Genomic DNA, 244,882 nt, shown 5'->3' with positions numbered 1-244,882 from the left:
TGCTGTAAATGCAAGATTCCAGCAACTGAGTAGGGGGTTGTTACTAGATGACCACCAAGATCCCTTCCCACTTTAAAATTGTATGATTTTATAATTCTAAGAAAATACTATCAACTTGGCCCCTTACTTGACATTGGCCTGTCCCTCAAATACTATCCATTTCCTAACAGAAAATTCTGGAGCAATAGTTCTGATGTAGTGAATGCTGGTGGATCTATGCGTACGTGCATCTAGGAAGCCTCTCAGTCAGTGGAAATGTATTAATATTACTGTCGGTGACAGAGAAGGACTGGCCTATGGCTTTGGAGGGTTCAGAATCTTGGGAGGGCGCTGACCCACTTTGCCCGACAAAGCAGCCTTCCTTGCTCTAGTGCCTGTATTAGTACTAAAGTTCAGTCCTACTGTTGGTGAAAAGGAATGGCTTGTCTCCATGCACCATTGCTGCCAGACAAAATGAGTCATTGCTTCCTCCATGGCTTCTGGGTACCAGAAGAAATATGTAATGGTGATGCAACTACCAGTTATTAGAGGGACAATGTTTTACAGCAATATGGAGATGAATATCGAAGGGCCCTGCTGTAAGAAAGGGGCTCTTCTCTAATTAATTGTCCTAAACGTTGGTGATGAGTTCTGCAAGCAGAAACCTCTGATATATTAGCCAATTTAGCATGAATGCTAATTCCTCCTCTTCCCTCTCCATTCAAATGCCATCATAACAGCAGTTCTGCAACCTTGCCAAACAGGCATTAGACAACAACAGTGCAATGCAAGGAATATGCTCCAGCAGGGCTTGAGTCAAACAGGAAATACTCCAGCCGGGACTAGTGAAGTGCAGGGAAATACTCTTCTCCCAAATAAGGAGATGATGATGTAATAAAGGCAGCAGGTGGACACTGAAAACCTGAGCAGCCCCAAATACAAATAAAAAGGGAATCTACAACTGCTCCTTCGCAAAAGGCTGCTGCTAGGCTGCAGTGATCCTGAGTGTCAAGATCTAGGAAACAAGGGATGTTAGTTAAAATCCTTATCTGACTACACTGGCTGGAGACCAACTGTAATGTTTTAAACCCAAGTCTCTGAGGCTGCAGACTTATTATTCAGTATGGATTCATAAAGACATGCATGCCGTGGCAGAGGGCACACGACTCAGACAGTGTACATCTTCCAGTTGAATAGTTTGTCATCCAGTGACTCATAACTAGCTCTGCCACCAATGAAAAATAAAAAAAGTTTTGAGATGATTTTAAGTTATTGTGCGTGTGTATATATAGATATCATAAAAAGATATAAATGCAGGGTTTTTCTAATGCCACAGCCAGGCTTCCCCATGTCTTTACATGTTTTTGACAAATACACTTGTTAATAATAATAATAATAAAATTTTATTTGTGAGTCACCTATCTGTGCAAATTAACGGACACTCTAGGCGACGTACAATAGTATAGTAAAATACAATACACAATACACAAATCAAAAAGCCACAATCATCAGTTGATCTAAAACCAGCCTTCAATTAATACATCAGAAAAACTAATCCACCCCAGAAATCCTGTAGGCCTGCCTGAATAGCCAGGTCTTTAAGGCTCGGCGAAAACCCATCAGGGAGGAGGCATGTCGAAGGTCAAAAGGAAGGGAATTCCAGAGGGTGGGGGCCACAATCGAAAATGCCCTCTCTCTGGTCCGCACCAGCCTAGCTGTTTTGACTGGTGGGACCGAGAGAAGGTCTTGTGTGGCTGATCTTGTCTGGCGGCATAATTGGTGATACTGGAGGCGTTCCTTCAGATAAACTGGGCCGAAACTGTATAGGGTTTTAAAGGTCAACACCAACACCTTGAATTGGGCCCGGTAAACAACTGGTAACCAGTGTAGGTCTACTAACACCGGAGTGATATGATCCCGGCAACGGCTATGCTTGATCAAGTGTGCCGCTGCATTCTGTACCAGCTGCAATTTCTGGACCGTTTTCAAGGGTAACCCCACGTAGAGCGCATTACAGTAGTCTAAGTGAGAGGAGACCAGGGCATGTATCACTCGTGGGAGCAGATGCACAGGAAGGTAGGGTCGCAGCCTCTGTATCAGATGTAATTGATACCAAGCTGCCTGGCTCACTGCCGAGACCTGAGCCTCCATGGACAGCTGGGAGTCGAGAATGACCCCTAGGCTGCGGACCTGGTCCTTCAGGGGTAATCTCACCCCATTGAGCACCAAGTCTGTATCTCCCAACCTTCTCTTGTCACCCACGAGCAACACCTCGGTTTTGTCGGGGTTTAGTTTCAGCCTGTTCTCTCCCATCCATTCACTTACGGACTCTAGGCACTTGGACATGGTGTTCACAGCCAACTCTGGTGAGGACTTAAATGAGAGATAGAGCTGAGTGTCATCCGCATATTGGTGACACTGCAGCCCAAAACTCCTGATGATGGCTCCCAGCGGTTTCACATAGATGTTGAATAGCATGGGGGAGAGGATAGAACTCTGTGGTACTCCACAATTGAGAGGCCAAGGGTCTGAAACCTCATCCCCCAATGCCACCCGTTGATGCCTGTCTGAGAGATAGGAACGGAACCACCGTAAAACAGTGCCCCCTATTCCTAATCCCTCCAGGCGATTTAAAAGGATACTGTGGTCAACGGTATCGAAAGCTGCTGAGAGATCCAGGAGGACGAGGAAAGTATATTCTCCCCTATCCAACGCCCTCCTCATATCATCCACCAGAGCGACCAAGGCTGTTTCAGTTCCATGACCAGTCCTGAAGCCCGATTGGAATGGATCTAAATAATCTGCTTCATCCAAGTGTGTCTGTAACTGTTTGGCCACCACTCGCTCAATCACCTTGCCCAAGAATTGGTAAATTAACCAATTAAACACTGCCTTGCACCTCCTCCCATACCTCAGGCAGGCTGTCTACTCTGCAAGGTGTAGAGAAAGTGGATAGAGATACGTTTTTTCCTCCCTTTCTCATAATAGTAGAACCCAGGGTCATCCTATGAAGCTGAATGGTGGAAGATTCAGGACAGACAAAAGGAGTTACTTCTTTCCAGAATGCACAATTAAACTATGGAATTTGCTGTCACGAGATGTAGTAGTGGTTGCCAATTTGGACAGATTTAGACAAATTCATGAAGGATAAGGCTATCCATGGCTAGTAGCCATTTTGGCTATTTATTTTATTTTAAAACATTTGTGTGCTGCTTTTCTGTGCAAAGTGGCTTGCAACAATTAAAAAATCGATATTACAGAAAACAAATATTAAAACAGATCCAAACTTCCACAATATAATATTCCAGTCTCAAGCCAGTGAGTGGAACAAAAAGTTACTTGTGGAAGGCAACTAAAAACAAATGACTCTTTAACGTCTTCAAAAACTCTAGTGCATCTGCTCGCCACAGCTCTACTGGGAAAGAGTTCCAAAAGGATGGCACCACCACAGAAAAGGACCTCTCTCTTGTGGCCACCTACACCACAGATCTAGGGAGTGAACATACCAAGAGGGCTTCTGTAAACACTTGCTGGGAACTGTTATTAAATGTGTTACGGGTTCTAGCTATAGGGAACATTGGGAGAATCTTAAGGAAAATGTGACCCTCTCTTTTTCAGATAGGAGAGTTGATAGTTAATCCTACTGGAATTATGACGACCCACATTTTGGAATAGCTTGACCTTTAATGTATAGGTCAATTGCCAATAAATCATGCAAAATTGCTTGTACGCTGCCTTGCTGTTGGGAGATCCACTCCACCTCCATTTGTGGCATCCTCTTGTGGCATCAGAACAACTTTAACAGTACTAACCAGGCCTGACCATGCTTAGCTTCCGAGATCAGACAAGATCGGGTGTGTTCAGGGTAGCATATATGATATTAATTCATTACCATCCAAAAAATGTGAACTCCCACAAGAAATATGGGCTCCAAAAAGATTTGAGTACACAAATATGACCGGACGAGACCAATTCAGTCTACGTAGTTCTGCTAAACACCAGCTATATTTGCAAGCCCCCAACCCCCCATAAGTCGCAGAGGGTCCCCCAAGCATGCCCAGGCAACCAGCAGAGAGAGGAGCAGCTAAATGCCCCCTCCTTTTGTTTGCGTTTGGGTTTTTTTTAATCCCCTTTTTCTACTTGAGCTTTTTCCCTGACAGCGTTTCTTCTTCCATGGCGCTGAAACCCCCAACCCCCCAAAACTCACAGAGGGACCCCCAAGCATGCCCGGGCAACCAGCAGGGAGGGGTACAGCTAAAGGCCCCCTCTTTTTGTTTGCGGTTGGGTTTTTTTATCCCCTTTTTCTACTTGATGAGCTTTTCCCCTGACAGCATGTTTCTTCTTCCATGGCGCTGCAAACCCCAACCCCCCAAAAGTCACAGAGGGATCCCCAAGCATGCCCAGGTGACCAGCAGGGAGGGGTGCAGCTAAAGGCCCCCTCTTTTTGTTTGAGTTTGGGGTTTTTTTATTCCCCTTTTTCTACTTGATGAGCATTTTCCCTGACAGCATGTTTCTTCTTCCATGGCGCTGCAAACCCCAATCCCCCAAAAGTCACAGAGGGACCCCCAAGCATGCCCTGGCAACCAGCAGGGAGGGGTGCAGCTAAAGGCCCCCTCTTTTTGTTTGCGGTTGGGTTTTTTTAATCCCCTTTTCCTACTTGATGAGTTTTTTCCCTGACAGCATGTTTCTTCTTCCATGGCACTGCAAACCCCAACCCCCCAAAAGTCACAGAGAGTCCCCCAAGCATGCCCAGGCGACCAGCAGGAAGGGGTGCAGCTAAAGGCCCCCTCTTTTTGTTTGCGTTTGGGGTTTTTTTAATCCCTTTTTTCTACTTGATGAGTTTTTTCCCTGACAGCATGTTTCTTCTTCCATGGCGCTGCAGACCCCAACCCCCAAAAGTCACAGAGGGACCCCCAAGTATGCCCAGGTGACCAGCAGGGAGGGGTGCAGCTAAAGGCCCCCTCTTTTTGTTTGCGGTTGGGTTTTTTTATCCCCTTTTTCTACTTGATGAGTTTTTTCCCTGACAGCATGTTTCTTCTTCCATGGCGCTGAAACCCCCAACCCCCCATAAGTCGCAGAGGGTCCCCCAAGCATGCCCAGGTGACCAGCAGAGAGAGGTGCAGCTAAATGCCCCCTCTTTTTGTTTGCGTTTGGGTTTTTTTTAATCCCCTTTTTCTACTTGATGAGCTTTTCCCTGACAGCATGTTTCTTCTTCCATGGTGCTACAAACCCCAACCCCCAAAAGTCACAGAGGGCCCTGTGCAAAGGGTGGGAATGAGTCAGATTTTCTGCTCCTGCCATAGAGCAAGTACACAGACGTGGTTGGCATGGATCCCGTCTCCCTTTTGCTTGATGCTTTTTGGCTTCATGCACGAAGTGGGAGGAGAGACGTTTGTACTCCGCCCAGGGCAGAAGACGCTGCCTTTCTTTGCCCCCGGCTCTCCCCTGAGGCAACGCATCGCAGTTCCGCAGTGAGGGGGGCGCCGGTCTCTTGAGCGCTGAGACCAGGCGCCCCTCCCTCCCAAGCGACAGCCCAGGCCAGGCCAAGCCCCTCCCTTCTGGCGGCTGCGGTCAACAGGCTTCTCTGGACGGTCAGCCAATCAGCGGACAGACAGGGCTAAGGGGCGGGGCGCGCGGTGAACCTGCTGGAATCGAGCATCCCCAGAGAGCGCAGCTTCAGCACCACAGCCCGGAGAAGGCGGCAAGACGCGCCTCATCTCATCTGGCAAGCAGGCAGGCAAGAGCCGCATCCCGGAGCCTCGCCAATGCCGGCACCAGCATCTCCCAACCGGGGGCGGACAGCATAGCTTCTTGCAGTCCGCAAGAGGTAAGCCGCAGCCTTTCATTGCCCTGCAGCATTCCTTATACCTCCTCCTCATCTCTCGCCCTTGCAGCTGCCTCGCCTTTTGCAGTGTTGGTCCCCTAGTGGCCCATATCCGCGGGAGAGGCCTCGAGAGCCCTCGCCCCTCCTATTCATTCTGTGTTGAATGCAGGTGGTAGTGATGCTTCCCTCCCCCTCCCTTGCGGCTGGCTGGGTTTCAAGAAAGGACAATAGACCTGTTTCCAGGCAATGCTGCTTTAAATTCTTTGGGGAAACAATCGTGTGTGTGTGTGTGTGTGTGTGTGTGTGTGTGTGTGTGTGTGTGTGTGTGGATCCAATCATGCGCCCCAGCATCTCACCACCATTTCTGCCCCTTGGATGTGTCACCATCTGAGGCGAGCAAGGAAAGAGCAGGAAGACAGAAGTAGCAACACAGATTCTGTTCTGTATATTTCTTTAATTGGAACACACAGCACAAAGAACAGGGTGTGTGTGGGTGTGTGTCTGGGAGTGTGAGGGGGTGTCACAGCCAGTAATGGTAGTAGGAAAAAGACGAGTCAGACTTGAGGATTGGTGATCCTTCTTTGGAAAAGGAAACTTGTTTCCAGTTAAATGCAATTCAGATTCCAAGGCTAACCTCCCTTGCCTCAGGGCTTTATTCAGTCTCAGAGACAAAACACCCACCAGACACAGCCTTTCTTGCGAGGCATGGCTAGTTCCCTGTGCTTCCACCATTTGCTTATTTTTCCTGTTCCATCATAGAGAGGGGAGACACCCTTTCTCCTTGAGCAATCTCTGCTGCTCTGTGCAGAGGAAGAAGGACCCTCTTATTGTCCATAGCAGATTAACCTGTGAGTTTCAGAAAGATGTTCAGCCAGGAAACAGCAATGCCTTTCTAACAAACACCACCGCACCCCACCTGTCCCTGCGTCAATGGCCGTGACACAGGGCCATGGCAAGAATGCAGAGTCATGGGGACCGGGCTACGGCTTGTCAGCCAGGCAGCAGAATTCATGTTTTGAGCATCCCATAATTCACACTTCTTTGATTTGAACCCAACCCTGGATCTTTTTAGTGAAATTGCATTTGAAAGAGAGAGGAGGAAGGAAGAGAAGGAATGATGACTGCTGAAGTGATAGCAGGTCTATTTCACTCTCAGTTGCCTGTGGCAGGCCCTCTGCGCACGTTACAGCTCCAATTTCTGTGTGGGTGTGCTGAGAGCCCTGTCAAATAAATTCCAAGCTATCTTAGAGGAAACCTGTGGCATAGTATATATCCTTATAAAATGCTCTCTTGTTTGATGAAGGTGTAACAGTACTGGTTGCAGCTAAACAAAGGTGGGTACTCTGTCATTTGACGCATTTGAGGGGGAAGAAACTGTTTGGCAGGGGAAAGACTTCAGGTCCCTGCTCTCTCTCTCTCTCTCTCTCTCTCTGTGTGTGTGTGTGTGTGTGTGTGTGTCTGCGTGCATACTGTTCTACTATGGGTGGAGGACCTGGATGGGTGGGTGTCAGCCATTTTACAGGGTTTACAGCCTGCACTGCTGTAGTAACAGCACCACTGGATTATATGCTAGCAGCACTGTAGCATCCCTGGGTTTTAGTATGTCCTGGCAGGGAGTATGTGAGTTTATATGATGTATGATTAAATCTGACACCTGCCTTGATCATCACAAGGTCCTTTACTAGCTCTCTGACAATCTCAGACAGGGAAGAACCATAAAGCTTTTTGGTGTCAGCTAAAAAATATCTTCCTGAATGATCTTGAAAAAAGAAAAGAGCCTGCAGGCATTGGATATGTGGCAGAAGTGATGCTTTGAAACTACAAAAAGCAAACCCCTCCTATTTGTGTGGCCTGCTTGGAAGTCACTTGAGGCCATCTTAGGAACAGCATGACTGCTGGCAACATGGCTGAATATAATGACTTGTGCTATTGTACAAGGGCTTGAGCAAGAGACTTCTTTCCCCTGTCCCCACCCTGAAACATGTCCTCTATGAGTATGCTGGGGAAAAGGGACACTTTGCACTCCATGAGTATAAATTCTTAGTGGGAAATAGAAGTGGAAGGAAATACCATGATTTTCCTGCATTGGAAATACTGTGATTTTCCTGCTCTAAGTTGGGCATGTTATAATGTGAGTCCTCTAGGCAGGCAGTTATAAACAACATCTCAGGGAATATGAATTTGCTGCAATGCTAGTTCCTTTAGGATGGATAACAACAGTCAGGTTTCACCACTGTCAGCTAGAGATGGGGTGGCTGTCTCAGGGTTGTAAGCCTCATGCAATAGTATATATAATGAGGGAAGAGGAACTGTGCTGCAGTTAGGTAATTTTAGTGGTCTTATGGGTGGGCTGCCCTCTTTAGATGGTCATCTGTATTGCTTCACTTACTTAAAAATGTAACAAGCCAGGTCTGCTGCATTTGGGGGGGGGCTTACCCATTTTGCTGAGTGCCCCCAAGTTCTGCCCTGCGGCACCATTGAAGGGAGAGTGGTGACAGACTATCTGGATTTTACCCCAAATCTTACAAGAGCTGGATAATCACAATTTAATTGCTCCTTTTTTGCTTCTGCCTTTTTAACTTCCAGTGACTATTTTGTTTGATTGGGTCTGTGACCGTAATAAACAAATACATACATACTTCCAGTGACAGAGTAAGGAACAAGTCACATGCTTTTGTGTTTTCTGGATGATGCAAGTACATGCTCATCCACAGTGGCCTTTTGACAAGGTTGACTGGCTGTACACCCTTCTGAAGGTAGCTGCTTTTCTTATACCTCTGCTATTGCAAACAGGGCCAGGAAGGTTTTCAGGATCAGAAGTTCAGAGCACTTCAGATTTCCCTTTTGACTTGAAATGCAGAGCGTTTCTATCAGCTCAGCTTCAGTTTGCAGCAGCAACTCCTGTGACTTGCCAATATTGCCTCATATAGGTTTCTTCTGATGTGTTTCCTCCCAACCCAAGCTAGGCCAGGTCCTCTGTTCTGAACCCCGACAAGACTGAGGTATTACTTGTGGGAGATAAAAGGAAGTTAGGAATTACTGACCTGATGCTTGATGGGGTAAGTTTACCCCTGAAGGACCAGGTCTGCAGTCTTGGGGTCATACTTGACTCCCAGCTGTCCATGGAGGCTCAGATTACAGCAGTGAGCCGGGCAGCTTGGTATCAATTACATCTGATACGGAGACTGCGTCCCTATCTTCCTGTTCACTTGCTCCCTCAGGTGATACATGCCCTGGTCTCCTCTCGCTTAGACTACTGCAATGCGCTCTACGTGGGGTTACCCTTGAAAACGGTCCGGAAATTACAGCTGGTACAGAACGCGGCGGCACGCTTGATTACGCATAGCCATCGCTGGGATCATATCACCCCAGTGTTATTAGTTCTTCACTGGCTACCAGTTGTTTACCGGGCCCAATTCAAGGTGTTGGTGTTGACCTTTAAAACCCTATACGGTTTCGGCCCAGTATATCTGAAGGAACGCCTCCAGAATCACCGATTGTGCCACCTGATGAGATCAGCCTCGCAAGACCTTCTCTCGGTCCCACCGGTGAGAACAGCTAGGCTGGTGCGGACCAGAGAGAGGGCATTCTCTGTTGTGGCCCCCACCCTCTGGAACTCCCTCCCTTTTGATCTCAGACATGCTCCCTCCCTGTCCAGCTATTGCCGAGCCTTGAAGACCTGGCTGTTCAGGCAGGCCTACAAGATTGGGACAGATTAATTTGTGTTCTGAATTAATGAATGGTTTTTTAGCTTAAAATTTGATTATGTTGATCTATATGTATTGTTTTTATTCTTGTTGTTCGTCGCCTAGAGTGTCCCTATCCCGGACAGATAGGCGGCTGAAAAATAAAATTTATTATTATTATTATTATTACATCCTCTGAATATGTTACCATTTTACAACTCTTACGAAGAGGACTAAGGTCACTACCAACATGTTGGGAGGGCGGAGTAAGTGCTAGATACTACTGGCTATGCAATCCTCAGCCAGTTGCATTCTAATGGGGGTGGTGGTGGAGTATGGATTGCTGCATTTCCAGATCTCATTTCCACAACCGTTGTTATTATTTATTTTATTTTTATCCTCTTATGAGCTCTTGGCTCCATTGTCCACAAAGTAGCTTCCTTTGTCTTTTCCATGCAAACCTTTAAACTCTTTAGCTAAAATGCTCGCAGAGGTTGCCTTTCTGTGGGCTTTCAGTACACAGACTTCATAGACAAATGGTATAATCAAAAGGCCGCATTAGAGATAAAAACTGATCAAGGAGCAAAAAGCAGCGAGGATGTAAAGTGCTGCCTTACACTGTGATCCATACAAGCTTGTATTATCTGACTAGCAGCAAATCTCTGGGCAGAATTTTCCCTCCCAGCCCTGAAAAACTAGTTATGTTTTTTTTTTACTCCATTTTTATCCTATGCTTCCCCCAAGGTGCCCAGGGCAATATACATTGTTGTTCCCTGACTTTATTCAACAACCCTGTGAGGTAATTAGGCTGGCCTAACATCATCCATTGAGTTTTGTGGCTGAGCTGGGATTTGAACCTGGTCTCCTCAGCTCTGATCTGATGCTCTAATCATGATATGCCAGGCATGTGCTCTGCCACTAAACTGCAGACCCTTCTTCAATCTTTAGAAGTGCAGGATACATGCTGTATACTATGGGTGAAAATGATTCATTTGTGAAAAATGATTCGGTGTGAGATGGTTGCAGGAAAAGGCAAATACTATTTTGATTTACATTAACAAAAGAATTATCTGCACAACACGAAGCTACGTGGCACTGATTGGGTCCAGTTCTAGATATACCATTTTATAAAGAATCATGCCTACAAATTGTGCAATGAGGGCAACGAAGAAGGTGAGTTATGCAGTGAATTGTTCATTGAGAGCAGTGAGGATGGTCCACTTCTCCTCTGCCTCCATCGCATCCCCAAGTAGCTGTCTAGCAGAGCTGTTTATGTATTACCTGAGGCTTCTTAATAACTACTCCAGGAATGGAGTTTTAAACCCTTCAGAAGGCCACTGTGATTTGTTTGCAAGGCACTTTGAGGGCAAAGTGGGTCGTCTCTATAGCTGTCTTGCTGCTACATTTACTTCAATCTCCAATATGCAGCATTACATCTGCTTTGAAATCATTGAATCATTTTCAGTTGATGCGGTCTTATGACATGGCCAAGATGCTTGCAGTGATGTGCCCAATCACATGCTACCCCGACCTTTGCCCCTCTTGGCTTATTAAAGCATGCAGAGGTGGTATGGCGGTAGGTTCAGGGTGTGGTCAATGCATCCTTGCAACAGGGAATAGTCCTGGGCGTCTTGAAAGAGGTGGAGATTCAATCACTCCTGTAAAAACCCACTTTGGAGCCACTGGTTTGGGACAGCTACCTCCCTTGGGGGAAGGTGATCAAGAGGGCTGTGGTGGCACAGTTGCAAGCACTCTTGGATGAAATCAATTATCTTGACCCATTTCAGTCTGAGTTCTGGCCTGGATATGGGACTAAATCGGCCTTGGTCACCCTTATGGGTGACCTGTATTGGGAGAATGACAGGGAGAGTGTAATTCTCTCAGCAGCTTTTGATACCATTGATCTCTCAGCAGCGTTTGATACCATTGATCTCTCAGCAGTTTTTGATACCATTGGCCATGGTGTCCTCCTGAAGAGACTTGGTAAGATGGGTATCTCCAGGGTTGGTTTCATAGAATAGTATTGGGTGATTATTTTTTCGCTCTCTGGAAGTTGTGCTGTGGGGTGCTGCAGAGTACCATCTTGTCCTCCGTGCTATTTAACATATACATGAATCTTCTGAGAACAGTTAGAAGGAAATTTGTGGCAAGGTGTCATCAGTATGCTGATAGTGCCCAGATTTATTTTTCTGAAACATCTGAATCAAGATAGGCCATGCAGGCCCTGGACCAGTGCCTGGACTTGAAGTGCGGTGGTTGAGTTGTTCTGAGTTCAAATAATTGTTCAGTTGCTTGCCTTGAATGGGATTGTACTCTCCCTGAAAGGTTGTCATCTGGGGCTGCATCTGGATCCATCTCTGTTGCTAGAGGTGCAGGTGAACTCAGTGGCTAGGAGTGCCTTTTACTGTCTTCAGCTGTTTCTGGAATGGAACAGTCTGATCACTGTTATGAATGGGTAACCTTTAGGGTGGATTACTGCAGTATGTTTTTTGTGGGGCAGCTCCTGAAGTTGGACTGGAGGCTGCAATTAGTGCAAAGTGCAGCAGCTCAACTGCTCACTAGGCCAGAATATCACCTTCATGTTACGTCACTGCAGAAATATTTGCACTGGTTACCAAATAACTGGGCTAAGTTCAAAGTGCTGGTACTGGTGCACAAAGCCCTATACAGCTTGGGACCAGGGTACCTAAAAGATCATCTCACCCTTTATATACTCAACTGGCCACTGAATTCTACAGGAGAGGGCCATCAAGAGATGTGTTCTGTACAATGTAGAAACTGGGTCTTCAGCATAGCAGAGTTAAGAACAAAGTTTATGAGGTGCAAGTCTTTGTCAAATATTTAAAAGAATACCATGAATAAAAAAGGAGAATAACTGTTGCTCAAAATGACTGGAGGAAGGAAAAATGGGTTGAAATTGCAGCATATAAGACTTAGGAATGATATGTGGGAGAAAAATAAATTATTGGGAGTAGGATGATGTGGCAATGGAGGAACATGTTAAAAGAAATTATAGAATTTACTTCTCTGGAGGTGGAAGTACCATCTGTTGAGGCTATTTTGCAAAATTTCATTTACCTAACTATTGAGAGATTCAACTAGACAGCTGTCTGAGTCACTCATATTTACACTTCTATGAACATTATTCCAGTACACCCTATTGTCTGTGGTTTGTTAGAGTTTGCTTTGGTCCTTTTGTCATGTCTTTAACAGAGCTTGGAAAAGTTACTTTTTTAAACTATAACTCCCATCAGCCCCAGGCAGCATGGCCACTGGATTGGGCTGTTGGGAGTTGTAGTTCAAAAAAGTAACTTTTCCAAGCTCTCATCTTTAAGTACCTTGGAGGTCAAGAAATGCCTTCCCGGTGGTTCACACCCCAAAAATAGGAACCCGCTGTGCTCCAGAAGGTGCATTCAGCAATAATTTATGTATGTATGTATGTATGTATGTATGTATGTATGTATGTATGTTATGCATACAATCTCGAGGAATGAGCTCGGGGCACCACGTTTTGCCCGTATGAAATAGAAGGGGATATGAAGAGTGCAGATTAGCTGGGCACCTATGATATCATGAAGCACCCTCCCCCTTCCTGCTAGCTGGCTTTCAGCTTAAAAAGAAACCATTGTTTCCCTCCCTTTCAAAAGAGCCTCACGCAGGTAGCATACAATTATTTGAACATATAATTGTAGAAACGGGATGCGTATAACAAGCAAAAAAGGTTGGCAGGCCACAATAAGCATGGGGGAGGGGCTAAACCAGTGAAAAAACCCAGCATTTGATGTGTGGAGACAGGCTTATAAATATTTTAAGTAAATAAATAAAATGTATGTCACTTGGAGAATAAAGACAAAGGGAAGATGGGAGTCAACCCTATGCTGCCTGTCATAAATGATATGTATCCTAGCCATTTCTAAATTAGAGACACAAAATATCAACAATGCATTGGTGTAATGTGGCATTACTGTTACGGCCTTTGTTTTCTGGAACTCTGGATTCCTCACTCAGTGGCAGAAGATTTGAATGTCAACTTCATGTACTCTGATTGGTCCTACACAGGCTTATAGTAGCAATTCTGTGGTGAGCATGTCAAATACATAGGGCAGAGATGGGGAACCTGTGGGCCACCCAAAAGCCACCAGCCGCCACTACCTTTTATCTCAGTAAATTACTTTTAAAACAACAGAATTACTTTAAAAACCCCAAAACAAAACAAGACTGCCAGCCTCCTCTGCCCTGTGGCTGTGGTCCTGGTTCCTAGTCACATGGATAACCAGAGAGCAGCAAATTCAGGATCTTGATTCCAGTTCAGGAGCCTGCTCTCCACCGGAAATGAAAATGCTGCACTCACTCAAAAACCTTTCTGGCAGCTTTGCTGTGTTGGGAGCTTCACAATGAGACAGCAAAGGGCAGCCCTGTTAGAAATGCATGTGATTATTTTAATTACTAGTTACCATTGCTCCTTCATGGGTATTCTTTTAACATCTCTGCTTATTTATTGGTTTTGTTTTCTGTCTTTTGAATTTCAAGCGGTGGAGACTTTTATGGTATTTATTTACTGTTTTCAATGAATGAAATAACAAGCTGCTTGCACCATTCCATGTCTGTCTGGTTTTCATGTTCAGTGGACAGAACTGAGAGGGTGCTGAGGTAAGAACACAGTGGATACAATAAATGAAATTTCCTGCAGAGCCAAGAAATTGTCATGTTAGCCTAGAATAATTACACCAGTGAAAAGGCACCCCCCGCTCTGTCCCATTAAGCCTAACAGAACAAACACAGCCCCAAAAATCTGTTTTACAAAAGAAGTGGAACCTTCAACAAAATGTTGCAGTGAAGAGCTTATCTTGCCAGTTTTTTTCAGGACACTCCATTCCATTCCCTTATGGTTTTGTTTCTTTTCTTTCAGTAGTTAGCATTCTGTGGCCACTGAGTATGCTCAGTCCTCAATGGGTATTTTGTTTCCCCTCCCATCCATAACTGTGCCCCCCCCAAGTTTTTTCTTCTTCTGAAAACCTTGGGGTTGCCCCAACCTGCCAATTGTGCCATTATGGCTACATTAGGATCCACACTCTGAGAATGAATTCACCATTAGTATGTAGGATTTCAACAGTTAAAACACTGAGCCAGATCCTTATCTGCTATATTTTAGTAACACTCCTATGCAGTAAATGTAGTGTTGCTGATGTGTCTTTAACTCGGATGTCATGAAGTCAGTGAGGTCTGCCCTCCTCCAGGTCACCTACTCTATTCACTGTTTTGAAGTGTTCTGTTCTTTTAAGAAAAGCTGCTGTTGCATTGCCTCTGCTGGAACATACAACTGCTTTCAACTGCTTTGCGCTGGAAGCTACATTCTTGTGAATTCCTAAGGATAACATTCATTCTCATGCAGAAGCTGCAACAGGCTTAAAACATTTTATTTAAACATGCATTCCCAATAATTTTAGGTTATTAATGGTTTTAGTCTGTTAGGGCTTTCATGTTTTTGGAGTTTATTATTTTTGTAAGTTACATTGATTGACTTTCTTAAAGAAAGGCAGAGAATAAAGCTGCCTTTAAATAAATTTAAACATCTATCAATCAATTAGTAAATTATATATATATATATTTAAAGGGGGGATTAGATGAGTGCTCCTAAGAAACACAATATAATAAATGTTAGATTGAACAAATATATTAGTCTTGGATATAAACACAACATTAAGGGCATTTCCAGGATTTTCTTGCCGTTGATAGCCTGAAGCCACTTTGGGGACTATGCTACCCTCTGCTTGTCCAATCAGCACACTAGGATATTAGTGAGACCAATAGAGAACGCAGTCCAAATTAATGTACTCCCCAGGAACATTGTGTCGATACTTGTGCAGTTTTGCATCTCTTGCTTCTGTTACTCCTACAGCTCATACATTTGTGGTGTAGCACAAATCACATAGGCAGCAGTGCCTTTCGGGGTGGAACCACATCTTATTTCAGCAAATGTGCATTTGTGAAAATCATGCAAATATAGAGATTGAGACACTTGGAGGGGAGAATTGCAAGGTAGGGAAGAGGGGTGCTTTCCCTGCCTTAAAGCTATCCACCCCCACCCCTCAACTGGACTTCAGAGCCCAGCTGTAATTTAAAAAAAAATTGGCCTATGGGGCATTTGCAGAGAGAATCAGCATACAGGAGTAGGGAGGGAGAGACCAATTTCTAGTCCATGTCATTTTTGTATGTGTTCTTTCATCAGTCCATTCTGTCCCATTTCTGCATCAGTCTGTGGTTTTTAAAAAAGGAAAGCTCATTAAAATTTGCATTGTTTTTAATGTATTTGCCTTTGACCCTGAAATATGATTTTTGTACACATTTTATCCTAGAATATGAATTTTTCTACACATTCTAATCTAAAATATGCATTTTATATGAATTTTGATACATTTCTTGAGCCAAGTATTATCTTACAAAATTTGGAGATGTGCGAAAGCCAAAGGATAAATGTGTTCTGATCCACATATTAGTCTGGAAAGTGCACATCAGGTTGGTTTCCTTAAAAATGTGGACTGAACAAAATCCTTCATCATCCAGTAGAGATGCTGAGGACCCTGTCCTACCTGCCAGTTTCCCCCTGCAAATGCTCTTTGCCTCTTAAGCATCAAAAAGGAAATATGGGGTTGGGAAACTCATTTTCCCATCATAAGGTCTAATTCTTCTCATTAGTCATGCCTGTTTCCACAGGCATCTGTTGGCTATGCTTATCTGTATCTATATCTGCCTGGAGGTTTGCGCCTGCAAAAACTAATTTCCGTCCAGTTGTGATGGATCAGACATGAGCAATTTTGATAATCTTTTTAATATTGTACTATGTTTGGATGTGGCAGTTTTGAGGGTATAGTTGAATAACTGCTTACTGTGTGAGACTGTAGCACTCATTTTTCAAATACAGCCTAGGCTGTAGAAGCAGGAAGCTGCATTTTCCCTATTTCTGTGACCAACAGCAACCGCTGGCACTCACCTGCTTACTCAACACCAAGCGTAGCTGCCAATTCCTGAGAGGGGGGAGTGGTAAGGCGTGGGGAGTGAGGTGTGGTGTGGGTGCAGTGGTGGAGCCAATCTGATGCTTCTGTCATCACATCTGCATAGCACCTCGCTCCTCCCCTTTCGCCTCCCCCTCTCAGGAACCGGCAGTGACACTGTGTGTCACTCAGATAACAACAACAACAACAACAACATGTGAAGACAGAGAAAATGTTGTTGCCGTTAGTTAAAATATTCAATATTTTAGCAGTAGAGCCAATTTAGCAGCAGGGTTAATAGCCATAACCAGGAAAGTGTTTTTTTAAAAATATAAACTTAAAAAAAAATAATCAGCACTATTATGGTGTGATAGTGCTATACATGTTTCATTAAAATATATGTAGCCAAACAAGCATTTTAGCACCAATTAAAAGATTAAAAAAGAAAATAAATGGTGGCATAGAATGGCACCACCACAAATGTTATAATTAACGTGTGTTGAGCTGTGATAGGTTCACTTTCCTGATCAGTCAGTGCCCATGTGAAAACCCACCCTAAAGGCATCTACACTTGTGGAGATTGCAGTATTCTTCAATTCTTCTGAAAAAAGTCTGGCTTTGGTTGCTTCCAGACTGTCACTATTTTGCAGGAGCGATTCAACTGCATATTGGAAAGTTTAGGTTTGTGGAATTAAATTGCTCTGGTGCAATAAACCCACTTTTTGCCTTAAGGAAAGTGACAGGAAAGTGCACTATAAAGTGAGATATCAGTCAATTGACAGAAAGTTGTATAATCTCCACACAAACAAGTCAGGATACATGCTGTATCAACAGACTGCCTAGAAGTGACGTTTCTGTGGTATGAGAAAAGAAGTAAGAACCACGGGAAAAATACGGGATGCGAATAACTGGATGATGGTATTCTGTGAATGCTTCATAAAAAGTGAGTGAATAAAGCATGTCAATACTACAATAAATGCCTAATGTGGAAGCACCCTGAGTGCAAGACAGTTCATACATCTCAGGGCTGTGGCTACGTAGAACAGAACAGCAGCTATTGAGACTGTAGCAGAGCAAATAATGCCAGTTGCTGGATCGCACTAAAATGTGCTTTCATCTGAAACATTTTGGTTTCTCTGGTACTTCCTATCTTTCCTCAATTAGCAGAGAATCCTAGATGTGGCTGAGGACTGTGGCTGAGCTGATCACTGCACTTAGCTTACTGAATTATTTATACTGAAAACAAAAGGGAGTGGGTTCTGGGGGCTTAACTCTGTTACTCAGATGTACAGGGAAGCCAGGCTGATGTGATTTCATAAGAGTTTTGGAAAGAGGAACTCGCAGAGAGAAGACATGAGGAGAGATCCTCCCCAACTGGCTTTGGATCTCCCACCTTTCTTTTGAGCAGCCTTAGTTCACTGGGGAATACAGTGGCATCATCGTAAGCCAGGGGTAGCTAATGTGGTGCCCTTCAAATGCTGCTGGACTACAACTCTCATCAGCCTCAGTCAGCATGGCCAAAGGTCATGGATGCTGGGAGCTGTAATCCAGTACACTCAGGGCCGGCCCCAGGCATGCTGGGGCCCTTGGGCATCAGCTTTCCCAGGGCCCTGCTGTGTGTGCGCGTGTGCATGTGCTCAGCCCCTCACCTACCTGTTGCCTGTCTTTTAGCATTGCCATTAACCAAGATGGCAGCCACAGTTTCCCTAAGGGGATGAAGCCTCTGCTGCCATCCTGGTTGATGGCACGCGTGCGTCCTATGCGTGCGCATCTCTGCCATCAACTAAGATGGCGGCAGGGGCTTCAGCACCTTAGGGAAACCTCGGTCACCATCTTCATTAAGGGCAATGCTAAAAGGCAGGAGACAGGTAGGTGAGGCGAGGGAATGGCAGGCAGGCGGAAGCTCCTGCCCTGCGATCTGCGGCTACTGCCGCAGATCGCAAATGTTGAGCAGAGGGGGCCCTCAGGGCCCCCTGTAGCTCCAGGGGCCCTCAAGCCAGTGCCCCACCTGGCCACCCTTTAGAACCGGCCCTGTCTGGAGGGCATTAGGGTGGCTATCCCTGCCGTAGGCAGTGTCTGGGGAGAATTCAAGCTAAGCATCCTTGCCTGTACATGCATGTTTACTAGGGAATTGCCTAGTGGGAACTTGTTCTGATTTCCTGTGGCATGACAGTTATTCTCATACAGCCTATCTCCCTCAAAGTGTCCCATAAAAACAAATACATGGCAGGAAACACTCTCTGCCTCTTTACTTGTGCAGCCTGGGAAGACGTAGAGCAAAGGCTGCTTAACCCTTGTGATCTATGTGCAAGCAGCTGCCAGAGTTTTTGGAGGTAGGCTTCTAGGATTATTCTACATGCCACTTGTTCTCTCCTCACTCCCATGACCCATGGCTGGCTGAGGCTGCCATCAAGTGCCCAGGTTCCTCATAGAAAAACCAGGTCATGTGACATTTGCAAAGTAGATAGCGCCATAGATTAAGGAAAATCTGGTTAAGTGATTCTTGCTAAATTAACATGATGCAGCAGGTTTAATCAGTACTTTCTCGATGGGCCTTTTCCTTCTCCCCTTGACAAAAGTTAGTCACTACATTGCAAAGATACATCAGTCGCTTTGGGGCAGAGATCTTACAAACTCTCATGTTTCTAACAGAGATAATCCTTAGATTTAGAAGATAAGAAATCTCACTAAAAAGAAGAGAACCTGCATTGTTTTGCATGTAAGAAAAATGGCACTATTCCGTTGTGATGTCAAAAAAGGTTGTTTCCAGTTGATCAGGATCTACGTCTGTGTCCGGGCTGGGCCACAAACAAGCAGCCTGGAGTGAGTCAGGAACTGGGAGTGAGGACCCAAGTGCAATTGGGAGGCAAGACCAGACAACAAGCCAAGACCATGGCACAGTTAAGATCAGAAAGCAAGACCAGAAACACAGCTCAAGGTTCAGCTGGAAAAGGAAGTCCTTACATATTTCTTCCTGCCAATGGCCAGCCGGAGTGGAGCCAGGCCAGATCTTGAAGTTTCTTCCCTAAGAGGCAGCAGTTACACAGCTCACCACATGGAGCACTTAGCAGCAGTTGTTGACAACCTGCTTCTGATGTTTTGTTGTTGTTATGTGCCTTTAAATCGATTCCGACTTATGGCGACCCACACTTCTGCTGTAGCTTTGTAATTTGTTTATGCCTCATCTCTTTGTGGTGAAGAGCGATGTTATTCTGTATATTGGTTCTAATTAGGGATTACAAATATTATACATATAATACGTATGAAAGAGTCAAGCCCAATGCGGCAATATATTTCTCCACCGTAATTTTACAAGTGTTAATATATGAGTATTTTTGTATAGTTATACGCGTAATTGTATGTATCTGTTTATATGCTGCTTACTTTAGGAAACCTGGGACATATCCAGCCAGGGGTAGCTGGTGACCTTTAGGTCTGCTAGGGCAGAAGGTAGGGAGACCAACAGGAAGTGGAGTCAGGCTATGGTTTTAAAGCACATGAGGCCAGCACCCTGCTGAAGCTAAGCAGGGTCAGGTCTGATCAGTGCCTGGATGGGAGACTGCCTGGGAACCATATGTAAGCCACCTTGGGTTTCTATGATGAAAAAAAAGGCAGGGTATAAATGTAGTAAATAAATAAATAAAGCCAACTAATTCTAGTTTTGGCCTCCTAAGTAAGAGGTCAAGCAGGTGGGGGCTGACTCAGGGCAGGTAGGGCAATGTCCCATTAGCCCTAATGTGCTAGCCTCCACTGCAGGCAACTAAAGAGTCATGCTAGCTCAATGCCTTTTAGATGCATAATGTAACTTCCTAGCCCTTTCCTCTCCCCACATGCCCCCATGGGTCCCCTAAATCTGTGCTGGGTTTCCCCCCAACCCTCTGGAGCAGATTTGGGGGGGCATGGAGTTTATATGCATATAATGTAATACATATATTAATGCATATAACAGATAAGAATTGTTCATATTTTTAGGAGAACCAGAAAAAAAGGTTCTTCTCATTGAGATCAAGGAGCAAATTAGAAAAAAAACGAGAAATTAGAAAAAAATAGAAATTAGAAAAAAAATAGAAATTAGGGGAAAAAATCTGTGCAGATAAGCTTGATGCTGAGATTTTCAGAAAATTCCGTCGCTAGTTCTAATATTCCATTTGTTATCCTCCTAGTGTCAAGATTAAGCTTTCAACCTGCCAGACACAGCTATCAATATTTGTACAGTATACATTCCAAATCTATTCACCTCTTCTGAAAGTCAGACAGTCATTTTCATTTATTTTAAGTAGCTTTACATTGTTTTTATCTGTTTTTTAAATCTTAAGTCATATTGAGACTTTTTGTATAAAGCAATTAACAAATGTAATAATAATATTAATAATTTTGAATATTCACTGCTAAGTGAAATATCAGAGAAACAGCTAAGCTGCTGATTGTAAAAGCACAATCAAAATACCAAGCAGCTACATTTGTTTATTTAATTTAGAAATTTATAGTCCACCCTTCAACTGATGCCCAGAGTGGCTGACAAGAATTAAAATTGTAGTTAAAACACATTTTTAGAAAATGAAAACAATACAAATAGTCAGATTTAGAAGCCTAGGTCTAAACCCTAACCATGGGCCCTAAGAAAATAATTGATTCCTGAAATAGTATCAGAGTGCTCACCAGGCAAGACTCCCTGGGGCAGGGGTGGCGAACCTTTGGCACTGCAGATGTTGCTGAACCACAACTCCCATCGTCCCTGCCCATGGGTCATGCTTGCTGGGGATGATGGGAATTGTAGTTCAGCAACATCTGGAGTGCCAAAGGTTCACCATCCCTGCGAGGGAGCATTCACAATCAGGGAGCCACCACTGTGGAGGATTGTCCCTATGCTTTGTAGCTACCTGCTGCACCTCCAGTGGTGGAGGCACCCCAAAAGATTCTAGTGTATGGGTAAACACATGTGGAGACATATGATCCTTCAGGTCTTGTATTTCAAATTGTTAATCAAATAGCAAAATCAAATCAACCTGTGACAGACTTCCTGCCCTAACTGACCTTCAAATAGCAAATGGTCTAGAAATGGGAACTGTACTTCAGGCTGACTGTGCATGTACAGATATTTCCCATCACATTCTAACTGAAATTTATTTATTTATAAGAGAAATTCTAGCCTGCCATTCATCATATGATCCCAGAGTGGATTACAATTCAGTAAAACAACAGTAAAATACAACCAACTCAGCATACCGTATAAAAGTAGCTAAAAATACAGTATATCCGTAAAAACAGCCAGGAAGCCATAATCCGGGCTCCTCGCTTGTAGTGAAGGAATTCCTAATAACCCACCAACGCCTGGGTGAACAGATGAGCTTTCAATTGATGCTGAAATGACAAGAGTTGGCACCAGTCGTGCTTCTAGGGTAGGGGTGGGGAAACTCAGGGCCCTCCAGGTCTCTCGGTGTGGACCTCAGGATTGTCCTTAGCCACATTGTGACCCTAGCAAGGGCACATTGCTCACTGGCTCTGTTTCACACCCTGGGCTCATCCAGACGACTGCAAAATGTGTGACACGCCTGCTATGTGTGTTCGTTATTTTTTGGTCGTCCAAATGACGTCTCGCGCTGTTATGCATTTTCGCGGGTTAAATCCGCTCCTTGCAATACCAGCAAAAATGCGATTTGCTGTTTAAAATCGGGAATCATCCGCTGTGCCTTCAGGAGGTAGGATGCAATACCGCAGACTTTACAGCTGATGGGTGGTTCTTGGGCGTTTCCCCTTGCCCCTTCTCCTCATTCCAGCCAATCACGTATCTGCACTTTTGCGCATGTGCGAGAATAAGCCCAGGAAAATTGAACCAATCATCGCAATGGTGGGGTGTTGGGGGTGTGTGTCTGCAACTACTATGCAGATGCATTTTATTTTTTGCCAGCCTGCAAACTGGGTGGCCGCTCTGGGTGAGATCTGCAATGCACAGCAAGCGAGAAAGGGGCTGCTGGTCGGTTTCATGCCTGCTTCTGGAAAGCTTTGTCAATGTCATTCTACTGGCTGGGGTTTTTGTTTCAAATCATTTCACCAGGAAGGAAAGAAAAGGAGAAGGAGGGGTTTATGAATGAAATTGACAAAGCTTTCCAGAGCCAGGCGTGAAACCGATCAGCAGCCCCTTTCTTGTTTGTATTTGCGATATTACGCTTAAACGAATGTATGCTTTTCTGCCTTTATGGATATTTAAGGATATACACACGCTGGCGATTGCACTTATTTGCAGCCATGTTTACAAAGGATGTAGATCTACATTTGTTTGTAAGCATTACAGCTTGTGTGTGCCCAGTGTGCAAAGCTACCAAGAGATGCTCCTACAATTACATTCTCCAGCATAACCTGCTGAGGCATGCAGGTCTTTAGAACAGCCTTTCCTTACATTTCTTTCCTGTTTATTCCAGGGCATTGTCTGGTGTGCAATCCTAACAACAGGAGGAAAACCTTCAGACCACCAGGATGGCAGGAGCTTCTGTAAAGGTGGCAGTGCGGGTGCGTCCTTTCAACTCCCGAGAAATGAGCAAGGATTCCAAATGTATCATACAGATGACAGGAAACACTACGAGTGAGTGGCCATTGCATCTTTTTATGCAAAATAACGTCAAAGCGCATCTGAGTGTCTGTCACATTACTTCTGCTCATTTATCCAGGAAATAATGTGGAAGAGATAATGCAATTGTACTTGCTAGTCACCGAGGTTTTACAATTACATTACGGAAAACAAAAGCACTTAGGCTGCCATCCTAACCACAGTTACCTGGGAGTAAGCCCTATTAAATTTAATAGGACTTGCTTCTGAGTAGACATGGTTAGGATTGCAGCTTTAGCTGTGTCTTGTAAGAAATTGTCCTAAGTCCTAAGTTCCAGCCCCTGCGAGGTGCTGCTTTGGGGCAGAGTTGGGTGAGAGTGTATAACCATACTGTGGTCTGTTTGTTTTCATTATACCATTTCCTGATAATGATAGCAAGTTTGGAGGCCTTCGACTATGTCATGTGGAGGGAGTTGGGGGCAGTTACCTCTTCTGATGGGAAAGCTATTTTGACTGTGATTTGGGTATTCAGCAATCTCTACATCAGAAATTGACTCCATGTTCTCCACGAGAACAGGGTGTTGAATCACATTCCAGGAAACAAGGCAAAAGTGTCCCAGAAATTCTAGCCCTGCTGTTAGTTTCTTGTCCACACATTGACCAAATGGTTGGAAGGGGAACAGGATTACACTGATTGGTCTTGCCCCTGACTTTCAGACATTCACCCTGGAGGTGAGAATGGGCTCTGTGCGCATGCAACTGTATGGCTTACTGTGATGTGCACATTGGACCACTTTGCTCCTCCCTGCTAGTGCATGAGGGAAACAAACCAGGATCCTTGACTGAGGGTGTTTCCAGATGACCTGTTTACTGAGCATTCATCCTGATTTGTTTGCAAGGACAGTAGATGACATTGGCTATTGATAATTCATTCTGATGTGTTTGTGGTGTGTGTGTTAGATGATGTTGTGTTAACGCAAGTATTATCCCACACTTTTCAGAGCATTTTTCTGTCACTTATTGCAAAAAGTTGGATATTTTGGGGAAGTGGGTTTGTTGTGCAAGTGCTCCAAATCAATTTTAATTGATCAACCTATATTTGTCGGTATGTGATCAAATGCCACCTGAAAATTACACCACTGTAGAAATGCCCTCAGAATTATGTGTGAGCCTTGGCTCCTGTTTGTTTTGCTCAAACAAACCACAATTAGTAAGCTAAGAATAGGTTATGGTTTATCTGGAGCAAAACAAACTACAACCCCTGGTTCAGAAATAACGCTAAGCCCTGGAAGATAACAAGACATTGCGTGGGCAGAGACAAAAATGGGGGGTGGGGAGAAGGGTTGGGGCATCAGTCGCTATAAAAGAGGTTTCTGGGGGGGAAAGTTTTCATAGGTAATGTCAAAAATAAACCCCAATTTATGCATTTTAATTAGGCACTATGACTTGTGAAGTTTACAAAAAAGCAAATAAATGTAAAATACAATATTTTCCACATGCAAAATTCTGTAGTTGTATAAACTAAATAACAGTGACTGGAACGCAAATGTATATTGTGCAAGTCATCCTACTATAATGATCTGAACTGTTAATAAAGTCTTATGCACCGTGATTTCTCTGGAAACTTCCAGAGGAACTGTTCACTTGAAATTCCTTCAAATATGTTACTTTCAAAAGCCAAGATTACTAAGTTTGCTTTTCTCTGATGAAATGCTGAATGCCTGTATGGTGTCAACACATGTGTGGAAGTTGAGAATGAATTTTGACACACAGCTATAGATGCACTAAAGGCGAGTCCTGCAGCATACAAAGAGTGCATGCATGGAAAGGCTTCCTTGTACAGGTTCAATGTTTTAGTAAGCTTATGAACTGTGAGTTCAGTTCTCCTGAGGCAGCGGCTTCCCAGAACTAACTACCCTGGTCTTCTTTGCTATGCCAGAAAAGCAATTAAGAGAAGTTTCACTTTAAAAATTAAATATCAGGGGATGTGGCCAGTTGGTGCGAACCTGCTTCACCTTCACACATCTGGTCAGTACATAGGGTAGAGAGACACTTGCTGTTCTACCAGTTCCAGTGTGTCTCCATCTCTCTTTTCTGAAACCGGGGCACACGATGCTAGTCAAACCCCACCCCTTTTTACTCTAAAAGGTGAGATCAGCTCGAGTGCATTTTTTAAAAATTCAGCTTCAAACAAATATTGCAACTGATCAACCCATTACCCCTCCAGGTGTGGCCAATGGAAATGCTTTGCTATAGGCGACTAGTGTGCTGACAGCCATAGACAACAAAGACCTTCTGTGCTGGATCTCTTACTGCCTACAAATATACTTCTTCCCTAAGCCCTGTTGATTAAATGTCTAGCAACTGGAGTTACTTAAGGAGAAAAATCATCCTGGTAGCTATAATACAATTTCCTGATTTCATCTTCCATAGCCATTAGAACACCCAGAATGGATAAGCGAGCTTGAAGGTCTACTTCAAGTCCACTTGTCCATTGGCTGGTCCAAATCTTCAAATGCTACTAAGCTCTGATCTTCATTACTGGTTGGGTAAGAGCTACAGAGGAAAACATTGCCTCCCAGAAGTGTTGTTTAGGGTATCACACAATACCATCATGAGGATTTGCTTTTCTTCATAATATCTGATATTGCTGTGTGAACATCTGAATTGTAACCAAACATATTAAGGAGGAGAACAAGCTCAGTAATGAACAAGTAGACAGAATTAATTGTATCTTTTCTTTTTTAAAATGGTGTGTGTTGATACCAATTCTTTCTAGAAACACAAATACTTTTTAAAATTTAATTACTGTCTTGACTGCTGGTAAACTGAAGCTCAAAGATGTGTCGAGGTGCTCCCAAAGTCGCCTTTCTTTCTGAAAAAGCAGTGGGGGAGGGATTTGAATCAAGACTGTAGCACACGGGAAGGGTGTAACGTTTTGAGTCTCTGCTATGGCCCTAGTCCATATGGCCCTGCCATAGGATTCTAGAAGCCACCAAGGGGAAAACTTTTCCTTTATGCTGCTAGAATGCCATGTAGAACTTAAAGAGAAGGGGGAGATGACTAGGGATCAACAAGCATGGTTGGGTGGGATGGAGATGGTCTCCACCAGCCATTTCCCCCTAAAATTCCCCACATGTACCTAATCAACAGTATAATCCTAACCATGTCTGTCTACTGAGAAGTAAGTCCTGTTGAATTGAATGGGGCTTATTCCCTGGTAATTGCGGTTAGGATTGTAAATGAAGGCTGCAATCCAATACACACTTACATAGGAAAGTCCCATTGAACCCAATGGAGTTTCCTTCTGAGGAGACATACTGGATTGCAAGCTAAATCACTTTATCTCTGCCATGGTTCTGGACCTGTGTTTATCTTACAAACAGATATCCTAGAGCCCCACAGGGGTACAAGTGGCGAGGTGGTGGAGAGTTACAAGTGACAATCAGTAGGTAGGTAAATCATTAAACACAAGGGCATTGTTAGTGGGGTTACCCATAAGGCATGAGACCTGGGTCTTTTATGCTAAGGCCAGGGAGACTTGCCCCTTATCCCTTTTAAAAAACATTTTAAAAATACTTTGTTAAAAGGGCATGTGGACATGCTGCAAATCACAGTACCGGTGAGACTTCACCCACCTACTATAATTTCCCTATACTCCCTGAAAGCTGGCCTAAAACTGCATCTTCACATATAACGTAGCATATGCCTATTTTTTGCACATTTGTGTCACAGGCCTGTGCTCTTTTCAGTACCTAGCAATGTCCTTCCTTAAGCACTTTGATCCACTTATCAGTTGTGCCCTGAAGGTGCCCATTTTCCCCAGCATTACCTTTTGAGGAAAACACGGGAGGGGGCACCCTGTATTCTTCTTAATGCAGTCGTCTGTTCTTAGACACATTCAAATACATAACAGCAGGTAGGTAGGGACTAGAGAGATGTGAGGCTCTTGCTGCCCCCCCATGTGCCTCTTAAGGGCACATATTTTTTTCGGAGCAATGCTGCTGCTGTTGGCATTGACATGCCAGTAGAAGCCTACAACCCCAGAGCTGTTGACCCCAGAGACCTGCTGACAGTGAGGTTTTTATTGCCCAAAGGACAAAAGCAGCAATTGAAGCACAAAGCAGCAAAAGGAGTAGTCAATCCCTCTCAGCTGGACATGAATGCTAGTTCTGTTTAGAGCCTCACTGGACTGCATGGCACGCGACAGCTCAGCACTTCTGTTTGCTTAGGGCCTAACTACCCTTGATGTTAAATGCATCAGGATTAAAATTAAAACCAAGTGGGAGAAGCCTATCAAGATATGGACCACAGCATGCTGATAAGGATAGGGGGAAAAGCACTAGGATGATATTTTTTTCAGGACCATGGCAGGGGAGGGAAGGGTTAAATCTCCTTTCCCTGCATGGGGGTGGAAAGGTTAAGGCTCCCCATGCACTGTGGTCCTGATCCAGACCCCACTGCAATTTTGCTTTAACCCCGATATTTCTGCAAGCAACAGATTCGATGTCACATAGTTACGCCCTCTGGTTTTTGATTTGGGAGGGCAAAGACAGAAGCATGGCCTGGGATATCTGTGAGCAGAAAATGTGCTTGAATAGGTGGGGCTTGGTACACTGATGACCTAACTTGGTCATAAAGTGGATGTGTACAGAATTGGTGAAGAGTTCATGTCTACAGCCAAATGGGCACTTTGGCTGTGCCCCCCCCCCCGTTATTTGAAGAGTTTTTGAATTGGGTTGTAACCCAGCACGGGCAGTAACAGAGGAAGGTCTATGCCTAGAGTTACACTCAAAATATATTGTTGGAAATGGATGAAACTGTTTTCCTTTGTTGGTGAGTTTCAAGCAGATTCCCCTTGAGGGTCTTGTATTTTCTGGCACCAACTTAAATCTTGCAATGTTTCATTTTGTTCCCACCAATGAACCATTTTCCAAAATGACACTGCAAGGTCAAGCTGAACCTCCATTTTCTTTACGCAAACCCATCATAAATTCCTTTTGTACTCTTGTGTTTATTTGGAGTCCATTTCATTTTGCTGAGCATGCATGCATGTTATGGGTGTTAGGTTACAATCCAGAGATTTTTCTCTGTCCTTTTAAAAGCTTCTGATTAAGCAGCACATGTGACAGCTGTGGCTTCTCTTCTCTCCCTCCTTCTCTGGTCCTTCTGTCTGCCATCTTCCCCAAATGCTGTAGTGAGCAGAATTCTAAGTCTTCGGCACATTCAGTTGGAAAGGGGACAGATAGATGGACCATGGAAATAACAGTTGGAAAAAACTGTAGCTGCTGCGTATCCCACTTATTTGGGGTACTTAAAGAGACAGGGCAAATCTCTGGATTGTTGGGACCTGACAACCCTAAGCACAGTATCGTAAGGGAATATTATTGGTCTATTTTGGTGTGAGCCAATGACAATACTGGCTAAGTTGGGCACTTAGAGCATCTGTGCAGAGTATGCCCTGCCACAAGGTCCACCATTGTCCATAGTTTGCTTGCTATGATAGCTACCACCATTTCTTTTTACTGTCATCATTTCAATGTAACTTAAATATCTGCATATTTTTTAAAACAGTAACACTCTGCAAACAACAACCAGCAATGATGAAGGCAGTGGAAAGGACCCATTTTTCCTGACCACCTCTATATTCCTTGAACCACCTCCCTAATCCAAAAGTGATAATTGGGGAGGGTCTTCATTTTTCTCACCTTTGTTTTCTTTACAAGTTAATTTCTATAGAATTTTTCTCCCTCTTCCTCGTCTAACTGGCCCTTTCCCCCCAATGTCAGGCACAGACTGTGTAAGGCCACAGCACAACGTCCCTCTGTAGGTATGGTGGAATGTTGTCACATGATTTCTTAGAACCCAGTTGCAATATTGATTTCCGCTGCCGTTAAATCCCTCTAGAGATCAGAAACTTTGCTGAGAGATGAGGAAAAAGTATTCATTTTCTGGATTAGTCAGTCTAACTGTACAAATCACCACTGTAGGAGATGTTTTTGCTCTGCCCTACTCATCCCTAGAAGTAACTGATCAAAGACTGTTGGGTTTTAATAAAGAGGAAAAGTGTGAGATGGTAAAAGGAACGTGTAAATATTTCTGCATTCCTGTTTCGCTGTCTCTTGGTTTCAGCTACACAGCATTGGTTCCCAGCATCACACTTTTGTTTCTGTTGAATGATCACTCTCTTCGGGGACAGACACTATAATTCAGCCTTTCCAAACAGCTTCTGGAATCAGCCTCAATTCCCCCAATCCTTTTGTTTTTGTTTTTTTCATTTAAGAAGCATACTTAGGGCAGTCTCTCTGTACTCCATGCTAGCCTTCTCTGGGAGAAAAAAAGGAGCACTGTGTTACTTCCATAGGAACATTAACATTCCTGCAGTTGGTTGCTCTAGCTACTTTTCTCAGTTCTGGTTCTAACTGAGCCAAGAATAGAGAAAAATGGCTGGTAAAAATAGACTGAAGCAGTGATGGAAGTTGAGGATACCGCAGCCAACACCACACAACTGAACCAGCCCAAGCTGCTGGGAAGGTTAGATGTGGGATGGGAGACAGTTCAGCACCCCTCTGCCCACGCTTCCTTTGTTGTGAAAGATCCTGCAGCATCACCTCACTTTATATGTGAATGCAGTGGACATGTAAATAATGTCATGCCTGGGTTGGCTCTGCATTTTCAAAATCAACCTCTTTTTCTCATACAGTCTGCCAGATCCAGCTCTGCACATGAATTACCTGTTCAGGGGACCATCCACAACCTTTAAGACATGTTAGAATTTTCCTGTCAAATTCTGTACTCTACTTAGTTGTTACTTGAAGGCAAAACCACACTGGTAGACCCATTCACCGTCATCTGACAGTAAATTCGTAACAATATATGTAGAGCCAAGCCAGTTATAGCAATTCCTATCAAATACCCTTTGCGTTTCTATTCTCAGATAGAAAAGAACATTTAATTTACAATTTTGTCTCCACCAAATCATCCATCTGCTTAAATTAGAACAAATTCAGAAATTATCGCACCATTTTAGGCCATGAAAAGAAAACAACAGCACACCAGCTGGTAACACCTTAAGCACTGCTATTATACAGTGTGAACAGGAAATAATTTAACACAAACCCCAAGTTTTGGGGTAGTAGAGCAATTGCCGTAGTGAAGAAGTATGTATTTTATGGTGAGTGAAACATACATCTGATCAAGATATTCTCGGTATAAGGCTATTCACTGCCATGCCTTCTAAAAACCCGTTTTGATGCCCACAAGGGCTATAGATTTGCTGTTAAGAAAAAGCTTCCCCCAGGGCTCTGTTGGATATTCTTATTCTCTTAGAAGTCGGTATCCCATGGTTTGTAGCAAAGGCACATTAGTATTACTCACACCTGTAATACTAATACTGCTAATGATAATAGTATTAATGCTTACCTTTTAAATTGTTTTTGAATTTTCAAAGTTTTTTACACATGTTGTTTGTATGATACGTGAATGGTAGAATCTTACCAATTTTAAAAGATGAAGACCAGCAGTAGGTGGTGAGGGGTTCACTAGGTGAAACCATTAATGGCAGCTGCGTGGCAATTTGGGGGATAGGGGTGGAGGAGGGAGTTGCTACCCTTACCTTTTGGCCAGTGGTGGCTGGTGCCCATTGGGACTGGTAGGGCGGAAGACAGGGAGGCCAAGGGGGTGAAGCCAGAGCCAGTGACAGGTGGAGTCAGAGCCAATGACAGGCGGAGCCAGCTAATTCTTATTGTGTCTTATTGTCCTCCCTGTAGACTTATGCAAGGCCAACACTGAGACTAAAAAGGAGAAAAGAGAAGACTAAGGCAGTGCACACCCTAGACTAGTTGTAAATAAGAAGGCAGGCAGGTGGGGACTGGCTGAGGATAGACTGAGGCAGTGGTGGAAGTTGAGGATACCGCAGCCAACACCACACAACTGAACCACCACAGGCTGCTGACACCAACAGGGCTGATGATAATCTCAGCAATTGTGCACTTGCATGATGCACAGGGCAGCCCCCCCCCAAAAAAAAATGTCAGGAAGAAAAATCCCCTCCCTTCATCATTGTCACATTGCTACCTAGTGGACCACCACACCAGCCACTATTTGAAAACTGAGACTCCTGCTCATATATTTGCCAGAAGACTTAGATCTGTATTTCCAAGTAATATATGGCAATTCTACCTGGATGATTTTGCCCCCATGCATGGCTATGTTTGAAACATTTCAGAAATTAGTATTATATGTTGTGAGGAATCATAGAGTTGGAAGATACCTCAGATGTCATCCAGCCTAGTCCCCCATTGATGTAGGAAATGCATTAATACAGCATCCTTGATAGGTGAGCATCCAGGCTCTGCTTAAAAACTCTGAGACCACCACCTTTTGAGGCAGTCTGTTCCACAGTCAAAACAGCTTATATTCTCAGGAAGTTCTTCTTAATGTTTAGTCTAATTCCCTTTTCTTGTAATTTGAGTCTCTTGGTTTGGGTCATCTCTTCTGTAGCAACAGAAAACAAATTTGCGTTATCATGTATGTGAGACCACTTCAAATACTTGAAGATGGCTAACATGCTGCCTTTTAATAGTTTCTTATCCAAGCCAAACATATGCAGCCACACCTTGTCTGAACTCCTTGGAGCCAAGCGGTGGCTCTTAAGATGCTTCCAGACTATCACTATTTTCAGGGTGGGATTTAATCACATACTAGCAAATTCAGATTGCATAGCTGATTGGGAGGCCTTGCACACAAAGCCACTTCCCCAAAAGATTGGACTTCTTGCAATAAGGAAAGCGGTGGGAAAATGGAGTGGAAAATATGGGATGGCACTTGCTTTCAGCAACCTTATCTAATCTTCCTGCAAACAAATCAGGATGAATGCTCAACAAACAGGTCATCTAGAAACTCTTAGCCCTTTGTTGCTGTAAACTTTGGCTTTAACTGTCCCTATACCAGGCCCATTTCTTTCAGTTCAATTAATCCTAGTCTATAAATGCACACAGCTCCAATTCAATCATGAACTATCCTGTGGCATAACTGTTGATGAATTAGGAGCTCTAAACGTATTGTTAGATGCATTAAGAAATGTATTGTTAGATGCATGCAAGTTTGTGACAAGGATATCACCATCCCTTTGCGCAGAGTATGTGGCAATTTTGGTAATTATAGTTGGATTTCAAAATGTATGTGCTGTTCTTAAAAGTGCAAGTTCTTGCCAGAAGCCTTTAGGAATGTTGTTTTTTTTTGGTCAAAAATAGCTATGTAATGATCCAGTGTCACAAATATCAATTTGGAATATTAAAAAGATTGAGGTAGAATACACATGTAGAGAATCAAGACAGTCTGAGCACATAACACCAATTCTAGCACAACTGCACTGGCTACCAACTGGTTTTCGGGCTCAATTCAAAGTGCTGGTTTTGACCTATAAAGCCCTATACATTTCAGGACCCCAATACCTCAAGGACCACATCTCCCCAAATGAACCAACCCAAAACCTGTGTTCAGCATCTGAGGTCCTTCTTCGTGTGTCCCCTCGAGGGTGGCAACACAAGAATGGGCCTTCTCAATGGCCTCTCTTTTTTGGAAAAAATCTCAAAGCAATCCACATTAATTTAGCCTCATCTTCAATAAAGCCCTTCCACATGCTTAATGGTAAACATGCTGGTCCCCCAACTGTTTAACAATTTAGCTTTTAAGGAAGTGCTAAAAACCACTGTTTCCATTTACAACATTTACAACAAAAATCAGAGAGAGAGAAAGACAGAGAGAGAGACGCAGCTCCTAATTTCTACTGAGCTCTGCTGGGTTTGCTTCAAGACTTGAGAGTGGCTTGCAATAGGACAGAGAGCCTAAGAAGCATCATATTGCCAAAGACATCTAGGAGCTACCCCAAAGTAGAGTGAGCAAATGCAAAGGAAGACAGGGTCTGGTACCTTGTAGGTGTAGGGTGTGTGCGTGTCTATGTGTGAAAGATTTTGGCAAGTGCCACTTGCCAAACTCAGCTAAGAAAAGTGGCACCTGTTGCATTCCTCCTTTTTTATACAAATATTAGAAGTATCATTTATACAAACAAGAAAAAGCCCTTCTGTGCATCCTCTCTTGAGTAAAAATAATCCTGATATCCTTTTCATATATTTATTTATTTATTAAATTTATATCCCACCCCTCCTCCCAGAAGGAGCTCAGGGCAGCAAACAAAAACATTTTTAAAACATCTTAAAAACAAAACATCTTTAAAAAATCTTTAAAACATATTTTTTAAAAAACGTAAAGACTATTCCAACTTGGGGCTCATCCATACCTAACTGCAAAATCCTTGTTTTCTATATTCAGTTGGTGGCCTCGAGATCCATACATGTCCTATTTGTGGTCGGATTATTTTGAAAACCTGATTATCAAGCATCCATACTTGTGGGCTTCTCTCTCTTTTTTTTTTGGTCTAAATTGCTTTAGCATTGGCCACTCTCCTAAGTTCACCCCTTTTCAGTGATTGGTCCATAATGGTCATTTGCTTTCGATGTGCTTTTTCGGAAAAGTGCAGAAACGTATATCTTTTTTTAAATTCCCACGCATGTGCAGGTTTGTGGATGTGCTATTGGGTGGGAAGGAGACAAGGGGCTTGGCACATGATGGAGGAATGCCCATGGACTGCCTATTGCAGAAAAATCAGCAGCATTGACTCCAAGTGCACAGACGTTAATGTAATTTATTATCCGTTTAGGAAAGCATATCGGTTTTTCAGTGGTATTTCTAATGCAGATTTGTGAACGCAAAAATCCGTACCAGCTTGCAGTGTCATATGGATGGCGGTGAATTAATGAGGACACAAAGCTATAACATTGCAGATTATACAACTGTATGGATGGGCTCACAGATGCAGACTGGGATAAAGCCTTAAATAAAGGCTTGTTGAAAGAGGAAGGTCTTGAATAGGCACCGAAAAGACAACAGAGATGGTGCCTATCTAATATTTAAGGAGATTAGATTTCAAAGGGAAGATGCCACAACACTAAAAGTCTATCTATCCAGAGAGAATGAGTCTGTCAATAATTCCGAGGGCTATTCCCAGTTTATATAAACAAAAGGCCAGCCAACCATTCCTACCCTTCCATCTCCGATTTGCCATTTTTCTTTTCCAAATGACACTCTACAATGTAGAGTGTATATCCTGTGGGTACTGAGCATACTGAGTTCTCACTGGCCTGTTTTAAAAAATGAAGGGGGCAAAAACACACACAACTAAAGTGATTTTTGTACTTCTGCAAACCCTGGTGTTCCCCCAAGCAAGCAGATACCTGTTCTTCTTGTTTCCCAATCGTTCTTTTTTAGCTATAGTCCTGTTGGCACTCACTATCTGAGTTCACTATTACAGGGAATGATATTATAATTGCATACCTGTGCTGTTTGTTACTGGCATACAGATGTGTGCATCTTTTCCATTCTATTAGTCCTCAGTTACGGGCTATCTTGAAATAGCTCTCTGAGAAGCTCTGCTGGAAACTATCTGCATAAAGCACACAATTGCTGACATTTTGGTAATTAGCTAATTTGTTGCATGAATGTACTCTTTCCCACTGCTTCAATCAAGTAGAGCTACTGGCTGCTTTGTAGAGAACAGCTGAGCCCCTTAATGATATTTCTGGGAGTGTAATAAATCACAGGATATTTCTAACTCTGTCTTCTCCTGCTTCTTTCTTGGTTTCTCCATACTAATGTCCTGTGAATATGTTCCTTTTTTGTGTATGATGTTTCAGCTTGACTTGTGCAGTAATTCTGATGTTCAGATAAATCTTTGGAAGGTACCAGCTCCTATCATCTGAGCTTTATTTGGGCACACCTTCATGGTAGATTTGAAGGTTGATAGTTATGCATTCACTCTAATTTCCACATTGCACTCTTACTCTGTGATTGCATCCCATACTGGCTACTTTCCTGTCCACACTACAGACAACAATATTTGTTTTAACCAGTGCTGTCTGCACAGTAAGATTTGTTCTTGGAATCCTGTATTCTCAAATACGGCATTTACTTCTCATTCAAGATTTTAGCGCACAAGTGCTGTAACGAGAGTGTATTGACAGGGTCTACTGAGCTCTAACCAACCAGGAAAGAGATCTTGGGATCATATAGTAGAAAGCTCACTAAAAATGTCAGTTCAATAAATAAATACAATATTTATTTCATTTTTAAAATAAAACAAAACATTGAATATCATTGTATCATTATATAATTCACATTACAAATAGAGACTGAGATTCAAAGTGCTAGGTGTACCTAGGGATAGGGTTGGCTGCATAGTTCCAATCCACTTGTATTCTTCATTTGATCCCGATCTGCCCTTTTTTTGTTCCCACTTGCTGTGGCACTTGCCGATTCGATCTGCCGTTTGTGTTTCTTGGATTATTCGATCCGCGTGTTTTTTCCCCAGTGGCCAATTTTTTTTGTTATTATTAACGTAAATACTTATGTAAATGATGACAGTATTCAATGTGGATTTTTGGCGGTGGGAAAAAATTGTGTAATTTTTAGGCAGCTTACGTGAATGATCACAGTGTTCCATGTGTTTTTTTCCCTATTTACATATCAGTGAGGCAGATAATTACCTTTGAGTCTGTCTCTTGCCTCGGGCTAACTGATGTGCTACTTAATGATTCCTCTCCCTTTCGCTATTCACTATTCTCGAATTAGTTTGTCAGCAGTACTGCAGCAGCATCACCACCACCACCACTAGTACCACCTTGTATTTTTGTTTACACACACAGGCACGCACATACTCACGCATGCACACAATATTTATTATTTATTGCATTTGTATACCGCCCCATAGCCGAAGCTCTCTGGGCAGTTTTCAACAATTAAAAACATTAAAAATAAATATACAAATTTAAAAACACATTTTTAAAAAGCAATTTAAAAACACATGCTAAAATGCCTGGGAGAAGAGGAAAGTCTTGACCTGCCGCTGAAAGGATAACAGTGTTGCCGGCAGGCGCACCTCATCAGGAAGATCATTCCATAATTTGGGGGCCACCACTTCCTTGTTGCCATCCTCTGACCTTCCCGCGGAGTAGGCACCCGGAGGAGGGCCTTTGATGTTGAGCATAGTGTATGGGTGGGTTCATGTCGGGAGAGGTGTTCCATCAGGTATTGTGGTCCCAAGCCATGTAAGGCTTTATGGGTTAAAACCTGCACCTTGAATCGAGCTCGGAAACCTACAGGCAGCCAATGCAAGTGGGCCAGAATCGGTTTTATATGTTTGAACCATCTGGTCGCTGTTACCAATCTGGATGTTGCATTTTGCACAAGCTGCAGTTTCCAAACCGTCTTCAAAGGCAGTCCCATGTTGAGCGCATTGCAGTAATCTAACTTGGAGGTTACCAGAGCATGGACAACTGAAGCCAGGTTATCTCTGTCCAGATAGGGGTGTAGCTGGGCCACCAACCAAAGTTCGTAGAAGGCACTGCCTGAGCCTCAAGTGACAGAGATGGTTCTAGGAAAACCCCCAAGCTACGAACCTGCTCCTTCAGGGGGAGTGCAACCCCATCCAGGACAGGTTGGACATCCACCATCTGGTCAGAAGAACCACCCACTAGCAGCATCTCAGTCTTGTCTGGATTGAACTTCAGTTTATTAGCCCTCATCCAGTCCATTGTCGCAGCCAGGCACCAGTTCAGCACATTGACAGTCTTACCCGAAGAAGATGAAAAGGAGAAATAGAGCTGCATGTCATCAGCATACTGATGGCAACGCCCTCCAAAGCTCCAGATGACCACACCCAACGGTTTCATGTAGATGTTGAACAGCATGGGAGACAGAACTGACCCCTGCAGAACCCCATACTGGACAGTCCAGGGTGCCGAGCAATGTTTCCCAAGTACCACCTTCTGGAGCCAACCTGCCAAGTAGGAGCGGAACCACCGCCATGCAGTCCCTCCCACTCCCAACTCAGCCAGTCTCACAGTAACAGTACAGATTCAAAAGCTGGGGGGGGGGCACAAGGCGATCCTATCCAAGTGTGGCTGGTATATGGTCTACAGTTACAGTGTAATGGCAGGAGAATGAAAAAAGGTTTCAATGTCTGTGACTGTTACTGACTGTGGGTGTGTGGACAAATGGTGATCATTATCATATCTACATCATAATATTTCCTGCGCAAGAGGATGGAGATTCAGAATGCTCTGAGATGTCTTGTTTGAAAGGCATGAAATTGCAGGATGATTTGACAATTAACACTAATGACATATGTAGCCTGGGGCAAACCAGAAAGCCAATATTTTTTGCATTATATTGTGATAACAATGCAATTTTTTTCATAATATATAATGGACAAATGGCGATCGTTTTTATGAGAGTACAAATGCAGCAGCTTTGCTTATGAAGATAATTACGTAAAATAGGGGGGAAATTTTAAAAAACTTCTTGCCAATTTCAGTCAGAGGCACAAAATCCGTGCTGATTACAGCTGCGTCCCACTGTGAGAAACTGGTGCTGGTCTGAAAGGATAGCGAACTGTCAAATCTAGTCAGAATCCAGCGCCAACTCCAATTTAGCGGATATTCTTCCCCTTCCCGAGTTGTACCCATGGGCTTGGACTTTCCCTATGTGATTCTTGCTTTCCCCCCCTTTCTTTCTTTGAATTGCAAACCCACAACCCATAAGCCACATCAAAATCTGCTTTTGAAACTCTCATCTGTTTTTAAAAACACAGCTTACCCTGCAGGAGAGAGAGCTGGTGTTTGAGAAACTGAAGCTCAAAGCCCCCTTTGGCACATGGAACTAGTTGTAGTGTTTTTTGGTTCACGGCCAGAATTCAGTTTTTGTCACCCTATTTTTAAAAGGATATAGTAGAGCTGGAGAAGGAGTGACAGAGGGCAACTAATGCAACCAGAAGAAGGCGAGTTTAAACAGTTGGTGCTCTTTTTTTTCTTTTTTCTTTGGCTTAGGAAGAAAATATTACTAAAAGAGAAAATCATAGAGGCTTATAAAATTATGGATACTATCTCTTTTTTAACACTTGGCTTTTTGAGGGGTGTCATCAAGGGAAAGAGAACAATAGATTCAGGACATGCAAAATGCATTTCACAATTAAGCAATTGACATATGTGGAATTCAGTGCCACAAAATGTGATGGCTTTCAAAAAAGAACCAGCAAATTCACAGAAGCTGCCTATATTATTTAATAACTCGGTTTCAGCTTGTGCTTTTGTCATAGAACTGCTTTAAGAAAAGCAGGGCCAGGTGGAATCTCAAGAGGTTGCCACAACAGACAAAGAGATATGAGACTTGAGATGTTGGCTGTAAAGCCTCAGATGAAGAGACAGTGACATCATTCACTTTTGTGGCTTTAAAATTTTTCTCTTAAAAATGAAAGTCTGTTGTTAGCTGTGTATGGGCATGGTTTTCAGCCCTCCAAATTACAGACAAAGGGACTAATTGATTTTTTCTGCATTCATTTACGCAGCAGGTTTAGGGGGCAAAGGTTCAGTGCAATCTATCACTAAGGGACCAATATGTGCAAAACTGGGAATTGCATCAGCTGTGCCGCCAAAGGAACAAGCTGTGATGCAGAGTAGCGTAAGAGGAGATCTGAAGATGCAGATCAGCCTTTTAGTGCCCTTCCTGTATTTCAGCATCTCCTCCCCCTCTACTTACCAACCTTTTGAGAATCCAAACATGATACACACAGTCTTCTCCCCCAGTCTTGAAGTCCTTGCTCCTTCTTGTTCTCATGGACACAATTAATAAACAGAGGAGAAAATCAGAGTAGGTGTTTTTTCTTTAAAACCAACCCTATAGTTGTAGATATTTTAATATTATCATTCATTCAAATAATAATCATGAATGCATGCTGAAAGCCTAAACATTTAAAGTGCTCCAGATTGACATGCTTTGAAGTGATCAAAACATTATTGTGTTCGAAATCTTTAGAATTAGACATTCTAATCTTATTGGTTAGTGTGGTATAGTGGCTCTGTTGTTAGGTTTGGATGTGGAAAATGCAAGTTCAAATCCCTACTCAGCATGACGCTAATGGATGGCCTCAGGCACATCTCTACTTCTTAGCTTCCTCTACAGGATTGTTGTAAAGACACAGAGACATGTGTTTAAAAAATACATTTAGGTGGCAATTCTATATCCACCTCCCTTGGAGTTAACGGAAGTGGGGCAAGAGCAACTCCTGTTTTGTTCTTTTGTTTATGCTCCAGAAGGCAGATAGAACTAGGGTCCTCCAGATGGATAGGCTTGTTTACCTTTACCTGTGATGCTCTGACTGACTTCCTTCTGTAGCTAGACTGTTACATCTTTAGGGAAGCTTACATGCCCCTCTTCCTTCTGCCTTTCCACTCCTTTCTTCTCTGACTGTCCGGGAGAGAGGAGACATCCCTTCGTCTCTGCTCTCTCTCCTAGCATGGGGCTAACTCCCACACCTGGGCGTTACGCCTCCAACTTAGTTAGTTAGTGAGAACTAGGTTTGCCTTTCTATCTAATATGTATTTCTATAAATAAAGTAGCTTTTTTATCTTACTAAGTCTCAAGTCTCAGTGATCCTGATGCAGGGTAAAAGCCTGCTTTCTTAGGTAAACGCACACACACACTGGCACACTCTCATTTCAACATCTGCTGTTACTTTGCTGCTGTTGTGCTGCTTTAAATGAAATTAAGCACACAAACACACACAGCCAACAGGATTTAACTTCTAAGGAGACATATATAGAATTGTGCTGTTAAAAGTCTGGGAAGATAACTGAATATAATGCTGAACCTTAGCAAAAAGACTGGTCAGAGCAACAGTAAAGTCATGCATTTGTTTTTCAAGGCAGGAAGGCATTTTAACTGACCAGCTCACTTCTAGCATTTTGAGTGTCATTTGATTAGATAGGCACCACCTTGCTTTCTCTATGTTTCTGCATTAACTTGCATGCTATTCAGTAATTACATGGCTTGTGCTGCCTTTGCTTTTGATGGGTACACTCACCAGCTTGATACCTCTAGGTAGTTTCCCTAGCAACTGCCAGTCTTTACGGGAAGACTTATCATTAATTTGGGATCCAGGATGAACATAGATATCAGAAAAGAGTTGTTTGTGGTTCATTTCCTTAGGCCTACACACAACATACTATTATAGGTACAGTTAATTACCACCCCTGCTGCATGGGTGAGGGAGGCCACTTTATCCAGGAAAGATGTGCAAGCAATTGTATATGGTGCACATGGAAGCCTTTAGAAATTTTCATTCATTGTTCTTCCTTGGAAATACATATTAGCTTAATCTGCCCAGGTTTAAAAAAACACCAATACAGACAGATCAATGTGTAAGCAAATAGCACACAACACTACTAAGGTACAGATCAAAGTTGCTGCTATAAATCCACCTTACTTATTTAGTTTCTTATCACAATGTTTCCTCATGTACCAGCTCCATGGAATTTTCTACCACAAACACCACAGATCCCTGATGTGTCCATGTGTTTTCCCTATGTATTTTGGATGCCATATGTTATCGTTGTGTGATGTAAACAACTTCCAAAGCATGCAGGTCTTTTTATACATTCCTAGCAGTAACAGACATTGGAATTGTGTTTCCAAAGGCTCTTAATGTACTGAAGACACCCTCCCTCCCCCTTGCATAAGAGCAAAATTCGGAGTGACCATCTAATTTGTCTTCCCTGAGCACCCTAGGTTAAAGACTTAATGTGTCAACAGAAGACACATACTGCACTATCTGATTTTTTTTAAAAAATGTGAATATCAGTTGTGAGAATCTTGTTGCTGTTTGAAGTGTTTATACACTGGAACCTCTGAAATCAGAGACAATGAGGTCCAATGCAGACAAATTCTGGGATAAATAGCAGCTATTTTAAATTCACTTGTGCAGTTGTTTCCTGTCTTATAGAGAGCTGTTAGTAGATATATGCTACCACAAATCCATCAAAATGTGAGTTTGTGATGGTGTCGTGTGCATAACACTGATTTAGTGCATGGCATCCTTTTGCATGACCAGTTCTCCATGGGTAAAAGCCTCTACAAGAGTGAATTTGAAATGGCAACCACATGTCCCAAGGTTTGTCTAAACCACAGTTCAGATGTAGCTACTCCAGTCCTTAATTCATCTTCCCAGAGTTTCCACATCTTTTGCCCTAAACTGCGATAAAACCTTGAAAGACTTGTCTGTACTGTCAAGTTATAAATTACAAAGTTGTAAATTTGAAATTCTCTAATGCTGGCTGAGGGATGGAAATTAATTCTGCATTCTTTTATAATAAATGAACCTCCTCTTGGCAAAGCTGAGCCTCTTCTATTTGCATGGCACATCAGCTGCCTGTTAAGAATATAATTATTCATTCAGCACCTTCTTCTTATTCCAAAAGGTCATTTGAATGACGCCTAAAATTATGGATATTGTTATTTTTAGGCTTGCCATTATTCCATGTTTGTACCTCTGTTTGCTGTCTCTCTCTTATTTTAAAATGCAATAAACAATTAAGGAAGAATGACAGAGCAAGCCAGTTTCAGTTCCTGGATTGCCATGGTAACATTCTCAGCATCAGAGGGGAAATATGGTACAGAATTCAAAAGTGCATGTATGTTGCATTTAGATTTTCAAGTGCTTAATGACTCTGAACTGAAATCCTTATTGGCATTATTGATCTTTACAATTCCTTTTAGAATCAAATTGCTGGAAGGGTTATCAAAACTGAAGGTTAGTTGATCCATATACCTACACTGAGATGGTTTCTTTTTACCGAACCCATTCCTATATTGCTTTTCCAGTTTTGTTAACTGAGACTCTTTAACCGTAGATGCCAAGGACTGAACATGGAACCCTTTGGTCTACAACCTGAGCTCTTTGCCTGTTGCTCTATTCTTTAGTGGCAAAAATGCATGCTGTGTCTCTCTGGGTGCCAGACGCATAGAAGTGTGGCTATGGAAGCTACAGTGCAGCCTATCTGGATTTAATGTTTCGTTCCTTTCCATACTACTTTACTGAATGGCTATCCTAAACCAGTGATTGGGTGTGGGCACAGACTGGAAAAGAATAAATAAACTGAGTATTCCAGTCCAGATGAGATGGAGGTACTTTTGGCTGGTGATTCATCCACCCAAGTGAATGATGTTCAGCCTGTTCTAGATGGGGCCACACTCTCCCTAAAGGATCAAATTTGCCGTCTGGAGGTGCTTATTGATCCATCATTGTCATTAGAGGTGCCAGTAACCTCTGTGGCTTCAAATGCCTTTTGTTAGCTTTGACTTTTATGCCAGCTGCAGCCTTAACTGAATGGAGATAGCTTGGCCACAATTATCCAAGCTCTGGTAACCTCCTGTTTAGGTTATGGCATTGTGTTGTGTGTGGAGCTGTCCCTAAAAATGATCCAGAAACTGCCTTTATTCCAGAACAGGGCTGCAACATTACTAACCGGGAAGGGGCAGTTTGACCATATTACATCTGTGCTTTGTCAGCTGCACTGGCTCACAATCTGTTTTTGGACCCAATTTCAAGTGCTGGTTTGAGCCTTTTAAACCCTAGACAGCTTGAGACCAGGCTACCTGAAAGACCAACTGCTCCTATATGTACCCACCCAAACCCTAAGATCCTCTTCAAAGGTGCTGCTCCAGGTGCCCCTACTGCATGAAATAAACTGGGTGACCACTAGGGAGAGAGCCTTTTCGGTAGTGGCAACTCAGTTATGGAAGAGCCTTCCCAGGGAGGCTCACCTGATGCCATCTTTGTGTTCTTCTCAATGCTAGGTGAAGACCTTTCTGTTCAGCCAGGCCTTTTAAATAACACATAGTCTGGGGCACTCAGTTTTTTATATCAGTATTTCAATTTTGGGGGTGCAGTGAGTTTTATATTGATATAGTTTTTGGTTTGATGTTTAATTTATGTTTAATAAATCCTTATTTACTCATTTATTGTAAACCACCCAAAAAAGTTGTTATTGAGTGACATGCAAATGGTGGTGGTGGTGAGCGTATCTCTTAGCAAGAAAGAAAGAAAGAAAGAAACAAAGAGGGGTCATATGACCTTGGGGCACTGGTAGGAACAGCCCAAGATTTTTGCTGCACTTACTGGCTTCACCTAATGGTCTAAGAGCTGCATCCCAGCATCCTTTGTAACATGATAAAGCATTGTAGAGTGACTCTTCTAGATTATACAGAGTTTAATTGTCATGTTTAAAAATAGTGCTGCATCAAGTGACTCTTTAGGTTTCTTGTAAGGCTGGCCCAAGATAATTTGTTGCCTGAAGAGCAGCTAAAATGGCATTCACTCCTCCTGCCAGGGCCAACACAAAGAGTCTTGCTGCACCACCAGACACAATTGCTATCTTCATCTATTGCCCTTATGGGGCTGTGTGAATCATTGCTTCATCCCAGAGCAGAGCTTGGAGAAGTTACTTTTTTGAACTACAGCTCCCATCAGCCTAATCCAGTGGCCATGTTGCCTAGGGCTGATGGGAGTTGTAGTTCAAAAAAGTAACTTTTCCAGGCTCTGTCCCAGAGGTTGGAAAAGTTACTTTTTTGAACTACAACTTCCATCAGCTCAATCCAGTGGCCATGCTGGCTGGGGCGGATGGTAGTTCAAAGAAGTAACTTTTCCAAGCTCTTCTTCATCCTGCTACACTGACAGAGGTTGGCTTTGGCTGCTTGTGCAGCTGGGCTGGCTTCCTCTTCCACTTTATCACATTGCCATATAGTGAATTTATGTACTTCAGGTTATTCTGTCTCACCAATGTTTTAGGTGTTTCAAAACTGAAAGTGTCTTCACTTTGAAATTGCCAAAAAATTTCCTTCATGGCCCAGTTCACAGGGTTAAAGTGGTATTACAAGAATTTGGGATGAATTCTCAATCCATTCCACACAGAGCTTGGCATTTAGTGGTGAAACACCATGTGGGAGAGTGAAAGGCAATTATGGTTGTCTTTAGACATTGATATTCTTTGCTAAAAGTCAATCACAAGAAGCTTTAAAAAGCACTGCAATTTTTCTTAAATGAAAAAGAGCATATTTCTCTGTTTATGGAACATAGCAAGCCTTTCAGAATTTTGAAATGTATAATTTCAGAACCACAATATTTCCACTCATATGTATTTAAAAGGTTCAGAATAAAATTGAAGGGAAGGAATCCAGGAGATATATCATTTATATATGCTTTAAGAATGCAGTGTTATACTTACCAAGGTATATGGCAAGCAATTGCAATTGGTGGGGTGGAGCAGGATGGTGGTGGTGTTGCTCACCTGGCATCACAATGCAGAGTTTGCTGCCAGTAACAGAAAGGGGGAGGGGCAAGGGGGCAGGGAGGTTGGCATGGTGTGGGTGCAGTGGCAGGAGTGTTGGATTGGCTCTGCCACTGCGCCCTCACCATTCTGTTGCCTCATAAACGTCTTGAAAGATTCCACCAATGCTGCCTCCGGAAAATTCTGCAAATTACTTGGGAAGACAGACGGACTAATGTTAGTGTTTTGGAAGAAGCAAAGACTACCAGTGTTGAAACAATAATCCTTCAACATCAATTTCGCTGGACTGGCCATGTTGTTTGAATGCCTGATCACCATCTTCCAAAGCAGCTACTTTACTCCAGAGCTTGGAAAAGTTACTTTTTTGAACTACAACTCCCATCAGCCCAATCCAGTGGCCATGCTGGCTGGGGCTGATGGGAGTTGTAGTTCAAAAAAGTCACTTTTCCAAGCTCTGCTTTACTCCCAACTTAAGGATGGAAAATGGAATATCAGTGGACAACAAAAGAGGTTTAAAGATGTTCTTAAAGCGAATCTAAAAAAATGTAACATGAACATTGAGAACTGGGAAGTCTTGGCCCATGAACGTCCCAAATAGAGGTTGGCTATTATCAAAGGTGCTATGGACTTCGAAGAAGCACAAATACGGGGCGAGCAGGAGAAATGAGCTAAGCGGAAGGCATGTCAAACAAATCCTCATTGCGACCATCTTCCATCTGGAAACCTATGTCCTCACTGTGGGAGGCTGTGTGGATCCAGAATTGGCCTCCACAGTCACTTACGGACCCACTGTTAAAGACCTTATCTTGGAAGACAATCTTACTCGGCCACGAGTGATCGCCAATGATGATGAATGATGACTGTGCTGCCTCATCCCTTCTCCTCTTCCTCTCACTTAGTAGCAGTAATCTACACCAGATTGGTGTGCCAAGTGAGCAATCCTGCCCTGTTATGCCCTACCAACTGCTACTGATGGCAAGCCTGTACTGAACTCGCTCCCTACCTGAACATATGAACGGAGTTGTATTCAGCTAAGTCCTACTCAGAGTAGACCCATTGAAATTAATGAGTCATGTCTTTTAGCTTCAGTGGGTCTACTCTCAGTAGGACTAGCACTGAATACCGCCCAAAGCATTTTATGACACCCCTGTAAACTAAAAATGAACAAAACCTATGAACACTGACATATTCCTCTTCCATTTTGATTTTATTTTAATTTGTGGTTTTATTGTATTTGAAAGTGAGGTTCTTAAATTGCCCAAACTGGCAAGAGGGTGGTGACCAGACAAGGCTCAAGAGGCTAAATCCTTTAGAAAAGATTTATTTTAAAGATATCAGCAGAAGACCAGTGACCGCATTTCAGTTTATGAAAGACATGGTCATAAAATATTAAGCAGAAATCAACAGTACATTATATGAAAATGAATATAAGTGAGATATAAGGAACAGTATATGCAATTAATGATTATATGGAAAAAGAAAATATAATATGAATATGGAACTTGTTATAAACTTAATTCTACTCAGAAGACCAATATGCAAGATGAAAATTAACTACATCTCAACTTTTGCTGAATCCTATGTTGTTGTTGCTGCTGTTGTTATTATTATTATTATTAATTAAATTTATATCCCGTCCTTCCTCCCAGAAGGAGCCCAGGGCTGCAAACAAAAACAATAAAAGCACTTTACAACATTTTAAAAATGAAAGACTTTAAAACATATTAAAACAAAACATTTTTTAAACATTTTTTAAAAAAACAACTTTAAAAATATCTTAAAAAGCAATTCCAGTACAGACATAAACTGGGATAAGGTCTCTGCTTAAAAGGCTTGTTGAAAGAGGAAGGTCTTCAGTAGGTGCCAAAAAGATAACAGAGATGGCACCTGTCTAATATTTAAGGGAAGAGAATTCCAAAGTGTCAGTGCTACAACACTAAAGGTCCGCTTCCTGTGTTGTGCAGAATGGACCTCCTGATAAGATGGTATCTGCAAAAGGCCCTCCCCTGCAGAGCATAGTGATCAACTAGGTATATAAGGGGTTAAGCCTTCTAGTTAAAGCTTACTGCACTATCCCAATTGTTCCAACTACATAATCCTTTAGTTTAAGAGAAGAACATAGCTACCAATCCAAAGTGACTTTCCAGGAATCAGCCTCCTGTGATCTTAGATGCATTGGTAGTAGAGATCAATCTGGTGTTCAGGAAAAAAAATATATTTAAAAATAAGACAGTGAAGTCTGATCCTCACCCATGAATATTTTTTTTGTACACCCAGAAGTGTACAAAAAGTATCTGGAAAACTCAGCACAGAAAAACGTAACCCATTGTAAAACTATTATAAGCAGCAAGAATGGAATCTAAAAGTGAAGTTGTATTCTGTGTTATGTGTGTTTCAGATGAGATAAACTGCAGCACAAAAAGACATTAGAAAAACCTGCTTATGTAGAAAATATATAAAGCTAAGTTGGAGTCCAGAGAAGAAAGTGCCACTTCTCTTTGTTCCCCAACATCCCAGAAAAGTTTTTTTTCTGATTGCTGATTGGCTCCTTTTTAATTTGCCCCATGCTCACAACTGAAATTGGGCCTATATTGGTAAATGAAAGGTCACGGGAAATACACTTCCAGAAACAGTTTTCCATTGCTTTAGGAGTTGACACGATTCCAAGCCTTATTGGGGTAGAAGACTCATGAAGGACACCCAACGCTGCTAGCCTCATGAAGTAACAAATTTTGTACTTTCTTCACACAAGTGCATTGTCTTAGCTCAACTAAAGCCTCCCCAGCATTTCTGCTTCTCACACATTTCAGACAGAAAAACATTTCTGTTCTCCAGTAAGGTATTCGGGTCAATTTCCATCATGAACCAGAATCTCTTGACCAAAGGTTTCTTCCATTCTATTCCATAGCTTCTGGGGTGATCACCTTCACCATGCACACAGATCTGCCCCCAAAACTAAGGTAATTCACAGTATTGATTAAAAACAAATTCAAATTCAAATAATTTTTTTTTAGGGTTGTACCCAACACTGTGCATGTGGAGTTTCACTTGTACAATGTGACCTCCTCTACCCGTGCCCTACCCTAAATCTAGTCTGGAGGGTTCTCCAATCCTCTGGAGCAGATGTTAAGGGTGCAGGGGGGGTTGCAGGGGAGAGGAGAGAAAGGGGAAGTTCCATCATGGAAGTGGAAGTCTATTGAGCAAGTGGAACGACAGCACTGGATACAATCCATTAATAATAATAATAATAATAATAATAATAATAATAATAATAATAATAATATAAGAGTGTAATCCTATGCGTATCTACTCAGAAGCTAGTCCTATTGAATTCAGTGCATCCTAAAACACAGGCACATCTGGGAGAGAATGGGAGGAATTATTGGTGGGGATGAACACACTTCCTTCATGCCTTCTCTTACTCAAGGGTCCTCCTTCTGTAAGGAAGGGTTCAGTTAGCTAGTTGCTGTGGACTTTATACATGAGTCATGATAGCTTTCCTGCTGAAGATTAAGGGTGAATGGCTTACGTTAAGGACACTCTGCTGTTTGCTGTTTCTGACGTGTGGGAGACTCGTCATAGCTGTGTCTGCAGCTAACTCTAGTAATTGATGCACAAATCCAGTGATCTTCCCATGTTTGCTGTCAGTTGTACTTATCAATTACCACTGAGTCTTTTACATGAAGGTTGATTCTGTGGTCTAAGTGGATCGCCTGCTAGAAAGGCAAAGCTCTGCTATACACTCACTCCATGTGTCTCTACTCAAGGCAGCATTGCATGAATGCTGGACCTATTTTGTCTCCGCATGGCATGCCAGCAAAAACAAGCACTTTGTTGTTGTGAATGGAGGCATACTGTTACTAAAGATGGGTATACCAACTCTCCTTCCTGTGCACGATAGGGAGAACCACACAGAAACTAAATAAGTCTAATGCACACTCATAAAACCTAATCATGATGGTGATGTAGTGCCTACGTTGAACAGCTGTAGAAAATAATAAAAATAGAGAAGTTCCTACCTGCAGGGTTATAATGGAAAAGATCATAGTTTACACTACGCTCCCATATTGTGGAATAACCTTTATTTTCCCAGGCTTTTATGTGTATTTTAATGTGTTAATAATTTTTGTATTTTATCTTGTTTTTGTAAATTGCTGTGGAAGCTCTGCTGAAACCATTTAAATAAAAATAGCTCCCCTTGCAAGGCCAGGAGTTGCTTCCTTCCCTTGCTGCATTCCGCAAGGGATGTAAAACCCATGTATGCATTTAGCTGCTGACTCATTTTGTAGGCTGTTTATGATTGTGTTCAGTGAAGGATATCATTGTTTTACTCAGATTTGCTTGCATTGTTGTTTTAACCATGTTTTACTGTATTTTTAAATATAATCTGCTTTGAGCTGTGGTAAAGCTACTTATAAATTGTTTAAAAAATAAATACGCTATCCATCTATTCCATTATCATGCATCATACCAGGGATGTTTTTTTTAAAGGGGGGGTCACATGAATGGAGCCAATCACAAAGGTCTTTCCCACCGAATTTGCACTCTAAAATTATTCACATGCATGTCCCTGCAGTGTGGGTTCACACAGTGCTAAACCCCCATTCGATATGAAGAGCTCCTCCATTGGCTGCCTTAGGATTTACATCACTAAGGTGTTTTCAACAAGCCAGACAGCCATTGGATATCGTCCATGGTCAGTGAGAGGACATTTAGGTTTCAACAGACTGGCAATCAGCATAGCTGTCCTTTGTGGGTCAAAGTCACTGAACTTAAAAACACAATAGTTGAATGCATGTAGGTGTATTGTTGTTCTCCCTCCCCACTGCTCCGCAGACATAATATGTAAGAACATAGGAAACTGCCTTATACCAAGTCAGGTCATTATTGCCTACACTGACTGGCAGCAGCTCTCCAGGGTTTCAGGAAGGGGGCATTCCCAACCCTACCTGGAGGTCCTAGGGATTGTACCTGGGACCTTCTGTATGCAAAACAGATGCTCTGCCACTGAGCTACAGCCCTTACTGGATCTCACTGTGTGACATTTGTGAGGCCCCTCTACAGCAGACCTCTTCAAGTGATTGGACTAAGAGATGAGATGTAGGAACACAGCAAGCTGCTTTATATCATGTCAGATCATTGGTCCATCTACCTCAGCGTTCTTTACACTGACTGGCAGCAGCTTTCCAGGGATTCAGACAGGAATATTTTCCCAGCCCTACCGAGAGATGCCAGGGATTCAACCCAGAATCTTTTTTATGCAAAACATGTGCTCTCCCACTGAACTATGGCCCTGCATTAAAAACGTTAGGTGCACAAGCATAGAAGAGACTCCAGCTTTGTACTTAAGTATTTCCTCAGCTATCCCCAGGTTTAGTTTGAAAAGCATCTTTTTAATGCTTGTCAGGACTTGATTCTGCCCTGCCATATTGTAGTTGGCCAGTTCAAATGTTTTAAAAGGGGCAGGGCTCCGTATGACACAGCCTGACCTTCTCTGGGAGACATCTCTGGGGACACATGGAGCATGAGCTTCCGAATAGGGAGCGCAGGTGGAATGTGTGTACCAAATCTGTAGACTGAATGGCTTTAGGAATTGGGATGCTTCAAAGAAACAATCCTTTTCTGAACGTTCTGGTTGTTGAGTGCTCATATCATATGATGGCTTTTCCCCTCTCTTGTTTCTTCTTAGCTATCATTAATCCAAAGCAGCCCAAGGAAACACCCAAAAGTTTCAGCTTCGACTATTCTTATTGGTCACACACAACTGTAAGTACACATCAGACTGCAACCATGGGTGTATTTGTGCATTGTTGAGTTGACTTCACATTGGGCTTGAATTTTGAATCTATAGTGAGATGCTCCTGAATGAATATTTGTCTAAAAATAATTCAAGGCAGTTATTCAGTAAATGGTTAAACAAGAAATATTTTTGAGAAATAATCACAAGCAATTCATGGGCAAATAGCAGGGAAACTGACTCAGCTGCTCTCTATATTTGTACAGCTGGGTTTATGGACCCTTATATTATTATCTCTCTAATGTATACTCTAAAAGACTTGGAAGGATTGTTGAGAGCATCATTGGAGGTATTCATCAAGATAATGCTGCTCAAAGCTACACCAGTTGGAGTCAAATGCCTTCATTATTATTTCAGTTACAATGCAAATATAACATCAGTGGAGACTTTTCTGAGGACCACCATGTCACAACAGTAGGTCAACTAAATACAGTATAGACCAAACAGCCTTTCGCTGCATGTAAGAATCAAAGCGCTGAAGCCGAAGCTTTTCCTCTCTAGCATGGAACACATTTTTATTGCCCAGCCAGCTGTAACAATCTCCTGCAACTCAGTTTGGAACTGCTGCTGAATACAGCTGGACCTTCTCAGAACTGGGGTCAGAAGCTAAGAAGTAAGCCCTAGGGCAGGGATTGACAATCTTTTGGGGCCTGTGGGCACATTTGCATACTGGAGAATTTGTCATGGGCACCATACACACCATTGCAACTGACATAAAAGCACCGCTGGATGAAGCCAAATGCCCATTTGGTCCAGCACTCTGTTCTCTCAGTGACCAACCAAATGCCCATGGGAAGCCCACAAGCAGAATCTGAGTGCAACAGCACTCTCCCCAGTTGTGATTCTTAGGAGCTATTATAAGAGGCATATTGCCTACAAAAGTGGAGGTAGAACATAGGCACCGTGGCTAGTAGCCATCGATAGCCCTATCTTTCATGAATGTGTCTAATCCTCTTTTAAAGCCATCCAAGTTGGAGGCCATTGAAACTTCTTGTAGGAGCCAATTCCATAGCTTAACTGTGTGCTGCATGAAGTACTTCCTTTGGTCTGTTCTGAATCTTTCAACATTCAGCTTCATTGGATGTACCGAAGCTAGTGTTATAAGAGAGGGAATAAAGCTTTTCTTTATCCACTTTCTCCATGCCATGCATAATTTTGTACACCTCATGTTCCTTCTTACTTGCATGTTCTCTAAACTAAGAAGCCCCAAATGTTGTATATTTCCTTACAGAGGAGTTGCTCCATCCCCTTGATCATTTTGGTTACCTGTTTCTGAACATTTTCTAGCTCCACAATTATTTATTTATTTATTTATTTATTAAACTTATATACCGCCCGACTAGCAATAGCTCTCTGGGCGGTGTACATCAAAAAATACAATAAAATTACACATTCTCATAAAACAGAGTATATAAAAACTGTACAAACTAAAATCAGATTACAACAATTTAAAATTAAATTAACTTAAATTAAAATGCCTCAGAGAAGAGGAAGGTTTTAACTTGGCGCCGAAAAGATGGTAGTGTCGGCGCCAAGCGCACCTCCTCAGGGAGACTATTCCATAGTTCGGGGGCCACCACTGAGAAGGCCCTAGATCTTGTCACCACCCTCCGGGCCTCCCTATGGGTTGGGACCCGGAGGAGGACCTTTGTAGTAGATCGTAGTGAACGGGCAGGTTCATATTGGGAGAGGCGTTCCGACAGATATCGTGGTCCCGCGCCATATAAGGCTTTATAGGTTAATACCAACAATATCCTTTTAGAGATGAGGTGACCAGAATTGTGCATAGCATCCCAAGTGTGGTCACACCATAAATTTGACATTATATTGGCAGTATTATTTTCAGTTCCTTTCCTAATGAGTCCTATCATGGAATTAGCCTTGTTCACACTCTCTCGGCTTCTCCAGGTCAGCCACCTTGACCTCAAGGGAACCAACTCATTCTCTGAGGGCCAGGAGCTCATTGCCCCGAGCACACACCCACAAATTCTGTCAAGCCAAAGAAAAGTCATACACATAACAAACTGCAATATGCTGGAAAGCCCCCACACCCCTGCTGGCTATCTTAACTGCATATCTATTTTGTAATTTATTGAGTTTCTTTATTTGGGAGTTTATGCAGCCTATTCTATTGGCTACCATAGAAAGTTTATTTCATGCCTAATATCAGCTGGGGAGGGAACTCTGTGGGTACCAGGGAATGCCTCTACAAGTGCATGTGTGCCCCTGGGTGCCACATTGGCAATCTCTGCCTTCGGCAATGGCTGTCCTGGATGACACCCTACAGACAGCACTCCTTTTCTGTGCTTTAATCACAATTACTGCCTTTAGTCTGACACCTTTCAGCCATTCCCATATTGTTATACCTTGATCTATAAGGTTGAGAGGAACTATAAAATATTTATTCCCTGCTGGAAAGTTGCCATAGTCAGAGGGCAGTATTCAGTGCTAGTCCTACTCAGAGTAAACCCATTGACATTGAAGTGAATAGACATGACTTACTTAAGTTCATTAATTTCAAGAGGTCTACTCTGAGTAGGACTTGGCTGAATACAACCCAGAGTGTTTGTTCCTTCATTGCATGGTATATTTCTGAATCATAAATGCAAATTGTGATGTAGTGGTCACTTAAAAAGCAACCAGCTGAAGACTGAAGTTGAATGGTAGGAGACTCAGGACAGACAAAAGGAATATGTATTCACCTGGCACATAGTTAAAGTATGGGAATTGCTACCACAAGATGTGGTGATGGCCATCAACTTGGGCAGTTTAAAAAAAGGGATTAGACAAATTCATGGAGGATAAGGCTGTCAATGGCTACTAGTCATGATGGCTATCTAGTACCTCTGAACATGCCTCTGAATACCAGTCGCTGAGATACAACAGCAGGAAAGGAATATTGCAGTTTATGTCCCACTTGTGAGCTTCCCACAGGCATCTCATTGGCAGCTGTGGGAAACAGGATGCTGGACTAGAAAACCCTTTGGTCTGATCCAGCCCTCTTATGTTAATAAGCCACTTCTGTGAACTACACATATCTGGTTCTAGCACTATTTGTAGACTGCAGCCCCCCCCCCCACATTTTTGTATGTGAGATTAACTGGAAACTTGTGGTGATCTACTTCACACAAATTGACACTACGTGATAGGAGAACATTTAGGGATTTCTAGTGGAGGACGACCTTCTCAAATTATGTCTTCCAACATACTGTATATATAGCACCACAGAGCCACTTGGATGATGGCAACCCAAACTGCCCTGTAGCAAAAGGGTCTCAGACATGAATTCTGCTAAGTGTACATCATAACAATCCTCCTATAAACATGTCTGTGATGAAACACGGGATGCACAGTGTTCATTGTCAGTAATGAAAGGTCACAGAATTAGCAGATAATCTTCCTTTGTCTCAGGAAAAGTCACTCCTAAGTCATAGAACTTAGGGCATTGCCCTGGGTTGTTATTTTTGTTCCAAGAGTTGCTCAGAAATAATAGTAGACTATGCTCGACTTGAAGGCAGTACATTTACATTTTTATGCTCCAATGTAAAGTTCCAGTAACTCCCATCATGCATTTAGAATAGTTTCTGGTAATACAACCGCAACAGTGTAACATGGAAAGGGGAGAAGGGTTCTCCTCTCCTCTCCACTCCCCTTCCCAGTCTTCCCATCTCATCCCCCATTTTCTTTTTCTTAATAGCCTGAAGACATCAATTATGCCTCTCAAAAGCAAGTGTACCAGGACATTGGAGAAGAGATGCTGCAGCATGCTTTTGAAGGTTATAATGTCTGCATCTTTGCCTATGGCCAGACTGGGGCTGGCAAGTCCTACACTATGATGGGCAGACAGGAGAAGGACCAACAAGGCATAATCCCCCAGGTAATTATGACAAGAGTATGCATCTGGAAGCTAACAAGCAGGTTGAAGAAATATGTGTTTGGGATGGAAGAGAGGATGGAATTTGGGAACGAATGGCTGTTAGAAAGACAGGGAGTGTATGAAACAATTAAATAGGTAAGTAGCAATGAGGAGAGTATGAAAGTCCATGGCTTATTGGCAGAAGGGAAGGAAGTAGTACCACCTAGCAGGAGGTGAGTTAATTAGCAGGAACCCCAATAGGTGGAAAAGCAAGTAGAATTGTCCAAAGTGATTACAATACACAGAAGGAGAAGGAGTGGAGTGGAAAGAATGGCCGGTTCCCAACAGAAAGTGTCTTAATGATGCCTTAATGAGTCAATATAATTTACTGTATCAAACCAGCTCCTCCTCGTCAGCTGATGAGATTGACAATCTGTATGTGCACAAGGAGAATTCAGCTCAGAAAGCCGAGGGAGTTTCTGAACTGAGGTCCTGGGAAGAGTTCCTTCTGATTTATCAGACACATCTATCAGTATTAATACTAAGTGCCCTTTGTTTGTTTGTCTGTTATATTTGTCAGACACATTCTCTGTAATTACATGGGAGACATACAATTACACCATTTAGAACAATGTTAGAAGATGTTAAAAAGCCTGAGATGATACAAAAGTCTCTGCCTGGTACCAGAAAGACATTTATGCAGGATATTTTACTGGAATTTACATAAATATTTTTATTTTTCCAAATTACTATTTCTTCCAATCAAATATTTTGCCCAAATATATATTTTTGTTCCAATATTTTTGATAACAACTGCCTCCTCCCCCACTGCCCACTTGGAGGCAATAACTGGCCTATCCTGGAAATGGTGCTGGCGTGCAGGGGTGTGGGATAGGGCAGAGGAGAGGAAGGCCAGAGGCTACTGGTTCATCCAATACAGGAGGTCAGAAAACCATGGGGGAGGGCAGAGAAAGAGAGGGTATGAGTCTTGGGGGCCCACATTACTCTTGTCTTTAGGGGGATACATTTCTCCACCCTGTGAGCTAATACTGATTAAGGGCCCCTAGTGACACCTTTGTCCTTTGGCTGAAGTAAACTGAACTAACTGTACAAGGGAGAAAGGAGAGTCCAGAGGGAGATAGCTGAGACCTACTGGCTGAGCAAGCAGAACCTACCTGAGGTTTACCTGAACATTTACTCAAAGCTGCCAGAGTTGTCTTTCTTTCAGTGGAGGGGGATGAAAGCTTATATGAGGATTTATCCTAGTTACATCCCAGCTAATAACACAGTGACATATATCCTCTTGTTCAGCAACATTTAGAGAAAAATCTATGTGGCTGCCAGATTGTTGGGATGGATTCTAAGTAAATGGTGCTATTGTCATAGATCAATGCAACTCTTTCTCTCTACTTCTCATGTTATGCAGCTGTGCGAGGATCTCTTCTCCCGAATCAATGACACAACAAATGACAATATGTCATACTCAGTGGAGGTAAGAAGTGATACTTGGCCATAGTCTATACTTTTCTGGAGGCAAGAGGGAATGTATGATAGGTTCACTGACCATGAATGGAAATCATATCTACTTGTGGAAACATAGTCATTGCAAAATGAGTTCATCACCACGACAAAAAAGCTACAAAATAGTGTTTTACTGAATTCTTGGGTGACCAGGTAAAAAAGAAGACAGGACTCCTGACCTTTAACAGAAGAAGGGTTTTCAGCAGTTATTGCTTTGTTATGAGAAATCACCTCTTCTACACAATAGTTAAAGGTGAAGCAGTCCTGGCCTCTTCTTTTATCTGGTCACCCTAAGCTTAGAGGATTGCTATGATTATTTAATATTTTGACACAAATGTAATGCCCTTGTCACTTGGTGATCCTGTAGAGCCGCTGCATGTTAACCCCAGATGAATAAGATACATTTCTGTTCACAAAACAGCTCACTTTTGAAAATCCCTTTCAGTGTTTCTATTAGCGCCATCTACTATGCATATTTCTTTTCACATATTATGCAAAGCTTTTGAGGGGAGTGCTGGGTAAAAAGTGTAATCTAGATGGACAATCAGTGGAACACAGATAGAGGCTTCAGGTGCATATTTAGTTGGAAGAAAGCCCATTGTGCTCAGTGGGTCTTTCAGTTAAGTATGCACGAGACTGTAGCCTGGAGTGCTTAGCTGTGCATTTAAACCCCTTTGATTTGTTTGCAGACTTTCTTTTTGTGGTCTTCTCAAAGATCCTTTCCCCTAACTCACTGTTTGGAAATGTTGTAGGCATCTCTGGTGAGGTCAGTGGGGCTTTGTTTTATTTTGTTCTGAAGAGATATGCAGTATGTCTGTATCAGTCAGTGCCCACAAGATGTGCAGCCCCACTTTTGTGCTGCTGCTGACGTCCAAACGGAGCCCATTTTTCAATGTGTAATTTTAATTGTCTACACACTGTGTCCCAAAGGTGAGCTACATGGAAATATACTGTGAACGTGTGCGTGACCTCCTGAACCCCAAAAACAAAGGGAACTTGAGGGTGAGAGAGCACCCACTCCTTGGGCCATATGTTGAAGATCTCTCGAAACTAGCTGTCACATCCTATAATGACATCCAGGATCTAATGGACTCTGGGAACAAAGCCAGGTAAAAAGAATTGCAAGAGAGCTTCCCTCATACACCTATGCAGTCATGAATCTAATTGTTATTCAGAGCTCTTCCCACCAAACAGTCTTCGTTTCTCTTTGTGATGCTACCAGGGAGCTGAGGTTGCCAAAGAGGGCAGAAGTGATAGTGCTGAGATATTCTTGGGAACAGGGAAGCACCCAGGGCAATGTTTCCCAACCTGGGGGTCACGACCCTTATGTGAGTTGCAAAGCCTGTCCAAGTGGGTTACAGGTTTTATAAATATACCCCAACTAATTATTGCTTTTTGTCCTTAACTGGTATGATGAATACCTCTTACAACTTTTTGTTTTGGTGCCATATTATAATACTGTGTTGACACTTGTAACGGGATATCAGAAAGGCTCAAGTCTTACATTTTAACTCTTCGGAACTGCTCTCTGGCAGCTGGTGGCAGATCCAGTGAGAATGCGCCACCAGTTGCTCATACAGGAAGTTGTTTTGAGTGACTGTTACAGCTCACCTCTGAATGCACAGACGCTGCCTTTGGTTTAAATGCATGAAATTGGTAGCTGTTGAAAACCTGAGGTCCAAAAGTGATGTGACAATAAATTGATGGGTTATCATACCAAGTAAATTTGGACTTGTGGGTCCCCATACCAAAGAGGTTGGGAACCACTTTCATCTGGAGGAACCTGTGGTCCTCCAGATGTTGGACTGCAACTCACATAATCTTTGACCATATGCCATGCTGACTGGCAGTGTTGGAATGCAACAACAACAACATCTGGAGGGCCACAGGTTCCCCATCTCCGCCCTAAAAGATGGTGGATTGAACATACCCACGAGAGGAATGGCCATACTGCATACAACACGATGACTGGAGGGGGTTATGCCTCTATGCTGAGGCTGGAGAAATGGAGCCCTAACACTCTTATCTTTCACCCTGCAACTTCTATATTTTCTCATACCAGCTTGACTTCACTTCTCATCTAGATCTCCATTCTAGGTTCTCGCTTGAGAAGTCTGCAGCAAGCGTCTTTTCATCTCCTTTCCTTAGCTGCAGGCAGAGTGACACTGAAGGAATATTTGAGAAAATATTCTTTGATCAACATATAGCTGTGCATGGCTACTAGCTAATCCTTCCTGTTAGTAGTTGAGCAAGACACACAGCTTGGATAGCTCTCAGGCATCTTACTTTAATCTTCTATATGGAAAAAGCATTTTAAGGTTAAGGTTTCTGAGCTGATGTTTTATATGTTCTGTCAGAGGCAGTATGCTGGGAATCACAGGTGGGAAGAATACCATTGCACTTGTTTTGGGCTTCCCATGGGCATCTGCTTGGCCACTGTGAGAACTGTACTAGATGGGCCTTTGGCCTGATCCAGCAGGGCTTTTCTTATGTTCTCAGTGGTTCTTGCTGCTGGCCTGTTGGGTTGATGACTTCAAAGTAGGGATAGGGAACCTGAGGTCCTCCAGATGTTGTTGGACTACAAACTCCCATAATACTTCACCATTGGCCATGTTGGCTGGGGCTGATGGGAGTTGGAGTGCTGCTGTTTAACTTTGGAATATGAATTGACAGCCTAGATCAAGGCTGATCTTGTCAGTCTTGCTTCCCAGTTGAGTGAAGCTTTTGAGATCCTGGCAATATACCTTCTGATAGCATTGGATGTTTTCAAGTAGAAAGTAGAACTTGGTTTTTTCCAAGTAGAAATAAAAATTTGACTCTGCTGTTCTTGCTCAACAGGACAGTTGCTGCTACCAATATGAATGAAACCAGCAGCCGCTCACATGCTGTCTTCAATATTATCTTCACTCAGAAACGGCATGATGCGGAGACTGACATCACCACTGAGAAGGTGGGTATAGGCAGACTAGTAAAAGTATGTGTTGCTTCTAGCAGCACAAAGGGATAAAGAGGGAATGGGTGCAGCCTGGTACCATCTCACTGATAACAACCCAACCATGACTAAGCCTCTGATCTCAGCTGTCTGTTTACTAAATGAGGTGACTCAGTGGAACAAGGGGCAAAAAGCATCATTGCACATAAAATGAGGTGAAAATAGCTGAAGAGATTACTTAGAAGATCAACCTACTAATCTTCAATCTTCCTGACATATCCATAGATTATTTTTTCCATATACCTCTTCCCCAATGAATTAGAGTTGGGTACAGAAGGAGTAAAAATGGGCAAAATATGATCGAATTTTGTTCAGACTAGTGCTGTCAGGACTTGTGCCAAAATGTATGAATGATTACAGACAACACTAGCTTGCATTGGCTGCCTATATGTTTCCGAGCTCCATTCAGAGTGCTGGTTTTAACCTATAAAGCCTTACGCAGTTTGGGACCACAATACCTGATGGAACGCGTCTCCTGACACAAACCCACCTGTACACTACGCTCAATATCCAAGGCCTCCTCTGGGTGCCTACTCCGAGGGAAGCTCGGAGGATGGCAACAAGGGAGAGGGCTTTCTCAGTGGTGGCCACCAAATTATGGAATGATTTGCCTGACGAGGTGCGCCTGGCACCAACACTGTTATCTTTTCGGCGCCAGGTCAAGACTTTCCTCTTCTCCCAGGCATTTTAGGATCTGTTTTTAAATTGGTTTTTTTTAAAGTGTTTTTAAATTTGTATATTTGTATATTTATTTTTATTGATTTTAATTGTTGTAAACCACCCAGAGAGCTTTGCCTATGGGGCAGTATACAAATGTAATAAATAATAAATAATAATAATAACACTAGAAATGTCTACTGAAGACGTGCTAATGAAGAAAGAGTGGGATCATTCTGAAGGTCAATTTCATCCAGAAATCTGTCTCCAGTCAGCCCACAAGCAGAGCTTGAAAGCAATACCCATCTGTAGCTGTTACTCCCCAGAAACTGATACTCAGTGGCACACTGCCTTTGAATATGGACATTCCATATAGCTGTCATGATTTTGGCCTGTGCTCCACTAATTAGTTTGGATCCTCTGGATACTGTATCCTCTAGAGTGTGGGTACAAATGCCTCCTCTTCTGTTGTCATCATGGTAAGCCCAGGTGTACAAGCAACCTAAGTGCTATTATGGTTTCTTGGCTGTTTTATTGTACAGTGACTTGAGTTTCTCAAAAGTGGCATATGTTGGTACCCAGATGGTGTCCCATCCAAGTACTGATCAGATCCAGATTTGCCTCGCTTCAGCAAGGTAGCTGTATCATGTCTTTTCAGACCATATCATGGGACCATCCCAGAGATGGCTACCTTACTGATTGAAGTCAAAACTGAAGTAGTCAGTTCACTCCTCATTTTTCCTAGTGGAGAAATCTGTGTTGGAAAGATTGAATACCTTCCAGTGTCTAATTGGCAGGTAGATGAGGGTGACAGATAGTATAGGCAATACATTCCTCTACATTCCTACATTCCTCTACATTCCTCATTTGTTTTCTGATTTCAGGTCAGCAAAATTAGCTTGGTGGATCTTGCAGGGAGTGAACGAGCTGATTCCACAGGAGCGAAAGGCACAAGACTTAAGGTGACCAAATTAAACAAGACATTAATGCATGTTCTTTGTTGTATGTAGGACTGGGCACACTGAGCCCTGACGCTTTAGCTATATATATGCCAATGAAATGAAGTATAAGAAAGTGTTCTGGTAATTATCATTATTCCTATACCAGTTATCTTCTGCTGTCCATACTTGCTCAAATTCCATCCTTTTCCATTTTAGTTACTCTGCTGCTGATTTCTTATTGTCTAGCTATTTAATGCTATGCCATATTGGCACTCCTCATTCATTCTGGGTAAGAAATAGGCAAAGCTGTGCATCACTCTGTGTGGGTGGATTTTCACAGAAGTTGCTGTAGAAGTTAACAATTCAAGAGAATAATTTTAAGTCTTGATTACTGTGCTAAATGGAAAGTCTACAGTGGTTGAAATAATTTATTTGTAAAGTTTGTGTTAGAATTGGTTGCTCCAAACTGGAATTGTCTCATTCTCACAGGAAGGAGCAAACATCAATAAATCGCTCACCACACTGGGGAAGGTGATTTCTGCTCTGGCTGAGATGGTAAGGCTCGATTGATATTAATAGATAGGAGTGTTTATCTACAGTTGGTCTATACAGAGTTGTACACACTCTGAAGTGCATAATTAGGACAATTGCTCAGCCATTTGGTTTCCAGAAAAGATGCCAGATAAGCATTTGCTTTCACCCCAACATCCCAAAGTCAGACTAGCTATGAAACATGTGCAGTTTGCCCTTTTTATTCATCCCCAGCTACTTATGTTTGAAGTGGGGAGTGTGTGTGGGAATCTGAGAATTGAAACAGGAGATTTCTAATACACTTAGATTTCTAAAATTAAGTCTCATGTCCAAAAATGTTTTATGAAAAACAAAACAAAGATGGAACATTGTGTTATTTTTTAACAAAAAATTAAAAATGCCAGAAAACTATATATTTAACCTATATATAGGTTATATATTTAACCAAACTATATATTGAAAACATTCTGACAGCTCTTAAACATAGATGGCTTGAGCTGAAAGGTCTGAACCCTTCAGAAATGGATTAGCAGGAGAAAGCCTTTGTGTGGCTCCTTAATCTGTCAAGTCCAGCACTCTGCCTATCACACTACAATAATACCATGAACCTTGCCTCTGAACTGTGATGGGCAGAGCAGTCCTGAGCCTCAGCTGGGGAACAGCAAGGTGGAGCAGAGTGGTGGATCCACCACCACCACATCCCAAGCTCTGCTGCTTGTGCTGACCAGGTCAGAATATATGTCTCTGTGAGGGATGGGGGAAATCCTCTTTTGCTACATCAGCTACAGGCTGGCACAGCAGAGAAGGCTGAGGGTTGGGCCCCTGGGAGGTCTGCAGGACTTTGGATAGCCTAGCCCCAAAACACTCTGCCTCAGGGCTTTCCCACAGTTTACTGCCAGTGAGAGAACTGCTGGCGATAGCTTATCACCCCGCTGGGTGCAGAGAGCACCTCTGTAGCAGCAGAGCTGTCCCCACTGGTAGAACTTGGCAGAGGATTCCCTCCACCTTATCCTAACCTCTTCCAGTGGCATGGATCTGGGTTGGGACTGCATTGTAAATGCTCTTCATCTGGGAATGTGATTATTGGTGGTGGTGGCGGCGGCGGTTATCATTATTATTATTACATTTATATCCCACCTTTCCTCCAATGAGCTCAGGGTGGCTTATAAGCATGGTTCTTCCCCTCCCAGTTTTATCCTCACATCAACCCTAAGAGGTAGGTTAGGTTGAGAAACAGTGACTGGCCCAAAGTCACCCAGTAAACTTCATGACTGAGCAGGGATTTGAACCCTGGTCTCCCGGATCCCAGTCCGATACTCTAATCCCTACACCACACTGGTTCTCATGCTCATGGAATGCTAATCAACATCTCTGGTTTCTTTCAGGATTCAGGACCAAATAAGGTAAATATCTCTGATTTGGAGATCTTCATGTTCAAGCATTCTCCTCTACAATCTTCTGCTAATTTGCTGCAAATTTCTTTTCAATTCTCCAGGAGAACTAAATATGTATTTGAATTAAGTATGCTCATCCATTTTTGGGAAGTGTTGATCATTCCTTTGTTAGGCAGATTTCTGGTTAATAGCAAATAATGGTCCACCAATGGGAGCTAATGATTTGGTGCTTTCTGCCTTTTGAAATACTCCTTTTGAGGATGTCCAGTGCTACAGAGTGCTCCCCCGCCAAGTTAGTGGGTTTTATGGGGGAGGGCATTGGTCAGTGTGTGTATGGAGACAGTCTGTGCTAGTTCCTTGCTATCCTTTTTTTACAGCATCATCTGTGGTGCAACAGAGCTTCCCTCTGTTGTAACAGTTTACCACTATTCATCACCATCCAAAACATGCTTCAGCAGCCTTGCCAGCAATTTTCCTAAAAAAGAATGGTTGATGGTCTAGAGAAAATATCATTGGAAAAAGGGCAATAAGCTGCCACATTTGGTTCTGTTCTGTATTTGAAATGAGGCAGTTCAGAAGAGATTTCAGAGAAGAATTCAGTAAAGAAATTTGGGAGCATCTCTAAGTAGTGATAGTCTTTCCCCCCCCCCTTTTTTTTCAGAGTTAGCAGCAGCAGGTGGCAAGGGCAGAGCTATGCTGCACTGTGACATTTTAAAGAGTGTTCCTATATTTTGTACTTGAAACTACATGGCATGATGTAATCTCCTACATGGCATGATGTAATTACCTAAGGGTTCTGGGAATGAAAAACAACAGCAGAGATTCTAATAAAGAAAATTAAAAGGAGATATTAACAAGGCTCTGATAATGTAGGAGGAAAGAATGAAATAGAGTGGCCCAAAAGTGGACAGCTTGATATTTGTACCTGGACCAATCACATAAAAGCTTGTATCTCCTGTATAATATCTGAAAAAAAGTGACAGATCACAGAATTAATTTCTTTGGCTCAGTGTGGTTTTCATACTAGATCAAATTAAAATTGCCAATCTTGGCAACACTAAAACTCAGATCCACTCATTTCTGTGCTATGACTACTTCATGGTATTCTGGTCACTGCTGAAAGGTTTTCACATTTCAAAACATTTTATGAAAAGAATGCAGTTATAGACACAGTATACATATGTGAGCTAGCTGCATGTGTAACAGGGCAAGTTGGTTCTATTACCAGTGGTAATGTATGGAATTAAAACACTGACTTGTTTCCTGGTTGTTCTATATTTATTTTAGGCCACTCTCATCATTTTCCAGAAAAAGGATGCAGAGAGTGATAGAACACTGACCGTTCTTCTTAAATCAGTAGTCCAGTTTAGAGTAGGAAATGAATTTGTGCATCACCATAAGCAGCTTGTTGTTTTCTTCCAAGATCTGGAATATGAGTTTTCTTCCAAGACCCTATATGGATTAATAACCACTACTTTGAGGTTATAAGATTAGGAAATATATCTTAGTGCTTGTCATTGAAGACAACATTTGAAGGCTGCCTGCCATTTGGTATGATATGGCTTAACTTTGAATATCTTATCCTCTTGAATTGCCAAATACTTTCAGAGTCAGAAATGTATGCTCCATTGTTGTGTTCTGTCCTCCCTGTAGAATAAGAAGAAGAAAAAAACAGACTTTATTCCATACCGGGACTCTGTACTTACTTGGCTCCTTCGAGAAAATCTAGGTACTTTGTTCTCATATCTTATACTACACCTATTCTTAATCTCATCACATTTCTTGGCAGTGGTACTCCAGATTCTTCTGCTTCCCTGACATTTATGATGTTTATCATGTAACTCTTTCTGTTGGAGGGGTGGGCAACACTCCTATAAACAGCACCATTGTCTGAAATCTCATTTCCACAGTATGTTCACACATATATATCCATGCTAGTATCTTTCTCTAGATCACAAAGTATCTGGGTGACTGATGGAGCTATCATGATGCTTCAGGGGCAGGGGGTTCACTGTGTGCCCATATCCTTCGGGCAAAATGATATAGTAAACAATATAGTGAAAGAACAGGAAGACAGGAAGAGTGTTAGAAAAAAAATGAAGGCGGTCTATGAAGATGTGTGATAGATAGGTAAGTTTATCTTCTACCAGCCAGTGTTTTTCTGTGTTCCCTGGGCAGGTGGTAACTCTCGGACTGCTATGGTTGCTGCTCTCAGTCCTGCTGACATCAACTACGATGAGACCCTTAGCACCTTAAGGTAGGTCCCGTGCAAGATTCCTCACACTCTGAATGGAGGCCAGGGGAAAAAAGGGAAGGATGGAGCCAGGTGGGCAGTTAGGTGGATGGGAAGGAGGGGGGTTGGAGACCCACCAGGGTGATAGAGGAAGGAGTTGATGCCATCATGCCCTTGATGAGCAAAATTGGATGTGGAATGAGGTCCCATTTGGCTCGTATCCGGATTGGAATTAACTGAGCTATTTTCTGGGTTTGGGAGGGAAATAGCTGGATTTTCTAACTGAAGGAGCTCTATACAAACCACACTGTATGACATTTTTAATTTACTCAGAATAAGTCTTGCTCCCACAGGTATGCCGACCGAGCTAAGCAGATCAGGTGCAACGCCGTCATTAATGAGGATCCTAACAACAAACTGATCAGAGAACTGAAGGATGAAGTGGCTCGTCTGAGAGATCTACTTTATGCCCAGGGCCTGGGAGACATCATTGACAGTATGTTGCCTTTCTATGCATTGGACTGGGGCTGGCATTGACCTCCACCTTGAATAGAACAAGACCCACCCCCAATGTGGCTTCCCTTTCTGCTTGATAGCCCTCATGCCCTCCTAGTCCATTATGAAATGACAATAAGAAGGGCCTAAGGGCCACTTCACATGTTATAGCCATCATGTGGAAGCTAATTTAGTTGCGTAATGGCTGTGTCAGGTGTGTACTGGCTCATTGCATTGTTTTTTGTCACACCACTACAACTTTTGAACAACATATTTGCTGTCACATGCTGATAACAGCTCAGTCTAAGTGCAGAGCTACTGCACATGCATAGCTTACGATGGCATCACAGCCACCAGATAGAAGTGCCTTGTGATATGGGAAATGGCCCCAAGGCGGCTCTGTTCCTGGGACTCTCATTGCTCTACCTTTTCTTTCCTGGTTGTCTCCTGCTAATTCTCCAAACGTATTATTCGTCTTTGTATGTCCAGTTCCAGGCATAACTCTATATTGCTATGAAACTGTTTACTGGCCCGGTAAAAGGATCACAGGAGTATTTTAATTCTTCTAATATCAGACTTGGAGAATTATCCCACTACGTTATATTTCAGTGGGAGCTTCCTTAGCTGTGAATGAGGGAAAATTTGTTTAACTTGAAGAATATGCATCTCAGGGCCTTTCCAGTCAATAATATAAAGTGGGCAATACAAAGCAATTATTGCTGAATTGATGCAAGGGATCCAAACATTTTCTCCCAGATAGTGCATTTGTTGTGGTATATGGGGTTGGTGAGTTTTTTCCGTCCCACAGCACTCAAAAAGTAGTATTTTGATGCTAGGAAGATGTGATTCGCCTCAGGTAGAGAATGTGGATACTGTGGGAAAAGTTGTTATATGAGTGGCATGTGTCACTGCTGGAAACATGGTTGCTTCTTCCCCCTGCCCCACCTTCGTTAGCCTTTTTGCTTTTATTTGCCTCTCCCCCTCCTTATTTGCTTGGAGGTTGTGTGATCACCCTTGGAGGAGCAAACATCGTCCTATTTAAACTAAGTGACAGAAAGACTATCCCCTTACAATGAGTCTGATTCCTATCCTGTGCTGTGTGAAGACATGGTATATTGCACTAAGAAAAAAATCCAGGTTTCTGGACATGTGGAAAGGCCCTCAGGTGCTGTTTCTTTATACCTATAAGATGAACCTACTCTTGTTTTCTTTGTCTTTTCCCTCCACCCTTCTCCTATCTCTCTTAGCCAACCCTGTTCCAGGAGGACCTAAATGTGTGTATTCCCCATTGCTGGTATTTTGTGTGCTTCACTGCTTCTGACAGACTCAGTCATAGCAAAGGAACATAAGTACAGCATGAGAAATGGACTCAGTTCTTCATGTACAGTTCAACAAGGCTATTGTGAACACTGTCGCCCTCATAGCTGCCCAGGAACGATACTGATACAATCTCTTGTATCTCCACAAAAATACAGAGGGGACAAAAGCAGGAGCATTAGAGATAGTCCAACCACAATGTAAAACATGGTCTGGATGTGCACCCGCTACTTTGCATAGCACTGATGAAAGATTAGTTTGCTGGGTCTTGCGCTCCCTTTATATCCTTGTTCCACAGAAATTGTCTTTTTCCCCATGGAAAGGCCCAGGTGGGGGTGATTAGGGGAGATTCATCTTAACCCATATGTCCTTCCTGAGGACACTGTAATGGGATCTTTTCTGGGCCTTGATTGATACATGTGCCTATAGACCAAATCAACTTCATAATTTATACCTGCTCCAGGCCATTTTACCCTGTGTCCTTTGTTGGAGGTCCTGCAGCTCTTCACCTCAACCTCAACCAGTAAGTCTTGCCACAGACCCTGCTAAAATCTTCTGGGTGGTCTTTGCTCTTGAGATTTCCTTTCTCTATGCTGTAACTGTGTTTCTCATTGGTTGTGCTGCTGCTGCTGCTGCTGCAACTGGGCCTTATGTTCTGTTGTGGGTGGGAGGAGGATGGAGGAAGGAAATAGTCTGTCCAGAAGCACTAACGTATCTGCTTCAGGCCACAGATAGCACAATTGTTACTGGTGATTCTATTTGGCCCTCCTGCTGACTGTATGGCTGTACCTGTTAGGAATGCTGCTGGGATAGTCCATCTGCTGACAGGCTTGACAAAATGATCTGGCTTTTGCTGGCATGTTAGAAGGCCCTTCAGCCTGTGCCTTGTTTGTGAGCAGTTCAGCCTACGCTCTGATTTAAAGCACCCATTTAAAGCACAGGCAGGCAAAGCAAATTTTCTGGCTTCTCAGAAGTTGCCCAGTGTCCAAGTACTAAAAACCCAACAGAGCTTGCCCTATCCCCCTGGATTGCACAGGTTCTGCCTCCCCCCCCCCAGGTCTATCTGCTGAACATAGCCCAAAACATCTAATTATATTATTAAATATATTTTACATATATGATGTATTGAACCAAAATCCTACCCAAATCAGAATGGTTAACAGTGTTGTTTGCCTTATGTTCGCCTGGGTTCTTAAATGTTATTATTCAAAAGTTTAGGCTTAGTCACCAAGCTGGCTTTCCATTGTTTTAGGGCAATGTTCTTTTCTAAAACTCAGCCTCAGGAAATAGGGAATCAATATTTACTCCGCTATTTACTCAAGGGCCAAAGTCCTGCCCCTCCATCCTCCCAGAGATTTTGGTGAGGGTCAGTGATAGAGACAAAGCTCTTCTCGGTCCTCAAGGGACTCTTAGAAAGCTGTCCTGAAATGGAAGGTTTTGTCATGCTTGCCAGGCTGTGTTGGACTCCAGCCAAGCCTTTGAATGGAGGCTGAATACTTTAGCTACAGAGGAAAAGGACAGCTGTATTGCAAGGCCAATGTTTATCTGTTGGTGCAAAAAGTTTGCCAGAACAGTCTGAGGGATATATTCATGGTTGCATTTTGTTTTTAAAAAATGTGTAGGGAAGCAACCAGAAAATGAGATGTCATGTAAAACTCTCAGGATATTCTCCTGGATTTCTTGCCTCTCAGATATGTTTGGTCTTTTTGATATTACAAAGATGCATGCCCTGAACTATCTTCTGATAGTTTCCCCACCCTTTGTTAAAATACATTGAGCAGGAAGGTCACCTATTAAGAGCTTGAGTTTCAAAATATCCACAGCTTTCACCACAATCTTAGATCAGGGGTGGGGAATCTCTGTCCCATAGTTCCATCTTGGCTTGCCAGCCTTCCCCATTTGGCCTGCATACCTGATGTCAGGTGTGGGATGGGTAAGGGTGGGGCGCCAAAGGAACAATCAGAAGCTTAAAGTGGGCTCCCAATTGTTCCTTTGCTGGGGCAAGGCACACTCCCACCCTCCCATCAACTGATTGGTGGTAGCAGTGCACCTAGCTCAAGGAGGGGGAAGCAGTTCCCATTGAATGGAAACCACTTTTGCCTTCCATGACTGCCCTTTGAAGCCACCCTGTGCATTTCATTTCCACCTCTGAGACAGGACATAGGAGGTGGAAAGGAGCCATGTAGGGAGGCTTTGAAAGCTCTTTCCAATTTTCCCCACTCTTCTGCTTTGCACCTCTGACATCAGGGGGTGCAAAGGAGACTGGTGGGAGATTCACAAAGGGCCTTGCAATCCTCCCTATGCTTTTCCTTTGTAAACGTTTTCCACGCTCCCCCTTTCAGCCTCTGATGTTGGGATTTTGAGGCAACCCCCATGTCAGTCATGTGACATAATAATGATGTCATGTGATTGACAAGTGGGTTACCTCACCCACCTGTCAAAGTTGGGTTCTTCACCCCTGTCTTAAATGACTCCAAGGTGCATGTTTTTGTATTATGAAACAGACTGCAACAGCAGCTGTCTTAACTTCATCTACATGAGTCAGAAAGAAATATTTTGGGAAGCTTCCAACAGCCAACCTCCTACCTTCCCTTTTTCTTTATGAGTTTTGACTAAAATGGCTGGTATTTAATGGCTATCTTGATCCATATTGGAAAGACACTGTGTCTATAATTCTGCTTTTTCAAGCAATGCTTCTGATCAAACAGACTGGAAGTTGAACACTATTTCTAAATTCAAACTCTTGTCATCATTAATCATAACGCTAAAACACTAAAATTTTGCTAGAAATAATTTTTGAGTTTGGACATGTACCTCATAAAACTAATGTCTTGTTAACATCCTTGAAATGCTGATGCTAATATTACCTGGTCCAGCTGTATGTGAATTTGTTAGACCCACAAAGTTTATTTATTCCATGCTATACATATTTGGGCCGTTTCTGGGTTTTATTAATAGTAATGATGTGACAGATGCATAATATGAAAAAACAGGGAGCTTTGGAACATTTGCTTGTTTGCTGTCCTGGGGTCTTTTGGGAGGAAGGGCAGGATATAAATTTAATAAATAAATAAATAAACATTTGACACCAGCCAATCCTTTAATTCCTAATGATAGGAACATAATAAGATGTATTACAGAGTGTAACTCCTGTTCCCTGACTGAATGATCTAGACTTTATCTGAGAGCAATTTCTATTCTACATATTTAAAACAGGTATAGTAGGGGGTGGGGAATGTGTGGCCCTCCAGTTGATGTTAAACTCCAAGTCCCATCAGCCCTAGCCAGCATGGCCAATAGTCAGAGATGATGTGAGTCATAGTCTAACAACATCTGGAGGGCCATAGGTTCCCTACCCCTGGGCATACAAGGAACCAGCCAAAAATGATACAGTAAGTGTGTCTTGTAATATAAGTTAATTGTGAGAGACAGCTGAAAGATTCTCAATGACTGATAGTTCTTTTTTTTTGGTGGGGGGAATCTAAGGAAATGTGATCTGAGCCATTTTAGTATTTCACTGGAAAACATGTTCTTTCAAATAACCTTTTATGTATGTATCAAAGTGATTTACAAACACACCATAAAACAGCTAAAATATTTTTAAAATAATACCAAATCAACTGAAGATAGGTTTAAAAACGATATAAAACAAGCATCTAAGGCTGAAACCTTTTCATCTAGCTGGAAAAGCTTTCCAAAACAAAGAAGGTCTTCAATTGTTTCTGGAAAGTACAGATAGTGGGCACCTGTTATATCTTGACAGGGATGCTGTTCCATAGAACAAAGACAGCCACGCTGAAAACCCTAGCCTGAGTTACTGTGGACCGGGCTTCCAATATCTTTGGGGACTTTAAGGAGAATCTCTCCTGAAGAACACAGTACTGAATATATAAGGGATAAGGTCTCTCAAGTAACCTGGTCCTGAGCTGCATACGGCCTTAGATGTTAGTACCAAAACCTTGAATTTGGCCCAGTAGCAGAATGGCACCCAGTGTCTGAGTAAACATAGTAAGGCCCGCACTCTAATTTATCCTATATAGTAGTGTATAAAAACTATGGACTCAATGGAGACTATTCCAGTGGAGGCATTTGAGGTTGAAAGTTTTAAGCAAGATATGTAGGCGGTGGACATGCTCCTAATAAGCACAACTTGACTTGGCCCAGTTATACCTAGTAGTGCCAAGTCCTGCCTCTATTCACATCTCTCTGGAATCATAATAAGCTGCAAAACTGTACAATTGTGTATGAATAGTGTACGCATAAGATGTTTGTTACCAAGCGTTTATATTTTCGTTCTTGTTGTTCATTCCAGCTACCCTTGTGGTAGATTCAGTTGAATTTTATTTATTTATTTATCTGATTAATTGATTGGTTGGTTGATTGATTGATATCCCACTCTTCCTCCCAGTAGGAGCCCAAGTTGTTGATTCATAACCTGACCCTAGATTATGTACTCTCCAGGCAGCATAGCAGTTCTCTCATTTGGACATTCCGCTTCTTTCTCACTAGATGTTTTCACCATTACTTGGTTGCAACTGCAACTGCCCACCCATCCCCTGTTCTTGATACCCAAGTACAAAAAACTAGATGGCCAGTGCTAGCTGCTTCAGTACCTTCATTTGTAATTATTTTCTGCATTTGACATATTCAAGACATCTTCCTAGATATGCAAATTGGAGCATAAAAGCAGATGTGTACACAAAATATCATAACCATATTCACAACTGGAGCTATATCTTAGATTCAGTATCTTATTTTATTTTATTTATTTGTTTGAGAGATTTATACCCCTCTTCAAAAAAATTCCCAGGGTGGCTTTTGAAATTTAAAAACATTTCCAGCTTCTGATACCTCAGCCCTGAAAGTGAATGGTACTAAGCTCCTGAAATCTTCTCCTTGCCTTCTGTGTGGCCTTAATGGACATGTTCTCAAGGAATTTCTCTGTCCCCTGCCTTGAATGCTAGTGGAGAAGGGGTACACAGTGATTGTAGCCAAGATCTTCAGTAAGCTGTCAGTTTTCCCCAAGGCACAGGCATGCACAAAGTGAGAGTTTCAAACATTTAGAGAAGCTGTACAGGGCGTAGAGTGAATGCTCCAGCTGATTTTAGGATCCTGCCCTGGCACCCATACCTACATTATTGTCTGCGTATCTCTTTGTTGAATTTCTATCTTTCTCCTCATTGCATCATGTTGCTATTTCCCAACTGCATTTCTTTTCTCTATCTTTTCTTTCCTTCTTGTCTTTGTGTCTTTCCCTCTACTTTCTCCCCTCCTGAACCCCTTAGACATGTCCGACTTTGAGAACAATAATGATAATCGTAGAGTGGCAGATATGAGTCAACGCCATGACAATCTCTCCACAGTGACCAATGCCTTGGTAGGAATGAGCCCATCCTCCTCACTCTCAGCCTTGTCCAGCCGAGCTGCTTCTGTCACCAGTCTCCATGAGCGCATCATGTTTGCTCCAGGTAGTGAAGAAGCCATTGAGAGACTGAAGGTAAGAGGCACATGCACGCCACATTTGTACTAGAGGGTGCAGAATTGGTAGAATGAGACCATAGCACAAGCAAGAATTTTTAGTCTCCAGTGTTGCCTTTGGGTATTATAATCTTGATAAGATAATGCTGGAAAGAATCTGAAGCTACCTGTTAACTGAGAGTAGTTATCCCTTCCTTTAGTTGAGTGACTTGCATCCTTCCAAGCCAAAGCTTTGCTTCATGAATGTGTTTTATGTAAGTGGAGTGACATAAGGCTCTTTTGATTGTTGCCTCCTGGAGTACAGATGGGGAACCTGGAACCTTCCAGATATTGTTGGACAACTCCCATCAGCCCCAGCCAGCATGACCAATGATCAGGGATTATGGGAGTTTTAGTCCAGCAAAATCTTGAGTGGCACAAACTCATTACCCGTCCTAGAGAAAGGGTGCTGAGTCCCGCATAACTCATTGAAGGCAAAATATTTCTAATCCAATCAGGTGGCAGTTATGAAATACTTATGTTCAACTTGTTCTCTTCAGGAAACTGAGAAGATCATTGCTGAGCTGAATGAAACATGGGAAGAAAAACTGCGTAGGACAGAAGCAATTCGTATGGAGAGGTAAGAATCAAGCAATCATCCTGGGCAGGTATATTCATAATAAAAGGTTCACACTTGAGGCCCAAGTGGTTTGCCATGTTATTCATCACAACATCTTCATTCTTTTGGCAGGGAATGATTACTCTTAGGGATGCTCTATGCATTACATGCCTTATGTGGCATCTACATGAAATGGCCTGCATGAGGTAGAGTGCTTCACCATGTGGTTCAACACCATCCCATGAAGTGTGTCCATGCCACTGCCAGGCTTTGCTGGTGGCACTAGTATAACAGAGAAACACACCATGCAGTGGGAGAGAGCCACATGTGTTGCATGTTAAAGTCATCATGTGGAACAATCGCCACAGGGACATAGGAAGCTGCCTCATACCGAGTCAGACCATTGGTTCATTCAGCTCAGTGTTGCCTAGACTGAGTGGAGGCAGCTCTGCCTGGAGATGCCGGGGATTGAATCAGGGGCCTTCTGTATGCATAGCAGATGCACTATCACTGAGCTGCAGCCCTTCCTGACGTGGAAGCTATTTCAGCTCATAGACTACCCATTTATGACAACTAGAGATCCTGAGAGGTTGGGAATTATTGGACCACTTCACAATTATGTTTTGGGGAAAAAATGAATATAAAATGTTGAAGTACAAGATGTCTCTTCCCCCCCCCCCCAATGTTTAGGAAGAAGCAAGCCAAGAGGGCTCACTTCGTCACGTTTCCTCTGTCACCATAGCTCTTTCTCTGCCTCTGAGCCTGCTGTCAACACTAAACTTTGGCTACTATTCCACTCAGCCCTGCCCATTCTTCCCCAGCACCTACACTCCTCCAAGATTGGCATTTTAATGATGTACTTGTATTTCCATCAATTGCATTTAGAGAGCATGGTGCATTGTCTTTCTGAGTACCTCCGCATTTTCTTATTTTCCAGGGAAGCTTTGTTGGCAGAAATGGGTGTGGCTATGAGAGAAGATGGTGGCACTCTGGGGGTGTTCTCACCTAAAAAGGTAGGATTCTTTTTTTGCCTCCACCACCATGCTCAGATGCATCTTGGTATATACCAACTGTTTGGCACACATCAGTTAATATCTACTTTAGCCTCTGTTAATGCATAGAATTTCTGATTAGCATTTGAATGACTGTGTACCCCCCTTTGCAGACTTAGAAGCTGGTATTTTATTGTTAGCTTATTGCTGAAACTAATTCTTGGTGTTCTGCTGCTGTGTAAATTTGCACTCATCCAGCAGTAGTGTATTAAATTTCTATTTAGAAGATCTAGCAGTAGTTTATTTCTGTTTTTGCTGGGCTCCTTCAAGGAAACAGAACTACATGAGTTCCCCTGGGCAGTTACACTTGGGTTAGAGTCTTTTTTTTAAAAAAGCACCAATATTCCCTTACTCATAAGAACATAAGATGAGCCCTGCTGGATCAGCCCAAAGGTCCATCTAGTCTAGCATCCCATTTCACACAGTGGACAACCAGATACCACTGGGAAGTCCACAAGGAGAACATGAAAGCAGTCACCCTCTCGTATGTATTTAGTGGTAGCTTGCCTCTGAACATTAAGGATTCATTTAGCCTTCGTGGTTTATAGTCATTGATAGATCTATCCTCCATACATATGTCTAATCCTCAAATAGTCCACTCTAGTTGCTGGAGGACCAAGAACTCTATGAATGCCTGTTACCTCTTCATTCACTGACATTTTAAATCAAAGTTTCTTGATATATAGATATGTCATATTTGTTTTCCTTCCACACAGTGTATGAATACAAGAAGTTTGGTTGTACCTTACACACTCAACAGCAGTTTGGGACCAGTGGTGTTGGTACAAACCAATAACCTAAATGCCTCCAACTAGTCCTACTGTATCTTGTTAAGTGATGCTCAGTCAGGAACCAGAAGTAGCCTTGCCTTAGCTCTAATAGAGTTATCAACCCCTGTTCTGCTGGGTGTTTGTGGAATTGTTTCAAGTCCAATAGCACAACATGCTTCATACATGGCAAGGAGGAGGAAATCCAACACACTAACCTTATATCCTAGCAGGGGGTATGAATTTTATTATTATTATTATAATGTTCCTTCCTCATGCTGTTTGTTTATTTATTAATCAATCAAGTTTTGTATGCCTGTTGCTAGAACCTCTTAAGTGGTTGCCCCTTTCCTCCCCTTTTTTCTTTCCCCCTTTGTCATGTAGCCACCACCAGTTAACCCTCAGGATGTTTTCTTGGAGAGTGTGTGTTCTCCCCCAAGAAGGTTGGTCTGTCTGGAGGGTTGTGTTGGAGTGATCTGTGCAATTCCTTTTCAGACAATTTGTCTGATGCTGTCTGATGCAAGGACATGTTCTGAATTCTGTATGGGGTAGATAGAAGAATGGTATTTTAGACTCCCCCTCCCCCCATAAGTGGTTCAGGGAGAGGAAGGACACAGCAACATTCAACATGCACTCTTTGAATTACATCATCAAAATCATTCCAAAGAGTGACGTAATAAGCTTGGTTATTCATCCATAGCTCTCTACATTCTGCCCAATGCCGCAAGCAAAGTGAGTTACGTGGTCCCTCATTCAGTAGTGGAGAGAGTTCTGCGTCACACTGTCTCCTCTCACTAGAGAGGCCTCGGGTGTTGATTGCTCAGAGGCAGGAGAACAGAGATCAGCCATGGCAGCTGCGACAGACGGAGTTCCTGCTGCTCTAAGTGCTCATGGTTAGAAGCAGAGCTGTCAATCAATTGATTTTAATCATTTCATTGCCTTGCTTCTTACTGATTGATTAGGGTTTAAAGTACATAGATACAGCTTCTCAGCAAAGGCGATAATTTCACCACTGAGAACAGTTGTTGATACTTGGTATAATGTTCTGTAAATATAACAATAAAATGAATATTTTGAGATTAAACATAAAATAAAGAAGTGGGATCCACGGCAGAATGTTTTAGTGTGGAGTGGCTGAAACTCTGTCCTCTTCCAGATGCTCCCCCTCTTCCCTGGTTTTCCATTCCCCCCAACAGTCAGCACACTTAGTCCCCACTGTGCTATTTGCAGCCAGGGTGGCTCTGGAATTCCCCCCCTAGAGATTTCTTTTGGTTGTGTAACCCTTGGGTTCCCTAAGGACTGCTGGTACCTTCCTTAAGTTTGTGGAAGGTACTGTTCCGGCTACATTAAGGACTGGAAATTACTGTTTGTATATATGATCATTTTGATCATGAAATAAAAAGGTCTATATTTTAAAGCACAAGACCTACAGCTGTTCATATTTCAACAACTTTCTAATTTCCCATAAAATTCTGGCTTCCAGCTACAGGGGTTTTGGGGGTGATGGGGGTGGTGGCAGCAATGGCTTAGGAAGAAAGTGTACTGCCTTACACCAGGTCAGGCCACTGGTCCATCTAACTCACTACTGTCTTCACTGACAGGCTGCAGCTCTGCAGGGTTTCCACAGGAGCCTTTCCCAGCCTGGCCTGAAGATGTCAGGACTGAACCTGGGACTTTTTACATGCAAAGTGTGCACTCTGCCACTGAGCCAGGGCCCTTCCCCAAAGGCAATATGCCCTACGGTGGGCCTGCTCAGAAGGTGGCTTCCTCTCCTCTGCGCCCACCATATAAATGAGGAAGGCAGATGCCACTGGTGATGGCTGCTCCTCCCAGCTGCCGTGGCCACTTGTAATCTTTCCCTCAGACCAGTTTCAAAAGGAGCAACAGCTTCTGCTCTTTCCTGAGCTGTAGCAGATTGCCACTGGGGGCCAGGCCCACCCTTAGCATGTGCGGGGCCCAGGGCAAAAGCATAGTTGGGGCTCCTCCACATTCTTTCTCTCTCTCTCTATATATTTATTATAAAATATATAATATTTATTATAAAATATATAAAATATGCCGCAGCGGGACAGCCACCTGTCGGAGATGCTTTAATTTGGATTCCTGCATTGAGCAGGGGGTTGGACTCGATGGCCTTCTAGGCCCCTTCCAACAATGCTGTTTCACGATGCACAACTATGAAAGGCGACAGAGCCCTGCCCTCTTTTGCACCTGGCCACCCTCCTATAATCCAGAGGAGGAGGAGGGGAGGGGTTCCCCCCCTTTTCTAACTCCTGCATTTTGGGATCCTTTTTCCAAACTGGGCATGGCAGGGATTGAGTCACCTGCAATGGACAACACGCGCTCCGCCTCTGATCTGGAGCTCTTCGCAGGCCTCCTCCCTTTTCCATCCAGTGCTCCTCTGAGTCTCCCAACACACCCCTAATGGAGGGAGGGGCAAGGGGGGAGAGCAGAAATGCAAAGCCCGCTTTCCCACAATAGGCAGGTCAGGAAGTTCCCGCTCCACCCTCCGACCTTCTCCCTTGGCATGCTTGGAGGAGGAGGAGGAGGGGGTGTCCTCTCTAGCAATCTGAACTCGCTCTGCTTAACCCTGAGAGAGCCACTGGAGCCAAGAGGAGCCAGGCCTTATCTTTTCCTTGGCTTTGGGAAGAGATGAGGTGGGGGTTGCGGGTATTATATGCAGGAGGGGGGAAAGAGAGCCTGTCAGCCGGTGGTGCACAACTGCTTGACAAGCTCAGCCGGCTGGCAACGATGATCTCTTTGACTCAGTCATGAAATCTGTTTATGCTGTGGTTATGATATACGCAGATCGCCAAGCGCGGCGCGTGCAGGGCCCCCCAAAGCGTGGGGCCAGAGGCAACTGCCCCGCTTCCTGGTGCCTAGGGGTGGCTCTGCTGGGGGCAACCATCTTTTTTCTTCAATAATGGCCTGGGAGCAAATCTACATCATGCTCATGCTGTTGTGTCATTCCCATTGGGCCATTTTTGGCAAATGTCAACACTGCCAATATGTCTTGATGGCAGCTCTGCTATTGCCTGAAGTGGCAGCAAAGCTTTAAAAATTCTGGACCATCCAGTGAAGCTGAACATCTGAAGATTTAGGACAGAGAAAAGAAACTACTTATTCATACAGCACTTAATTAAACTATGGAATTTGCTCCTTTAAGATGTAGTGAAAACCTGCAACTTGGATAGCTTTAAAAGAGGGTTAGATAAATTCATGGAGGGTAAGGCGATAATGGCTACTAGCCATTATGGCTCTGTTCTCCCTCCTCTGTCAGAGGCAGTATGCTTCTGAATCACAGGGGAATGACTAGTGGTGAGAGTGCTTTTTTACTCAGGTTCTGCTTGTGGGCACTGTGAGAACTGAATGATGGACTAGATGGGTCTATGGTCTAATTTTAAGTCTCTTACTCTAATTAATTGACTTAATACCCCGCCCTTCCTCCCAGTAGCAGCCCAGGGCAGCAACCAGAAACACCAAAAACATTTTAAAACTTATTGTGTTCTAAGAAATTGGAGAAAGGATAAAGCCCTCTGCTGCCGCATCTTAAATAAGTGGAAGCCCCCAGACATAAATTAACAGATTTCAGACTACCTTTGAAAATTATTACAATCTTGGGGTGTGGTTTTCACTCCACCCCCCAAATCAACAAAAAAGTCTGGGCCAAGTACTTCAGCCCACTTTTAGCTCCTTGCCACTATTGCCACTTGCTTGTCAACCTGACTGAGCAGGTGAGTAACCCATAGGAGTGGGTGGAGTTGCAATAGCTACCGCTGCCTGCCCGCTTTCTTTGTATAGTGAACAGGCAGGAGGAAAAACCACTACCACAAGTAGCTGTGTAATGTGAAGGAAAGGAACACTGGAGGGGGCCCACTTCTCCCCAGCAGGTGGGGGGGGGAGCAGATGGCAGCAGTGGACCCTGCCAGGATGTAGGGACCTTGGCAGCTACCTGACAGTGCCAACTTTTGAACCTGTGTGCTGGTGATCTTTCAGCACAGATATATAGTATGTCAGCCAAGTTTGCCTTTATATATGATTATGCAAGAGCAGATTTTAAAGTCCTTGGTGTTATAATTCTGGAAACACCCCAAGGCTCATTGTTTGCCATGTGTGGAATTTCAGCCCTTGCATGAGTCAAAGGTCTCCAGTCCTCTTTGCATGGTGTTCAGATTGATGTGATAGTTGTAATGCTACTATCTTTCCTAAACGAGATTCCATAGTGGCAATAATGCTGATGAGTTGAACTCCAAAAATGAGGATTACGCAGTGTGAAACCTTTGAAATTAGAATATACTTCTTCTGTGAAGACTTCCTTTCACTTGTGGGAAGGTCCCTATGTGAGCATAATATTTCATCAAGATAATTTAATTCAGTAGGATGCATCACCTTACTTATTAATAATAATTTGCATATCAGCTTGTATTATGTGGGCAAAATGCTTGATAACATGGTTCATTATTATTCCCATTTTAGAGATAGGAAACAGAAATTGAGGGAAAGAGACTTTCTAAAACCGTGCAGCCATTCTATGTCCTAAGCCAGGGTGAGAGGAGGGATTTGATGTTGTGCAAAGTGTGAAATTGCAGCCCCTTACTCTGCAAGAAGATCTGACACAAGAATCTCAAGCGGAGGTGAAAATGTTTTAGCAGAGAGGTTTACTTGTGTTCTTTGCACATATGCAATTTGAGTGTTTTTTGCAAAGGTATGCATAACATTTTTGGGATACAATTGCACTTTGAAATTTGAGGCTTTGAATAGCTATAAGGTGGGGCTTGTACTTCATTTGTGCATTGACACTAATTGCATTCTTCTGCTGCCTTGGATTATTGTGCTTTTTCCTTTTGCAGAAAAAAGGTATCAGAGCTTTTTTCCCCTCCTTACAAACTTTGTAAAAAAAGACTGTCGAGAAAATGGAAGGTGCAACTTGACTGGAGTTATTAAGAATAAAATATATGCCTTTGTCGTCATGGGAGATGGTTGTGTGTGGGGTGTGTGTGTGTGTGTGTGTGTGTCTGGCCTCAGCCACTACTGGAATGTGGCCCTGAAAGCTTTCCATGCAGTCCTCAGTCTGAAAAAGGTTCTCTACCACTGTTCTAAGCTATCCCATTATATCAACCACTGAACTACACTGGTGAAATAAATCTGATGAAATGGACTCTAGTCTGTGGATGCTTGTGCCATACTAAGTTTGTTAAGCTTTACTATGCCATAAGGCTCTTCTTACATTTGAACCACACTGGTTCATTATACAATTGTCCCTTATCTGTAGGTCAGGGGACCCCTTTTTGCTTTTGGTGCTCCCAGTCTAGAAGATCTGAGTGTGCAGGCTGTTGTAAAATATGGCATGACTCCAGGAAATCCTTGCATAATGGCCAGTCCTTCCAAAGGAATGCTGCAGACCTGGCAACAGCCATTCCCCCCTCCCCCACCACCATCCTGGGTGTTTATTCTTATCTAAGACAGTGTTCATGTGTCTTGGCATTATCCATCAGAAATTTCACAGTTTTGCAGCTGGTCTCCACTAGTTCCTTGTGGTCTGTTACATAGCCAAAGGGGCTATGTAACCTCACCGTCACTGATTTGCTTATTTATTTATAAGATATATTTGTGGATTTTCTAAAGGACCTACTTGGGATGACTTGTGTAAAAATATAAAAATAATTTGAAAAGAACAGTAAGATACAATTTCCAGAACAAATAACACAGGTTATAATCCTATCAACTCATACCTAGGAGCAGGCCATGTTGAATAAATAAATTTTTGGATAAACGGGTATAAGATTGGACTAATGCAGCACAATCCTAGGCATGCTTACTTGGAAATAAGCTCCGCTTTTTCAGTAAGTCTTACTCCCAGTAACATGTGTATGGCACGGCAGCTTAAATCTACCTATGTACAGAGGTTAATATTCCATTTATTTTTAATCAGTTATTGCAGCTCCAAAGTTGTTTCTTAACATTGCTTGTTATTTCTAAAGCAACAAAGGATGAGGGAGTCTGATTCTGCGTAGAGGGAATGCTCTAGTTTGGTCCAACCAGGTCTTGAAGCATATCCAGTCATTCAAGGATACAGATAGACTCAGCAACTTCAATAGGACTGAGTTCATTTTCAGAATTAAGCATATCCTTTAATGAGGCTCAGGCCTGAATAGCAAGTGCCAGAGTATATGGCTTTCCAAATGTATTTGAAGGAACTTGTTGAAATGTACTGATATAACAAAGGGAGAAGCAGGGCTGGCCCTACCATTAGGCAGAGTGAAGTAGCGGCTTCAGGCAGCAAATGCTAGGAGGTGAGGAGTGGTAGCGAAGTGATGGAAGGTATTTTATTGTGGGTGTATTCTGCAACGTGTTTTTGACACAATAATAGTGCCTTAGTGGTGGATTTATTCTGCGTAGTTACTTGTTGTGAGATGCTATCACATTATTGCTGTCTGAAGGGGCTATAGTGCAACAATGCCCCCCCCCAACATTCATGTTATGAAAAGTTACAGGATTTCAACTGGAAGTTACAGGACATTAAGCAGTATGACTGCCCCAAAATGTTTGCAGGTGCAACTAGTATTGAAAGTGGAATTGTGAATGACTGCCCGGTAGCATCATACGCACAAATAATCATGAATGTACAATAAAAAGGATGTCTGGAAGAACCTAGAGATGTGTGTGCCTCACACAGCCTACCCTGCACCCCCTAAGCTAGCTTGTTTCCCTAGATGTGGTGGAGGACACTATCCCATCAGTCTGGTTGGCTTCTGTATGTGGAATTGTGGGTGAACCATCTTGCCCTCAAAATATCTTGGGCTGCCCTGTAGGGTCAATGCTGTGGTACGGTCAGGTCACTCTCAGTCACGGCAGATTTATCAGAAGGGCATGGTCAACCTGTGCCTGGGAAAGAAGAGGCAGGTTAATCTCTCTCTCTCTCTCTCTCTCTCTCTCTCTCTCTCTCTCTCTCTCTCTCTCTCTCTCTCTGCTTCTCTCAGACGCCACATCTGGTCAACCTAAATGAGGACCCACTCATGTCTGAGTGCCTTCTCTACTACATTAAAGATGGAATAACCAGGTAATGAAGATGCTAGCAATAGCAACTTTACCAGGATTAACTGAGAAGATTAATATTGATCTGATTTTCACTGAATTCAGATGTCTCCCACTGTGCTCTATAGAGTGGGCATGACTTCCTGGAAATGATTTGAAATGCTTCAGAATGCACCTAGCCCAGTACTGTCTGCACTGACTTGCAGCAGCTCTCCAGAGTTAGACGCCTTTATGGGGACTTGTTTCTCTAAGGTTACATATGCATCATACCGTTAAAGTACATTCAAAGCACATCCCGCTCTCCAAAGAAATCTGGGGACTATAGTCTATTAAGGGTGCTGGGAACTGTAGCTCTTTGAGGAGTAAACTACAGCTCCCAGGATTCTTGGGGAGTCGGGAAATGCTTTTTGAATACACTTTAAAGGTATGCTGTGTATGCAGCCTAACTGGAGATATCACTGACTGAATCGGGCACATCCTACTTTATCTTTGTTTATTTTTAAAAACTCTAATCTGCCTTTCCTTTAAAAAAACAAAATACAAGGCAGCTTTCAGCACAAAACATTAAAACATACTAAAAGCAGTAAAACATACTCTCCAAGTCCATGTGTGCACAACTAGCAGTGACAAGAAGCAAAGGAGCAATATGACTGGGTTGGACAGGTGGTCTAAAATCCTCCAACTACTGAGGAGCCAGAAAGCAGCAAAGCTAAAAAGATTTCATAGATCATTTTTTTTCTTTCTTTCATACATTTATTCAGCTAAAGCAGCCTTCACCAGCCTGCTGTTCTCCAGACATTTTGCACTATGTGCTGGCTGGGGCTGAAAGGAATTGGAATCTAAAACATCTGGAGGGCACAAGGTTGGGGAAGGCTGGACTAAGGAAATCCTTTTGTGGAAGCAGGGTTCTGCAGTCTGTATACATATCGCTTGCTGGAACAGTAACTATGAGCGTAAATCACTCCTTTTTGGAGGAAGGGTGGGATATAAATTTAATTAAAAAATAGAATAAATTAAAATAAATAAATCAGATGGGCATCTGAATGCCGATACTGTCTGTCATTGCTCCCAATAGGATGCACACTTGAGCCTCATCCATATTTTGATATAAGTACTCATGCTTAAGTAACCTTTTTTGTTCAACTATATCTGAATTGGAACCTGAGCCACTCGCTGCTGGAATTCCTTAATAGACTTTCCAGAACTGTGGCACTACCACAAAAAAGCCCCAGCTCCTTGTACTCATGGATGTGGAACAGAAGTGAGATCCGAAACAGGGTCTCAGCTTTTGGTCTTAGTGGACGGGGAAGCTCATGTAGGAGAAGGTGCTCACTAAGACAAACTGAACCTAAGCCTGTTCAGAGCTTTCTATATAACCAGCACCTTGTATTATGACTAGAAGGAAACTAGATGGGGTAGCTAGACTTGGTGTGCGTTATGCTCCCTACAAAAGCATTCTCCTAGATTTCCTGCCTCTTCGGACCAGATGACTATTATTAATCAATGTTCAGAAGAACATCTAGAATGTTTTGCGGTTTTGGAAACCTGAACAATCCTTTTTGTTCCCAACAGGGTTGGTCGAGAAGATGCTGAGAGGAGGCAGGACATTGTCCTCAGTGGACACTTCATCAAAGAAGAGCACTGCATATTCCGAAGTGACACTAAGGCAGGCAGTGAAGGTATCCCCATATAGAAAGCTTCACAGTTCTCAGGCTTCCTTCTCTACATAGTTCTCCTAGTCAGGAGTAGAGAACCTGTAGCCCTCCAGGTGTTGCTGAACCACAACTCCCATCATCCCTGGCCATTGGTCCTGCTTGCAGAGCCTGATGGGAGCTGTAGTTCAGTGACTTCTGGAGAGCCAAAGGTTCCCTACACCTGCTGTAAGTCATTGGACTCCATTCCTGCCAATGGGTATGCAGAGTACCACTTTTTTCTGCACATGCATTTCAAAATGGAGCATTTTGCAAAGCAGCCAGGTTGGGAAGTGCTGTTTCGTTTCATCTCAGTTATTGACACCTCCAGACTTTTAAGAATAATCACAACTATCCTACTTCAGGATTGGATTTATTTGTTAAAAGGCATTCTAGCTTGGCATATAAGCTCAAGTGCAGTAGAGCAGGGATGGGGAACCTGCAGCCCTCCATATGTTGCTGGACTACAACTCCCATTGTCATTGATCATTGGCCACGATTACTGGGGCTCATGAAAGCTGGAGTCCCAAAAACATCTGGAGAGCCATAGGTTCCTTATCCCAGCAGTAGAGGACACTGTCCCATCACCAGTGTTCAAGTAAGATCAACTGCTAGTCCAGTCAATGTCTGTACATGGAATGGAGGAGTGGGCATCATCTTATCCTTTGCCTCAGGCAGCAAATATTTTGGCCTGGCTCTGTCTAATCCCTATAGCTCCCCTGCCTTGTCTTGATTTGTGATTATAAACTTATTCCTTCAAGTCTATGATGCATTGACTTTCTAAGCTGTCATAGCAAATGAAAACTGTTATTTAGAATGAAGGCATTGCCTTGCTTTATGTTTGTTAATCTAATTAATATACAGACACCATGCCTATAGCATAGAGGGTTTGGTTCCCATTCAGCAAGTTGACTGATAGTTCTGTTTGTAATAAGCTTGGAGGACAGTTGTTCTTTGTAACTCTCAAATATTGTTTTACCCCCCTCTCCCAATTCCACTTGTGCCCTTTCCACAGCAGTGGTGACTCTAGAACCTTGTGAGGGAGCAGACACGTACGTCAATGGAAAGAAAGTAACAGAACCCAGCATCTTAAGATCAGGTAGGTTCACTCTCCAGGAGGAAGGTTTGAACAATGGGGCCTTAGGAAGAGAAGAAATGTGTTACAAGAAGTTCCTTGCAAATGAGTCAGCTGGCTGCCACAGAGGGATAAACTCATGGTCATGGAAATCATTTTCTGAAAAGAGAGTTTTGTTGTCCTGAATGAACTAGTGGTTGAGCATGGTGTTAGAGTCAGGTGAGTTGTATCTTTCTATGCACCTGGGATAGAAGCTCTGCAGTGGGTCATCATTGCATCAACTTAGCAATGTATCAAACAGTTACTGGAATCCCATCCCAGTTCTACCCCTTAATAAACATGCTCCCCTCCCCACAGGAAATCGCATAATCATGGGAAAGAGCCACGTATTTCGATTTAACCATCCTGAGCAGGCACGTCAAGAGCGGGAGCGAACCCCTTGTGCAGAGACCCCTGCTGAACCAGTGGACTGGGCCTTTGCCCAAAGAGAGCTGTTGGAGAAACAAGGCATTGACATGAAGCAGGAGATGGAACAGAGGTGAATGGAAGGAGTGCAGAAGAGCTCATGAACAGGGATGGAGATTCAGAGGGTGGTAGCTCAGTGGTAGTGTACATGCCTTTGCATGCAGACGGTCCCAGGTTCAATCCCCACCATCACCAGTTAGCAGCTGATGGGAAGGACTGCTACCAGAGAATCCTGGACTCAGAGGAGACAATACTAGTTGGGCAATGGTCTGAGTCAGTATAAGGCATCTTCATGTAGCTATATGTATGTTCAGAAGAAGTTTGGATATGGAGAAGGTAACCTGGCAAGGAAAAAGGAAATGTAATGGTGTTCTGAAATTGTCAATACTGCTTTGTCATTTTGTCATTCCTATTTCTATGTAGACTTCAGGAACTGGAAGATCAATACCGAAAGGAAAGGGAAGAAGCTAATTACCTTCTGGAGCAGCAAAGACTTGTAAGTAAGAGATTGCTTTTTGCACACTATACTGGACAGAGCAGCAAAAAGCAGACATTGTAACGGGTGGTGGGAGACAACAATTTCCATGATTTGAGCAGCTTTCCAGAGACCCTATACTAACGCTGGACAGACTTTAGGCTTGCAGGATCTACTTTTTTTTTCCCCAGTAGAAACCTGAGATCCAGTAACTGGAACAAGGTGCAAAAAAATTCACTTAGAATTAAAGAATGAGTCCAGGAGCTTCTTGAGCAGCAGAGCTGAATGGAGCTCACAGCCCTTCCACACATGCATCCACTCATGGTCTGCCCACCCCCCAACTTTCTTCATTTCACCACTATAATTTAGAGTGGAGGGGGAGTCATTTTTGTTATTGCCATTGTCAGAAACCTTTGCTGATCTACTTCAAATCACCCAGAGATGTACCAGTAGATTCCAATCTATACTTACCAAATTTGCAAGAGGAATATAGAGTAGGATTTATCGATATTACATCCCTTGGCAAGCTAAATTCTACTGCAGTCACATTTGTCAAAGGCCAATGACTCCAATAATAATAAGGATAATAATAATAATAATTGCTTCCCATTAGACATTGCAAAGCAATTTACAATATAGTAACACATATGAAACAGTTGCTTATATAAAGACAATTTTAAAAAACACTTATAAAATAAAAACAGTTTAAAACAACAGATACATAAAATCAGTTCAAATCCAAGACAGATACCAACTGGGATAAAGATTTCAGAAGGCATGTTGGATCATCTGTAGCAGGTAGTAAAAAGATGATAGAGAAGGTGCCTGTTTGATATACAGTGGGAAGAAGTTCCAAAGGGTAAGTGCTGCCACACGAAAGACGCAATTCTGACATTGTGCAGAATGGACCTCCTCACAGAATGATATCTTCAGGATGCCCTCTCCTGTAGAATGCAGTGTTTGGTCGGCTATGTAGGGGATGAGGCAATATTTTAGGTATCTTATTTCCAAGTTGTATAGGGCTTTGTACACCACCACCAGCACTTTGAACCTAGCATCATAACTAACTGGCAGCCAATGCAATTCTTTTAGCAGTGCCGAAATATAATGGCAATATTCTGTCCCAGTGAGCAGCTAAGCTGTTGCAGATTCTGAGGCAGCCTCAAGGGCAACCCCACATAGAGTGCATTGCAGTAATCCATTCTGGAGGTTACCAGCTCATGGACAACAGTGGTTAGGATATCCTGATCTAGAAATGGCCATAGCTGTTTTATCAACCAAAGCGGGTAAAAGGCACTCCTAGCCACCAAGGTCACCCAGGCCTCTAGTGTCCAGGAGCACCCTCCTGGGGTCCAGGAGATGGGTCCAGGAGCACCCTCAGACTATGAACCTGCTCCTTCAGGGAGAGGACAACCCCATCCAAAGCAGGAAATTGACTAGTTATCTGGACTCAGGAACTGCCCACCCACCCTCCATCTTGCCAAGATTCAGAGTCATTTTTTTGGCCCTCATCCAGCCCACCACTGAGTCCAGGCACTGGTCTAGGGCTTGCATAGCCCCTCCTCATAGTAGTCCCCATCTAATGTCCCATGCAATATACGACTATGTATAATCCCAGAGATTATATATGGCTTCTCATGATTTTGTTTTGCAAGAAACTCTGTAGTCTACTAAACTGAAATGCTGTTTACTATAGAAATGGAAGGATTGGTTTACTACAGGGAATGGAATAATAATTTCTCAGTTTTAGCTGGATTCAGTGCACACAATCAAAACACAGCAGGCACAAATAAGATAATAAGATTCTTGAGTGTTCATCTGTTTGTCCTTTTAGGATTATGAGAGTAAACTGGAGGCTTTACAGAAGCAGATGGACTCAAGATACTACCCTGAGGCTAATGAGGAAGAGGAGGAACCTGAGGATGAAGGTAAGAATTCATTGAAAGGAAAATGCTGTTCAGCTTTTCATTCACTGAGTTGTGTTCAGCCACAGATACCCTAACACAGAGTACAAACAAGCTGTGTGAACTGCTCAGTCAAGACACATGGAAGCAATGAATGGGAAAGGATCAGGCCTTCGCTTCCATACATGGCAACACAGCAAGCTGCTTATGCTGAGTCAGGCCATCAAGCTCAGTAATGATTATGGTACACTGACCGGCAGTGGCTCTCCAGGATTTCAGAGAGGGGTCTCTCCCAGCCCTTCCTGGAGATGCCAGGGACTGAGCCTGGGGCCTTCTGCATGGAAAGTAAGGGTTCTACCACTGACTCTTTCCCCAGTTATGATGCATATGTGTGGCACACCTGTGTTGTGTGCTGTGATACCTTGAGTGAGAAGCTGTCTGATGTTCCTGTATACTTGCCCAAGAAGAGTAAGCTCCCCTCAATTATCACTTGCAGACCATGTTCTGTGAACAAGTGTATGCTTTATATCACAAGTTATGAGAGGTGGGATGGTTCAGTTGGCAGGTTCTATTGGCTTTAGATCTTAGCCAATGCAGTTGCTATAGTCTGGCTGTACCCAAGACACAGATAATCATAAATACTGCTTTGTGGGCTGTTTTGTTAAACTACTTATTTCCTCATGTTGTTAAATGATTGTGATTGTATAATGTAAAAGGCTGTGCTTATAAAAATGGCTGTTTATAGATGTTCAGAAGCAAGGTTAGTCAGAGCAGAGCCATGAGCTCAAATATGAACTACAGCAGCCTTCCTCAACCTGGTGCTTTCGCCATGATTTGTACTATAAGTCCATTCAGCCTTAGCCAGCACAGTCTTTGGTAGGAATGATGGGAGTTGTAGTCCAAAACATCTGGAGGGTACAATGTTAGCTACTCCTGAGTTAGAGGTTCAGGCAGGTGTAGGAACAAAAGGCAATCAGGCTTTTGCAAGCAAGCAGATCAATCATGTTGTAACAATTCCTTCTTGTTTTCTTTGGGGCCTTCATAGGGTGACAGCTGGGAAGTTAACTAGTTGAGAAATGTGATTTACAAGGACACTAGTCCTTGGAGTGTATTTTTTCAGGATCGGCACACTAGAATGTAGTTCAAGGTATTAAGTGAGTTTGGGATATATGCCTGAAAACCATTGCACCCAGGATTTTGTTCTGCCCACCTGCCATTAGACAGTAGTTTGAGGAGAAGATGGTGTGAGACTGTCAAAATGTCAAAGGGAATGTCAAAGAGGACCTGGTCTTTGAAGAGAGTGACCTTGTGGAGTCTTTATCTCACCAGTACAGTGGACAGAGCGGGAGTTTGAGCAGGCACTCTGGGCCTTCAGGAAGTGGAAATGGTACCAATTTACATCTCTCCGGGACCAGTTGTGGGGCAATGCCATTTTCTTGAAGGAGGCCAATGCCATCAGTGTAGAGCTGAAAAAAAAGGTGAGAGGTTTCTGTCACAGTGACTGATAATGATGGATTTTGTCAATTATGTAACTGTTTCTTGGAATGAACCAGTATGCCAGATGAAACAAACCATTATGTTGCAGCGTAGGTGTTAGAAGATGTATACAGTAGAAAGAAACTAGATACAGCAGCATGCATGAAGAGGAGCAAGTAGATATAGGGATTTTTTACCCTCTCTGTCTTATAATATGTCATTCCATAGACATGATTGGCACTAGATTCATGACAGACAAAAGGGAAGTACTTCTTCATTCCATACGTTTGCAACCTATGGAATATGTTTCCACATAATGTGGCAATGCTTGCTAGTTTGCATGTCTTTTTAAAAGGAGTAGACAGATTCATTGAGGATAGGTCTGTTAATGGCAGAGCTGCTCCCAAATATTTTGCTGACTGAGGTGAATGACAAGATTGCACATTTCTCCCCATCCCCATTCCACATACAGAAGCCAATTAGATACAAAAGGAGTCTCTAGAAAGCTTACAAACTGAATAAAAACAGAGGGTTTTTTAAACATTTTTATTTATATTTTTATAATACAAAAAAACCCAGTAACAATTAAAAAGAACACAAACAGGGGTATACAAAATCCCAAGATAGCGTTTTCCCTTTTGTAAGATTCATTTTGTTAGTTGATTGATTCCTTCCACAAGGAACCATGGGCAGTTGGTGGTTTTGGATTTGATCGTGAGGTATTTACAAATGAAATGAAGATAAATCACATCATTTCAAAGTCACTTTATTGTCCTCTGGCAGTTTTTAGTCTATCAGTGAGTTTTTCTGGCATTGCCAGACATTGTGATTCCACCTGTTAAGAGTTAGACAGTACCAGTTTTCCAGTGCTTATTTATTAACTGTTTTGCTGCTACCATAAAGTATGTTATAAAAATACAGAGTTGAAAACATAGCAACCATCAATACCGTAATAAAACAGCAGTCTCAAGAACCACATCAAGAACAGCAACTGTTGAAACATCAGCAGAATATGGGGCATGATAACCCATCACAATCCACCAAAAGTTTGGGAAAGATATATAAATATAGATATCAGGGCTCAGCACAACCTCCTAATCCAATTCGGGGACTGATCCGATCTGGATCTGGACTCCAAACTGTTTTGGGGGCTGTGCACAGTGTTTAATTAGGACTTTAAACCCTAATTAAGCATGTGGTTGGGGGGGTGAAAAAGGAGACGCACGCAGACTGCCTGTGCACATGTGCTTCTCCCCTCCCTCTCCTTGCCACCAGGCCTCCTTACCATCACTCTTTGACAGTCCCGGATCGTTCTGGGTGGGCTTGATCTGACCTGGGGCAATCTAGAATGCCTCAACCTGCTCCAGCCAAACCCCTGGTCAACACTGATTGGCCCAATTTGGTTCGAGATCTGCGATTTGGCTGGAGCAGGAACAACCCTAATACATGTAGATATAGAAAAATATATAGATATAAGATCTTCCACTTCTACTTTGAGAAGCTAAACACACAACTGCTGCTGAAAATGGCATCTGTGCCTCTAGTTTCACTTCTGCAACATCTGGTGGAACTTACACATTATTTACAAATGAAATGAAGATAAATCTCCATTATTCCTGAATGTCCAGAGGCATCTGGCTGTTACTGGAGACCAAACACTAATCAGATGGACTTTTGTTTGATTCCACAAGAGAATTTTTATGTACTATGAAATAACAGAATCCTACATGGGTCAAACCAGCATTGTGAGAGGAAGGACACAGGGTCTTGAAGTCAGGAGAAATATTACCGTGTCTGACTATCATTTATCTGACTATCTTTTAAAAAAAACTTTTGGGGCGGGGAGTCTTAGGGAAAGGGCAGCATTTTACTGGAGCACACCAGCAGTGTATTTTCACCCAAGTGCATTAGCAAAAATATTGAGATGTTATTATTTTTATTTTTTAAAAAGGCTTAAAATATGAAATGGTATAAACACAAACCATCTGGCTGCAACTGCAAGTGGCCTGGCTAAAGAACAGTGAGTTTTCAGGGTTCTTCTTGTGATTATGAAGATCCTGGCATCAAAATTTATATGCAGTAGGAGAGAATAAGGTGCTCCAAGTCATGATTTCTGTGCATGAAGAAAGGAAGGAGTAATAACCGGCAATACTGATCCTTCCCTTCCAGGTTCAGTTTCAGTTCGTGCTCCTTACAGACACCCTGTATTCACCTCTGCCTCCGGACCTGCTTCCTCCGGATGCTGCCAAAGACCGTGAGAAACGTCCTTTCCCAAGAACCATTGTGGCGGTGGAGGTGCAGGATCAGAAGAATGGAGCAACCCATTACTGGACTTTAGAGAAACTCAGGTAGGTAGAGACATTTTAATAGCTCCATGGGCAGCTAGCTGGCTGAGGAGCTTTTATTACCTGGAAGAAAGGTGACAGGATTATTGTCTGACATTGCAGCATACCTTCTTATTTGACAATAAGCCAACAGTGCCTCAGACAAAGAGGAATATATCTTTAAACATATGTTAACATCACCTTTACAGATTATTTTAGGACCAATTCACATGATTGCTTGAGTATGCCAGGATTTGGCAAAGTGGGTTGAGTTTGGAAATGGGAATTTTGTTTTGTGGACATGTCTGCAAGATCACACAACCTATGCATGGGGTGCAGAGTATCCGTAATAACCAGTCAAAGTCAACAGCAATGTTTTAGCTTGTTTCTCTAATCCAAGGTGACCCCCTTATCCCACATTGCTGTTTGAACTTATGCAGAGATCTCATATGACCTTTTTGAAACGTACCAAAGCAAGGTTGAGCTTGGCATGCCTCTGATTAAACTGCCTTTTGATCAGTTCATCACATGGGCCAAATTCGGATTTCTGCACATGTCAGAATAGTCATGCATTTACTTCCTCTGAGCATGATGAATGACAGCCACTAGTGCTTGTGTGAAAAGGTCCACATTCTGTATAAATGGGCTCCCTCCACTATTTGAGGAGAGGTTTTTTATTTAATAGTCCTCTACAGTAATGGAGAGTTTCCCCCATGTATTAGGGTGTCTCTAGTGAGCAGAGCAGGATTCAGCACCAGCTTCTGAGGGCATGCAGGTAAGATAATGGTAAGGGTGCAGGTAGACCAGTGGGAAGTTCCTCATTTAGCCACCATTGTGTGAGTTCATTTGTTTTCTCTGCCATTGCAGGCAGAGGTTGGACCTGATGCGGGAGATGTATGACCGGGCGGCTGAAGTGCCCTCTAGTGTTATAGAAGACTGCGACAATGTGGTGACAGGAGGAGACCCATTTTATGACCGCTTCCCTTGGTTCAGGCTGGTTGGCAGGTGAGAGCTTTGATCTGCCTTCGTCAAAATGTCTTGCCAAACCGAAGAGTCCAAGAACTGGTGCTGTGCAGAACAAGCCTTCTTTCCACAATTGGGCAGACATTATATCATATATCAAGATAACTGCACAGCATCCCACTCTTTTTGGAGGGATCTTTCTCTGCCCTCCAGATTTATGTAATGGAGTGGAGTTGTCTTCCATTTATATTAGTGCAGGGGGTCTTTTAATGTGAGCTACACATGCACAAACATATATACTGACACAGCCGTTTCACAAAGCTATGCCTGATATCCAATGCATGGTGTCCAGAGTTACGTTCCTTTTCTCAACACCACCACTGATGACTGAAACTTCCTACAGCAAGGTCAAAAGATATTTTTAGAGCCTGGACTTTCCAGGATGACCACCTTAGCCCACATAGTATAAGCTTCTACAACCTTACGTTGTAGCCCTTCCAGCAGGACTCCCTGCTTGTAGTTTGTGACCTCTGGATTGGTGGGAACCATCACAGATGTCATGGGACTGTGAGCACCCATCTCTACCATATCATCATGTAGAAGATCCTCCTGACTGACTGATGGGTGGTATTGCACTCTTGTAGTGGGCAAAAAAAAACCTTTTAGGGTGGGATGCAGTTAAGAAACCCTGCTGTAGGATTTGTACATTTGTGTGTGTCATTTGGAGTGTATCTGCCTATATACTGCCTAGTATATAATGTGTGTTCTCATGTGCTTCCCATGCAACTGTTAGAAAAAATGTGCTGACATCAGCTGAGAATTGTTGGAGGCCAGGTAGAAAAGGTTTGACATTGAATGTTAACAAATCTGGGTGCGTCTGATGTATTATGCACTCCATTGTCAGGATTTGCAGTGGAATTTATTCCTTTACCAATGAGTCAGAAGAATCTTCTAAAGTTCCATAGTTGTTTTGGTGAAAATGTGGGGGAGTTCCCATCAAATGTATTGGACCTTCACCATTTTCAGCTGATGGCATTAGTGGCTCCTCTGTTTAGATGTGTTTGGTCTGGGAGGTTTTTCATCCCTTCCCCTCCTTATTAACACTGCTGCTTGGTTTAAAAGAAAAGGCAAAGCGAGCCTAGTCTCTCTGTGTGTGTTTGGAATAGCTGGTGTTAACCTGTCTCCTATCTTGTTGTACTAACCTTAGTTCAGATATCTCTGGCTGCAACAGCTCTCCTATTTTCAACACATGCATGAGCGAGCGCATGGCTGATCTCACCCCCTCCCCCACCTTCTCGAACCCTGACTCCGACATCACCGAGCCTGCTGACGAGCAGCACGTGGGGAAGGAGGAGGAGGAGGATGACCTGGAGGAAGACATCTTTCCGGAGTACCCGCTGTATGATGGCCAGGATCCATTTTACGACCGCTCCCCCCTGTTCAGTTTAGTAGGAAGGTTGGTGAGGTCTTAGGAGAGCATGCTGGGAAGGAACTAGCTCTTTCGCATAAGAGACCTGCTTTCTGACACTGTTCCCATGTTAAGGCACTCAGGGCAGGTGAGCTGTAACAAGTTCCAAGGAGAAGGGGACAAAACAACACAAAACAAAACAGCAAGGGTCTGAGTATGTGTAAGGAGGAATCAGCCACACATTGAGACAACTGGCTGTTAAAAAATGAGGAGGTGTTTTCTGGAGAGGCAATGACTTAGGATGTCCCAGAACCTGCCAGCAGAACCAAAGCTGCTGTAGTTATGGGGTTTCTGTAGACTAGGACTATTTTTAAAAAAATGCATTTTATATCCATAGTCTCAAAAACAAGAGGATAATCTGCTAGAAACCATTATGTATAGAAGCTGGCCAACAATATTTTCTTAGTTTTGGAGTGTTCTCATGTATGGTAGGATCACCACCAAAGCTTGGGAGCCTGCATGGTTTGTGAGGATCATGGATTTAATACAGCCCCCTGATCATTCTGATCTAGGAGGTAGAGAGGGAACTAAGATATATCTCTGCAATAAAGGAACACTAGGACGTCATTCCAGAGGGAAGGTTGATTGGACTGGGATTCAGAAACAGGAAGTAAACCCTGAAAACATTCACAAAGGAATTGGAGAAGCATCTCTTGTATGCATCGCTCAGGTGCTCAAGGTTGGCATTTGGGATATTTAACACTGACAAAGCATAGAAACTAGGATTTCATCACACAGCAGTAGTGGGGAGTGAGTTAATTTCTGAGGATGAACTCCAGGATATGTTTGAAAGTACACTTGTTCTTTATATGGCCATCCAACAGGGCCAGCTCTGCTATTAGGCAGAGCGAGGCAACTGCCTCAGGCAGTAGGTGCTGGGGGCAGGGAGCAGAGGTGTTGTGCTGTGGGACAGAGCTATGTATGCCACATAGCCTGCCCTGCAACCCTTAAGCTGGCCTTCTGTCACTGGATGCAGTGGAGGACTCTGTCCCATTGCCAGTGTTGAAGGAAGATTCAGCTGCCAGCCTGGTCACCTTCTGTATACAGAACTGGAGTAGAGTACCATCTTTTCCTTCACCAAAATGGCTTGGGCCAGCCCTGTCAACCAGTGCCACTTGCTCTAACTGTCCAGCCTAGTAAATGAATGGATATATTTCTGTTACATTGTAATTTAGCAGAGATAAGCACCAAAGGTAAATGATTCTTTGGAAGCAAACATGTTTGGTTCGAATGTCCATATATGGCAGAGAAAGGCTTCATCCTTCCGCCTTTAGGACTGCAAACTGAGTTTGTTAATAATACAGATACTTCACCACACCATCCCATTTGCTCATAAAAGCAGAAAATTGGCCTATTCTGGCAATGGTTGCCTACTTTGTGCAAATGAGGAGGCAGGATCCCATTAGCTCCTGTTAGTCTGTGCCAAAGACTTGGCCGGGGTCCTTGCAATATCCTTGTCTATTTTGTTCAGACAGAACCAGATATTTCTTTTTTTACCTCCAAAACACTGTCCTTCATGGAACCACATTCATACGTCTGCACCTCAGAAGTTGTTCACTTGATAGTAGGCCTAATTTTAACCTTGGATTAACGTGAGGATTTTTCTTTGGAGTAAAGGCAAGACATCCTCACCTTTAGTTTCCTCACTTTTAAGTAGGGTTCAGGAAAATGGGAGCAAGCAAGGGAGGAAAAGGGCCTAGAAAAGGCAGAGAGGGATATTGGGGAAGAGTCTTGCAGTCTCAGACCGAAAGAGCTGGCTTCTTCCTTTTTTTTTTCTGGGGGATCTGAGATTTTAAAACAACAAACAGGCCAAACGACCAAATAGCTCAATGAGGGAACACCCTCTCCCCCAATCCTGTGAACTGGTCTTGGGGGATCTTTTGAGTCAGACCAAACTGACTCCCCCCATGCAGCAGCTGTGCCGTTCACATTTCTCGTGAAGTGTGCTTTGATTGGATCTTTGTCTTTGATTTTTTTCTTTTTCCTTATTTTTTTTCTTTTCTTTTTTTAGCTGCTGGCTCTATCTCCAAAGCTTTAGCAAAATTGGGGGTTATTTCACTTTTGTCTTCCTTTTGAAAGGCTTTTCTTTGGTCTGAGCATGCCATCTTTGCACCTCACCAATCTTGTGGTTAGTGACTCTATCCTACTCTATTCTTTTAATAACACATAGCCTCTTTCTGCCTTCCTTTATCCATCCCTCTATCCCTTTGTCTGCTCCCACCATCCCTAACTTGTCCCCTTTCTTGTCTTTCTGCTTCTGTCTCTCAACCTCTCCAGCCCCCCAACTCCTACAGTCTTCTGGGTTTCAGGCCTGTTTCATAATGGGCCATTGTTGGTTGTGATCGTAATGGTACTCTCATCAAATGTATGTCCTGCACTTCCTCTAAACAGTCCAATATCAAAATAAGACACTTCAGACTTCATTTGAGGAAAATGAAGGTAATGCTGGAGAAAAGAGAGAAGGGATTTGAGAAGTTGATATTATCTGCATTCTTTCAGAATATCTGCTTATGGCTTCTGAGCATCAAGGTGACTTGCAGTTCTGAGAAATGAAAGGAAACATATTGTATCTTCTATGTCTGTGGATACGTCCTTTTTCTGTAGGCCAGGGGTGGAAATCTTCTGGCTCACAGGCCTAATTAGGCCCACCAGGCCTCCCCATTTGGCCCACCAGGCGATTTTGGCTAAGCCATGCCCACCTGCCCTACATATATGACATCAGGTGTGGGGCAGGTAAAAACCTGGCTCAGATGAAAGGGGCTTTGCAGGCACAGCTGATCAGCTATCAGTGATGCCTGTAACCCCCTGTGCAAAGCACTGTGCAAGGCTTCTCAAGACCTGCCAATCTGCTGACTATTGGGTCTTTTGGAGTGCTTTATTTATTTATTTATTTTTATTTATTATTAAATTTGTTAGTCGCCCATCTGGCTGGTTGTCCAGCCACTCTGGGCGACATACAAGATAAAACAGTACATAAAACAGATTAAAATTTAAAAAAACAGTAAAAACTAACCCATCCCAAAAGCCTGCCTAAAAAGCCAGGTCTTCAGGGTCTGGCGGAAGCTCATTATAGACGGGGCATGGCGTAGATCATTTGGGAGAGAATTCCATAGGGTGGGGGCCATTATTGAGAAGGCCCTCTCTCGAGTCCTCACCAGTCTAGCTGTTTTGACTGGTGGGATCCAGAGAAGGTCTTCTGAGGCTGATCTTGTTGAGCGGCATCCCTGACGATGCTGGAGGCGCTCCTTCAGATAAGCTGGGCCACAACCGTATAGGGTTTTAAAGGTTAAGACCAACACCTTGAATTGGGCTCGGTACGCAACCGGTAACCAATGCAACTCCTTCAGCACAGGAGTGATGTGATCTCTATGGCGGCTGCCTGCAATCAGACAGCTGATTCTGTACCAGCTGTAACTTCTGAACCGTTTTCAAGGGTAACCCCACGTAGAGCACATTACAGTAGTCTAGGCGAGTGGTGATCAGGGCATGTACCACCGGTGGGAGCAGGTGATTGGGAAGGTAGGGGCGTAGTCTCCGTATCAGATGAAGTTGATACAGAGCTGCCCGGCTCACAGCCGAAACTTGAGCCTCCATGGACAGCTGGGAGTCAAGAATGACCCCCAGGCTACGGACCTGGTCTTTCAGGGGCAGTCGTACCCCGTTAAGCACCAGGTCTATATCTCCGATCCTTCCCTTGTCTCCCACAAACAGCACTTTGGTTTTGTCAGGATTCAGCTTCAGCTTATTCCTTCCCATCCAGCCACTCACCGACTCCAGACACTTGGACAGGGTTTCCACAGCCAACCTTGGTGAGGATTTAAATGAGATATAGAGCTGCATGTCATCCGCATACTGATGACACTGCAGCCCAAATCTCCTGATGATTGCTCCCAGCGGCTTTATATAGATGTTAAAAAGCATTGGAGAAAGGATAGAACCCTGTGGCACCCCACACATGAGGGGCCAGGGATCTGAAACCTCCTCCTCCAGTGCTACTCTTTGGTATCTCCCAGAGAGGAAGGAATGGAACCACTGCAATACAGTGCCCCCAATACCTAACCTCTGCAGGCAGTCCAAGAGGATAGCGTGGTCAACGGTATCAAAAGCCGCTGAGAGATCGGGGAGGACAAGGAAGGTGCATTCGCCTCTATCCCACGCCCTTCTCATATCATCTACCAAGGCGACCAAGGCTGTTTCAGTCCCATGTCCCGGATTGAAGCCCGACTGAAATGGATCCAGATAATCCGCTTCTTCCAAGTGTGCTTGCAGCTGTTTAGCCACCACCCGCTCAACTGCCTTGCCTAAGAATGGCACATTTGAGACTGGGCGAAAGTTGTTCAGATCTTGAGGGTTCAAGGAGGGCTTTTTTAAGATTGGTTTTATTATTGCCTCCTTGAGCACTGACGGCATTACTCCCTCTTCAAGCGATGCATTTACCATCAGCTTGATCCTCTCTCCCAGTCTCTCTTTGCAGCTCATAATGAGCCACGAAGGGCAAGGGTCAAGTAGGCAGGTGGTCTGCTTTAGAGTTGAAAGCACCTTGTCCACTTCATCAGAAGGAAGAAGCTGGAACTGATCCCACGTCACCGAAGCAACACTGATCACCTCTGGCTCACTCCCTGTATCCACAGTGTACAGAATATCGCTTTTTATACGATCGATTTTATCCGCAAAGTGTTTAGCAAACTCGTCACAGGAGACCTTATCATGTTCCATAGGTTTCGGAGCAACTGGACCGACCAGGCTCCGGACCACTTGGAATAGTCTCCTGGGACAGCACTCTGCAGATGCAATAGAGGCAGCATAAAAATCCTTTTTTGTTGCCTTTATTGCCACATGATAGGCTGCAGCAGCAGCTCTAACCAGTGTTCGATCGTCCTCAGAGCGAGACTTTTGCCACCGGTGCTCTAGCCGTCTCACCTCCCGCCTCAGAGTTCACAACCGTGGGGTAAACCACGGTGCCGTCTGAGTTCTATTCAGGGGGAGAGGGCGTTTTGGAGCCACTCGGTTTAGTGCCCCAGTGATCGTGGCATTCCAGCTCTCCATCAGGGCTTCAGCCGAGTGGCTGTGTTCTTGCTCCAGAGTATCCCAAGCGCATTCAGGAATCCATCAGGATCCATCAGACGCCTGGGGCGGACCATCTTAATGGGCCCTTCAACCCCACAGAGGGTTTGGAGCAGCGAAAGGTCCATCCTCACCAGGTAGTGATCTGATGACACGGGGGTGATGGATATATCCCCAATTTCCAGACCACTCCCCTCTTCTCCCGAGACAAACACAGGGTTGAGTGCATGACCGGCTACATGGATGGGGCCCATTGAAATAAGATGCAGCTCCCAGGAAGCCATGGTTTCCAAGAAGTCCCGAGGTGCTCCAGTGAGACTGGCCTCCGAATGCATGTTGAAGTCCCCCAACACCAGAAGGTTTGGGGACTGCGCCCGTACATCCGAGACCACCTCCAGCACCTCGGCTAGGGAGTCCGTCGTGCCCGGGTGGACGGTACACGAGCAGAATCCCTAGACTGCCCTTTGGTCCCAACCTCCAGTACATGCAATCTGCCACCTTGGTCTCATAGAGTGGGGGTCTGGTGAGAACCAAGGACCTTCGATAAATAACCGCCACTCCCCCTCCCCGACTACCGGCCCTCGGTTGCTGTGCATACGAAAACCCAGCCGGGCACATAACAGCTAGAATAGGAGCAGAAGCTTCATCCAGCCAGGTTTCCATAATACATGCCAGGTCTACGCCCTGTCATTGTGACATTAGGTGACTGACAGGTGGGTGAGGTTGGCCATCTGTCAAGCTTGGCCTGTGAGGGGTGGCGAGATTACAGTCTCCCCACCCTACCCCTGGCCAGATCCAATTCCTCACCCCTGCTCTAGGCCTTGGTTAACCATTGTTACAAGGAAGCCAGTTTACTGAAATGTTGCTTCGCTGATGCTGTCTGGAAGGATATGTAGAAACTTGCCTCTTGACTAAAATATATATATATATATATATATATATATATATATATATATATATATATACAACTCAAGTAATAGTAGTAGGTGCTTTTTCCTCAAACAGAAAACAAGGATAAATTGATACTTTCGTACGATCCATAATGGGGGGAAATGCTGTTCCTAGGTCTTCTACGTTTGGGGTGAAGGTGAGGTGGGGAGAAAGGAGAAGCTGAAAAAAATAATGGTTTGAAAGAAAATAAAAATAAGGGTATTTACTGCAATGCGAGGTAAAATTGACTAAAAGGGATAGTATCCCTTATGGCATTGGCTCCATTGTTAAGAACATCTTCACTTGTTGCTGAACTGGAGTCTGCTAGGGCACAGGAATTCATGGAGTTTGCAAGGGCACAGGAAGTGGCTTGAAGCAAGTAGGTTAGCAAACCACAGAGGAATTTCCAGGAGCATCCTGGTCACTGTTGCGAGTCTCCCTCCTGGTCTGCATAGAAGAGGGTGATGAATGGATCTTGTACCTATGGGAGAGCTATCTGTGGTGACTGAGGAAAGACACACAGAGAAAGCAGCAAACAATAGCCAGCAGTTGGAGCATATATGAATCTGAATGCACAATAGGTGTTTGTGAGGGACTGGCACCACCCAGTCACTCAGCAAGTGTTCATGCCTCAGCCCCGCTTGTGGGGTGGCAGTAATTGAAAGAGTACATAGTGACTAGGAGTATACATACCTCTCCCTTCTTGGGAGTTGTAGTCAAACACTGTAAGTGCAGTGGCTGTGTGTTCTGCTCCATGAATCCAGGCTCTGATCCTGCCAGGAGTGCTTGTCTAATAGTGCCATTGATTGGAATGGAATGTCAGGCCTTTGCCAACAGAGAGCTTCTCTGCACATGGGGATGAGTGCCTCTCCTGTGTTGGAGGGGGGAAGTGTCAGAGCTATACAGTTCAGCAATACACAGAATTCACATATGGCAAAGGGGAGGGAGGGTAAGACAGTTGCAGCAGTAGCCCATGATCAGACACCAGCCCTTTAATTAGTTGCTTCCTGTCGATCCCCATGAAGTGAACAGTTATAATAATAAAAATTTTGTATACAGTTATAATAATACAAATACTGTAAGGCTGTTCATAATTTCTAATCTTTGATGGGCTGTTCCTTAATCTTTAGTATGTGTGTTCTTTGCTGTTGTTAATTTTGTGGATTGGTTTTCGTATGCTTTTAATATTTTATGGATAATTGTTGTTTCTGTTGCTTTGTTTTAAGTTTGGTAAATCTTATATATTTGTAAGTAAGTCATGTTGGGTCTTTCTGAGGATGATGATGATGATAACAATAATAATAATCTGCTCTTGACTGCAAAGAAGAAATGAGTAATTAAAGCCCCCCTCAAAAAGCAGGGAACAGGAACTGACTAATTCAAAACTGTCTAGACTGAGAGTGAACAAGAAGGAACTAATTAAGGGACAGAGAAACCTTGATAGGACACTTTGCCCAGTCTACATGGGCAGGCTGGTGCTGTATATATGAATATACAATCCAATCACTATATATCACTATCACTATAAATGGCAGGACAAAACAGAAAACTCTAGATTGCAATGCTTTGGCAACAAGGTGATCTAGATTCTTGTTTTTTTAAAAAAGTGAATGAATGATGTCAGTTTCAGAAAAGGTGTGAAAGCAATCCAGGGTGATGTCATTGTATAGTAGCGAACACAGTTTTGCCACTTTTACCCAGACAGTTACCATCAAATAGCGGTTTCCGGTAATCCTTGTTGGCGGTTTGTAATAGGAATATAATATCTTGTCTTTATTCCTAATTATTTATTATTAGATGCATTTATAACACATCCTCTATTACTGTAGCACTCAGAACAACGTACAATATAAAAACATTACAAAACTGAACCGATTTTTAAAATATAATAAACGATAAAATGAATAAAAGATAAGACATACAGCAGATTAAAAACCACTTAAAACCAGGGAACAGTGCTCTAATATTCCACTAACCTGATAGGGTAAATGCCTGTTGGGGGAAAAAAAACTTTTAGCTAGCAGCAAAAGGCCAAGAGCAAAGTGGCCAAATGGATCCTTCCAGACATAGTGAGCAGCCTTTCTACCTGGAAATTTCTGTACTCTAACCAATTTCATAATGAGGAGTTAGGGCATTTTCATGCAAGAAACATAATTGGCTGCAGTGTGCATTTGATTTCTCTTCCATGCTCTATTATTAACAGCATTGAAATATGGCACAATAGCAAGAGAGAACCTTAAAGCTTCAAGTGTAATAACACTCTTAGAGTGAGTTTACATGAACCCGCATGCATAAATTTACTTTCCCCATATTTCATGTGAGTTATGCTTCTCTGTCTTATCTCTTGTAGTGTTTATTTGTGTATAGTATGTTCATTTTTTTTCACCAGAACTGTTAATAATTGCTTGTTCTACCTTGCTATGCAGATTGATAAAAAAGTAATGAGGCTTTTGGTCTGTAGTGGTTAATGTCTGTATTCTGTCACTGCGTGCAAAACTATAATGGCACCAAATGACACCAGGCATTTTATAAAATATCAACCAAACTGAGTAGGGTTAAAAACAGAAGCCAGAACAACCACATCTCCTTTAATAAAGTTACTGGTTTGGTAGATCATGGGAATGCCAAAGACAAAGCATTTGACAAGGTCTCCTATCATATTTTGTTAAGATGGTAAAGTGTAGGGTGAATGATGTGATACTACAACTGGATGAGCAACTGTTTCCGATAAATGCTTACTAATGGCTCTGAATCACACTGGAGTGTGATTGAGTGGAGTGCCAGAGGGCTGTGTCCTAGGCCCTGTGTTGCTTAACAGTTTTATAAACAATTTGAATGAGGGCACTGAGGGAATGCTTATAAAATTTGAAGATGATACAAAGCTGGGAGAAATAGCTAACACCATAGAAGACAGAATCAAGATTCAGAACTATCTTGACAGCCTGGAACACTGGCCCAAAACTAGCATGAAATTTAACAGAGATAAATGTAAAGTCCTGCACTGGCAGCAGCATTTGTGAAAAGGATCTGGGAGTCATAGTTCATCACAAGCTGCAGTGTTAAAAAATCTGTTGTCATCTTGGGCTTCAATAACAGAAGCATAGTATCCAGATCATGGGAAGTAGTAAGACCTAATCCTGTGTTTGGGGAAAATGTGTATAGGATTAAAGTGAGGAGGAGATGGGTTTTTGTACATAAAGCCTGTGCCCTATGTCCACACACACAAGACTCAATTTATTTAAAATATTTTTGAATAGCTTATAATCATACATCTTTTAGCAATTTATATTAAAATAAAATACAGAAATAACATACATTATAAATGAAACAGTAGAATATCAAAAGTGACCAGAAAAAAATTAACATTCCCGAAATGCTTGCTAAAATAAAAAAAAAGTCTTTGCAGCATGCCCAAATCCTTATAGTATTAGAATATGCCTCACCTCCAGTGTGAATGTGTTCCATATGCTACTGTGCTGAATGCCCTCTTTTGGGTATAGAGAGATTTCTGGGGCATGAGAAGCATCCAAAAGTTCTACCCATGACAATCTCAGTGATGTATCCAACCTATAGGTTTAACGTTCAAGGTATCCTGGTCCCGCATTGTTTAGGGCTTTGTATACTAGGACCAAAACTGTGAATCTGGCCCAATGACATACAGGCAGCCAGGGCAATTACTGGAGCATATGTTGTCAGAAAGTTACTCCTGTCAGTCATTGAGCTGCTGTGTCCTGCACCAATTGAAGCTTCCAGGCCAAAGCCAAGGGTAGTCCCACATAGTACATTACAGTAATCAAGTCTTGAAACTACCAATGTGTGAACGACTGTGCATAAGCTATCTCAATCCAAGAATGGCTGTAGCTGTCTTACCAGCCAAAGCTGGTAAAAGGTATTCTTGGCCATTGAAAATACCTGTGACTCAAGTGACAGTGCTGGATCCAGGAACAGCCCACACTACAAACCTACTCCTTTAGAGAGAGTGGAACCCCATCCAATGTGGGTAATTGACTAATCTAGAGACAGAAATCAGTCATCCACAGAGCCTCCATCTCACCAGGATTCAGGCTCAACTTATTGGCCTGACACCACAGTCCGGGTGCTGATTGAATGCTTGCATGGCCTCTCCCAAATAGAACTCACTTGGGGACCTTATTCCAAATCCCCTAATAGCCACTCATTCAACCAGGGGCATGAGGTGAGGAGTGCAGAACTGCCCACAAGTAACTGGCTCCATGCATCTGATGCTGAATACTACCTCCAACACTGCCATACTGACCCTGGTGGGCAATCATTGGCTGCAGCAGTACACCAGTAGCGGCAACAGCCAACTCACCTCCCAAAAAACTCCCAGCACATCCTGGCAACTCCTGACACATACACACCCTTCAATAATAAAAATGCACTGGGTAATTGTCAAAAGACATCAGGCCTGGTAAGATGTCAAACACTACTGGGCAAGAAATAACTCCACCCCACCATGCACCTGGGATGGCTCTTCTGCTCCCTCTGCCGGTCGCGCAGAGGGCACCTGCTCTAACCCACTGGAGTCTCACCTCCAAAATGCAAACATAATATCTCCTCAGCCTCACATCCTGAGGGATATATAAAACATAATTGCCCACCCACATACATTATTCCCATTACTCTGAGAGCATAGAGAAATCTGTGCATTCAGTTTGAAGGCCTGAAGGTGGATTCTTTGTATGTTTGACTGAACTCCAAGGTCCTTTCTGACTCTGTCTGCTCTTAAATTCAGGTAACTGAAGCAAAGTTTTATAAAGCCAAATTTTGTGTAATCTCATCATTTTGTTCATGGGTTTTTTGTTTTGCTTTGTTACAGGGAACCAAGGTAGTATCCATGCCCTGAGATTAGTGGATCGAATGAATCTGGCTGCAGCATATATTACTCCACATGGCAGGGTTGGGAAACTGCAGCTCCCATAATCCCTGACCGTTGGCCACACTGGCTAGGGCTGATGGCAGTTGGAGTCCAACAATAGTGGAGGGCCACAGGTTCCCTATGCCCTGTTTTGTGGGCATGCTTTCTTTCCGTGAGGGAAGTTTGATTATACAAGAGCTCATCTGAAGCAGGCCTAAAATTCAGCACAGTTTGTCTCTCTTGAATCCTGGAGAGCTTTTCTCTCTAGAAGGGATCTATCTCCCTACTGCCTTCCCTTTTCTTCCCTACCCCTCCACTCTTCCTGCCCTTGTTCTCTAATCCTTTGTTTGCTTCCCCCTCTTTTCTGTCCCTTTTGCCCCACCGTTACTCAGCAGCAGGACCTTGGACGAATTACAGCACCCAGGGTACTAGTTGTCTAGTCTCTCCTGCCAGAGGCCCTTTTTCTAGTTTCCTTCTTGCACCACCACCGCCCCCCCCTTCCCCTCCCTTCAGCCATGGGAGATGACAGAACGAGAGGTACGCTATGCTAGCGCTCACTAACTCACGACACTTTCGTTTCACTGCTCAGCACAGGAACTCTGTTCTAAGCACGCTGAATCCCCCTCTCTGTCCGGCTGGCCATGGCTGCCTTTCTTTAGTTTTGCTTTGCAGCACCATGTTGTGATGTGAGCGGTGAACTGTGGTCCCAGCTACCATCGGCTATGGAGTATGTTTGGAGAAGCTCATACGTGAGACGCAGTGACCACTCTCCTATGTTACTTTTCTTTCCAGAGCCTTCGTGTATCTCAGCAACTTGCTGTATCCTGTGCCTCTGGTCCACCGTGTTGCTATTGTCAGCGAGAAGGGGGAAGTGAAAGGGTTCCTGCGTGTGGCGGTTCAGGCCATCTCAGGTAAGAGGTGGGTGGAGATGGTGAGGAGGGACATTCTAGGCAGGCCATTCCCAACCTGGTGCCCTCTGGATGTTTTGGACTACAGCTCTCATCATCCCTGACTATGCTGGCTGGGGCCGATGGAAACTGTAGTCCAAAACATCCAGAGGGCATCAGGTTGAAGAAGGCTGTTCTAGGCACTTGTATCTATATAGACATTTCCTCTATTTCTGATAATCAACTCACTTTTTAACAAGGAGTGGGGAACAGACGAGCCACTTGCCTTTTGTTGGAACAAATAACTGAGGTGCATAGTTCCTAGTACTAAGGGAACATTTTGCCATCCAAATGTTGTTGCCCTCCAACTTTCACCATCCCAGCCCATTGGCCGTGTTCAGCAACATCTGGAGTGCCAAAGGTTTCCCACACCTGTACTAAGGGGAGGGCTCTGCCAAAGCGTTTCTTCTTGTTCACCCTGGAAAGGAGAAGTTAGAGTCCTTTGGCTGAGCAACACTTCATCATACATGAATGCCCATAATTTGATCACTCAGCACTTGATGGGTTACTGCTGAATGTGGGAACTGACTCTCAGCATTGACTTCGAGATGAAATGTAAGTTTTCTCTGTGATACTTGATCTGTGGTGCCTTATTCACACTATTACTTTATTAATTGATTTATAAACTGCCATATACGGCACAATTGCCCTTCCAAGATGGTTTACAAAATTCCATAAGAATGTAAAGCTATGATATGGACTGAAATAAATTTTTTAGTTTTTAAAAAAAATAAAAAATAAAGATGGGGCTACAGATATTTTCTGAGAGAACAAGAAGTATGCGCACCTCATCACTTGCAAGTGCAGTCGTCAGGTGAAGAATATACATGTATGATTCAGCCCTGTATTTCAGCTTGCATGAGAGAAAGCATCTGAGATGCATGATAACATGGGTCTCTGGGATTTGGATCAATTGAGAAGTTCCTAGGGACCAGATTGAGTTCATGAGCCGCTGGTTGCCCATCTTACTATCACTTTAGTTACCACTCTAGGGCAACAATTGCTATCCCAAACTACTAGCTGTTCCATGCATAGTCCAGGCATGCAGTGAGATTGCCATAAAAAACTGCTTCTGCATGGTGGGGGGCGAGAGTGGAGTGAGGGTACTGCTACATGCACTGTTCTTCAAGTGTAGAAATCACTGGTATGAATCCTCAGTGTCCACTATGTTTCTGCATCAGCTGGGCTCATCCTGATCTAAAGGAATGAACATACCTATACCTATAATTAGTACAAACCCTGATTCTTGCTATTGAAGAGTAAGTGGTCCCCCATGTCATTCCAAGTGACCCTATCCTAAAGTGCTTCAAGCAGGCATTATACTGTCTTATTGCTCACTTTGCTGCATCCATGCTTCAACTTCAATCTACAGTGTCTCCATTTCTAAATGATTTAGCCTCCCTCTTTAGCGATCTGTGCCAAGTATGATGTGTGTTGGGTTAAGTTCTTCTGCAGCCTTCCATTGTTTAAAGTTTCTGAGTGGATGGGAGCTGGGTCAGGCATGCAACCCATCCTTCCAAGTATTATTAGGGTTTGTTGGTGCTGCAGCATTCAAAGCTCATATACAGCTTTTACTGAGTTTGTATATGACCATTTACACCTTTACTACTGTATCAAAAGTAAACCTGTGTTTGAAATAGTTGTCCAATGCCCAAAAAATTGTTGCTGGACTTTGTAGATGTATCTTCTCTACATCTTGTCCCTGAGCATGTGTATGCTGGGAAGTTTAGACTGTCCTTTAAAAATGTTTTCAATTAAATATTTACTTGGTATTTATATTTTAAAGCATCGTATGGAGAAACGCACAATCCCATGTCGCCATCACATAGGAAAAGAGCAATTGTATAAACATATGCTGCAGAATTTTACAAGGAACAACCAGCCAACAAAATAAAATGCTGTGTAAGCCATCTACATTTCCCTGGAGGTGCATTCACCTTTTGTGCCAGGCTAAATGGTGGAAAAATAAGGACAAACTAGCTTGGCCAACAGATTGCAACTTTGATGGCAGAGCACTGAATTCATTTCTGCTTCTGCACATTTCTGTATCATGCTAAAGGTGCAATCCAGCTCGTATTTATGCCGGGCTGAGGGGAGTTGGATGTGGTGGACCCCTGCCTGAGCCAGCAGGGTTTCAGCTCCACTGGGCTCTTCCAGCAGAAGCCCCTCGCCCTGGCTCAGCCATGGCGGAGCCAGGACCCTGCTGGCTCAGCTGGATGTCTTCCAAGGAAACCCAGCCCGGGAGGGGGTGCTGGTAGAAGTCAGTGTAAGGCCCAAAAAAAGGAGGGGCTGAGGGGGAGGGACTTATTCAACATCCAAGTCCTGTTTGGACCGCTCCTGCGGGTCCTGATCTGGGCCAAAGTCATGCTGAGAAAAAGCTCTGTCTAAGAAAATACAGTAATACCTCAGTTAACAAATCCTACGGGAAGGAAGCTCTTTTTAACAAAGGCTTTTTTAAGGTGAAACTGACCAGCTTTGCTTTGCTATGGATAACCTTTCAAGCCTGTGACTTTGCATTAAGGTGAAACTGATGAGCTTTCTCCCAGGGCTCGCAAAGATCCAATAATGTAATGAGCCCTGCTGGAGGGGGGTGGACTGATGAGAACAAAGTGGAGCAGGGGCACTTAGAGTGGGATGGTCAAGCCGGTGAGGAGCCAAGTAGAGAGTTGGACTCAGAAGGCGCCCCAGCTCTGGACTTTGACAGCTCAACCCCAGCAGCTCTGGATAGCCCTGTTGAGAGTCAACCTGACCAGCCAATTGTTTCCCAACCTGACACTCCCCCTCTCCCTGCACCTGCATCGTCCACAGGCAGCCCTCCTCCCTCTGAAGGGGAAGATTCCAGGAGGCAAGTGTGGCAGGAAGTTCAACAGGCACAGTTGAGGCAGAGTCTTTGCCTGCTTGTGCACTCCCAACAGTGACAGTTAGCACACTCAAGTAGGGTGCATGCCCAGCCTTACTTAAGCTGATGGGAGGGGGAGTAGTTGCTAAGTCAACGTCTTAGTGCAGCAAAGTTGTGCCTAGTTAGATTGAGAGAGATGCTGAGTTCTGAGTAAGCTGTAGGTAGATTCATGAAGTGCACTGAATTGAAATTTTATCTTACTACAATAAAAGAAAAAACCACAGCCATGAATGAATCTGAGTTCGAGTTCGGGTAGGACAGTTTGAGTTAGCCACCACCTCCTCCATCTGACGACCCCATGACTGAGATGGAAGCGAGCAGCGGGACAGGACTATCAGAGAGCCTTAGAGACCATGCTAGCCGAACTCCAGAAACTGCGAACCAAGACCCAAAACCTCCAAACGGAGAATCAGACCTTGCACCTGCAAGTGACTCAGCTTTGGACTCAAGTGTCAGCCTTGCAGCAGACGGCTGCCTCAGCCCCACCAGTGTCTGTGCCTCATGTCAAGACCACCGTGGGACTACCTCTCTGTTACAGTGGAAGGAGCAGTTTGCCACGTTCATCGCTCAGTGCAAGTTTTACATCCATGTGCGGCAGTCGGATTTTCCCTCCTTGAAAGTGGCCTTCATCATCAGCCTCCTTGGAAAGGGAGGCTGCCCAGTGGGCAACACCTCTGTTGCTTTGGAATAACCCTGTGCTAGCCCAGTGTGGTAACTTTGTTGAGGCCATGGCGGAAATCTTTCAGGACTCCCAGCAGGAGGCCACCGTGGCCCGCCAGTTTGGAACCCTGCAGCAGGGCCAGAACTCTGTTGGGACTTATACCAACACTTTTCGTATCTTGACCCAAGAGATGGACTGGAATGAGTCTGCTTTGATGTACCAATACCATAATGGCTTCAGCAGCCAGATCCTTGATGAATTGGTGCAAACCCCACCACCGGACACCTTATTGGAGCTCATCCAGCTATGCCTGCAGATAGATAGCAGACTTGAAGGTTGTTGCCTGGAATGCAAGGCTGATGTGGCCTGAGCGTTGCCTCCCACACCACTCCCTCGCACACACTGCTCACCCAGCATGGGAGCCTCCACCTAGTCTGTCTGACAGAGGCAGAGAAGGAGAAGCATTGCAGAGAGGGGTTGTGTCTCTAATGCGGGAAGGCAGGACACCTCGCAAAGGCATGCCCCTCCAAGTCGGAGAAGACCCCAATGCAGGAAAACTCCAAATCCCAGCTCTCGTAGATGTCCATGAGCTGGGATTGACTGTAAGCCAGGGACCTCAAGTCGGACCTACCCTGCCAAAGTCCACTTTACACCTGCCAATCTGTCTAGGCTTGCCCTCTGGCCAAAGCGCCCAGGTGTTTGCCATGGTCGATTCAGGGGCATCCAGTAACTTTATGGACATGGACTTTGCTAAATGACACAGCATCCCAATCACCATGCTTGAGACTCCATTCTGCCTACACTCGCCCACCTCCATGAAGATTCACCCAGTGTTCCACTGTTCATTGCTAACCTCGGAGGAGCCACCAAATCCCTACTGGGTGCCCAACACCCCACTGCCACCAGTAATCATCGACAGGCAAGAGGAATATGAGGTGAAGCAGATCCTTGACTCCTGTTGGCGCTGAGAAAAGTTGCAGTATTTGATCCACTGGAGGGGTTGTGGGCTAGAGGAAAGATCCTGGGAGGAGGCATCGGACACCCATGCACCAGACTTGGTGAGAGAGTTCCGTGAAGGATACCCTGGCAAAGCCAAGCCTCCGGGGTGGGGGGATGATTGGCATGGAGAGGGGGATGGTGTCTTGAGCCATGCTGGAGAGGGGTTGGCCGACGAGAACGAAGCGCAGAAGGAGGAGTACTTAGAGTGGAATGGCCGAGCCAGTGAGGGGCCGAGCAGGGAGTTGGACTCAGAAGGCGCCACAGCTCTGGACTTTGACAGCTCAACCTCTGCAGCTCTGGAAAGCCCTGTGGAGAGTCAGCCTGACCATCCAGTTGTTTCCCAGCCTGATGTTCCTCCTCTCCCTGTGCTCACGTTTCCCACAGGCAGCCCTCCTCCCTCTGAAGGGAAAGATGGGACGGTGACAGGGGCTCCACCTTCGCCTCATGCTAGGAGGCGAATGTGGTAGGAATTCAACAGGCACAGTTGAGGCGGAGTCTTCGCCTGCATGCGTGCTCCCAACAGTGACAGTTAGCACACTCAAGTAGGGTGCGTGCCCAGCCTTACTTAAGCTGATGGGGAAGTAGTTGCTAAGTCAACATCTTAGTGCAGTGAAGTTGTGCCTAGTTAGACTGAGAGAGATGCTGAGTTCTGCGTAAGCTGTAGGTAGGTTCATGAAGTGCACTGAATTGAAACTTTCTCTTACTTCAATAAAAGATAAAACCACACCCGTGACTGAGTCTTAAGTTCTTTGAGTTCGGGCAGGACAAATAAAATTCAGAGGGGGAGGGAGATACCCTTTAAAACCCCTGTCAAAGCTGCTCCCCCATCAATGAGAAGGTGTAGGAACCTATCCCTATTCTTTTGACGTTATTCTTACCTCTGGTACCAAAGTTTCTGTTAAAGAAGTAATGTCCAGGAATGCATCTACTTTGTTAACTGAGATATTACTGCAATTAAAATGGAAGTCAATGGGGAGTGCTTACTCGCCAGTAGGGGTATTCATGAGAGCTGCCTTTTTTTTTCTGTTCATGCATGCAGCTCCTGGCTAAGCTGACATTCCACTGGCCCAGCGGCTCCCAAACAGCAAATGGATGCCGCGGAGCTTCCCGCCAGCTCCCCCTCTGCTGGCATCCCTTCTGCCAACTTCCCCAAGTTGGATTCCTCTGTAAATTTTAGCGGAGGCATTTGCTCTGCCTTAAAGTAGTGCAACTTAAACCCTCCACTGTATGACTTCCAGTGGTACCTTCTCTGATTCCCACTCACTGGGATGACTCAAGATGCATCCACATAACCAGCCAGCTCCCATTTTACATTTCTTTAATCATAATATGGCTGGACACATGGTATCCAGAGAAGCAATTTACCCATGTGCAAAAACAATCTTTGAGTGAGGTCAGTCCAAATGCCACCACACCATTGTGGCTGACTGCATTTGGCCTCCATGGCTGCCCAGTGCCTTCTTGTAGGTACCAATGCACGTGAAAAGATCAGAGTGTAACAGTGCAATGCTAGACATGTCTACCCAGAAGTAAATCCCACTGAGTTCAATGGGTCTTACTCCCAGGTAAGTGGATATAGAGCTGCAATTTAAGGAGTCCTTGGCTATGGTTCTCAATCTGTTGGGGAGTGTGAGCTTTTCTTTCTTTGCTATAACCTCTTGCTGCCTTCCTGTTTCCAGCGGATGAAGAAGCACCGGATTATGGCTCAGGAGTGCGACAATCTGGAACAGCCAAAATTTCCTTTGATGATCAGCACTTTGAGAAGGTATGCTGCAAAAGCCAGTAGTGGCTGAGTATCATCCCAGGGAGTTGATCATACTGAGCACATTGACCCAAAGCTATCTGGTTATGATTATGAAACAGTTTGCTGTGCAGATTCAGAACTATCAGAATGCTCAGTAGTGTGAAAAAGTAAGGGTGTGGACTCTACAGACTGCTTAGCTTGAGTATGAGTTACAACAAAGCACGCTGTCTTCTATTGTAAACTGCTCTGGCCATTTGTATGGCATACAACCCGTTCTTTGTAGTTGATCCCCAAAGCTAAATGATGGATGGCTGAAATTTACATCAGTTTACATGGAAAACAATATGGAAAAGAGAGCAGGCTGGTTTGTTTTTTCTGAGTGACATGGAAACCAACATTAGTATCTGACATCTTGGGTTTCAGCACAAGTTCTATGGGATATTTGCTATTCATCAGCAAAATACTATATTAGATTATTGTCGACTCATATAAAAACAAAGCTCTGTACAAATTTCTCTCTTCTTAGATCAACTGGTTTTACTTGCATCTTGAGCTTGATTTGTCATCTCTCTGAATGGTTTTAAAAGCAGACAGGCAAAAAACACCACTGCAAGGGAAAACTAACACCACCACCCACAACTGCCATACCTTTCACTTGTGTTCCATCCCTGTTCTTTGTTTCCTTGTAGTTCCAGTCTGAGTCCTGTCCTGCAGTAGGAATGTCTCGCTCTGGAACTTCACAGGAGGAGCTGCGCATTGTAGAGGGACAGGGGCAAATAACTGACATAGGACCGTCTGCAGATGAAGTCAACAACAACACCTGTGCAGGTGAAGGGCCTTTTGTGTTAGAAAGGGTTGGGGAATTGTGTGGATAGCAGTGAAAGCCAAAGATTTGAACTCCTTATTGGCTCGCCCTGAATGGGAAATAGGAAAAGCTACATTGCCAGCTGCATTATACCTTCATGTGGTTAAGACGGAAGCAAGGGCAATTTTTTAAAAGGCCCTTCATTAAAAAGGTGACGTTTCCCAGGGCGCTTCTGGACGATTGCTATTTTGGGGTGGGATGCAATCACATACCAGCAAATTCAGGTCGTGCAATTACAGTTATTTGACACACAAACCTGCTTTCCCCCCCCCCAAAACTTGGGACTTTTTGCAATAAGGCAAGTGACAGGGAAAATGCATAGGGAAGTGCATAGGAAACAGTTGCTTGGGAAGACATCGTATAACCTCCCAACAAACAAGTCAGGATGAATGCTCAATGAACAGGTGGTCTGGAAGTGATCCCAGTGTGTTGTATTAAGAGAGAAACACCACTTGTGTGGCCATGCTACAGGATGTTCTGTGTATTTTCTTGGCATCATTCCCTCTAACAGCAAACTGAGATAGTGCATGCTGATAAAAATTGGAGCCAAAACAGGGCCCTTGAGATATCAGAGGGGGTATCAGTACTTTCAGGGGAGTCCTGAGATTAGCATAAGTACAATTTAAAACACACATACGCACGCAAACGCACACACACACACACACACACACATATAAGGAGGCAGCTTCTTCTCCAAACAGCCTGGTGAGGACTGAGTTTGTGCAATAGTTACAGAAAATTAAGTTGCATTAGGAAAAGCACACAGAAAACTGGTGTGAGGGAACAGAATTATTATTATATTATATTGCCCTGATTGAGCCTGTTTCAGCTTACAGTATTCTGGAGGAGCATTAGTTGGTTAGCAGGAACCCTGAACAGGAACACTCCTATTAGGAGGTGATGATACACTGCAATATTTTATTGCAAGTTCCACTTGCGAGAGTTACGAACATAAGAAACCGCCATATTGTCAACACTGACTGGTAGCTGTTCTCCAGGGTTTCAGCCCTCCCTGACAAAGCCAGGGATTGCTTGGGCCCTTTTTCGTGCAAAGCATGTGCCCTTTCCCCACTAATTTCTATTTTAATAAAAGTATCATGAGATTCTGGCTGTAACACTATGAAAGACTGTTTCCCAGTTTCTGTTTATCTTTGTTCCAGCTTCTACACGGGAGGAGCATGTGGTGTGAAAATTGTTTGTGAAGAATAGTGTGTCCACTGTAGGAGTCAGCCCTTTGAGGCTGTTGTGCCCACCTTGCTGTTTTGTGCAGGAAGCTCTGCTGATGGGATGAGCAAGGTTTTTTCCTCCAGTGTGCAAAACCTCTGTACCTTATAGGAGATGAGGAAACATTGGCTTTATACTAGTGAGGAAATATTGTTTATAATTTTCATATTATATTTCTCCAGCCACTCCTGAGGATCTTCTCCTGGACAGTTCAGAGAAGTCTGCTGTGGACGGGCCTTCAGAGACAGCTCTGGAGCACCTGAAGCTGGGCAGCATCTTCACTTTCAGAGTGACTGTTTTGCAAGCCTCCAGCATCTCAGCAGAATATGCAGACATCTTCTGCCAGTTTAAGTGAGACACTGTTTTTCCTTCTCTATTTGCCCTTCATCCAGTTCAGCTAGCCTTTAGGAGATTGGGGTCACTCCTCCCTTGGCAGTTCACTGGCCGTTCCACCCTTTCCAGATGGAAAGGCTTCTCCTCCCCTCCTCCTTCAAGTCCCAGATGTTGAGAACTTAATGGAGGAAGGAGGGGAGACTTGGAAAAGGTTGACAGAAGTTGGTTCCTGTCAGTCAAAATAGTGTTAGTATTTAATAAGGTAAAGGATGGAAGTCAGAGTATAGATAAGCTTGGGAGTCCTTGACGTAGGTTTGGTAGGGAGCCATTATTATGGGAGAAGAAACAGGAGAGAACTATGAGGGGGCCTGCAAGATAAGGGGTAAGGAACGCTACAAAGGGTTATTCCCTGCTCCCCAGATCCTTGTTCTATTGGCCTTCCACAATGTGAGTGCCCACTGCAGGAGAATAGCACTCACCACATAGGAAGTCCAGTGGGTGACGAACAGACCTACTAAACCAGGGCTAGGCAACCTCCTGCCTCTAGGCCAATCATGGCCCTTCAGGTGGTCCCATTTAGCCACTGAGGCCATTTCCCCAAACCATGCCTACCTGCACACCAGCATGGATGGGAAGACAGGGTTTAGTCCTGAGTTGGCTGCACCATCCAGTTCCTGGCAGTGAACATAATTGCCTCACCAAGGCAGCAGGATTTAATCCCAGCTCACCAGCTAAACAGAGATTAAAAATGGAAATGGACTGCCTTCAAGTCAATTCTGATTTAAGGCTACCCTATGAATAGGGCTTTCACGGTAAGCGGTATTCAGAGGTGGTTTAACATTGAAGCCTTGTCAAAAAGTGTCATTTGAATCTGCTCATGCATGTGAGCTACTTCAAAGAGGCTTTTGCAAGAGCTTTAACAAAGGTCCTCCCCTCCCATTTGCTCAAATGGAGTGAGGGCTATTTTAAAGCCTTTGCAAAAGCCTAATCTCTTCCCCCATTGATGAGAGGGGAGACTTGAGAAAGCCTTTACGAGTCTCCTCCCCTCCTTCTTCAAGTTCCAGATGTTGGGAAGTTAATGGGAGAAGGGGAGGGGAGACTTAGAAAAGCCTTTCCTTCTCTCCCTTCTGGTGGTAAGGAAAGGGAGAGAAAGAAGACAAACAGGGTCCCCAGCTGCCTGCTGCAGCTGTGCAGATGCCAGAAAAAAAGGCTTCCTACAACAGCAGCAAGCGCTGGCTTCCTTCTTTTCTTTCCAGCCGCGGTGATGGCTGGGAGTGGAGGGACAAAGGAGAGGAAGCAACGTTCTTTCTCTTCTTCAGCCTCCTCTACTGCTGGTGGTGGCGGCAGAGGCAGAAGAGTAGGAAGCCAGGGGGATTCCCAACCACCAGCTGCTGCTGTGCAGAATGCCAGGAAGAAGAGCTTCTTTCTTGCGTAGCAGCAGCAGGTGCTTGGCAACCCCACAAGGGATTTTGACAGGTGGGGGGCTGCCCACCTGCCAATCACGTGATGTCATAATGATGCCATATGATTGACAGGTAGGTGGCCACACCTGCCTGTCAAATCTGGCCCACGAGGCCAGTCCTGATCTGGCCCATGGAGCCAAAAAAGTTCCCCACTCCTGTCCTAACCAATGTTTACCAGTGTGTGTCTATAATGTATGTATCTGTACATTCCTGTGATAAATATATTTAATAATAATACCATGATAAAAGGTGTATTTGTTCACAGCTTTATTCACCGCCATGATGAGGCCTTCTCCACAGAGCCCTTGAAGAACACTGGACGAGGCCCACCTCTTGGCTTCTATCACGTTCAAAATGTTAGTATAACTTCTGAGAAGGCTTCATTTTGACAATTTCATATGTAGTACATGCACCCGAGACAGAAATATCCCCTGGTAGAATGGATTTGTGACTGTCATAGAGATGGTGTTAATGGCAGCACCTTTAAGGTCAGGCAACAGTGTTTGTAGCTGTCCAATTAATAACGAGGACGTGAAAAAGTACAATGTTCTGGAATCAGGGTGCCTTCCTTATACTGCAAATGAAGCAAGCAGCGTATCATATGCATGTTAGGTCACCTCCTTCTGGATGAGGAAGAACTACCAATAACAATGGTTGCTATTCAAGTTGAAAGCTGCATGATAGGGCCTATATATATTATAGATTATTAACTGTAATTGGTATTATATAATTCTAGCAAGCAAGTTTCCAGAATGAGGCACAACCACTGCACAGCACTACTGGTGTCATAAGCTGATGTAATGAGCAAATTTAGGTTATCGCATCTGCAAAGCATTTCATTTTGCATATGCAGGAAAGGGAGAAAACAGCCATAATTTTTGATAATATGAATACATTTGTTGTATTCTGCAGTACTCGCTGCTGCTTCTGTTTATCATTGGTATAGCCTCATAATTTGCACAATAAAGATTTGTAATTTTTTGTGTGTTCACCCTCATAATAAGTCAGTGTTATTCCCAGCATGCAGATAGAGAACTAAGTTGAGAAGCAATCATTTTCCTCAATCTGCCAGATCAAACTATGTCTGATTTAACATAAAAATATAAGAAGAGCCCTGCTATCCATCTAGTCCAGCATCCAGTTTCTCACAATGGTCATCCAGATGCTTCAGGAAAATCCCCCAGGAGGTCATGAAGGCAGTAGGCTTGCCCACCCATTGTCCCTCCAGCAACTGCTATTCAGTGGCATATACTGCTCCTGAGCATGGAGGCTCCATTTAGCTATCAGTAGAAGCTGATAGACCTGACAAGCCTATCCTCCATGATTTTCCCTAGTTTCCTTTTCAAGCTGTCTTAGATCGATGACTATTAGTACTCTTATTTAAGGGAAATGGATTTCCTTGTTCAAAGGTCTCTGTGAAGATTGGTGACACCCCCTTTGTTCTTATCATGCACACTTTAACAGTTCCAACTTATAAATCTATCATTTCAGACAACTATCCTAAGACTAGAATGCCTTATTTGCAGTTGTGCAATTATGTCGACTGTTTATTGTACTTGAAATAAATTGCTCAAAATAATTATTATTCAGAAAGGTTTAAAAGAAAATAAAGTTCTTTGTTAAGCATCAAATAAAAATAAAATTGATTCTCTTTTTTTTTTACAATAATTTTTATTCAAATTTTCATAAAGCATAGAAAACAAAATCATAAAACATTCAAAGACAAAAAACGAAACAAAACAAAAATGATTAAACAAAAAAAAATAAAATGTTGACTTCCCATTTGTCACATATCAAATCAGTTATAGGTCTACAATATATAACAATCCTGTCTCTTAAATCATATTATAAAATCACTTTCCTCCAGTAGTTATCTTAATTAATCATCAAATCTCATAAACATTACTTTATTCTTTCCACAAAAAGTCAAAGAGAGGTTTCAATTCTTTAAAAAATATATCTATCAATTTTTCTCCAAATAAACATGTCAGTTAATCCATCTCGTTAATAATTATAATAATCTTATTGTCATAACCATAGTCCAAATAAACATTTCGATTAATCCATCTCATCAGAATCTGTTAGGTCCAATAATTTCAATAGCCATTATTCCATTATCCCTATTAGTTCCATCTTCCTTCTTCAATAGTCCTGTTAAGTCCAGTAATTTCAGTGTCCAATCTTCCATTATCAGTATTCCATAATAATCTTGCTGTTGTAGCCATAGTCATATAATAAGAGTCTGATGGGAATTTCCTCTATCCCAAATATTTTCTTGCCATCCATTCTGAATAAGTTGCTGAAATACTGTTGTAAAGTCATATCTCTGTTCTTCTTTTTTACAAAATGCACTGGCTCATCTCTTAAGAGTTTTTCCATTGTCACATGGCTGCAGTTAATTCCATAGATTTTCTCTATATCAAGCTCCATCACATCATTCCAGTCCAGAAGATTATCCAAGCCATTGATAACTTTATCTCTAATATCTTCATTAATTTCTTCAGAGATAACGTTAAATTCCAAACAGTAGATTTTATTTCTAAAATCCATAAACTCCAGATCTTTTTCCAATTCCACATTTGTTCCAATCTCCAGGGCTTGTATCTTCCCTTTATTTTTTCTTTTCTCATCTCTGATCTCATTCTCCTCTCTCACAGGATCCCCTATTTCTGTAAGCTCCTGCGTCATTTTGCTCAGTTCAATTTTCAGCTCCTTACTACCCTGTCGCAGGGTTTGTTTCGTTATCTCAATCTCATCCATTATTTTCTGAAACATAGTTACTTCCAGATTCTCAGCCACTTTCTTGATTGCCATTTTTAAAACCACGAAAACAAAGCAAAACAAAAATAAAGAAGAACCACTTCTTATTTCAGCAACAATTGGGTTAATATTCCAGGCTTGATGACATCACAGTATAAACAGAGCAACCTGCCTTATCTCTCTATGTTCAAGAATGCAAAACAAATTTAGTTCCCAGCATCAAAACAGTTAGTGGCGTCGTGAAGAAGCAGATTCGTCAAAATAAAATAGACCAAAAAGAGAATAGTCCCAGACAATATAATATTCCTCGGAATAGAAATCAGGAATAGAAATCAGGAATAGAAATCCCTCTTCTGTTTATATCTTTAGAATGCACTTCCAGGACAGCTTTTTGCGACAGAAACAGAGATAAGCTGTTAATTTCGTGAATAACAGAGAAGAGTTATAGCTCACCCAGAAGTTGTCCAAAGCCGATCAATCTGACAAATCTCCTTTTGCTGCAACAATTTAAACCAAGTAAAAAAAAATAATAGAAAGCAGGGTGCTTGCCTGTTAGTCCGTTCTCTCTTTAAAGAAAAGATAAACGTATCGCTTAAACAGATAGAGCTTGTTCGGAGGTCCGTCCGGCATTGTTGGCTGGACCTTATCTCATAAATTAATGAAATCCAGTCCTCCCAACAAAAACAGGCTTTTGAGGTTGATCTCTACGTTTCTCCCTGCCCGGGAGAAATTTCATCAGTCAAAAAAAAAAGTTCTGACTGATTTATATCTGAATAAGCTTCTTTTGAGGCGGGAGCCCATCCCAAAAGCAGGCACAAGCGAAGTCACCCTTCCCGGAAGTCAAAAATAAAATTGATTCTCAACAACATAGGCTACGGCTACTAGTGAAGATGGCTATATATTACCTACAGTACTGCAGGCAGTGTGTCTCAAAATACCTGTTACTGGGGAACACCAGTGGGATAGTGCTGTTGTGCTCATTTCCTTTGTGTGCACTTCCCATAGGTATCTGGCCACTGGGAGCACAGAATGCTGGACTAGACAGGCCTTTGGTCTGGTCCAGAAGGGCTTTTTTCTGTTTTTAAGTCTTTTAAAAGTTTGGGACTTGAACCTAGCTTAATTTAGCTCTCCTTTTACAAGATAACATTGGCTCTGCCCAATTGCTGGTATAGAAAACTTTTACAGTGCTGCTTGGGGTTTTCACTTTAGAAAAATCAAAGGGAAGGTAGTTGGTCTTAAGGCCAGTGATTCTGACAACACATTACTTTTGTTTCCAACAAAGGAGGGGACAATTCAACTTTGTACAAAAATATCCTAATATTACTAATTACTTAATTATTACTAAGGGCCATGTCTTATTTCCTTGGGTTGATATATTAACAGTCCAATAATAATAGCCTAGTTTACTGGCTTTTAAACAGATCCTGAAAACTTCTTTTTCAAATCAAGCTGCTTTTTATGTGCTCTGAATGGAGGAGGCAAGATGGCGACCTAGAAGGCTGTTAAGGCAGGAGCTCCGTTCCCTATTTCCTAAAAAAACTACCAAGTAAGATAAATGCCAAATATTTTATCTCTGCCGAAGGGCTGCCTAACAACTCTATATTACCTGGTTCTGAATTTGCTTCCTGCTTTTGCTAGCTTTTGCTAGCTGTCCTTGAATGATTGCTTTCTTTGTGATAGCATTTTATCATCTTCTCTGCCTCCCACACCCTGGCTCAGCTGCACTTTGAATTACATTAAGACTCTGACCCTGAAAGCAACCTTGCCGACGCTCATCCTCGTTTTTCTTCGATTCGATCTGAACTGGTTGCTTTTTGTCGTTTGTTACGTTTTGCAAGTCATTAATCCTCCTTGCTCTCTGCGTCTCTCCAAACAGACTTTCATTTTAGCTTAAAGGGACAGCTTTGTAATCCGAACGATGGTTCTTACTAGGAAGGATTACAGAAATCTGGGAATTGCCCCTTTTTTTGAGCTATCTCCCCATGCTGGTCGTGTTCAACAATCTAAAATAACTCACTTTTATTCACCTAAGAATCCAAAAACCAAAGGGAATCGACCAAAGGAAGGGGTTAAAACCCCTCCCTTTCCATTCCAGCAATGACCTGGGCACTGAATCACAATGAAGCCTTCCATCTAAGTGATTACAACATCTGTAACCAGCCTTCTTCAAATCTAGCACAGGAAATAGCTTGGGCTGAGAATTTGTCTCCTTATGAAGCAGCCAAAATGCTGCTGAATCATGATAAAGCTGACCAACTCAAACAGTCTTCAAGCCACAACATTGACCAAGTTGTTCATCCAGATGTAGGACCCAATTTCATCCGGAATTCTCCCAGTCTGTCTCAGACATGTAAGGCGACAAACATCCCAGCTAAAATGCTGTCCCAGGAAATGGAGCCTTGGTTCATCTTGATAATACATGATCTCAAGTGTATCAAAGAGTATCTTACTGAAACCAATCATCTCCTAACTACACTGGCTGAAGCCTCTATAAAATTAGACTCAGACCGGGAGAAAAGGAGGAAGAGAGACGAAGTCCAATTAGATACAAAACCTAAAGGCAGAGTACTTAAAACCCAAAAGGTAAAATCTAAGCTGACCAAAAAGCCTAAAAATATTAAACATCCTAAGAGCCATCGTTACAGCGATTTTAAGACCCAATCCTCTAGAGAAGCTCACATTAGCTCTTGTCATCAAGTTTGAATGGGCGTCCTTATTACTTTTCAATGTTTACCTTCCTCCTTGCCGTTTAAAGCCCTCAGCCAAGGCTATTATGTCAAACCTTGAAGCCTACATTGACAAATTGTTGATTTTATTTCCCAAGGCCCTGGTGATTCTTGCCGGGGATTTTAACGCTAGAATTGGTCCGAGTGACAAGGCCCTCTTTTCCAATTTCCAAGAGGCCCTGCTGATATTATACCACCACTCGGACATACCGGATAGATGCTCAAATTACCCTGGATTATATTTTATGCTGACGCTGCACAAACTAAACCTACTTCTTGTCAATGGCCGTGCAAAGGGTGATATCAATGGTGAATTCACCTTTCTGTTGGGTGCAAAAACATCTACGATTGACTATTTTGCACTCTCCTACGACCTTTATCATGCCGTTTTGTCGTGCCAAGTGGGTAACCGGTCTGAAAGCGACCATTTTCCCTTAGTCCTCACTTTGCACTGTGGTAACCACCCGATACACCTCAATCAGGAGCCTCTTCTGAACAAAGAGTATGAACTACGTCCAAACCGTATCAAATGGTCGGCCACGTTAGATAAGGACTTAAAGGAGACATTAAATTCGGCCAGATCCTTTGCACTTCGTCAATCCATATCTACTGCGGCATCTCCAAAAATAGTCCTTGATTCCTTCCACCAACTAACTCGGATACTACAGAACGACTTAACGTCCAAGCTCTTCACTCCATAAGCAAATCCAAACCCTGGTTCGACAAAGAATGTCTGGCCTTAAAAAAAAACCTATTGGATAAGTTCACTCTATACAGAGCCAACAACTCCGTCTCTCCTTGCTGACTGTTTGGGATTAAAGAAAGCGTACAAGCGCCTAATTGCACACAAAAAGGCTCTTGCTCAAAAGGCAGTCTCTTCTAAAAGCCTCTAAATTAAAGGATTTGAGTGCTTTCTGGAAGCTGGTTGCCAGAGGTTGGCCCAAACCTTCAGCCACTTTGGCTTTTCATATCTCTGCGAACATCTGGGAAGCTCATTTTACTGAGATATATGCCTGTGAGCAATCCTGCCTTCTGTTGTCTATGACTCTTTCACATGAATATCCCGAATGGCCCCCAGTAACTCCAAAGGAAATCTCTAACCTTCTACAAAATCTGAAACTAAGCAAAGCCCCGGGTCCTGATAACATTCCTGCCGAGGTTTACAAATCCTTTTCGGAGTGGTGGGCTCCTACATTGGCTGCTCAGTTTACCATCATAGACAGATCGGCCTGTATCCCGGGGGATTGGGGCCTGGCCATTATAATATTGATTTACAAAAAAGGCTCCCGCAACAATCCTTCCAATTACAGACCAACTAGTCTCCTTAGTATAGTCAGCAAGCTCTATGCTCGTCATCTATTCGAGAAACTACAAGACTGGATAGTTCAAGACCACATCCTAGTCGAAGAACAGGCCAGCTTCAGAGCAGATTGTTCCACCTTAGACCATTGTTTAGTTCTCCAACACCTGGCCGAAAAATATACGGCCAAGCCCGGGGGTGCTTTATACTCAGCTTTTATTGATTTTAAATCTGCATTCGACTTGGTTCCTAGAAACAGGCTCTGGGCGAAACTGGAGTCCATGAATATTGACAGGCGTCTTTTGCTACTCATATGCTCTCTTTATGACAACACCTATGTCCGTGTCAGATGCAATAGTGCTGGCCAGCTATCCAGGCCCATCTCTACCCCTAGGGGCGTCAAACAAGGGTGTATTCTAGCTCCTACCCTGTTTAATTTGTACATCAGTTCCTTGATCGTCAACCTCACTCCGTTTTGCTTCCATCAGCCAAGACTGGCGCAAAGGCCCCTCTCCATCCTTATGTATACTGACGATGTAGTCCTTCTATTGTTAACGTGCATCGGTCTAAGACGTTTATTAAGTGCGCTTGCTTCTTATTGCCAAATGGAGCTTTTGACTATTAATTATGCCAAATCGAAGATTCTAGTGTTCTCAAGGAAAAGGGTCTCTTATCGCTGGGAGATCAATGGCCACCAAATAGGTGTCCACATTTAAATACCTTGGGCTAATGTTTCATTCTTCTGGCACGTGGCGCCATCAAGTAAAGAGAGCCATTTTAAATGCCCAAAAAAGCTCAAGAGCCCTTCTTTCCTTTTTTTACTCTAAAGGTGGTCAACATGTGCCTTCAGCAATTCGTATTTTTGCAGCTAATGTCATCGCTCAGTTGCTTTATGGATCCCAAGTTTGCCCTTATTCTACTTATGCCTCTTTAGAGTCAGTTCAAACTGGATTTCTACGCTCCCTTCTCGATATCCCGAGCTGTGTCCCAAACTCCATCCTTCGTCTAGAAGCTGGGGTCCCTCAGATAGAAACTCGTATTTGGATGAGTAAGGTAACATTCTGGCTAAAAATGTTCTTTGCCCCAGTTGGCCTGACCCCACTTATACTGACTGACTCTTTTCTGTCCATTTGGAAACGGTCTTTGAAAGAGAAATTCCTCAGTTTCGGTTTTTCTATCACGTCGATCTCCACTTTAGAACATTCTAAAGCAAAAGCTTTATTACTGCAACGAATCCTGGATATTGACTTTCAAAATCATATAATGCAAGCTGCACCTTATTCTTATCTCAGCTACAATTCAAGACCATTCAGCGCTGCCTGTTGTTTAACCACCCTCTCAATACCAAAATTTAGGAAAGCTTTCACTTGGGCCAAATTTAACATTCTGCCTTCGGCCCATCTGGATGGAATGTTTAAAAAAATTCCAGTCAAGGAGCGGCTCTGTCCCTGTGGAGATGGGACTATTGAGACAGTGGACCATGTCCTCCTCCACTGTACTTTCTATCGCGATTTATGTTCTGTTCTAATTTTTTCCATCCTCCAAAGTATACCTGGCCGGGACGAGGCCTTGTACGTGAAATTTCTCTTATTGGACTCCACCCTCCAAGTGACTGCTAAGGTGGGAAGCTTTTGTGCAGCTACCATACGCTGCAGAAAGAACTTGATCGCTGAGCACTAATACAGTACTCTCTCCATCATGAACTTACCTGTAGCAGTCTTCTTGGTTTAATTGTTTTAATCGCAAAATTTTATATTCTTTTATGGATTTTTATCTTGTATTTTCTGCTGGTCTGTGCACCATAATAAATATCCATTCATTCATTCATATGTGCTCTGAATTGTTTTACCTACTGCTGTTTTAATGTGGTAATGTTTTAATTGCTTTAACATTTTTTAGTTTTGGATTATAGTTTAGTTGAAGGCATGAGTGCCAGTTTTAGTTGATGATGATTACTGATTGTCTTTCATTTGCCACGTAATCAAAGTTAAGCAATAAACTTATAGCTTAAGTGAGTGGGAAATTGTACTCCAGCCAGCTTTTCTCATCCTACTCATTTAGTTACCATTTTGAGTTATGTGGCCCATGTATGACAAATGTTCTTCTCCCTTTATGCCCTGTCTCTCAGATTGCAGTGGAGATCACCAAATCTTTCATTGAGTACATTAAGAGCCAGCCAATTGTCTTTGAGGTATTTGGGCACTATCAGCAGCATCCTTTCCCCCCTCTCTGCAAGGATGTCCTCAGGTAAGTGTCACCTCCTGGACAACTGCCATTGCCATAGAGTTGCTCTCTGACTTGTCTAAATGTAGCTCAGATTATGTCCATTTTGTAATACATAGAGTCTGTGGCTGCAGCAGTAAGGTCACATTGGCCTTGTTTTGTACATGTGCTCAGTGTCAAGGATTAATGGTGCACTTGCAGAACTGCCTTGCTGCAGTTCATGCCATAATAAAGTAACTAAGACATGTTCAGGTGTATCTTCCAAGCCAAGGAATGGTATGATAGCACATGATGTTAGTACATCTACATTGCTAAAGCTCAGCAGGTCTTGGCTTGGTCAGAGATCACAAGATTGCCACTCAGCTGGGCTATGGGAGGCAATCACAATGACAAAGTTTTAGTTGCAACTTCAGATTCTTGGATGGGTAGAGAGTTGGCACAACATCTTGGTATCCCATCAGCTCATGTTCAAGTCCCGCTGTTTGGCCAAGCTCAAATTCTTATTAATGTAACTCAGAGAGATCTGACCATTGGACTATACAGATATATTACTTTTTCTTTTCATTGTGTTCCCTTTCTTTAATATGTGTTTCTTCTCTCTACAGTCCTCTACGACCATCCCGACGCCACTTTCCCCGGGTCATGCCATTATCCAAACCAGGTGGGAGAGAGATTGCTCTTCATTTAGCATGATAATTCATGGAAATGTCGGGACAGGAGATGGGAGAAAGATGTCAGCCCTCACAAAACTGTTATGTTTGTCTGGGAGACAATCAAATCACAGCAAAGAGAGTAGAGGAGAACACCAATGTGACCAACTGCCTAAATTAATCATAGAACGCAGGGAGAAGTCACTTCTCCTCACGCATTGTGGTAGCCATTGTTGTGGTATTGTAATGTGCCCCTAGGGAGTCACAAATGGAGTGCAGCATTCCCCATGTATATGAGACACTCTAGTGTGAGTCAAACACACTTTAGCTCTGGTATTTGCACACTTCTGGTGCTGGAGAGAGAGTATGCTCTTGCTTGAAGGTGTTTCCAGACACTGAGCTTTATAGGGGAAATCATGCGCCTGTAGTAAATGTATTGCTCTTTCACTGAAGAAGACTATGATGTCTCTGCTGGCTCTCTAGTGCAGAATCACTGTTTGGTTGCTGGATTTTAGCAGTGCAATTATCTTCTACATTGTGATGTGGGGACAGAGGTTGTGGTAATATCTTAGGCATTCTTCCACTGAAAAGGCTCTGAGAGCGACTTACATCAAATCAATAAAAACAAAATAGTCCCTACCCACAGACTTACAATGTGAATGACATGGCACAAAATGAAAAAAGAATGAGGAGGAAAGAGGAAAGCAAGCAAATGGAGATACCAGTTCTTAGTTACATTGTAATTCTTATAATAACCAGCAGGTATGGAAACAGTTCAGGGAGAGGAAGAGCCACATAGAGCTGGTCTCTCAGCAGAGCCAGTGGAGTGGGCACTGCTTCCCATCTCTCCTGCAACTGCAGCCTGAAGGAATGGCTGCTGCCAGGTGACAGCTGAGGAATGAAGAAGCTCGTCTCTCAGCAGGGCCAGTCCATCTGCCTCAGCCAGGGGCATCACTACCGGGGTGCGGAGGGTGCGGCCCGCACCTGGGTGTCACCATGAGGGGGGTGACACCCAGAGCTGCCCTGCGCCGTTGCCCGGCAAGGCTGCTCCAACTCCTCTTCGGAGGTGGCCGGAGGGCGGGCGAGACCAGGAGCAGCGTCGGCGGGGCGAGGGAGGCGCACCGGCATTCCCAGGCCTTCTCCGGCTGGGTGCCCCTCCGGTGCGTGTCCTCCCAGGGGCATGGACAGGGTGGCTGGCCTCGAGTGTGCGCGCATGTGCGTGCGCACACACCCCCAACCACCTCGTCCATGCCCCTGGGAGGGCATGCACCGGAGGTCCGCACCCCCCCGCACTCCCGCTAGTGACGCCACTGCCCTCAGCTACACCATACTGAATACCTCCAATTTGAGGGAGGGGAGAATCCCTTTTTTATTTTTTTGCTCAAAAGCTACACATCTCTGGAAAGTTTTAAGGTTTTTGCCTTTTCCACAGCTATCTCTAGCAGAGAGGCTTTTCTGTTGCTGGGTCCAATCCAATCCCCTTTCTTATTGAGATGTGGTTACTGGTGTAGGTGGTTAGTGATAGTACAGTGCTAGCCACTTACAACATTACTGTCACCAGCAGAGAACTGAGCATGTTTTCCCCACCCACTCCCCTCTGACCCCAAATATCTGTCTAGTGTGATGAATGCTTGGCTGATTTCCCCATTCTTCCACATTGTAGAATTGAATGGCACACAACATTTTAAGGCTGTAGGGGTGATGTTTGTAGGCACTGGATGAGCTGCTTGCATCTCTTGTATATTCCATTTAGGCTGCATCGTGTGCCCATGTATAATTGTTTCATTTTGTCTTGTGCTCTCTGTTTGCCACTCTGTCTTACTTGTGAAGAACAAAAGAGATCCCTCCTGATGCTTAAGGGTCTGGTACCCAACACACTTGCTGGCCAGCTCCTGGAAGCATCCACTGGACATATGTTGTCTGCTGCCAGCACAGCTTCCCCCTTCCTAATCAGAGAAAGGAATGATCCCAGTACTGCACCATCTTTGTCAGTTGGGAACTGGGTTGTGAAAAAGGCTCAGAAGCCTGGCTGGTCCCTGGACAAAGCTGTGGAAGAGCCAGGCTCAGGGTTCTTGGAAAATACACCTATGCACTTCTCAAAAGAATAGAAAAAAGGGACACCGTGAAGCCCAATTGTGTTGCTTTCTGTTCCAGGTTTAGTTTGTAGGATGGCCTGAATGAGTCTACAACATACAGTGAGTCCCTCACAGGATGACTTTGATCCCTGAGTCAATGGGATATTCCACTCTGCCGTATGCAGTGCCCTGTGTGATTTCCTGCTACCTCCTTTTGCTGGGTCCTGGGCTGTGTGTGTGCGTGTGCATGTGCACACTTATATTTATTCTTGGGTTAGTTCTCAATGCAGCTCAGGTGATTCAGTGATAATGCTGGGCCATCTGTTCATGTCTCTTAAATAAGAGGTGAGAAAACCGGTGGCCTTCCAGTGTTGCTTGACTACAACTCCCACTACGCTGGCTGGGGCCAATAGGAGCTGGAGTTCTACAACATCTGGAGGGTCACATGGTCCCCATTCCTTTGTTTAGTGCTTAGCCGCTCCCCCTCATAGATTTAGAAATGCCTAGGGATAGGGATATGAATGCATATAGACCCATCATTGTGCACAGCACCTTACAGAATAACCTTAACAGCAGCAAAAAAGAAGCACTGCTCTGAGATACTTGCATTCTGAATTTCACCAGTGAGGGAGACAAGTAGAGGGAAAGGAATGTCCCACTTGAGATGCCTTAATAGGATTGATTGGTAGAGTCCAAGGGCATACATGGTACAACAGATTTCCTTTAGGGTGCCTCAAGGCTCAGGCATACAGAATTGCTGTCTGCTTGCAAGCTAGCTGGCCTCAATCCTTTCCAAACATCCACTCCAGGAGTAATGCCCCAGCTCTCAGTAATATACTTATTTATGCATATAGTACCCACATAATGTGATCCTTCTTTTGCATCTCTTAATGTTGCTATGAGCATTAAGAGGCCCCCCTCCTATTTGTGTTTTCATACAAACGGTGTATGTCCATTTCTTCTTGTTTGCTATTCAGAGACACTGCATTGCTGTTGACGTTTTCATATATATGGATTTATTAACCTTAGTGCTGGAGGACATGTGCTTTGTGTGTGCTTATGCATTTGTTCGTACAGCCCCATCTATGTTCCTCTTCATATATCTGGGTCCAAAGGCATTCTTCAAACCTAACTTTTAGACAGTAACTGTTGGTGGAACTGGCTGTCCTGTCCTTTTCTGTGTTGCAGTGAAGCCAAACTCCACTCTGAAACAACAGGGGTTGTTTGCTTTTATCTTTGGCCTGTAATTCTTGTTTCTCTTCTTTGCAGTGCCTGCAACTAAACTGAGTGCCATGACAAGGCCCAGCATTGGCCCCTGCCAGTGCAAGTATGATCTGATGGTCTTCTTTGAGATCTGTGAGCTTGAGGCCAATGGCGAGTAAGTGGCTGTATTTGCCAGTGGATCAGTAGGGTGAGATTAGTTTTCTGTTTTCGGAGCCATCATTACTAGATTTACACAGCCAACACGTTTTCAGCAAAGCTTTTTGTACCAATTGGAGGAATCTCGGCCCAAGGTCAAAGTGGAGGGTAATACATTGATCCTTTATGGGGCAGATTCAGTCTCAGTGAAGTCTGAACTGGATTCATTCATTGTATCTGCAAGCCACCTATTGCCTATGAACATAAGAAAATGTGTTATGCCAAGTGAGTCTCTTGGTCTGTCTACCTCAGCATTGACTACAATGACTGACAGCGGATGTCCAGGGTTTCAGACAGGTGTTTTTCCCAGTCCTAACTGGAGATGGAGAGCCAGTGTGGCAAAGTGGTTAAGGTGTCGGACTACTACCTGGGAGACCAGGGTTCGAATCCCCACACAGCCATGAAGCTCACTGGGTGACCTTGGGCCAATCACTGCCTCTCAGCCTCAGAGGGAGGCAATGGTAAACCCCCTCTGAATACCGCTTACCATGAAAACCCTGTTCATAGGGTCGCCATAAGTCGGGATCGACTTGAAGGCAGTCCATTATTTTTATTATAACTGGAGACACCACGGATTAAACAGAGGACCTTTTGGATGCAAAGCATGTGCTCTGTCACTGAGCTACTGCAACATTCCCAGCTCAGCCTGCTACTATTTATCCATTTAGCAGATACACTAAATTACATGATGTGCACAAACTGCAGTCTCTTCAGGGGATGGGAAGAGCCAATGCAAGAATAAGAAACTACATGTCATTTTCCTTAGAGATATGGTGACTAGAGTAGGAATGGAGGAGAAATTTAATTCAGTTTGCATTTAAAGCTGAATTTATCAAATTCCCACCTTCTGAAACAATGAGAATTGAAGCACAGCCATCCTTCGAAATTTGCACCTGTCCAGATTTTATGATGCAGTTCTCCAATCAATGTTTACAAAATGCATATATTATTATTTATTATTTTATTTTTAAAACTTATATACCGCCCGACTAGCAATAGCTCTCTGGGCGGTGAACATAAATACAATAAAATACAATATAGTACAAAAACATCACAATCTAAAATCAAATTTCACAATCTAAAAACTGCATAAGCTAAGATCAAATTACAAACATTACAATCATTAACAAAAAAAAATTAAAATGCCTCGGAGAAGAGAAAGGTTTTAACTTGACGCCGAAAGGATGATAGTGTCGGCGCCAAGCGGACCTCCTCGGGGAGACTATTCCATAGTTCGGGGGCCACCACTGAGAAGGCCCTTGATCTTGTCACCGCCCTCCGGGCCTCCTTATGGGTCGGGACCCGGAGGAGGGCCTTCGTAGCAGACCGCAGTGCACGAGCCGGTTCATAACGGGAGAGGCGTTCCGACAGATATCGAGGTCCCGCGCCGTATAAGGCTTTATAGGTTAATACCAACACTTTGAATTTGGCCCGGAAGCGTATTGGAAGCCAGTGGAAGCGGGCCAGAACAGGTGTTATATGGTCAGATCGCTTCATTCTTGTTAGCAGTCTGGCCGCCGCATTTTGCACCAGCTGTAGCTTCCGAACCGTCTTCAGAGGTAGCCCTACGTAGAGCACATTACAGTAATCCAAACGTGAGGTTACCAGAGCATGTACTACTGATGTAAGATCCTCCTTACTCAGGTAGGGACGTAGCTGGGCTACCAATCGAAGTTGGTAGAACGCATTCCGTGCCATCGAGGCTACATGAGCCTCAAGTGACAGGGAAGAGTCTAGAACGACTCCCAGACTACGAACCTGTTCCTATTAGGAGAAAATGTGTATAAAAATGAATGTGCATACACAGATGGGGATCTCTAACAGTGGATTGTTGCATTGTTTCTGGGGCTTGGCGGTGTGGGCTGACATTCTACATCCTTCCTCACTTAAGCTTTCTTTTCCAGCTACATCCCTGCTGTCGTGGATCACCGCGGAGGAATGCCCTGCCATGGAACATTCCTTCTACACCAGGTACTTTCTGCCCACTGACCCTTCTCTGTGATGAATTTTTGTCAGGTTCAGTTTTCAGTCCAAAAGTTGCTGGGGGTGGACATTGACATTTTCATAAGAAGACAAACCACCTTTTGCAAAATTCCTTTTTAGGATTCTATTTATATCCTGTTGTTCAAGGGAAAAAAGCCTTCGCAAACCAGCTAAGAAATGCATACAAACAATCTTTTGCCAGGAGAGGAGATGGGGGGATTTGGCTGTGTTCTGCACAGGACAATCCATGTTTCTCCCTCCTGTCTACTTGGCAAAGCCCTTGTTGAGAAGAGGGGGTGGGAGCAATGTGGATTGCACTGCAAATGTCCTAAGGTCCAGTTTGAAGGTGGTGATCTGCAGTAGGAGCCTCATTCATCTCCCTCTTTTTGACAGTAGTTTTGCTCCGATTCCTGCACAAGTCCTTTCACAAAGAGCAAAAAGCTTGTTCGGTGCTACCCATTGCCTTGTTGCAGTTCTTGTAACCCCCGTCTCCTTTCTCTTTGGGCATGTTGGATGGCAGGGTATCCAGAGGAGGATCACAGTCACCTTGGTGCATGAGACAGGGAGCCACATTCGCTGGAAAGAAGTGCGGGAGCTGGTTGTGGGTATGTAAAACTTGTCTCTCTCTTTACTTGTATCTCCTGGATGGGGAATCTTAGACCCAGGGGCTGAACACGACCCTCCAGACCTCTTGAGAGGCTCCCTAGGCCACTTTCCTTCACTGGCCCTGCTTTGTGCCCTTCTCAAGTGCTTTTGCTTGGCTCAAATGTGGCTTTGAATTGTAATGATGCCACTTGCTTGCCTAGATGGAGGACTGAAGAATCTGTGTGTTGGGTGTAAAAAACATCAGACTTTTGTGAAGATGGGATGTAAAGGGATAACAGTCACATCCATTGCTCTGCTCCCTTTTGCCTCTGGCCTCACCCACCATTGGCATGTGGCCCCTGGAAGGTTCTCTCTGAGGGAATGCTGAAAAGGTTCCCCACCCCTGTTCTAGCCCATGCTGAGGCCAAACAGTTGCCTGAACAGAGCAGCCCCATACTCACATTGATTTCGGAAAGGTTTATGGCCACAGATGCTATGCGCCAAGTGTCAAAAACAGGGCTCCATGGCCCTAACTGATGTAGGCCTCTGAACATTCTTCTTGACTTGTAGGCAGGCCCTATTCTGGATGCCTGTGTCTTATGCTGGTATGTAGTGCAGTGAAAGCCATGCTGAATTATGTCTGTTGTGATTGTTACCCCTAAAACCTCAGGGAGGCAGGCAAGTTTTGAGAGGTGGTTAAGTTTTAGTGATGTGGTAGGCATGCTGCCTCTTCTTTGTTCCAGGGTAGGATGGATCTATATGGTGAGAGATAATGGAATATCCTGAGAGCCAGTGTGGTGTAGTTGTTAAGGTGTTGGACTACGACCTGGGAGACCAGGGTTCGAATCCCCACACAGTCATGAAGCTCACTGGGTGACCTTGGGCCAGTGCCTCTCAGCCTCAGAGGAAGGCAATGGTAAACCTCCTCTGAATACTGCTTACCATGAAAACCCTATTCATAGGGTCACCATAAGTTGGAATCGACTTGAAGGCAGTCCATTTCCATTTTCAATGAAATATCCCAGCAACATGACATCCTTTACAGTCTTAGCTTGACAGAAAGGGATGGAGCTTAGAGGTGCATCCTGGTTCTAGAGTGTAGGCTCATATAGAGGCTCAAAAATATATTTACTCATTTATTTATTTTCCTCATGGATAAACTGTATGTGGTATTTTCTGCTTACAGGTCGGATCCGTAACACTCCAGAAGGAGATGAATCCCTCATTGATCCCAACATTCTCTCTCTGAACATCTTGTCATCAGGATACATCCGCCCCTCTCAGGATGATCGGTGGGTCTGGCCACACAGCAGGCTCTGCTTATTTAACCTGGGGCAAACATGGTCACCCTGTCAGTTTTCAGGGAGTGTATGTACCTAAATATGTGAGTGGGTAGGGGCATTGCCCAGAGCCCCACCCCTTTTCTGCACCACAGCCAATGGGCCAAAGCCATGCTGAGGCTAGCTCAAGTGTCTGCAGTATCCTAGTAACAGAAAAAGAAAGCAATTGAGGCCCAAAATACTTTCCCCAAGTATCCATCTAACTGAGAAGAGTTTTGGCAGGCTGGTAACTGAAATTCCAGACCAGCAGGCCTAATTTTCATTACACTTGTTTGGCTTTGACCGTGAATGCCATCACCTTATCACAGAATGTCCAGAAGATTAGAGCCATATTGGAAGCTGCCTTGTACTAGGTCAGGCTATTTGTCCAGGTAGCCCAGAATTATCTACTCTGACTAGCAGCTTCTCTCAGGCAGAGGTCTTCCATACCACCTGCTACCTGATCCTTTTAACTGCCAGAGATTGAACCTGGGACTTTTTGCATGCAAAGCTTGTACTCTACCCATGAGCAATGGTCTCTTCCCATATGTGTAGGAGTCTTGGGTTTCCCTGTGGGGTGCTGCTACTCTGCTTGTACAGCAACAAACACATTAAAAAAGCTGTGTAAGCATCTCTCTGCCATGCACCGGAAGGGCCTTTTCAAGCCACAGCCTAAGGAAAGAGAGGTGCTGGTAGCTGTCCCTGCCATGAAAGGGTACTTAGAGAGACTCACAACTTTCTCAGTTGGCCCAAAGTTATGTTCCAATGCAACAGCATAACAATATCTGACAAAGTATTCTTCTCTGCAGAAGTCCTTCTGTCTAGGGTGATGACAAATGCCATCACGTATGTCTAGCCCTGCAATGCAGCCAGACAGCCTCTTTGCCCTGTAGCTCAGTTGTGGCTGTGGGGATATTTTAGAAGCTGATCACTACTGCTGCTCTATTGTGCAGTAGCAGACAGTCTTTTGGGAACCGGCAGGACACAACAGTTGGAAGTTGGCCATAGCTGCTTGGAGATGTTCCTAGGCTCTTCGGAGCTGGAGTTAGAAATGCTTGCATGACACATATTGTCACCAGTGGTGAATCCTGAATCTGGTAACGTGTTGTGACACCTATAATTCATAAGATGAAGAACTGAATTTGGCACCATGGATAGAGCAGTAGTGGTACTATGTTGGGAGAACAACTGGCAAGAAGCAACATGCGTTCCAATCCCAGCTTTCTTTCTGTTTTTTTGAGAAGAGGGAGGGGATAACCCTTTCCATGTCTGCTGTAGTTGTGAGGCTACTTTATTATTATCAAAGCATCTCAGGCTTGTCCAACACCCATTTCCATTCCGACATTTAACATACAACATTTATCCAGACCCGCTGACAAAAAATCCCCATCATCACAAGCTTGTACAGGTGAACTGGGAATGGGTGATGACAGAGGAAGCAATTCAGATGAGTTTGTGGACAATGCAAAGTGTTAGTGTGTATTGTATGAAAAGCAGAAGCTGTCAAAGATGTGCTGAGAAAGAAGATGGATTGTCTGAGGTGAGTCAGCCTCCAGCCAGTGCAGGCCGAAAGCACCTTAAGATAGCTCCTTGAAACTTTGGACTAAAACCCAGAGCTGATTTACTGCCCCACTGACATCAGAGCCACCAGCCTCCACTGCCTAGAACAAAGGTTACACACAGTTGGGTGGCAGTCAGGTGGTTCACAAAACCCACTCCCTAGTGTTGAAACAATGGGGTGAAGGGCACTGTGGGGCCACATGGGCTAGCCCTGTCCCCCCCCCATTGCTGCTGTGCACCCAGCCACACCTCCCTCTACCAGTTTCCGCAGCAGAAACACTTTCCCGCCATCCACACATTTATATGGCATGGGAAAGGGCTATCCATTCATACCGTTATACTCAGGTAGAACTCCTCCATGTGGGAAGGGACTCTGATTAAGCCAGAATCTCTCTCCACATAGAGGAGTTCTACCCTCATACATCAGTGAGCACGGTGGGCCTTTTCCTGTGCCATCTGAATGTGCGGACATTGGGGAAGCATTTCAGGAGGCATGGCTGTAGCTCACGTCAGTGATGGGGGCGAGGCTAGCCTATGTGGTCTCATAAACTCCTCACCCGTTGTTTCAACATTGCAAGGAGAGGCGTTGTGTGAACTTCCCTCATATTTTTTTTAAAAAACCAAGGACTCTCCCATCAGGCTGTTACTAGTATTCCACTTAAACAGGATTTTATCTTCTAAATTAGTAATAAATATATGGCAAATAAAGTTAATTTTTTAAAAAGCAAATAATTCATGAAAAGAAGGCATTCAACAGTGTCACTCCATTCACCACTGAAACAATAGCAACTAAAGGTCTGTTCCATTGATTAAGCTGGAGCAGATGTAATTATATAAAGGCATTTCCAAATGGCAACTTCTCCAGCAACAGTCATTGCAAACTCAGAAGCAAAACAGGAAGAACCTCATAGTAAAGGTACCTGCTTTTACAAGTGTTGAATATATAAATCCTAGTTTTCCTCAACTGTTTCTGCCTGTGTAATCTTATACGTTTGGCTAACCATGATAAGCACAGCAAGCGTGGTTGCAAGTGCCCTGCTTGTCAGCATGCCAGCCACCTGCAAAAGCTCTAGGATCACTGAATAAAGTTGACACCTGAGAGTGTTCATAGTTGTATGGTGGGTCTTCATCAGTAAAAGAAGAAGCAAGTCATCCTGGGTGTGCAGTTCTATTCGGTAATGCTCATTCCACCCCTGCTTACTGGATGAGATCTCTCTACTTCAGCGTTGGGGAACCTGTGGCTCACCAGATGTTGCTGGACTACAACTGCCATTTTCCCTGATCCCTGGCCATCCTTGCTGGAGTTAATGGGAATTGTAGTCCATCAGCATCTGGAAGGCCAAAGGTTGCCCATCTCTATTCTACTGCATATTCCAGGAATGAATCTTTCTTGTTTCTTACTCAAGCTCTCAGGTCTGGGTGAAAGACTTGAACATGACTTTTCAAGTCAACAAGCAGAGCATTCAGTGTTGCTTTAGCACATGTTTGTGTATAATTTTGTTTATGACATTTATTAGCCAATTTCTCTGCCGAATATGGCATCCAAACCAGCATACATCATTAAAACAATTTTTAAAAATGAAATAAAACTAAAAACCATCAAGAACAGTAAAAAGGTTTATCCTGGGTTCTGAGCCACCTGCCAAGCTGGTGGGGGAGGGATAGGAATTGCACATGCAGAATGTTCATGTTTTGGGTCTTCTTTCTCTCTGCATCTATGCCTGGCGTATGAGCATTAATTCTGTGCTGCCTGCATGGATGATACTGAAATGTCGGCTGATGCCTCAGAGCTTGTCAGCTGGATGGTCAGATTTGGCAGGAGGAGGATGAGCTAGAACAACTGAAGAAGACAATGGACAATCTGCCATCTTCCAGAGTCCCCCATCCTTCAATTTTGCATGGGCTTTCGGGGGCTTGCTTTGGGCCTTGATGTTGCTGAAGTGAGAAGGGTGTAACCCACCATGTGAACCTATTGCTTCTGCTCTCTGCTTTGCTATCATGTCACCCAGCTGCCTTCCCAAATAACCATCTCTTTGGGTCTCATTCCCTTTATCCTCAGACCACTGAAGCCTCTGACACTAGACAAGGCACCATTCGTTTTATTCTTATAAATGCATAGAAGAACTCAAAAATTCCTTGTTGCTGTGGCATTAAGCCCTCCACGGACCTGTGGTAGCAGCACATATCATCTGGGAGAACGATGCATCAAAGTGGGCAGAATGGCTTCTGTGGCTCTGTTAGGCCTTCATAAATTGATCCATTTACACTCCCAAGAACTTGAGGTGAAACCCTAGTCCAATAAACCAGGTGGCATTACATGCTTCAGATCCCAGTATGAGGATGACAGTACTTCTGTTACAAATCACATTTGCAATCAAGGCGGCATACATGGGCTTCACTCATTTTACCCCACAAGAAATTCCTGTGAAATAGGTTAGGCATGCCCAAAGTAGTGATGCTGTTACCCACTGAACTTCATGACTGCGCAGAGATTTGCTCCGCTGTCCCCAGTCCAAGCTCAGTACTCACTGTTGGACCATTCATTCACTCATTCACTCATATGGTTGTGACCTTGGAAGCTTTGCTGTTTTTTACTGCAGCTTTGTTTGGCATGCTGGTGGGCAGAGAGGAGCTGTGTATAGGCCTTAGGCTTTTGAAGAGCTGCACTATGGAACTGCTGCTGCTGCTGTCGCTGCCGCCACCCATTTGAACTCACACTAACCATGTGATTGTTTGTGTTTTTGCAGGCAGTTTCTTGATTCGGATATGCCTAGGTATTATTTGTTCCCCTCCCCATGTTTTTTCTTTGACCTCCTCCCTAGTACCCCTCCCAGGTTAGCATTGTGGTCACCAGTGCTACAAATGGAACTTCCCTCCACCTACCCAAATACACTGGCTTCTTTCTTTTTCTCTTCTGTATCACTGGGCTTCTTTATTTGTTCCATTTTGTTCCTTTGGGTTTTTCCTCCCTGTTTGGTTTCTTTCTTTCTTTTTTCTTTCTTTCTTTTTAAAAACAGCTTTCTCTTACTTCTCTCTCGTTCGCTTGTGGCTGGTTTTGCTTTCAGTTTTGCTGCTGTTGTGATTTTTTTCTGACATCTGCCAAAACTGTGCTACCGCCTGCCCACCCTTTGACCATGCTGAAGCCCCTGCCCCCAGCTCTGGCACAAAGACAGTTTGGATAGCTGTGAACTGACGCAGGTTGCATGAGAAGCTGGGCTGAGTGCGATGACTGGGGGTAGAGCATGTGGGAAAGGCATTACTGTGTGACAAGGGAAAGAACATTATTTAACCGGCTTTGCAGGAAGGAGTCCCTGGAAAGTTGTGACAACACCTTCAAACTAATTGGCAAAAGGCAGCTGCACAAACTCAAGTATTAAACGGACTGCAGATTTTACAGTGATCCAGTTTGCATGCAACACTAAACCAAACAGTGACTTAGCATGAATATATATGAGGAGGCTGCTTTGCTCCTCCTCTGGTCCTGCTGCTGCTGTACGGCTAGAAGCTAAGCCATGCTTTGGCTTAACGTATCATCTGAACCCAAGCACGTGGTTTGTCTCGATCCAGAACACCATGGGCTGTAACCAAGGTTTGTTCTTGGTTTTTACAAATTGTGGTTTGTCTGCCGGAGACAAACCATGAGCCTGGGTTCAGATGACACATGTGGCTTAGCTCACAGCAGTGCAGCAGGAGGAGGAGCAAAGTAGCTGCAACCTCCTCTCCAGGAGACGGCAGACTTGCATATTCGCACTAAACCATGGTTTGGCTTAGGCGTTGCATGCAAATTGAGCCAGTGAGAATGATTAACCATTAGAATATTATTAAACCTAGACAATTATAGAAAATCATTATATGTAAACTGAAAGCTATAACTACCTAGGAAGATTGAGATTACTGGTTAGAATTCCTTGGATTACATCACTCAGCAGATCAGACCAGAGGAAGATCAGAAGCCAAAGAGTCAATTTGTTGTTCTTCTCTTCATCAGCTCCTCCTTTCCCTAAGAACCTGTTTGGGATTTCCTCTTTGTATTTAGAGCCAAGGAAGAGAATGCTGAGAAAATGGGATTATGTATTGCTAGGTTTGTTTTAGTTAGTGATTTTTGACTGAATTTCATTGACAGCCCTGGACTTGGCAGAATGGGAATAAAATGGTACCCTTTTTTGCTCATTCTGATTGCAAGTCAGTGTGGAATGAATTGTAGGTATTTAAGGTGTCTCTAGGGGTTGTGGTTATGTTGCAGTGATGATAATTAAGCTTCCATATCTGAAAGTTTGGTGCAAAAGTTGCCATTCAGGTTAATAGGCTGTGAAATAAATTTCATGGAATAAACAGAATAAACTGAACCATGCTTAGTGTCCTGTGCTTCTTCTGGAGTAGCCATTTGGTTGCCAATCTACAAGGGTAGATTGAATTAGTAAAAGAGTTTGAGAGATATTTCCTGGAGTGTACACACACCTTAGGCCATATTCATACCATACAGTTATTCCACTAGGATTTCACTGTAAGGCATGGCTTCCCACAAAGAATCCTGGGAAGTGTAAAGGGTGCTGAGGGTTATTAGGACACCCATATTCTTCTCATAGAGCTACAATTCTCAGAGTTCTCTGTTACATCACTCTGAGAATTGTAGCTAACATTCTCAGCACCCTTCACAAACTACCATTCCCAGGATTCTTTGGGGCAGCCACGACTATTTAAAGTGGAATAATAATGGAATAAATGTATGGTATGAATGTGGCCCTATTCTTGTCCCACGGCACCCTCTACTTAAAGAGATTTTGCAAGATTCTGAAACAATACAGAATCCTGTTATTCAGGAATGAAAGTGGCATGAGCGTACAGAGTGGCACTGGGGGGTGCATGGATGGTAATATTCTCACCTCTATTTTCTTAATTAAAATCACATGCCCTGAAGTTAATATTTACTGAGGGCAGGAGGAGTGTATGGAAATGGTTTTGGGAGGAAGAAGCTCTGGGAAAAAGGGTTAGCAACCCAACTGTCAGCACCATTGTCCCATTCAACAACACCCATCTACTCCCCATAGCTGGTATTAGCTAAATTGTAAAGATATGAGAGATCCCATCACAGATCATCTGCATCATCTTGTCTATTTAAATCGTAAAACCCATCAGAGAGATGCAGCATTGAATTTCAGCAGCTGAGAACGAGGCAAACTGGAAAAGATCTCCAGAAGTCAATGGGCATTTTATACTAGAGAAATTGTGTAACAGTACTGCAATTGATGTGGTTTATTGCTTGTTTGTGGGTTTATTTGATGAGCTCTTTGATTGGTGTGGAGCATCATTTTTTAGGTAGTCCTTATAGCAGTATATCAGTCCAATAAAAAAGATATGCCATCACTGTAGTTCATTGTTGTGATTAGCCTAGCCTTTCACTCCAGAGAAGAATTGTGCTGCCAAAATTCAAAAACAGTCATGTTTGGGAAGCACCTAAGAACCAAACTAGCCATGATTACAGCAGATCCTGAGGCTGGGGTCTAATTTAAAGAGCAAAAGGGGCACATGGATGAGGAATGCAGAACCCTCCTTCAACTAGGCTCATACTAAGAATGAACCTGGCTGGAAAAAATATGTTTGGGGAGCAAACTATGTGGACAAGGAAGCCATCCTAGAGGAACAATTTAGCGTGCACACATGCATGCACACACACAGAGCACACTTTTTTTTTTTTGCTCTTTTGACCAGACTCCTCCCCTGCTTTCTATATGTGGTTGTGGCAAATCTGGGTATAAACATATGGCTCTACTGCTGCCAAATCTTGGATCCTTGGTCTAAAATGCAAGTATAATTCTAGCTTTGATAGTCTGGCCACCTATTGCTCTCTTTTATTGCTTTTAATTAAGATGCAATTTAGAGTTCCTTCATGTGAACTTTGATAAAAACTCACTGCTTTAGTTTCACCTTTTATTTTCCTGCTCTGCTTTCCTTTGTTGTAAAAAACAAAAACTCAGGACTTGTGTTCACAAGCTGTGATGTTTTTCACCACTAACCCTATAGTTCCAAATCATGATTTGGTGTTGGTCTGTGTATTCTTACTGGTGTGTACACTACCCACCAAACTCCCTCCAGATGTTTTTAAATGGTGCTTGAGAGAAGGAGGATGCAAAAAAGAAACTTGTAATTAATTTCACAACTTCCAATGTGAGAGCATGTTACAACAGAGAATGCTATGAAAGTATTTTGGCAGTTATACCAGCTTTCTGCAGAAACATGTTGTACTTGTCATATGGCAATCCAGAACATTTAATGATGACCACTATATTAGTTCAAGAAAGAGAAAGTCCAGATGGGCTACCCATTAGATCCAGAGATCCACAATAGTTCCAGGACTGTGGCACCCAAAATCCAATATCTTTCATGGTCTTTCTTTCATGACTTCTAATTATATTCATCATTAGCCTCTTGGCATGTGAGAATCAGAGATATATTTCAAACTGCATGCTTAAGGAGGAAATTATATTGATAGATAACAATACATGTCAATAAATGTTAACTAATTAACAGATAAGGCGTTCAAATTCTGCTTTTACATCTTGGTACCAACATTCCAGAGCTTAGCTCGGCAGTTTTCTGTCTGGTTTCCCCCCCCCCCATTGTGTTCTATTGCTTATATCAGGTAAAATGGTAGAACTGTTTTCCACTATTGGTTTATAAGTATGGTGTGAGCTGGGGTAATGCTCTCCTTGGGATGAACTTAACGGTTGTGTATATTTGGTGTTAGGAAGGAACCTTTTTCAGGTCAGGTTGACTTTTAACATTTCCATCTAAGCTGTTTATTATTATTATTATTATTATTATTATTATTAATTCCGCTCTTCCTCCCAGTAGGAGCCCTCTTGCTTACAAGTTACCCTCCATGCACCAAAACTCTTCCTGTTTTGCTAAAGCAGGGTTTCCCAAAGTGGTCAATATTGAACCCCTAGGGGTCGATGGAACTGTGCAGGGGGTGAATAAAAACACAAGAGCTGAAAGGGGGGCAAAAAAGGCCTAGGGGTGAAAAAGAAGTTTATGAGATATAGTGTGAAAAAATTAATTGGGAACTATGAGTGTCAAAAATAAAAGGTACAGGCATGCACAGAGTGCACCTTCCTTACCAGGGAGGAACCTGTATTTAATAAGGTGCTTCCACAATACAACAATATTGTCAGACCATCCTGCTTTAGGAAGAGGAATCCTCCTGTGAATTGACCCATCCCCGCTTAAATCAGTAGCTGGCAGAATGGGTTAAACAGTGGGAGGGGGGCATTTTCTTTCACCATCCTTATGCTGGCTCAACACAGAGGAGGTTTTTGTGTGGCATTACAGTAAGGCAGGCAAGACATTAATGCACAGATTCAACCCTTTGGCTTTCTGTGCTGTGCAGTGCATGTACTTAGATCCACCATAACAGCTTTACCCGAGTAACTCAAACTGGCTTTGATTCAATAACGTCTCTAAAATCTGACCTGTAAATGACCAATTGAAGAGTCTTTTAGTTGTGCATTTTCCTAATTCACTGCCATCTGAATAGCAATGTGTGATATATGAGCTAAATTGCCTGTTTAAACAAATACAACTGCTGCACATGGAATTTCTTGATCATGTATTTCTACATTCTTCAAATTGTTAATATCAGCTGCTCAGACAAATGATTGTATTAGTAATATATATTTCTGCTAATGTTGAAGGATGGGTGTGTAAGATCCAATAACTAAAAAGCATATATATTTATCCTTCTCTTATCCATGGAAGGGATGGTGTATCGGTGTAGACATGCTGGTAACCTATGGTGTAGGACGAAGGCTTATTTTGGTTGAATGTGGCACAGCTTGTGAGGGATGGATGAACATCCAAGGTTCTCAATACAAATGTCACAATACAATGAAAGAAGTGCCATAATCATAAATCTATGCAGGTAGCTCCCCAAAGTGGCACTCTTTAATCTTAGATTTGAAAGGCATGCTTAGTGACATTCCTTATTCAGTTCTTGACTGTGCACAATGCTGGGTCTCTAACCTTTTTTTAAGAAACCCACAATCTCCTCCTCCCCCACCAAAATATATATTTGCGTAACATTGTGTTTTCAGTGATTCATTTGTATTTGGCATATCTTCTTTGGAAGAGGATAAAGCTACCATTTGTGTAAATCTCACCTAGAATCCTTTCTGCTTTTGTCTTGGTCAAGTCATTTAGTCCATTTTTCACTCGGTGAATCAAAACCCTGAAAAGAATCATGCTCCACTGAAAACAGATCCTTGGTCTTTCACTTGATAATGCAGGTCAAGAGAACCTAGGCACTAATAAATGAGAGGGGAGTGTTCAGTATGTGAAACTACATGTTGGACTTTATTCTGTGACCATGCTCTTTTCCCAAGAGAGGGTGCTTCCAGATGGACTGTTTATTCATACAAAAATGTAGCTGTTATTCCACAGTTTCTGTTGCAATTATCCTGTAACTTTTCTAACCAGAAAATCTTTGATAAGAAAAGTGAGGGAAAATTCCACTGGCAAGTGCAGGGTAACAACCACTAGCTGGCAATGTCGTATAACCTCCATCCAAACATATCAGGATGAATGCTTGTATAATCTCCATGCAAATGTGTCAGGATTAATACCCAATAACAGGCAGTCTGGAAGCTCCCAGAGTGAAGGGATAATTGCATCTTTTGGTATGTGTTTTTCTTTTCTTTTGGTTGCCCGTTTGTGCCAAATTTACAACAATCTGTGGCTGGACTCTGTTCAAATGCCCCTCTACCCCATGTAGCTGCCTGTCTGGGTAGCTGTTCACAGGACACCATGTAAACAATGCTTTCTGACATTTCAATTTCTTTGTGTATGTGTGTATGTGTACATGTGTTTGTCTTGGGTTGCCTTCCACTTATAGCATTTCACTTGGAAATGACACTAGGTATTTCTCTCTCACTTTTCGCTCACATGCTTGCTTGATCTATTCCTTTCTGCTATTCTCTCTTTCTCCTCTCCCTTGTTTCCTCCTCCACCTCCTTTACCTTTCCTAATCTTCCTTCCTGTCGGAGTTTCCTGTTCTCCAGTAGCTTGTGTCTCAGTGATCTTGGTCTCAGCTCTTTTAGTTTTGGTTTTTGCAAGATGCTGGGAATCTCTTGGTGTAAAGTTGCAATGTTTAGAATGGGATAGAAACTGTGCATCATCAACCAATAGTCAGATTCTCTTTAACAAGTGCCAGAGTCTGTTGCTGAGAGGTGGACCTCCTGTGCACAAAGGAGACCTGGCTTCTTTTTACAAGAGGCTTCTGATTACGTTGATGCTGAGTGTTGCTGAGTTGTGTAATAGTGGAACATTCGTGTGGAAATGTTTTTGAAACATGAGGATGCTCAGACCCCAATTCGAGTAAGGTCCTGGTATTTTGGTCACACTTCAGAACGTCTGTGATTTCTGTAGATAAAAGACTCTAAAAAGCTGAGCCAAATGGGCTTTGCAAAAGGAATGCCATTATAGTAGAAAATGCTATTGGAAGAGGATGAGTGGGAAGTTTGGGTGTCTATATGTCTGGGATGAGGACCCCTTTTTCAGCTTGAGGTCTGCAGTCACCCATTGGCAGCCTTCTGCCCAGTGTGGCAGGCCCAGAGGCAGTAGTGGGCAGGCCAATGAAGGTGACGTTTTGCTTTTGTACAGTGGGCTACATTCCAGACTCACAAAAGCCAGAGGGTTCTATGCACAAACACCTCAACCCCGTCTCTCCATCATTGATGCAGGTGAGCAAAAGGCACTATCGCAGTTCAAGGATACCATCCAGCCAAGCAAAAATACTTGAGGAGGACACATGGCAGGGCCTGGGGAGAATCCCAAGAGCCAGCTAGAGAGGCATGGAGGGCCGCATTCAGCCTGTAGGCCTGTGGTTCCCTACTCCTGCTATGTATTGTCAGAGCCTACATCTGCTTTCGAGGCTCTAGTATGAAGAGAATAGCCACTATTTCATGTGTAGTGATATTTATGGAAAACTCTGGCTTCCTCAGTGGCAGCATATGTCACAGTACTGGTAGACTATTTCAATTATTGTTGTCTGAAGAGAGTTTGGGTATTTTTCATAGTACTGACTGAAAAACCACACTTATCCTATACTAAAAAAAGCCTAAATGCCCAGTTTTCTTTTCCCGTGCACTCAGAGATGGTAATGTTCCTGATTTCACGAAGCAAAAAGTAGTTCTGCGATATCAGTGATTAAAGAGAAAAATACAAGGACAAGATAGGTCTGGAGATAATTATATCCCACTAGCATTCCAAGTCATTATTATCTCAATAAATCAGAGTTGGAAGGAATGATCAATTTACATAGGTTCACAGAATCATAGAATAGTAGAGTTTGAAGGTTCCTATAAGGCCATCAAGTCCAATCCCCTGCTCAATGCAGGAATTCAAGTTAAAGCATACCTGACAAGTGGCTGTCCAGATGAGTTCAAGGAGGTCCATGGATTTTTTTTGGCATAGCTGTATGTGGGAAATGAACAACAAAGAAAATTATTTGAAAGTACTTTTATGGAAATATCAGACTGTAAAGGTCTGAAATACCAAATGCTTCTGGAGAGATTGAACTGATTGCAGCACTGAGCATCCTCACTCTTTTCTTTGCTTTTCTGAACCTGCTTGCTGATAATTAGTACCTCCTTCCAGTAGAAGGAAGATAGATTGTCTGTTACGCTATGTTTGACTGAAGAGATATAGCCCTGGAGTGCTCTAGACAAAATGTGAAAATAACCAATTATTTCTGGATCAAGAGAGGTTCTGTTGTTTTTTTTTGTATTGCTTTCTCATCTTTCCCCCTCACCTCCTCTTTCCTCCTCATCTGCTCCATCTCCTCCTGGTCCCCTTCTCTTTCAGAGGGCATCTTTAAATTAGACCCTGAGATAAGTATGGGACAACAGATCTTTGGCTTTACTGTGGTTACTTAGGACTATTTAGGCAGAAATGTATAGCAACTTAATACTTTTCTGCATAGCCATAATATTTATAAATGACTATAATATGTATAGATGACTTGCTCCCTGTTCATTGCAGGGTCTAGATGGCCGAATGCCATCTGTCTGTACAACTTTCTATTGCTCTGCCCCTCTTTCCATGCCTTTCATGGCTTAAAAAACATCCCAAACCATCTTTATCCATATGCAATCCATTTTTAAAAAATTAGAATTCAGCGCACAAAAGCCTGTCTTGAGGGTTCTCACTGGTGCCTTCACTATTGTTTTTCAAAATGAGGGAGTGTTTTCGAGCACAGCACTCCAGGATGGCTGCATCCATTCAGCACAAAGATGCCTGTGTGTGTGCATGTTTGCCCATTGCTGCTGATATAATTCTTTCCCACATAGTTCAGTGGTTGTTGTTGTTGTTTATTTTTAACCAGAAATCTTGCTGTCTCTTTGCAGGACATTTTACCAGTTTGAAGCCGCATGGGATAGCTCCATGCACAACTCTCTGCTGTTGAATCGTGTCACCCCATACAGAGAGAAAATCTACATGACCCTCTCGGCATACATTGAGGCAAGAGCCATCTGTGCCTTCCTAGCATCTCCTATAAACAGGCCACACAGAGCTGGGTTTTGGAGAGGGGCTTCCACTTTGATTTGCTCCAGCCCTACCAACTATAGCTAGTCCCTTCTGACTCTAGTATATATAATTAGAGCTAGCACTTAGTTTACACAACAGTTTTAAACATACTGTGATAACACAGCAACAATACAAGCCCTTACATTAGCGTTCACCAACCTGTGCTCTCCAGATGTTTGGGACTACAGCTCACATCAGCCCAGCTCAACATTTGACAAGGTCCATTCAGTTGTTGGTTCCAGACATACATGAAATGTGTTCAGGGGGGGCAGGAATGCATGTACTGGCCCCCATGAATTAGCTGGAAGGTCTGAATGGGGAGCCTTTGCATACATATTATACATGAACAGGCACACCATGCAGTTTGGAACCCTGATTGAGCAGGATTCCAAATTGCCCAGGGTTCCACATCATATGGAATGTGTACATGCATGCACTTGTACATGCATAGGTGCCCCTTTCAGGATTTCAGGCCAAAGCATGGAGGTGGGACAAATTCAGAGGCAAGGCCAGCATGTGCAGTCCTGCTCTCCCCTCCATGTGTTTAATATACACGTAAAAGGAATTACTGAATGGACCAATAGAGGCTTCCTCCAAGTCACCTGATGAGCTCTATGGCTTAACAGGCATTCAGGCAGATCTCCCTCATCCAAATCAATACATTGTTGGACTATGACTTCCATCAGCTCCAGCCAGCATAGCAAGTAGTTAGAGATAATGCAAGTTGTAGTCCAGCAACATCTGAAGGGCACCATGTTGGTTATCCTAGCTCTGCCTCTTAGACCACACAGGTTTTCTTACTTTTTGCTCAAGAAAAATGATGGGCATCATTGCCATCTGTTTATGAAAATCTTCCTCTAAATGGGAAAGTTGAGCAAAAGCATTCGTAATTTATTATGCCTCAGAGGTATACTGAAATTATTACTAAAAGCAGCTGCATTTTGAAAGCAGGGGAGACTCTTAAATTGAAGCAAGCTGGTTACTAAATGAAAAGAAACTCACCATTGCCACTGCTTGTCAAGAGAGGAGGAAGGACTGCCGGTGACTAAGTGCGGAGTGAGCCTAGGGGATCATGTTAGTATGCAGTGAGCATACTTCATAACAGAGCCCTTCTCAGCAAATGCAACTATCAGCTTGTTGTTTCCAAAGCTTGTCTTATTTTAATGACAACTGTAGAAAAAGCTCTTTAGAGTTTTGTACTGCTCCTTGAAGGAGTTTACCTCTCTGCTCCCAGCTGAAATCTTTTTGCAAGGGGATGCTCATTTTAAAATATAGTGGGGCTCTAAATGTGATGTCAAAATTATATATATATCCCACAATAGCTTTTTGTGGCAAATGAAATGAAATGCAGCTGCTGTGGTGTTGGTATTTTGAATGGAAGATGGATGGGTGATGAGGAGGCACTTTAACCTTCTCTAGGCCATTTTTCTTTTTGAAATCTCTTCCCTGCTGCCCCCCCCCAACTGCTTTTCACTCCTTGGGATGAAAGATATACATGGCGGGGGGGGGGAGCCTAAAGGGAAAGAGTCATGCACCTCTTCTCTACCTGGCTATCTTCTGTTGAAGAGTGCAGACTCCAGTATCTGCTTTTTATTTGTTTGTTTGTTTGAAAAAATAGAAAAAAGGTTACATCAGTGGTGGCTGATGCCCATTGGGACCGGTAGGGTGGAAGGCAGGGAGGCCAACAGTAGGTGGAGCCAGAGTCAATGGCAGCCACCCCCTGACTCGTTGTAAGTAAAAAGGCAGGCATGTGGGGGCTGGCTGAGGGCAGATTGAGATGGGTGAGGCTGTTTCCCATTTGCACAAATGGATCAGCCTCCACTAGGTTACATGCCTCCATGTGTAATTTGGCCCTATATTTCTGGCATAAGATGTGCAATAAAACAAGGATTTTATTGTTGTATGTTATGCTTGATTGAATGGAGTGTACATTGTGTCCATGATCACAATGGACAATACTAGACAATAGCTCTACAGTATGTAATACCTACCTAGACACTTGCTGATAGCAGGGCCGGTGCCAGGCATGACTGGGCCCTTGGGCACCAGCCTGCTCTGGGCCTGCGGTGCCATAGTCCATCTTTCCCATACAGGCAGCGCAGGACTAATAAGCCCATCCGCACATCCCATCTACCTGTCCTGTCCCTGTTAATGACAGATGCGCTGTGTGTGCATGCCTGTCATCAACCAAGATGGCAGTGGGGGCATTTCCCCCTCAGGGAAGCCTCCACCACCATCTTGGTTGGTGGCAGGCTTGCGCTCACAGCGCACACGTCATTCACAGGCACAGGAGAGGTAGGTGGGATGTGTGGGTGGGCTTATTGAAGCCCACACTAACTGTATTGGGAACGTGTATGGGAGCTCCCTCTCCATGATCCACAGCAGGGTCAGGACCCGACACTGCCATGGATCATGGAATAGGAGCGCTATTCTCCCACCCTAAGAAGAGCCCCTTCAGGGGCCCCTCTGGGTCACAGGGGCTCTTGGCCCTGGCTGATAGAATAAGATGAGACCTTTAAGAGTGAGGGCAGGCAGGCATTGAGATCAGTGAAGTGCTACAGAACAGCTAAATGATAAGCACAATAAGCTTTATAAAGCACAGATTTTGTGCAGCTGTATGATAGGCATACATCCGTGGCGCAGAGTGGTAAGCGGCGGTAACGCAGCCAAAGCTCTGCTCACAGCCGGAGTTCGATCCCAACGGAAGTCGAATCTCTGGTAAAAGGGGTCGAGGTCCACTCAGCCTTCCATCCATCCGTGGTCGGTAAAATGAGTACCCGGCATATGCTGGGGGGTAAAGAAAGGCTGGGGAAGGAACTGGCAATCCCACCCCATATATACGGTCTGCCTAGTAAACATCGCAAGACGTCAACCTAAGAGTCGGAAATGACTCGCACTACAAGTGCGGGGACACCTTTACCTTTTTTATGATAGGCAGATATTTAGCAAGTGAAGTTTTTCCTAATATTTCACCTTTTCGCTGGGAAAAAATTCTCCTTTTCGTCATATTTTCTTTATAGGAACCCACAAACTGGAGCTAGAGTAATCTACTTTCATTCTTTCCATTCAGAATAGTTTAAAGATCTTGCTTGAGCTATGAAGATCTCACAGAGCAGAGAAAATTTGCCTGAAGAACCAATAGAGCTCCCTTTATAAGAAAAATATTCTGGTTATACCAGTAGTCATCTACAGCCCCAGTGTAAGGATTAAAGAATAAAAAAAGAAAAAGTGGAGATGTCCTTATGTCATGTCCCAGATTAACACTGGAATCTTTTTGTTTTTCTTCTCAGAAGTAAGCCCCATTGAGTTCAATGGGACTTACTGCCAGGAAAGTGTGTGTAGGATTGCAGTTTAGGAGAACTGCTCCAGATTGCAATAATGTAATCATGCACTGATTATTGGGAATACACCTTTGGGAAATCTATTGTAGAATATCTTCTTACTCTTAAAGGCATACTCTCACTGCCTGAGAACAACTTATTGTGTACTCACAGCCAGGAGCATCTCAGGAAACCATGTTTTTTAAACCAGTAAATATCCTCCTGTTTTAGATGGAGAACTGCACTCAACCAGCTGTGATCACCAAAGATTTCTGTATGGTCTTCTACTCCAGAGATGCCAAACTCCCTGCTTCTCGATCCATTCGCAATCTTTTTGGAAGTGGAAGCCTTCGAGCTTCAGAGAGGTAAAGAGATGTCTTTTCATTTTTTGCTGGCAGAAGAAGAGCAGGGAGAAAAAACTTTGGATTTATTGATGTAGGCATGTATGTATAGATCTTAGAAACATTCTTAGCTAAGGGATATTTGATTATTTGTATATGAAACTTTGGAATTAACATTAAAGTGCACCTCAGCTGAGAGTGGTTTCCACATTAGGAATCATAACATAATTCATTGAATGAGCCACATGCATGTGAAGGGCAGTTCTTCCATCACCTTGCTCTTACTTTTCATTCCTTTTTCTTGCAGTAACCGTGTGACCGGGGTCTATGAGCTCAGCCTTTGTCGGGTGGCTGATGCTGGCAGTCCAGGTTAGAAACTCATCTTTATCTTTGGCTTCACTTTAAGGATTCTAATTGGCTTTGCCATAGTTACAGGTCTATGGGGGTGTTAGGGTTGCACTTAGAGAGAAAGGATGTAACATTAGAAGGACCAAATTTACTGTTGCATAATACTTTCAATTTCACTGGAGTCAACATGGGTGGCCCTTTGCACCTGAATCATAAACATATACAGTGGTGTATCTGTCCACAATGTTGGCACAAGATCACATGAAAACTGCCAAACCATTATGTTTTGATGTTGCACTACACATCAGCGTTATGAAAATCAACAATGTATCATTTCTCTGGTTGCACATTGAGAATAAGGGTGCCTAATCTACAGATAATTATATGATCCCCTAAAATGGGGTGGGGGACTGGATCTGGCCAGTGAGCTGGATCCTTACCTGTCTCACCCCTCTTGGGCCAACTTTAACAGGTGGGTGGGGCCACCGTACCTGTCAATCACCTGACATCACAATGATATTTACCTTTGTCTGCACAGTTCAAAATAAAAATATGCAGGTAAAGGCACTGACTAGCTGATCATCACTCCCTGCAAAGCCTCATATTTACCTGTCTTATACCTGACAAGGGTAGGTGGGCATGGCTTGGCCAAAATGGACTGGCCAGCCAAATTAGGAGGCCTGGTGGGCCTAATTAGGCCATCTGCAGAGGTTTCTCTCTGCTGCTTTAACAAGAGAACCCCATCCAGCAAAACCATGACAAGAGGATGTCTCACCATGCTTCTCAGTTTGGGCATGAGCAATGCCATATTAAACCTGAAACATTCCTCTTTGCAGGTATGCAAAGAAGACGGAGGCGTGTGCTTGACACATCTGTGGCATATGTGCGAGGCGAGGAGAACCTAGCAGGCTGGCGGCCTCGTAGTGACAGTCTCATCTTGGATCATCAGTGGGAACTGGAGAAACTGAGCCTCCTGCAGGAAGTAAGACTCAAGCCCAGTGGTCCTCATCCATGTCCACATTGGTGGGACAGGATGTGAAGACATGAGGGTGGGTGAATTAATCTTGGTGTGAGATGACTCTCTGTGTGTGTCTGTGACCTAACTTTGACAGGGTTTTCTTTCTACAGGTTGAGAAAACAAGGCATTACCTGCTGCTGCGTGAGAAGCTAGAGACAACCCAGCGCTTAGGTCTTGATTCCCTCTCCTCTAGTTCCAGTGAAGACTCTGATTCACGCAGTACATCTTGTGTCTCCTCTCCTGTCTCAGCAGATGGTACCCCAGAGGGGAGGAATTTACCACTGGACACCCCTAGTGAGAGGCAAAAAGAACTTGCAGTTAAGGTATAGGTTATTATGGAACAACGCCATGTCAGTTTTTTGTTTGGCTACATTTTTGTTGTAGGCATGCGATATGGGCGTTGCTCTAACCTACATTCTCATGGTGCCCAAAATGAGGGAAGCTGGATAGTGGTTGCAAGTCTCAGCACTGTCTTTTGTTCTGAAATGAATGGTCTTTCCTGAGTGAATGCAGGAGATGAGTGAGTGAGTGAAAAAGAGGTCTCTAAGCAGAGAAGATTGTGGTCTTACCATAGCCATCTCTTTGTCAATTTAGATTTTTGACATGAACAATACTATCTGCCATATATGACTTAGGGGACTTTATTGTCTCTCTCCAACAAGAACAGAACAGCAACAGGAAACTCTGGACTCCACCCAGATACAACTAAGTCCAGTGTCACCTAGCGACTGAACTATATACTAACACTATCCAAACAACATCAAGTAGTTAGAAGATAGCACTGTGATTTCTAGCTGTTTTGAAGTTTATTGACCTGTGCCTACAGATGCATATTAAACCTGAGAGACAAAAATATGAATGGCATAGCCACACAGGGAGAGCAGTTGCAGAATGCAGACATTCTGGTAACATTTTCTTGAACACAGAAGATGCTGTTATAGAGATAGAAAGACGTAAGACAAGTGTTGTGCTTTTCTAGTCACAACTTTTAACACTCCTGAGTAATTGACAGCATGATTATATTTATTTATTTATTTGATTGATTGATTGATTGATTGATATTCCACCTTTCATCCCAGTAGGAGCCCAGGGCAGCAAACACAAGCACTAGAAACACTTTAAAACATCATAAAAACAGACTTTATATTAAAACAAAACATCTTTTAAAACACTTTTTAAAAAGCTCTAAAACATCTTTTAAAAAAAGGTTTAAAAAATCTATTATTTAAGAAAGAAGGTTTAAAAACGTATTAAAAAGCAATTCCAACACAGACTCAGGCTGGGATAAAGTCCAACTTAAAAGGCTTGTTGAAAGAGGAAGGTCTTCAGTAGGCGCTGAAAAGATAATAGACTCAGTTTGTTGGCCCTCATCCAGCCCACCACCGAGTCCAGGCAGCGGTCCAGGGCTTGCACTGCCTCTCCTGATTCAGATGTTACAGAGAAATAGAGCTGGGTATCATCAGCGTACTGCTGACACTGCCGGTATTTGCAACCGGTCGGTAATTGTTGCAAACCAATGGGTCCAGGGTGGGCTTTTTCAGAGCAGGTGGATCACCACCTCTTTCAGGGCGGCTGGAACCACTCCCTCCCGCAACAATGCGTTGACCACATCCAGGACCCACTCAGTCAAACCCCTTTAGCTTTAATAAGCCAAGAAGGGCAAGGGTCAAGAGGACACATTGCTGGCTGCATCATTGCAAGCACCTTGTCCATGTCATCAGGCCACATCAACTGAAACTGTTCCCAAGAAGTTGCAGCAGATGTTGCACTGGACACCTCACTGGGGACTACAGTAGATGTGGATGGGGCATCAAGATGGCTATGGAGGTGAGCAACTTTACCCTCAAAGTGTCTTGCAAACAATTCACAGTGGGCCTCTGAAGGGTCTAAAACTCCATTTCCTGGAGCTGATGTCAACAGACCCCTGACAATACAGAAAAGCTCCACTGGACGACTACTTGAGGATGTGATGGTGGCAGAGAAGTGGGCCTTCTTCACCAACCTCACCGCCACGCAGTAGGCACAGTTATGATATTTTACTCGTGCCCAATCAGCCTTGCAGCACATCTTTTGCCACTTGGGCTCTAGCCGTCATCCAGCCTGTTTCATTGCCGTTAGATCACTGGTGTACCAAGGTGCAAACCGGGCTCCACAATGCTGAGAGGGCATTCGGAGGCAACCGTGTCAAGAGCCCAATATGTCTTTCTGTTCCACAGCATGACAAGGGCTTCAACAGGGTCACCTGCTCTATCTACTGGGAACTCCCCCAGGGCATTCAGGAATCTTGTGGATTCCATTAGTTTCTGGGAGTGGAGCATCTTAATCTATCCACCACCCCTGCAGGGGAGGATTGGAGCCATAAGTCTAAACTTCACTAGGAAGTGGTCTGACTATGACAATGGGGTGACATCCACCCCCCCATCTCCAGACCACCCCTTCCTCCATCTGGAGCAAAATCCAAGTCGAGGGTGTGTCCTGCCCTATGCGTCGAGCCAGTGACAACTTGAGACAGCCCCATGGTCATCATGGAGGCCATGAAACTCTGAGCTGGAGAAGCAGCCTCAGCATGGACATTGAAATCACCCATAGCTATCATTCTGGGTTCCTCCAATACCACAGCCGAGGTGGCCTCCGCCAACTCAGTCAGAGAAGTTGCTGGGCAGCAGGATGGACGATACACCAGCAGCAACCCCAGTTTACTGTCTCTTTGGCCCAACACCAGGTGCAGGCCCTCACAGCCAGCTCCAAGACAGAGTGGTTTCCCAGTGACAAGAGGTGGAAGTTCTGTAGACCACAGCAACTCCTCCCCCCTGTCCCTGCAGCCTGTGCTGGTGTTGCACCGAGTATCCATGTGAGCAAAGCTGGGTCAGATCAACCCCTCCCAGCTCACCCACCCAGGTCTCGGTAATGCACACCAAATCAGCACCTTCATCCATGATCAAATCGTGAATGAGTGTGGTCTTATTGTGTGCCAATCTGGCGGTAAATAACAACACACACAGGCCAGTGGGCACAGCAGATGAGCAAAGAGGAACCATCCATGAGAGAAGTGGAAGCGAGGAACAAGGCATAGATTGCGTAGCCTTATACTCATCTTCACGTAGCTCATGCTACTAGTATTTGAAATTTCTTTGTTTGGGCAAGTGTGGCTATTGCATTCCAGTCCCATGATCAGAAAACAGCTATATATATAGTGTGTGTGTGCATGCACACATGTGTATAGACACTGGCCCCACCCACCACTGACATGTGGCTCTTGGAGGGATGGCTGATCATCGGTGTAGTCCTCAGGCTAAACAAAAGTTAAACAATGCTGCTTTACATCATGTTTAGAATAATGGTTATTTCTGCCCTGGTCAGTGTCAAACCTGTTTGATAAGATGGATCTTTTAATCTCTTCCCCCCTCCCCGATATTTTCTACAGTGCTTGCGCCTCCTTACACACACATTCAACAGAGAATACACCCACAGTCATGTCTGTGTCAGCGCAAGTGAGAGCAAGGTAAGAGACACTTCACAGTTCTGTTTTGTTCCCTGTCCCTAGGCAAAGAGATAACAGTAATGTGAAACTGTGCCCACAGTGGCTAATTCAGTGCCAGGCAGGTGGCACTTCTCTTTCAGGAAGAAACAGGTGCAAAGGTCTGAATCTCTCCACACCCATTTCCAGATCTAGGAATGGTACTCATTCTGGCCTACCACCTTGTATTCTTTAGTTTAGACAGGTTTGTGATAAAGCAAGCAGGTCCAGTGTTTCATTCTTTTTTATACAGCTCTCTGAAATGTCAGTGACTCTGCTGAGAGACCCTTCCATGCCAGCCCTTGGGGGCAATACCTTGACCCCTTCCTCCACCTGCCCATCACTGGTTGAAGGACGGTACAGTGCCACAGAGGCCAGGTGAGAAAGATGGCAAAGCTAAGAATTTCAGACCAGTTTACAGCCATACTTATGAGCAGTTTCAGAGCCTTGTGAACTTTTTCTATATATCAAAAAGGAGGCAATTGATCAAAGTTGAGGTTCCATACCTGCCTTTCCCCTGCAGAACTCTCCAGCTATCTTCTAGAGTGGAAAGCCCTGAATCTGAGCCCACAGTTGAAGGAGAACAGAAGAAATCCCCTAGCTGTGGACCCGAAGATGAAAAAGAGACCCAGCGCCTATTGGTCCCCGATATTCAAGAGATTCGGGTCAGGTACAAGTTGTGGGCTTGTGGAAATGATTTTATGTTTGGCTAAAGTGAAGGGCTTGTTGTTCTAGCTTCATTACCATGGCCTGAGCTTATCATATGTTTTTCTTCCTCGATATTTCTTCCCTTGGGAGAGAAGCAGCTCTATGAGGAAGAATGCAGGGAAAACCTTGGGAATTTAGCATAGCTATTTCTAGGAAATTAAAATGGATCCTGGACAGGTAATGAGGTCAGGAAACAAAGCTGTTTTCCCAACAAATCAGAAAACTGCATGTTTTGTTATGAACTAAAATTGGATCCCATTGTGCTCCAAGTGGCATGCTTCTTTGGGAGTGACAGTGTTCACTCTCTCCCTGTGAACCCTCTCATCCCCTTGTAAGGTAACTGCTGCTCTGCAGTGGCAGGTTAGAGAGGGTGAGATGTTTCTCTCTCTCTCCTCTTCTTCCCTTCTTCCTCCTTTCTTCCTGACATCTGGAATGTTACAATAACAGTGACCCAGGTGCTATGGAGGGAAAGAGGAGGAGAGGAGATTAAAAAAAACTCTCCTACCTCGCCAGCAGCCACTGATAAGGAAGTTTGTGGAATGAAAGAATTCTTCTTTGGCTCAGATAAAAACCAAAGCTTGAGAAGAACTCAGCAATGTAATGTTCTGCATCATATGGAGGACAAACATTAGCAGTCACTGAGATTTTATTCTGAACCAAGGAATTGTACAGTTCAGCAACATCATTCTGTGCTGCTGTAGGATGGATCTGAATACAAGAACCATATGGTTGGGGCCAAACATGCCAGTTTTTCTCCCTTTGGAAGGAGCAGTTCAGTATGTAAATTTCCCCAGCTTGGTGCCTTCCAGATGTTTTGGATTAAAACTCCCATTGTCTTTTACCAATGTCCATGCTGGCAAGAGCTGATGGAAGTTATCTGGAAGGCACCAGGTTGAGGAAACCTGCTTATAGAAGACAAGGGGAAGTCCCCTGGGCATCTTTATTGCTCCTGAAGAGGAGACCACATGGGGTTGGGAAGTCCTATCAAAGTTTTCATGTTTGGAGCATGCAAAAGCCAGGAGCTGGCCTGACGGTCCCTTGTCCTCAGGAAGTTAATTTAGAGCAGTACCTGAATTATATGGGTGTCAAAGGGAATTCAGACTTCTTACCTTTTGTGCCGGTCCCCTTAGCTCCTGATTTTAGAGGGCTACAGAGGGCTCAATTAGGCTAAAATTGGGGGAATTTGGGGGGTGGGACTTCTGGATTTAATTAATTAATTATATACTGCTTAATCATTAGAATTTCCAGGTGATGCACCATCTCCCCAACCCGTTATAATTTGAACACTGGTTTAGAGATTGACTCCTTGAAAAGGTTCTACCCCAGGCAGACTGAACTGTTCTCTAAGGCTGGGTATACACCATACATTTAAAGCACATTTACTTCCCTCCCAGAAAAGAATCATGAGAACTGTAGTTTACCTCTCACAGAACTACAGTTCCCAGCACTCGACAAACTAGTTTCCAGGATAGATTTTTTGAGGGGAGGATGTGCTTTAGATATACTCAGCCGAAGAAGAAAATTAATTCACAGGTAAGCACAGAACGTCCCATTCCCACACAATTGTGACTCTTCCTCTTAGTTGGGCAGTGATTATTTGGGAAGGACCCAAACAAACAACCCCACACAAAGTGGTTCTGGTATTAAGATGCAGACCATGGTGGTGTTGGAACTGTGCCACAGGAAAGCAGCAGCAATTCTGCTAGCAGTATATGAATGAGGATGAAGTCTAGAAAGGGAGAATTTTTGTAGAAGGCTGTGCAAAGATGCACTGTTAGCATATTAACCCATGGATTCTCAAATGGGCCACAAGAATCTTTTATCAGCAAATGGTTGTGAAGGCCTAACAACGACTTCTCTGTGTGTTTCACTTAGTTTCTTCCAGTGTGGTGTTTCTCATTATGCAGAAATTTTTGTGCAAAAAGGAATGCCATGTACATTTTTAGTAACCTTGCTCCATTCAAAGCACTGATGAAAAGTAGCGAGGACAGTTTTCCTCTGGTATAGTATGTGAAAGTATGAAGCTAAAAAATAGATGTATTATCTCACTTAACATGTGCACCTCCCCATATAGTAGGGATCATCATTCAGAAACAAAGAAATGAGGAAAGCAAGCCAAGAGCATCCACAGGAGTTTAACTTTTGGGACAGAGTGTGAAAAAAGTCCTGAACAAAGGCAAAATTCTGATGGCATTAAAAATGTGCCCTGTGCGGTTTTTATTAAGCATTATGCCAATGTGTCTCCTCTACAGCCCCATTGTCTCCAGGAAAGGTTACCTACACTTCTTGGAGCCCCACACAAATGGCTGGGTGAAGCGCTATGTGGTTGTGAGACGTCCCTATGTCTACATCTACAACAGTGACAAGGACTCTGTGGAGCGGGCAGTCCTCAATCTGTCATCAGCTCAGGTGGAATACAGTGAAGACCAGCAGGCTATGCTGAAAGTAAGGACAAGTTCATAGGCTGGGCAAAAAGAGAGACCACAGCTAGATCCAATCATTACTCTACTGGAGACTGGGCTGTAAGGGAAAGAGGAGGCATTGGCAATGGCTAAAAGCCAGAAAGAGTGTGAAATATGGGGAAAGGAATGACAGCAGAGCCAGATAATCTAAGTGGTATGACCAAACCTATTTCTGAACAAGCTACATCCTGCCTGTCTATTGGGTGTATTACACCTGATGGTTTTAGAGTCCATCCATTTGAATGTGCAGTGGTGCAACTAATCAGTGTAGACTCTGGAAGCCATCTCAACACATGTAGAAACACATTCTGCAGCTGTTGCCGTTAATGCCAAAGCTAACAATTTGCTCTACTACAGAAAATCCAATGAACCTAAAAGAGATATGGTTTGCAGGACACCCTTTACGCTCAGTCATGACTTAACATTAGTGCTTCTCCTTAGAGCAGGGATGGGTAACCTTTTTCAGCCCAAGGGCCACATTCCTTCATGGGCAACCCTGAGTGAGAGCAGAGACAAAAACTGAGCAAGGCAATGGATGTGACTCTTACTTTTTGTACAGTAGGCTACACAAACATCAGAGGCATCTACACCCGCACATCTTTCCATTCCCCACCTAGGCAAGCAAGAGACAGTATCCACAGTTCTAGAACATATTCCAGCCAGGCAACAGAACGCAAGGAGGGATTGCAGCACAGCCTGAGGAAATAGGGTTGGGGGTGGCCAGATGGGCATGGCCTGGGAAGTCTGAAGGTTAGACAGAGAGGCTTGGAGAGCCACATTTGGCCCCCACACCTGAGGTTCCCCACCCCTGCCTTAGCATCAAGAGATCCTCTTTTCCCAGGGCACTTAATGGCACTGCTGTGCTCAGGATTTCTCTAGTCCTGAGCAAGGTCTGCAGGGAGGAGGAGGGATATGGGAAGCAAGAGCTCCCAGATCCTCTCCTTCTCCTGCCCAATTGTGTTTTAAGAGTAATGAGGAAGTGGACCTAAGACTGATGTGGAGTCATCATCTAGTCAGGATGATTTTGCAGGCAGACCATATATATGCAAGCTCTATAAGCAATAGCAGTAAACACCATGAGGAATGGAGGTGTCAACCAGGATGAGGACAGAGGGCCAGTCCTGTTCCTGTATTTGCAAAGGGCAGCACGGGTGTGCAAATATTTATATACAGGCATACCCCGCTTTAATGTATGCAATGGGACCGGAGAGTATACTTTAAGCGAAAATAACCTTTAAGCGAAGCAATTGTCTTCACTTGTAGTGCATGCAATCACCACTAGATGGCAGCAGCGTCATGCCAATAAAGTATACGTTACTGCAAAGCGTGCAAACGTTAAGCGGGGTATGGGGACGAATGGAGCATGTACGTTATAGCGAGGCAACGTTAAGCGGGGCAATGTTAAGCGGGGTATGCCTGTATCTGGAGACAGGAGATGTTGAATAGTCTCACAAACTTGGGGGGCACTGCTGCAATGCCAGTGATAGGTTCTGAGAGTTATCTGATTTAGCTTGTAATATATGCACTTGTTGCATTCTACCGTATGCCCTTTTGCTTCCTCTATTACTGGGTCTCACGTGGAGCTTCTCCCCCCTCCCGTTTTAGACCCCCAACACGTTTGCAGTGTGCACTGAGCATCGTGGGATCCTGTTGCAGGCAAGCAATGACAAGGATATGCATGACTGGCTGTATGCATTTAACCCTCTTCTGGCTGGATCAATAAGGTAACTGAATAGCTTAAAATCCAATCCTCTGGGCCAGAGTTCTTCCACCTTGGGTTTCCAGATATTGTTGGACTACAACTCCCATCATTCCCAGACAGCTTAGCCAATGGTCAGGGATGGTGGGAGTTGTCCAACATCTGGAGACCGAAGGTTGAAGAGCTCTGTCTATACTGGGAGCAATATTCAAGGTTTCAATATCTGAATCGGCTTCATACTTCCCTGGACCAAATTGTAAAGAGTTGAGGCTCTTGGCTCAGCTCAGAAGTCTGCTTTTTTCTGTCTCTTTGAAGATGGGTTGGGAGCCTGAAGATTCCTCTGCCTTATTTCTTTCCCCTATCCTTTGATTTTCCTTCTTCCTTGACTTCTCCAACAGGTCCAAACTGTCTAGACGGAGGACAGCCCAGACAAGAATTTAGCCTGAAAGAGTCGCCCACCTCATCAAACCAAGTGAAATAATGGGTGCTGTTTGAGGGTCCCCACCTTAAATTTGGATCTCTCTTGTCATTCATCTCGTCAGATGCCTGTGCCACAAAGTGATCCATCTCAAGTTACAGCTTCATTGGCCAAATTCATTTCTATTGTAACTTTAGAAGCCTGGTACACTCTGAAATCCTTGTGCACATGTGATCTTCCACCCAAATCTTTGTTGGGTGACCTAGGTGACATACGGCCACTAAAAAAGCAAGAGGTTTTTTTAAGTTTAATTTAATTTTTAAAGCAGGTGTTCAATTTAAAGAGACAGGAATTTGCAAAAGAATGGAAATTATAAAACATGTTACTTAAAGGAGATAAAAGCGATAGGATTGTGTTCTGATAATCCATAACTTATTGACTTACTTGATAGAGCAAGAAAGAGTAGTATCAGATTATATTTATAAAGTACTTATTTCTATTTACTTCACTGAAAAATGTACATTTTGTTTATCATGTGGTGTTGTTTTTCCACCTACGCACGTACATAATGCTGCGTCTCATTTCTGCTGAAAGATGTGAAAGTAAGTCAGTGTGGTGATGGGAGAGGGCCCCATCAGCCATTTTGTGAGGCTATCTTTGCTCTCTTTCAAATACTACACTTGTTGCCTGATTGTTACTGTTTTCAGTCACCTAGCCAATGTTTAGGGCTGAACTACATGTTACACGCAGAGGTGTATAACATTCCCCCATCTATTTTTATAGAGTGAAGACCAGCTTCAGGAGACTGTGACTGGAAGTGAAGGAATAGCAATGGGAGTTTGGGGGGGGGGGAAACATGTGCTTAATTGTTTCTCCACAGATGCCTGGTGGGGGAAAGAATTATTTCCCCTCTATCCCATTAGCCTTCCTTTGCTCCCATGAGCAGTCTCCCAAGATCACTCTTCATTAAAAAAAAACACCACCACAACACACGTCTGTCAAGGGAATGTTACATGTTTCTGCATATAACACAGAGATTGGCCTTCAGTCTTAAGTCAATAAGAGTGTTTTGTTGGAGGAGAGCTCATGCTGTTCCCAGTAAAGGAAGGCTGGAAGAGGGGGTTGCTTAACCTTTTCCTCATAATCCATTATTCATGGCATGGGAGGAAGAAGCTAGACCGTCTGTCACCAATCATGTTGCAGGCAGTATTCAGTAAGTTCCTGTGACACTCACACAACCACATCCTACACGGCAGTTGAAATGGTAATGGTTGCACTATCTGAGGGAAGAATGGCATTTTCCAGTGTACAAAATAAAAACACTCCCAGTGCTTAGGTAACCCATAGAGAAAATGCAATATGTGCACAACAAAAGAGCAACCTCAAGGGAAAATGCCTAGACTTCCCAGAAAAAATGAAAAACCACTGTATGTTTATTGCACTCAAAACTGATTGCCTGGAAAGACCTTTTGTCATTTCCTTTTATAGGAAAAGTAGGTTTGAAATAGATGACATGGATGTAGCAAGAATGCTATACCCTAGTGTAAGAATGGAGCAGTGTCATATAAAATGGACCTGTTCTCACTGTTGTATCTAGTGATGCTTTTAAAAGTCTCCTTCCAAATGTTAAATACACTTACACCTCACTTCTTTCTAGTAAAATTAATTAAATAGTCAGTTTTATTTTAAAACTGCTAAGACACGGTAATACAGTTAGCTTATTTGGCACTAAGCAATTAAAAAATGGAAATGGAAATGGACTGCCTTCCAGTCGATCCCGACTTATCGCGACCCTACTGATTTTTAGAATACCCTTAACTGCAAGGTCTGTGTTTTAGCTCAGAACTCTCCTTTTCCAATTTTAAAAACTGATTATCTATATGAATCCAACTTCAGGCAGACCCATGAGGATCCTCAACCCTCTATACACGTGACCCTGGATTATATCATTACTCGTTGGCAGCAGACCTTAGTTTGCACAGCATGGCTACCCCCTGGTTTGGTGGTTGTTTCTCACTTTCCCACTTGTTATGTTGTGTCTGCTTGGTCCTCTGATGAGATTGTCTATGCTGTGATATTTCTTTTTGAATTCCATTTTCCTAATAATATGAAAAGATATGGGTGAAAAGATAAGGACCTCAGAATCCCTTCTGCATAAGTACAGTGGACTGGGCAAACCACATCAAGTATACATAATCTTCAGATAGCCTGACAATAACCATAGTCAGAATTACCATGAGGATCTCTGTGGGAAGCTCCTAAATCCATATTTCCCACCACATTCACTGATTAGGAGGCATCATTTAACTAAGGCTGCAATCCAGTACACGGCTACTCAGAAGTAAGTTCTATTGGGTTCAATGGGATTTAGTCCCATGTAAGTATGTATTGGATTGCAGCCTAAGTGTTATTTTACTTCATTTTTGCTGCCTCTTTCTTTCTTATTAACTCTCTTGAAATGGCATGACATTCCTTACTCCCAGGAAACTCCATTCTGTCTTAGATCTAAACAACAAAAGATTGGGAGGGTGTATCCTCTACTTTTACCAAGACTTAAACTCATTTTATTTATTCTTTCTACTCATTTCTACATTTTCATGAATTAAATGCTAATTGTCTGAGAGAAGCCCTTACCTATCTAGATAGTTGTTTTTCAAAATATTTGAGTTTATATACATAAATAACACTATTTTTCAGCCTGCTCAAAATTAACATGCAGGAGACTGTCCAGTGCCAGTTGCAATAGCTGTTTTTTAATCCCCATGGTTTACTTTCCCTTTCTGCAAAAATAGCAAAATTAAATTTAAAATAGCCTTGGTGGCAACTTTGATTCACTTAAACTTTCCAGCCCATCTAAAGATCTGTATAACATCTCATGAAAACCCATAATTGATTCTCACTTCCTAATCAATGGTGCCTCTTGTTCTCTTATCAGTGTCTGATCTACTAGAACACTTTCATGAAAAAAATTTGTAGTCATACAACAACTGGCTATCAAAACTGTGATTCTCTGAAATGTCCCAAGAGATTGTTATGGAGTAAAGTTCACAGCTACCTGGAAACAATTTGGAGAAATCATATGAATGTGTTAGCTCTTCTGTTTTAAAAAGAACAGGACAATTCTTTTCTGTAAAGAATATCCTCTTTATTCCCTTTCAGAGGCTGGTGTTCACTCTTCGTGTTTGAAGGTTTATCCCGGTACACTCTTATCCTAATTTTACTTCCCTCTGTTATTACAAGGAGGCACATATAGGTTATATTTCCGCCCAGGAGGCCTTTAAAAATATTTTACTTAATTATGTCCATTTAAAAATTTCATGAGATTTTATTATGTTAGTGGCAATGAATGAAGAAGTCGTGTCAGTAGCCTTCCTCATCCAGATATATTTGTTTTGGACCAAATAACCATGAAACACAAAAATGTGAATGTGACCTACATTGCTAATGAAGAAATGTTTGGAAGAGCTGCATTTTATGGGGAATGGTGGACTGGTGAGGGGCATGGCTTAGGTCAGCCAACCTGAAGAGCATGTCCCTGCCTGGTGATGTGAATTTTGGGTTACAGCCTGGTCTCACTCAGGGTTCCATGTTTCTGGGGCCAGCAAACCTGCAGAGAGCATTACTGCCTTGAGTTTGGGATCAAAGGCTTGACCCAAAGCCCCTAGAAATCAAGGACAATGTTTGAATTGGGACTTAAATGTTATTACTGAAAAACAGTTGGTGAACTGTTAATGCAGTAGCTAATTAATCACATATCCAACAAGTTGCAATCTCTGACTAGCGTGGATATCCTGAAAGGATTTTTTTTCTTTAGTACTTTGGGAGGAATAGTTATAGAGATCTAATGGTACATCACAGTGTTATTTAGATGACCTTGCATATTATTATATTTGGCACCTTTATTGCTGAGACTACTACTTTGTTCATTGCCAAAATGTTTAGTCATTTATATATTTACCAACTAGTCCTGCAGATGAGGGAACCCATTAAATTCTGCATAAAATATCACAGGGTAAATTCCCAACTCTGCTCTATTTCACATGACCATATTATACTGATCTTAAGGTGGAAGCAAGTGAGAGAAAATGCCATACAAGAAAACGAATTTCCTATTATATTATGCTTACTCCATTCCATAAATTATATTTTGGTTGAAGACTGGTTTTCAGTAACTATAAGAGGCATAGTGTTTTCTTCCAGTTCCAATAAATTAGCGGGGAATGAGGAATTCACCTGAAGTAACAGCTGCTCTCTAAACTTCCCACCAGTAGCACAGCAGATCTTAACCAGCATGAGTAGTCTTGTAAATTATCATACAGTAACAGAAAAGCAGAGGAACAAGTGAAAGAAGCACAATTAACTAATACCTGTGAGACTAAGAGGAGATTGCTTATCCATAAGGTAACATGCAAAAATGAAAACACAAGATGCTTAACTCTCTAATAATGCTCTTACTGTTTCTTTCTGGTGTGTGTTCAATGATCTGTAGGAAGGATGGCTATCATTCATGAGCTGTGACTTAATATCAAGATCTTACTGTATATAATAATGAAGGTTGTGGGTACTTTTTATTTTGTATTAATCTTATTTTGCCTGTGCTTCCATTATCTAGTTTGTCCACATGAGTTCTTCCTGTGACATCATCTCCAAATGCTGGGAGACCATTTCTCTTGCTTTGTATATATGTGATTGCTGTGGGCACGCCCTTTACCACTGTATAAATAATAATACTGAAGTAATGAGTCTAGTTTTCTTGATGTCTTAAAACTATTGAGTGTGGGAAAATAGGGTCTTCAACTGTTTGTGTACACTTAAGGCATTGTTCAGTTAAAGAAATAAATGTGGCATTTATGCAAATAGTGGACACTTTGTCCTTGACCTCTGGCTTGTTCTCTTAATCAAATGTTGTCTTGTTTAATTAAAACAAAGCATTCTTTTCAAAATATCTTTTAAATCAAGAAAAAAACATGGAAAATACACTTTCCCTGTTCATACAAACCAGCTTTCCTTAAAATGTTCTACAGACATAATTGCCTTATACCATTGATGGTGTCCATGTTACACAAGTTACACACATGTGATAACTTATATTCATAAAACAATTGTATCTTTCCCCAGACAGCCCTACATTTCAGGTTTATTGATTTTAAAGATGTCCAACAATCTCCAACCTGATTTAAAACAGATTAACACAATACAGGATTACCCATTACAAAGCAATGTTTATTTTATTTTGAACATTTTTATCCTTTTGGTAACCCCACAGTCACAGGGTGGGTTACAACATTTCAAGTACAGATAATACCAAACCATATAATTATATAGTTCAACAAGAACACAATTAAAATACAAAATACAGACTTCAATAGGATTCTTTACTGATGATGATATAATCAAAACATCACAACTGAAATCACCAGCATGACAGTACCCACATAACAAGTAGCACAATTACAAATTGTGTTAAAAGCTGGAATAACCAAAATTTAGACTAAACTACAGTGGTCACCAGGCAAACAAGGCCCTGCCCCTGGTAGACACCAACCTAAACCTCTGAAGATGGAAGCACCCAAACTAGGATGTTCGCTGACAATCTTAATACAGAGGCAGACTCATACTGGAGAAAGGTCACCCCTAGCCTCAGGCTGTGTCATCTGCAACTCCATGGAGCTCAGAGCAAGCCCTGCAGGGTAAATGACTCAGCAGGGAGATAGAAGAAATGGGAAAGGACCCTTAACTAGGTCAAAAGAGCAAGCTCTGGAGTTAACTGGACAGGTGGAGACTCCGTTTTCACCCAGGAAGAACAGTGACTAAGTAGGGATTTATGCACGAGGTCAAAGCAAGCTGCACGTGGCTGTTTGTGGAAATGCAGGCCCTTCAATATGCAGCAGATTATAAGCACTGGAAGGAGCAGGAGGCCCAGGAAGAGATGTTTTTCTGCTCCATCCAGGCAAGGATTGCATGGGCAAACAGAGGCTGTTGACCAGAAGCTGTTCAAGGAAGCAGGGTGAAATAACCACTGCCTTTCTGTTGTTGAATTTCAATAAATTCACCATTACCTGATTGCCTGCTTTTGGGGGTAAAATTCCTGCCATGGTGCCCTACACTGTGGAGTCACACACACCGCAAGCCCCACAGTGATTGTTACATCTGTTTTTCTGTGTAATGTACCATATAGTGACAGCTGAGTACATGTGCTCTATGAAATCTACTGCTAATGGAAGCTGCCTTTATAAAAAAAGCCTGACAGAGTCTATGAAAGGGTTGTGTTGTGTGACCCAGTATACTTTTGGACAGGTGAGGAAAGGCTGAAGGATAAATCAAAATCCAGAGATCAATGAACTAGCATAAAAATATGATTTTATCATTTTTTAAAAAATACAGACGAAGTAACAGGTCTCTTCCAGATGACCTGTTTATTGAGCATTCATCCTGATGCATTTGCAGAAAATGTGCAGGAAAGGTAGATGATGTTGACTATTGAGCATTCATTCTGATCTGTTTGTGGGAAGGTTGGATGACATTGTGTGAAGCAAGTATTATCCCACACTTTCCAGTGCATTTCCCCATCACTTCCCTTATCATAAAACTTTCTGGGGGTTTTTTGGAAATGGGTTTGTTGCACAAGAGCTCCAAATCAACTTTAACTACTCAATAATTGAGATGGAATCCCACCCAAAAACAGCAAGTCTGAAAGCCCCTCTTTCTCTGCTTTTGTTTGCCTGGCCTCTTTGATAGCTTCTTTTTTGCTCTTCCACTTGACCCGCTCCAACAGTTACCCTCCCCGTTGACATCACACTCACTTTTTCTTCCTATTCCATGCCCCTGCTCACCTTTGCACAGTTCATATTCCATGAGTTTAAGGGAGAAGATGAGCCAGTTGAATTTCTGGCTTTTAGGCAGCTGTTACAGGAAACAGAGCTTTGCCAAAAATAAAACAACAAATTTGAGGAATCTACAAAACACAAGATACAGAGCCCCTCCTTTTCTGTTGTAAAGAAATGTCTTAACAGCTAATGGTCCCTTTTCCCAGCATGGGATACAATGGAAAAGAAAGCAGCACTTGCTGAATTTCAACTTGTCAAGGAACTGTTCACATCACAAATCCCAGAGCAATATATGGCAGTCTCTTAAAGCAAGAACAACAGTCCTGAGACATCTTAACATTTATGCCAGAATAACATCTTTACCTACTCAGAAACATCCCATTAAGTTCAATAATACTTATACTCAAGTAAACGAGCACAGAATTTCAGTCTGGAAGAACAAACCATATAAATCATTGGATTGAATGGTGCTCACTCCCTACAAAGTGTACATAGGATTGTAGCTCTAAACTGTTAAATCTGTAGGGCTGCAGGTCTATGCACACTTACCTGAGAGTAAGTATAACTGAAGTCAGTGGAATTACTTCCAAGTAAATAAGCCTAGGATAGCACTGCAGGCACCTCTTGTTTCTGAATATATGAAGCTGTTGTACACTGTCAGACCACTTTGTTTAATCCTATTCTAGACTGTAGATTTCCAAAGTTTCACTAGAGGTCATTTCTACTCCTGTGACCCGAGATCCTTCTTTAAAACAAGATGCCAGGATCTGAACCTCGGATCTTCTGCTTCAAAGCACATGCTCTACCACTGAGCTATGGATCACCTTGTCAATATTAAAAAAAACCCTGCAGCGCAAAATCACAAGTGGTGCTGCTGCTAGCACATGAGAGCAACCCTTGCTGCCAATCACACCTCTGGACAAGCAGAAAAAGTGACCAAGTATAACGCTTTTTTCCCCCTAACCATGATTAGTTTCATCTGGTTCTAGGTTAGCCAGTTGCAAAGGAGGGCAGGGCCCCTACATCTTTTAATAGCGGTACAGAAAAGGGAATTTCAGCAAGAGCCCTTCTGGATCAGACCAAAGATCCATCTAGTCCAGCATTCTGGCTCCACAGTGGCCAACTGCATGTCCATGGGAAACCTAAAAGCTGAGTCTACTGATTCTGTCTTCTACATAACTATGCAAAGTGCAGGAGCTCTGTCTTCTTTAGCATCTGGCTACCCAACTAGAGCAAGAGCAGGCAGAAAGAGTGGAATCTATTGGTCTGGTTTATCTCTGCGAGACTTGCAATAAATCAGCAAGGATTCTAACTCTCTGTTGGTCAAGAGTCTTTCTTGTCTTCTCAATTAGGCTGCTGAGATTAAGAAAGCTTGGGAGGAAAACCAGAAGTGGATTTATTATGTGTAACAGGACTGCAAGAACTCCATTCTGGTATTGAAAACAAAGTCTTGTTCAGATTCTATGTTCAGATGCTGGGTTCTAGTAAAAAAAACAAACACCAAAGCAGATCCCACAGCCCTAAGTCTGCCTGCCTCAGAGCTAGAGTGGTATAATGGAGAATGAGGCAAGTGCCTCCACCAACTGTTATTACAACCAATTGCCATAGGAAGCGGTTCCCAGGGATAACTAGATCTTGACTCCTGCCAGTAAGCACAATACACGCAGGCTGAATCTCATGGCCCTTTCATATTGTTACAGACCACTGTGGCTACCTTGAAAGGAAGGCACTTTTCCACATAGAAATCAAATCTAAATCATAAACTGGAAATTAAAATAAAGCTGCAGTTCACTGCATGCTAACTTGAAAGTTAACTCCATCAAAATCAACAGAACTACATCCTCAGGGTGGGCTCATTCACATGAAATATACTGTTATTTCTCTTTTAGAAATCTATAGCTTGTGGAATTCCCCGCCCCACCAAGTTCTTTGTCCTCTGAGCGTACCCTGTGTGTGTGTGTGTGTGTGTGTGTGTGTGTGTGTGTGTGTGTGTGTGTGTGAGAGAGAGAGAGAGAGAGAGAGAGAGAGAGAGAGGATTTGAAAGGAGATGCAAACTGGCTGAGTTTTTTTATGACGACTCTAAGAACAACATAGACCTCTACAACAGAGATCCTCTGCTACAGTTTCTGCCACCTAAAACTTGGACACCGAACATTAACAGGAATCCAGTCCTAGAAAACTTTCTCTTATCAATAAACAGAGTCATTAACAACCACACACCAACTCCTACTCATGACAACCTTTCAAAAGAAGAAAGAATAGCCCTAAGGAACCTTCAGATGAGAAGAGATGTTGACTTCCCGGAAGTGAGTGCTCAGCTGGTGACTGTCTCTGAGAGATCTCTGCCTCAGAGGAAGCTTTTTTCAGGTTAAAAGCCAGCCAAGAGGAAACTTTGACTGGCTTAAATGTTCTCCAAGGTATAGGAGAACCGATCAGATTTTCCACAAGACTTCGTTGAGCTGTCGGCGGCTGGAATTGATCAGGAAATCCCTGAGATAAGAAGGCATGCCGATCGGCTGAAGACGGAGTCAGGACTTCCATGCAAGCTGTACTGGAAAAAAGCGAAGCGTTTTTTTTTTCTTCTTAAAAAAACGTCCTTAACCAGCGAGCCTACTTCTGTCTAAATCTTATCATTTGGCTTAAATTACTACAATAAAAGGGATTTGTTTACGAATCAGCAACTGAGAAACCTGGGTGAGTCATACTTTTTCTCTTTTAAATATAATTAAGGAAGAAAGAAAATGTAAACAACTTATATACTTTTTTTACGACAAAAAGCTGGCCTGAATTTGGAGTTTTAAAGTTTAAAAACGGATGAGAAGTAATTATTATTTGATGGAAATATATTTTGGACTATTTTTCTCCTTGGACTATTTCTTTTTGGACGAATCTGCTGCTCGTATATGTTACTAATTGTTTGGTGTTGGGAACCAGAATTGTTTTGCATTCTTGGACGTAGATAAGAACTGTGCTGTGCTGGCTGGACTACAATAACAGGCCTGGAATATTAACTCTTTTGTTGGTGGAGGAAAAAAAAAAGAAATAGACTGCCTCTAGGTTTTGGAACAGTGGTTAATATCAGAAATTAAAGGCTTCTCTTGAAAATGACAACTAAAAAAGCAACTAAGGCCCAGGAGCGAAGAGGTTCTATTGACCCACAGGAAGGGGCTATACCCCCAGATATGTTTCAAAAAATAATGGAAGGGATTAATGATATAAAACAGGAAATGAAAACTGAATTGATGGATATAAAAGACTATATTAAAACACAAGTGGATGAGATTAAAGGGACAATTGGGCAAATAAAGGAGGATGCAAAAAATACTAAAGAAAAGGTACAAATCTTGGAGAATAGAACAGATATATTAAATCTGGAATTAGAAAAAAACTTGGACTATATGGCTGTGACTGAAATGAGAAATAAAGAACATTGTTTGAGATTCCGTGCAATCCCTGAGGAAACAGGTGAAGACATCAGAGATAAAATTGTTAATGCTTTAGTAAAATTTCTGGATTTGAATGAAGATCGGATGGAATTTGAAACAGACAAAGTGTATAGAATTAATTCCAGATATGCAACAATGAAAAAAATTCCAAGAGATGTGCTTGTTCACTTTATAAAGAAGACGACCAGAGATATGGTATTACAGCAACACTTTAAAAATACCTTTAAAATTGATGGTAAGGAAATACTGGTGATGAAAGAAATTCCTATTAGACTTTTACGTAAGAGAAAAGAATATGCTTTCCTTACAGAAAAACTTAAGCAACGCAAAATTCAGTTTAGATGGGATGTTCCAGAAGGAGTGATCTTTACATTCAGACAACAGAAATATAGATTGAATACTGTTCAAAAAGCAAGGGACTTCTTGAGAAAAGCTTCAAAAGATATGGATGAAGATAAACTCAAAGATATGGACATAATTCCTGGGGAACAAAGTCAACAAGGATATGCAGAGGAAGGGAAGGAAGATGATGGATTAAAAGGAGCATCAGGCACATTTTAAAATACACGCTTAAAGATGGATTACAAATATCTAACTTGGAATATAAATGGAGCCAACACGGCGCAGAAGAGAAAGAAAGTGTTTCATTATTTGAAAAAATTAAAATTGGATATAATTTGTTTACAAGAAACTCATATTAAGAAGAAAGATTCCAAATATTTGATTTGTAAAAATTTGGGTGAAGAATTTATTTCGGCTGGACCAAAAAAAAAAAATGGAGTTGTTCTCTACATTAACCCACAATTGCTTCCTAAATTGGTATTACTGGATGATAGTGGTAGATTTGTGGGGGCTGAAATTACTTTACAGGGTACAAACATTTTGATAGTGGGTATCTATGCCCCCAATGAAGATAAAACAAGGTTTTACACAGGAGTTATGGAAAAATTGTCAGAGTTTTCATATGATCATTGGTGTGTCATGGGTGATTGGAATGGGGTAATCTCACCAAAAATTGATAGGCTTTCTGAAAAAAATATCAAAGAGACACAGGGAAAATTACCGAAGATTTGCTTTGAACTGATGGAACATTTAGAATTGGTGGATACCTGGAGATATATAAATGATAACGCAAAGGAATTTACTTATTTTTCAGAAAGACACAAAACATTCTCGAGGATTGATATGATTTGGATGTCTAAAATTTTAGCGAAGGATATTTTTAAAATGGATATATTACCAAAAACTTTTTCGGACCACAATCCTGTGATATTAACTCTAAAAAAAAAAAATCTTGGATTTAGATGGAGACTAAATGAATCTTTATTACAGAATGACAAAGTAGTACAAGAATGTAAGAAGAAATTAAAAGAGTTTTTTGAACATAATTTACATAAAGGAACAAGTGAAAATATCGTTTGGGATACAAGTAAGGCATTTATGAGGGGATATTTTATTAAATGTAACTCTGAATTAAAAAAAAAGAAACAACAGAAAATGCAATTAATTTTGGAAGAAATAAAACAAAAAGAGGAAGAATTGAAAAAGAATCCAACTAAAGTTTCTATTGTAAATCAAATTAAAATGTTACAGAAGCAAGTATCAATGCTGACAGTTAGAGAAATTGAAAGAAAACTAAATTTTGCTAAACAAAGGACTTTTGAATTTGCAAATAAACCTGGGAAATGGTTAGCATATAAATTAAGAAAAGAACGTCAAAAAAATATTATTTTAAAGATACAAGAAGGAGATGAGACGTTGACAGATAATGTAAAAATCAAAAAGATTTTTCATCAATATTATTCAACATTGTACAAGTGTCAGGAAATTCCATCTGAAAAAATAGAAGAGTATATATCTAAACAGAATTTGCCTAAAATTACAGACTTTCAGAGACAAGCTATTAATGGCCCTATTACGTCAAGAGAGATATCTGAAGCTATAAACAAAATTAAATTAGGAAAGGCGCCAGGACCAGATGGGTTATCTGCAATGTATTATAAATGTTTGGAGGAAGAACTCTTGCTACCTTTACAGTCTACAATGAATTTTATTCTGCAAGAGGGAAAGATACCGGATAGTTGGAAAAATGCTAATATAACATTAATACCTAAAGAGGAGCAAGATTTAACTAAAACAAAAAATTATCGACCAATATCTCTATTGAATAATGACTATAAAATTTTTACAATGATCTTGGCAGAAAGATTGAAAATAATATTGCAACAATTTATTCAGGAAGATCAATCAGGGTTTTTACCTAAAAGACAATTACGTGACAACGTCAGGAATGTCTTGAATGTGTTGGAATATTTAGAACAACGAAATGATAAACAAGCAGCTTTGATTTTTTTAGACGCTGAAAAAGCATTTGATAATTTGAATTGGAAATTTATGTTTCAGGTTTTGGAGCAAATGGATTTTGGAGACAATTTTATAAAATGGATTAGATCGATTTATACATCTCAGAAGGCTCAGATAATTGTTAACGGAGATTTAACGGATTCATGTGAAATACAAAAGGGTACAAGACAGGGATGTCCTTTATCTCCCCTTTTATTTATTCTGGTCTTAGAAGTGCTGCTTAGAGATATAAGGCAAGATAAAAGAATTTCGGGATTAAAGATAAAAAAAGAAGAATATAAATTGAGAGCATTTGCTGATGATTTGATAATTGTACTAGAAAACCCTTTGGAAGGAATTAATGTATTGATGGACAAATTAAAAGAATTTGGACCGTTAGCAGGATTTAAGATCAACAATCAAAAAACAAAGATGTTGGTGAAAAATTTAACTTTAAGGGAACAGAAAGAGTTAATGGACAAGACAGATTTTACAATAGAGAAAAAGTTGAAATATTTAGGTATCATTATGACAAATAAAAATTCAAAGTTGTTTCATAATAATTATGAAAAATTATGGACAGAGATTAAGAAAGATTTGCTAAAATGGGATAAACTACAATTGTCATTAATGGGTAGAATATCTGTGATAAAAATGAATGTATTACCGAGAATGATGTTTCTGTTTCAAACAATACCTGTAATATCCTCTGATTTACCTTTTAAACAATGGCAAAAAGATATCTCTAAATTTGTATGGCAAGGAAAAAAACCAAGAGTTAAATTTAAACTACTACAAGATGCCAAAGAAAGAGGAGGACTGGGATTACCAAATCTGAGACTTTATTTTGCTGCCTGCTCTCTAGTCTGGATAAAGGAATGGATCTTATTGAGGAATAAAAGACTATTGGATTTGGAGGGCCATAATTTGAAGTGGGGATGGCATGGATATCTATGGTATGACAAAGTAAAAGTAAATGTAGACTTTAACAATCATTTTATAAGACGTCCTCTGTTGAAAATATGGAATAGATATAAACCAAGGTTTTATTCGAAAATACCATTATGTGTCTCAAGTCAAGAAGCGTTTTACAGAAGAGAAATGGCTGGAAAAGAGAAATGGTTAACTTATCAAGAACTATTAGAAAATGTACATGGAGAATATATAATGAAAGAGAGAGAACAACTGACAAAGGAAGGATATAGTTTTCAATGGTTTGCCTATTTACAATTGTTAGAAAGATATAAAATGGACAAGAAAATGTATGGGTTTGAAATAAGTAAATCTGATTTTGAAATAGGATTGTGTACAAATGATGAAAATATAATTGCGAAAATGTATAAACTCTTACTGAAAATGGATATGGAGGAAGAACAAGTAAAAGAGTGAATGGTAAAGTGGGCAAAAAATTTTGTTTCTAATGTTTGTTGGAAATGTAAACAACAAGAAGGATCATTTTATCATATGTGGTGGCTGTGTAAAAAGGCAAAATCATTTTGGGCACAGATAGGTAGGAAGATGCAAAAAATTCTAAAGATAAATATTCAGTCAAAACCAGAATTTTTTTTATTGGGTTTTATGGATAAACAAATAGAAAAGAAATATGGAAGAATAATATTATATATGATTACGGCAGCAAGATTATTATATGCACAAAAGTGGAAAATGGAATCAACACCAACAATGGAAGAATGGCTATTGAAATTAATGGACTTAGTAGAAATGGATAAATTGACATGTCTACTTAGAGAAAAATCGACAGATACATTTCTTAAGGAATGGAAGCCTCTCTTAGACTTTTTGTTGAAAGATCAAAATAAAATGATGATACTGGGATTTGACGATTAACTAAGACAGCCTATGGAGAAAAGGGATTCTGTATGTATACATTAAGGGACAGGTTTGATGTATATTATATACTTATAGCTGATCTGCGACAAATCGGAAGTCAACTATTTTATTTTTATTTTTTGTTGTTGTATTGTTATGTTTTTTTGACTTTGTTTTGTTTGTTTTTTGAAAAATTTGAATAAAAATTATTAAAAAAAAAAAAAGATGAGAAGAGATGTTGTCATCAAGCCTGCGGATAAGAGTGGTGCTGTTGTGGTATTTAACACTACAGGCTATATAGCAGAAGGTCAAAGACAACTACAGGATGAAACAACATATAGACTTCTTGACAAAGACATCACCACAGATCTCAATATTCGTATCATTACATCTATACAAAACCTTACAAGTAGGAAACTTCTTAAAGAGGAGACTGCTGGTCTGTTAATCCAAATCCCCACCCCTGGAAGGTTTTACATGCTGCCTAAAATCCACAAAGCCAACAATCCTGATCGCCCAATTGCCTCAGGTAACAACACAGCTACTGAAAGGATTTCTCTGTACATTGACTTAAATTGACAAAACATAGTGTAAAACCTCCCATCATATATCAAAGAGACCAAGGACTTCTTGCTTAAAACTGAGTCTTTAAACAAGCTGTATCAATTCCACAACAATACTATACTAGCTACTTTAGATGTCACATTTCTTTACACCAATATACCACATAATGATGGAATTCAGGCTTTAAATTAGTTCCTTAACACCAGGAATACAAACAATCCTCCAACATAGGTTATCACAACTTTAGCTACACTAGTCCTGACTTGCAACAACGTTACGTTCAATGGAGAACACTACCTGCAACTACAAGGCACAGCTACAGGAACTCAGAAAGGCCATCAACAAACCACTTATATGGTGGCGATACATTGATGACATCTTTATGGTCTGGACAAATGGTAAAGAGAGTTAATAACAATTTAAAAATTACATCAATTCCATCCATCTATTAAGTTTACATTTAATAGTATAAATGACAATCCACACATCCCTTTTCTTGATGTCCTTCTCACCATTGAAAACAACAAAATAGCCACTGATCTCTACAGCAAACCCACAGATACCCACACCTATTTAAATTGGAAATCCTGCCACCTAAGCATATAAAGAAAAACATTGTGTACAGCTTAGCTCTGAGAATCATACTTATTTGCAACACTGAAGATAAATACCAGAGAAGGATCAGTGAATTTAAAGAACACCTTCTTCTGAGAGGATATCCAACACATATTATTGATAGCAACATCCATCGAGCCTCCATTCTGTCCAGAGAAAACCTCTTCCATCATACTGAGGTGTCAAAGAGCAGAGAGCAACAGATTCCATTTGTGGTAGATTTCCAACTAGCATCTCGTAACTATCACTGAGCAATCAGCTACCCATTGCTGGCAAACACTGAACATCTTGCTAGAGCCATCAGCAGGCCTCCTGTTGTAGCATTTCGCCAGCCTCCTAATTTGCGCAGACTGTTAGTGAGAGCTGTGCTTAAGCCACCTATCACCAATCCTGGGTCTCATCCTTGTCACTCCAAATGCTGTATCACCTGTGTGTACTTCAGGGAGACAGCTACTTTTACAAGCACTAGGACATCAAATAGAACATCACCTGCACGTCCTGCAATATATTTTATGTCATCGAATGCAAAAGACCAGGATGTCATATCCAATACGTAGGAAAAACCACAACTGACCTATGCACATGCTTCAGAAACCACAAATCGGCAATCTTAACAAAAAAAGTGGAGCAACCAGTTGCAAAACATTTCAACATTGAGGGTCACAGTCTGTTGGACTTTTCCATAACAGCTATAGAGATGCCAACAGATCCAACAGCACTGACTAAAAGGGAGAACTTTTGGATATACTCTCTGGACACATTGGCACAACATGGCCTGAACCTGGAGGACAATATCAGTATCACTTGGGTTCTGCAAATGAAGTCCCTCTGAGCATTCCATCCTCAAAGCTCTTTAACTGCCACCTTGGTAACAGCATTTGTATGTTAGCAGCTAATGAAGGCAGAAGCCAAAATGTTATGGTATTACAATAAAAATATCTTGTTTTGTTAATCACAATTACGTGCATATATTTTAGGTGATCAACTGTATGTATAAAAATAAAATTGTCCTGGTACTTCCACTACTAAAGGCATCTCATACAATCATACTTCGCTCTGAAGGGAAACCCTCAAGTCACAGCCCTCCGGAAGTTGTGAAAAAGACAGAATGTACAGTAACGCATCATCCTTGCATTCGAGCCAGCCCAAGTGCCCCGGCCTGCAGGATGATTGGCAGGAGAGACTCCGCCTCCTTGATTAGCGCCATAGAGATAAGAATAATTGAGATAGAAAACAGTTCGCGCTTTGGGTAGCAACGTTCTAGTCCCGCCCCTTTACCTCAGAGCGTCTATCTAAAAGGCCCACTTTTTCCCCCTTAACCTTTTGCCGTTTCTACTACAGCAAGGCTGCTCTAGCCACGCCCCTTAAGGAGTGACGTAGGGCAGGGTGTCACTGCATCGAGAGAGGCGAGTAGCCAATGAGAGCAGGACTAGGCCCCGCCTTACGGCGATGATTGGCAGCTAGGTCAGCCTTTGCGAGCGGAGGAGGAGGACGCGGCTCGGGCCGGCCGCTGCCGCCGAGTTTAAGGCTGGATGGATCTGTTCGGGGACCTTCCAGAACCGGCTCCTTCGACAGATATTGCAGCACCAGCAACAGGTGAGTGTGTGGTGCCCAGGCTACACCCATGCGCTTGTGCTGTTGGCTTTAACCTCCAGGAGCTGCAGGAGCTGGGGCTGAATTCCCTCCAAGGAGCCCTAAGTTCTTCTTCCTTCCCGGTGTGGAAAAGAACACGCCGGCCCTGCACTTAGGACCATTTGCACAAGGATGCCCCCGCTCCCTCCAAAGGCCAGTAAAGGTTCCATCTGGACGGAGGCGTGGACACCCCTGCGTTGGGTTGTTTTTTTTAATGCCCAGGATTAGCGCCGCTTTGCCAAATACGGTGCAACACGCATGCGCGTGTGAACCCATACAGAAAGGCACGCGTCGTGCGTATTGACACTCGGGTGCACGCGCGGCACGAACGGAGTCCTTTACCTGGATGAAGACGCGCGCGCACGCACACGGGTTGCGCGTGCGTCGGTGGTTCGCTGGTGCTGCTCATCTAGCGAACAGTCTCCGCAACTCTGAAAATAGTGACTGTTGCCAGGATTGTTTGATTGTAAGAGGGAAGGAGCGATTGATTCAATAGAATTACGCTCGGAATGATCGTCAAAAATAAGTCTGACCCTCATGGTTGCGTGTCTTCTAACTGATACGTGTGTTGTTTTAAAGGGAAAGAAGGGCAGAAAGGAGCTTTGCTTTTTGATGATCTTCCGCCAGTCAGCAGCACCGACTTGGGTATGATTTTTGTTTACATCCTGTCTTCCACCCACTGGCATCGTCTTCCCCTTTTTCCTTTTCTTTTTGTTCTGTTGTACTAGATGGGCCTTTATGCAGTGTTTTCATTTATGGGGGTGGAGATGTGCCCTGCAGCCTCCCACTGGGCCTCTCCCAAACCAGTTGCCTATAGGCTTGGAAGGAGGCTGGCAGGCACCCACCCTTATACCTCTTTGTGTCTGTAACTTGTTTTGACAAAAGCAGGAGACCTTTCCTCATTGACATATAATTATTAGCATTTATTACCCATCCTTCACCTAGAGGTCCCAGGACAGGTTACAAAAAATTTAAAAGACATAATCAAAACAGTTAAAAACAACCTAAACAACATTTTTAAGGCAGTTTTCCCAAGCCATGCTTGCTACTTGTCCCAGCCCACTTTCCTACTTGCAGTCATGAAGCAGGCCTTTACTCCTGGACAGAATGTCGTCGTCATATATTACATTTAATCATCCCTGACTATATAAAATGTCTCAAAGAGTCTTACAATTGTAAAAAAGGATACAAATATAAGAATGTAAACCATCAAAAAGAATAAACTATGGAACTCAAAGTGCTCATCCTGCAGTATTATGAAAAAAACCAATACTACCCCACTCTACTAAAAGATGAACGCCACAACAGGCTAGGCTAGGGTGTCATCACACCATATGATCCATTTAAGAACCAAATGCCTGGGAAAATGGGAACATCCTTGTCTGGCACCTAAAAGCTGATAAGGCTGGCGCTGCTGTCGAAGCCCTGGTGGAACTGTGGAATGCAAAAATGACCCGGGCAGTTGACACGATCGCTCCTGTGCACCCTCTCCTGTGTAGAGCTCATGCAGCTCCATGGTATACCTTGGAGCTGAGAGCGATGAAACAGCATAGAAGATGGCTTGAGTGCAGATGGAGGCGAACTCCTGATGGATGCAATTATGCACTGGTGAGTGCGTATACAAGCTGTACTTGGGGGCAGTGAGGGCAGCAAAGAAGCAATATTTTGCTGCCACTATTAAATCTTCTATCTGCCGTCCAGCGGAGCTATTTAAAATTGTCCGAGGGCTATTACATTCCGGCCCTACGGATGTCGTGGAGTCATCACAGGCACATTGCAGTGAATTTGCTAGGCACTTCCAGGACAAAATCTCTTGCATCCGCCAGGACTTAGACTCCAATGTTGCAGCAGTTGAATCGAATGAGGTGTCCAGCGCGCAGTCTTGTCCTAATTCTTTGGATGAGTTTCAGTTGGTACAGCTTGAGGACGTTGACAAGGTGCTTGGACTGGTGCGTGCAACTACTTCTAAATTGGATCCTTGCCCTTCTTGGCTAATAAAAGCTAGCAGGAATGGAACAGCCGGTTGGGCCAGGGCAGTGATTAATGCTTCACTGCAGGAGGGAGTGGTCCCTGGCCTCCTGACAGAGGCAATAGTGAGACCACTCCTGAAGAAAACGTCCCTGGACCTGGAAAACTTTAACAACTATAGGCCGGTAGCTAATGTTCCATTCCTGGGCAAGGTCCTAGAATGAGTGGTTGCCAACCAGCTCCAGACACTCTTGGATGACACCGATTATCTGGATCCATTTCAGTCGGGTTTTAGACCTGGGCTCGACATGGAGACAGCCTTGGTCAGGGATGACCTTTGTCGGGAGGCAGACGGGGAGTGCGACCCTGCTGATTCTCCTTGACCTCTCAGCGGCTTTTGATACCATCAACCATGGTATCCTTCTGGGACGACTCACTGATCTGGGAGTGGGCGGTACTGCGTGGCAGTGGTTCCGCTCCTATTTGGTGGGTCGTCTCCAGAGGGTAGTGCTTGGGGAGCATTGCTCGGCACCCTGGGACCTCCAATATGGAGTCCCACAGGGGTCAGTTCTGTCCCCCATGCTTTTTAATATCTATATGAAGCCGTTGGGTGCGGTCATCAGGAGTTTTGGAGTGCGCTGCCATCAGTATGCTGATGACACGCAGCTCTATTTCTCCTTTTCATCTTCTTCAGGTGAGCCTGTCGGCGTGCTGAACCGATGTCTAGCTGCAACAATGGACTGGATGAGAGCTAACAAACTGAGACTTAATCCAGATAAGACTGAGATGCTGCTGGTGGGTGGTTCTCCTGACGGGATGGGGGATGTTCGACCTGTTCTGGATGGGGTTGCACTCCCCCTGAAGGAACGGGTTCGTAGCTTGGGAGTTCTTTTAGATCCATCCCTGTCACTTGAGGCTCAGATAGCCTCTGTGGCACGGGGTGTTTTCTACCAGCTTTGGCTGGTGGCCCAGCTGCGCCCCTATCTGGACAGAGAGAACCTCGTTTCAGTAGTTCATGCGCTGGTAACCTCGAAATTAGATTACTGCAATGCGCTCTACGTGGGGCTGCCTCTGAAGACGGTTCGGAAACTGCAGCTTGTGCAGAATGCAGCGGCCAGATTGTTAACGGGGACCAGACGGTCCGACCATATAACACTGACTCTGGCCCGCTTGCAGTGGCTGCCTATTTGTTTCCGGGCCCGGTTCAAAGTGCTGGTTTTGACCTATAAAGCCTTACACGGCATAGGACCACAATACCTGTTGGAACGCCTCCCCCGTTATGAACCTGCCCGTACACTACGTTCATCATCAAAGACCCTCCTCCGAGTTCCTACTCATAGGGAAGCTCGGAGGATGGCAACGCAGAAAAGGGCCTTTTCTGTGGTGGCCCCCGAACTGTGGAACGATCTCCCGGAGGAAATACGCCTGGCGCCATCGTTAATATCTTTTCGGCGCCAGGTCAAAACTTTTCTTTTCACCCAGGCTTTTTAATTAATTATGTTTAGTATACGCTGACATTGTTTTAATTTTTAATAATTTTTAACTTTTTATATGTTTTATATTGATACATGTCTTGTACTTTGCTATTTCTTGTCTTGTGAACCGCCCAGAGAGCTTCGGCTATGGGGCAGTCTATAAGTTTAATGAAATAAATAAAATGAAATAAATAAATGATGAATTGGAACATTGGAAGGTGCCTTGTACTGAGTCAGTCAGTTCTTCCACACTGTCTGTCAGAGGCTGTTCAAGGTTTTAGGCAGGGAGTCTTTCCTAGCCCTGACCTGAAAAGATCAGGGATTGAACCTGGGACCTTCTGCTTGCAAGGCAGATATTTTACCACTGTGCTGCAGCTCTTCCCCTGTAGTTGCTGCTCTTAGATGGAAGAGTATTTTGGCCTAAGGTGGCAGTAGATTCCTGCTTCCCTCTAGGATTGGGAAGGTGCTGTGCAGATGTTTCATACATGGTTTTTGCCTTGGCTGAATCCTCATCTCTCTCACTCTCTTTGCTTAGCATGGACCCCTTTCCTTTATTGCAGGCCTTGATGCAAGGGGGTGCCCCCTGCCCCTCCACACTTATAACGTGTAGCAACATGCTTGACTTTACCTTTGTTTTTCAGCTAGCTACACAAGTCTCATTTTTACAGAGATTAAATGTTTACTAGCAGTGTGTTTCCAGAGAAATTACTGATAATATAAAGACTGGTTTCTGTAGAATACAAAAGGGAAACTCGAAGCTGCTGTCTTCACTGTGCCCTTCAATGATCCTGAGATTATTTGAGAGCGCCTTGGTTAAGCCCTGTGTGCCGTGACAGCAAGCATACATGGGGAGTGCTGGATATGGCTGCCCCACAACTATAGAACTTGCTTTCCTTGAAAAGCTATCCTGAGACAGAGCATATTGAGAAATAAGAAGCCTTGCTGGGGGACAGCAGTAGGTCAGGGAGAGAGCACATGTTTTGCATGCAGGAGGTCATTTGTTTTTCCCTGCGATTTCTAGGTAGGGCTGGTTAAGGGTCCTTTCTGAAACTGTGGAAACATTGTTATTTAAATTTATATCCCGCCCTTCCGGCAGGAGCCCAGGGCGGCAAACAGAAACACTAAAAACATCTAAAATATCATAAAAAGAAACTTTAAAATATATTAAAACAAAACATCTTTGAAAACAAGTTAAAACAAAATATCCTTAAAACGTCTTTTTAAAAAAAAGCTTTAATAACATATTAAAAAGCAAGTCCAACAAGATGCAGACTGGGATACGGTCTCTACTTAAAAATCTTGTTGAAAGAGGAAGGTCTTCAGTAGGTGCTGAAAAGATAACAGAGATGGCGCCTGTCTAATATTTAAGGGGAGGGAATTCCAAAGTGTAGGTGCCACAACACTAAAGGTCCGCCTCCTATGTTGTGCAGAATAGATTTCCTGATAAGACGGTATCTGCAGGAGGCCCTCGGCTGCAGAGCGCAGTGATCGACTGGGTATACAAGGGATAAGACGATCTTTCAGGTATCCTGGTCCCAAGCTGTATAGGGCTTTGTACACCAAAATCAGAACCTTGAAAGCCCAGTAGCTAATGGGCAGCCAGTGCAATTCTTTCAGCAGCGGGGTAACATGTTGGCGATACCCTGCCCCAGTGAGCAGTCGCACCATCGCATTTTGCACCAGCTGCAACTTCCAGACCAACCTCAAGGGCAGCCCCGCATTGAAAGGCAACTGTAGACAGTACTGAGCAAGATGGATCAGTAGTCTTGAGCTGATAATGAGGCACCTTCCTAGGTTCCTTAACTTTCTCTTTGGGCCAGTTCTTGGGCAAAGGCGGTGGCAGGGGGATTAACACACTACAAAATTTTAATTTGCTGTTTTGAAATGCTACTACATCACTGTAACGGAACATTTTATATCTTTACAGTGCAATCCATTCTTCCATCCCCTATCCCATACTGATGGCTGGTGGGTTAGGATTGTGCATAGTGTCCTCTTTGTTGGCCTCTGCCAACAGAGAGGAGCACTGGTTGAGGGGAGGAGGGGTTCACAGTGAAAGCCCCAGTTTTGCCCAGGCAGGTGGTAAGGTACTGTTAGCAGTAGCCGGCAGTAAACTCCAAAATGTGTCAGGGTGTTGCTGGTTTTGGATGAAAAGTAAGTCCCATTGAGTATAAGTAAGTCTGAGTGAGGATAAGATTGTAACCTAAGCAAATCCTCATTTATGTGCTAAATTCAATGGAACATCTTGAACAGGTAAATGTTTAGGCAACATTTTATCTTGGCAGTGTCATTTTGTAGATTGAACTTTCTCTATAAAACTATCTCAGAAACCTGCTTGCTGTGGGACCTGGATTCTGGTCATATGTTCTCTTGTGTTTTAGGGAAAGGAGGCTCTTTGCTTTTTGATGACCTCCCACCTGCCAGCAGTGGAAATTCAGGTGAGCAGCAGTCTCAATAGTTATCTTTTGCCTTTGATTTCACTGCTGTAATAGGAGCACACTTGAGAATGAAGCATGGTTAAATCCTGCAGGTGTTGGTTAACTTTAGGGATGCATCAAATGTTCACAGCTGAAGATTTACAGTGTCAAAAGTATTTTGGGTGTGTGTGTGAAATGTCTCTTGCAAACCACACCCTTTTTCCTTGTCTCTTTAGCCGTTGTTTGTTAGCAGTTCACTTCCCAGCTGGCAGCTGCTTTGGCACCATTTTTTGTAACTGTTGAAACCGGAGCTGCCTCTGGCTGGGATTACGTAGAGAGGAAATTGGGGATCATGTAATCCATGTGACAGCATCATTTGGCCCATCTGATTTGCCTACATAATCCCAGCCAGCCAGTGATCATGTAGTCCGACAGCGTCGCTTGAATAAATGATTCAAATAAATAAGATAATAACTGATCAACATTTTATTCTCTAGCTTCACATCCCACAGAGCAAGTTTCTCTTCCAGTCAGCCATGGGAAGGGAGAGAAGAGGAAATCCACTGAGGGAGAGAAGAATGGGAGTGAAGAACTTGTGGAAAAGAAAGTTTGTAAAGGTTTTCAGACAGTCTGAAGCCAACTATTTTCTATTCTAGTGCTGCTTTAAATTAGGGAAACAGTGAAATCATTTCCTCAGGACATCCTGTTGGGATCACCCTTATAAATGAGGGGGGATGGAATTAGTTGCCTGTCAAAAGAGTCCTTCCTGAATGTCTCACCTCTGCAGAGTTTGGGTTTCCCCCTCTTTAAGGGCAAAATTGTACTTCCCTTTTGACTTGCAGTGCATTGATTGTATTTGTAGCCTGTGTTTCCTCCAAGGAGCTCAAGACAATGTACACGAAGGTTATCTCCTTTTCTCTTCACAACAACCTTGTGACATAGGCTGGAGGTGCCAACTACATCTTTTTTAAAAAAATGAACTTCTGGGTTTCCTTTTAGCTGACTTAGTCCTCAAAGTGGCTTGCATTAACCAGCTATTGTGTACAGTCAAAAGAGAGAGAGAGAAAAAAAATTAGGGCTGACCCACATTGCCTAACAAGCTTGAGTGAGGATCTGAATACAGGCTCATTTATCCACTGCCACGGAAGCTTTATTTTTGGTGCCAGATATATATTGGTATTCTTTGCAACATGGTCTAGCTGCCGCCATGCCATGCAAACCCAACCTGTCTCCTTTCCTCCCATGTTTACCCATGTTGCACTCAGGGAAGCAGCTTCTTAGCTGATCTGAGCTAGGCTAGAATGTAGAAGGCAAAACACTGTTTTTCAGTTTCCCAAGTGAATTGTGATGTGGCGACAGTGGCACGATCTCAGTTGCATCTGCTGCTCTTAGTGTCAGCTGCAGTAATCCCGGGAGTGCACCATGTTGACATCCTCCCCGGTGCACCTGAGCAAGCGTGGTGACTAACATAGTAATGTTGCAAGCTTCAGGAGTTAAGAATATTCACTGGGTTCTAACTGAAGTGGAACAGCTTTTTATGCAACATTGTATTCTGCCTACCCCATCATGGATACTTCTCTGGAGTGTTCCTAGCTCGGATTGGACACTGATGTCGGTCTTTTATTTTATTGGCATTGCTATAGTGCTTTTAACTGGTGTGTTCTAGTCCATAGTCTTTTAGAATTATAGCAATATTTTAATGCTGCTGTTACAGGGTGAATCTTCAGCCACACGTGCTGACCTAGTAGACTAGTTAAAGCATTAAATACAAATTGTGACCTAGAGGTTTTCAGAATGCTACTAACCTAAGCAAAATGGCCACTTAATGGAGCGTTGTGCAAAAGGGAGCTCAGGGATTGCATCCTGCATGTATCTTTTGCTTTGTTTCTTTTTAGACTCTGCAGGTATTCTTGGTCTGAAGGGTTACGTGGCAGAGAGAAAAGGAGAGCGAGAAGAGATGCAGGATGCCCATGTTATTCTGAATGATATTACAGAGGAGTGCAGCCCCCTTCCCTCTCAGATGTGAGTCTTGTATATGCTCATCCTGGTGTGTGTGTGTGAGAGTGAGTGAGTGAGTGAGAGAGACTGAGAGAGAGACCGAGAGAGAGACTGAGAGACCGTCTGCTTTCTCCTAGGGTAGCCTTTATTGTCCTGTGTACCCAGTGATTTTGAAATTGCCTTCAGTACATCTGATGTCTGAAAACAGTGGTGTTTCTTTCTTTCTACAACGTTACATTAGCCATGACAGCAAGTCATGATGGCTATATTACTTTCTGCATTGGAGACAGCATGCTTCTGAATAATGATTGCTAGGGGATGCTAGCTTGCTTCTGGGATTCCCATGAGCATCTGATTGGCCATTCTGGACACAGAATGCTGGACTGGATGGACATTTGGTCCAATTCAGCAGGACTCTTGTGTTCCTGTGGTCATAAAGACACACACGCTCATACCCCAATTCACCTTTCCTCACAGATACAATTTTGGGAGGTGCAACAGAAAATCAAGCGCAGGGTATCTAAGGAGGACACATGAGAAATGTGCTTTTCATTTTTTTAATTCTGGAACCTTCTTAATAGATAAGATCTCTGGAATTCTGTATATGATTCCAGCAGTGGCACTGGAAAGCCTAGGAACTAAGCAATCCTCATATATTTATTTTTGTATATGTACTTAAAGCCCACCCTTCACTAGATGGTCCCAGGGCAGATTAAAAAAAAGTCACAATTAAGCAAGTACAAGTTACATTAAAAACAAAAATAAAACCACAAAGCAACCAATGACAAGATGATAGGACAGCTTTTAATAACTAGGGACATACATTATTTGGAAAGGACTCTCATTCACCAGGGATTTTATCTGAGACATTGTCAGCTACTTTCAGACTAGCTTATTCTTTCAGTCATCTCTTTATCATCATTAACTGGGTATTCTGCTGTTGTTGACACCAAGGGCTGTTTCACATGTTACCAAATTCCGAAATGAAAGATAAATGAGAAACCTGTATGTAGGATTGTTTTGTATTGCAGTCTATATCAGGAAAGAAGAATGCGTGGCTCTCCATATGATGATGGTCTAACCTCCCATAATCCCTGCCCATTGGCCATGCTGGCTGGGACGGATGGGAGTTGAAGTCCAACAGCACCTGGAGTGCACAATGTGGTTACCCTTGCTGTACGCAGATGAAGGAATGTTTGGGCTTTTTGCAGCTCTGCTGTTGATGCACGCTCAGCACGTTTTCAGCTTCTTAACAAATTCCAGAGTGAGATCAGTCTTGTCAATGTGCGTCTTCCTTTACAGTTCCCGTGTCTCATACTTTGCTGTCTTTGATGGCCATGGAGGAGTCCGAGCTTCAAAGTATGCAGCACAGAATCTGCATCAAAACCTGATAAGAAAATTCCCTAAAGGTAAGATGGGAGGGGGAGTGTAGTGATGTGCAGTATCATTTCCCGGGGTTTCCTGCTTTGGCATAAAGCTGTGTTGCTACTGCTGCATATTGGTGGGGATAAAAAATCCAAATTTGTGCAAGTAGGGTATGTTACCTGGTGCTGTATCAACTGTGCTGACTCCCAGTCAGTTTCTGGACCCAATTAAAACTGCTGATTTCATTTGTTTTCCTTAAAAATTGAATCCTGCCTTTCCTCCATCATGGAACCCAAGTTGGCATACATGTGACTCCAGCGTGGTCTCCCATCCAAGGCATTGGCAAAACCCAGGCCTGCTGAGCTTCAGCAAGGTGGTGGCCTTATGCGCCTACAGAGCATAATTCTGGGATCCTAATTAAACCTTAAATGAATTAGGGCCAGACTACCTGAAAGGATGCCGTCTCCCAAACCCTGAGATCATCTTCAGAGATCCTGCTCTGCATCTCCCTGCCAAGTAAAGTGTGGGTGGCTACTAGGGAAGGGTCCTTCCTGGAAGTGGCTCACCTGTTACAAGAAGAGAAGAATTTTTATTGTACTAGCTATTGGCCTTGTTGTTGTTATGTGCCTTCACGTGGATTTTGACTTATGGCGACCCTGTGAATCAGCCACCTCCAATAGCATTTGTTATAAACCACCCTGTTCAGATCTTGTAAGTTTAGGTCTGTGGTTTCCTTTATGGAATCAATCCATCTCTTGTTTGGCCTTCCTCTTTTTCTACTCCCTTCTGTTTTCCCCAGCATTATGGTCTTTCCTAGTGAATCAGGTCTTCTTATTATGTGTCCAAACTATGATAAACTCAGTTTCATCATTTTAGCTTCTAGTGATAGTTCTGGTTTAATTTGTTCTAACACCCAATTTGTCTTTTTCGCAGTGTATGCTATGCACAAACCTCTCTTCCAACACCACATTTCAAATGAGCTGATTTTTCCCTTATCCGCATTTTTCACCGTCCAACTTTCACATCCACACATAGAGATCGGGAATACCATGGTCTGAATGATCCTAACTTCAGTGTTCAGTGATACATCTTTGCATTTGAGCACCTTTTCTCTCCTAGCTGCCCTCCCCAGTCCTAGCCTTCTTCTGATTTCTTAACTATTGTCTCCATTTTGGTTAATGACTGTGCCAAGGTATTGGTAATCCTTGACAAGTTCAATGTCCTCATTGTCCACTTTAAAGTTACATAAATCTGTTGTAATTACTTTAGTCTTCTTGACGTTCAGCTGTAGTCCTGCTTTTGTGCTTTCCTCTTTAACTTTCATCAGCATGTGTTTCAAATCATTACTGGTTTCTGCTAGTAGTATATTATTGTCGGCATATCTTAAATTATTGATATTTCTCCGTCCAATTTTCACACCTCCTTCACCCAATTTTCACAGCTCCTTCATTGGCCTTGACAATGTTAAAATACACTCCATTTCCAGAGAGACTCACTTGGCACCACTTTTAGGGTGATCTTGGTGTCGGGTTAAGACTTTCTTTATTCTTCCAAGCCTCTTAAAACCTGTGATCGTAATGTCTTCGGTGTCATCCACTGTCTTGTCATGCATCCTTACTTGTGCTGCGAGGCTGACTTTCTTCCCTGCTGATGATTTTTTTTTGCTGCAGTTGCTGTTTTTATGTTTAATATTTTAATATTATAAATGGTATTTCATAATTCTGTGTGTGGTGTAGTGGTCAGAGTGCTGGACTAGGACCTGGGAGACCAGGGTTCAAATGCCTACTCCGCCCTGCAGCTTGCTGGGTGACCTTGGGCCATTCATAGCCTTTCAGCCTAACCTACCTCACAGGGTTGTTGTGAAGATACAGTGGAGATGAGGAGAACAATATGCGCCACATGGAGCTCCTTGGAGGAAAGGTGGGATAAATGTAATAGATAGATAGCCAGACGCAGAGCATAATGGAACCCTTGTGACCTCAAAATTGGATCTGGTGGGTTGGGGAACCCTCAAGAGCAGATTTTGGGGGGGGGCACGGGAGCAAGAGAGGAAATGGAAGTCCCATTGCACCAGCAGAACCCCACAGCACTGGATACAACTCAAATTCCTTAAAGTATATGGTTGCCGTGGCAGCTTTTTTGATTGGGCAAAATGGCTGTGTGAACAGAAGTGGATGTATGTCATTACAGACGTGGAAAGCAATGGATCTGTAGTAGGCAATGGCTGGAGGACAGATTAGGTTAATGATGAGCCAGAACCATTAATCTAAGATGTAAAACTTTACATTTCAATCAAAATGCATTTTGTAAGCAAAACTTCTGGTTTCAATTTGTTTAGTGCAAAATGTGTGTGCCCTGTTTTCAAGCAACTGAGAAAGGTGACTGATTACTTTTTTATGTTTATAACAGGAGATGTTCCCAGTGTGGAGAAAACAATAAGAAGGTGCCTTCTGGACACCTTCAAATACACAGATGAGGAGTTTCTCAAGCAGGCTTCAAGCCAGTGAGTGTAAACTAACCCAAGTGTATGGGCATTGTGCTTGTGTTAAGGGTATTGGGGACCATATCACTTCAGAAAGGACATTTGAATTTTTGAGATTTAAATTTGAGGTTTTAACTTTTTGAAGTTTAACTTCTATTTTAAACTTTGTATATTGTACATTTTTAACATAAGTCGCTTTGAGATCTAGATGGTGAAAAGCGAGACACAATTTTGTAAAAATAAATGAATGTTCCCACTTTCAGATAGTCCCTGCAGATGGAAAGGTAGCATGTCAAGAAGGGTTCTAACAAAGCCTCCTAATTTTCTTGCTGTCTTTCCATTGTGGGGAGTCTTTAATTAGTGGGGGTGGTGATACTCAAATATGGCAGGAGGGCTGTATCATCTTTGAACAAGGGAGTGATCCTTTTAGCTCCCCCTTTTCTAAATTTGTGCTATCGGTCTCCATAATTGCATGGCTTGAATCTTGAACAGTTTGGAACCTGCTTGAATCCCTTTTTTTGTCCTTGTTCTCTGACGCCTGCAGGAAACCTGCCTGGAAGGATGGCTCCACAGCAACCTGTGTGCTGGTGATTGATAACACTCTTTATATTGCCAACCTTGGAGACAGTAGGGTAAGCAATACTAGAAGTTGTGGGTCCAGTTTCCCTTGTTTTGAGTGAGGCAAATTTTTTCAGTTCAGCTGAAAGATGCTATAGAACTGTTCCTTAGCACTGCCATTATCGTCCAGTATGTCCACCAAATGGCCAGATGCCTACCTCAAATGTTTTGTTGTTAGAAAATGTGCCTTGGAGCAGCTCTGTGGTCCTTTGGATTTTCTTGGTAAACTCTAGATGGCGTTATAGACCCAGTGATAGTGGCAAGTCAGTTTCAGGCCTTGGCTTATATGGGAGGCTAGAGGCATACAATACAGTGTGCTGCTTAGAAATTGCTTAGGCATTTGTTTAATAGAGAGTTGTATACTGTAACACCCCAAGCAGAGACTTTGAGCTTGCAATCCTTGCTACTTGTTCACAAGGGCTTTTCTGTCAGTGCAGGCGATTCTGTGTCGTTACAATGAAGAGAGTCAGAAACATACAGCCTTAAATCTCAGCAAAGAACATAACCCAACTCAGTACGATGAGCGGATGAGGATCCAAAAGGCTGGAGGAAATGTCAGGTAACAGTGGAAGCACAAAGGGAGGGTTTGGGGATGAGTTTGGGGTCCTATTGTTTTTGGAAGAGCTTAATGCTGCAATAGCTCTTTGGCAATATTTGGGTGTTTGAGTAACAGTTGAGATTTGGGTTTTCCCCCAATGATACAAATTCATCTGTAGTGTGGCAAATTCCTATTAATTGTAAGACTGTGTGACTCTGGCTTTTTATTTTGTTACAAGCTATCGTATAAATATGGCTTCGTTTGTATTTGGATAAACAGTAATATTTTCCTAACCATGAAGAGTCTGAATATGAATTGGTAATATAAAAGTAGTACATATTTTGTGTGCACATGTAAGATGTACTTTTACATTACCAATTTATATTCACACACAAAATGTGTTTAATATGTATTGGTGTGTGTATATAATTGTAAAAATGTGTCTTGCAATGCATCAAGCTTTTTGGGCAAAGAAAACAATTTTAACTGCTGACCAAGTGGCTTTAATCCAACTGGTCAGGTACCAAATCTCACTTTTTAATGAGACCAAATCTTATTTGTTACTGATTCATTACATGATAAACAAGATTAAAGATGCTACCAAGCCTTCAATAGTATTGTTGCCATGTGTTGTCAGGTGCTGCCTTCTAATTGGTTCAGCCCGTGGCATATAGAGCCAACTGCTCTTGTGAAAGACAGTAGCTTTCCAGGAACTCAAGCAGAGATCTTGCTCAGCTCTGCTTGGAGGGAGAGGAGATGGCAGGATTGAATGTAGCACCTTATACTTGGAAAGCATGTGCTCTATTACTAAGTCATGGACAATTCCAACTGACACTTAGTTTCATAATAAAGTTTTTCTCTTGAATATGTGAGAACTTCTCAGTAAACGTGTTCAATCCAATATATTTCTCTTGAGGAAGAAAATGCTTACCGAAGACTGCTATGTTTTTTCATGCAAACATCACATTGACCACTCCAGTAGAACAAGGATACACCGAAGTGTGGAGACTGCTATAATGCTAAACCAGTCAGCTAGCTTTTAAGCCAATGTATAATTAGGACAGGTGTTTAATTTGTATTCTTAAATGTGTTATAAAGTACCTGTTTGGAATCAAAATGTGTTGCGTTTTCTTGAGGACTAGAACTGTTGGGTAGAGTGGTGAAATGCAATGTTTAGGTCACCTGTGATTCCAGAGTCTGTAGAGAGAGGTTTGCAAAACCTACTCAATTTGGTCCCAGATACTTCCTTCTCCTTTAGGGAACCTGTGACCCACCAGGGGTTGCCAAACTGCATCTCTCAACATCCCTGACAGTTGGCCGTGCTGCCTGGGCTGATGGAAGTTGGACTCCCAACAACATCCAGAGGGCCGCAGGTTGTCCATCCCTGTTCTAGTGTGACAACTTCAGGGATCTAATCTGGGGACTTTCTCTCCCTTCCCACTTTTGTAGGGAAGGACGTGTCCTGGGTGTCCTGGAAGTCTCTCGCTCCATTGGGGATGGACAGTACAAGCGCTTTGGGGTCATCTCTGTGCCAGATGTCAAACGCTGCCAACTTACACACAATGACAGGTAAAACTGGTGTGAGAGTGAGTGAAAGAGAGAGAGCACAAACGAACACAATGAGAAAACATGGTGGCTTCTTTTTTAAAAAGCAGGCAACAGGCTCTAGAATATTTATTTTATTTTGGTTTTTGGGTAAAACTTATCACCAGTTGCTCTTCCAGGTTTATCCTGTTGGCTTGTGATGGTCTCTTCAAAGTCTTCTCACCAGAAGAAGCTGTGAACTTCATCATGTCTTGTTTGGAGGTGAGGGGAAGATAAGCTTGTCTACTCATTTGATGAGAGATGGAGTTACTTGTTTGGAAAGGCATGTGGAAGAGGAACCACACTTTTCATCTGTACTCAAATTGGGCTTGAAAGAGAACTTACCCATTCTTGCCCTTCTGATCTGCTTTCTGTGGCTTTGTCACTTCACCGCTGCCATCTCCTTAGCAATAAAAAAATCTTAATTTATATGCTAGCTGTTGAACTTTTAAGTTATTCTTTTAAGCTTATTAATTGTAGCAACTGATTCTTGAAAGGCTGGTAACCTTCTCCACTTACTTGATGCCTCATTGGGTCTATCTTGCAGCTTCAAGCCCCTGAGCCAGCCCTATGTTGGATATGGAGAGGCAACATGGGATTCATGTGTCCTCTGACAAATCTGAGGCTAGAAACAAGAGGTAGCGCAGTGTACAGAGTGGTATCCAATGCACTTATTAGCGCAGAGATTTCTATTTGCATAATGGAACTTCCTCCCCTGCTCTCCCCACATGCACTCCACACCCTTCCCAAATCTGCTCTGGAGAGTGGGGAGAAACCCCAGAACAGATTTAGGGGGCACATGAGGAGACGAGAACTGGGGGGGGGGAGAGTTCTGTTGCACAGTCAAGTAATTTACATCTGCAGAATGAGTGCATTGAATACTGTCCCCATAGCGGAGCCCTGTGTTAAATGGCACAGTATTATTGAGGCTGCATGGTGGGCTATTTTTGTCTAGTTGCTCTTTCAGTGAGGCACAAGAGAGCCCATGTATGTATCCCCATAGAAGTGGGTTGTGATTAAAAAAAAAAACCTTCAGAAGACTCTGCAAGTAACTAATTATAAGGCTGAATTAGAGGCTTTCCCTCCCTGTGCTTAAGCATGGCAGTGGTTGTGAAGGAAAGGGCTCTTTGCTGGTGGTACCCCAGTTTGAGAATGCCCACCTGGTGTCTGTGTTGTGGTCTTTTCAGAGCCAGGGGAAGGTCTTTTTTATTTTCTCAGGCTTTCTAGTTGTAAAAACATGTTTTTAGTGCTTCATATATATTTGGCACTATTGTATTCTCTTGATGGTTTTCTTTTTGTTTTGTTCTGATACTCTTATAAATTTGTTCCTGATTCTATGAGCATGTTTGTACTTTATATTTTAGGGGGAGGGGTTATTTAAAAAGTCTGTACACTGCCTGGAGAACTTTTTGTTAATGAATAGTACAAAAACATTGTCAATAAACGTTACTCTTGGAATGATAAGAAATGTGCATATTAAAACTGTTTCCACAAAGTAAGTGAAGGGAAACTACCCTGTGTTGTCCGTGTGTTCTGCTTCTCAACAGGACAAAACTATTCCTCTAAGAGACGCCAAATCAGCCACTGACACGAGGTATGAAGCAGCCTGTAACAGGCTGGCCAACAAGGCTGTGCAACGAGGATCGGCAGATAACGTCACTGTGGTGGTAGTCCGGATTGAGCAGTGATGCAAAGAATACGTACAAGTGAGGTCCTTAGCAGCATGCAGTGGATTTAATGGAACAAGTTAGTGCATCTGTGAGTGTGTGTAGGGTTTTGGTTGTGTTTTTCCCCCTCTGAATGCTGTTGTTTGTAAATAAAAGGTTTTTTTCTAACTGTTCCTGTCAGTTCATTTCACAGAATCACAGCTGGCTAGAATGGGGCCACCCAATCCAGCATCCTCACTGGGTGGACTTCTCAGCCAAAATAATCCACAGTAGCTGCTTGTAGTGCTTGTCTTATACAAGGCATCTTGTATTTGGGAGGCCAATACCCCAAGTACAAAATACATGTATTTTGTGTTGGTTATGAAGGGTGCATATATATTTTAAATGGTTTTAAAATGCACATGGGCAGGGGGCCTGTTTCCTCCCTTACTAAGTACTCAAGGAAATACTTGTTTGAAGGAAAAACTATTACTTCAGCATGAACACCTTTCATAACTGCCATTAATGTATGAAGAGTTGCTGGGTGGCTATATACACATTATTCTCTGCTATAAGAACCAAATATAAAGTGATCTAGAAGGAACACATCCTTGAAATGCCGAGCAAATGAGCGTGGTTGACTTCTCTGAGCAAATTGCTTCATTGTCAAAAGTGACTGTTTAAAAAAAGCCTTAGTAGAAAGACAACTGCACCTAGGGTTTCTGTGATGGCTTGGATGAAGGGCAGTCTTAACAGAACTTGACTGTGGCATTACTAGTGCAACTTGTTTGTCAAAAGAGTGTCTCTTTACCCATATGCAAACTAGTTTTGAACCATTTCAGTGGGTTGGATTTAAGCTGAATGCATACTACTGTTTGACTGAACTATAAACCTGGGCTGCAAAACCGACTAGGTCCATTTGACTGTGAAAGCAAAGAGTGGTTAGATTTGAGAGGCAGGGGCTAATTTATTATAAAGTCTTTATATACCATCATCTAAAGACATCAGGGTGGTGTACAGCAATATAAAAGAAACTTTAAAAGCAATATAGATCAATCATTAACATCACTGGTTAATTTAGATAATTAATCCTTAAATTTGACACTGGTGGACTCTTAATGTTGAATAAGTAAATAAGATACAGTTCTCTCTAGAATATTGAAATCCTCCGATCTAAATTCTGCTAGTAGCAAACTGCTATCCTATCTGTCATGAAAAGTCAACCAGGACTAAATGTAAAAGCAAGTCAGACTCCTGTTATATTTTTGCCCAGTTATCCCCATAACAAAACAATAGGGGGGGGAATACAAAATAACACTATCTAGAAAGGAAGGACTTGATGCATTGAGTTTTGGGATTGAAAAGATGCTCCAGAATTCAAAACTCAGTGCAGCTTGAGAGAATGGGTATGCATTCATAGTTTCCTGTTAGCAATTCCTCCTCCAGGCAGTTTAAGAATCCATGTGGAATTTTAAAAAACAGGTATGGATTTTACATGGAAACAGCTAAAAGGGGATCATGCAGGAAAGCTTTCTGAGTGTGAACACATACCATACTCTGTTGGATTACCCTTTGTGCCTCATCAGGTAGTCTTTCTCTCTTGCCAAAAGGTAGATATTAAAAGCTCCTTTAAAAAGATGATGAAAAGCCAGTATGTACACTGTCAATAGACAATAAAGGGTCTAGGTTATTCACACCTACAAATACCATTGTACTCAGTTGGGCTTGCTCTTGAGCAAATGGGAATGCATTAGGCTTTTCCTAGTGGAATATACATCTGAGATGAGTTTTGTTTTGTTTAATCAGATGCCACTTTGGGCTCTCACTGGGAGGAAGGGCAGGATATGAATGAATCAATGAGGTAGGGATAGAAAACTAAACCCTACTTGTGTGTTGCTGAGGCTGACATACAACATTTTTTGGGGGGGGTCTAATAACTTTTTGTGGCAAATAGAGACAATGTCATCATGGGTTTCCAAAGGATTCAGTTTCCAAATGATGAAACACAAGAACTCTGGAAGGTTCTTAGGGCTGACCTGTACATGCATGCATTTACATTTACTTTAATTTCTGCTTTTGTCTTAAACATTTCATAGCACTTGCTGTAAAACCAGAAACCAATGAATTGGGGAAAGTATTTTTTTATTAGAAACTGCCTTAAAAACAATTCTTCATCCTTTATATAATTTACAGAAAGTAGACTATGGTGCTACAGTTTGCTTCAATGCATGCACATATACGTACTCAGTGAATTAGAATGAAGGATAACTAAAAGTCTGAGACTATAAGAACCACCAAGAGCTCTAAGTGGTTCTCCCATGACCACCCATTTGTCCAAAGGTGTGTGGGATGTGTGACCTTTCCCAACACTTTATTCTGTATTGCAAGTCTACTAAAATAAGCACCACCTTTTCTGTTACACCCTCTCTAGTTTGTATATTTGTTCTAAGTAAACAAAATGCATTTAAGAGCAAGTGCATAAATATATATTCCTTAAGATAGTACAATAAATAGAGCAGCTTATACAATACTTTAAAGCATATATATATATAAAGTACAAAATATCCACTAGTTTGTGTGTATGTATATAAGCATTACAAAAGAGCTGCAATGGGAAGGCTAATGCTGATTGTGCTTCAGGGCAGGGCACCACCTTGGCCTTATCAGGCTCAGTGGCACTTTCAGTATGAAAAAAGGTGGGGATACAGCTTACTGAGCATCTGCTTTTCCTAAAATATACAGTTATGACTGAATAATATATTTAGCTGGCAAGAACTCAGTATGTGCTTCTGCCGCTAGGCCCTAAAAGTAAATATTTTTTGGCGTTTGAGAACTGTTTGCTGTTCCCTGTTCCTTATTCTTCCAGAGTCAAAATCAATGAAGGACAGGGGAGAGTGACTTGCCTGTCAGCATGTACCCCTATATGAAAACAAATCCTTGCAAGTAGAAAGCTAGATCTTGAGGCTAGGTTAGAAGTCTTCCTTACCACATTAAATTTCTTGAAGCAAGGAGTTTTTCCACAGCAGCATGTACTGAAACGCAATTCCCCATATCTGCATTCTGAACTGGCTTAACCCTTGGTATACTACAACTACATTATCTTTCTGAATATTTAAATGGATTGTATGAGAAATTACTCAAGAAACAAATCTTGTTCAAGCAGAGTTGGGTCTAGATCCAGTGGAAGTCCCTCCCCTACAAAAAGTTCCATGATGACTTGCAGGGACTGATTATATAAAATAGAACAGCTGGGGAGACCTGTTACACGCATATCTAGTCAGGCTAAAATAGATAAGGGTGTGTATTCACCCCAATCTCTCTAAAAACTAAATTAAAAAAAAATACAAGAGCAGTTCTAATGCCTGCCTACGTGCCAGGGTGCTGCAGTAGTCGAGGGTGGTGCTGCATTACTGTTCTTGGATATCTTACTGCTGTTCTACCAGCCACAGAGAAAATAGCGAGAAATACTAAGAAATGGAAGTAGCCTTCTTTTGTCACGTAAACTTTATAAACTTTCTTTAGTGAAGAAACTTAAGCAGGTTTAAAAATAAGTGGTATTAACTCTTTAGTAGGCTTGATGCTAAAAGGACAACAGACTATGGCCTCCTTTTTTAAACTGTTTCCAGTATAGTCAATGGTAACCTACCCAGTGTTATTTAGAAGTTAGCAATGGCTATTGGGTACCATGGAGCACAAAGCAATAAGGGAATTCTACTAGTGGTTTAGGAAGCAACCAGACAGAAGATCCCACACAAAAGCAAATGCCATACCATGGAGAGGGGGCAGGGGAGGTCATTCTTAGCAAATAGATGGTCAACCAATAAAGGAATGAAATATCTTCCAAAAATATAATCTTTTGCTAAGCCTTTTCTGCTGAGCAGAAAACAGCATGTATGCTTCTAGGAATAACCTAGTTCTCAAGAACTGCCACTGCAAATTGATTGCAAAACTTGAAGCTTCAAGTGATAAGACATTCAGTAATAAAATGAATTTCTAAGTTAACTGCGTCAACCCTGGATGGCTTGCTGCTTTCTTTCTTTATAAATCTGTTCAACATCCTTTTGGTCACTTTTACCACATGCTGTGCCTGTTTTCCCAAATCTGATTCTTCGCCTGAGGATACTTAACCAGTGAGCAGCAAGATGAATTTGCTTGCATTGGACCAACAGGAATTGTGCTTTGTTCTAGAGCTGCCAGCTCCATGCACTTGATTGAAGAGGAGAAATGTAACTTAAGGCTGATAAAAAGTAAGGTTTCAGCAAGAGTAGGCAGCTGTGGGCCAATCAGATGCCCAAGAGGACAGCACCAAAGTCGGACCCACTTCGGACAGTGAGGGAGGAGCCTGTTGCGTTGTCTACAAAAACTGAAGCATACTGGCCAGCCTGCAACAGAGAAGCTAAAAGTGAGCTAAGCAAGGCAGATTTCTATGCTGGGTTCAGTGCCAACCCTGGGATGTACCTGTTGCTTATGCTCCCCTTTAAAAAATCTACATGCGTTGGCCATAGTGAATTGTTTTATAATTTTACCCTAAAGATCTCCAGTTGCCTGCCTTTATAGCTGTTGTTTGCAGGTTATGTTCAAGCGAGAGAAAACGAAGGGTAGGTGTTTGCCACGTTTATGTCAGAGTTGGCCTAGGTAGTTAAATGTACATGTTGCAAAAGAGCTCTATACTCATACAAATAGCAAATTCTCCCACAGTTCTCTACCCTCAAGGATCATCTACCCTCAGGGTTGAACATTCTTGGCTTTCCTTTATGACTTTTACTCACCAGCAGGAAGAGAATTCCATTGACTGAAATTGTGAAGTGTTCACTGTTTCTGTCCAGACTGCTCACTCGTTCCAGAGAGCTGAAAGCAAATGATACTTCATCAGAACTAATGATACCAGAAAATGCAGGACACCCCCTTCCCTTCTTTACTCCACTAAAGTGGCTGTGCTCCCTTTGTTCCCCACAAGCATCAACTCTCTTTCAGTTCCTGCCGTTTTTCTTCATAAATCTATTCTGGGTCCTTTTTCCTCCATTTTGCTGCATGTTGTCATGGGTATATCCCTTTCACATGGAGCAGTTAGCAGTCAGCTGTGTTGAGATACATCACTTCAGTATCTTTTTAATCTTATTGCTAACTACTCCTTGAGAAAGAGACATACCCATAAAAATAACAGGCCAATCAATCATTTTTAACTGTTTTATTGATCAGTGTAATGTTTTTTGAAAACCACAAAACAGTCAATCAAGCAGTATACAAATTGTGGCAGGCTTGTCTGCATCAGGGAAACAGAGGAAGGCATCTCTTCATGTGAGCCAAAATGCTCTCCATCAGGGAGGGGGTGGTGCCCTGCAGATGTGGCTAGACTTCAGTTCCCATCAGCCTCACCCAGCATTGCAAGTGGCCAGGGATGATGGGAGCTGTAATATAGCACTAACTGGAGAGTCACAGGTTCCCCTCCTCCAGTCCCCAGTTCTAAAGATGGAGCTACTTTGCCATGACTGGGTTACTCTGGATATCCTGAAGCTGGCAGCTGTGTGGTGTTTAGAAAGCGATAAAAATGGGTAGCAGGTGAGGTAGAGTTGTCTGTTCTGAAGGGAAACTTTGCTCTTCGCAAGACTGAATCTTGTGAAGACAATTATCTGAGACATGAAATTTTTTCAATTAAAAAAAAAATAGCAACAGAGACTTCAGCCTAGAATGGTTAAGACAATGTGGGAGTAAAGCAGAACAAATAATGGTAGACCCAGAGGCTGTCCCGGTTAATATTTTGGGAAGGGGTGCAGACATAAGGCCCCAGGACCAGTTGTTGTACATTACAGGGATAGATGAGAAAGGAAAGGAAAGCATCTTCCAGGGCCTCGAAAAAGCATTCTTATAGAAGGGTGGTGGTGGTGGTCTAACGATGTCATCTTTTACAGGGAGAAAGATATGACACAATTTTCACAGGAAGCCATAGGTGGAAGTCAGTTGGATACCCTTCCTTATGGCAGGAGCAACAGGTGATATTGTTTCAAATTAGGTAGATATCATTGAGGGGCTCTATCCCAGTACTGGTGGCCTTCTGGAATAGGCAGAGGTAATGTCGAGACTCTCCATGGGATCAAATTGTTCCACATGCTAAGGTCTGTTAAGCTTCTTATATGGAATGAGCGTTATATAGAATAAACTACCTGAGGCTTGCTAAGTGTGGCCATAACATGTGATGATGTGCTTGGACTTACATCCTCTTGGGCACACTTGTCTTAGATTGCCAAGGATATTTAGGTACTTGTCAATTAGGCATTTCTAGCTGGGGGGATAGGGGCTTTGGAAGCAGTCCTATGTGGGCTAAAATGGGGAGAGAGACAGTGAATGTATAGCAGTTACCGTAGAGCAGGGATGGGGAACCTGTTGCTCTCCAGATCCTAGTGGATTGCAACTCCCACCATCCCTGGCCAATGGCAATGCATGCTGGGGCTGATGGGAATTGGAGTCCAACAACATCTGGAGGGCCATAGATTCCCTATCCTTGCTGTAGAATGTACCTTGCATAGCAAGGGATTTCTATAGGAACCCCTTCCAGGGAAATTCTCTACCAGTGAGACAACAGAGAGAAGCCCCATGCAGTATATTTTCCTGCTTTCTTCCTGCCCAATCTTATGTTAGTCACTTCCACACTGGCTCCAGGAAACACCCCCGTCTTCTATGTACAGAGTATTAGGTTTGGATATGGGCGAGTCAGTCAGTGTTCATTGGGTATCCTTTGGACTAGCTCAGGAGTGGGGAACGAGGACTAGCCAGCGGCTAGATCCTTCATTTCCTCACACACACATACAAGCCAGCTTTGACAGATGGGTGGTCCAGCCCACATGTCAAAGTTCAAAGGGGCTAACGCAGCAAGCTCCTTCAAAGTCAGTTTGCAGGTGTAGTTTGGATTCAAACCACACCTGCAAACAGACATTTTTTTTTTGCAGATAGTCACTAGTTGCTTATCACATAACTAGCCTCATAAGGTTGCTTGGAGGGTAAGAATATTATCACATAACCAGCCTCTCCATTTTTCCTACCCTGTACACTCACATGTTCTGTCGGCAGAGTGACTGGACACAAATCAGCAAGCGCAGGCGATTGCGGGCACGTGGCCGGTTCTTTTTTTGATGATCCTTGGGAACTGCAACAGGAAGGAATTAATCAGGCTGGAGCACAGAGTGCACCTGCTGTTGGGATGAAATCCTTGGGCCCAGCATCTGGAGACTATTTGATAGTGCCTAAAAGGCCTAGCCAAGGTTGAGAGCTGAGTTGAACTTCATTGCTCTGCTCTGCTCTACACAATACACAAAATAGTATTTTGGGCCTTATGTGGCTATTTTTCTTGCCTCAAAGAACACTCAACAGAAATCAAAAGTCCACATGATGAAACTGAAAAGCAAATTTCAACATGAATTAATTAATTAATTAATATCCTGCCCTTCCTCCCAAAAGGAGCCCAGGATGACAATATAGTACTGATAAGCAAATATTTTATGAAATTAGCAGGAGAGGTTTATGTAAGCATCCCTACTAAGTTTCTCATTGAATTTTGGGTTTGTACATTACCCTAAATGTTCACCAAAGTGGAGTTTATAACATCAGATTCATATTTATTGAAAGTGCAGCAAACATTTTCCTGTTTGGTAAAGTGGGGGAATAATCTACCAGCTCCAGATTGTCTAGAGTTTGAATGCTGAAGAACCCAAGGTAGCATATTGCTCAAGTTGAACACATACCAATATGCAGTGTGGCAGTGAAGATGTAGTATCCAGTGAAAGGTGCTGTGTATTGTCCATTGTTAAGATTTAGCCCTAGGCCACGATGGAATATCTCCTCTTTTTTAGGCTATGAACAAAAACAAACAAAGGATTATGAAGTGTGGAAGAAAATCATACCAACTTTCCCTGTTGTGCATTGGGGTGGAGGCCTGAAGAAGACCCTTCAAGAAATACGGTTCAGATATACATTAATAAAAGGAGAAAGGGGCTGAATGTAGATCACTTGTGAGCATATATTTAAGAGGGATGCACAGTTAGAGACAAGGAACAAAATATGGCAATATTTTATCATTGGGATATGAGGCTAGCTTGGCCCATCAAGGTATAAACTCAGAACCTGATGCCAGATGTGTCTCCATAAACGATGGCAGCTTTCAACGTTTTTATTGTGCATCTTAACATTTTTCCAGGGAGTTCTTACATTCTAGAAAACTAGGTTTTAGTTATTTGGATCTCTAGTTAGTGTGTTTTCTAGAAATCCTAGAAATTAGAAGACTAATTATTTGTGATTTTTTGAAAAGCCTGACTCAGGATTTATAGGGTTGGTTGTCTACCTAGAGGTACCGAAGCAAAAATAATTTTCCCCTTGTCTGACATTTGCAAGAAATGGCCACTGCAAGAAAAATGACACTAAACCAACTAGAGATAATTCCCTTTGCTACTCACTATGTAATAATGCTGAAGGTCTTGCAGTGATCGGCGTTCAATTGAAATGTTTTTCCGGGTCCGGCAATGGAAAGCTGCCTCCACTCGCCCTTGCTCCCTGCTTTCTAGCAGTGGTCCACTAATCGGGATCAAGAAGTTATCTTCTTCTTTGGTCCTGTCTCCTTCTTCTTGACAGTTGTCACAGGCTTTCAGATTGATCCTCTCCCGCTCCCTGATTATTCCTGAGCAACCAAAACACAAAGCCACATTACAGTGGTGGACCAAATCATGCTCTTTGTCAGTCAAAGCCCCACCTACCAGCCTTCAACCATAGAAAGGTCATACTAGTCAACAGACTTTAACCAAGACCTGACTGTCTCACCACACTGTCATCTTAACACAGGAAGTCCCATGCCATCTCCAAAATTTGGTCAATCAATGGCTACCCCTGAGTGTCTCACAGATCTCCTCTTCGTGCTCCATGCACTTTTGCTGGAGAAGGCCCAGTCCACCCAGGCTGAACTTACTAAAAATAATGATGCCCTACAGGCCTCTGCAATAACACAGAAGCCTCCGTAGTAGGGTCGGAAGACCTGTGGCCCTCCAGATGTTGTTGGACTAGAACTCCCATCATCCCTGATGATTGGCTAGGCTAGCTGAGGCTGATGGGAGTTGGAGTTCAACAACATTTGGAGGTACTGTACACAGTTCCCCACCCTTGCTCTACAGTGTCCTTCAACTGGTGCAGGGGGAAGCACCAGTGAGTTGGGAAAGAAGCTTAGGAGCAGAGCTGCCTTTGATCAAACCAGAGTTACTCTCAGACTTCCTCCCAACTTGTCTTTGCCTCTTACAGTGCTAAAGAAGACCACCCAGAAGCCTCTGCAGTAATTATTGTTGTTGTTGTTTTATTATTTTATTATTATTATTATTAGTTTATTTATACCCCGCCTTATGGCCAAAAGGCCCTCAAGGCGGCTTACAAGAAAAACACAAATATAGAAATACATCAATAAAACAATACAATTTACAAAAATTAAATAACAAATAACATTATTAAAAAAAACAGTGATTACAACTTCCAGTGAAAATACAGGGTGGTGCAGGTGCCTGGAGCAGCAGAAACATCGCAGGCTGCCCCCAACAAAGCTGTGAGTTGGTTCTCTCTCTTTTCTTCTATGCTTGCAAGTCCGACACCTTCAGTTGAATTTCTGATCAGCTTCTCTGATGGCAAAATATGAGTAAGAGTTCCCTAGCACCAGCCGGTCCTGCAGAAGCAGGGTGGGTCATGGCCTGGATGTCGTTCCCCATCCCGCTGCCGTAGTTGTAAATGGCGGTGGCTCCCCGCTTGGCGGCCACGTAGATCTTCTCAGAGAAGGTGCACCCACTGCCCCACGGGATGAGGGCAAACCACGGCTCACCTGCGACGGTGGGGGTGGCCAGGACGCTGAAGTTGGTGAGGGGGTTGCAGGCTTTGACGGCGTCGAGCCCCTCTGGCAGCACCAGCATGCCGGCCACCCGCCACAGGGGCGAGTCCGGCCCATAGACACCATTCCCACCAGCACTCCAGCCGCTCTGGTTGCTGCTGGGCATCTTCTACGAGACGTTGAGCCAAGCAGTCCAGACTGCCTGTGCCAACACCAAGTAACGGAGCGGCAGAGCCAGACACAACAGCGTGTCCAGGGCGCAAAGGGCAGAGGGCCATGTCACCTCAAGCGATGAGGGAGGGAAGGAGAAACAGAAGAGCTGCTCCTACCGTCATTTTGGCCAAGTCCCAATGCTCTGTCACAAACTTTTAAACACTAGGAGGGATGTTGAGGACCCAGCCTAGAACAGTGTGGTGTAGTGATTAGAGTGTTGGACTGGAACCTGGGAGACCAGGTTTCAAATCCCTTGCTTGGCCATGAAATTCACTGGGTGACCTTCGACCCTGTCACAGTCTCTTTGCCTAACCTACCTCACAGGATTGTTGCGAGGATAAAATTGGGAGGGGGAGGGAATGTTTGTACACTCTTACGCTCTTGAGCTCTTAGGAAGAAAGGTGGGATATAAATGTAATAAATAAATAAATATAAAATAGGTAGTGAGCTATAGTGGAGCCATAAACACCGGGTCGGTGTCTAGATGTAGTGGCTCCCATCACTGACCTGACTACCAACATAATTATTTTCTTCCTTGGAGAAATTCCAGTATAAGAATATGTATGAAAACCAGGATCTTGGAATAGAAGGTCCATTTGGAATTTGCATTGCAATGTGATATTTTTCATGTCAATTCCTCAACAGAGGCAGAAGAAAAAAGTTAAGTTGGAATTAACTGCAAGATATATACAAGCACAACATCATGTCATGGAACATTTATATCTTAATGGGAATATATTTATTATGGGTTGGATCCAGACTAAATTAGCTGTCCTTAGGTCCCATTGATATCAATATGAAAGTTAGTCATGACTTAACTCTCGTTGATTTTCATGAGAACTTTCCTCTTTCAAGAAGCCTTTTAAGTTGAGACCTATCCCAGTCTGTGTCTGTGTTAGAATTGCTTGATAATATTTTTTTTTAATAATATGTTTTTAACCCTTTTTTAAAGATGTTTTTAAAGCTTTTTTTAAAAAAATGTTTTTAACACTGTTCTGTTTTAATGTATTTTAAGGTCTGTTTTTATGATGTTTTAAAGTGTTTTTAGCATTTCTGTTTGCTGCCCTGGGCTCTTGCTGGGACGGAGGGCAGGAGAGAAATCAAATCAAACAAATACATAAATAAATAAATAAACCAAGTGCAACTAATAATAGCATAGTCATTGGAAGGGTGTCCTAGAGTCAGAAGATACTGCAGACCACTCCCTCTATGGGCAGAGAGGGAAATCCACCTGCAGAGGCCTTTCCTGGATGATGGCAGAAAGCAAGGAGATGGCACTCTGGGACCATGTTAGGGGCGGATTGTGGAAGGCTTGGGACCTGCTGGATCCAAAGCTCACTAGAGGCATTCCTGGAACAAGTGGGGAAAGTACATCACTTCTGGAGAGAAAATAAAAATTGACAGCTGTAGTACACAAAAATATTTTTTAAAGACGAAACAACGAACACCACCACCTTTCATCCTGGCTGACACCAGCTCCCTGCCTCCCCCCCTCCCCACACTGAATTGCTGTGTAACTTGTCAGGATCAAACCCTGGATGCGTAGACTGGCATACCCAAGGGAATCTTGGTTTTTGTTGGCCAATGGATATAAGAATAATCTTGAAAACCAAAACAGTCTGGAGCTATACTTTTCCACCAGAAAGTGACATAGATTACATTCCTCTTACAGCAGACCCTTCTAGCTCAGGTATCGCATTCTTGGAGGAACAGCTTTGCCAAGAGCCACAATTTTGATTGCAAGTTTAATAATCTTTAGGGTTTAGAGAAATCCACAATGATATCACTTAGCATCTCTCTCTCTCTCTCTCTCTCTCTCTCTCCACATATTGTTTTAAGAGTATCTTAAAACTTCAAGTACAACAGAAGAAATCCAAAACTAAAGTCTCAAAACCCAGAAGATGCATTAAGACCACCATAATGACAATAAAAGCACATATTGTTCAGAGCCTGAATTATTATTCTGTGCATAAAGACTTAGTTGTACCACATTATGCACGCTTCTCGAGCAGCAACTTCCATACCTTTAAGCAGCAATCTGAATTCTCTCATCATTTCCTCCTGAGTGATTATGGCTCCAGGGGGTCCTGGTGGACCAGCAGGCCCAGGGGGTCCTGGAATCCCAAACTAGAAGCCAAACACAGGACCGTATTTTAGATTCATGCACGTTTAAATCAAACACCAAACGTATTATCTGCCTAGCTATGTTCAACTGTCCCTCTCTCTGGGCTCCACAAGGCTGTGTCTGTTTGACGTGTGCTTGGTTCAAGCTAATTTAACTAACCAGCTCAAAGGGATTCTGTGACCCTCTAGCACAAGAAGGGAACAGAAAAAGCCATTTTCACTTGTAGAAGGGCCGTGGCAAGTTACACTTTTATCAAGTGTAATGTCAAAATAGTTCCCTCTCCCCAATCCTTCATGAGATAACTATTTTTATTTATTTTATTATTATTGCATTTATACCCTATGTTCCCTCTAAAAAGATCAAGGTGGTGTACATGATTCTCCCCCCCTCACCATTTTATCCTCACAAAACCCTGTGAGGCAGATTAGGCTGAGACAATGCCTGCCCCAAGGTCAGCCAGTAAACCTCATGGATGAGTGGGGATTTAAACCCTGGTTTCCTGGGTTCTAGTTCAACACTCTAACCACTACACCACACATCTTACATTTATATTCTGCCTTGGAACCCATGGTGGCATACATGTAGTTTCCAGGCACTCCTCATATGCCTTCAAATGAGCCACTATTCTCTTTTTAAAAAAAGACATATTTTCCCCAGGCATTTGATAGACTGAGATGATGTTTTATATGTAAGTCGCTTTAATTTTAATAATAATAGTAGTAGCAACAGCAACAACAACAATAATAATAATGCCCTTTCTTTCATAAGGTTTTTGTTTCCCTGTAGCAATTTCTGTGTACTTCTTGAAGTGCATGTGGCGATAAACCACAGCCTGGCAAATAATGAATTTTAGGTCATATCCCCACCACACATTTATTTATTTATTATTTGCTTTATATCCCACCCTGCCTCCTGGCAGGAACATTTAAAGCACATTTATACCACTTTGACAGTCATGACTTCCCCAAAAGAATCCACTGTTGCTTACCCCTCATAGCGCTATAATTCCCAGCACCCTTAATAAACTACAGTTGCCAGAATTCTTTGGGGGAAGCCATAAACTTTAAATGTATGGTGTCTTGGTTAAATTTAGGGAGGCCTTGTCTGTTTTTGTCAAGATTTAGGGAGGCTTGCTTTATAAGTCTGAGAATTCCATAGCCTAGACTGACTTTGAAGACATGTGAATCAAGATGAGGACATTGTTGAATTGCTTACCTTGAACTTCTTGGATTTATTTTTGTTTTTTGTTTTGCTGTTCACCCCGTTGTTTGATTGTTTCATAAGGAGCATCCAGGCATCCCGGGAGTCATCCCTGCGGATTTTTCCTGTAGCGGTTTCCTTTATTTAGGGAGAAGAAAGTAAAAGAAAATACAGGGATAAAAACAAAGCAGTGATGCATATGGAATGCAGAGAACAACTGGGAACAAAAAATAAATAAATACAACACTGTTTCAAAAAAACACATTGTGGATTATCTTTGCTCAACATCTTCACAAGGTCTGCTGTATTCAAGGATCTATTATGTTTCTTTCAGTCGACATCAGGGGTGGGAAACCGTTTTCAGCCTAAGGACCACATTCCCTCATGGGAAACCTAGGGGGCACATGCCAGCAGTTGGGTGGGGTCAGAACCAAAGGTATGTGTGGGGCAGAGCCACCCCACATGGTTTCCTTCTCCCTCCCTGTCTCTCCCTCACACACGTACACACATACACCACAGGTGGAATGTGAAACCCTTTTGGCTCCACAGGCCAGATCCTTATCAAGATCGCAGGAAAAATTTGAAAGATGGGTGGGGCTGCCCATCTGTCAATCACCTGATGTTAGAATGACATCAAGTGATTTGGCCAGAGCTTGGAAGATTACTTTTAAAAAGTAATAAATTACAGTTACAGTTACATGGCCCAAAAAAGTAGCAATTACCGTTACAATTACAATTGCTCTGAAAGTAACTGATTACTTTACTTTTCCTCCAAAGTAATCACTACAATTACATTTCAGTTACTTAAAAAATACCTACAAGGTGCTGGCCTTTGCTGCTGCACATCTAAGTAGCCTAAAACAACATTAAAAATAAACAAACATATACAGAGGTAGTAGAATAATTATTTTTATTCATAAGATAGCAATGGTGGTCTCTCCGCTGGTAAGGGTGGTGGGGAGGGAGGCTGAGGCCACTACTCAGATCTTTGCACGTCAAACCAAGTGCAACCCCTCCACTCAGCCAGCCAGCATAATCTCTCTCACTTAACCACCTCCCAGACCCTGCCCTGCCACCAACTAAGGGACACTCACTCAAGCAAACATTTTCCCCTGAGATGCAAAAAAGTTAAAATACTGCAAATGCAGCATAGTAGCCAAAGAGGGTGGTGGAGGCCACTTTGTGTGTTAAGTGCAAACACAGTACACACACACACACACACACACACACACACACACAAGGTTTGTCATCTTTCACCTCCACTGTTCTTTATCTCCATTGCGCTGCTGCCTCCTTCTCCTCCTTTATCCATGTTTTTGACCTCCGGCTCCTTTTTCCCTCCACTCCATTCTTCACCACCACTATCCATTTTTTAAACAATTGTTTTCTCCACTCCACCCCATTTCACTCTCCGCCTCCTCCCTCGTCACCTCCTACCCATCCACTGAGCATGAGGGAAGAGCGATGCTGCACAGAAGCCCAGTTTGAGGCACATGATTCTCATCCACAAATCCCTCCCCAAAGTAATGCCCAAAAGTAATGCCCAAAAGTAATGCTGGAAACGTTACAATTACTCCACAAAAGTAGTAATTACTCCTAGTTCTATTACAATCAAAATGTAAAGGAATTACCCACTCGTTACTCAAAAAAGTAATGAATTACAAGTAATTCGTTACTTGTAACTAGTTACTTCCAAGCTCTGGATTTGGCACTTTGAAGATGCTGCTAAAATGAAGGGGATTTTTTTCCTTCAGAGGGGTTTGTATCAAAACAGCTGTCAAAACAAAGGGGGGGAGAAATCTTTGTTTTAGCAGTGCCTTGCTGCCTGCAAGATGCTTTGAAGTCCCAACTCCAGGACTTCAAAGCACAGCCAAACTACACATCTGTGACTTCATGTATGACATCAGGAGTAGAGTGGGTGCACGTGGCTTTCCCAAATGGCGGGACAAATGTGGAGTCCTGGCTGGCCGAATTTGGCCCATGGGCTGGATGTCGTTCCCCTTACTTGCAGTGCATCATTATTCAGAAAAGGTTTCAGAAGGTTGATATACTGGGTTGGGTCTCTCTCTGTCTCTCTCTCACGCACACACACGCATGCACGCGTGCACACACACAGGGATGTGCTGCTGAAGGCTTCTAGAGCAAGCTGGATGTTGCCTTCTTTGAATAACAAAGGCTGGAAAAAACTCCAGCCTTATAGTTTTCTGCATTATTAAGCAGCAAGAATGCTTTGCCAGATGTTTTTGTGCTGTTAGATTCCAAGTGATGCCCTTAGTCTTTGCAAATGCCCCTGCTTATTAGATTTAATAAATTCCCTAGGAAAGAGCAAGAACAGTTGGGAGATGGCCAGAAAGCTTCTGGGTAACTTTTAATGAAGTACATGCAGCTGTCATACTTTGCTATATGAGTTCCATATAAACCAGTGCTGATGTCCTGGGTGTTTCTCTAATATCCAAAAAATAAGCTCAATTTCAAAGCATCTTTTAATAATTTATGCCACTGGTTTGGCATAAAGTAGCTTTTTTTGCTAGTGGGAGTCAATATGGTCCCAAATCTTCATCTCTCTTCCATAATTGGTCTACTGTGGTTACTAGAAACGAAGGATGGGAAACTTGGGTTTCTCCAGATGTTGTGGGACTCCCAACTCCCATCAGTCCCAGCCAGCATGGCCAATAGTCAGAGATGATGGGAGCTGCAGTTCAGCATCATCCATAGGTTCCCCATCTCAGCTATAAAAGACAGGTCAAGCTGGAATGCTTCCATGTTCCAGGAAGAGGGAGCACTAGTAGAGGTTGCACTCCCTTCTCTGCTAAAGTACATGTGTTGATACCCCCAATCTATAATTCTGAACATTCTAGAGGAAAGAGTGGCAGCCCTCGTCAGAAAAGCAGGCAGACTGTTCTTCCCAAATGGCAGTACATGGGAAAAGCCCTGCTGGATCAGGCCAGTGTGGCCCATCTAGTCCAGCATCCTGTTCTTGCAGTAGCCAACCAGATGCCTATGGGAAGCCCACAAGTAGGACCTGAGTGCGACAGCAACTAGTACCCAGCCCCATATTCCTTTACGCAATGAAAGGTAAGCACGTGGGCATACTGTAACCACTACTTTTCAGAACAGCAATATTAATCCACATTGAAATGGCAATGCACATGGTACAGAAGTAAAATGGATTGCCCCTGTAATTTATAGTGTAATCCTACGCATGTTTAGTCAGAAGGAAGTCCTACTGAGCTCAATGGGAACCATTCCCAAGTAATTGCACATATACAGGAGTAGACTATGATTATTTGCAGAAGATAGAGACAGGATACTTTCACATGCAAATGTTTCTCAGTGTAACATTGCAAAGCAAACTCCACTCCTTTTGTTGGGCACCACTTTTTCTCTATTGTCTAGTTCCCCCCCCCCCGTCCCATTTTAGTTCTGTGCCACGTTCATTGTAGGGCTAAATTCAAAAGGGAAGCTTCACTTCAGTTATTATTAAGGGATGGGTTAAAGAAGCCCTGAATTAGTGAGCTGAGAGAGTAGCATGTGTCCTTACCGGGTCATTGGATGATGACAAGGGAAGGCTGCTTGTTCTTTGTCCCGTGGGAGAGTCATTCCATCGGGATTTCTTCTCCTGGCTCCTTCTGTTTCCATGTTTCTCAGTTTCCATAGAGCCAGCACAAAAAGTCACTGCTAGCAGCCCCATGGCTAATAATCGAAGTGGACAGCTGGAAAAGAGGGGACCAGCCATCCTCTGGCACACAATCACGCTGCGAGTTTCTATAGAGACAGCCTCCTGGATTTAGGCATTGCCAAGAACTTCTCAAGAAGAGCAGAAAGAAGATTAAGCTGTAGGCCTTCAGATGGACCCGTGGTCGATATTCCCTGGGGGAAATTCCACACAGGAATACTTAACTGAAGGAAGAAGTTATCCACTGTTATTTTCAGCAAATCTTGGTTTATTAACTTTTTCACAGCAGACCCAATCCAGAATATCAGCCTTCTTTAAATTCAAATAAAAGAAAAGAAAAGATAAAAAGAAAAGCAAACACTATTCCAGCGCAAACATCTCACCAGCTCAAGGCTCTGGTGATTCCACTGGATCAGAAAAACTACTGCAATTGCCTCATTTGCGGGGGTGGGTGGGGGAAAGAGAAATTATTATGAGGGTGCCTCACTTACAGCCCCTTCCTTTTTAGAAGGCTTTAAATCAGGGGCCTCAGGGTGCTTCTCCTCGGAATGAAGAGCTGCATCCAAATGATATCAAGCAATTTCCTGGATCATCTGTTATCAGGACTACAGACGTCCTGTGGCTCTTCCCTTCATAGCTTTGGCTGCCTGGGAGACATCTGGCCCACCCTCTTTGCAATGCTGCCTCTTTTGTAGATTAGGGCTTGTGTCCTCCCTCTGAGCCACCTCCTGACTGAATGCACCTCTGTCTCCCTGCCCCACTCTAACTATCTTTGCCGCTTTCCCTTCCTTTAATAAGCTTGAATTCCCCGCCTCACAGGAGTTGCCGCCTATGCCTACTTGAAAGAGTTTATAGTACCACCTATTGTCAGTAAGTGCAAACTACAACAATCCTAAACTTGCTCAGACCACATTGTAATTTGAGAGCCTGAGACAGGTGGAGGGTAGAAGTTGTGAGCAGATTAAAGTGGGTCTGCTGACTTTAAACAGAGAGATACAGGCTGGAGGAGAAAACAAAGTATGAATCAGTAATTCTTCATTTCCCCTATAGAGAGAGTCTGCTCAGGTAGGTGCTGGTGGAGAGATAAATTAATTATTGGGGTCCAGTGCTTGAAGGACTCCAGTAGTGCCTCTGCATTTCTCATTTTTCCAATCTTAAATTCAGTTCTCTGCATTTCTGCAACAATTTGTCATTTTTTTAACAAATCCACATGAAAATTCTTCATTTCTCCTAATAAACACATTTTTGTATGCAGTTTTGACCAATGTACGAACTTTTGCAAGAACTTTCTCCTAATATAAGGTATTTTTCTAAACATTGGTTGTAGATCTGCATTACAAAATTCGGATAAGAGTGAATTTAGAAGGATGTTTGTGTTTCGGTTCTCACAATGTATCAGAAAGTGCAAATTTGATAGATTCCGCTATAAATATTAACTGAATTGAATTTGTTCTCCATCCCTACTCTGAATGATGGGTCTATATAATTGTTCCAATCCTATACTACTTCCATGTTTGTGTCCTAGTGTTAACAAAGGCCTTTTCTGCTAAACTATTTTTTGTGCAATACATGTATTATTCATTTATGCTGCACATATTATTGTTATATCTATATGCCATGACTTGCCTTCATTCCCAAGACAGATCACACAATAATTTAAAGCCCAGATAGGAAGTACAGGCAATTTAGCCAAACAGTAATAAAAACAAAACAGCAATAAAAAAGCAGCAGCAGCAAAATACTATCAAAACGGCAAAAGCAACAGCACACAATTCACATTCTTCCCTTGAGGTTGTACTCTTTTTTTCCTCTTTTTTATTGCCGAAATACCACATTTTTGCACTACTCAAACTACCACGTTTTGTTGCTCAGGAAATTAGGTTGTTCCACACACCACACAAAAAGTCGAATGCTCCCATCACACAAAAGGTTTGGAAGGGTACTTAGGGTCACCTCCAGACTGTCACTATTTTGCAGGAGAGATTAAATTGCATAATGGAAATTTAGGTTTGTGCAGTTACAGTGTATTCAAGCACTCTCTGCCACAACAAATACTTAAAAAAAAACCACCCAGACTTTTATGTTTAGGAAAGTGACAGGAAAACACAATAAAAACATCTGGGATATCGGTTGACAGAAATATGTATAATCTCCCCACAAACAAATCAGGATGAATGTGCATTGCTGAGTGACTTCCCTGCAAACAAATCAGAGGGAATGCTTCACTAAAGAGCTGGCGTTGTATAACTTCCATGCAAGCTTTGTGCAAGCAAATGGGCAGGAATGTTCAGTAAAGAGGTCTTCTGGAGAAGGCTTAGGTTTCAAGCCTGTTGTGGAAATATTTTTCTGCTGAATGTTAAACATGAAGAAACTTGTAAGGTTGTGTCTACAAATGCAAAACTGTTACTAAAAAAAATAATTATGCCAATATGACCAGTTATTTTGTTTGCCTACATATAAAAAAGCAAAGCCCTAATTCATTATGCTGAAGACTAAAGGAGTGGAGGAGAGTGGGAGGGTTTATCAAATTGACACAATTGTTTATCCACACCCATTACACTTAAAAAAAAAAAAAAGTTTGATCAGCTGATCAGCTGGTTGGAGCTCCATGGCCATTATAGACTTGTTGCCATATGGGGAAAAACAATCTTCTCCTGCAGTGAGAAATATTGATGAGTTACCAGCAGGCCAGATCAAATTAGTTTAGGTCTTCAACAAATGCACATATAATGACATCTCTGAAATGAAAAATCTACAGAAGGATCTTCTGCTTTAGGTTCAAATGCTCACGAAAAACAAAGTTATCTCTTCTGTTTGCTATGCAGTAATGACCTCTTTGTATATCAAGGGTTGTATCTGGCTAACTCATACATAGAGTTGTATCCATTGTTGATTCAATTGTCTTAAATTCCATTTATTTCAGTGGGTCTGCTCTGAATGTGACTTAGATACAATCCTGTATCCACTTATAGAAAAACAACATTTTCAAAGTCCATGTTTAGTGTGGTTTAGTAGCTGGATTGTGTCAGGAAGTCTGATCCAATGGGACTGTGATGTCAGTGGCCCCAGACTGACCAGGGAAGAGCAAATAGGCTGGTGGTGCAGCATGCGTTCATCGGAGAATGCATGTATGAATCATCTACTACCTATACTGAATGCACAGACGCACACACCGTGACTGCGTGACACCTGCACTGGTGCAATATGCCTGCCAACGTGAAGGACAGCATGACAGCATGCTTGGAACTGTACAATTATTTCTGATTGCACCAAAGTGATGGGATAAATCACAGGTACATTCTGTTGCTGCCAATTCTCATCCTAATTCATAGCCTGTATCGTAAAACAAAGTAAGTAAAAAAAACTATTAAATGAAACAAATCTGTGTTTTATGAATATCAATTTTTTTATTCTGGATTTTATTTATTACTACTAAAAATTAAATGTTATACATAAATGTAAAGAAATATAAATTACTAAGCAATCTATTGTTAATATTTCGATACAGGAATCCTTGGGGGAAAAACACGCCAACATGATGGATAAATTTATAATGAGAACGAAATTACCAAAAGCTAACTCAGATTCATCCACTTTGTCAACATTGCTTCCCGTTCCCAGTCCTTGTACGTCAACAGCTGGAACTTCTTCAACAACATCATCTAGTACTGCACCTTCTGATATATCAAATTTAGGCGAACCAATAACTCGACACAAGTTAGACACAAGATATCCTAAGAACAAAGAAAACAGAAATTTCCAGGTCACATGGTTTGAAAAATTCAATTGGCTAGAGTATTCAAAAGAGACAGATGCAGCTTATTGCTATGCTTGTAGACAATTTGGATCCAATAAAGAATTGGCGTTCACTTCAAAGGGATTTAACAATTGGAAAAATGCTTTATGTGCAAAAAAAGGTTTATCATGACCAGAATCCAAACTATTTGTTTGCTATGGTAATGTGGACAGAAAGGAAAAAGAGGTGTGATATGGGCATGGAGATATCAACTTTAGTCAATGAAAAAGTATTGGAACAAAACAGATATTATGTACAATCAATAGCAGAAGTAATTCAATTATTGGCGATTAATGAACTGCCTTTTAGTGGAACTTACGATATCCAAGAACATGAGGAGAGGAGTTTGTTTAAAAATCTTTTTGAATGTACCTTGAAGAAAGATCAAAAACTTTCAGAAATTGCCAGAAATATACCAGCATCAGCAACAAACACTTCACCAGAAATACAGAATGAAATTATTCAGATTATGGCCAATATGGTTACCAAAAGGGTAGTGAATGATGTAAAGAATGCCGATGTGGAACGAAAGATAAGAACAAGAGAGAAAACATTGCTTTGGGGATTCGATACGTTTTAAATGAAAAACCAGAAGAATCCATTTTATGCATAAAAACAACTACCGATCTTGACGCATTAGCGTTTGCTAAATTAACTTTAGAAACAATGGAAAAATGTGGTCCAGACACAAAGAACATATTGTCAGTGTTATGTTGGTGCAGCTGTAATGAGTGGCAACAATGAAAAAATACAAGTACAGAAGATTATTCAAGAATATCTTGGAAGAAATATTCCTTACGTACATTGCTGTAACCATAGGTTACACCTTGTCATAGTTAAAACTATCGAGGATATTCCAGAAGTCAAGGACTTTTTTGATCAATGTTCAATGCTTTATGATTTCCTTAAAAGGCACAATATCAACAAAATGTACGAAGGACAATCCATCTCCTGTCTTCTGGATCAGCGATGGAGCGGTGATCTACATATGACCAAAGTAATTGATTCCAATTATCAGGGTATCTTAAATGTACTGCAAAAAGCAAAACCTAAAAAGGAAATGCCAGGTGATTGAAAACAGAAGCTACTGAACTTTTGCTAACAATGTAGTCAAAAATGTTTTGGTTTTGTAATGTTTTGTTAAAGAAATTACTTTCTTTTCTGAAACCTGCCAATAAACTTATGCAAGCGCATCAATTCAGTCTAGGGGATGCATTAAATATTATAAACTCAACAACAACTACTACTGAAGAATTCCAAAATGAAAATGTCTTTAATGATATTATTGACAAAATATGAACGAAGAATCAGGCTGCTGCTGCTGAATATGTTCCTAAAAGAAAAAGACTGAACAAGAGTTTAAAAGACTATCTAATCACGAACAAAATAGGAGAAAGATCAGACATTAATGGAAATCTTAATATAAATTTGAAAAGGATTTTTTATCAGTGTGTTGATAAAATTTTGGAAAAAATAAATTCAAGATTTAAAAATAACGAGGATTTGTTGATAGCCATATTAAGGTCTTTTATGATGTTCTAAAGTGTTTTTAGCATTTCTCTTTGCCGTCCTGGGCTCCTGCTGGGAGGGAGCGTGGAATATAAATCAAATAATAAATAAATAAAATAAATACTGAGTGCAGAATCCAATTTGGATATCAATAAATTAATATTATTGGAAACTCGGCATTAAACTTCCACAGAGTGGAAGAATTAAGTGTCATAATTTTTTTTTAGAAAGGTCTGATAACAAGACAGTCTTTGAGGCAGCGTATGAACAAAGGATAGTTTTCAAAGACACCTACGAAATGTTAGCTGGGATAAAGACGCTTGGTTGCAGCACTGCAACAATTGAATCTACTTTTTCAGTTCTTACAAATTTAAATTGACCTCAAAGATTGTCAATGTTACATGAAAGTTTTTTTATGTGCCTTCAAGTCGACTACGACTTATGGCGACCCTATGAATCAGCAATCTCCAACAGCATCTCTTGTGAACCACCCTGTTCAGATCTTGTAAGTTCAGGTCTGTGGCTTCCTTTATTTGTTAGCTTTTGAAAAAGATCGAACGAAAAACATCGACATCTTTTCTTTTAAAATTTCAGTTCCAAAAAAAAGAAGATCGCAATTATTTTAAATAAAAAATGTTCGTATAAATGTGATTTTTTGTGATTTTTTTATGTTGTGATTATATGTTTACTATATTATTTTTGTATATTATGTTAATGATATTGACATGCATATTAAAATTTAAAATAATTACAGATAGAAAAAAAATACTGCTTTTTAATTTTCAACTAGCCCCCCTTACAACATCATCCGCCCCCTCTACATTTTGCTCCTAGCTACGGGCCTGCACTGTGATGTGCAAACATGACCATATCATTAAGAATCTCAAAGTCACCCAGGAAGATTTCTGGCTGAGTGGGGATTTGCACCCAGGACTCCCCAGTCCAAGCCCAACACTCTCTCTGCTACACCACATTGCCTACAATGCTTAGATAAGTGTTCTAAACTAAGTGATGAATACTTAGGACTATTTTGCCAGAGATGTCAGCCCTTCTTTCTTGTAGGGACAGATTTTAGTTAAATGCTGGGAACTCTTTGACTGGATATACATGTAGAACTACCGTGAAGAGGTGGGGGAAGAAGAAATCATCTCTCCCTTTCCTCCTCCTCTTCTTGCTTGTGTGAAATCTATGCCTCATTCTTGAGCTCTCATGTCATTGCCTTGGCCCACTGTTCCCAGCAGAGTGATGCAATCAAGCTGTTCTCCCTTCCATTCTCTTTTCCTTGAAGGGAAGGACCATGCGGATGAAGTCATGGGAATGAAAACTCCATCTGTTCCTGAAAACAAATGTGGTGTAGAAAAGTTTGTCAATGTATATGGCTTTCATGATAACTACAGCAGTTGTCTTCCATTGCCTGACAACTATAAAGCAAGCTACATTAGCCACCATCTAATTGTTTTTACACTAGCGCTCCATCATGTGGTAGAAAGTGCCTGTCCTAGCAAGGTGGATATGGAATGCTATGGCCCTCCAGATATGTTATTGGACTATACCTCCCATCATCCCTGACAATTGGCCATGCTGGCTGGGGCTGATGGGTGTTGAGTCTAACAACATCTGGAGGGTCACAGGTTTCCCATCCCTGTAAGGAAGGAGAACCCTGTACACACTGCCCTGGGCTCCCGTTGGGAGGAAGGGTGGGATATAAAACAAACAAACAAACAAACAAATAAATGTTGATTACAAATGACTGCAATATCAAATTTATTTTAACTAAAATATTTATATCCCACCTTTTCTGTGTAACATCGGGCTTCCAAGGCAGCTGGCTATAATTTTTAAAAAAGCATAATTGACATATAATTTATTTTAACAGGGCTCTATACATAAGGATCTAATAAGGATCTACTACAATGTAAAATATGACCACTTCCCAGGTCTTTTCGTCTTCTTAAAATGATTAGTTTTCCTAACTTGAAAAAGGTTTGCAGATTACTGTACACTGCTAAATAATTCTGCAATCAAAAATGAAACTCAAACAACAAAAAAGCCAAGTGTCAGTCAGCCACTTCATTAGAATTCAATAATTCATTCAAAATTTTAGCATCAGGTTATAAAAGGAGCTGCAGAAGTTTTTAAGCCTTACAGAATTCACCCTCTAACTTCAGGCTGCTAACAGGATTTTATAGGAATATGTACAACCAAATAAGCAGAGAAGCATATATTTCCCCCCTTCTCAGGTTTTTCTTCTTGCTGCTACATCTCAATAAGTTAATAACAGCGAGTGATGTGCAAACATGTTAAAGTCAGCCCTAAGATAAGGAGCAAGGAGAGGTATTTTAGTATGTTGTGGTGGATTGTTATTGTTGAGCTAATTACTGGTGAGACACCACAGCACAAGGGATACAAATGTAGGTCTTTAACAGGATTATACACCTTTGGATCCATAAATGCTGCAGTTGGCCCCCTTTTATATGCTATCTACTATGGACAAGATTTCCCTTTCTCTGGCATTTGAATTTCAAAACAAGAGGGTAGGGTGGAGTGGGGCAGAGCAGGGGATCTTCTTATCTATCCCATGGATATCCTTTGATGTCAGAAGGGAAGGGAGCCCTTTCACCTGCTAGATTCTTCAACAGCTGTTCGCTCTCCTTTTCACTAAGAACTCAGCCAGGTATTAGGAGGCAGCTGACAGTAGGTGGCTGCCAAAGGGTGTCATCAAAGGGCACCAGTTCTTTGGAGCCAGCTGAATACTGTTTGGGGGAAACTTATCTCCTGCAGTCTGACCAGGAGAGAATATGGGGGCTGAGAGAGAATATATGTTCACATGTACCCACAGAAGCTTCTCCTGGTGCCCACAGCGTATCCTCTGCCCACTGAAGTTCAACTTGAAAGAAGCATTATGTTGTAGCCAATAGATTAGGATAATAGATATCAATAATTTAAGATACGCAGAGGATACCATAGTACTAGCAGAAACCAGTAACGATTTGAAACGAATGCTGATGAAAGTTAAAGAGGAAAGTGCAAAAGCAGGACTACAGCTGAATGTCAAAAAGTCTAAAGTAATAACAGAAGATTTAAGTAACTTTACAGTTGACAATGAGGACATTGATCTTGTCAAGGATTATCAATACCTTGGCGCAGTCATTAACCAAACTGGAGACAATAGTCAAGAAATCAGAAGAAGGCTAGGAGTGGGGAGGGCAGCTGTGAGAGAACTAGAAAAGGTCCTCAAATGCAAAGATGTATCGCTGAACACCAAAGTCAGGCTCATTCAGACCATGGTATTCCCAATCTCTATGTATGGATGTGAAAGTTGGACAGTGAAAAAAGTGGATAAGAGAAAAATCAACTCATTTGAAACGTGGTGTTGGAGGAGAGCAGTGAGCTTACCATGGACTGCAAAAGAGACAAATAATTGGATGTCAGAATAAATTAAACCAGAACTGTCACTAGAAGCTAAAATGATGAAACTGAGGTTATCATGCTTCGGACACATAATGAGAAGACATGATTCACTAGAAAAGACAATAATGCTGGGAAAAACAGAAGGGGTAGAAAAAGAGGAAGACCAACAAGAGATGGATTGATTTCATAAAGGAAGCACAGACCTGAGCTTATAAGATCTGAAAAGGGTGGCTCATGACAGATGCTCTTGGAGGTCACCGATTCATAGGGTCACCACAAGTCGTAATCGACTTGAAGGCACATAACAACAACAAATAGATTAGGTTGTGGTGTTCTGGGTTGCAGGGTGCAGTTTCTTCATTTTCCAGCCCAAAAATACTGGTGGCCTCTGTGGAGCTATATGTGGTTGGTCCCTAGGCTTCATACATTATCTTTTATTTCTGTAGTGTGAAGCAGCCCTCAAGAATTTTTTTTGCAAAATATTACAAATTTTGTTGGAAGAAGCTCACCAATATGCAATAATACTAGCAGCCTAGACCACCAAATTATCCAACCACCACTCATATAGCAAACAGTGTCTCCAATTTGGAATTTCTTTGGAATTCCCTCTCCTTAAATATTAGACAGGCATCATCTCTGTTATCTGAAGATCTTCCTCTTTCAATAAGTCTTTTAGGTAGAGACTCTATCCCAATCTGCATCTGTGCTGGAACTGCTTTTAAAGATGTTTTTAAAGCTTTTTTAAAAATGTGTTTATAAAGATGTGTTGTTTTGATGTGTTTTTAAAGATGTTTTATTTTTAACATATTTTAAAGTCTGTTTTAATGACGTTTTAGAATGTTTTTGTTTGCCACCCTGGGCTCCTGTTGGGAGGAAGGGTGGGATATAAATTTAATAAATAAATAAATAATAATAAAGAAATAAATTTAATTATGCAGCTCTTTGCTGAAGTATACCATAAAAGGATGGTGACGACGCTATACATCTTCATAATATTAGCTCTATAAGCAGTATAGGCCAATAAACTAAACGCTGTATCTGGGCCCAGGCCCTTCAGTGTATGACCTTGACCATTGCTCCACCTGTAAAATAACCATGATAGAGGTTTCCTGGAAGATAAACTATGTAAAGGAATGTAGTTATCTACTCTGAGAAAAGGCAAACATAACACAAATAATAAAACCAATTGATGTAAGGTTCATTTTTTAATTTTATTTTTGAAAGGATTTATGAGGCATAGTAGCATTCTAAATAAGAATTCAAAATAGGAATTTCACCAACATCTTACAACTCAAGATAAGAATTTACACAGAGCTGCCTAAATGCATTAGCAGTGCAAGCTTTCATAAAAGCAACCATCTAGCCACAGTTTTCTTCCAGGCTTGGTTGGACAAGTAGAAATGCCCTTCCCCCCCCCCAAGCTGTCAGCTGGCCAAGCCAGAATGGGCATTTTTGTTTATTGAATTTCATCCTGCTGAATTCAACCCCACATCCTCATGTTTAGCCACATTATACTGAATTCTAATTCTCTCCTTTGGTTAGTCTACAGTTTGGGTCACTCATCAGTAAATCTAACAGGTATATGTGGATCTTGAACATTCCGATCTACCACTGGCAAAAAGAAACAAAGAAAAGAAAGACTAACACTAGGTTTAGACTAAGAAACACCCTGCTAAAGTGCAGTGTTAAGCTTTCCTCTTTTTATTCATTTTTATTATTATTATTAAATTTATATCCCACCCTTCCTTCAATCATCATCATCATGAGACTGCCAGACCTGTCCATTTCGTTCAGGAAGGAAGTGAAGGAAGATATAAATAAGGACAATAAAGAAAATGTATGCTGGTTAAAATAAAATAAGATTGTGAGTGTGATTTTAACAACATTTACATATATGCCCCACTGAAATCACTAGAACTTACTTAGAACCTCACAGTGCACAGTCTAGCTAGCTGCAAATATGGGCACTTCCAGACTGTTGCTATTTTCTGGTGGGATTCAATCACATACAAGCAAATTCAGGTTGCACAATTAAAGTTGATTTGGAGCTCTTGCACAGGGACCCCCTCCCACAAATCAGACTTTTTGCTATAAGGAAAGTAAAGGGGAAATGCACTGGAAAGTGCAGGAAGGATAACATCGCCTTGATACAATGTCTTCTAACCTCTTCGGCATCCCTGCAAACCTTGTGCAAATACATAAGAATGAATGCTCAAAGAACAGAGCTTTGGGAAGCAATCTTCGTCCCACTGAAATCAACAGGGCTTACTCTTGTCACCCCTGTCTCCTCATTTCATTGGGTCCATGTTGTTTAAAAACCAATATACCAATACACACCAATCACTATCACATACTTGAATGTGTCTAAGGCTGCAATCCTATCGTATACACACTTACTTGGGAGACTCAAGAAGGGGAAGAGATTTGATTCAGTTCTCATTTTTTAAAAAAACTTATCTAATTCACACTTTCTGAAACAATACACAAGCCAAAACACAGCTACCATTTGAAACTTACACTTCTCTGGATTTTGTACTGCAGTTCTCCAGCCATGCATTGTGTATAAAAAAGCATATTTTAGGAGAAAATGTACATATAAATGCATATATTAGTGAAACAACAAATAAAAATGCATTACATTAGGGGAAATTACTTTGCAAAAGTGTGTATACCCAGCAAAATTGCATAAAAAATGTGTGTGTATTAGAAATAATTCACACTAAAATACTGATGAATTTTCATGAGGCTTTTTTTAATTTAAAAAAATTACAGACTGATGTGGAAATGTGGAGGACTGAACTTGAGAGTGGAAAAATAAGAAACTGAGAAATTGACAGATTTGCACATCCCTAGGTGGGATGCGACATAGACATTGCAACATAGGTGCCATCTCCACTGTAAATTTAAAACAGTAACCGGCCACTTTAAACAGTCATGTTTAAAGAATTCTGTGAACTGTAGCTTGTTAAGTGTGCTTTGAGTTGTTAGGAGACCCCTGTTCCCCTCACACAGTTACAATTCTCAGTGCAGTTTAACAGGCAATCCCTCTTCCTAGGAGACTTGTAAGGAATTGTAGTTCTGTGAGAGGAATAGGGTCTCCTGGACAACTCTCAGCAAACTACAGTTCACAAGATTCTCTGAGGGAAGCCATGACAGTTTCAATTGGTATGAAACTGCTTTAAATGTATAGTGAAGATGGGGGCCTTATTACCAGTTAGACATACATAGATTTGGATGGCATGTAACTATATTGCATGGCATGTATTGGATGGCATGTAACTATATTGTTATGATTTTATTAATAATTGTCTGTGAAGAACTTGCTGATCTATTGAGCTTACTATATTTCCCCAGTTTGTGTCACTGAATATATTTACATAATTATACATAGAAATAAATCAATTATCAATCCAGCTTCAATCACCATTATATTACCACAACTTCAAACTATCAAATGCCTGTCTCTATTGGCTGTGGCATCCTATAGCAATTTGGTGAGGTTCTAATCCTCTAGACAAATACTTTGAATCATGTTTAGGTCAGATATTGTCAGACCAGCACAGTATGTTCTTTTCTGACATATTAATGCTAAAAACAGCTTTCTAGGACGTCACTACCATTAGAGCAGGTATGGAGAACTTGTGGCCATTCATATGTTGCTGGACTACAACTCCCCTCATCTCTGACCCTGACCACTGGCATGCTAATTGAGGCTGATGGGAGTTGGGAGTCCAACAACATCTGGAGGGCTGCAAGTTACCCACAACTGCAGGAACATAAGTAAAATAAAACAAAAACTCACAACTACCTTGATTATGTGAGCTAGTTTTAGCTGATGCTGTCTGAATCTAGAAACTGTTGCTTTTCTTTCCCTAAACACATAATAACCTCTCAAAATACAAATTCTACCAAGAAAACAATTTCTATACAAGTTGTGGGGCTGCTCATCAGCTACACATATTTCATCCATATAAAGTATTCTTATCATGAGGGTGGAAGGGGACCTCTGTGACGGTCCAGCATTTAAAACCTACCTAAAAGAAAATATAGTTACTTGAGCAAACACAAGTGGTAATTTAAAAAAAAGAAAGAAAAAAGGACTACATAATTTATCATAACATGATGGAGTTATTCTCAGATGTTTTGATCATAGTGACAAATTGTGGTGATCAACAGTAAGATATCCCTATTTCATAGCTAGAATTAATACAGTTCATATGCAAGATAATTAAACTAAGCAGGGCAATAAAATAGATATATAAACAAGAATTCCAGATTACTCAGAGAAGCCCCTTTCCCTGATAACTGGGCCACTAATGTCACTTATCATCCTTAGTCACCATGATCTCAAATTAGCACTGAGAGACTTCTAGTTTTAATTTAGAGCTGGCTCATGTTACTTTTGGCCCCTTTCAGACACTGGCCACAGTCCAACACAGTTAAGCAATCAATCACATCAATGGATTTGCATGGACTTAACTATGTGCAGGACTGGCTCCCTTTGCTCATAGAAGTCATCTACTTTAGCTTAATGAGCATCATATCCATCATGTGTTCTGCACTGGAATCTCACAGGTCTCAGCTATGGCATCTTTCTAGAAGGAACATCGAGCAATGTTTTAAAAATGGCAGAAGTTCGCACGGCTGAGTTCTGTAAGCTCCTAGCTCCTACGTTATGTTGGTAGATACTTCAAGCAGCAACTGAAAGTAACATCTGAACTAATCCTTAGCCTCCTTGGCATCATCATTAATGATAGTGTTATTTATTTATTTATTTTATTTATTTAAAATATTTATACCCCGCCCTTTTTCCAAGGAACTCAGGGCGGCTTACAAATAAAAACCATAATCAATTAAAAACAAGCAATATACAGTTTAAAACAATTAAAAATAGATTAAATCAGTAAAAGTTAAAGAAGACAATATTAGTTAAAAGCCCGTCTGAATAAAATAGTCTTAACCTGGGCACGAAAGGATGAAAGTGAGGCAGCCAGTCGAACCTCGCTAGGGAGGGAATTCCACAATCTAGGGGCAGCCACTGAAAAGGCCCTATTCTGTGTTTTTACAAAGCAAGCTTGTGAGAAAGATGGAATATTGAGCAGGGTCTCACCAGATGATCTCAAAGCTCGGACAGGGTCATAGAGGGAGACACGATCTAACAGATAGCCTGGACCTAAGCCGTATAGGGCTTTATAGGTTAAAAGCAGCACTTTGAATTGTGCTCGGAAACAGATTGGAAGCCAGTGGAGCTGGTACAACAGCGGGGTTGTATGTTCTCTGAGCCCAGCTCCAGTTAACATCCTGGCTGCAGCTCTTTGTACCAGTTTAAGTTTCCGAGCAGTCTTCAAGGGCAGCCCTATGTAGAGCGCATTACAGTAGTCCAATCAGGATGTAACTAAGGCATGTGTCACCGTAGTCAAGTCTGACAGGTGAAGGAACGGGCACAGTTGGCGTACCAATCTTAGTTGAGCAAAGGCACTCCTTGCCACAGCCGAGACCTGTGCCTCCAGGTTCAAGGCCAAGTCCAGGAGAACTCCCAAACTGCGAACCTGTGATTTCAGGGGGAGTGTAACCCCGTCCAGCACAAGTTGGATCCCTATTCCCTGATCCGCCCTTTGACTGACAAGGAGCACCTCTGTCTTGTCAGGATTTAATTTCAGCTTGTTCGCTCCCATCCAATCCATCACTGATACCAGGCAACGGTTCAGAACCTTGACGGCTTCCTTAGTTTCGTTAGATGGAAAAGAAAAGTAGAGTTGGGTGTCATCCGCATATTGGTGACTTCGAACCCCAAAACTACGGATAACCTCTCCCAGCGGCTTCATATATAGTGTTAATGCAGTGTATTCCATTCTGAACATATGCCCACTTCTTGCCAGCTTTATATTCCTATTCTTCCATGTTCATCCCTGGTGCTTTCATTCTAGTACTGTAACCAAGGTTATTCAGCCTAATTTGTGGGCAAGTTGATTCATCCCAACAAGAGCTGGGGGGGGGGGAATAAAGATTGCAAAGCCTGAACAAGAAGGTGAAGGAGGGTATGAACATGATACTGAACAGCCTTTTCCTTTTCCAAACTCGTGGCATGAGCAGCTGAACTGTGAAGACTTGTTCCATCCTCTCCTGACCTGTCACAAATGGTTCCCCAGGAAAGGTTCCCTCCACTTTGAAGTATCCATGAAGATAGAAGAGGAGCTGTGGTAGAGCCATAAGCATGGGAGGGCCCCTTCCTTTGACCAGGCATCCTTAGCACAGTCATACATTTCCATTTCCACCTGATAGTCACCATCCATACCTTTCCAGTAACCTCCCGTGACAAAGAGTTTACCTCCAAGAGGTACCATCCCTCCATTTTCATGGAGGGTATGAAGCTGTTGTACCTGCAAACAGAATTGACATAATTTGGAGTATATATTACATGGCATATCACATAAGATCATAGCAGATTTTATGCATACAGCAGCAACAGCTGTAGACAAGGAAACAGATTAGCAACATACAGTTTGGACATAGTCCCTTAGTGGAACCATATGCTAGCTGAAATAAAACGGATGCTGTCATCTGGTGGCTGAAATATTTAGTGCAAGTTAATGTCATTAAGCTCGTTGGGGGAGCCCTGACCCTTTCGGTAACAGAGTTATTATGTTGTTGTCAGGGTAGAAAAAAGTAGATTGGATGCACACTAGTCTTCACTCCCTGCCATCTCCCTGCTAGGCCTCTCCAAAGCAAGGCAGGCTATCCACCAACGAATCCTAGACGTAGAATTCCAAAATCACCTCTCTCTGGTAGCGACCGACCCTGGCCCTATTCTCCTCACTGGGGCTTTTGCCTCTGCGCACCATCTAAGCTCTCTCTCCACTGCTAGGCTCAGAAAGGCATTTATGCTGGCGAAGCTTAATGTACTTCCGTCAGCTCTCCTAGATGGCAGATACCATAAGATTCCTTTTGCTGAGCGCCTATGCCCTTGCGGTGCGGGCGTAGTGGAAACCGTTGCCCATGTACTTTTAGCTTGTCCTTTTTATCATGATCTTTGTCTTTTAACCATAACCCCGATTATCCAAACAATTCCGGGTAGGGATCCTGCATTTTATGCCGGCTACCTTTTATCGGAACAAAACCCCCAAATTACAAACAGGATCGCGAGATTCTGTGCCGCAGCAATTACCCATCATAGAGCATTGCTAGCCCAACTGTCTGCACAGTCTCGAGCGTTGGTCTTTTAGCTACTCCCGGCCTTTGTTTAGTGAATGCTTGCTGTTTTAATTTGTCTTGTAACAATTTTGTATTCTGATGTTTTGTACTGGCCTCTGACCATAAGAATATATTCATTCATTCACACTAGTCTTAGATATAACTTGTCTTAGATACCATAAGAACAGGCAGTGCTCCAGAGAACAAGACATGCATGTGACGGAGGAGTGTGTGAGTTTTCCTATACACTGAACCATCCTCACACTGGAGGAGGAGGCTCTTTGCAGTGGTAGCCAGTAACATATCTGCACTTACACTAGAATGCAAGATACATTTATTTGTATATTAATAACATTACCCAGTTCAGAGCTCCAATTCCAAAGAGACTAAGAGTGCAATCCTATACATGTCTCTTCAGAAGAAAGTCCCACTGAGCTGTATTCAGCTAAGTCCTATTCAGCTAAGAGCAGACCCTTTGAAATGAATAAACCTAAGTTAGTCAGGTCTGTTAACTTCAATGGGTCTACCCTGAGGAGGACTAGTACTGAATGCAACCCCCCTGAGTTCAGTGGGACAAATGTGTACACATCACCAGCTTAAAATGCAAGTTGTTCTTTTTTTCTCAATTTGGATCGAAGCTGGTTTGGAGAAAATGCATCAAAATGCAGTATTTAATAAGAAATGACAGGACATATAGAGGATAGATATGGATTGTGGCTGTGTATTTACTGCTTCCCAAATCAGCGGTGGGAGTTCACTGGATGTAGAATAAACAGGAGTGTTTACACAGCCTGACTCCCAGGTAAGTGCGCATATAAGGGATACAGCCTAAGTGTACAAGGACCTTATTGCATTTTCAGCCACTTTCTACAGTATTTTTGTCTAGGTTTAAGTGCTTAGAACAGGTAAGTGCCTTAGAACAGGTACTGTAACAGAAGCAGTAAAGGATCTACGTTGTGGAGCAGAAGGAAAATTGCATGAGAGGAGGGAGCTAATTCTTTAGCTCACTGTTTGACAGAACCCAGTGTAGTAAGTACTGGAAATAAACTGGGGTACTCTTGTACCATTTCCCTGGAGGTTACATCACTTTCTTGAAGATGACTGAAAAGAAAATCAAAGCAAATTTGTCAAATGTTGGTAAGACATTAAGAGCATGACAACTGGGCACAGGATGCTGTGGCCAATACAAACAGTATTTGCCTTAACTTCAGCTGAGCTGAAGCCTAAGTCAAAAAGAAAGCAAATATGAAGATGTAGAGTCATAAGTTAAAATGACACATTAACAGCTGTAATTAGTGTTATTGCCACAGCCCCAAAGCATTTAGAACCCCATTAGAATTAGGGAACAGTGATAGAAGACAACCCCTAAGTTGGTGCTTAAGGGCCTATCATGAGCTCCACCTATCCTGGAAAAAAGACCTTGTCTGAGCATGACACAGCTGGGCTGCAAAGGGAAATAGGGGGAAAGCTAAGGAAGATATGCTTAATCAGTGTTGCAGTGGCACATGGAATGGATGGGCTCCATTTACTCAAATGGTGGGGAACGGGGGGACATGATGGTGCCTTCCAGTAACGGTGCTAGAACTGTGCACCTAATTCTATGTCACTACTGCTACAACATACTGCTGTACACAGGACACAGAATCTGGATATCTATGGTTGTGTGAACCATCTTGCATTCAGGTTAGGCAGATAAAACAAAAAGCCTGAACGACATGCATAAATAACAACAGTCTTCTCCCTATTAAGGGTAGCAAAATCTGAAATGCTACATATTCCTGAGTTCATCTTGTCTCATCGCCTGTCTGTCATAGGCATTCACAAACCTATGTGTATGGGCACGGGACACTCCTTGAAACGGCATCGCCATGGATGTCCAACCTAGTAAGGCACATATACCAAAGGTGGCAGATGCAGGAAGAGTTTGTGGCAGGTGGGTCCTTGCTCCTGACTATGGCATGGGGTCAAGGCTACACTCCAGCTTACTTCTTTAGTATTGCTTCTCCAAACCATTGTGAAGCAACAGAGGTAGTCTGCAGGTGTACTGTAATGCCCATGCTACATTGTCATACTGTGGATTTGATTTATACCTGCCAAAAAGAATGGTCACCAGTGATGTAGTCCCTTGAACTGTAAAAGTCAAGCCTCTCCATTATCTGTCATCTATCTGTCTCCCTACTTGCCAGCCTTATTTACACTGGTAACCAGGGTTGGGCTATGTAAGCTTGTCTTAACTTCTGTTAAACTCTCCTGCAGAACACAATGAAAACAGCACTGGGTGAAGCTGTACAGGAATAGTTCTTGGATACAACCAGGCAAAAGACTTGCTCGCAGAGAAACTGCTTGATAACAATATGTTACAATGAAAGTGTTAACTATGCCACTGGCAAAAGCATAACCAATGGGTGGCCGGAAACTGACGGTACTAACTATTATTCATAAATCTACAAGGAGAGACTGGCAGGATATTCTCTGCACCTGTCTCAAGGATTGGAGTGGGCACTACATGGTCAGCTGAGCACTGACGCCATGTGAACAGCTGCAGCAGGATTTGAGAATGACGCTGCGTAAACCAACTCTTCAACAACATTACACACATCTTCACTGAAGCCAACAGCCCAGAGGAACAGGCCACGCTGTGCTGCTATCTGGGATACCCTCACTCAAGGAATAAACTTCCTGCCATTGTAGAACCTGGATACTAATCCATACATCAAAGACTGCAAAGTCTGTTTTGGTGACCAGAAACAATTCCATTAAGGAATTGTTCACATGTTTTTTTGTGTTACATATTCTGGGAGAGTGTAAAGAAAAGAAAAGATGGGGGGAGAGAAATGTTTTTAATCCTCCCTCCTCAACCAGCCAATGGGTCACAGAAATGCAGAGTCACTTCCATATGTACGGCAGCCACACACCCTCCCTGGAAACATAATGAGAAAAGACTGATGATAATGTGACTCGCTTACCCACCTTCTGCCATATATTAACCTCTGGATCATACACGTAGACTTTCTTTGTATTGTCACCAATCAGATAGATGACTCCATGCAGGGAGGCACAGCGAGGAGCAGAGAGGTACTTTGGGATGAAAGGGGATGCAATTACACTCCAGACATCTACCAAATAAATAAAATAAAAATAAATCCACAATGTTCATGAAAAGTCTCTCAACATCCTTGAACAATATGACATTTTAATATATTTAAAAGATTGTGTATTAGAATTATAGATTAATCTTAGCGAAAAGCCAAAAAGAAGCTGGGCAAGAAATGGAGCAGGATGGAGTGTGGATTTCAGAGGCTGAAAATGTCAAGATTGTATACGTATAAAGCCAGTGTTAGTGAGAGTAGGCTGTCCTGATTTTAGCCTGCCTACCATATGCAACCTACATGTGATCTATGTATGTTTTCCACACAACACCTTGTCCTAGTTTTGTTCACACTATTCCTATCATCACTGTTGCCTTTGCCAGGCTAGGAAGCAACAGGAAAAGCAGCTTATACATAATGTTACACACACACACACACACACACACCCCAATTTCTAAGCAGTGAGAGACTTCAAGGGTGCCAGCATTTATCCTGGGTTCAATTTCCTTAGAACGAAGATCACTGGATATTGCAATTTGTTTATTAAGTATGGTTTTATTTACACATATATACAACCTGAGCATAAGTCTGAAGGGACTTACAACAGCATTAACATTCCAACAGATCTTGCTCCCCCACTAGGTTTCCTGGTGGGGGGGGGAGGTGTCCCAAAAGGCATAGCTGTGGTTTCAGCACAGACAGACTCTATGTCTTCCCAGGTCCAGACCAGACTAGACAAGTTAGCCTCTGGCCTTTTGTTCTCCTGCCTCTAGGATGAAATGGCCTCCAGCAAGGTGAGGGGGGAAGTTCTATCACCTCCTTCTGGAGGCATTACTGGCTATTTGTTTCTTTGGAAACATGGCCAACTCTAGTTATGTTAAAAAGATGCTTAGCAGGCTTGGCCGGGGCCATTCTCTTAACAAAGAGACTGGTTTAACCATTTCAGCAGTTCCTACTACTACAGACTCCAGTCTGAATATCACAGGCTTGGAGGGGACCCAAAGACAATCCAAACCATCCCCCCAATCTTATAACAACAGGAACATAGGAAGCTGCCTTACACTAAGTCAGACCATTGGTCCATCTACTTCAGTGTTGTGTACACTGACTGGCAATAGCTCTCAAGGGTTTTAGGCAGCAGACATTCCCAGACATACCTGGAAATGCCAGGGATTGAACCTGGGACTTTCTGCATGCAAAGCAGATGCCCTAGCAGTGAGCTGTAGCGCTTCCCTGTTGATAAGCAAAAGAAAAATACGGGTATACAGGGCTGCATGGGTGGGGCTGCATTGGTCTCCCGAATTCCCAATGCCATGCATTTGCTGCCAGTAGCCAAGAGGGGGAGGGGTAAGGCAGCAGGGAACTCACCGCAGTGTGGGCACAATGTAGGGAGTGCTGGATTGGCTTCACTGCTGCACCACACCATGCCAAGCTCCCAGTTGCCTTGCCTTTCCCAGTCTTGATAACTGGCAGTGACATGCAGTGTTGGGAAGCCAAGAGAGCAGCCGAGCCCCACATCGGCTGCTACTGGGTAGGGCTCTGGTAGAAAACAGAGTAAGAGGCCGTGAGTAAAAGTCACATTTAAAAGAGCCCAAGATGCCAAGGATCCCAAAGCACGACCAGTGTTTGCTATGCATCGTCATGAGATGGGAGCGGAAGAGGGAACTGACATTGCATACTGATGAACACCATTCTTGCGATATAGCATCACATGAGACAAAAATGGAAGCTGCTGCCTTTTGTCGTATGGTGCTGCAGGCAACCAAACCTGAGTCACATTGCACCTGATACCGTTACTGATTACAAGGAGTAAAGTGATGTTCGCTGAGAGTTTCTAAAAGGAATGACAAATGGATAGCTTGAAAGCAGGCAACTGGGTAGAAGCAGGTCCAGGAATTGAAGTAAGGAATGGAGCAGTCTGTGACTCCTGAAGGAGGATGGGAACAAAGTCTAGCACTAGCTGAAAGAAGATACCCTGGGCTGTGTGCCAGTGCAGGAAGTCACACGCCATAAACTCCTTCTCCCTCCACCCCATATATATATTTGCTCCTTGTACATAATTTTTTTTAAAAGCCATGCAAAAACATACGCCAAGCAGGTCACAGACAATCAAGCGTAAGTCCATGATTCATATCTATGTACATAAAAACAAATTCTCAGCTTTCCACAACACTTTAGCATGGCCAAGAAACAGAACCAAATATAGGGCTATTCTATGGATAACAGAAGGCATGATTCCCAAAGGGTGCTGTCACCAGAGGCTGGGAGGAAATTTAGGGCCCACTTCATTGGTATGTGTGAATATACACAGCTTTTCATTTAAGTGAGAGAAAACATGGTTGGCATTCACTCACTCCTAAGGTAAAAAGTAAAGCACTACACTTGGGGAACTCAGTTGCAGTAAGGCCAAATCTGCTCTCTGCTCCCTGGAACTAGGAGGCTCAGCCCTCACTGATACAATAAGTTTATTTTATTTTTAAAAAATTAATATTATCTTTCTATAAACTGATCAAGATAGTGTACAACAAATCAAAACAATAAAAACCACAGCATCAGAAAAACATTAAACAACAAAGCATCATTTAAAACATTACCAACAACAGCAGTACTAAAAACAATCCAGTAGACTAAAAACAATCCAGAAGGCCAAATTAGAAATATGTGTCTTTCTTGATGCCTTTTCTTAAAAAAGAGGGGGGGGGGCACCGATTGTAGCTCCAAAGGAAGAGCTGTCCACAATCTGGGAGCCACATAGAAGAAATCCCTCTCACAAGTGCCTGTCAAGCAGGCCTCCGCTAGCAATGGTATCCTCAAAAGGGCCTTCCCTGCAATTTTAACACCTGGCCATGTGCATATTTATTTAATCCCTTGGGAGGAATCCCATGGGAGGAAGGGGAAGAGAAATGTGTCCCTCCACACACATATAACCGCTCATCATGATAAACATTTTACAAGTCTTTATATTCCTCTAAGGACATGTGGTAGGAAGTAACGGTTTCAGTTTCAATACCAATAATGACAAAAACATGTTTATAAGGAATTTAGAAATAAACCAAAGAGCAGGGGCATTGAGAAAGGTACCCATGGGCCCAAGGTCCTGGGTCTTTTGCACTGGGCATCTCCTGTCTCCTCCTTTCATTTTTAACCATTTGAAAAACAAACACTTTGCTATCAGAGTAGCTGGACACATTGAAAAGAGCAGTGCCAGTGAGACCTCAACAGCCTGCCATTTTAATTTTCCCAGAGGCAAATTTGTGTCATGGGCCTATGCCCCAATTCTTTTAAGCACCTAGCAAAGCCCCTGCCAAAGATCCTGTTTCAAAGGATGCAAAACAGAAAGGATTCTGGTCTTGCCCAGAGCTTGGAAAAGTTACTTTTTTGGAACTACAACTCCCATCAGCCCAATCCAGTGGCCGTGCTGACAGGGGCTGATGGGAGTTGCAGTTCAAAAAAGTAACTTTTCCAAGCTCTGGTCTTGCCCCCCTCTTGCCTGCTGTGCTCAGTGAGCCCATGACCTGAATGGTTTGGAAAAGCCTTTCACACAAGGTGTGCTGTTTCTCCTTACCAATAGCAGGGTTGTAACACTGCAGGGTTAATGCGTTGTATTTGACAGCACAAGAACCAATGATGTACAACTTCCCGAGACACCCAGAAGTGGCAAAGTTGCTGACATACTTTGGGGCAGGGCTCACAAAGCACCAGCTGTCATTATAAGGATCATAACACTCCACCTCCACAAAGTCCACTGTGGTGCCTACAGACAATGTAAGAAATAAAAAGAAGAAGAAAAATTAAGGATGAGGTTTGAATGTAACAGAGGCTTACAGATATATGCACTGAGCAACATGGGTACTTCAGTAACCAATGGGTCAATGTGTTCCCGTATGAGCCTAAAAGGTATAGGATCTGGGTTGTAAGCAGCTAAGTCATGGTCAGAGCAGACCAAATGAAATCAATGAACTTAAGGAATCAGGTCCATTGATTTCAATAGGTCTATTATGAGTATGATTTAATTGGATACAACCCTCTTTCTTTATTTCAGTCCTACAAAGGCTGGCTCTTCCACTGAATAGGGATGGAAAGAGCCACCAGTTTTGGTTCTCTCCATTTCTCATTTTTCCAAACTTAAATTCAATCCTCCGCATTCCTGCATCAATTTGCATTTTTTCTGAAAAATCCTCATAAAAATTCTCCAGCACTTTAGTGCAAATTTCTCTTAATAAACACATTTTTGCAGGCAATTTTTACTAACATGCACATTTTTGCAAGCTGTTTCTTGTCATATAGTACATTTTGCATGTTATTTTCACTCATATATTCATTTTTATGCACACTTTCCCCCAATTTTGTAAACATTGCATTTTGTAAACATTGGTTGGCAAACTGCATTGCAAAATTCAAACAAGTGCGAATTTTGAAGCATGGCTGTGTTTTGGTTCTCATATTGTTTCAGAAAGTGCAAATTTGATAGATTTGGCTTGAAATGCAAACTGAATCAAAATTCTCACCATCTCTACTGATGAAGCTGTAGTACAGAGGTCTTAAAATGGCCTGAGGGCACATGATGCTCTTTTATTGTTCAAATAAATGCCTGCATAGGAGATTGTGTGGGAGCCCTAAGCAATTTGCTTCAAGCTTCCCAAAGAATGAGCAATGGATCTTCCATTGTGACTGTCACTTCTTCAGCTCTGAGGGTAGCATGGTCAGAAGTTCTTCTTTTCTCATCCCCACCACTTGGAAAGAAGGTCTAATTCAGCACTGTGTGTACACTGCACCTTCAGCTGCCTCCATAATGTATATTTCACCATACAGTGGAAAGGGAGCCAGTGTGGTGTAGTCATTAAGGTGTTGGACTAGGACCTGGGAGACCAGGGTTTGAATCCCCACATAGCCATGAAGCTCACTGGGTGACCTTGGGCCAGTCACTGCCTCTCAGCCTCATGAAAACCCTATTCATAGGGTCACCATAAGTCGAAATCGACTTGAAGGCAGTACATTTAGATTTTTTAGTGGAAAGGGCTTTACCCATCATTTTATGGGCAAAACCCATCCTGTTTATGCATCCAGTAGAATGGTACCCTGTCTTTCCTTGGTGGCACACCATACATTCCCAGGCTTCTCCAGCATTTTCAGTTTATGGAAGAATCACTTCCTAGAAGTGCAGCTGGTGACTGTTCAGTCAAGTTCCCCTGATAGCCCCTGATAGCCCCTGATAGCCCTCTGTTGCTCCCATGACTGTAGAGTGAGAGTTCCCCACATTACAGATGTCATTCCCTACCACCAATGGCATAGATCTCTCCATTGAGAACAGCATTGGCATGGTTTGTTCGAGGCTTCAGCATTGGAGCAATGGACTTCCAGTAACTGTTTTTGAGACAGAAGCACCAGGATTGAGTTGTGGACCATGTGTCATTCTGTGATCCTCTGGAGCCACCTGAAAACAGAAATAGCCATCATAACTCACACATTTTTGTACCAGTTTAAAGTACGTCAGTATTAAGGCTTATTCACCCTCATGATATTTTGCTGGGTGTTCTATATCTGATTTTCCTGAAGATCTTGTAGAATTAGTGAGCAAAAATATGACCCATGAATCTGATTAAATTTACATTTTATTAGCTGACTATGTGATTTGACTCTGCAGTCAGAAAAGACCTCAAACAAATAATAATAAAAAACAAGATCCCAGCAGAGTATCTTAGTATGGGAAGACACACAAAAGGTTCACATGTTTAGTAACAACGTAAGTTCCAAAAGAGCACTATCCTTACCTGTGATGTAAACATCATTATTTAGAGCAATCATAGAAAAGCCCCATTTATTGTAGTCCGGAAAATCAGGTAGAGCAATCCATTTTTCTAAAATAGGAAAACATAATGGGTAAATGGCCCTCAATCAGTAATCAGTAAATGCACTAATGTTTCTGGAATTCTTTGCCTTGTACAACTAGATAAGGGGTCTTTTGTATAGATGTTTTTATTCCTGGGATAGAAGCAGCCATGAATGTGGATATCCTGTTTGGCTGGAACTCTGCAATTGTATATGGTGCACCTGCACATTTTTATTACTGGTCAAGAAACAAGGCCTAGTACGTACCATCTATCCATCCTGTATTCTTGCTCTGAGCTATAGCAAAAGTCTACAAGGTATGAGAGTATCATTCTAGTGCATACTACATACTGCAGCGCATGTACACACACACCATGCCTTGGAGTGATGTTTATTATTTGTAAAGCACCATCAGTGCAGCTGCTGCCTTTGAGAGTTTCATAGGCAATCACAGACAAGTCCCTGCCACCAAGGAGCTTACAATATACAACAGGCAATGGGAAAACCAACACATTCCTTCCATCCCCACTGCCCAGCGGATCGGCAGCTCACATTGATCTGCATGCTCCTTAGTTGTTCCCAGCACCAAGGAGTTCCCCAAATGGCACAGATAGCAATATAATACTGGAGAGGCACACAGGACCAGTTCTGACCTCCTGATCCTGTCTTGGCCTGTGCAATCTCCTGCTGCCTGTGCTACTTGTGGGACCCTTGGTGCAGGTCGACCACCTATGCTCTAGCCCCTTCCTTCTTCTCTCAGGTATGTTGTGAAGGAGAAGAGCAAAACCCCACAGCAATACCTTTTTGCTGGTTTGTGGATTAGTAAGGTAGTAAGAACTGCTCTTCTTTTCCCCTTTACCTGCCCCTTGGAAAGATGGGCCCCAGGATTCCTGGGCACCCATTCTATCTTCTCATGCACCCTCAGAAATACAGATGTCATTACTTCTTCATAAGCTACTCTACTCACAGATGAAGAAGACCTCACAGATGCCCCCTGTAGTGTCCACTACATCATAGTGCTACCCTCAATCCAGACCATGACCAGTGATAATGATAGCGAGCAAATGCACTTCTTTTTCATAGAGGTGGGGGTAATGAGGAAATGGAGCATTTTCATATTGGAACATTCACCCTTCCATTAAAACCCACATTTGTTTGAAGGTAATTATCTATGGTCGTTAACTGTTTCTATGTTCACAATGTTGTCAAAATACACTCCAATTGCATTGCCCAGATAATGCCAAAGATGAAAAAGGTCCTCTTTTCCAAATTAGTTTTTCTACCCAATGCAGCATGTTTGCAGGACAGCCTGACAGTTTCTGATGTCAACATCAGCCTGAAATGATTGCAGCTGCTCAGCAGTCACAAACGCCAAAGGAACACAGAGCATTACATCATTTTGAAATACTCTGTTTGCCAGCGGCTGAATAATTCTAGATTGAAGTCCAAGGTCTGGTTGCTTCTACCCACACTAGTGTTTCTGCTACATGACGAGGGTTTGGATATTATAAGGTGTTCTGATATGGCAGGTCTAAATGGTAAACATTTTTCATTCATTTTCACTTACTGAACAGCCACAAGATAAGGGCATATCTAATAAGTGGATAATCAGTTATAACAATAAAATAGTTAATAACAGTGGGCCAACACTGTAGAGGGTGAGAGAAGTTTTATTGTTGATTCCAGTGGAATTCCATAAAGGAAGAGAAAACGAAGAGCTATGCGGAGCCATGGGGGGCTCATGGAGGGGGGCTTCAAGAGATTCCAGGAGGACTTGCCCTGAATTTTTATCTTTTTAAAAATCTTGTCTGTTTTGCTTGTGGAGTTATAAGGACAACGGTGCAGGCAATATTCTACCCAATTGCTCACCAAGAACTGAAACAACTGGACTAATGTATACAAAATCACTGAGATAACTGGCGAACTCCTATATGTAAACTGGGGTAGCCAACGTGGAGCCTTCCTGATGATATTGGACTACAGCTTCCATCATCCCTGACCATTGGCTGAGTTTGCTGGGGCTGATGGGAGCTGAAGTCCAACAACACTTGTAGGGCACCAATTTGGCTATTCCTGGGCTAGACACTTACTTTAAATGTTACAAAAATATTTTATATTTATATCAAATACAATTAAATACTATTAATAAGCATATTAGGCCCTTTGTACTTACAATCTGGCTATTCTGCAATGATTCCCTGCCCCTTACAATGTCACTGCAATATTTCTGGCTGTAGGCCTGTCCTCCATTCTTGACTGTCCTGTAGACACAGTTGCCAGTGCCAATGGTATCAAATGCAATAGAAGTAACTTTAAAATAATGTGGGTCAAGGTGAACTCTCTTTGGATGTACAGCACAATAAGGTGGTTGGTTTTTTTATTATTATTTTATTGTAGTTCCATATAGAGCCTTGCAGCTGTATCTGCAGCTATGCACTTTGTAACAAAAATGCTGGAAAACTCAATTAAAAAGTGATTTAAAAAATCTGGTTCTTTTAGTTTTCTGCCTTGTTTCCAAGGGATTCGGATATCATCTTTTTCTTGAATCACAACAAAGTCTGGAAACATTTATTTTTCCAATACATTGCAGAGTGGCTCCATCAGTGAGAAAAGTATCAGCCTGTAAAGGGCAACTTATAAAGATGATGCCAACAAGTATCAAGGTGAAGATTTTATTTCCCCTATCTCTAAATGCTACACCAGTACACATTGCAGTGCCTAGCATGACAACCCTGGTTGCTTCTTAACTTAAAGATGTTCTGAGCTGGAGGGATCATTTGGGGGCCAGGAACTTACTAGTCTTAGTGTTATAAAAGGCAAAATTCCTGGCAATTGGTGGTGGTTGCTGTCCATCTTCTTCATTCTCTTCCAGAGCCCTGCCTCCCACCACCACCAGCACCTCCTCAAGCTTTTGTGGTAGGGCCTTCAATCTCTGCTGGACAAATGGCCTGTTCTCCACCTTAAACAAGAAAAAAGAACAATGTCATGAAACTGAGAGCCTCTGATTTGTTGCGACACTGAAAGCCCTCCACCTTTGCCCCTCTCTCCAAATGACCTTGTATGACAGAATTCAGTACAGCAAAATTCCCAAATATTCCTCTGGGATGCATCACTACAAATGCCAGATCAAGGCATTTTTCTTAAAATATAATGGCTAGATTCCCCAAAGGATAGTTAACTTAGATGGGCCTGTCTGAATTAATGGAGGGATATGTGACCCAAAGCCCTAATTCAAAGTGACCGCAGTACCAGGTAAAAGCATTTTAAATGTATTGTTCTAGCCACTAGAAGTTGGGACCCCAGCAGCTGTCCAAGGGTGCCAGGTGCTGAAGGGTACCAGGTGCCCTGGATGCAGCTAAGCATGGGCAAAAACTGCTTCTTGCTCCAGACCCTGGGTTCACCAGTGGCAAGACGTATCAGGAGGAGTTGTGGGGCTACAACAAATGCATGGGCCTCTCCTCACAGCTGCCCTATGTGGTGAACCGTCAAGGCTACAGGTCAAAAAAATTCCTTATGCAGCAAAGGTTTTCTGGGCAGTGGAGTGAATCCACCCACCTAGGGTGGTTATTGGCTCTCCTTACCAGAGAAAGCTTGGCTATAAATGCTTCCTGTTGAGACTGGGATTTTGTCTAGGCAATAATAATCTTCACTGGTTCTTGTGCCCCACTTGATGTAACTGCCTGTGTTTGGGCTCATAACAGAGCAGATGTAGTCTTAATCCCAGTGCTACTCCTGAGGGCCAGTCATGTAAACATTTGTTTATTTATTTTACCCAAAGCAGATAGGGAAGCTCCAGTCTGCAGCAGAATATGGGAGTGGGTGGATTAACTCTTCCTATGAAAATCCTCTCAAGCTGCCTTTTGGCTCGGGGGGGTGGGGTGAGGGAGATGCTGTTTACAATAGGAAAAAACGGCGAGTATTAATTTAAGTGGCCCCTCCTCACTCCACAGAAGATCTTCTGCTTGTGCTTCTGATTGCAGCTTTTCACAGTTGCTTTGGGCAAAGAAAAAAGGGGGGACTTTCACATGATTTCTAGTAGTCTGACCCTGAATACATTATATTACTTTCAAATTACAAGAAAATTCAAATTACAAGAAAAATGATCTAGACCAGCCATTCCCAACCTTGGGTACCCAGATGTTGCTGGCCTACAGTTCCCATCATTCCTGAGCTAGACTAAAAAATTAGGAAGAATTTGCCCATTGTACAAGCAGTTCAAAAGTGGAACAGAACAGAATAGACAGTGTGAGAAGGTGATGGATCCTCCTTAGAAATTTTAAAGCAAAGACTGGATGGCCACCTATTAGGGATGCTGCAGCAGCAGATTTTCTGCAGAAGGGATTGGGCTAGATGACCTTTGATGTCCCTTCCAACTCATTTTTTCTACAATGCCATGACTGTTAATCACTCCAATGGGGAAATAAGTCCGATGTTGTTGTGGGGCAAAATCTGCCACCTACATATCTCACTGACCCGGGAGGGGGGAAGGAAAAATGCCTTTCCTCTCCTGAAGACATTTCCAGGGTTGTGTGGGAGGTTCAGAATGTCTGTGACAGTTCCCCAATTAATAAAACAACAATAGGAGCTGGGTTTGGGAGAGGGAGAGAGAGAGAGAAGAGAGGAAGAGGAGGAAAAGAGGCCACTTTCCCCACCTCTACCATAAATACAGTATCTCATTTTTTATCTGCTCCTCAGAGCCTGAGGGCTATTCACTTTGGAGAAATGGAACCCAGATCCTGTCCCTCCCAATCCTTGCCCCTCCTCAGTCAATGGCCTTAGTGATGGTTGTGAGGGTGAGGAGAGGAGGAGGAGGAAGAGCTATCAGGGAAAGGACAGGAACTATTCCATCAGTCATCAAAGGTAACAGTCCATAGCTAACTAATAATAAAGTTTATCTTGAATAAGAAGGTGGCATACCAAGAAGAAAAGACATAGAATCTAAGAACTCCATTTAAGTACACCTATAGCTATTGAATCACATCATACTTTTTCTAGCTTTGGGGCTGAAAGTGAATCAGGGTTCTGAGGTGCTTCCAAGAACTGACCGTGCTACGATGCCTCGTGATGATGGTCTTGCAAGCCTCCGATTCCTGGATCAGTGGTTCTGATGACAAGAGGTTCTGCAGGTATTGATCTGGCAATGAGACCAGATGCACTAAGTCAAGGAGCTCTGGAAGGTGCATTGCTCTAGCAGACTTTTCATACTTCACCCACCTCAGCACAGCCTCAACTAGGCTCTGTTCTTCTTGTATTTGGAGCAAGTTGTTGGACAGGTAGGTAACCAGCCTCTCTTTGGATAGCTGGAGGAACTCCTCTTGCTGAGACACAAGTTCAAAATTCTCCTGCAGAAATGACCAGGCCTTGGATGACACCTCTGGGCAGCCATGCATCTCCCCAAACTCACAAATGCCCAGACAGTTGGTTGCATCCATCTGCTGCCTGAGGTACCGACTGCAGACTTTCCGGAGGACAGGGAAGTGGAGTTGGTTGGATGTTCGAATTAAGGCTTCCACATTCCCTTGGTTGATGGTCACTTTCCCTGTGTAAGCAAAGTTTATCAAGGACTCCATAATGACAGGATCCACCTCTTTGATTTCTACATGGGCTGAAAAGCTTTCCACAAAATCACCAGCGAACATGGCATTGAAATAGTGGCTGCAGAGAGCCAGGATACTGCGGTGGCAGTGGAATTCATGTCCTCCAACAATCAAGGTGACATCTGAGAGTTTTGGATTGGAGCGAAGGGCCTGAAGTCCTTCCAGAATAGACTGAGGATGAGATGGAAGGCAAAACTCAAAGTCATCAATGTTCCTCACCATACTGGTGTTCTGTAGAACGTTCTACTTCTGTTGTGAGAAATTGTCTTAGGTGCCTTCAGTGGAAAACAAACTTTTCCTGGTCCTAATAAGAAAGCAATGAAGAAGGGAATAAAGCTTGTGCTTCAGATAGGAAATCTTTCCCCTCAACTAAAACTTTAAGTGAAATATCCTTCCTTAGCCAGATTTCTGGATCAATGGTACTTCTTGAAAGAAGTGCAAGCTGTTGGAACCTGACATGTCCAAATAACTTCAACATGCTAGGTGTATATTCCCTTACCCAAAAAACAAGTGAATATAATCGGTGTCCTGATCTTACGAACTACAAGGAACCTGCAGGGATAACACAGGCAAAATCTGTGATGATCCATCCCCCCGCCCCCAAGAAGTTGTCAGCATCTCAAATGTACCTCTGTACATTTTCCCTTCATAGAATGAAAAATGAGCTATAGACCCTACCCAGTCTCTCTGCTTAGAAACCCCATTTCTTTACAGGGCCTACTCCAAAACTCAGAAGGCAACTTTCACATTTTTGTGACTTTTTGGTCAGTCCTAATAAAGGTAATTACCAACAGTGGATTTTAGAGTTTTTTCTTATGGACCAACACTGCTCTCTATAAATTAGTTTGAGCAATTTTTCTTGCTTTTTCTAGTTATAAAGAGAGGTGACCCCCCTGAAAATGCTTCTAGGTGCCCACTCTGGCTTCCAAGGCTTCATCAGCCTCATCTACACACTTTCAAGCCCATCTTCATGGTGGTAGTTGATCCGTGTGTGTGAATGATAACTGAAATTCTCAGGTGGCTTCTGAATTCAGTATCTAGGAAACTACCTTATACCATTGGTCTATCTAGCTCAGCTCTGCAGGGTTTCATACAGGAGTCTTACCCAGCCCTACCTGGAGATGCCAGGGATTGAAGCTGAGACTTCCTGTGTGCATAGTTGTCAAAGCCTGTGTTTTATGAGCTTCCACAGAAATCATGAAATACAGAATCATATAAAATCTCTGGGAATAAAACGGTACTGCAAGCACTCTCAGCCTTAGTTCAGTTGCCTTTCTTATTAAGGAGGCAGTGTGTAGTTTATAAATGGTAAAATTAGGTGGTGGGAGGGTAAGTTTCTTCCCATCCCTGCCTTCTCAATCTGCTCTACCAAGTCCTCAGCTCTGACCTAAAAAGGCATCGTAGGATGGCTATCTATGGTATGTTGAGTAGTCAAACAGTACTGATAATTTCTAAAATCCCAATAACAATGTTAGTGGTTATGTTCTCATTTTAACTAGTTGGTATACCAGTTCCCTTTCTTCTTGATGTCCAGGAAATCTCTCTTCTGCCCTCACCCCTGTAACAGGTTGCTCACCAGTGTGGCATTGATAGACCTTCTTGGTATTTATTCTCTAGAGAACTTGGATGTTTAGCTTCCAAGCAGGCAAGAGCTCATAATTACGACTCCTCCTTGTGCCTCATATCAATGGCCTGTATACTAGTCTTGACTTGACAGTCCCATACCACCAGCCCCTTTCCCAAATCCAGTTTGGCTGTTTCAGTTCAACTCATGTTGTGCCTTCTGCCCTGCCAGAAATCGCAACCAGACGGCCTCTGGTTCTTACCTTGTTATCTTCTCTTACATCCAGTTAGCCAGTTTGAGTTGGAAGAATGCTTAGGGAACAGCTTGCCTTGACCCTGGGAGGAGACAGTTACCCTGAGTGGGATTTTTTTTAGGCAGTTGTAGGCTGGAGGCAACCAATGTGTGTGTGTGTATATATATATTTAGACTGCAGCTTACAGCCAGAGCGGGGGAGGTCTGTGAAGTGCCTTGACAGTTATTCTCTCCAGGCCACCTGCTCTTAAAGCAACACACCAATGAAGAGATAGGCAGAGGGCCTAGAAGGAAGATGGCATGTCATGTACCCAGTGGAAACAGAGAGGAGGCTGTGCAAGCAAGCTAGGCTTTGATGGCGAGGCAAGAGGCTGGGGCTCAAAGTCACCGAAACCAAGATCAGCTCTCCATCCAACAAACAGGGAGAGTGGGGGTGATTCCAGGTTTGGGCAAAATGCCCCCCTACTGGGCTACTCTGGTTTGGGGCTCTGGTGGTGAGCAGCAGCAGCAGCAACAATAATTCTCTGAGCAGTGAGAAGGCAAAGTCTAGCCTCCTTTTTCATGTATTTGTTATGTTTTATCCCACTTTTTCTCTAAAGAGCTGAAGGTAGCACACATAGTTCCATCCCCATCCACCTCAATTTTATCCTCACATAACAACCCCGTGAGGTAGGTTAGGCTGAGAGAGCATAACTAGCCCAAGCTCACTAAGTGAGAGCTTCAGTGGCTAAGTGGGGATTTGAACAAGGGTCTCCCTGATCCTAGTCCAATACTCTAACTACACTGGCTCCCACAATGCCCCTGAAGTAGAATTTTGGGGGACATTGTGGAAAATCAGAATGGCAACTCAGAGCACCAGTCCAGAAAAAGTATTTTAAGGAAACTCAAAGCAGACATTAGCAGAAGGCCCTGGAAGGTTATTCATTCATTCATTTTTATTTACTACAGTTATATATAAGACCCAATAACAGAAATTATCTGGGCCATTTACAATTTTTTAAAAAATGAAAAACAAAAATATAAAATAATACATATGAAATCTAATTATTACATCTAAGCGTAACATGGTAAAAAAAAGAATAAAAACCTCTGACAGAAGAAATAGCTAAGCAAAAAGTTCTAAAAAGCACTAAAACACTTTTCTAAAATGCTTGGGAGGGTCACCTAACCCTGAAAAGGCCTCAATATGGGTATGAGGCAAGCCTCTCAAGGGAGGGCATTCCATGATGGGGTGCCACTACTGAAAGTCTGTCTTCAGCAGCCACCCACCAACCAACAGAGAAGGGCCTCAAGACATGATCGTAGGGTTCAGATAGATGAATATGGGTATCCTGGCCCCAAGCCATTTAAATTTAGGGCATTAAATGTAAATATCAGCACTAGAGATGGAAAGATCTGTCAATTTCGGTTCTTTCAGTTTCTCATTTTTCCAATCTTAAATTCAGTTCTCCACATTTCTGAGGAATTTGTAATTTAAAAAAATCCTCATGAAAATTCTTCAGATTTTAGTGTGGATTTCTCCTAATAAACACATTTATAGGCAGTTTTGACTGATATACACATTTTTGCAAGCAATTTCTCTTAATGCATTTTTGTATGTTATTTTCACTCATATATTCATTTTTATGCACACTTTGCCCTAACATATGCATTTTTGTAAACATTGTTGGTTAGAGAACTGCATTGCAAAATAAGAATAAGTGCAAATGTAGAAGGATGGCTGTGTTTCAGTTCTCATATTGTTTCGGAAAGGGCAAATTTGATAGATTCGTCTTGAAATGAGAACTGAATCAAATTTCTCACCCATCCCTAAGCCAGCACTTTAAATTAGGCCCTGAAATGGACTGGCAGCCGATACAGACAGAAAGGTAGTGGCGTAATAGTTCCATTTAGTAGTCTTGCTGCCTTATTTTAGACCAACTGAAATTTCCAGGCCCTTTTCCAAGGCAGTCTCACATATAACCCACTCCAGTAATCCAGGTGGCAATGCAATGTCCAAGAGGCTGATCCTGAACCTGAGGGAGAGTGTGCATGTGGACATGCAAAATGGGAAGAGTCCCCTGCTCTGCTCTCCTTCCTTGATTTGCACATAAAAATGTGCTCCAGCTTTACAGTCCCCAATCTGTGTACAAACTAATGCTCTTTGTTTAACCATAGCCGCAATGTGAGATGCACGGAATCAAGGCTTATTGAAGGCTGCATGTAGTCAAAACTAACCCCAAGTCTTATTTTATATCAGGCTGACCCATACAGAGTGCAAGGAAATAAATGAACCTGTTGTTTCTAAGCATTACCAGAAGACATACCTAGATGCAAATGGTCTTTCGAAACTACTGACTGGTTCCAAAATGATGAGTCACAAAGTTAATGCTCCATAGTGAAATAAAGCAAAGAGGCCAAGTTAGAAATTGGTGAGCTTTTCTGAAAATTTCAAGGAACTATTTCCTGTCACAAAACCAGAAAGGAAACATGTCAGTAGAACTTCAAAAAAGTTTCTATAGAGGTTAGTTTAAGATCAGGTATCCCATCTTTTATATCTATTCAATATCCAAATCAAAAGCTGGTGAGTATGAGAGTGAGTGAGTGAGTGAGAAAGTGAGTGTGTGTGTGTGTACACACACACATACTATGCTTTTCTTTAGCCAAGAAAAAGCCAGATCCTGCATGGAGATAACACAAACCACAGTTTGTTTTGCCTACACTGGTTTGTTGTCCCCTTATCGGTGAATGCCCTGCTGATATACTGAATTGCTTTGCAACAGCTGAGGTACTAGCATCACCCTGTCACCAGTTCTCTTGCTACTAACTAGCAGCCAAAATGGAGCAAAAAAGAAAAAAAGAACTCTTGGCAAGCTCCTAAGCAACATAATGACAAACTTCCCTTGGTTAACCCTTTCCTCCCCCCAAACAAAATACTTTCCTGCTATGACCACTCTTTCAAAAAATACCCATTTTTTCAGTACTAAAACTGTACTAGTAAGAAGAAGAAGTGTTAGCAATAACTTGAGTCCTTAGAATTAAAAAGGGTGGGTGTGCGTGGATTGTTGCAGAAAACAAATTTAGTAGGAAGAGAATGGATGACTGGTGGTAGTTGGGGAAGCTTTTAGATAAAAGTGCAGTTGTGCTGGTTGAGTTGCTAAGAGCAAGGGTGTACATGCACTTTTAACATAGAGTCCTTCTTAGATATGAGTAAAAGCATTTATGGTTCCTTTATTTTAATTTTTTTCCCTTTACAAGACTGCTGCAGAGCTAGGTGGCCACCACGCTGGAGAAGGAAAGCTTATCAGTGAGGAAGTAGATGGGGAAATACTGCTAGGCAACTTTTTGTGGAAGGACCAGAGAAGTCTACAAAAAGTTTCAATAACACTAGCATGAGCAGCTCCATTACTTGTGTCTAAATAGCCAGGTGGACAGCAGGGGCAGACTGATACTTCAAACTAGGATTGAGGA

The 244,882-nt window shown here is 42.7% G+C and overlaps 4 protein-coding genes across 15 annotated transcripts; 2 read left to right on the top strand and 2 right to left on the bottom strand.

Annotated features, from left to right (window-relative positions):
• Positions 1-5,596: 5,596 nt before the first annotated feature.
• On the top strand, positions 5,597-163,616 carry KIF1A (kinesin family member 1A). 6 transcript variants are annotated; one of them, XM_061636495.1, is made up of 49 exons: positions 5,597-5,806; positions 22,901-23,061; positions 49,951-50,027; positions 53,756-53,935; positions 55,341-55,406; positions 56,366-56,544; positions 58,274-58,385; positions 59,969-60,046; positions 60,515-60,580; positions 61,942-61,959; positions 63,604-63,679; positions 64,129-64,207; positions 64,537-64,679; positions 71,359-71,492; positions 72,013-72,092; positions 73,009-73,084; positions 80,871-80,950; positions 82,498-82,604; positions 83,635-83,715; positions 84,049-84,229; positions 84,580-84,652; positions 86,466-86,559; positions 87,865-88,013; positions 90,181-90,359; positions 91,203-91,340; positions 92,506-92,754; positions 104,432-104,550; positions 110,825-110,910; positions 111,579-111,717; positions 113,161-113,329; positions 115,040-115,130; positions 123,689-123,807; positions 124,389-124,444; positions 127,778-127,886; positions 129,832-129,898; positions 130,431-130,515; positions 131,682-131,787; positions 136,122-136,148; positions 144,774-144,888; positions 148,506-148,639; positions 148,923-148,984; positions 149,800-149,945; positions 150,092-150,304; positions 153,406-153,483; positions 153,752-153,876; positions 154,022-154,168; positions 156,459-156,651; positions 158,274-158,392; positions 158,766-163,616. In XM_061636495.1, exons 2-49 carry the CDS (start codon positions 22,956-22,958, stop codon positions 158,806-158,808), a joined length of 5,349 nt encoding a protein of 1,782 aa, XP_061492479.1. In that variant the 5' UTR covers positions 5,597-5,806; positions 22,901-22,955; the 3' UTR covers positions 158,809-163,616. The 6 variants fall into 6 exon arrangements, with proteins under 6 accessions (XP_061492479.1, XP_061492480.1, XP_061492478.1 ...); XM_061636496.1 differs by having other exon boundaries at positions 83,632-83,715; positions 150,092-150,298; XM_061636494.1 differs by having other exon boundaries at positions 83,632-83,715.
• A 12,192-nt stretch (positions 163,617-175,808) lies between these two features.
• Positions 175,809-192,322, top strand: ILKAP (ILK associated serine/threonine phosphatase). Of its 3 annotated transcripts, none has more exons than XM_061636491.1 (12): positions 175,811-176,006; positions 176,622-176,687; positions 181,867-181,923; positions 182,400-182,505; positions 183,798-183,924; positions 185,203-185,309; positions 187,675-187,768; positions 188,292-188,379; positions 188,803-188,924; positions 190,353-190,472; positions 190,628-190,709; positions 192,035-192,322. In XM_061636491.1, exons 2-12 carry the CDS (start codon positions 176,655-176,657, stop codon positions 192,173-192,175), a joined length of 1,077 nt encoding a protein of 358 aa, XP_061492475.1. In that variant the 5' UTR covers positions 175,811-176,006; positions 176,622-176,654; the 3' UTR covers positions 192,176-192,322. The 3 variants fall into 3 exon arrangements, with proteins under 3 accessions (XP_061492476.1, XP_061492475.1, XP_061492474.1); XM_061636490.1 differs by having other exon boundaries at positions 182,400-182,519; XM_061636492.1 differs by lacking the exon at positions 182,400-182,505 and having other exon boundaries at positions 175,809-176,006.
• A 1,492-nt stretch (positions 192,323-193,814) lies between these two features.
• On the bottom strand, positions 193,815-209,305 carry ERFE (erythroferrone; the record flags this gene model as incomplete). The annotated part of the gene is made up of 8 exons (XM_061636493.1): positions 193,815-196,515; positions 196,903-196,981; positions 199,184-199,274; positions 199,870-199,978; positions 200,578-200,798; positions 204,218-204,320; positions 205,534-205,656; positions 209,060-209,305. Coding segments are annotated over 8 exons (1,071 nt in total), but the record flags the coding sequence as incomplete, so codon positions are not given.
• Positions 209,306-212,761: 3,456 nt separating this feature from the next.
• KLHL30 (kelch like family member 30) lies at positions 212,762-241,571 on the bottom strand. 5 transcript variants are annotated; one of them, XM_061636487.1, is made up of 9 exons: positions 241,443-241,571; positions 239,065-239,920; positions 236,816-236,978; positions 233,962-234,048; positions 233,469-233,624; positions 231,756-231,944; positions 229,559-229,729; positions 228,072-228,217; positions 212,762-212,928 (listed from the first exon to the last, which is right to left on the bottom strand). In XM_061636487.1, exons 2-9 carry the CDS (start codon positions 239,836-239,838, stop codon positions 212,857-212,859), a joined length of 1,758 nt encoding a protein of 585 aa, XP_061492471.1. In that variant the 5' UTR covers positions 239,839-239,920; positions 241,443-241,571; the 3' UTR covers positions 212,762-212,856. The 5 variants fall into 5 exon arrangements, with proteins under 5 accessions (XP_061492471.1, XP_061492469.1, XP_061492470.1 ...); XM_061636485.1 differs by lacking the exon at positions 212,762-212,928 and adding an exon at positions 219,116-224,290; XM_061636488.1 differs by lacking the exon at positions 212,762-212,928 and adding an exon at positions 224,177-224,290 and having other exon boundaries at positions 228,068-228,217.
• Between the last annotated feature and the right edge of the window lie 3,311 nt (positions 241,572-244,882).

The sequence above is a fragment of the Rhineura floridana genome, chromosome 7 (assembly GCF_030035675.1).
Source record: "Rhineura floridana isolate rRhiFlo1 chromosome 7, rRhiFlo1.hap2, whole genome shotgun sequence".
Taxonomy (NCBI): domain Eukaryota; kingdom Metazoa; phylum Chordata; class Lepidosauria; order Squamata; family Rhineuridae; genus Rhineura; species Rhineura floridana.
This window is presented reverse-complemented; position numbering and strand designations above follow the sequence as displayed.

Excerpts from the sequence above, each read along its gene's own strand:
- ILKAP (XM_061636490.1), top strand. The coding sequence starts at position 175,943 with ATGGATCTGTTCGGGGACCTTCCAGAACCGGCTCCTTCGACAGATATT. Across the intron at positions 176,007-176,621 it reads TATTGCAGCACCAGCAACAG|GGAAAGAAGGGCAGAAAGGA; the intron begins GTGAGTGTGTGG and ends GTTGTTTTAAAG. Across the intron at positions 181,924-182,399 it reads TGCCAGCAGTGGAAATTCAG|CTTCACATCCCACAGAGCAA; the intron begins GTGAGCAGCAGT and ends TTTATTCTCTAG.
- KIF1A (XM_061636494.1), top strand. The coding sequence starts at position 22,956 with ATGGCAGGAGCTTCTGTAAAGGTGGCAGTGCGGGTGCGTCCTTTCAAC. Across the intron at positions 129,899-130,430 it reads GAACATTCCTTCTACACCAG|GGTATCCAGAGGAGGATCAC; the intron begins GTACTTTCTGCC and ends GTTGGATGGCAG. Across the intron at positions 148,640-148,922 it reads AGCCTTCGAGCTTCAGAGAG|TAACCGTGTGACCGGGGTCT; the intron begins GTAAAGAGATGT and ends TTTTTCTTGCAG.
- KLHL30 (XM_061636485.1), bottom strand. The coding sequence starts at position 239,838 with ATGGTGAGGAACATTGATGACTTTGAGTTTTGCCTTCCATCTCATCCT. Across the intron at positions 231,945-233,468 it reads AGAGATCTATGCCATTGGTG|GCACCACAGTGGACTTTGTG; the intron begins GTAGGGAATGAC and ends CATTGTCTGTAG. Across the intron at positions 224,291-228,071 it reads AGGTTAATATATGGCAGAAG|GTACAACAGCTTCATACCCT; the intron begins GTGGGTAAGCGA and ends TTCTGTTTGCAG.